Source organism: Struthio camelus, chromosome Z (assembly GCF_040807025.1).
Source record: "Struthio camelus isolate bStrCam1 chromosome Z, bStrCam1.hap1, whole genome shotgun sequence".
Lineage (NCBI taxonomy): Eukaryota > Metazoa > Chordata > Aves > Struthioniformes > Struthionidae > Struthio > Struthio camelus.
Genome location: NC_090982.1, coordinates 79,534,212 through 79,756,667, shown reverse-complemented (window position 1 = coordinate 79,756,667; position 222,456 = coordinate 79,534,212). Strand labels below are relative to the sequence as shown.

The following is a 222,456-nucleotide window of genomic DNA, read 5'->3' as shown; positions in this document are numbered from 1 at the left end:
GGTTATTTCCTTCTTTCCCTGATTTATCAGCTATCCTTTGGGCAGCAGCTCCCCAAGTTCAGCAACATGATTTCGAAAAGGGGTGGGAAGTCATATGCATCATTTGGGAATCACTGCTTTAAGGGATTTCTCACCCCAGGATATAAGCACAAAATTCTCTCTCATCAGCTTACTGAATTTTAACAACTCATCTCCTCTACCTTTAGGGCTGGCCCAGCTGCATTCAGCCTATAACTTCTGTCATCCTTTGCGGCAGTTCTCTGCCTTGCTTCCTTGTCCCGTCTTGCCTGCACCTCCGTCCTTTCTTCCTTACTCTTGAATTCCGTCTTTCTGCCCCAGTGCCTGGTGCTGGCTCCCCCCGTTCTCCTCTCCAGCCAACTCCTTTCGTACCGAGATCTCCTCCTCCTGCACATCAGGCTCCAGAAGAGGTCTTGGTCTTTCTCACAGCAAAACCCACATACTGGAAAGAAAGGGAAGGTTTAAAACTGGTTCATCTATACTAGCAAACTAAGATTGAGAATATATATGATACGATGACATAGACATTGGAACATACTGTCAATGGCAATTGCTACATCTGAGCTGGATAAAAAAAATACAAGACACTTCAAACAAATGAAGGTCTGGAAGATAAAATGAAACCCCCAGATAATTTATTACATTAAAACCTCACACACATATATTAATACATGTTTGGGTTTAAGATGGGATTCAGCAGTGGGAGTGGAGAGGCTAAAAGTGGAAAGAGCGTGACTGTTACAGGCCCATTGCGTGCAAGGTGCACAAAAGACACGACTACACAAACTTGGCAAGTGTGTGGACACAAGCACACAGGAAGAACACAAAGTGAAGGTATGGGTAGCAGCCTTAGCCAGAATCATGTTACTCCACACAGCCTCATGTAAAACACAGCCTGATGTATAGCTGAAGCGTATTAACTGGAAACACTCTGGACAAACAATCTACGGCTGGACTAACTCCCCAGCGGCAGCTTCCTAATATAGGAGCTTAAACTTAAAAGGACACTGTCAAGTGATTGCTTTTGGTAGTTTAATTTTTGCATTTCCTCTACTGTTTTAGTAGACGGAAAACAATTCCCCTCCCAGTTCTAACTACTGATTTTGTCCTTTCCTACTTGACAATCATTGATTTTTTTTCTAAGGCTATAAATGTTTTAATAACTTCAACTTTGTTACTGCCTTATGGCAAAATATCTTTGCTTGCACTGACTGCTAAACACTATTCCTAATGTACTGCTGATGACCAGAGCAAGAGCCTGTATTATAAAAAATGATTTTTCACAGGCTCTACCAAATTAATAGCTTTTGTTTCTTGGTTCACATCTCAGAGGCAGTTAAAACACGAAGGTCTTCACCCATCAGATATTTCGACCATCTTAATTCTAGAATTCTTGGCTACAACATAAAGGTATGTCTCCCACGTAGCTCTGACTGATGGACAGCACCCACAGCATAGAGCCCACAATCTTGACAATGTCCTTTTAAAAAGTTACTACTAAAATATAGATTCAAGTCAAAAGTCACCATCGGAATTAGAATAGTTAATGGATAAAATGGATCATAAAGAATCCTAAAGTGGTTAAACATTGGCACCCACAAAGAACCACAGAAGGTAATGCTCCCATGCAGTGTTCCAGAATGTGTACACAAAGGCACCTTTTTAAGAGCTATACATATTTTTTTTTGCTGTTTCAGAAAGGTCGGTTAGTCCTTATTAGAAAAGGCAATTACAGTTGCAGTCAAACTGGAAAAGAGAAGTAAAGTGATTGGACTGAAACTGGAGAACTATTTTTTTTTACAAATATCAACCTTAAAAAAAAAAAAAAGAATAAAAAATCCTCTGAAACCTATGTGCTGGTCATTTCTTCATGGTTTTCTGGCTGCTCCTTGAAAATTTTTCTCTTCCTTCCTCTCCCTTTCCCTGTCCTCCTCAAGGAGGAGGATACGCTCACCTCAATTCCCAAGAGTCAGCCAGCAGAAACACGCTGAGTGAGAAAACCTATTTCTCCAACTACTGTACTTGAATAGGACACCTACAGTTTGGGGGACTTTAACCAGATAATTCTGCCCTAGGAGGCTCAGGCAGTAGAATAAGAGGGAAATGCAGCAGCAGATGGGTATCTTGGAAAGAACTATAATACTTTAGAGACAGCCAGACAGACCAAGCAGGCCTTTCCACAGCAGTCATTTTCTGGTCCAGTAATGCCAGTTCCCCTCTTCAGACTTCTTCAGGCAGCTTTCAAAATTCAACTGGGATGCAAGAAAAGGGTATCACCTAATTTGTGATTAAGACTGGATCTGAATGAAACACCTCAGAATAATTTAAGGTTCATCTTCCCTTTCATTCTCCCTTTATTTCATTGCTATAACAGCACTGTGCTACTAGGGGCCTAAGCTTTATATCCTATATCGTGCATGCTCCCATCACAGAGGCATTGTGGGCCAAGTCTTGCTAGCTCCTTGCAAAACATGGGAATACTTTGTGAGAGCTACTGCACAAGAGCAAGTGAGTGAGAGGCGGGCAGCAGCGATACCCCAAGCATCAGTACAGAGACTCACTGCCATTAAGATAAGCAGGGTTGCCTGAAGAGACTGCCACAAAAGCTGTGCTGGCCGACAAAGCGGTGTTTGGGAGCAAATGGCCTAGAACTTGCTCATACAGGCGCAATTCTGCCTTTCCCTCGCTGCAATTTTACTGTGCAAAACGGGTATTTTAGCCTCATATTTCTAGGAACACATGCCAGTGGCTACTGTTACAATAAAATATGAACACTGCATTGTGGAGAAAATGACCATTAATCCTGTAATCTGCAGTCATTTTTACCAATTCTGCACATTTCTTTAAATAACCAAGTACATGCAGTAGATGGAAGTGCATTTAAATAAACTGAAATAGATACAACATGAATAATTAAAGCCGGCAGGGAAATGTGCATTGCGAGCCGCTAGTAGAAATAATTACTGATTTGTCTTATTTACAATAGAGCCTGGATACAGGATCAAAATAGTGCAAGTTAGGGAAAATGTCTGAAGAGTGTTCTTACCCTACAACTACTGTATATTTCATCTTGAAAAGTACATCAACTAAGTTTTGGACCACTGTAACGTCTGACTGTGCTCTGCTATTTCAGGGTTAGATTTCCCAGCATATAAACTATGTCAAATAGCACTGATTTAAGGAGGAATATATTTCAAATGGATACCTAGTGCATCAAGCCGCAACAACATCTATTACGGTTATTAGACACTGTGTAGTTGAGCTTAGGACATACCCCCTGAAATCCCAGCACAGTAAATATCAGAATGTTGGAGGCAAAAGTAGATCATAGAATCACTGGGAAAAGTAGTAAAGTGCTCGTACCTTAATATTCCAGGTTTTAAACAGGCTGTTGTTTAATTAGAAAATAATCTACTTAGAATGTGGTGGTTCTTGAGTGTTAGGCAGTTCTTGCAAACTGCTTCAGAACTAAAAATCGATAATGAAATAAACTTGCGATATGAGGCTGGCTAAACTGTGACTTCAATCTATTAGAAAGTATTATGCATTAAAAAAAAAAATTCTATTTTAGAATGATTACTTGGCATGTGAAAGATTTAGAAAAAAATGTTAACACTTCCTGACTGGTCTATCCCAAAAATGTTCCTGCAACATGATTGCTAAATCTGAAATGAAACAGGATGCTAATTAGTTATGTTTTAGAGGAGGGAAGACAATCAGTTGTCAGTCAAATAATTTAAAAATGATACTCTGACACAAACAAATCAGAAATAAAAAAGTTCTAAAAATTCTACAGAAAGGCTGTAGACCAAAAAGCCTTGTCAAATGAAGAAAATTTCTTCGAGAAGCCGGCTCTCTTCTAGCTCATCTGCTCTGCTTCTGGAACTCCGAGGGGCCTGGTACCAAGCCGATGGCCTGTGGCTCGCGTGATGAGGTGTGTGCATTTTGCTCCTGTCATGGGATTCTCTGTAGAGGTGTCCTGAGGCACATATGGGACTCATAGCTTCAACCAGGTCAAGAAGAGAGGCTTCATACCTAGAGAAATACATCAAGAAGATGGAATTCCATTAAGGATCTTGGCATCACACAGAAATTGAATCCAATCTTCCCATTGTCATAATTCAGCCTACATCTAGATCTGCCTAATGGGTATCACAGGAACAGACAGAATTTTGCTGTGTGAGCTCCGATAAGGAACACCAACACAGAGTTGTGAAAAGAGTTGAGCAAAGCATGGGTGCACAGTTTTTTTTAAGCTGTTTCATCAGATTTTCCATTTGAGGTGTATAATGGTCTTAGCGACACGCTGGAGATTGAGGACAGAACTCAAGAGATATAACAGCCAAATATACAGAACAGGTACAAGACAGACCCACATAGGTACCAGTAAAGTGACTTATACACAGGCTACACTTTTTTGAAGAGACTGTACACTTGATTTAGTTTCCCAGGGATCTGAAAACAGCAGGAACCTTTATTATTATTGCCACAAACTACACGTGCTTCCTGTAAATCTCTATGCACTATATGGAATCTGTCTAGTAGAAGCACTGAAGGAATACAATCTAAGTAAGGCAATACAAAATCAACGCTTCAGGCACCAAGAGAGAAGGTAAAGATGCTAAACATTACTCAAACTGTCCTTTAAGTGTGAGTACAGATGTGGAGGAAGGTTGCAAGCCAGTGTCAGCTAGTAACACACACTGAATAATGGCAGTTACTTTAGACAGAGACTTCCTATTAATATTCACACAGGACAAGACTTGATCTAAATACCAGCACAGGATTGATCATTACAATATATTTTCTCCTGTCCAGTTTTAAATGTCTTAAACAATATCAGTTCCATTGCTTCCCCTGGGAGGCTGTTCTCCAGTCTAAGAGATAGCACTCCAGAGTTTTACTCAAAAGTCACCTTAGTTCCATCTTATCATTGTTAGCACCAACCTGTCTGATTTTCCCAATGCCAAAGTAATTCACACACTCATTGACATAAGCAAAGAGAAGATTATTCACAGCACCCAACCCTAGGCATCAGTGTAGCTGTTTTGTTTTCACAGCCTCCCTCTATTGTAGGTAGAAGGAGTAGCTCCTCCATATGGTAAGGGAACATCTCAGGCTCCTGTTTCGAGTCCCTGTAGAAAAGCCTCTGCTCTTCCATTCGGGACAGAGGGAGCCTAGAAAGACTAAGCCACTAGGGTAGCTAACTAAATAGCAGCTGCCTAAATATGAGTGGAATGAAAAATTCTTAAGTATGAACATTCACAACATTTTATTGAGGTGAAACATTGCATTGAGGCCAATGTTATTTCCCAGAGGAAGCGTACCGCTGAGCTCATCACCTATGTTGTTCACTAACATCATGCAAAGCAGCAGCAGCAGGTAAAGCAACTTCCTTCCCTAAACTAGCAAAGCCATGCTAACATACTTCTTTAGCTCTTTCATTAGCTCCAGTGATGAGAGTTACATCCCAGCTGGTCAGAGAACTCATAGTAACTCATAGCTGTGTCAGAGACTCTGAAAGACTTCCCTAGCTCAGAAGAGTTAACTGCGCCAGTGATGGGTTAATAGTGATGTTAATGATAATCATTAGAGTCTTCTTACACTGTGATTGCACTGGAAAGTCAACCTTTTCATTCCCTTCAACCATTTTTATTGCTCCCTCCAATTTGATGGCAGTCATCATCCCTAGCCCAGTTCTGACTCACCATTACTGCATTACAGCGCTCTCCTCACGATTTGGCTACCAGTAGATTGGTTTATTTTCCCTCAGTTGTACTAGCTTATATTTCTCCCAATCCAAAACCATTTTGCAAATTTCTTGTTCACATTTTTAGCTTGTCTAGGTGTCTTTGTATTATTCATCTGTTCAAATCAGCCCCTACAGAGCCAAAGATGAGCGACTCAGAACAACAGCAACAACAACAAAAACAGAGGTAGTTTTGTTTCAGCTGGACTGTGCAAATGGCTAACCTCCCTCAAATATGATGCATTACAGTTATCCTAATCAAAAATTTCAAATATGTTTTTTGGGTAGCCGAGCAACACCATGTAAAGGACTCTGTTGTCTGCATTCAGAAAGCACCCTTTAAAAACTAAGGCCTTTGAAAGATATCTCCAACCTAAGACAGAAAAAGCCACATTGCTAGTGAAAACTAGCACACAACTATATTAGACAGACTTTTCACGTAGAGAGTTTTGGACTATACTTTATATAGATATACACAGATGCTTTGAACCCCAAAGAAAACCAGTTAACACATACACTGGTTTCATTAGCCACACCTAAAACTCCTTTTTAGATTAATCTAGTCTAGCATACAAATGCTTATCTCCTCTGACTGTAGTGCTATCATAAAATTTTCAATTTCTCCAGCAGCCACATTCAATCACAGATTAGGTTAGGGGGAAACCAAACCAGCCAGTGCATTTACAGCAAACGTGCAGGCCCTAGATTTCAGCAGTACCTTGGAGTTCATTTCTTCCGCAAGTTTATCTAAGTTTTACAGCATTTCTACTATCAGGAAGGCTAAATGATTTGGCAGATTACAAGAGCAGCAAATAGCAAAGATTATGTAAAAGACCAGGTGTTGTAAATCAGTCTACTTGACACCACAGTTATATATGCAATAAAGTGAATGAACTCTGCTAACAGAGCGCTATCTGATAAACAGAATGCTCCTTGCAGGTATTTAGTGTTTAATCCCATGATAATGGTTTGCCCTAGTTTGTCTAGGCAACATCAGACAGCACCTGGCTGGAGGCAACACAGTAGACCTAGAATGGTTTGAAGCTCACAGAGACAATTTTCTCACAGTTTATTTGCATCCAAAAGTTTAAAGAGATGCAGTCAGGATGCTCAAATCCTGAAACGCAGCATTCTCTGAAAAACGGGATATATATTCCTTGCATGATCTGGATAAATGCATAACTAAAAACAAGCTTCGTTATTATTATTATGACACTTCATGGCTGACGCGAAGTCAAAGCTGCAGGATCAGGCACTCAAAAGCCAGGACATTTCAACATGAAAACTGATCTGGCAAACTTAGCTTGCAAATACTGAGCACTCTTTTAATGCAAATGAACAGCCAAGAGTACCCTTGTATTGTTTACGTTTCCCAAGGAGAAAAAAATTCCCAGGTACCTGCACAGGGCACATAAGTTGCATACAGACACTTCTCATGTATTGATGTTCAACAAAGCAACTAAAATGTTCTATCAGTGCTAGATATTTGTGACACAATATTTTTATGGGTTTTGTCCTCTTGATAGAAGGAAAATGAGGTGGGCAACTGTCCCTTTAAGGATTGTGATAATTCAGTCTGTCTTCACCTTTTTGCTATATTTGTCAGTATATTAGAAAGTCAATGAGCACCTCCGCAACAGACTGGAAAACAATCTCTTTTCTAAGCCTGGTTTTGACACTTCCCCCATATATATATTTTTTTAATCTAACATTCATCAGCTTGAAAGTCTGCATGTTTCATCCTGTGAGAAGAAAATTCGTAAAATCTACTCTACAAGCTTAGATTAGAGCTCTAAATTTGGTGAAACTAATCTTATTCCATAGTCTCCAGAAATTCCATTAGCAAAGGGAACACACAGCGGTGGTGTCCTGGTCCCGCCGAAGGCAGGCCAAGCCCCAGAGGGTAGATATAGGAGGCGAAAGAACAGACCAGGTAAGCTCTGAAGCTTTTCTTTCAATAACGAAATTTGAGCTTTGTTTTTGATGTAAAAGGTAAATCTCCAAATATGGCTCAATAGAGAGCAGCATAGAGATGCCCAAACTATTTGAGTGTTAGGTACCACTGGGATCAAACCAGTACAGAACTGCATCCTGGCTGGTTAAACTCGTCCTGGTCTGGTGCTGCACAGTGCCGCAGCAACATTCCCTTAATCCTGTGCGTACAATTAACAGTTGCTGGAAATTTGGCTCCTCAGCCACTCAGGTGATTTTGGAAATTTATTATAAACTTTAAGCATTAGCTCCTAATTGAATACGGAAGCATCTAGTGGAGTTTATACACTCTCCATGTAGAGGAGTTTTGTAGTCCATCACTAAGGTAACAGGAAACATCATAAAGCATTATGATTCAGAACAGCTCATTAAATGCTCACATTTTAAAGAGGAAAACAGTACAAAAACAAAAACAGGTCTGCACAGTGCCAAATCCTTCCTCCCACAATATTTCTGTTTCATTGCCTGTGCAGCAGAAATACAACTCTGAGAACATGTACAGGTGCATCTTACTTTGCACTGCGCTTCCAACCCGAATGGGGAGGAACACTCTTGCATTTTTATGATGAACACACAAATGTGGCTACTGCTCTGGGAACTGTAAGGTCTCTTACACCCAGGACGGCTACTGAAAGATCACCTCAAACCATTTGGTTCTCTGTCAAATAAAACCTGCTGGGCAATCACAGTTCAGACATTCCTACAATGCACAGTACCTAAATGGTCTGGTTATGCAAAACGCACAGAACTAATCACTGTGCAGTATTCTTGAAGGTAACCACAGAGCATCCTTACATCAACGGGCTGAACAGTGGCACTTGTTTATTCGTTTTTAGACTTTTGGGACGTGTCATTGAATTTTTAATATTTGTCTATTTCCCATGGTAAAATATGTGATGTTTCTTACACACTGTTCAATTTTTAAACTACATTATTGTATTTTCACATTGCGCAGCTGTTTAACCAATAATACCATTTGCTCCTTCCTGAAAAAACAGCACAACCCCAAACTAGTTTGCTATTTGGAGGACCAGGAATTTCCCCATGAGGCAAAATAACTAAACTTATTGGAGTCATAAATACTCTGGCAGTCAGATATATGTATATTTCCTTAAACAAGCAGTGTCAGATATTATTTGATCACTATGTTCAGAGATATCTTTTCATTTACAGTCTCTGAAAATTTATTCTTCAACCATAAATGCATACAAAACACACAGAATGTCTGTTTTGCAAGGGGATGGCACTTCAACAAAGCATACTGGCAATACGGTTTTGGAGATTAGTAGCTATACAGGTTTACTTTATTTAACTGTATATACCAAAGGAAATAAAAAGGTTTATTTTTATACTGCTGCTTATATTTTCAACATAAAGTTCAAAGTGATTTACTAATGTTACATGAATTGGCTTTGAATTACGCCACAGTATTGTGCCCAAGTACAAAGCCTAACGCTATTTTGTATTCATAAAACACTGCCTGCCTCCAAGCACTTTACAAATACTAAATACAGCTAAAAACACATGTAAGGAGTAGGGAATAGACCCATTTTAGAGAAAAGGAAACCAAGCTTACTGTTATTCTAAAGCAAATATCAAACCTCTACTAGATTATAAAAAACGGCAAATAAAAGCTGCTTCCCAGGGATAAAACACAGAGGCAGAGAAGGTGGCCTCAGCAGCCAAACTACCCCAAACCTGATGATAACCTCAGGTTGTATCGCAAGCATGTTACCTGTGGAAAAACTGGCTGTGATGACTGATTGCCCACCCCCAAGTTAATGCAGGCTATACGGGTGGTGGGCAAAACCCTGCCCAAATTAACGGGCCCTCTGCAATGCCATCTGTCTCCAGTTGTGCTGTAAGGACGTGTGAAATATCCTGCTGGCTCAGACCAGGATTCTGACTTGTAGTGGCTGGACAGAAAAGGAAAGTTGAGGAGAGGCTAACTTTGCGGTTATTGCGTGAAAAGCCAGATGTCAGGATAGGGGATCTTGCCTTTCACGTTTGAACTGCATCTTCAGTGACCAAAGAATTCCCATGTAGCGACTCTCAAGATGCTGCAATCAAAAAAAGAGCAGAGGAGTGTAGTCTTTGAGGCTGAGGCGTCCAGAGCACGAGTAGGATTAAATAGAGAATCAGAGACAAAGGGACTGCGCTAGATAGCGTGAGATTCCTGTTTTATTTTACTTTCACACAGGCTGGGAGTCTGAGTAGACACTGTTCACTGTAGGACACAGGAAGAGACAAATCCAGCAGCGCTGTATGTATTTAAATCAACTCCAGGTTGGGCCATATTTCTTGCCTGTAACAGGTCTGTATTTTCCAGAGGCAGCTCAAAGTTTCTTAATTCTTACAGAAAAAGATCAGACCGCAGAATATTTCAAAGCAATTAAAAAAAGATCTGAGCCTTTTATTTAAAATACATCACACAGTGTAAAACAGAATATATTTACACAGTGTCCTCAGTAAGAGCCTCCCAGAGTGCTGTAAAACCCACACCCACATAATAGAGAGCTTATAGTATCAGAGACTGTTACAGAACTCTCTAAGGCAGCATTCACAGAATCATAACCCAGAGAAGGAAAAGACTTATGATCATCCAGCCATCTCCCTGCTGACGAAGAACCATTCCCTACAGCATGCTTCTTAATATTTGTTGCTAACAATCAGCCTCTTGCTCTTGTCCTTGGGAGGCCATTCCACAGCCAAATACATCTCATACTACCGTTACCATTATTACTTAGTTGTGAGCTATAGCATAACCTGGAGGGCCTGGATCAGGATCAGGGGCACCCACTCTACAGACACTTTTAAAGAGTGATTCCTTATCCAGAAGAGCATACAGTCTAAATAGATAAGTCCAAAATCTGGGGCGAGGCAGGGGGGGAGAACATACAACTAAGGAGAACAGGGTAGCATGGAAAACATCAAAAATGTTTCATGCATTTTTGCGTTGGAGTTTGGTAGAAGGAAAACGTACGTGTGATGCAAACAAGAATACATAACAAGAAAATGTTTCTGATAGTCAGGTGGAGACAGACAAATAAGGTTTCTTCTTCCTTCTAGCTTCACACCACTAATCATAGCTAAAGATCTTACATGGTATTCAGAAATCCATCTCCTTTTTTGGTGCAAATACACCTTAAGTATTTGAATAATAATGCATTTTTTCCTTCTGCTCCAGTCTCAGTCAACGTTTATCCAAGCCACACACATTTTAATCTTCCCTCATAAATCAATACCTCTAGCACAGCAACAGATTTTGCTGCTCTCCTCTGATCTCTGACAGTATCTTTCCAGTAAGTGATCACCCAGAAATGAGCACCATATTCCCCCGATGCGGTAACACAGAAACAGAGAGGAGAGCTGCTCCCTCTAACATTCAAACGATGCATGCCTTTGCAGACTCAGATGACACTGGCCTTTCTGTTGCTACTGCACTGCTCTGCAGGGCACTTTCTAATTTGCATGTATTGATACACTGTGCTCTAGCATATCGCTCTATGCTGTAAGACCTACAACACCAGCAAATTGAACGCCTCATTCTGTGGGGTTAGCAGCAATTATCACTAAATCTTGTGAAAAATGTCGTCAGAAACTGCAGCCCTTTGCATTGGAGGAATTAGGAGAGAGCAGAATTTGGCAACATCACACCTTTGCTAACTTAAATGAGTTGTGCTTGAAAGCATTATGGGATACCCTCTTCAACGTGATAAACAGCAGTAAAGAGCTAAAGAGGACTTTGTCTTGAAAGAGGCTGAGCACTGCTGGTTTCCCTCTGGCCTTTTGCATCCCAAGCAGAGCAGGGTACAAAAGGATACTGAGTTCAGCAACAGCATCTCAGAAAACTTTTGCCCTAGGTCACAGCTAATAAAAGATTTTTCTTTCTCGGTTTTCACCCTGGTTTCACATATGACAGCATCCAGCTCGCTGTCATTAGTGAGACAACACTTACTACCACTCTCATTCCTCCTTGTGGCACAAACAAGCTACTGCCCTCTTCATTTGACCTGTAGGCAAAGACCAACACCTAAACTTCCCATCTGTCCTCACTCCGTTCCCAAAGCTCCCAGTCCTACCTCTTTGCCTTGGTAACTCAGCCTTTTCTATTATTTCCTCATTGGACTTTCACTCAGACTCTGCTGTGATGTTACCAATCTGTCGGATACAACTGAAAGGGCTTCTTTATTGTTTTTGTCTGTGTGCTGTCAGTAGTTAAAAAAAATAACAAAAAATCCAGATCATTTCTTTTAAGAAATCTACGGCTACAGGCAGCTGTACCGGCATAACTGAGGTTGTGATAATTCTGGAAGGGGGAGGGTGAGCAGAGAAATGAGCATTGGGAAGTAGAGAAACCTTTTAAATCAGATCTGCCAGTGACAGAAGGAGAGCTCAGAAAAAAGTTTTGGTAAAAAAAAAGGAAGATATTACAGAACCACAGAGTTTAACAACCACCTCTGCAATCTCTTGGTTTGTATTGTCCTTCTCTCCCTTCCTACACACACTTTTCCATCTCATCAAGTCCGAAAGCTCTTCAGATCAGAAAATGAACCTTAGTGTATGTGCAACACCTGAGGCCCTGATTCTACCGTGATATTACATAATAACTTTGCACTTCAGAGCATGCTTGGTTTTTTTTCCCCTTAAGCACTCTGTCATCCCAGCGTATCTTCATCATGATCTTCAAGCTTTATTGTTCTGGGCCAAAACTAAGCTACCATCATCTTTTCTGCCATACCTCATCCTCATACTTCTCCTGCCTTAATAGCCGTTTTTCCTCAATATTTTGCTCTTACAAGTTTGTCTCCAAGCATTTTTCCCCACACAGCAACCTCTAATCCAATGAATCATCTTTTAAATTGCGCTATTGCTTTTATAATGTACTAAAGCCTTTGACAAAGGGTTGCATATATAAGTGGCAGTGCAGTTCTGTACCTTCTCTCTGCCATTCCTGCTCATGTCTCAAAGTTTTGACTTTTTTTCATATTTCATCTCTTTTCCCTAATTTGCTTCTTGCAGAGCTGAGAATAGCTTATATCCCTGTACATTGCCAAGAAATTTGGGGGTACTACATAAGTAAATACAATTTAAAGAGGCACAGCTCAGGAAAAAAAAAAAAGAAAAGAAAAGAAAAGAAAAAAAAGAACTTACCATACAGGCTGCAAAGTCCATCATGATTTACATGGATTAGCAGTCTGCCTTTCTTTACAAGCTCAGTCTAAATTCTTAGGCTGCCAAATAATAAATCACCTTTTTGCTTCAATAGCACAGTCAGTGGGAGATCTGCATAGTTTTAGGTCAAGCACTTATAACCATTTTATGATTCCAAAGTTTCTTACTTTGTCATTTAGTTACTGAACTGTGAGCTTTCATCGACTTTCTAACCATTGTGGCAAGAAATGCTACCACCTGCGCAAGATTTAAAACCTCACTGAGCAGAGGAGCAAAACTGGACTGCAGTCATTTTAAGTATATATTCGGGTGGAATCTTGACCCCATGGAAACCAGTGGCAGTTCTGCCACTGGCTCGGTGGGGCTGGGCTTCTTCCCATACTGCTGCAATTCATTGTGTCAGGGTGAATAGGTACTGCGAGTTCTCCATTTTACACCACGACACTTGGAAATGAGATGCCTCAGTGAATGCTCAGGAATTATTTATTTTATCTTTTTCTTTTCTTTTTTTCTGTCCTGGTGAAATATTTTACGTACAGACAATTACTGTATCTAAACACCTTCCTGGGGATCTGTGCTATTCTTCCCCTCCTGCTTATCAGCTTAATTTCTTCTGCTGTGGCATGGAGAGTTTAATAGTGAAATCCAGCAGTCAAATTCTTCTGTTTCTTAATTATCTCTGCCCTGTCAGCTATATCACTGAAAACAAGTTACCATTAGACAATTCAGATACCAATAAACACCAAGTTATGATAATATAAAGTCATGTATTACTGTCATTATGGAAAAAGCTGTTTCAGGGAGGCTTAAAAAAAAATTAAATAAGCCCAGCACTTCTAAATGGCTGAAAATCTAAAGATATCTTAATTATTCTTCAATATCTTAATCATTCCATAGAATCATGATCTTGTATAATGGCCATTTTAAATGAAAGGTTTGCTGCTCTGCGCAGTTGCCACTTCCTTCTAATTGTGAATTAAAGCATAATTTAGCGTGGCTCTATGCCAGCTCGACTAAAAAAATTTACAGACACTAACTCTGTCTGAATAAGGGAGGGTGGGGGGGGGGGGGAAGCAGTTAGATTTCTTTAAGTAATAGAAAATCACTCACCAAGTGGTATTTTAAAACAAAACACCAGAGCTTTAAGTTGACAAACTGACTTGAATTAAACCACACAGAAAAATGCTTGCACTGTAAATCTTACAGGGCAAAAGTGATGGTGCGTTATCATTCTGTTTATTAGCATGCACTTTGGAGAGTTCAGGGCAAGTATGGATACGCATTCATTCCATTTTATGCTGCACATTACTGAAAACACATTCCCCATAAATAATTCATAAATACATTGTCTGAAATTTCAGATTCCAAAAATACAACATGGTTTTCAACTTTATGGTTGCTTGGTCTTCAGAACAGCAACAGACAATTGGATGGATGGACTTGGCAACCCTGATAAGAACCCATCAGTCAGAATTACACTCCAGAGGTAAAAGCAAACATCTTCTAGCTCCTGATCCATGAAACAGCAAGGCCACAATGATAGCCCCTGTGCTTACGCTAGCAGTCCCTTGGCAAGGAACAGGGAGAAAAGGAGAAAGGACAGGAGTAACCAAGTAGTGAAAAGAAAGTGCTCAGTTGCAGCTTTAACTTTAAAAAGAACATTTATTACAAAAACCAATGCCGTAGTCTTCTCTGTTCATCAGCTGGGTGCATAGCAGGAGAGTTAGGAAAGAAAAGGAAGCTTTACAGGATGGTGTGATAAGGAGCTAACGGGGCTGAAACTACCTAGAAATCCAGACAGATTTAAATTTCAAGTACAGTAATAGTCAAAGCAGAATGGGCATAAAAGCTCATTTTCTGGCCAGACAGTGCACCACAAACTTGAGTGCTGCTTGTTGCTCTCAGCTTTTAATTGGTGTAACTACATTAATGCTAAAGGCATAGTAAGTGCCTTTATCTTTTATACCAGTTACACCGGCATAAGAGAGGTGAACACAGGATCTTGCAGATCATCTAGAAAAGCCTAATTCCTGCAGGGAGTAGAGTGACCACAATTCGTGCTGAGGAAGCTGAAGCACGCTTTAGAGGAGAGAGTCCTTGAGTTTTACATGTCTTGCGATTCTGCATCTTGCTGACATAATATGTGCAATTTACACTCAGTGGCTTCTTTTTCCTTCCTAATGTACTCAGAAGCCTCACATCAGAGAGCAGCTGCTCTTCAGCCAGCTTTGTGTTCGCTTGCTCCGTTCTAGTCACCTTCCCAGTGCAAGAGGCACAAGCAGTTTCAGGTCCTTGATGTCTAGTCCTAACAGAACAGGAACCCAGAATCTTCCCATATGCTGGCTCTTTACTTGAGCTCCTTTACTCAATTTTGCCCGAAGGCAAACATTGCAACTGAGCTAGAGTAGCCGGTATCCTGATCTACTGATTGCTTAGGCTCTGACCATATGTGAAGAAACAAAAGCTGCCATAGAAATCAGGTGCACCATTACCCAACTACTGTTAACCTCCCTGCTTTGCACTCAGTTGCGGAAGGGTCAGGAATAACTGCTGTTCCATTCATTTCCAGGTGTGCTGAACTCTCCAGGGTAATCTTTAAATCAGCAGAGATTTCATACATCAAAGATGAGGATACATAATTCAAGAGAAGTCACTGAGATAAAACAGTAGGTGTAAAAAATATAGTGCATTGGTGGTGCCTGGTTTAGCATGTCAAAGAGGGGCGACAGCTAGTGAGGAGCTGCATGCAGGCGGCACAAGAACATGCCGCGTGGCAAAGCAGGTAGCATCATTGTAAACTTCACAGGGAAACAGGCACTGAATAGGCTTGACACTGTGCAAGTACTAAGCTAGAAGGCACCCTACAGAAAAAGCCAGCAGTAAAGCATGGAGTACAAGGCACTCAGACCTGGTGTCCCTTGGCTATAGTCAGCGCATGCTAACAACCTCTTTCAAAAACTTTACACAGGTGGTAAGTGTCCCACTGAGATAAATTACCTACTTTTGGCTGCTGAACAGATGGGTAGAGAAGTGATTTTTTAGTTTGTTCATTCCCAGCAGTAACTAGAAAAGACGATCTTGGGCTCTGCAGGATTACTTTTCGATAACCATACACCTGCAGACAGTCTGCGTTTCTGTCAGAAACTACTACAGTGTCATGGATACACTAGGAAAAAAGGCAGGGCACTTAATGGCTCAGGAAACTGGCTCCAAGTCTCTCATTCCCATATTCTGCTGAATATAACGCTAAGCTGAGAAAGGCCAGAAAGTGAACCAAACTATTGCCAATGGTATATGTGAAATGAGGTGGTGACACATGAGACGGTTGCGCTGTCATTTAGAGGGACTGTGAAAGGCTGGAGAAATGCAGATCTTATCAGTGTGTATAAATTTGTGAGGCACAAATTGAAATACAGGAAATTCCAGTTAAAGAAAAAACCTTTTTACTGTGATAGTGATCAAATACTGGAACAGGTATTGGAAGAGGCTGTGGAGTCTCCATCCTTGGAGATATTCAAAACTCCAATTGGGCATGGTCCTGGGCAACCTGCTCTAGGCGACCCTGCTTTAAGCAGGGGGCAGGTTGGACTAGATGATCTCCAGAAGTCCCTTCCCACCTCAACCATTCTTTTGATTCTGTGAATCTGTACTAGGGCCATTTCTCTTCACAAATGCACTAAACCTCATTGACAGAATATGACAAGAGGCCAAGGGCTGACTAGTAAGGACTGAATTGTGACTTAGCTGCACAGCGCATGCATGGTGCAACCATTGAAGCTTAAATTACCAATGTCTGCAAAACAGGAAGCTCCATAAACCAATTCAAAACATTAACCAAGGGCCACTTTTGCCCAGAGGGTTTGCACCTCAGTGAAAAATCAGATCAGACACATGAGAAGTGTGATGATATAGTTAAACAAGTCCTTCCCCTCCCTATGTATTAATATATACTTCCACCACATCACTCGCATCTATTTATGTAAGAATACATCATAGTATAGCACACTACTGCCTATATTTTTTTTTATTTTCTTTTCAATAAGAAGGTCATATCAACATGTTAAAAAACTAGTAAAAATATTTTTAGAATCCTCACTTAAAGTTTCCAAATATCTTTCTGGCAGAAATCCCCAAATAACTTTACAGCAAGACGTCTCAAAGGGAACAGAACTCCTGCAAAAAAAAAAAAAAATACCCACACACCACACTACAAAATGAATGTGACCCAGGGACTTGCCCTTCTATGCAACAACACAAGTAGAGTGCACAGAGACAGTGAAGTCCGCAGGGCGTGAAATTAAAATTTTACACAGATACAATGAAGTAATGATACAATGTTACAACCTTGGCACAAAAAACTTCTGGTTTGAGTAAAGTCAATGTCATGTGATGTTACGGTTTGTGCACTGGTAGAAATGGTCTGCTGCTAAAAAGTTCATAACAAAACAAGAGTGAAAGCAAGAGAACTGTACAGATAATTACAATAGGCCTATACATTCTAGTGATCTGGACATTTCTTAAGAAACTCATCACAGTAGTACCTAGTTTTCACTGCAGGCTGCGTTAAGCAAGCACACTTTTCTCTCACGCCTACAAATCAAAGAGCTAAGATGCCACTGGGAGACAGAAAAAAGAAAACTGAAAGGGATTTGAATTTGACAAGGAAGTGGGAAGGAGACATGGATATATGGATAAGAATAGGGATGCAGGGAGCAACTGCACAGAGTCGACAAAAGCTGGGAGGAGCAGCAGCTGGAGCACTGTTAAAGTCCTTGCAGGAACTGCTTCCCCTGTCACAGTAAGAGGGGAAAGCAGCGCTGAAACAACGAGGACAAGGTAATTGGAACAAGAGCAGGACTTGAGCACTTCCCAGCAGATCCACGTGTAGAGGCATGGGCACAGTTACGAGAATTTGCTACACCAGACTTAAGACTTGCAAAGCAAGTTACAAACTGCAGCCATAGTACTACAAATATACGTGCACAGTACAACACTGAATTATCAGACGATCTGCACGGAGCAGGAAAAATTTTCTTTCCAGAAGTACGAAAAAGTCTGCAAGCTCATAAATCATAAAGCTGCTCATACATTATGATGTTTCACAGATATCTGATAGATTGACAGAGCTCGTGCATTCTACAAAATATATTTATAGGTCAGAACTATGGGAAATAAAACCTGAATTCAGTACGACTGCGCATCTCAAAGCACAATTTCATGGTCACACGAGTTATGCACACGAGTACTACTGGTCATGCAAGCTGTGTGTGCAACTCACCCTTCTAGAAATGTAACAGAAAAAGTCAGTCTAACAGTGCAAAGGTCATTTCTGACATGGCATGTTTCTCACCCTACTGATCCAAGACGATACACACAGAGGAACATACAGCCAAATGTGACTTAATAAAACCTTCAAGCCTTCAGCTTATTAATTCTTTTAAATTTTTCTCATTTCATTCCAGTGATTTCATTAGGTTAGACTTCTTCATCTTTATTAAAAAATAATCAGAACTGAAATGTTTCAATAAACCCAATTTCTGTTTTAAGTAGTAAAAGATGATTCAATGCAGATGAAGCAAAAATGAAAGTTAAAAGTACAATGGCACTAGAAGCTTTCAGAATCTTCTTTAAAAGATTTTAAATACATAAATTATATATTATTACTCCAGAATGTCTTCGTTTGTTTTTACAGAAAAATAATTTAAAAAACACTTTTTTCCACTGCGCTCTTCAGACGTATCTATCGAAATAAAATCATTTAGAACTTCTGGCTAGAAAGAACCAAAGGAGAAAGCCAACACAAAGTATCACTGTTAAAGCAGATAGAGATAACTTTGTATAGCGCAGAAAACAAAGACATAGTATTACTTTCAGTAAAAGGCTTCATTTTCCACAATGTTTTCAAATGAACTCCCCCCATACAGACTGAAAGAAATATTATTTTTCTTACAGAGGGGCAAATATGAAGTACCACCTCTAAAAACATGACAAACAGATCAAAATTATCATACATGACCCTAAATTACCACGGAGCTGGAAGCAAGTTGCACTGATAAATTTGAACACTAAATTAAAACAATACCTACAATTTATTAAATTGTGTGGTATCTGGAACACGAAAAAAAAAAAACAGATATTGTTTTCTTTTAAGATTATCTAAATGCTGAGGAGATAACTTTAGTTCTCCAGTCACAACCTGTCACAAAGGCAAACTTACTCTTTGAAAAGGAGCATTTGATTTAGGAAGAGAAAACAAGTCACACCTTACAGTAGAAATTGGTGCATTCAGCTTAAGCAAGGAACTGTAGGTTGACAACAGCAATCCTCTTGCTACAGTGTGGGAGGAACTAGCGATTACCCCATCAATTCTTAGTTTCTTTCAAATCTGTATCAGGAAACCATAAGGTAAGTTACACAATTCAAGGTTCCCAAAAGGAATGCTGGAAAGCCTACAATACAAAAATGTATTAAACAGTTCAGTATTCTTTACAGTGAAATACTGCTATGAATTTCCCTACCCAAATGTGAAAAAATACTTCAGTTATTTCACTGCCCTATCCATGGAGTATTAGGGCCTGTCTCTTTAGTTATTAGGTCCTATTCTAATTCCACTTATGTCAGTGAACTAATTCCAGATATGCAACCTTATAAGACTGAGACTTAAGCCCAGATATTGGGTTTTTCCAAATCAGAAATGTCTTAACAAGGACATTAAGAGATGAACATTATTAAAATATCTTTATTAGAAGCCATAGATTATGGATGAATTAAAGAAGCTAAAAAGCTGTAGAGGAGAAAACCACTAGCACAGAATCGTGGAGTATGTGGAGTTAAGAACACAGTAAGTCAGGACATGGAGCCAGGAACTGGAGTTCTGGTCTGTCTGTATTTTGAATGTGCCATCTCGCAATTCTCTTGGAGGCCCACTGCTTTTTCTGGAAGATGACACAATGAAGAATTGTTCCCTGTTCATTTTCTCCATGTCATTTTTGATCTTACAAAATTTTAAGGTATCCTCACCTTAGTCGTCTTTTTTCCAAGCTGAAGAGTCCTAGTCTACAAAAGCTCTTCCACATCTGAGCAGTGCAACGGACTATACAGATGTTACAACCAAAGAGTAACAACAAACATTAGGTACTTAGATTTACCATCCCTGTGGAGCAAAAATTCACTACAGAAGTCTTTCCTTTCAGAGGGGAAAATGATGTAAATATGAGGAAGTTTATTTAAAAAAAATTACAAGGGGCAGTTAAAAGGGTAAAAATGTCTGAAAAGGTACACATTTGTTTAATGGTATCATACTGGGGCCCAAACACAGACATACAACCTATGAAGAAAGACTTCAGAAAGATGAAATCCAGCCAGACTAGTTAGGTATAACAGTAAAGGAGACAATTATGTCCAGTCAGGTCCAAAAAAGGAAAATAGCAAAGAATAAACCCTGATAGATTAAAAAAGAATACACAATAAAGCCCAGCCAAGGAAAATTACCGGTTATCTTGTTGAACACGTAAGGTCTAATAACAACTCCTGCTTTAAATACATCAAAAATAGGAAGCCTGTCTGAGCATCTGCTAAAGCCAGGAGGAGATAAAGTTATAAAGGTGCTCCTTAGCAGAAGCTCCATAGCAGAAAAGGTCAAAGCAGGAAATTGTATTCACCACGCAGGAACCTGCAAAGTTTCCGATGCAACAGAGGACATGGTGGAAAAGGTGTCTCAAGTTGAAGTGTCGTATAAACATGTTACGGAACAACTCAACAGAATGAACAATAAATAATAAAGTGCTGGGATCAGATAGTACTCACTCTAAGTTCTAAAGGAGCTCAGGTATGAAATAGCTGAACTGTTAACTGTAATGCGTAACTAATTGCCTAAAACTGCCTCAGTTCTGGGGCACTGAAAGTTGGCAAATATAAGGTTTTTTTATAAAGGGATCTGGAGCGATGCAGGAAACTACAAATGAAGAAGTCTGACGTTTAGAACAAGTAAATTGATAAAAATTATAATACAGAATAGAATTTATAACAGAGATAAGCTTGATGTATTGGAAAAGAGTCAATATAAAGTTGTAATTAATTGGAGAACTCTACTAGATTTGTAGCATTATTATGCATCCCAAAGAGGAAAATAAAGCTAATATCATCCATCTCATATTCCGAAAGCTTTTCAACAAATCTGTCACTTACAGACTCAAAGTTGCCACAAACTAAGAAGGAAAACCCACTTATGGATAGATTACTGCTTAAAAGATAGGCCATAAAAAGATAGCATTAACATTGGTCTGCTTTAAAATGGCAAGGCAGGTCACTAGCGGAGCCTCACAGAAATCTGTTAGGGCCTGAACTCTTTAATGCATTCATAAATGGTCTAGAAAAAAGGACAAATAACGAGGTGACTTCCACTGATGATACTATGTTATTCACAGTGGTAAAAACAAGAGCTGGAGGTCTTTATTGAGGCAAAGAATTAAGATAGCACAAAGGGAAAAAAGGTACACTAAAACTCTAAATTCCAGGACTCTGGAATGGGGCAAATCTAATAGAAAAAAGTGCTGAGCAATGTCCTTAAGTGACAGAGAGGGAGGAATCTCTTTTGTAAGCAGGCAACTCATCAGCAGGAAATAATTGAGAAGACAGATCTGTGTCTACTGAGACCATCTCTAAACACATCTATGTTTGACCAGAAGAAATGGGAAATTACTAGTGCAAAGTCTTGCTTAGACCTCATTGATATTACTTATCCTGGTCACCTGTGTTCAAGTGATGGGACCTCACCACTTTATGTGACCTATGAAAAGGATTCTCCAGAGTAGTGACAACTCTTATCCTTCTTTCCAGATTTGCATCACCACACGTTATCATGTTATAAACTCATGTTATAAGCTCATGTTCCACTAAGAAAGATGCTATATGTTCATAAGCATACCTGTACACTCCCTTTCCCAGAGCATTCAGTACCTAATCCCTTTGATTTATAAGGCAAGTATTAACATTGTATTAATAATCAACCCACTGACCATGCAGCACCTAGGTTAACTCTGCATTTGCCTCCAATCCATAATCAAAATACGAAAGATAAATAGCTTATTTTTAGTTCCATATATTCAGCTACAAGAGGGATAAGATGTCAGTGCCCGTTACTTTAGGCTCATTTGATAGTCCAAAAGACGACAGGTATCACCAAAAGGTGATTTAAGCTCATCCTAAAATAGGCTATCAACCATAAAAGGAGCTGAGGGTAACTAGCTCAGATGTCTTAAGTTAAGCAAGATGAATTCCACCCTAACTGTATACTAGCATCACAGTTAATCACATTTATTACACGGACCAACCAAGCATGGAGATCACTGTGCCAGGATCCTCTCCTGAGGAGTTCACAGCCTGAACAGTCAAGGCAGACAAAGGACAGAGGACAAGAAGAATGCATAGACAAATTAAGCAGCGTGGTGGAAGTATGGTAACACCACGTTTTAGGAGAGGAGAGCAAAGAAAGGGCAATAGAGCAGAGAAAAGGGAGAGTAGAGTGCAAATGGCTCGGCAATGAGGTGAGGTTAAAAAACAGGATTGGGGTAAACCGCTGATGAGCTCAGAGGGGTGAATGTTCAGACAAAACTGTCTGAATGGCTGACGATATCAGCCTGCAGCTGCTCCTGCTGCCTGAACACCCTTGCTGATCTGCTGCAGTTTCCTCCAGGGTCATATCCTACGGGAAAAGGAGAGACCTACCACCTCGGCCCTGGAGTTCAGGATGGTTTACTATCCTCACGTGAGCTTCAGTTGTTTCAGGATACAAGAACAAAGCAAAACAATTTGGTACAAGATCTGCAATCTCTCCTACCAGCTAAATACCCTGCCAAAGATACTGCTGCATTTGAACAAAGCATTTACAAAAATGGCTTCTTAAAGTAAGATGTGATTATTCTGTATATACTATTAGGCAATTCTTTCCATCTCAAAACAACAACAACAACAACAACATAAAGGGAGACTCTTCTGAAGGAGCAGGAGCAGAAAAGTGACTAAAGTGCTGTGAAGAGAACCATGCACAATGCTTCAGAGAATTATGAAGAGAGGAACCAAGAGTGATCCTAATTTGTCAAGTTCTATAGAAACTTCCACGACAGTAACTCCAGGAAAACGTTTAAAAGCTACAATGCAGAGTACTCAGAGAATCAGCGGAGGAAGGAAAAAAAGCAGTCAAAACAGGCTTCTTGACAAGGCGGCAGAGCAAAGCACAGACTGAACCTGAAAATACTGAGTCTTTTGAGACAGTAAGTTTTCATTGCCTTGATTACAAGTACAAATGGGAATCACATCCAATGAACCAATATTCACTTAAGATTTAACATGGTATTTGAGAACCTGCAAAAACAGTTAAAAGACAGTGCAAAAATAACTGAGATTTAACAATGAAAACAATGGTAAAAAGCAGACTGAAAGGGTTAATTCAGCTTCTTAACATGATTTGTACTCTTATTTTCCTTTGCTTATTATTACTTTCAAACTACAATCAACTTATTGTCATACCACTGAATGATGGAAATCTTGCCAACTACTTCATAACTGACACATTTTCTGTTGCACTGAACATTCCCAAAAGACATTTCCCCTCATTTTAACACAAAATCCTGTCAGATCCAAATAGCTGAATAACAAAATGTGTAAAGGATATGTAGCTGTAATAGACCTCCCTCAACTAGTCAATTTTGTAATAAAAGATGATCAAAAAAGACTCAAAGATCCAGTGCTAGATTAATGCAAATATCTGCCTGTTTGCAAGTGCACTTTTTGATTAAACTGGCATACATCAAGTACAATTAGAAAGGTTATTTATAACTAAGAAATACATAATTCTGCATTTTAATGAGGGTGACAATTACAGCCAACAGTTGCTAATTAACATTAATCCTTTTGCACTGCAAGTCAGAGTTCCCCAACGTGATTTTCATTGTCAGGAACGGACACACCAAAAGTGTTATCACAGAGCAGCTACTAAGTTGGTTCCTTTGACATAAATAGGTGTTCCTGTTACACACAGCAAAGAAAAGGAATGTGATGATGTGTTAAGTTTGATAACCTCAGATGTAAATACCAAATGTCACTTCAAAATTTATTTGATGTCTACAGCATGAAATATAATCAAGGCTTATCATTTCACAGCTGAACCCAATTCCAGGTTTCCCAAGAGTCAGTCTGCACAGGTGAAATCTGATTTCCACACAAGCTTGAAATCTCCTATTGTTAAATTTGGTTTTGATCCCAATCCTGGTTTCACATCTATACTTCTTCACCCCAGAGACTTCAAAGCTTTTAGTGGTAGTAATAGAACAATGTAGATAAGGAGAAGTGTTTGCCCTTTCGGGATCAGTTTCTGAAGCGGAATTCCAGCGCAAGGACTCGAAATGAAAATTATTACTGCAAACTGGTTTGCTACCACAACATATCCTCACTGCAAAATTTCTTACATAGAGCACCATAAAAAATGTGGTTCTCAAAATAAAACCCGAATTTTAAATCCTAATCTTTCAAAATTGCTTTAATGTATTTCCATTGGCTGATCACAAATATTTTTATAGAAAAACTCCACGTCTATAAAGACAACCATTGACCTAATGAAACACTTCTACTTCTGATAGTCATAATTCCCTAAAGAAGAGATGACTTAGATTTTCATTTACATATTTCCAAGGAGAAATTATCTCTGTTTCAACCTCTCAGCCACTGCCTTTTCAGACACAAGCATTAGAAAGCTATCTGACAGTCTCTTTTCAAGCCGTTCTTTAACAGGAAGAGAGACTTGGTCCAAACGCCATCAAGATCAGGTACACGAGATCATAATACAGCCAGTAAATAAAGCCTCTATAAAGCGTGTCAAGGTGCTCTCCATCTGGGTCAGGCAGTTGGAGTGGGATCAATGTTAGATATAAGTAAATGAGAAGGCAGAAAAGGAGAATTGTGAGCTCTAAGCAAAGAAACCTATAATGCACTCCTTATAAAGCGCTGTAAATTTCACATTTATTTTATAAGTATGAGATAGATGGGTTATTTCTACATACAGAGGTGCCCAACTAAAATCAAGATAAGTGATATTAATGTCCTATGGTCAGTACTATTGAACCTCGAAAGCAATAAACTATGAGTCGATAAATATTACATTTGCAACATAGTTAACATTCTTCTACTGTCTCTGGCACTTATTACACATTGTAACCGCAAGTCTACAATACATTATTCATATTTGGGATGTCACTGAGTGATGGATTGCTGTAAGAGAGGCTGTCCTTTAAATAAATCAACAAATAAAAATGCAAATGTTAACATTTTCAGCCACAACTTTTTCCATCTTGAATGGGGAATGAAAATTTCACATTATATCGACAGCCAGCAGAGAGAACAATTAACAACCTACACTGTGAATAAGGGAGATTAATTCGCAAACGTCTGGTTTTATCACTTGCATATGGAACTATATTGGACTTTTTGTACTGCTAGCTCTCTCAGGGAATTGAAAAAACTTGTGTCTCCTATCATGCTCATCACCTAACTCACCACCCCACTGCAAACACTTAATTCCTTTAAATGTTTGTAAGTTAAGTCTGGAATGAAAGTTTTCTCCTCCTCTGCCTCCTTTGGAATATTGAATCATATCTGATACAAGGAAAAAAAAAATCTATTTCTTTATAAGTGCTTGCTTAGATTCTATAGGAGAAAGTTGTTCATAGTATCGTCTTAAGAGCAGCACCATATTTAAGCATCCAACACAGATCTGAAAGGCAACTTCTGCCTAAGTAAGGCAAAAGCCTAAATCTCATCATTGCCATATTTCCTAAGTACTCAGCATAGCAGATCTACTCTATACTATTCCAATGTGCATTATTAAGTATTCAGCTCTGCACATTGTATTTTACATCAGATATTAATTTGCTTAAAAGTCCCTGAATACACATTCACCTGAGATGTGCTGGGCAATTGGGTAAATAGTTCTGTTTTTAAAATATCCCTAAACACAAATTTAGACAATACAATCTGTTTATAAAAACTCCAACAGGCCACTGTGGTCTAACGGATAATAATACAGCTAGAATGTGGTACTCATATTGCAGGAACTTTTAAATCACTTATTTTAATGGCTATAAGAAATTCCACTTCCAGACAATACATTCAGCAAGCATTAACGCTGTGATTTAAAACTGCCACAAGAAAACAGAGGCTTAATGCCGAAATCAGACTATTGCTCAATCCCTTAATTTATCTAACTATTCTTAAATTTACTTCTTAGATGCCCAAAGTAAAAAATGTTACAGGGGAATTATCTGTTTCCATGGCGAGCAGAACAACCTTTGCCTATGTCTTGTAAGCACTCGATTATCTGTGGCATTATAGGACTTAACCGTGGCAAACTCAACACTACAATGGTTTCTGTGTGGGGAGAGCCTGACAATTGCACTGGGGCTGTAATCAAATCAAACGGTCTTTCAGAAAGGCACAATTTACAACTTTTTTTTTAAAGAAAGAATAGCTTAATACTTTGATTTAAAACAGTTCATTTCTGTTTTGCAACATAACACTTGTTTTGCTCAAATCAGTGCTTGATTATACCTGAGGTAAGATCTAGTTTCCGTAAAAACTTCTTCATTGCTAAATAAAAGCATATAAATGTCATTACTTCCCTTTTCAAGCTTCCTTCCAGCTCACAGGCAAAAAGTAGAGTCTTGCTTCTAGGCAAACTGCAGTTATGAAAAAAGACAACCCTGGTCATCAAAAAGGTAAGGCTTAGGACTGCCAGAAAGAACTGTGCTTTAGGGATAAAGAACAGAACTTACTCTTCCAAACTTGCCCTGGCCCCAACCTTGCTGTGATTTTTTTTCTAAATATATTGGCTTTGGTTTACATAAATAAGTACATGGAGTAGAAAAGCTTTCCAGATCTGCTGTGAACATAATTTCAAGGGCCTCATGCAGGTGTAGACACTTGGCTTAATAACACTCTACAGACAAACACGCAATGCTTGGCTGTAGTGTGAAAAGCAGCAATAGGCGTGCATAAAAGCCTGATAGGCAAACTCACTCACTATTAGCCTAACCTCAGTATGCCAGATAATGAAATGTTATTTTTCTTTTAGAAACAGCATTAAAATTGCCCTGTGAACAACCGTTCTGAGGGCCACAAGCTTGGTCCTTCTGCAGTTCTCACACTACAAATCTCAAAACACCCATCTTTACCTTCTCGGGACACATTCCTTGTCCTAGAGGCGATTCATTCAGCGAGAGAAGAAAGTAGCACTGCAGCGTTTCTTCCTGAAGCAGGAGGCAGCTTTAGCACACGCTTAAGCCTCCATTTGAGCCCTGCCAAGAAAGGCTATCAAGCCAACACATCTTTACCTGCCATGCCTGCTTAGCCGGTCAGCCCGCTGCAGAAGCTGAGCTAGCACCCTAATGCCTTGCGCTGGCAGGGAGCTTCTGTCACTTCCCAACACCTTCTCCCTGGCAGGCTTTTCACTGCTGCTACTGCAGAGTGCCAGGGTTTGTGCTAGTTAAAGCTGGCCCAAACATGAGTTGATTCTAGTCCTATAAATTTAAATAATCAAAAGTAATTATATTTACATGTACTACTGAATAAATAAATTTGCTCTTAGGCTAAGGCTTTGCGCTGCAAGTTTCAGTCCCATGCCAACTGTGGTGGTTAAGCTGTTAACCCTCCCCCCCCCCCCAAATCATGGATTATAACAAACATGCTGACAAACCCTTAACGTTAGTGGCACAAAAGCAGCAATAACTCTCAATATTGATTAATTTAGTTAGTTAAACCTGCAGTCTAAGCTTATAACCATTCAGTGATAAATTGAGACTGACCTGCTGCTCAAGCAGGTTTTCTGATGAAGGATAGGATCAGCTTTAGGTCTCCACAGAAATACTTGTCCATTTACCATTTTCAATTAGAGAAGGCCATGAGTAAGGGAAAGCACAACATGGCTGCTTAAACTGGTCAATTATACTTACAGCACCAAGAGAGAAAGTGAGTGAGCACAGGAGAGATCATCCTAGAAATACAGGATTTTTCAAAATTTGTCATCAACTGGTAAAATAAACCTTTAAAGATGACAGCTAATCAGACTCTTTTTACTTATACCTTTATCTGATATGATTTCTAACAGTGCATTTCAACAACTGTTTTACTCCCCTCTGTGGAAAAGAATGGGCCATCAATCCTCTTGAACAAAATTCCTTTTCCTGAGCAGTTGTTGTATGATGTGAATAATTATCTTATATCTACTCCTCAGTGCTTGAATGGAATCTCAACTTATCACTATTAGACAGTATCAAACAATATCTAATACATACTCTTTATCCGATATTACTGATTTCCAAAGGTAACCCTTGCTTCCAAAAGAAATGCTTAGGCAATCCTGTAGTTTCTGTTTGTTTAAACATACAGTTACTTGTGGGAAATAGAGCCCAATCTATCTCAGTTCTTAAATCCTCCCAGAATTATCATCTTTTCCTTCAGAAGAAAAAAAAACGTGTTTCCATAGCAAGTAAGTACAAATTTGTCAATATTGATAGTGTTTTTTCACCTATTATATATCGCAAGTTCTCTCTGAAGATGGAAATAAAACTACCAGCTGCTGCCAAGAACACAGGGATGATATCAAGCATACATTTTCCTAGTCCACTGGGCCAAGAAAAGATTAAATCTGACTCAAGACCTCTCATTCTCCAAGAAACATTTAACTCTTCTCGTGAACTGTCGTATGTTTTAGTCACCCCACTGCACAAAGTCATCTAACTAATGGTGTAAAATACAGCAAATTCACACTTTAGTCTGCATTTACTCTGTTGGCTTAACTAAAGATTTTATTACTAGAAAACGTCTGAGAGGCTAAAGAAAAACAAGGACTGCATGTTGCCTTTTTAAGCCCTTATGACTAGAACTGTAATCCTGCCCAAAGTGGGAAAGTTGTTTTTAGACTCCTAAGTGTAACAACAATGCTGCTTTCTGTTTCTTCACTGGAGCAGAAGTGATAATGCTGCTTTTCCAGCGCATTTAGTGCAGATATATAGTATAAATCAGGAACTGCTGACTTAATGTGATTTTGTTGCTTGTCGTTAAACATAAAATAACTGGTACAAAACATTTAAAAAGAAATGTCATTTGATAAAATATGGGGGAAGATACAGGGGGATTAAAATCTTCAAGTGGATTTAAAATCTAACAGGAGTTAACACCATTCATTCAAATTATTTACAAATGTATTTAATGTGTCAGGACTTTGAACATAAAATACTTTCTCTTCAAAATCTAAGTAAAATTAAAATGTTAGAACTTGGCGTATTCCTGCTTTTCTTATTCTAACAAGCAACTTAAGGCTTACTATAAATGTCAAAAGCATATGGCAGTTTTTAGTTTATATTATCCAGCTTGTGCTAACATGAAATACTATAGAATTTCAGCCACTTTCCTGCATCTAGGGGATAGTGATGGTTGCATTTGTAGAATCTTAAACCAGAGATTACCCAGCAGCTTACCGTGAAGTGTCATGCTGGATCGGAGATGTGGCTGTGGTTACAAGCTCTTTATTGCTGCCTGTCAGCACAGGAGATGTGGCTGCATCCTTTCTAGGCCCGGAAGTTGTCCCTGTGAAAGGAATTGAAGACAACTAAGCCAAATATTAGAGGCTAGTAAGTTCTGGACAGCTATTACATGATTCCACATTATTACAGAAAACCCTGCCCAAAAGTTATGCCGTTCTTCGGTGTGCTGTATGTACAGTGAGAGGGCAAAGAAGTCATTATCAGTTGACATTGCTGCGCATGGATCATGTAGAATCATATTTATATAATAAGCCATACATTACAGCCTTTACCTTACCATGTGACGTTTGACAGTCTTGCACTGTTATTTCTTATAATGGTTCACTGGATCGAGCTTGTTTTTACAGATACAGCCTTCTACAAGATGTTAGTTTTTCCAAGTTTGTTTTTAAGTATCCCTATAACAATATTTTGCTCTCAGTAAAACAGAAATGTTTGTTCACCCCTTCTTTTTCCCAAAATAATCCTAGAATTAAAAAATAATTTAGGTTGGAAGATGAAGTCTGGAGGTCATCTAGTACAACCCTCCAGTCCAAGCAAGTCCAGCAAGATCAGGTTTCTCAAGGATTGTCCAGTCAGGTTTTGAATATCTGCACTGATGGAGATCCAACAGTCTCTCTGGGCAACTTATTCCAATGTTTGACCACCCTCACAGTGAAAAAAGTTTTCTGTACAGCTAATCAGAATTTCCCAAGTTGTAACTTGTGCCCACTGCCTCTTGCCCTGTAACCTCCAAGAAAAGTCTTGTTCCCTCTTCTGTACCACCCTCTCCTGAGGTAGCTGAGGACAGGCTGGAGAGATAGGCAGAGAGGAACCTCATGAACTTCAATAAAGGGAAGTGCAGGGTCCTGCACCTAAGGAGAAATAACCCTATGCACCAGTACAGGCTGGGGGCTGATCTGCTGGAAAGCAGCTCTGCAGAGAAGGACCTGGGAGTCCTGCTGGACAACACGAGCCAACAATGTGCCCCTGGGGCCCTGAAAGAATGATATCCTGGAAGAATGGTCTCCATTAGGAAGAGCACTGCCAGCAGGTCGAGGGAGGTAATCCTCCCCCTCTACTCAGCCCTGGTGAGGCCTCACCTGAAGTAGTGTCCAGTTCTGAGCTCCCCAGTGCAAGAAAGACATGGAGCTCCTGGAGTGAATCCAGCGGAGGGCTATTAAGATGGTGAAGGGCCTGGAACATTTCTCCTATGAGGAAAGGCTGAGAGCTGGGCCTGTTCAGCCTGGAGAAGAGAAGGCTCAGGGGGGATCTTATCAACACGTACAAGTATGTGAAGGGAGGGTGTCAAGATGATGGGGTCAGACTCTTTACAGTGCTGCTCAGTGAAGGGACAAGAGGCAACGGGCACAAATAGAAACACAGGAAGTTCCGTCTGAACATAAGAAAAAGCTTTCTTTTACTGTGAGGATGACCAGTTTCATCCACCTTACAGTCAATTTGCCCAGTCCATAGATCACCAGTCTGACTATGAGAAAACTATGGGAGTTGCATCAAAGGCTTTGCTGAAATCAAGGTAAGTGACATCCATCGTTCTCCCCTTGTCTAGAGGGCAAGTCACGTCACCACAGAATGCAATCAGGTTGTTAAAGTATGATTTGCCCTTAGTAAATCCATATTGGCTGTTTCCAACCATCTTCTTGTCTTTCATGTGTTTGGAAACAGTTTCTAGGAGGACTTCCTTCATAATCTTCCCAGAGACAGAGGTAAGGCTAACTGGCCAGAAATTCCCTAGATCCACCTCTTTGCCCTTCTTGAAGCTAGATGTGACATTTGCCTTTTTCCAAAAATCAGGAACTTTCCTGGATTGCCATGACCTTTCACAGATGAGAGCCTCTCAGTGACACTGACCAGATCCCTAAGCACACTCAGATGCATCCTGCCTGGTCCCACACATGGGCTTATGAACGCCCCAGAGGCTTAAGCACTTCCTAACTGTATCTTCCTCTACCGTGGGTAAAGCATCACTCCCACAGACTATGCCACTAAGCTCAGGGAAGCCAAAAGGCAAACCTTAACCATAAAAACAGGCATTGAGGACCTCAGCCTTTTTCTGTGCTTTGTTACTAGATAGCCTGTCCCACTGAGCAGAGGATCAACCTCCTTCTTAGCCTTCCTTTTGCTGCTGATACACCTATAAAAGCCCATCCTCTTACCCTTTATAACTTTCTCCAGCTTCTACTTGAGCTGAGCTTTGGCTTTCCTTACTCCAACCCTGTATGCTAGAGCAGTGTCTCCATCTCCTCCCATATAGTGCATCCCTGCTTCTACCTGCTGTGTATTTCCTTTTTGCAGTGAAGCTCTGTCAAGAGCTCTACGTTCATCCATATGGACATTTAGACAGAATGGACTAGTCTTGTGCTTTGAGGAGGTCGTCCTTGAAGATCACCTACCTTTCCTGAGTCCCTCTCCCCTCCAAAGGATTCTACTAAGTAGATCCCTTTTTAAGTGGAAATGTGCCCTTTTGAAATGCAGGGCTGCAATTCTACTGCAAGTCTTACCCCCTTTTTCCAGGATTTTAAACTCCACAGTCTCATGATTGCTGCAGCCAAGGCTGCCCTCAACCTTCACATTATCAACTACTACTTTCTTTCCTGTGAGCAACAAGTCCAGCTGACTGCTTTCTGACAGTCAGTCTCTTCTATAACTTGTATCAAGAAATCATTATCAACACACTCAGAAATCTCTTGGATTGCTTGTGCCCAGTTATAACGCCCTTCCAGGAGATAACAGGGTGCTGGAACACTTCTTACTTAGGCTTGCTTAAGTAAGGTTCATCAGGGCAACACAAACAAGGACTGAGCTCTCAGTTTCATAGCTATGTTTTAATTAGATAACTTGTATACAGATAGTCAGTGGTAAGTGGAATAGACAAGTTAGGAGTAATGCGATCTAGTGCATAAAAGCTTGTGTGTGCACGCTCCATTATCTATCCTAACTAGTACTGTCCAACATCACATAACTAAACAACGGTACATGTGCGGAAGGCTACAAGTCTCAGAAAAATTAAAAGTCAAATGAGTATGTAACTCTCTTTTGTCATGACTAAATATTTCTGGGCTCTCTGAACAGTAATGTTATCTACCATCCATGCTGAAATACAGAGTAATATATTAAAGTTGAAATTCCAGCATCACTGCAAAATTTCTACAGGTTTATGGATGTCCAAGAGACTAGCATTACTTAAAATACTGTGTTGATTTAAGATGTATAAAAAGTATATGCATATTATCGAGTAAAACCATATGCTCTAATGTGTTCTAGCAAGGCTACCAAAGGAATGGGTTCTTATTGCTCTAATGCATTGTGCTTCAGCATTACATAGCGAGAGCTCTCACCTAACAAATAGTTACCAGGAATATATGTTGATCGTGTGTCTCTGGTAACTTGGTAGTATGCTAATCCATGATGAGAAGAGCAGGTATGCATATAAAGACTAGAAGCCTCTTGCTTGGACATTTGGCTTTATGACTGAATATGAAATATTTAGAAATCATTTCACATGACAGTGGAATGAGGCAGCTGGATTTTAAGAAACTAACGCTGAAGTAATAAAAAGCTGGTGAGCATGGGAGAATATATTCAATTCCTCGTTTGAGAAAAGGCTGGCACACTGTCAACATACTGAATTCAAAGTAAAGTAGATATATTTCTCTGAAAAAGAAAATATATGGACTCAGAAGTGGCCAATACAGCCTCAAGGGGACTGTTCAAAGGCCCAAGTTTGAAAATATTACTAGGACTAGAAATGGAAAAAAAGAAAAGAAACTAAGTAGGAATATACTGAGGCTGTTAGGCTGCACAGAGATAAAACAGGAGTAGAAAGAAGTCCTGAATATAGTGAAAAGAAAACCTTTTAAAATACATCTCGAAAAGGCACATGAGTCTATTGAGGGAAAAAAACACCAAAGAGAAAGTAGGTCTATAAATAAATAAAGAAGATTAAATCAGTAATGATCCTAAAATGGCCAAGCTACTAATAATTTTAAAATACACTGAGAGAAAAAATAAGGAAAAGAATATCAGCAACTAAGAGGTAATAAAGACCTTGTACATGTATAATACCTGCTTGTATGAAGCTGATGAAAAGAAATTATCTGGGAAAAAAAGATACAAATTCTTCAGTCTGAAGGATATATATTTCAGGACTAAAGGGAATTAGCTAATGAATTTATGAAGTGACTGGTAATTATTTATGAAAAGTCATAGAGAACTGGGGTGATACAAATGACAGCAAATTAATTAGATCTGCAGGTGCTGGAAGACAGTATGAGATTGGAGAAGTTACAGATGATCTAGAGAGGCAAGAAACACAGGAAAAGAATAGACACGTTCTCTCTAGAAAAAGAAAGCTCATGCATGGTGCAAATAATAACTAAATACTGATATGAATGGAAAGTGAGAACCTGGGGTAGCAAAGAATAGCAAAAAATAAACAAGAGGTAAGCCTGTAGGGCAAGCTACCCACAAAGTGCATTACAGATGTTTTCTAAATGGTAATATTTGGAATACTATTTTCAATTTGGTGAGCTTGATATAAGAATGATTTAAACTAGTTCAAAGACTCATTTGAGAAAATTCAAATAACTATATATTTCTGCTTAACAAATAGAAAACTAAAGCATGAAGAAAGCAAGGGAAATAAAGCAGCCTACATTTTTGAAAGTGTAAATACTTCGAATGAAGAAAAACTGTTGAGGCTGGACAAAGCAGTAATGGGATGAAAGTAAGCAATGGAAAATCTAGGTTGATAATCATGAAAGAAATCTTCATGAATTGTATAATACTAATATTCATAATACTTAACATTTATATAGTACTTCACATCTTCAAAGCACTTCAGTAATATTAACTAATTGCTCTATTCGCTTGTAGGGAAGAGTCTTCCCTCAAGGGAAGAGGTTCCAGATCCTGAATTGCTAAGAAGCTACATTAGAAAATCTGCTGAAAAACAAACACTATAGAGAAAATTCAGCCCCTGGAAAAGTATGGATACTACGAGCTAAGAGTTCTTCCTTCTCTAGTTTTTTATTTTACATATGGAAAGGAAAGCTATGAATGTTAATACAATATAACGTAAAAGCTATTTCCCCTAAAGACACGTACAAGGAAAAATAGTTCCTTCTTCGTGTCAATACAGAAAGACTTTAGGAAGGGGATGAAGAGGAAGACTTCAAAAAGAAGCACAGGGAAGCAAAGTGCCCAATATTGCAGAACATAACAGACAGGATCTAGTTTAGTTTCCTAGCCCACAAGCAAAATTATTCAGGGTAGAGAGGAAGAGAAGTATACATTTCTGTACTCCAGTGCTTTTTAACTAGACAAGTTGCTAGATTTTAGTACAAATTGTCGTAGCTGCTGGTGACACCAATAAAAACAATTTACTGCTGAAAAGATTCAAGACTTGAGGATTGCTTCGTCTGCTTAAAGTTTTCCTGGTAAAACTAAAAAAGTTTAGCGACAAGACACAAACACCTTCTGCAGCACAGGAATAAAAATTAAGGATCAAACAGAAATAGGAAATGAAAAGCATCAGTGAAAGAATAAAAGCTGATTGTCAAAGCATGGCCAGTCCTGTAAGTTTATAGCCTGAAAAGGGAACGGAAGTGCACCTTCTGCTCCAACAGGTGATGGGACCGAGGTAATGATGTTGTTTTCCCCATTACTAAACACTTATAGGGAGAAGGGAAAGTGAATTTCTTAAGAAATTACCCCTTCCAAATTCACTGCACTTGGTATGCTAAGCCATTTGGTGGGTAGTAGAGTTTTCCACCATTCCAGCATGGGCATGGCTTACTAATTACTCATTTTATTTTAAGAAAATCTAAGAGTACAAAGAGAGCAAAACAGGAAAACATCAAAATCTGATACAATGGCATATGTTGCTGTGGAGAAACACTTAGGAGTTGCAGGGTAGCCAGACACGCTGCTGCTTTCTGACTAGAAAGGCCACAGGAAAGTACATGGCTAAGTAATATCAAGTTGCATGTCTCAAGATGTCATCCTGTTGATTTCATTCCCTTCCTCACATTGCATGGCTTAGCTAGAGCTCAGTTAAACGCGTTTTCTACTGACCCAACAGGTACTGATCGCTGTCTGAGACAGGCTTTCAGGCTTGATGGTCCAGGCCTCGGATGCAGTAAGGCAAACCCCACAATTTTATGGGATTCACCAAAGAAAACAGTATTTGTTTTCCTGGTTTTATTTTTGCTAGAAGCTACATAATTGCTTCCTAATAAAAGAATAAATTCCGAAGCAGAATTTGAAGGAGGAATCGCAGTTCAGCAACAGAGAGTAAGATCTAGCAGAAATAAGGACAGAGACAGAAAATGTCCAGAACTAACCAGAATTAAGAAATTTGACATTGTGCTCTGGTGATCCCCAAAGATGGAAAAAACACTTTACAAGTATGCGTGTATACTTGTTAAAGGAGTCCAAACATATAACAGAGGGAAGCCAATTAAAAAGGTACTAAATACAGAAGACTTCAACTGCAGTGATTAGTGCTAGGTAATTTGCCCTGTGATAAATAAGCCATTCAAATCAGTAATAGACCTGAGGTTATTCCACAGCTTGAAAGCATTTCTCTGAACTTTATCTGGTATCATAGCAAGCGCCAATGTTTATAACTTAAATTTGGCCATGCTGCTCTATGTCTTCAAAGTTATCAATCCCAATAAGTGTTTGTAAAAGATAACCACATTCTTCAGACATCACGCTGACCACTGCAATCACTCGATCAGCATAGGTGCAGCTTGGTGCAATAGCCAGGTGCAGCTCATAACTTCTTCTAAGTACTAAAATGAAATGAATAAATGAAGGAGAGTCCAGGTTCGATTTTTTTTTCCAAATCTGTGGAAAATAAATTACTTTTTTGGGGACTATCCCTATCCAAGGAACAAAATCCATCATCCAACAACTGTGAAAAATCTCAATTTCATCACTACAGTATTGAGAAGGAGGGGGAGAAGGAAGAGGAAAAGAGAAGAAAAAAATAATGATAGCTGAAAAAAACATAAAAGAAAACCATCAGTGAAAATTGCCCCTGAAACTTTGCAGAATTGTAACGGCTTTCTCTCGCTTAAATTGATTGGTGTAGCAATGTTATAAAATGACTATTAGGATTCATTGTGCACAACAGAAAGTGTGAAATGTCAGCAGACTATACAGCAAAAGTAATGGGTCCTGAACCCCTGTTAGTCAAAAATGATTTTGTTTCAAATTAGAAATTGATTTTTTTGGACACAAGCCCTTTACAGGCTTCCAACTTTTGTAGCTGCGCCTTGGAAGAGATTAACCTCGGCCACTGTTTGGGTCCAGGCTGATGATACCCTTTTGAAAGTTTCTTCACAGGGACTGCTTTTTAATGTTGGTATGGTCTTAACCAATAACACAAGTTATTTGTTCCTTTGAGAACTGCACCACATTTCTTCTCATTTTGCCATTTTCTTTATTTTTATGCTGACATATACAGCAAACTGGTTGACAAGTTTAAAAAAGAAAGCAAGCTACTTCATAATTGAACCACAGATTATGTTCAAGGCTTGGCAGTGAAACATCCAAGCTGCTTTTGTTACCAACCCTTTCTCCTCCTAAGAAAGGCTGTTTTCTCTGCTCTTTAAGCGGAGGTGCAAAGCTAAGGGAAGGTTAGATTCTAGTTGTACAGATATCCCTGTGTGGCAAAATATCAGGTTGTAATGGTGGAGCCATTACTTGGGGAGGAAAAGAATGTGAAGAAGATTACACTCGAAGAACACAGCCCACTGCACTTATTCCCTGCTTGCTGGAAAAGGAAAAAAAAAAATTGTTGAAGTAGCTTTTTGAGATTAAAGGGCTATTTCTTCCCTTCCATCAGGAACACCAACCAAGAAGATCACTTGTTATTTACAAGGCTTTCTACGCTATTACTTTAAACGTAGCTACCTTCTCTTGGGTTGTTTTAAGCAACTTGCAGTCCTCTCCCTTTAATCATGCATTTTGCTTATCCACTCCTGAAAACATAATGTATAGTTTCTAAATGCCATCAGCACACTCATGGAGGTGCAAAACAGTATGCTTCACCTTACCTTTCCTTGACCTGCTGGCTTCCCTCTTGGCCCGCATCAGAAGGGCTTGCCCATCTTCAACATTTGCACTAAAACCAACCGTCTTCTTCCCCGAATTGCTCTCGCCACTGCTCCCTGGTGGTTTGGAGACTTTGCTCACTGGTGGTGTCCTGGGAAAGTAATCTTCACATTTCGATACCGGTAAACTGGGTGGAAAGAAAGGTCACACACTATTACATGAGGCACTCACTGTTTTTACCATTACGCCTCGTCCTCTCGCTCACTCCCTCGCCAGCAGTGTAACCATTATACTTCCAGTTAAGTTTTTGCTGAATCCTTTCCTTGATGTTTGAATGCAGGATGCCTAAAGATGTTACTAACCTACTTTAAATGAAAGAGTCGATAGGATTCTTTGGTTATCAGTGAACGTATCCATTCTAGTTGCCTTTTCACTGCAGCTTTGCTAAACATTGGAAAGTATACATCTAATGTAATCTTGGATCATACATACGTAAGCTTATACAGGGAGACTGAACCAGAATTTATCTCCCTGATGACGAGTTAGACAGTTAGTGTACAGCTTATCTGAGGATACATGTTGTGGGCCACACTAAAGAAATTTTAGTCAATAGGAGCTTAATTAAGGAGGAGAGAAAGAAATGATGATTCAGTTTCTTATTACTAAACTTTAGAGGTATTTTGCACACAAGGTTCTCAGTTCTGTTGCCTGACTTATTGCTGCCATTCACATTGTCTGTGAAAGGAACACTCGCACTCAAAAAGCGAGATCCACACAGGCAAGAACAAGGAACAGCAAGGGTTGCAAGGATCTGGAAACAGGAGACAGGCCGACCCTGTGCAAAGAGGTAATGCCGAGGACTGCTTTCCTCAGTTCTGCCCTGTGGCAAGATTGTCTTGTTTCCATGTCGTAGTGCTCCAAATCCCAACTCCAGTCAACTTATCCATGCAAACACTAACAATATTTTGACAATTGTATTTGCAGTCTTGCGATAGCTGGCATATTTCCTAAAGCATTAGGTCCTGGATTTCCTGAGTGCTTCAGACAAGGCAACTGGGATCAAGACACAGAAAGGACTTTGTCCTGCATGGTGGAGCAAGCTTGGAAAAAAACAGCTATTAAAAAAAAAATGCTCACTTTTCTAGGAAAGAGGGAAAGCAGAGAAGAATTTGTGGGAAGAAAACTGGGGTCATGGTTTGCAAAAGGGAAGCAGATATACTGGGGAAAGAAAAGGGGATAAAGAAACAGAGGCACATGAAAGTGCGACAGAGACAGACACCAAAAAACTGGTGAGAGAGCATGTAGTGCAGCAAGTGCGACAGTCTGGATAGAGGGAAAAAAAGAGAGCTAACCAAAAGAGCAATGGAGAATGCGATCCAGTAAGAACACAGCCTCTGCAGGGCTAGGCATGATCTTAAACACCTTGCACAAATAAAGCCAGGATGCAAATTTGTTAACATGAAGCACGCATGACTGTAGTCACTGCAGACACGCACAATCACAGAAAAGCTTCAGAGGTTACAGAAATCATCTTTCTCTCCGTAAACTGCAGTACAAATTACAGAAAAGCTTTAAAAGTGTTGGGATCTCACAGAGGCTGCCGTCCACAGATGCACACAGGACTGTAACTATCTCTGCTGCCTTATCAACATACATTTTCGTTACAGCTTTGACTGCTAGGACAACCTACCACTTCCACATTCTGCTCTCAGGGAAAAGACTACCAGTTTAAATGAGGATGTCCAACAGGCATATGTCATTAGCCCCATCATTGCTATGGAGTAAATATATATATATATATATGTGTGTGCGTGTGCATATATAAGATACATGTATGCATTTGTATATATGTATATATAAAATAAAAATTTGGACGATTCACATGGAATGAATACAGCTCATCCCAGGATTATACTGTTCTATTTGCAACCATGGGAGTAACACACAGCTTTCTTAAGTTAATACCAGAGCATACAAATCTTTTTTCTGTGTAAGTACCTATTTTACATGGGCAACCCAAAGAGCACTAACATGTTTACATTATTTGCAATATAGTTTTATGGAGGCTGATTCACAAAATAAAGATGTAAATACCTTTTACATAAAAGATTACACTACTGAAGTTACTGTATATCTGAAAAAAGCAGATATCTGATCTTTCCATCAGAAAATGATAGCTGAATTAAAAGTTTCAAATCATTGTGCTGTATAAGTCATTGTTCACTAGGGCCCACTGCGCCTGTTCGACAATTAGCATTACTCCTGTATCATTAATGCAGAACATTACATAATGGCTCATGACCTGTAACAACTGGCTGAAGTGTTGGACAAAACTCTGAATAACCTCTGTTTACTTTAGAGCTTCAAACTGCATGGCTGCTAACAATGTTGCAAAGTGCTATTAAACTTTGTGATGGACAACATTAGTAACTTATTTGAATTATACGAAATTAACCTACTAATCCCTGAAACGCAGAGTATAGCAAGAGGTGGGTTTGAACCCTAACAACTGATTAAAGAGGCTCAAAGATGTACCAGTTGACCAGATTGCTATGATAATGCAAGACTGGATATTTTATTCTTCTGTTTCTGGATGATTAACAGCAATTAAAAATACTGAGGTAGCCATTATTCAGATGCTTTCTGAGTCTAAAGTACATTTAATTACAACCTACGGATCTTATGTGAAGACAGTGACCTTTGTCTTACAGAGGAGGAGGAGGCGTTTACTCCGCTGGTTCACTGTGATACCTTTTAGATGGTGAGGTTACCTCCAGAATACTGAGTTGTGGTTTAGATAACGCTATGCCAGAGGGAATTCAAAGAGAAACAGACACGAGGAGGAAGTTGGAGGAGCTAATTTATGAGGAAATAACACAGGCAAGCGTATGTGGCATTTATAGCTCACTAAGCAATGAATTAGAGCCTGGTTCTTCAGTATTTAATCCAGGAAAGCTCACTCTAAAGTTTTGCTCAAGTAAGGACAGAGAATCGAACCTAAAAATGACAATGTTAGTCTGAGAGGTGAACAAAACAAAGAGGGAAAAGGATAATGTAGAGACATCCAAAAAAAAAAAAAAAGACATCAATAATTAGCAATGCACCAAAACCAAGAAAAGAAAACATGAGGAAAAAGCTGCTTCAGAAAAAACTTATTCATCTATGTAATAATTAGTAAAACTAAAGACATGACTATTGCAATCTGGGAAATTTAAAACTAACAAAGTCTAGAAGGATCAGGCAGACAGACTAAGAGACCAGATAGGTCCTTCTCTATTTTCAAATTTAGCAATCCATCATATCACTCCAACATAGCTTTTGTAACATAATATCCGGCAGGAAGTGCTAGCTGATGAATTTTCATAATATTCCCTGAAATCACACAACAGAGAAGACAGGCTGAATAAAGACCTTAGAAACCTACCTAACCTACACATTAAGGCAAGAGCGGCAAAGTAGTATAGTCAGAAAAGAAGCAAGCCTCAGCATCACTGGATCCTTACGAATACCGAAATACTTCAGCAACAAAGGAAAACACACCTTAAACATTTTGCCATTTTGTCTATGCCTCATATCGCGATATCCCTGCTGAGCTTGAATGGCAAATTTTAAATGTCATTCAGGACCCATGGAACACTGCTAGTATTTGCATTCCTTAAAAAGTAGAAAAACATTAACCTTTTGTTTTATTGAATTAAAATGCCATGGAAATGCTGATGTAGTCTTCAGAGACTGAAATACTTTTACAAAGAAGAATAGCTGTCATTTATTAGACACAAAGAACAATTACTTGATAGGATGCTTTCTGACAAAAAGCAGATTGGTATTCTCATCATAGAAAAGGCATTGTAAAAAAACCCAGCACAGACCTCTGAGACTTGAATAATTTAAAGCTGCATTTGGTGCAATTTGAATTTTTCTTTAGGGAGGCAAAGTTAAATACCTTTAATTTGTTCTAATTATTTCAAATTTGCAAGTTAATTATGGCTGATCATTAAATAACAAAAAGGACTATCGTCTCCATAGAGTTTTACCTCCTACCCTCTGCATTACTTAAGCTAGATTTTAGTATGCATGAATTAACTTTCTAAATAATCACACGGTTTGACTAAATGGCTCAGTAAAATGAGCTCTGATCCTCAGAATAAGCATTAATGGACATTAGAAAGGCTACTGGGACCCATGTTACTTACATTATAAGTATTTTTAATGGGGTCTTATTTACTAATCTTTATGTACTGTTCAAGTTAGGGCACCATACAGATACATTATTCTGCTTTAATAGAGGAAAGTCAGTTCTTCAAGATACTAAAACACATGTCCATTTAGAGCTAACTAAATTCATTTTTAAATTAATGCAGGAAAACTCTGACAGAATTTAACTTGCTTTATCTGCTCATCCTGATGAATCAATCCAGCATAATGGTAGCCTTGGTCTGCAAATGGAGTTTTACAGATCTACTGATATGCTAAGCTACTCAAGCAGCTAAGACTCTTGCCACACAGTAGTATATACTATCAAGGCGCGTATACCTAAAAGGTTTAATCTCTTTCTTACTCCATACCTAATGCTCCCAGTCATTGATTCTAAACTTGGATCCCCACCTTTCACTGAACTCTGATCTTTCCATGCATTTTTCAGTGTAGATCAGTAGTATCCAGAGAACATGACTACACTATAACTAGTCAGAAATCCAAGATGCGAGGCAATTCATGCCTCCAGTATGTATGTTCAACAGATGGCTGTCTTAATGGTACCCTGCTGCACCCTGTTGAGACAAGGGCTTGAGAGTTTTACCGTTATCAAACTAACAGATTGCCTTGATAGGTTAGCTCCAAAAAACAAACATGTTGGAATGCTATTTTCCTGTTTTGCAATTTCTGTTTTAAAAATAAAATAATTAACAGTTCATGCGTGCAATCTGCTGCAATTATATCAGGCCAAAAATGCATAACACTTAATGATGCAAAACTTGTGATAAGTAGGCCACCTAAACAATACGTTTTTGTAGCTGGAGTCGCTTTCGCCGTTTCAGGTGCAGTGTGACAAGCTGGCTGAAAACTACAATTTCTTTTCTCTTTTGGGCTGGCAGATTTTTAAGCCAGATCAGTTTTCAGAGCCAGCTCACTGTAAAGCAGCAGTATCGCAAGTGCTGGAACAATGGAGGAAGTGTCAATACATGATAGGATCTTCCCTTTCAACAGAGGTCCAAATTTAGGTCAGTTTAAATCAAGTTATCAAACTACCCCTTTAAACACTACCAGTTTCAAAGTGGGATTGACTGGGAAGTTGACTAACGTCCACAGTTCTGGTGAGACAATTAAGGAAGTATATACAGGAAGAAAAGAAGATCTGTAGAGTCTGGATGAGTGGCTGTAGGAAGTAACTTCATTGGTCTCCTGTGCCTCTTACAGGCCTTTCTCAGGCCTTCTCAGGTGTCTGCCCTATCAGGTGCAATTAATCCATGTAACCCTCTACTTCCTGAATGTCTAAATGCCTCAGAGTTTTCAAGTTTTTTTTTTTTTTTTCCTGAGAACTCATCAGGTAGGGGAATGCGATTACCCTCATCCAAACCTGGGAGCAGAAGTAAGAGAAGATAAGAAGCTGATCCAGTAAAGAACTTGGGCCCTGGGACAGCAGGTGAACAGACACAGAAGAGAATCAGGACAACTTCTGACCACTCAACTCACCAACAAAAGGAGACATCTAAAGGTAGTGCATACTCCATGTGGATCTGCTTAAGGCTAATCATGAGGAAAACCTTGACAACAGAGGTACAGTAGAAGGCCCTCCTTAGTGCATCTCCAGCTGCAACCTGGAACTCTCTTCTGAGGGGATACATCCTGCCCCTTCTTCCAAGCACAGCAGCAGAGAAACACATTGAGATGTAAGAGTCAGAAAAACACATGGGAGAGGAGGGAGACTGGTCAACTCACTGCTGCTTTTGTAGCGCTGTTACAGGGGTGGACAACCCAGCTCTACTCAGCCGTCCCGCTGTAACAGAGGCAGTGTTGCAGGCGAAAAGGAAATGCGGAAAATGAACTTTAGGGCCATCTCCCACCACCAAACACAACACCCTTGCATTCCTCATGACAAAAGCAATCTGTTCATGTCAGCAGATTAACAGCTTTCAAAATATTGTTAAAAATCAAAAGCCTTTTTAATGTAGAAACAAAAACTGCCTGAAAAAAAAGAAATCTAAGCTTAATGTTTTCCCCTCCCTTTAAAAACTAGGAAAAATATCCTCTTCTAACACAGACTTTGAAGGCCATATTCAAGTCTAGAGTGAGATTTCGTAGCCCAATTATGAAAACTGGCATTTTGAGGCTTATGTTAGACACATCAGCATATTAATGACACTGGTGGGATCCAGTGCATGTTAATAAGAGATAGCTGCTTTCCTTTCTAGAGAGTATGTTCATTTATAGTTTTGAGGTCTTCAGGACAGAGCTCATCTCCTTTCTCATGTATTTTTCTAGGTGAAAAGGTAGAAGGGCAGGGACAAATAAGGGAACATCTCCATAGACAATGAGACTTTTATAACTGAAATAAAAATATTATCCAACCTGCTTGTAATGAAGGGATTTTTTTCCTCACAGAAAATCATATGCAGACAGTGATTGCCCATAATCTACTTGTCCATGCGCACACGATATATTCCTGGGGAGTGATGTAGAGCTTTCAGCTCTTACAGTCATCTTCAGGTTCACTGTCCCTTAACTCAGTAACACATCTGGCTCAACTGGGTTCCTCTGACCTAGTATGTTCATTCTGTTATGTCTTTCTGTTAAACTCTCTCTCTTGGATTTGCTGCATTTCTTTCACTTCTCTCTCATCTTGGAGAAGTTACACTGGCAACTATGCTAAAAGCTTTTTCATATCTCATGCGGGTATCCCTAGCACAGCTTCTCCAGACCAGTGTTTCACAGAGACCAGTTCCTTCCCCATTCCCTCAATGACTGGTGCTCAGAGTATTTAATTCCATCAGTGAGAACTGAGGCCATGTACGCCTTTAATTAGCAATGACCTATTAGATCATACGAGCCATAGGTGAAACCCTGGCCTCACTGAATCAATCAGAATATCGTCTTTATCCTCAATTAAATCACTATTTCACTTAATATATGCAGTTAAAGGTCCATTTGTAGCAAGTACTGAGTTAACTCCTGCCTAAAATTATACTCATTTGAAGCCCTGTCCTCTTTCTGCTTTTAGTTAGTTACATTTCAACTCCCCACCAGCACCTTTCCCTTGCATCTTAAAGGGTTGCCCTAATAAACAGTTGAAATAAGCTCCGACTACTTTCTTTTCCTCTGAATTCAAAGAAAAATCCAACATAAAGGTTTTCAGGTAGTCATACAGAAGTGACCACAAAAAGCAGACTGGCAAAACTTTAGCAGGACAAAATGCTATGACTGTGTGTTTGGCCTTTCTCATAGAGCAGAGCGGAGCAGCTGTCGCTGCAGCAAGCAGGGCTGTCAGCCTTCACAAAAGAAAGTCATGTAAACGTCAAGTCATAGGTATAAAAACAATCCTTCAAAACACTGTCTGTATATACGAAAAGCCTGCCTGGCTGTCACCAGTGAGAGTACCCAAGGAAATAATGCAAACTCCTGTTTAGGACAAACAAAGTTTTTGAACTAAATCCAAACTTCTCCAGTAGATCAAACTGCATAACTTTCTCCTTCCGGAGGAAGATCACATGCTCTTCAGAGAAATGAATGCCTGTCTTAGTGCTTTATCCTGAATCACTTTTGTCTGGCTGAGAGCTAGCCCCATTCGCAAGGTGCCCATTGAAATGCCATATGCAAGCATACGTTTCTCCTGAACAAACATCTCCCACATTAGAGGCCAATTTGGTTGCAATGAAGGCATAGGAGAATAACGCATCATCCCTTCTGAACTTGGCTCAAATTGAACAACATGTTTACCGTAGATGGGCTGCACAGCCAAAGAGGCTAAAAACAGGCTGCTGCTACACACTAAGATCTGCCTGAACGTGCAGCAGGTAACCAACAGCATGGTGCAAGAGTTCACATATTTTCCTGTGCTAAGACAAGCGGTATATAAGCACTATCTCCTCCATATGAGTTTCCAGACAGGTTGATAGGTATTGATTGGTATTGCTAAAAGGAGCTTTTAGTAAATGAGCAGAAATTGCAAAAGCCCTTTTACTATCCATGGGTCATACCATGGAACAATCAGCTGTTGAAGAAAAATAACAATGTAGTAAGAGAGGGACACAGTAAGAGTTGGAAAGTAGACACTCAAAAGGCTTTCCAGTGTGCCCTACTAATGAAATACTTTGAAGAGATGCTTAATTAAAGCAATAGATATTTAGGATTGCACTCTTGTGTACAGATATTACAAGCGGCTTTGTATGCCCAGAAAATAGAGTTTTGGAGGATCCTATAGTGCCCATACATCACAGAATCGTTTAGGTTGGATGGGACCTCTGGAGATCATCTAGTCCAACCTCCCTGCTCAAGCAGGGTCCTCCAGAGCATATTGCCCAGGATCACGTCCAGACAGCTTTTGAATATCTCCAGCGAAGGAGACTCCACCTCCTCTCTGGGCAACCTGTTCCAATGCTCAGTCACCCTCACAGTCAAGAAGTTTTTTCAGGTTTAGGTGGAACTTCCTGTGGTTTCTGCCCGTTGCCTCTTGTCCTGTTGCTGGGCACCACGGAGAAGAGGCTGGCCTCATCCTCTTGACACTGCCCCTTCAGATACTTGTACACGTTGATGAGATCGCCTCTCAATCTTCTCTTCTCCAGGCTGAACAGGCCCAGCTCTTGCAGTCTTTCTTTCTACATGGCCAGAAGTGTTATAAAATAACTTCTATAGCTGCTTCTCTTCATTGAGCAAGTTGCACTTCATAGATGCTAACTTTCAACACTCAGAAAACTGGCATGATAAATTATCTAAGTGAGGAAATGGAGGAGGAGAAAGTTAAAAATTTCTCATATTGATCGTAATGAAAATTAATGACCTGGGTAAATACATTAGCACCTAAGAATCCCGAGGTGAACTCCTGGGTCACCAACTATTCCCCTGATAGCACAGGGAACATGCTGCAGGGAAAATCTTTCACAAACACATCAAATCCCGTAACAAACACAATTAGGGTTTTTATCTTAGCTGTTCTTATGAAACAGCTGTCCTTGAATCTGAGTACTCTGGTGAACAGGAACCATTACCACTGAGCCGACATGGGAACACACTCACAGGACCCATCTTTTCCAATTAGAAATCTGTCCCTTTATTCTACTTATCTTTATCTATACCACAATGAATAAAGCATTTTAAGCATGGACTGTTACTGTTCTTCAGTGCGACAGGTCTGCCAGTGCTACAGTCTTACAGATCTTGGGATCGGCAAATCTGCTGTCTGGAGACTCTAAAGCTATCTATGCTTTGAAGCTATGCTATGAAGACATCCCAAATGCCTTCACACTAGAATCCTCTCAAGTGGCATTATATACTATCCCACTTTTACTGGAAACACCCCTCCTGATGCATCTTTGAACTTCACTAGCCTTTGTTTTAAAGGAATAAATCACATCTGTGAGACACAGCCATTCTATGATTAAGTAGTGTATTAATGATTTACTACTACACTAGTACTCATTTTTATCATATTGCTTAGTAAAATGAAAACACTGAGATTGTTTATTGATCTGCTTTTAAAAAATTCTTATAGCCCAAACAGAAGTAAATAGAGAAGTAAGTCTTGGAAATCTACTCAGATTAGTGGATTATCATACTCAGCAGATGTAGATTTGACAAGGTAGCTCTTGGTAAATATCAAAAAAATTCACTTTTGGCAACTTAAATTGCCCTGAATCCACTAAAGTTACTTACTTCATAGAGCGTGATTGATGCCTAGTGACTGAAAAATCAGCTACTTATTGTAAGTATTTAAATATAGACTTAGATGCATAACTGAAGGCATACAACTCTAAAAAACTTGGTCTGTCTCTCACAAAAAAAAACCCACATCACAGTAAAGACTTCCTTTCAATGCAAGGATTTTACGTGAACATGACAGCATCACGAAATAGTGACTCAGTCAAGATGTTTATGGATCACGTTACACTTTTTTCTGTTTTTATATTCAGGGGAAAAAAAGGCATAATAAAATTGAAATCAGACAGGAATTATTCCATTGCCAAAAGGTAAGTAGCTCTTTTAAAACCATTTAGTGAAACTCATATTAGCACATATTAACATCCAATATCAAGTGAGGGGAAAAAAAATCAAGACCAGAGACTATATTAAGTGAAATTGTGGATTCTGTTCAGGTCCTGGGCTGCAGGTTCCCTGCCTGCAGAACCTAAACATTACAAAATATATTATGTGCATTTATTAGGCCAGACACAAACATCTTTGGACATGTTAGTTACTGTAACAGCTGGCAAATGAAAAGTAAATTATATTTTACCAATCAAAAGAAATGAACTGAAGTGTTGCAAGTCTTCTCTTCACATAGGTTTGTTAAAATCTGTTTGGAAATATCAGTCCAGAACAGCAACCACCAGTGCCTTTACAGCCTTATGATACGCCTCTTTTAGAGGCTTGTGTATATTTGTGTTGCCTAACCATCTTAGCCTTATTGAACATACAGGTGGTATATAAATTTAGCCCATGTCTCAAAGACTACTTTCTGAAAAAGAGGCAAGATGTACATGCAGAGGATGGGAGCACAAAGTTAAAAAAGGGAGTTAAAAAAAAAAAAAAAAAAGGATTAACTACACTTTGATCAAACAGAAGGAACTGCAGTTACATAAAGAGATGAAGCCTGACACTAAGCCTAACAGAAGGCTGAAGTTACTTGCACGTTGCTTTGGTTCAAACTCTTAAGTATGCTAGAAACCATACGTAAACTTTTCTACACAGACTTGTCACTTCAGTTACATTATAATACTAATCTCCTTAGGCCACTGGTTGTATCTTTAGAGTATGATTCAGATTTTAGGGGGACACACCAGGCAGAGATCATCCTTTCAGCCAGTGGAAAGAGAGGGATTAGTTCACAGTGCTAGAGAGCATCGTTCCTTACTATCAGAAGCTCACACTAGGATTGGGGGTGGGGAAGAAAAAGTGCAAATTCTGAAAAAGAGAGGCTTGTAGAGGTAAGATGTGAAAGAGGAAAGATCTAGTTACAAATAGATAGCCAGAGGTAACGTATCATCGTGAAATGACTCGGTGGTTTCAAAAGTCAAAAAGAACTAGGGAATGTGGTAGGAGCAGATAGCCAAAAGTTCAGGTAACACCAAGAAAGTGTTGAGTCTCAAGTAACTGAAGAGCAGAGAAGAGGAGGTGGCAGAGAAAATAAAATGAGAAAGAGCAGTGTAGTTTTTTGCAGAGCCTTACAGACTGATACTATAGATATGAAGCTTTGAAGTAGGGTTTCAGAGAAGTTTGTTCAGAATCTGTCACCGCTACAACAAAAATACTGATTTTGATAGCTTATTTTGAGGGAGAAGAATGAGTATTGAGCAGCCAGAGAAGATTTTACAGTAGTCAAGGTGCAAGACAAAGGACCAGAACAAGGGGTAGTGTTTTAACTGTTGACGCAATAAAAGTATGCTTTTTCTGCAAAGCAGAAAGGCTGCCGACAACTATTGCAGCTTCTAGATACAGAGGGAGAAGAAGAAGAATGACCCTGAGGTTACAAGTCTGAGTGACAGAGAGGATGTGTTATCAAAATCAGAAGTGAAGAGAGAGTCAGAAGAAAAAGTAAGGAGTTCTGTTTTGGCCAGATTAGGAACGATCTGAAGGCAAAACAACCAGGATTATGTGTCACGGAGGCAGTCAGATATGCAAGACTAGACGGAACAGAGCAGAGGGCTTAAGAGTTATTGGCAGAGATGATAGTCAAATCCGTGTAACTGGATGTTGTCATCTAGGGATACGGGTACAGAAATCTTCGGGCAGATCAAGGAATGACTAAATCCCTTCCCTGCCACCTCACAGAGGTTCATACCTAGTTCTGAAAGAAATTAGCTAAAATAGTGCTGCAAAAACATGCATAAAAAAACTCTGTCTCTCCATAAAATCGAAAGATCATACTGTTTCTAAAATTAGGGCAACCACTAAATGAAAGTTAACCCGAACAATAACTTTAGCTAAACTTTAGGTCACATGCATTTAATATAATGAGATGAAGAATATGAAAAGGCCATTCATAATGGAATTCATCGAGTTAGGAATGCCATGCTTAGCTGCCTTAAAACATATAATTAATGATCCTATAAAAATACAGCAGTACGAACTCTCCCGGCTGCCCGCAAAACTGTTCTTTATGCTGGGTAGGGCAAGCAAGCATCTGCTTCCACAAATACTGCCCTTTGAGAAGCTGAAAAGCTTTTTTCTCCTGTTCCATCAGGGACCGCATTGCCATTTCCATGACATGCTGAGCTTTGAACCGTTACCCAAATCAGACTATAGCATTTGGTAACCCAATACACATCTGTCATGATAGACTGGTTGTTGGTGAAACGTTAAAGAAAAAGTCATTTAATGACTTTTCTTCCATTGCTTCTAATACCCCACCTTCCTCTAGATTATTTATAATCCCCGCTAAACCCATCCTATGCCTATAGTCTTTTAACACAACAGAGAAATACATACTGTCTGGAGATCTGTCTTGCTTTATACCACTCCCAACCATTTGGTACAACAAAGGACGTTCTCTCTCCATCAAAAGGCCTGATCCCTCCTGAAGCCTTGATGCTCAGATTCAAGGTTAAAGGATTAAGGCCTGAAGCATTGAGTACCAGAGGAAAGGAAGCCAAATATCAAAAGAAACACAAAAATCGATCCCCTTCACCACAGGAGCAGCACAAAGAACAAATCAGCTGGGCTGAATCTAAAATTTTCTCTGTGTGGCTCTCAAAAATTAGCACGGTTACAAACGTAACGGCTAGTTCTGCAAAACCTCAGCGCCCAGGTAAAGCCACAGAGTTCAGGTCAGTATACCAGCACAGTCTGGAAAGTTTTATGTTGCAAACAAACAAAGTGCACTTCAGAGAAAGTGAGAGGCAGAGACAGCAAGTGAGCGAGCATGTGTGTCGTTATCTTTACATGTAGTCTGAATATCTGCAAGTGACAGAATCTAATATTTACTGTAGTTTGCCTTTTGCTTCAATTCGCTGTGTGCTGAAGCGCAGCCAAGGTCACAAGAGGGGTGGGGGAGTGGGTTTAGCTTAGCGCAGCTGTGATCGTGGCCAGAACAGCAGGGTACAGAGGATTTCTTCCTTAACTTTGTAATACCAATGGCTTTTGTTCTTAGTCCTGCCCCATCAGTTCTGATATAAGCTTTTCAATGGCATGAAAGTTGTACGGGTGGGTTTACCTTCTCCTAATTTAAAACTACCTTCCAGAACGTTTTGTTTCAGAAGATTTTTCTTGACTTTTCCAACTCGCAAATTTTTGGGACACACAAATATATAAATTAAACATCATCTTCTCTTCATTCAAGATTACTCTTAAAAATAAAAAGCAACCAAGTGATATGTCTGGAAAAGTAATCCACTCCAATTTATAAAAATAGAATTCAGGTTTTCAAAATTCAATTCAGGCAGTAAACTAACAGTGTCTACATTTTCCTGTAAAGGAGGCATCTGCAAATGACTTGCAAAAACGTCTCTCACTGTCTGCAAGTGTTGGCAAGGAATAAACTCCTTCAGGAGATGCATGAATTTTAAATATTTCAACCCAAGGAAAAAAAACCACCGAGCGTTGTTAGTTGTGATGCATGATGTAACAGAACTATACACGTGCAGAAGACTTGCAGGAAATGCAAGTTCTGTGAAAATATCAAAGTACTCCAGTTTTTGTGAGCCTCTTGCCAATGATTCAGTCCCATGCTCAGAAGCGTTTCTAACACCAGAATTCCCATGCTTTTTGGAGACCTCACCTACAAATTAGCTCCATCTGTCTACTAAAACTACTCACAGTAGCTTCCAGTTAGGTCTAATGCCTACAGTCTGTCAATAGGCTTCTGGCTCAAGGTTATTTTGGACTGTAATGGTAATGATGTAATACTGCTGTTTGCAGCGTATGTCATCATGGAGACAGAATCAGCATAATTCAGGTAAATGAAAGACAGACAGCTTCAAAACCCTCTCACAGTTCAAAGTAAACCTGAAAATGGGATTAGCGAAGCAACCAGGTCAGGGGAAACGAACTCCTCGCTCCCTACTCTGACAAGGATCGCCGTCTGCCTTAAAAAAATATAATCCCCCCCATATACCTTAAAAAAAAAAAAAAAAAGTCTAATTCCCTCCTCCCCTCCCATCCAGCAATAAGCTTTTAGTTATCATGTCGGAGCAAAATCCTTCATCCTGAACCAGAAAGCCTACTACCTTCAGAGTCTGTGTGTGGCACTAATGAAGCAAAAACGTATATCTAATCCTGCATATACTCTCCTGTTATGTCACAATAGACTACAGCAGCCATCTGTTGGAGAGATGCTGTGGCTATATATATCCAGACTGCTCCATGAGTGAAAGAAAAATTCCTATCTGCAACTAATTCCGCATTTGCACTTTTGGCAGATCTGTAAGCACTTTCTTACTGGCCAAACAAGTGTTCGCTCTGCAAATACCCCATCTAAAAATGATACAAACTTCAACATAAAATACTCTAGCGCAGAAAAGAAACTTGGGTGTTAAAAGGAACACTAACAAGTGGGTAAGCAGTTTCCAGATATACAGATTTTATGAGCCATTTGCAAAGCACAGTTGATTCCAGTTCGTTTTAATGTGCTAGCCTGCCAAACTTCCAAACAGTGAAGAGACTGGGGTGGGGGGGGAAGGAATCCCAGCAAACTGTATTCAATAAATTCATAAAAGTTGCCCGAGTACTACCTAAGCTTAGTAGATACAAATCTAGAGACCAAGAAGAGCTCGCAGATGAACTGAGGTTTGACAGGTCTCAGACAGAAAGCAAATTCTGCTCCTGGCGACAGTTTCTGCTCCAGAGGCTCGGGACGCGGATGACAGGAGGTGATACGTGCCACCCCTGAGGAGAACTGACAAAAATACTCCCAATATGGAGCACAACGGGTGCTGCTACCGCGACTGACTTGTAAATACCGGTTGCCTTCAGCCACTGGAATAACAGGGACTGGGCAAGTGAGGTCCAAGGTGGCAGAACTGAGAGACTGCGTGTGATTTTTCTTTTATTTTTAAACTAGCAGAGGGGTGGGTGGGAAAGATCGCGCACAACAACAGCATGTGCCTGGAACAGCAGGGGGAGCTGCAAGGCCGCATTCTTCTGCATTTGCATTTAATTGCGGCGAACATTTGGGCACAAAAGCAGAAGCACGCTTGCACACCGCCACAGAAAGATGCCTATATGTCTAACAAGCCTCAAAAAAAAAAAAAACGGTGTGTATAACAAAGTGCTGAACAAGAAGCAAAAGATAATTGTCACCTTCTCTTACAAGATAATAAAAATAGCTACACTGTAAACAAAACCTTCTAAAAGACTCCTGATAGCATTCCCTCCTGGAACTATCACCATAGCAATGAACGTTCAAACAGAGGGAAAGTACTACTGAATTCTGTGTCTGATATGTTCAACTAACTAAAAATATAAGCAGGAAAAAATACAAACTGGCGATACAGAATGAAGCACACACGCATAAAAAGCTGTCAATTAAATGAAAGGTGGCAAACGACACCTGAAAATCTTTACTACTCCAGGAGAGAAATCCTTTAAACGGGTAGCATACATTGAAAGAGTGCCTCTAGATAACAATAAACCCCATTCGATACTTGTTGTATCCAACAATTCCTTGCACAGGTCAGCGTGGAGGTGCAGTGGCAGCATTGTGCAAAATCCAAGGAAAGGAGGCGTATTACAGAGAAAGCAGTAAAAAGCTGTGCCAGCAGAGCTGTACAGGAAACCTGAGAACTGGATAAGCAGGGAGCTCTACAGACTAAGATTTAGGCACACAGCACTACCCAGGGAAGAGTACTTGTAAAGCAGCAAACTATATCTTCTCTAGCTGGTGCTATTAAATAGGTCTTATTTCCATGATATACAACGTTCAGATTCAAAGTTAAGATTAAATAAAGGCGAGGAGAGTGGATTGTTTTAAAATTCCTCTCCCAGATGCAGACGTCAGGAGCACACACAAAAGCAGGTGCCGGGTGTATTGATCCTACTGAATACGCATGGAGTGGGTACTTGAGCATGTACCAAGCATCTGCGTCTGGGAGATGGAAAGCGCTTTGTAAAAGGCCTTTTTATGCTAAACAAATGCATCAGGTTATGTTTTTATTTTGAATATTTTAAAGCACAGCGGGGAAGGCTTGAAAAGAAATTATACAGACAACCAGACACCTTGCCATTAATTGTACAAGTTACTATCTCCATTGCTGCAAATCTGCTGTGGGCTCACTGAGGAGTGCTCCATGCTGCTGAAAACCATCCTCCATAAAACCTGCTGCTCTGACTGCTGCGCCTTAGAGAACCGGAGATGTCGTGCCTGAAGACTCTGCGGGTCCCCAGCGCTGGCCCAGCTGCATGCAGACAAAGGGGCACATCCTTCCCAAGCCAGCTCCTCTTTCACCATACCCAGCAGGGCAGGGGCAAATTCAACACTGCAAATTCACACAAGGACAATCCAAAGAGGCTGAGATGGACAGCAGTGGCTGATTTCAGTAATGAAAAAGAAATCATAATGGTACACACAGAAGAGAAAACAAAACAGACATCCACTGGCAAAGTTAGTTGTAATTTGAAGTATTCCCCCAGGTAAAAGCTTTCCCCTTTCACAAGCAGGCTTATTATGACCAAAAACGGAAACAAAGATCAAACTCTGCTCTGTTTTTGCTCATGGATTTTTTTTTTTTTTTCAAGTAAGGAAAAATTAATCCCTACAGGAGATGACAAGATGCCTTTTAAAGTACATATCTCATTTCTGACTACAATTACCTTTCAATAGCCTGGCACAGCTGCACACTCCTATTTGCTTTTTGTTTTTCATTAAGGGCTCCTCTATTATTTGTGCCCATCCTATAGCATTTATGCCTGCCAGTGATGCACATTCCCTTGCCTACAATTTTTCCCACAGATAGTAGAGAATAAATTGCAATTAGATTTTCGTAATTGTAGATAATTAACTCAAAATGAGCTGTTAATTATAAAATGTTTTCCAGTTCCTGATTATATTATTTATTTTTCTTCTAAATTCCACTATCTCACTTCAACAAGTTCAATATTTTAAAGGACTTTCACCATTTCCTTTAAAACTCCAGGATATTTCTAAGCTAAGTTTTGCTTAGTTGAAGATTGAAATCAAGTGTCACACTGAGAGGTTTGCTCGAGGAGCTCTCATGTATGAACTGGAAGTCAGAGAGGGCTGATTTTCCACTATGGTTCTGAGAGCATTTGCTGTAACAAGAACCCCTTGGAAGGTCAATATGGAGAGGAAAAATAAAAAAAGAGACAGAGAGAGAAACAGAGAGAAAGATGGCTCCAAAAAAAGATGTATTCCTACCATCTCATCACCCTTTCTCAGCCCTAGCCACACACTTGCACACCCTCCCTCTATACTGAAGAAAACATTGTTTACATATTCAAATGCATGAGAGAGACATATGGACTTGTCTTCCTCAGCCTCTTTCAGCCTTACATTAGAGTAAATTATTTAGGGAGCGTTCATCTGGTAACCTTTGCAAAACTGAAGGTGGCATATAAGGAAAAAAAAAACTTCCAAGTGCTTTGCTTCCAAACTTTGGAAACAGCTGGTAGGGCAATTTGGGACGGCTCAAACACATACTAACTTTGAAAAATTATGGTAGGTTGAATCACGGGAACGAAGAGAGGGTGGGGAACCTTTCCAAATCTGGAACTCTCATTTTGTAAAATACACAGGTTTTCTTCATTTTCCCTGCTAGGCTACATAGTTTTTTGCAGATTTTTGGCAAACTGTTACCAAGAAGCCCTACAGATGTTCTAGGTTATATTTTTCCTCTAAGGAGCTCAATGCTACTGCATATTAAACAAACGAAGACTCTACATCTCTTTTGTTACAGTGATCACATTTTGATCATTGCAGTCCGTGTGGAAACGAAACAAACAAAAAATAAGTCAGAATACGAGGAATATGCTAGTACTGCATAGCAGCGAAGCACCTAGTTAAGCCGCAAGTATTTCAAGGAAACTAACAACTTGTGGTGCTCTGGAGAAAGAAGACTTTTCCCTTTTCAATGAAGAGGGATTTCAAAAAAAAAAAAAAAATCAATATCAATCGAAGTTAAAAAGAAAAATAAAGGCACCATTTGACCCTTAGTTCATAAATAAACTAACAGTTCTTCCAGGATTCTCATACCAGAAGTGGAGAGAACAGCTTATTATTTTAAAGTCTTCTCTTGTCCTTAAGGAAGGGGCCACTCAAAGCACAACCGCTCTTCTTGCTCACCAAATGGGATAATTGAGTTAACACAGTTAAAATACAGAACAAGCATTTGTAACTTTCTCAGAGAGAAAAAACCTCTCAAATCTACATTTTTCATTTGTTGCTTTTCTAATATGCCAGCATCTTCTTTCAGTGGTAACAGGAAATGCAACAAGGTGTAACATACAAAACAACAGTAAGTTCATATAAGAGTTTTAAATAGCATGCAAAATTGAGACAAAGTTAAAAATTAGCTTCATTCAGCTATTTCCCAGCTATTTCAGTGGTAGTTTGCTCTGATTACACCGATACACAGGTGCAAAACAGTATTTTAAAAAGCAAGTAACTCACTAGCAGTAAGAGATTTTTACATCTAAAAGAGGACTTGTAACAAAACTTCATTGGATTATTTGTAATCATTTCTATCTGTGAGTTTAAGGTCAATATATTTGTTACATCAGATCTAAGTGAAGACTAAAGAGATGCTGTGATTTTTAAATGAAAAATAACAAGCAAGAACAGAACCTTAGATTTTGTGAAAACTTCACTTTGTACTGAGCTAGGGTAACATCCTTACAAAATGCCACACAAAATCTGAGACTGCCACAGGAAGCAAATCCCCAAAACCTGAGTAGTAATACCTCAGCACTTGATCCATTAAAAAAACCCAAGAGCCAAGGAATTTTATCCTTCCTGAGGGGAAAAAGCAAACATATAAACACATAGACTTGGCAGTCAATAACACATTGAGAGTCCAGAAGATATACAGAAACTTAGAACAACTTAAAAGCAGAGAGAAAAATTACCTTAGTCCCATGCTGGTGCCATTCATCATCAGATCAAGTTCTCCTGGTGCTTCACCAATGGGCACATCTTCTGAACTAGGTACTTGGCCTCTAAACCTGGAAAAGCAGAGTTAACTGGCTTTGAAGCTGGTAAAATCATCATACTGGGAACTGAGCACAAAATGGTAAGTTGTGTGGCCAGAAACAGGGCATGTAATCATGTTAAATGCAGAAGCTTTCACAACTCTTCTTGTGCTTTTAAAAGTACTTTTGTTTTGGAAAGCTGACTTATGTGCAGTGCCTTGCTTCTGATGGTTACCATTAGGAAAAAAGATGAGAAGAATTTAATTTACTGGTTTCTAAAGGCCTGCTCCTTTGAGTATATGGTCACAGTTTCCAGTAACAAACATTCCTGTTTGGCTCAGCTTACAGCTCCAGCAGCACCAGAGCTCAAAGGCATCATGAGAGCTGCATAAAACGTAGGAGATGGGTCTGTCTCCTGAAACTACGGCCCCACAGATGATACTCTGTTTTAAGGGATAACTCTTTTTCTTTCCTTTTTCCAGTGAAGACAGTAAAATAGTTTTCCCTCTCTATCTGAATAAAATTCCTGTTTCCAGGACTCATCCAGACGTATCCCCATTAATGAGAAATAATATTTTGCCATTTCTGGAACTCTCATCTATTCTGGTGTGGTTGACATCAGTAGGAGTCATTGAACTGCCCCCTTCCCCGTGCACACATCACTTTTTTTGACAGCTGAGCAGCTATGTCACATGCAGAGAAACAGCAATCAAAGTACTATGCTCACTTGAGGCTAAACAGGGAAATGTGGGGAATTACAATGCAGTTATGATGCACTGTGGCCAAAAAAGATCAATTCGTATTCTTGCTAAAATAGAAGAGTTAATAGCCAGTAATTGCAAATGGTCAGACCTCTTACTTGTGATTCAATGACAATACTTTCAGCAGCTCATACTGGACCTTATACAGGACTCCACCCATGCAGAAGGACAGACAAAAATAAAGAGTCCTAGTTTTGGAAGGTGGATTTTTGTTGTTGTCATTTTGTGTTTTTTAACTGTCACGATGTTAAGAGATGAACTAGGTTAAAGCCTTCTGACAAGGCAGTAAAAGTATTCGAGCTGAGCTAAACAAATTTTTATTGTCTGTAGTACATAAAATTATCCTACAGCTAAAACTGAAATAGAACTATGATGTTTAAGAGATTTACCTGTAAATAGCAAATATTTTTTTCTAAAAAGATTGATTTCTTTTTAAGACCAAGTACATTATATTTTAGTTGATTTTCTTGGAAAGAACATGGCAAACATGCATTTACTTGCACCTCTGGAAAGAGACCACAAAAATACTTTGAGCTTTTAGATTGATCATATGTGATTTCCTCTCATAGCATTTTTTTTTAACTAACTACAGCTCTGCAAAATATGCAATTTTTCACCAAAAAAAACTAGCTAAAATCAGCACAATGATATTAACAGGAACATCATTATAGAGGTATTTAATGTTGCTTTTTGGGGAGCAGATGATGCCTCACAGAAAGCTAAAAATTATCCATTAAAAAAAAAAAAAGAAAAGAAAAAAAGCACTCAGCCTGTATGTCCTTCCTATTCTACTTGTTTTTCAGTACATGCATAGAATTAAGGTATTTGATGATTAAGAATCCATCTGTTCCTACTTATTTATCACCTGAAGTCATAATCCTTTGTTTGTGACCTCAGCCATTTTCAACACACACACAATTGTGATTGCCTCTGATAAAACAGGCATCTTAAAAGCTAAATAAACACACTCTTTTCTATGTAAGATACAGTCCAACAAGACAAATTAAAGACCACCACAATTTCAGTGTTCAATGTTAAGAGTTTGGAAAGTAACCAGAGGGCTGAGATCAAGAAGAGAAAGTGATATATTCCTCCGTGGTGGTTATATGTGTGTGTAGGAAGTGGGTCATATAACGCAGACTCTTGTGGGATGCTGTAAGCAGCTACCATATTAAAATAGTATCTAAATCAGCACTCTTTTGAAACCATCCTACTGCTTCTTCTGGTTCTTCTAAAAAACTGCTAGATTTTCCCCATTGCTTTCCCTTCCTAATGTTGAAACTCTTGTACTCAGCTCAGTTACAGTGGCTAATACAACTTTCCCTTCTGCGGCTTCAACACACCCACTTTCATTCTTCCTCTCCAGTCTACGTAACGTGATACAATAAATCAGTTTCTCTCTATCGCCCGTCACTATTTTCATTTTCGGGCAGGCGTTATCTCAAATCCTGCAAGAAACTCACGGGACTTTCAAGCCACAGTCTATATTTCTATGGTTACTGCCTTTCCCTTCTCCTAGTTTTAAGCATGCGTTGTGCCTCAGTCTTGGTATTCGCTCTTGCATGAACACAATAAGAAAGAAGATGTCCTTCCTTCGCAGGGCTCCCTTCTTTATCCATAAAGAACAACCTGTCTCTGTAAAACACACTTCTCCCAGGCCCTACATGGAAAGGTGCACTACCTCAGAATTGACCTCTCAGAGAAAAGGACAGGACACGCCACATCTCCATCATCCACGCTCACAGTGCTCTCTTGCCTAACATCCATATTCCTTTAAAAAGTACCTGCACTAAGATCAGTCTCTCATTTTTTTCCGCTGCTCTTCTTTTCCTACCTAGTCTTTTAGCACTGCTTTGCTTTTACCTTTTTTTCCTACCACATACTGTTTTCCTCTGCTGCTTTCCACAGTTGTCCTGCTGTTTCCCAGCAGTATATTCTAATATACTAAAAAGTACCCTCTCCTCTAAATCATTAGAATGAATTTCTGTTCCATTCTACCATTTTAACTACTGCCCATGCCTACAGCTTTATGAGAAGTTTTAGATTTTTTTTAAATAACTATCAATCTCAAAATCACCTGTTATAATCCATACGGGACTGGTGTAGCTGCTGCTGTTTTAGAAGTAGTTTTGCTTCTTGCTTAGCCAACAAATGTTGGAGACGCTCCTTTTCAATTTCCAGCTCCATTTTCTGCAGAAGAAGCTGCTGCCTTCTTTCTTCAGATAGCCTTTTAGCTTCCTCTGTTTCTTTAGACCCAGCATCCACACTGTCATTTAGCCCAGAAACTCGAGAAAGCCTAGAATAATCACAGATTTCACGAACTGGTCCAGAATGTCCTCCAGGTACCCAGCTGACATGGTGGCTCTCTTGTATGGCACCTGGGCTCCCTACATGCCTAAAGGCACAACAGTGACGCATTTGCTGAGGGCATGCGCTCTGAAATTCGCTTCCTTTCTGTTCCATCTGCTGAGCTGGTTTCATACGGTTAGGGCTCCTTTGCTTGCTTAAGGAAATCGTATTGTTGCACTTTCTGTGCAAGCCATTTTCCACAGGACATTCCTTTAGACACTCCTGATGGTTGTGATGGACTTCAGCCCCATAATCATGATTATTTCTGCAAGGCTGGGACAACACAACACGGCCTGGGCTTCCAGCCTTTGATGTGCTACTGTTCTTATAAAAAGTTCGTGGCCCTTTCATACCTAAGTAGGAACCATCTAGCTCCAAAGACAGCTGTCGGCATGAGCTCTTCTTACTTGAAACCTGTAATAAGAGAAACAATTTCTTGTGAACTAAAAAAATATATATCTCTACTCATTAATTTCATGGGGTAAATGCGTTCTCTCGAAATTAGACTTGCTGCACCATGCTGATGGACGTACAGACCAACCCGAGAAAATGTTTATCAAAAGACATACACGAGTCTGCTATCAAATCTACAATTCATTCCATCTACATAAGTGCAATAAATATAAAACTACTGCCTGCAGAATCCTCAGCATAAAATGAGTCGCTTCAGAGTATCAAGTAGTTGTGAGCATCCAGGGTTACATAAAATCAACTTGAAGAGTGGCAAAAAACATTAAATGTTAATGTTTGAAAATGTTTAATTTTGAATACCGAGCCAAAAAATCCATTCAGCCACTATAAATACTCTTTGATTGGCCATTACACAGCAGGAGATTTGATGTAAAACATTTCACCTTGCACTGAATGGGATATTACTTACCGCTGGAAATTTGATGAGAGTTTTTGAAATATCTTTACAGAAACACAGATAAAAACCAACTACTTTCTGTAAAAAATGGTTGTACATCAAAAGCTGTCATTTAAATACAAAACATGTTTAAATTCAGCTATAACCGTAAGTGATTTTTCAATTAAGCTGGGCAAGTGATTACACTCTGATAAAAATCTGAAGAAAGCAAGCAACTGTAATTCACATTTGTCAACAAATTTCAGTGGCTTTGTTATACTTGTGGATATTATGTAACAGATACCAAAATCCTGCTTACATGCTGGAGTATCTTTGCACTATGGTTCATGTAGACACTTAAGCATTTGAGCTGTTATGCACATCAGAACAGCAGTGATTCAGGCACTCGCTTTTCTGTTTCTAGATTTGTGCAGTAATTTCAGCAACACTGAATTTAAACTCCCCAAGCCTTTGGGACCTTTGACAAAGATCTAATTTATTTATTTTTTTTTAATTAAAGAAGCCAGTTTGTTAAAGATAACTAAGCCACCTTAGAAGCAGTGAAATTTGTTGGCCACTGATGGACAGAAGCTTACAAGAGATCAGGTATTGTCCACATACATTGGAAGACGACCGGGATGCCCAAAAACCTTAGAACTTAAGAATGCAAGCAAGCACACAGCAAGGATTAGAAGAGAGATGTAATCCAAATCTATGCAGCGCTTATATGTATTATTTAAATACTTTATTTTTTTTTATAAATAAACAAAATACCAAACATACTCTGCTGCCCTTCAAGACACCCAATTACAAGTTTCTTGTAGACTTCACAGAATGTGAATTAACATAGATTAGCACCTGAATACTGATATTTTATTATTTCCAGATTTGTGGACACAAAAACATCCTCTCCACCACATGACTGAAAGCAACGGATGTCATGTTTTGCCCCAAAGGGCCCAATGAGTTGGAGATATTTGCATTAATGTCAGTGCTAAATGTCTGAGGAAAGGCTGGTGCATGGACTGGGTGAAAAGTGCAGGACATCAAAATATTTTGAAGTCAGAGGGGCTGGCAGGGCAACCGAGCAGAAATGCAACATGCTGCCAAAAAGACAGAGTTTTGTTATTTATTATTCACAGAGTGCCATCCTTTTCTGCAATATTTCCAGACAAGTAAAGGCTACAAAGACTTTTAATCTAAACTAGACAGCACACACAGAGATGACCAGCAGCAGAAAAGGGAAAGCAAGGGAATCCTATGGTTACATGCTGGCTCTCATCTCCCATCTTACCTGCTTTTGCAAACATACTATTCGGGCAACAACAGAAAAAAAGGGTTTCAAGGCAGCTAGTTTCCCAAACACCCAGGATAGAAGACAGTGGGAGATGTCAAGGTATTCAACTTAGAGCACCCTGTTAAAGCTGACAGTTTAGGGTGGTCTGCAGAAAGACCATACTTAATTTGCCTACACCGCATAAACAGAATTAGACAAGAAGAAAAAAAAAGAAAATCAAAAAATAGAATAACTGAGAATTTTTTTTTAGCAGTTTGTTTGATTGACCGAAGAGACATGAGAACGTTAAGAAATCTAAGCACATGAACGAAGATGGCAGAAAATAATCATCAGGAGCAGGTTTAAGAGTAAAGGCCCAAATTGCAAATTAACTGCACGGCTAAGACTCTATTAGGAGCCCCTCAAGGCCCTAAAAGAGAGGTACCAGTTAGCATGTGTTGACCTTGGCCACCATTAAATCTGCCCCGATGGTCTCAGAAAAGGCATTGACATTTAAATACTTCATAACAAGGCAGAGAAACTTTAATGTTATTTCACAGTTACAATATGTTTGCAGGGGGGAAAATTCTTTTTAATGTCATGGAATGCAAGCAGAATTTTTTCATTCCTTTAGATGAAGGAGGTCATATCAGGTACAACATCAAGTTCCAATTTCACATGCCTTAACGGCTACTCAGTACCTTGCAGGGTCTGACCCCAAAGAAATATTAACCATTGGCAATCAGAAGGGAGTCAACACCTTTGTAAGTAATTTGTGCATTTCTGTTAATGGTTTAATTGAAAACTACAGCAGGATGGTAGAGAGCGCAGGGAAAGTGGACTGACGTTTACACTCAGGAAGGATCATGTGAGACTAGAGCATGCCATGACAAATCTGTAAGATGTAGGCTGGGTAAAAGAGAAAAGAGAAAAAAAAATCTAGACTCATTTAGAGCATAAGAAATTAGGTACTTTTACAAGATGAGCTTGAGAAAGATGCTGCCTGTGGGACACATGGAAACCATGACGGACCATGATGGAACAGCTGTGCTTCCCCCTCTGTGGAGCTCTTCTGTGCTTGTTGTATGGTACTTGAAGATACAACTTGCTTTAACAGAGGCTTAAACAAACAAACTCACTTAGACTGCTCCTTGAATCATATGGAGTTAATATGACTTGGTTAGATGTGAAATACTTGTACTGTAACAAGGAGATATCAAAAAATAGCTCAAATAATGTTTAGAAAGATTGAAAAAGAAAAACGTGGGGAGGTCAGTGAAATCCAATCCCAGTACTCCCTGCTGCTGAGGGAGTCAGACCAAAGTCTAAACACACATTCAGTCCTGAAAATTTCCTAAAAACAGAGAAACAGCGCCCCAGCTTTATACAAGCAGCTTTAGGTCTGCAAATGCTTCTTAAAAGCAACTTACACATTGCTCTGCAGCATTAATACACAGCCCTGCTACAGGAGACACATCTGCAGAACGAGGCCAGCGTACATGGCTTTGTACTGTAAGGGAGCGTGGCTAAACTAGTAGCGGATCAAATCAGATCTTACAAACTCAACACAGGCAAGGTTCTGACATTTCAGTGGTAGCTCTGCACGTACAACAGATGTAAGCGGCGGCCCAAAAACCATTAACTCAAGAAGTCTTGCACTCTGAGAGCCAAAGCAAGGGCCAACACAGACACAGGGATAAATTGTGTCGTTACGGTAAAGAGCAAAATTCCCATAGACGATAACAGGATCAGAGTTTAACCCAGAGTACCTGGCTTTACAGTTTGTACCTGAAATATATTTGAATACAGAAGAAGCAACAATGAACTAAAATTGCTGTTGACAGTATCTTGAGCACAATTCTCTTACTTGGATTTTCAGCTTTGGGGTTTCCTTTGGCAGGGGAGTAACACAAGGAAGAACATACAAGTTCAGTTGTACAGAACAGAGCTGGGAGCCTGAAGGAAGCCAGGAATGAACAGAAGTAGCAACCACAAGAGAAACATAGGTAGAGTACATTTAAAGATAAAGCAAGAGTTTCTAAACGATACGTGAGAGACTACAATACGCAGAGGTGCCCTGAAGAGCATCAAGGACACGTATTAGTGATCCAGCCAACACGCATCCTAAACCTGAGGCTCCATCACTGCGCATTGTTGATGGATAGGTCTCAACTCAATAAAGCTCAGTTTTGGATTTGCAGCTCTGATAGCAATACAAGCACACAGTTTTGTCACTAGAATGAGGATAATATATTATAAATAATTTCAAGCAGGAGATCCGGGCTATTTTAAGAACAATCTGTTCCAAACAATAAGAATATTTGAAGTGCACAGCTAATGTAAAGGAGCTATTCTTTCCAACAGTTCATAAGAATTTGCCAAGAAGAATGTAAAAAAGTAAAGATTTTTAAAGTAAATTAGTATCTACTGCAGTCTATCAACTTTTTTGAAGAGTATAATCTTTTATCAAAATCTTTATCATACGGAACCTCGTATCAGTCATTACAAAGTGCCCAGAGAGCGGTTCAGCAACTGTCTCCATCAGTAGCTACGACAAATACGGCAGAGAACTCAGAAGGCTAGCTGACCGTTTTTCAAGCAAGAAATAAAGCATTGTTTTCTGCAGGAATTATGTACAGCTATGATTGCCACACTCCCCTGAATAAAATAAGTGGTCTCAATTCAGAGAAAGAACATGCAAATGACAGTTACAAGCCTATATTTTTCCTGTAAAAATCCACTGAACTCTATATTCAGAACAGGTGCAGCAAAAAAATAAAATAAAAATAGGATCACATCACAAAAACACAAATCTATAGCTGCTAGCTGACAGCAGAGGAACACCTCCTATGTCTGTGCTGCCTTCAGTTTTTTTCTCCTCATTGTTAAGAGGGTTTGAACTAGGATGCCAGGTGCACAAAAACCTGCGTTCAGAGTGGCACGTGAGCATTTGCTGGCACTCAGCTTTAAGTGTATATCTAGCACTCATAAACATGCCACCCTTCTCTCTAGCTACACAAGTAGATATTCTCTAACAAACGCCCCCATTTCAGATCAGCAAACTGCTTTTACACTATCTGATAAAGCAGCCATCACTAATGCAGTATTCCAAGAAAATGGAAGTAAAATAAGTACTGACAGTTAAAGATGTCCATACATTCAGTCTTGGAAGGCACTGTAAGCAGGATGCCCGTTAAGCCAAAAGGCTAGCTACACATGGCAATGCGATGCCTGACTACAAAAATTAAGCAAACATGTTTGCTTTCAGAAACAAAACTATATCAGACCTGTTTGCACCACAGAAAAATACCACTACACTAATCTTGACAGCACTGGGTCTAACTATTAACATTCAATGTGATGCCAACATTATAAAAACGAAAAATCACAATCTTCTGACTTCAATTTTTTACTTCTGCCCTTTATTTTACTGAGGAATCAGTAGTTCAAGACCTAGATAAATATTTCAAAAACTATACTATTTGTGAGCAGGGCAGGTCACTACCATTTCCCAGTGCATTTGGAGTTCATGTGAAATAAGGGCAGAAGAGTGATGAGCTGCATTTTTAACATGGGCACACACAGAATAGTTGCCTAGCTGATAGAGAATGCGTAATGCAACATCTGCACGGTACGCCTTGCCAAAGCCCCATCCCAAATAAATGTAGTGCATTCTCCCTAGTGCAATTAACTCTCATACTCTGGCAGGTTTTGCTAGAAGATCATCAAGGTAGATTACCTTCCAGCATATGAACTAAATACTTACAGGTGTTATATCATCAGTTATTACTTACAAACTTCTGCATTTAACAAGACATCCAGGCAAATGAATGATCTAATTTATGAATTATTTATAAGAATTTCACAGCATGCTCCTGGCGTCATCCATGGCCTTTTCCAGGTCATATGACACCAATTAGAGCTGAATTTTAAATTATTCAATAACCTGAACTCTCTTGTCATTTAACATATAGATATCAATGCAGTAAACAAGTTAAGTCTAATGGGCCCTGGAGGTTTGCATTCCTCCGCCCATCAGCAGCAGAGACTGTATGCTGCCACCGGAATAGAAAATAATAGAATGCAGCAGTCAAAAACATTTGCAAGGTTTTAATAAGTTATTTTGGCTCCCTTAGGGATTTTAGTATAACTTACAAGCTCTGAATCTAAAACATATTAAAGTCCTTAGCTATGTGCTTTTAAAACAAAATTGGGACATACCAAAAGGGCAAGCCTGACACTAACCCTAATTTAGGCCCCTAATTTGAAATATAGTGGAAATTATAGAGTAAGCAAGATTTACTATGCACAACTCATTACCTCCAGGCTCTCCTACAATATAGCCAAAAATAGCCCCTCTTCCCAACACATATACACCTGTCTGTAAAGATAAGGCTATACCAGGGAAATAGAAATGGTAATTTAACAGCTACCAGTTGAGAGGTATGCCTCACACTTCTTAGTCCTACTGTAAAGAAATGACCTCCACCACTCTTCTACTCTAACTACATTGGAGAGATCTCAGGTAGAAATCCATTCAGATTTCAGGTATCAGCTTCAAGAGGTACAAGTGTAGAGGAAAGGTTTAAGGAAAGGACTGTATATTCCAGAGGAGAGAGGGGACTTTATGGCCTCCAAAACAGAAACGTCATGAGCGAGCTCTTAAAACCACCTTAAAACCATTATTTTCCTTGATTACTACAAGAAGGGCAAGAAGATATCAACAGCAAACATAAGGGAGATGAACAGCATGGAAAAAAACTCATTTAAGACAAGCTACATCAGCTTTTTATGGCATCTCTTAGTTAGAAAGATTTTTAAACTATTTGATAAACATTTACTGAAGAAAATTTAGACACCTGGTTCTGCCTCAGAACAAAGCATGGCTGACAAACGCATAGCACATATGCCACATCCCACCTCTGAACCAGCTCAGAAGGCCCTTGGGCATCTCCTGAGCCAGTGAGCATAGCTTCCTGAAGAGAGGTAGACAGACGCCCTATCTACTGCTGACCTAGCCTAGGAAATCCAAAACATATGGTGGAACTGAGAGGAAAACTTTTGATGTTGGGTGCAGCTCCATACAAGCCTAACTCCTGTCTAGCCCCAACTGGCCACACAGCACTGGGCACTGAAGAGCTACAGCAGCAGTGAAAGCATAATGCAATGCAATGGGGCTTATTTTTATAGAATCTGTGTTTCAGCTTTCTGAATGCTGCTGTACTAAATTCCAGACCGGCTCCTCAGACGGCCCACATGCAGGTTTCCTTTGTGCTCTCACTACTTGGCAAGGATTCCAAAATTTCCTGAGCTCTGTGCAACAGCAAGAGGAAAAGATGGGAAAGAAACACATTCAGTTTATCCTTTTAAACATTAGCAAGAAGTTTTCTAGTTACTGCTATCAAGACGAATGCTGAAAAAGCAAGGATGTTGAGAAAATATCAAGCTGAGTAAATAAAAATACACCTATCCAAATCGTCTAGCCAGATTAAGGAGTAAAAGAATTTACATAAAAGAATATAACGTGGAATATCTGTACCTCAGCCTTCGGGGGCAGGAGGCATGCTATGGAGAGGTTTTTTTTTTTTTTTTTTTTTTTGACCTTATAAGAAAAATGGGGTAGGGGTGGGACGGGGGGAACAACAGCCTAAACTCACAACATACATTTTAAGAACATACAAAAATAGCTATAAGGGCTTTCATTTTGGTTACCAGCCAGATTTAGTTTCATTCCTACACTGGGCAGCATTTGATTATTTCACATTAAGAGTGGTAACATACTGGATGATAAGAGGAAAGTTCATATTGGCTTTCGTTAGAGTAATACCATCATGCATTCGGTCCTGCAAGGTAACTTTGCAGAGTTATTATAAAAAGTAAACAGTTTTTTACTGGGAATCACAAGTTTAGCATATTAGGGGCTACATGTGTTCTCAGCTATTTCCAGTCTCTTTAGAATTCAATCAACATTTGCTCCAAAGTCATGCTTTCATAGCTCCAGACATAAGACAAAAGGGCAAATATACTGTGACCCTCCTAAATAACCCTGATTACTGTGATCAAACAGAAGCCAGATACTTATGTGGATAGGAACGTGTAGAGTTTGATGCATGAAGATTACTGCAGGAGTAGACACTGAAATACCAGCACTTGCCAACGTGTACCTCACCATGACAGACAGTATCACCTTCCCCTGTATTTACCGTAGGGATAACTGTGGTACCCATTGGCCAGGGATGAATTTTAAGTGATAGCCACTGTTTACTCAGAAAGACTGCCAAAAAGTTTTACTTTCTTCAAAAAGCGTCTCCTGCAGATTCCCTTGGATACAGACACGGGCCTTTGCTGCAGAAACAAAGGAAAAAAAAGGGAAGCCTTTTAAGAGTTAAAGCACGCACAGGGACAGTATTTTAGGGGAAAAATACACAAGCAGAAAGTTATTTAAATAATACAGAAATCCCACAAAAGCAGAAACAGAGACTCCTTTGACTTTAAAAGGAGGGAAAGGTGTGCCCAAGTGAATGCATTCTACTAGGAGTGCCCTTGCAATAGGGCCAGACGGCATTTAGATTCTGCTAATGATCCCATCTCCGGGAGATAATTCATAAAAAGTAAACAGTAATTTTCATGTGCCTGCCCTTTTGATCTTACATTTGTAGGGAGTATCCTGAGGCTAGCCATGGGCGCCCCCGTGGCTCTGGCTGATTGACCTCTAATCTGCCCCTCAAGTAACGATCACGTCAAGGAATGACAACAAGAGTTGCATGTAAGCAGCCATTTCAGTGCAATCCCATTAAAGACAGGCTGACTCACTCAATCTTGTCTAAGAAGTTTCACGCAAGAAAAAATTAAAGCTGCTTAAAAAGAATTTTTATTTTGCAACAATGCTGCGCTTCAGAACAAAGACTGGAGCAAGGCTAGCTCATCAAAACCCGACCAGTACGTAGCGTTATATTAACTGGCCAAAAGCTAGTGCAAGACAGAACAGTGCGTAGCCCCGTGATTATGTGTTAAAACAGTCTTGATAGCATAAAATTAACAAAGACCTTGAGACGAGTCAAGTCAGAACCATGGCACTTGGCCTCTCCACATTTCAAAAAAATGGGTATGTCACATTATTAGAAAGCAGTTAAGTCTAAGGGCTTTGACACTGACTGCTCACTGTCTCATCTGCTCTGAGGTAACAGCTTGCATGCTCTTACCCCACACCATCCTACAGTAAACACAAGATGGCACGTAGGAGACAGCTTATGTCTCTTCCACAAGGAATGAAGCTAAGAGATAAAGCAGCTATCCCAGAGCAGTCAACCTACAGAAACTTGTTGGCATGCTAATGCCCCTAAGTTACCAGGAACAACTTACTAAATTAAGGGAGTGGAAAAATTACGAATTATCCTGCTAGAGTACATAGAGAAATGGAAGCACAGACTATTTTTTGTTTTATTTTACAGCAATATTAACGAAAGAAACCAAGAAAACATGTATATTCTGGACACACTGAAGTTTATAGTGCTAGAGCAGAGCATTAACTGTGAAGGAGTTTAAAAGGCTACGAGTCTTTTCTGGATGGCAGCAGAGCTCCATCATGGGCAGACGTTACATACAGATTATACTTCCAGGTCTTGATTCAGTTTTTCCGTGGTTAGCTTACATACCTGTTTAATGAGACATCTGCCAGACATTCGTGAATTAGCAAGAATTCCACTTCTTATCAGAAGTCAACATTTTAGTTTAGAGCTGCATAGGAAGTGCACGGAAGCACAAATGGCACTCCACAGATGGCAAGGAGGGGGATGTTTGTGGTTGAGAATGTACGTAGCTGGAAGTCTTGTGCAGAATATACCCATTGCTGAAGAATCTCCCCTAAGTGTATTCACAGCATGACATCTCATAATCCATCACCTTATTTGACAGTCTCCACATTGGATAGGTGCCTCCTAAACCCTCTGAGCAACAGAGGCAAACTACCTCGAGTCTAGTAGCCTTGCTTTCTCAAACTTCGAAACTCAAGGCCCGCGTGGCATATTCGCTGTGATTTCAGTGAAAAGTGAAATGATTTTTATTTGGCAGACTTGCAATATCTCGATTCATTAATTAGCTGATGAAAGATCGCAAGAAAAGTTGAATAAAGGAAGAGGAGCAGGCATGGAGTAAATAGCAATCTCCCATTCCCCAGTATAAGCCAGCCATCTCCTTTTGAAGATGCTGACTTCAAAATACTCTCAACGTACTTGAATGATACTGAGGATAGACCACCAGATCTTCTTTTTAGGTCTGAGATTCGCTAACAGCTGAGGTCATTGTGCAGCGTGTTTAGCAGTTGCAGGTAGGCAGCTGACAGAGCAAAATGACCTCTGATACATCAGGCTACAAAGATCAACTTTCTCTTGACCCATGGAAATGATCTTTTATAGTCCTGCTTGATGCCATAAAGTTTAGCAATGGTATCATCACAGTTATTATTCGCATAAAACGGTCCTAGATGTGGTGCTGAACAGCTTGATAGTCCATCCTGATGGGTCTCAGCTGCAGAATACTGATATAAAGGCTCTTCTATAGTTACCATAGACCATTAGGTTGTCTGAATGGACATCCATCACTAACAGCTTGTGAGAAGGAGAACGCTTTAGTTAAAAGGGCATGACCAAGCATAAATTGAAAGGCCCTCCACTACTCCAGGGCAGCAGTGACCTTGTGAGGGAATCTCCTTCATTCTGACACACAGCAATCTGGACAGACAGACCAAATTAAACCACATGCAAACATCTATTTTGCAGGGCCGGGGGGGGGGGGGGGGGGGGCACAGAAAAGTTCTCAGCAGCCTGAAGAGAAATCCTTGCACAAAACCGGGTCTTGGTCACAAGCACAGAAAAATATGCCAAGGAATTATGTGTTTAAAGCATCCTAATAGTTAGCAATACACTATGTCCTGCTTCCAGTTTAAGGGTGTGGGAGTCCAGTGTCCAACGCTAAGCCCCTGTAGCGCAACTTCCCCCAGTTAGAACGGATGTGTAGACTTTCATTTCAAGACAGAACCATAGTTTCAACAACCCCTGAGACATGCTAATCTCAGGACACTCGTTCCATACCTCAGCAAATGTTACATATCTCTCTTGAGCTCCTTGCCACCAGTATATCGAGTTTGGTAATTAACAACAGTGGTCCGTTTTTCAAAAATTTGGTCTCAGCTTGAGGAAAATTAATGTAAGATTTTGGATACAATATACCTGCAACGTAAAATCACCAGGAAAAATTGTAGAAGTTTATATTTTCGTATGATTTATCATTCTCAATTTGTGAAATTAACATAGACCTGAATCCATATGATAGTTTGCACAAACAGAGAAAGCAGAAAGAGCCCATGATGTCAAAAGGTATGAATTTTGAAAGTTCTGATGATGAAACTATAACACATAGTGAAAGATTTCTCCAGCTGGCTTACTAGGCCACTTTTTTAGCTAGAGTTGTTTAATAAATGTATTCGGAGTACCAAGCTTAAGCCTTTCTTATTCCATCTGAAGGAACTGCATTTCAGCCCTGCTTCTTGGACTCAGGATTCAAAGAATGGTAATGCTTTGAGGCTGAAAATTTCTAAAACCACTCAGTATCAACTTTCATGGGAGCAGAATTAGGTCAACAGTAAAATCCAGCCCCTCCAGGAACAGAGTTGAGCCATCCAGTTCAACACAGAAGAAATTCTCATCAAGAGTTTCCATATCTGTAAAATCCCTTGGGATTTTTAAATAGTAAAAACTTTTACTTCCAAATGTTGTTGTAGAGTAGAAAGCTCTATTCTACTGGAGAAGCAAAACAGGAGGTCTGAGCCTCCTCCATAGTTACGTATTTAAATGACTTAAACCTTTTTGAGTGTCACAAACTTGATAAGAGAGAAAGAGAGAGCAAGTTGCAAGCATGCAGAAGAACCGAACGAACAGAAAGGAAGAAGGGCCAAGAGGAAAGAAATAAGCAAGCCAAACACATTGGTTCAGTCAGGCATTTAAAATGGGTTCTCTTTAATTAGCTAAACCGCAATACAAATTAAAATTGAATTTCTTGTTCACAAGATATTCATTGAAGGGGAGGTGATGCAGCTGGCTATTTCCAGAGTAGTTCAAGCTAAAACAGACTCAGTTCTGCAGGACTGAACGGGAGCCAGTTTCCATCCTTTTCCAAAGATGGAAAAGCAACTTGGCAGCAGGAAGTCCGAGTGCAAGCTCCATCTCAGAAATACTTAAAAAACAAGACAAACCTGTGGCGATTGTGACTGAACTCATTAAAATCACTACAGATTATTTAAAGTCCTCACGTCTGACATTCAGGTCCTTTATGATGTTTTAATGACTGTGAAAAGAGGCTGTAGACTCAGGGTAGAAGTGAGGGCTTTAATGCTGCAGCTGATCGCTAAGTGCCCAGTAAAAGAAGTTCTGTGCCACACAATATTTTTGGCATGAAATGTTAAACAGGATCGATTGCAGCACTTCACTTTGTTTTTTGAAATCTTCTGCTTTCTGATGACAGAATTGTTGATGATACAAATGCCCAAGCCCAGCTTCCAGTCTAGATAATGACCAGAAGCAAAATAATCAGATCTCTTGGATCAGTGTCTGTTTCATGATACGAGATAAGATTAATAGTTCCATGCTGATTTGCCATTTCCTAGCGTGGCGTTAAATTACAACTTTACAGGGGAGGAATGTGTACCGTACGAAACTCTCAGAAAAGGGCAACACTGAAGCATGGCTATCATGAGATAAAACCATAAAACAATCACAGCCCTTGGGGGACCACAAACTCTGTGCAGCCTCTCATGTGTCAGATCATCGTTGGGTGCCTGGTTATTTTATGATAAGATTATCTAATGCTAATCTCACCACTAGAATTGCCTGCCATAAGAATGTTACCAACTTTCTAATTTTAACTACTGGGTTCCTGAAGATAACCACTTCAATTCTGTTCAAAAAAAAAAAAAAACAAAAAACCCACCACACACACACAAAAAAACACTCCCCATGGTTTCTCTGAAGTTGGAACTACTTCAAATATCAAACTTATAGACTGGATGACTTTCAATGTCTGACTCGGTGACTGTCAATTCCTCTCTTCCCTCCTATCTTCACCTTGTTCTGACACAGGACAGTATTATATGCATAGAGGATAACACAAATTCTTCTATTTCATTTCCCAAACTACACAAAAAAATGCCATTTCAATGCCTCAAAAAAAAAAAAATCAATCCATACTCTACATATTCTGAAACAATGCACAAGGGAAGAAAAATGATTTTATAACCCAAAAATTTCATCTTAATGAATTTAGGATTATCCAGCAGAAGTGGCAACCTTCACCATAACAAATTCAAAAGTAGATGCCTACCAGCTGATTCCCTGGAGGAGTTTCTCTCGAACGATATCTCCAGAACTCACTATTAATTCATCAAAGAAATAATCTCAGTCTTTAGTTGCATCATCCAGTGTTATAACTAAGACATAAACATACCCTTTACATCATAATTCTCATACTTGTAAAGCTACTTAAGCAAATATCTTTCTCCCACGATTCAGTGCACAATAGCAGATGACTGCAGAGCTATACAAGCTAGTTAGGGTCATACAGCTCCAGTTGCAGGTGAGAAATTTCCAAAGCAAAAACCCTTTACGGAAACTGCTTTCGGGGCAGTGGCAGGTGGGGCTCCCCAGAAATAAAAATGAAGTATAACATTAAATAGAAGGAAAAACCTCAAGCAGAAGAACACAACTGGCTCTGCTCCAAACCTACACTCACACCAGCGACCCCAGCTAACACATTTATAGTCCACAGTTTGGGGCTGACCTTTTTCTATACTTTTAATCAAACCTCATAACCAAGCTAAGACAGACATGTTACAACAGAGGCATATGGATTAACCATATCGTAATCACATTGCAACTGGATATTACTATACTATTTTAATTTTCTATAGATAAAACTAGAGAATAAGAACAGTTGAAGGCAACGTAAAGAATAGATTTGCCATCCTACTCACTAGTAGGATACCCTTCCTTGTACACCAGGTATCTTATATACACATACATAATATAGCGTCTGCATTTCTCTTGTTTTTTGTATTAAAAACGGTTCAAAAGAAGTTCAGACGTGTGTTTCTCCTGAGCTCACCTGTTCCTGCTGTTTGTTTCTCACCTGAAGTCATAATCCTGTCTTTGACATCATAATCATTTGTACAGCCACCAATTGAGATGTCACAAACGGAGGATTATGGCCAGCTGGGGAATAAGCAGCAGGAGCAGATGAACTCTTAAGAAACCAAAATCTTGTTTTCATGCAAATGTCCTTCATAATAGAGAACAAAAGAACAAAGGAAGAAAAACATAATGGAGAGAAAAGACCAGAAGCAGGTTTCTTCCTAAACACAAGATCCCCGAGAAGTTTCCTCTGAGAAGTCAGTCACTGATTAACAGCATAAATCATCACAAAAATAAAATAAAACCAGACATCTGATGATTGAAACCCCTCCACAAACACGCAAACGCATAATTTTCTTCTGAACACAAAATTTGTCAAAATACTAGGCTCTCTGAAAGAACTTGTAACCTTTAGAGATGTTAATAAACATTATGGCTTAATATTCCTTGCGATAGCAAGGTATTTTTTGTTCTTGTTCTATTGATGAAGACACTGAGGCTAAGAAATGTAAGGGACTTCCCCAAATCAGTAACAATCAGGTTGCTTGAGTCCAGGGAATCCAACATACACATTAGAAAACTCAAAGCTAAAAGCAGCCTACGCTGCAGAGAAGCAAAAATCCCATTGCTCCCATTACCGAAGGCCGTTGCAGAAGGGCTACGCTGGGTTAGCGGATCTGAAGAGTTAAGAGAAACATGAATAATTTTCACATTAAAAAAATAATTCATATATTAATCTCTCTGAGATGTATTCTAGCCATCAATCTGAACGCCAGTATTCAGCCACTTAAAAACAAACAAAACGAAAACAAAAAAAACTTACACAACAGCAATCCAGACCCAAGCCAACGGGATCTTTATATGTAAAGAGGAATTCAATCAGCTACACTAATATTGCTCACGCTATAACACTGCTGCCAAAAAAGTTACCAGCAATTCTTCTGACTCCACTTTTCGTGTGTTTTCATTCACCATTGGGTAACCAGTGGTGAATTGTAACATATTCTTGGCACCACTGCTATACCTGTATCAGCAAATTCAGTGCTTTCGCATCAGTGTAATTAATAAATATAGGGAACTAATTTCTTGGAAGAGTCAAAAAACATGTGTTTTGCCTCACTATTGCCTGCAATGAGCTGAATATATGCCATTAAATTTGACAGTACAGATAAGACTACAGCTCAAACAACTCCATCATCTGCCCGTACTCTAGTTGCCATGTAGTCTTCTGGACATATCCCGTCCAGATCTTGTCACGGTACAGCAGAAGTGGCATCTCATTTCCTCAGTAGGAAAGTAGGGGAGGAGTCAGTATGAAAATTGTGCCTTCTATCCTCTTATTTTCCTTCCTCCAGTTTAAGATGCTAAGGTATGAGTAGTATGTTTAGCTCATTTGAACTGTCCAAATAGGCTCCCTGTACGTAAGTGTGCCGTTTGACAAAGTTGAGAAAAAGAGTAAACTTCTTGGCTTGCCAAGAGTCACCTTGTATTGCGGAAGAAAGCCCCTCTCTTCCAAACCTGGAGCAAATGCAAGTGTGGTTATAAACACCGTTCTAGCTTTCAAACAACAACATGCCTGACAGCATACTGCTAACAATTAATGCACAATACAGAACACCACAATGACAGAAAAAAAACCTACTATGTATGACATTTATTCAAGAGTTTAAGTAAATGAGTTGCTGAATAAGTCTAGGCTAACTTAGGATTTTAAAGTTTGATAGACAAACATCTAAATATCATAACTAGATATTGACCATACTGTAATTGCTTTCAAGTTGCATTTAGCTTTGAAATCTGTTGTTTCTATTTCAGAGCTCAAAAAGGGTTTGGCTGCCCAAAACCTTATTAGTTTTCCAAAGTATATCACTATAGTCTAACAAAAGATATTATATCTACCCAGAAATTAATCTTGCATTTGCTCCGAAACCTGTACACTTTATTTCTTGAAGCAGAAGCCTGACATGTGTTTCTAACCACCAACTTTAAACCTGTCATCTTGAAAGCCTAGCTGGTTAAAAAAAAACGTTTTGCTTTTCTACAAATTTTGCACATGGTATGTTAATAAGACTGAAAGATCTTATAGTCAGAAAGGAGATAGGGATATTTACGAATAATCTAAAACTGATTTACAGAAAATGCATTTAAGCTCTTCTTTCCATTTTTGCTATAAAGAAGGACGTGCAGTTTGCTAGTAAGCACTTTGAATGTACAAACTGCTCCTTCACTGTGTTCATGTGCCTTCTTGGTGGTAGTTACCATGCTTTCAAAACTTTTTTTTAAATGATTCATTCTAGAACTAATAGATATACAGACAATAAGCAGTGTGTAAGCCATAGTTTTCTCATCTATTTTCAAGTTTCTCATCTAATGGGAAAACACTGATAAAAATCTGTACTGCAAAACGAAGTTCTATCATTTTGGAAAGGATAACGTCGCTTTCTTATGTAGCAGCCCTACCAAATCTTTACTTTTAGGGTAGAAGGAGCACAGGGAGGAATCAATTCTACAGTAACTATACTTTCAAAACCTCTATTTCCTCAACACCTTCTTAACGCGAGCAGTACACATGCAGAGAATTACCCACTGAGCGTTTCAAGACATAGCCTTTAGATAACATGCTACAGCAATGGATAATGGATACTCTAGGAACAGGCTGGTAGAAAACTGCCAGTTAAAACAGCTGAACTTTCAACTTTCAGGAGTTAGTAAACTATGAAGAATGAAAAAATCTCCCATTAAAAAAAAAAAAACATAAGCCACCAATTACATCAGTCTTTAAAGAAGAACAGAGGACTCGCATGTACCTGTGAAACCAATGACAGGAGGCCAGTCCAACGACACCTGTATGAAGTCTGAAGTATCAGCACTTCATATTTAAAGGCCATTGCTATCTGCTGTTAAAGGGAAAAAGTCTGCTGTGTAACAGTATAACCAATGTGCCCTGCCAGTCCCGAATCCTTACTGCTATAAAACTGATTGCTAAGCAAAGCTTTAAATAAAGTTTAGAAGTGAAATGCTCTCAAATGTTAGCTTGTGATTTCTGAAATTAGAGGTCAACTCTACTACCCCTTGATGCTTGACTTCTAAAATTCCTTAAAATATGGTACTTGCTTCCTGTTTTCAGGAACGCACCTCATGCAGACAAGCATATGGAGTCAATAAAGGTGTCTCCTCATCTGCCATCTGATGCTTTATTTTTCTCACTTATAAATTACAACTGGTTTTAGTAAGAGCAATCTCTGCACACAGATTTGAAATGCGCTTCCATTTTCCACGTTGCAGAGCTATATGGCTTAGTAAATACATGCAATTTAGGTTCAAAACCATAGCTCCAGGCACTACACATTAAGAATTTTATATTACTGAAAATTAATGTCTTTTTTGCATATGCTTCAGCAATAAATTAAAAACTATGTCTTATATGTATCAATTGGGATTTTCTTAGTCTTCATTTTAAAAAAGAATAATGCATACAGAGTTGCATTTCAGTTTCGTCTCTGGGCTTTTAATAAGAGAGAGTATGAATTTATTTCAATTCATCAAAAGCAACTAACTAGAACTCTAGGAGTCTCATATTTCATATTGAAATGTATGTGTTCAACTACATCAATATCAACCTCTGAATTCAGTTCTCAGAATGGAAAAAAATTGGTGCCTGCTTGTACTGTACTCAGAGCAGTACCCAAGACACAGAGGCAAAGTAATGGTCATTATTTCTTTCAGCACAGAAAAGATAGTCCTGCTGTCAGAGTGAGGTGGAAAACACGTGAGGTTATGATAAACGCTGGAAGAGAGGTGCAAGGACTTAATAATGCTATGAAGCTAAACTATCCCTTGGAGAGCTTAGTTCCCTCCCCTGTATATGGGGAACAAGAACACTTTTCTCCTGGTACAGCCTACTCGAGACAGCGGGATGCTAAGGAGGTCTGCAGGATTCTCTTAGGCCACATAGAAAACTGCTTCCGTGGGAAGAGATGAGTGGAATTGGGCTTTTCCTTCAAAGTTTACCTTTCAAGCCCCTTGATTGCTCTTGCTTTAAGCTCAATTTGATATCAGAATCGTCCAACCAGTTACTTTTATTCTATCTGTAATAAGCAACAAAATAGCATAAACACAGGCAAGTTTTGTCAGGCTATAACCACAGGGCCTGTTTAGCAGCCAGAGTTTAACATGTACTCACCTTGGCTTTTATGTAGTATATAGTCTGATAAACTGCGTGACATATTTGCTATCTGGTGACCTACTAGATGCACATGTGCATCTACCAATACCCTAATCTCGATAAACAGGTTCTTTCCATTTTCAGAGCTATTCCATCTCTCAAGTGACCTTGAGCTAGGTATTTTGTTAATATTTCACAATGAGTCCAACCTGACTTAGCTGAATTAAAAGCCTTTTTTCACTAGTCTTTCAGCATCATCCAGTATTATTCAACATTATTCTTCCTGGTAAAAAGCCCCTGAAATAGGTTAGTTTCTCTGCAGCTGTTGCATCTAAATTCTGTTATCTGTTAGGCCCACATCTATAGCCAATCTATAGCCAATAGCAGATCCACTGCTCTCTGTGACCCAAATCTTTGGACAAGCTCAGGATAACCACGCTCAACACTTTGTTCAAGAATGTCAGAACTGCCACACTGAGTCAGAGCGAAGATCAGACGAGATGAGCATTTAGTCTCCAGTGCTGTACTGCTCAGCAGCCCCCCTGCCACCACAGGTGAGGGACTGCTCAGTTCCCATATTCACCGACTGCATTATCACTACCCAAAAAAGGCCTGCAAACCACCCCAGGAGAAGAGTGCTGCTGTGATGAGACTCCAGGGCCTTGCAAACATTGGCTGGTTCAGGTAATTGGAGAGAAAAAGATATAAAAAAATCTAAACCAACGAACAGTGGCTTGGGACTCTGGAGAACTGGCTACAGTTCCCAGCCAGACTGCAGACTGCAAGCGGGATCTTACGCAAGTCAGTCTCATTGGATGGAATTTTTAACCAAACAGTAGCTATTACTGACTGCAGAATGAAGATGCACAAGCAGCAGTTTCGCTCTTTGCTTCCCAACATAGCTGCACAGCTTCTGTAGATTCTTCTGTGGATTCCCCCCCCCCCCCACCCCCCAAATCAACTCTGTAACAACTCTTGATTCTTAGTCCTGTCTGAACCCCTTAGAGATCACATATAGCCCTGACGATACAGAAAGAAGATCCTTCAGCCAATTTAAATTAGCTAGCTAGGATACCAGGCCAAACCATACGAGATTCAGTGAGGGATGGCTTTACCCTGAGAAGCAGCAAGCTGTCCCAAGAAGAATTTGGGACAAACATCTCAGACGCATTTAATTTGGGAAATGCCTTTGCTCTTTTTCCCTACGTTGGCCATAAAAACAAATTTAAGCTTTTCCTGCTTCTATATCCTACTACCTACGTTCAGAAAATGCCTCCACTCCAAATCCAGATTTTGCTCGGGGACATCACGCTTCAGAAAGTAAAACTAGCATAGAAAATATCAAGACGAGCCTTCAATGTGCAATCTAATATCAAAGTTTTTGCCTCACAAGTAGAGACAAAAGAATCTATTCAATAAACCAGTGGTGAGATGCAGCAGAGGGAACCTATTAGCCTATTCCTTGTACATTTTACGAGTTCATATGCCTTAATAGGAATTCTACCAAGTGAATTCAGGTGCAGGTGCATTTAAAATGTGTTATTTAATAACATCTACAAAAATAATTGCATAAATTGGAAGAATTTGAATAGATGTATCACCTCCCATTTCTTCAGGGCAATAAGTGAACCAGGTGGCCTGCTTATAAAAAGAGAGCTAGAAAATACATATTTTTTAGAAAAAACATCTCTTGCAATTGATGTTCCAAAGGAGCACATGCAACTCTCATAAGTCAATTTAAAACTAATATTATGTTTGTTTTTAAACTGTGAGATTGCAAAACCCACAAAAATGTATTTTCTTGTGTTTTTTCAGCAGTGGAATCTCTCTGGAACTGCAGCAGTGCCAAAACCTTCTATTCCCATAAGGCTTGAACACAGTTATGAAAGACTTCCTAAGGTCAACTTTTGAAGGTAACTTTCAAAGTCTTTTCTCTATTACAAATGTATTAAATGCACCAAAATACAGTTTTCATTAAATAAAATGTATTTATGAATCTTCAACATATTATCCAACACTCTCCTTTGGAACAGGCTTGTCAATAGAACAGCATCGTCAATCAATCAAATAGATTTTGAGTACATCTGCAATGAATCCACACTGCCATAAATTGACTTGAGTCATTTAAAAACTCATATCTTAATGCTAGGAGAAGAAAAATTATTATTTTGATCTATTCTTCCTCCCCTGTTAAAACACCTTGGGCAAGGGCTGAGCATTAAAAAGAAAAATAACCAACAGCTGTATTACAGCAATCAAGGCAAAATAAAAATGACTGATCAATTCAGAGGAGAAAATATAAAAGACATCAAAACTTTTTAGTTAAAACCTTTGTGTTGTTTATATAGAATGAAGTGTGTCAAATGCATTGCCGTAATTAAACGGGCAGACAGGGTGCCAGAACTGTAGGTGGTTAAAACACCCACATTTTCTCCCTTCTCACCCTTTCTCTCTAGATTACCAAGGCATTTAAAAGTGTATCCTCTTTACAAACACTGTTCTACTGAAGTACTTAGCAAGAGCACTGTAGGAAATGATGACCCAGAAATTAGTATGTGGATTTCTCTGCTAGTATCAACAGCACTGCAACAGGAGAGCCTAGGATTCTCTCCTCCCTCCTTTTCATTAGACAGGAATCTGTAATTCTTTTTCAGAAACTATTCCCATTACATTTCTTCCTCAATGCATGTAGCATCCCTACTACATAGTACTGCATCTCAGACTATTACCTTATTCTTAAAAGCTTGTTTACCTTCATGTAATGCTTGTGCCTGAAAATACAGTTGTCACTTGAAAAAAAATAATAATTCACTGCAATTGATCTGCCTTGCTCAAATTACAAGCAAAAAAACGCTCACCCAGAGAGAGTTTTTGCTAGCCATATAAAATACAGGTCTGACTTTAGAGCAGCTTAGTCCTTTCTGAAGGTGCTGAGGAGCTAAGCGCCCTCAGCTTTCACTGAAGAGTCCAAAACACCCAATACCAGTAGAATGAGTTCAATCCCACTTCAAATCAGCTAGCTGAGCTGAACATGCTACGCAAGTGCATGAATAGTATGAATAACATGCTACGCAAGTTATATTTATAACTGAAAACAACAATGTACATAGAACAGAATTAACAGAATTAGTTTCCCTGGGCAGAGGATCACCTGTAAGGGAGAGCAAACTAACCCCTCAGAGAGCTAACCAAGAAGCCCTTCAGAAGAATCCCAGGCCAGATTTCCTCTGGCATGGAGGCGCACAAACCCTTTTCAAACTATACTCGATACTGCAAGACCTTAGGAAGTTTCTCCAACATAACTTTGAGACTACATCTATCATTCTGTTCAAATCAATTCTCTTCAATGCATTCCACAAAGATGACTGGCTGAGATACAGGTGGCATCAATGGCAGCACCATGAAAACCAAAAAATTACCGTTAAAAATTTGTGGGAAGAAAATGCTCACAGAATCACAGAATCGTTTAGGTTGGATGGGACCTCCGGAGATCATCTAGTCCAACCTCCCTGCTCAAGCAGGATCCTCTAGAGCATATTGCCCAGGATCACATCCAGACAGCTTTTGAGTATCTCCAGCGAAGGAGACTCCACCACCTCTCTGGGCAACCTGTTCCAATGCTCAGTCACCCTCACAGTGAAGAAGTTTTTTCTCAGGTTCAGATGGAACTTCCTGTGCTCAGCGCTGTATTTCATATCACTGAGCCTGTTACAGAGCATGCTGTTCTATAATGCTCTTTTAAAGTACAACCATTCTAAAACTGAAAATGTATTAATGACAGACAGTAATCTACACCATCAGTGAGCCTGTTAAAAGACAAACACTTAAGAGGGAAAAGATGAGAGTATGCAAACACTACAAAGTAAATCCCCAAAAGAAGACAACAGTTAAGATACTAAAAGTAGGTATAACATGATGGAACAGGAAATAGCAGTTGAATGCAAGAAACGCTTTCTGACAAGAAGTTTTCCATGAGAAGCAACAGAAGCCAGCTTTCATGCTATTTAGGCTGGACAAAAATATTAAGAACAGATCTGGATGGAAAAAACCCTGCAGTGGAAGCAAGGAAGGGAAGATGAAAGGTTTGGTCACAAGCATAAATTGAAATCGCAAGGATTAGAACTAACAAAAAATAAAACTGGCAATTTGGGAGAAGTCCAGAGGAGAGGAGGTGGGAGGGGAAAAAGTAGAGGAGAAGTTCTTTACCTGTCTCTAACATCTGATTTTTATATCAGTCCTCCAGTTCAATGAAAGAAAGTGACAACCACAAAGTAAAATTAACAACCACACGCAGAGACAATAAATATGGATTTAAAGTGGAAGATCTAACAAAAAAAGTCTTTTGCTCTCCTGCAAATGGAGGATGATGACAATTCAAATGGAAAAAAAACACAGCAAACAATATTCATAATAAATGGTTTCCACAGGCTACAAAAATCATTGTGAGGTGCTGTATACTGCAGAGTTTTATGACATTTTTTGGCTGAGTTCATGATTAGGAGATTACATAAGCTGTTTATTACTTGCTGCAGCCTATGGAGCGCAAAAAATGAACTGGTCATTTAATTTACACTAAATTTGTACCAGATAGCAGAAAAGGCAAAGCAACTCACTGAAGACAGAACAAGCATTAAAATGCTGCCACTGAGAAAACAGCACCGTTTTCCAATATTGTGCTGCGTAGAGAAAAAAAATAGTTTGGTAAGAGACAATTAGTATAAAAATGCTTTTGAACTCTGCCTGGACCTATGGATTAACGCCCAGCAACAGAAATGCCTGCATGTATATTCACACGCATGCATGAGCACAGTAGTTGTGGATGAACAAGGGGAAGAGCTCAAGAGTGACATGGAGGAAGGGAGGAAAAGAACGGCAACTGAGTTTTCATGTTTCCCCGAAGTCCCAACTAGAACTAATAAAAATGAATTCATCCGAAAGTCTGTGATGGCCACAAATTTAGTCACACACAGTCTGGCTGTCCAAATGAATGGTGAGGAAAGGGCTCACATCAATCAGCTTCTTCTTAGAAGATTGCCACAACTTCAATAGGGATTGACAGAGTTCAGTGCCTGCCAGACTGATGAGCCAAGCACCAAGCTGAAAACATTCTGACTATTCATAATGACATTGCAGTCTAGGGCCTTTGATTAATTAATTCAGGAACTAAAGCTTTCAGTTACTGTAAGATGAGTATTTGAGGTAACTGTTTCTCACCTCTTACGGTATATGAAATCCACGTCCCACCTCTCTACCCTCACTCTGTACTAGCATCGTTATTGCAATGCCTTTAATGGCTATTGCTTCTAGCGTTGCTGCTATGCAGCATCTCATGTACATTGCAGTTGCTTTTCCTCCCTCAAGCAAATTACTTTCCTACAAAATAAATAAAACAATTGTAAATGTTCAATGATATGCTTTGGAGAGATTTTGCTAAATCAGCCTTCTTCAAGCCACAAAAAAACATTTGTCTTAATTGTGACTAATAACATTATCTTTCAGTGCTCTTCAAAAATCTCTGACCAACACCACGGCTGTAGAACAGCACTGCTAGAAATGTTGCTAGGTAGCATTACACATACGGATAATTAGCAGCTACAGAAAAAAACCCTATCATTTTATTGCATTATTGGTCAGCCAGAAGAAAACTCATTTTCATTAAGACAGACCTTTCAAGTCATTTTCAGATCTAAATTCCTTACAGGATGGCAAGGTGTCTGCTATATTAACGTGTTCCAATTAAACAAAGTTGCATAACCAAAAAATAAAACTTGAATAAGTTGCACTGAAGTAAGGGAGCAAACGCTGTACCTTCTTTGGAAGGCATTCAGCAACCTCAGTCACATCAACCGCAGTTAGCAGAGAACCTGGAGGATGCAAGACATTGCAGAGAAAACAGACTTACAGGCCTGCTCTAAATTTTCCCCAATCTAAGTTAGCTCACCAATGCTGTCCATATACTTGAACAGAATATGATACAGATTTAGTCCTAAAGTATCTGCCATTTCTCTCTTCCAGTTTATGCCATTTCTCTCTTCAGTTAATGCTGTTTTCTGTAGCATGATCCTCTATTAAAGCTGCACAGGAAAGCATTTTAAAGGGAAGCAACAAGCTTGACAGACAATAGGAGTGAGTCCCAGGTAAACAGCAACAAGGGAAAAAGCAAAGATTGAAGCTGGAAAACATTAGTAAATTAACTTCTCCAATAGTCAGTTTGTGACCAGCATGCTTCTTTTTTTTTTTTTTTTTTGAAATTCCACTTGCTCAAAAATAAACACTCACACACCTTTTATTAGAGCAAAGCCAATCATTACAAAGAATGTGGCTTACGGACAGAGAGAAATTTAGCAAGAGTCAAAATCAATGATCTGTGCTGCTTTGATACAAAAGTGAAAAAGCATACGATATTTCCTTCCTTTTCACAGCCTCTTATATAGTCTTTTTGTTTTAGAGTAAATTTTGCCCGGCAGAAGAACACTGAGCCCAAAAACACAGAGGGAATCACACATCAATAGCATGTAAGAGCCCCTGCAGGCCACACACAGCGAAAGCCTAACGGAAATACATCTGGCAACAAAAGACAGTAAACTGACTGGATTCACAAATTATGAGAGACAGGGCGACTACAAGGCCTATTAGAATCAAAACCGCGTATTTACAGGCTCGTGGCTGTTCACAACTTTCACTTTAGATTTAGAAAGTCTCGGTTTCCTTTTTTTGTGAATACGAATTCCAAATAGACTGTTTTCTTCTCCTTAGCACTAGCAAGTATGACCTTTAGGACATTCTGGCTTCGCTCAAGTGATTTGGCTACCTCTTTCCCTTCCCTCATTCCTTTCCAAATAAAATCTAGAAGTAGAAAACAGCTTACCACTTAGCTTTTTTTTTTTTTTTTTAAACCAGTTGTCACTGTGTAAGAGCTATTTAACTTCCTCTTAAAGGCATACTTTCTGAACAAGTGGTGTGCAGTAATTTCTTGCATCAGTAAGAGTTTCTTTTATTAAATAAACAGTCCAATACCTAATAATGAAATCATCTTAAATAAAATCACCTCAATGTTTATTCCAAAGTAGAAGGACCTGGACAAGACACCAGGTGCTAATTTTAACTAATTTATTAAACTTGGGCAAGTTTGGGTGCAGATGAGACCATCAACGACAAAAGCAAAGCCATCCAATCAAACCTGTCAATGCATGAAACTGTACTAGTTTTATTTAGACATAGGGGGACTGCTAAAAGTTGACATGGAGAGGAGACTTTAAAATCTGGACTCCCCATTTCCACACTGCTGTCCCTGCTGTGCGCTCAGCCTCCCTAGCTCCTGGCACATCACCCCTATGAAAGCCACAGAAGTACTGCAAATTGACTAACAAGATTAGCAAATCTGCTCTTGACTTGTTCAATAAGGTGTTGATGCATGCAGATATATTTGCTGGAATGACTTCATCCAACAGGAATCAAATCTCACCGGAGCCCCTTCTATTTTCAGTCCCTAATCCCTAAACCTTTCTAACCTGAGTCTAACAAAAAAGGAGCTGAAAGGGAAGGAGAGGAGATAATGATGCCCGCCGCGAAGGCAGCCGATCAGGCAGTGCCTCCCCCAGCTCCTGCACACACAATCAGCACCAGCTGTAGGCCAATTAAACCCAGCCGCTCACAGGTGTTCACAGAAATGACTAACACAAAAGAAATTCGCACTTCAGAACTGCAATATTTAAAAGCTTTGAGGTGGAACCAAGAAAGATAAAAGCCCGAATTAAGTTTATTGCCACCTTGTGCTTCACTCTAATGCAGGTTTTGAACAGGGCCTCCCATTGGTATTAAAAGTTGGATGAACATCTGCATTTAAAACACAGGAAACCAAGCACGTGAAGTGCTTTTAAAACGCCAGTTGCCATAGTGGATAGGGGGCTTTAGGATACGTTCATTTATTATTATAGTTGTACGGCAATATGGTAAAATATATTTGCCAAGTGGGCAATACAAACTCAACTCTAAGTCAACATAATATGCTAGATTGCTAAGATTTTCATAAATATTTTTGGTACTTATTTTCCCTAAACATAACTCTCATTTCCCAAAATAACAATTTCTTTCATTTTTAATGAGAGCAAAACCATGGCACGATCTTATCATGCTCTCTTGCATTCAGATTAAAAACCACAAGAGAGGAGAAAAAGGGGAAGAACAGCAGCCCCCTGATAACTCTCCATGTCCTCTTAAGTGATCGAATGACAGGAACTATTCAGTAAGTGAATTCTTTTCCTCCCTCTACAGAGCAGCAAACAAAATACCTATAAAAAGAACTTCTCTTTATGGTCCTATACCAAAATGTGTATACAAATTAACATCCAAATGTCTTTAATTCCCATGATATGTCCATTAAGCAGCAATTCTCCATAAGGCTGTTTAGCTATCCAAACAGCAGCGTAAAATTATTATCTCTATAAGCTTTCCATAACTTATCATTCAGTTTCTATGAAAAGCCATTAATTTTGGCCTCCCTCTATCTTGGTCTCACAGGAAATATTCTGCAAAGGGATGTAATAAAAATGTGATTTCTGCCATCATTTCATTAAAATTCCCTGTTAAATTTCTATCTGAACAGTGTACATAATATAAAAAAAACTCAGGGCTCTTATTAATGGTGCTGTTCCTTATGATACGGACTTTAAAAAATAATGAAGACCATTTCTTACTTGTAAGAATATTGTTCATTTTTCATTCCTATTAAAATTTAATCTGGAAGTTGTTTAAAAATGTTTAAGTTTCATTACATTTCAACATCTTAAGAAAGGGAAGGAGCTAGTGAGTTCATGAGCAGCAATGCTGTCACTCATCTGTCTCTTCCACTGATATCTCAACAGTAAATCACTCAACCTGTCTATGACTCAAGATAACCATTTGCAACAGTTTACTACTTACCCATCTCATGAAAGTGCAGTGAGACAATGTCTTCCAAAGAGCTTCAGCTCCATGGGTAGAGGATGATAGAGAACAGAAGAGCAAGTTATCTCCTCTACTTCTCAGTATCTGGAAAGTTTGGGGAGAGAAGGGGTGGAAGGGATTGGCTTCTGGGGTATTGGTGGGGGAGCAAAATGTTTCTGTGGAGTTTTTGTGGAGAATTTAAGTAAACTATAATCACTGCAGAAAACTGTAGTCAATAAGTCATGAAAAACACATTAAAAAACCACCCGGGATTCCAATATGCAAGCATTTCAAAGACACCAACCACTACACTGACATGCAAACTGGAGTAAGCTTTTTGAAATTCGAAAGCCAGGTTCCGTAGCCCGGTCCTCGCAAGCGGAAACCGGCCAGCACTCCCCACTGACTTTCACAGAAACACTAGAATATTTCATGTTTTAAGAACCTGAGATCGGATTAGAGGCCTAACTTTAAAATTGTCGCTATGAAATCCTTATCACTGCTTCAACCACAAAACTTCAGCCGCCAGACAGAGGTCCACATCCGTACGATGGAATTCGAATTACTTCACTGACTGTGATGCAAGGGCACACAGCACAGGGCACGCTCCTACATTTACCTCAGTAGAGCTTAACACACTTAAGTCGGGAGAATTAAGTGTTCTGTGGTAACATTGAGTTAAATGAACTGACAGTAACCCACCAAGAAAACTAAAATTAATCAGAACTGGGACATGCATCGCTCTACAAACACTGTGCTTAAGCACTTTCTACAATCAGGTCTTTTCTTCTGAGGTCTAATTTTAGACATCTAAGTATAAAAATTCTGGCCCATATATTTAATAGAAACACGAGATTGCCAAGCTGAGAACATTGAATCTAATTTTAGTTTTTCTTTGCGTACTTGTTTTTCACACACAATTTCTGCAAGTGAATAGGAAAATATCTGTGGTATTTTCTGGATCATATTCACAATACTCATTTTAGTCTTTGCATTTTGTATAGCTAAAACCTGCTCCAATGAATTGGAAATTTTTCATTAATGTCCGTGAGACCAAAATTTCATTCTCTATACTCAAAGTACTTTCTACTGAATTTTTTTAGTCCTGAAAATATTTGTAATATTAATACATTGTGATCTGCACATATCCTACATTAGAAACTAAAATTTCCATGAAAGTGTCCCTTTAAGATCTTTTTATTCAGCTGGTGTGCTACAAGCGATTTTTTGAGTTTTATTCCTCATGTATAATGTTTCATAACAGGGATATATTGATTTAAACTAGTTTCATTACTACTAATGCTCTGCTAAATTTTAAAGACACCGCAATATTGAACAGAATAATGTGTTCTATTAATAAGCATGCTATTGAAATACTGAACAGATTTATTGCATTTTGATGTCCAAATAAACACTAAGATCACTTTCTATAAATCATCTCCTGCCTAAAAAGATGACTGAAATGGGGATTTGATTTTTTTTTAAGTAAAAAAAAAAAAAACAAAAAAACAAACAATGAATCCTCATTTGAAAAATTAACCAATAGATTTTAATCAAAAAGACTATTCTCTAATCAGAGGTGTTTTGGCCTTGTTTAAAGCAGCACTTATTAACACAGGTACAAAGGCACTTTAAAGGCGCTAGTGGTAGCAACAGTTTGAGGAAAGAAGTTAAAAGGAGATTCAAGTTCTATTCTGTAAATGAAAAGAGCGGAGATGGCAAAGCTTTAAGTCCACACCGCACAGTGCTTGGCTCCTGCATGCATACTTAGGCTGGCTCGGGAACTAGGAGCTAAGTATCCATGTCAGTACAGGATCTGCTTGAGCCTGCTAATTAAGCTTGCTGAGAAGAACTAATTACTGATGCAGCTCTACTGCTTCTGAGAGCAGAGCTAATACTGCTGCGTGGTACAACCTATCAGCCCATTTGGAGCAGGCTCAAGGTGCCTGACCAAAGCTCGATGCATGGCATAGGCATGCCCTTAAGTAATCCGTGTCTAATATAAAACAGTATATCAAAATTCTGTGTCAAACTTCACCAGGAACCCAACCTGTGATCTCTCACAGACCCTCCCTACTCCTCCATGCCTCATCTGCCCCATATGGAAAACACCCTCACAAGGGTGTCTAAGCAAGTAAGAAATTATTGAAAGACTGGAAAATAGGTACCTTCCGATCACTAACGTAATTATGACCCAGGGTTTGCACACACTGAAGTCCTCTTCATTAACTCAGCAACAAAGCAGCTTCATTTCCTGCATTTTCGATTGCTGCAAATATCACACTAAGTGCTCATGTTAAGAGAGAATGGTTTAAGGCATTTTCAAGGAAGGATTTCAGCTGCCATAAAACATTCACATCCTGTCTTGCTCTAACAGTTCTCCACAGAATCCTGCTAAAAATTACACGGGAATCCAAGCAGAGGTGAAAAAGCAAGACTGTAATTAGAATAGCAAGCCCTGCTAGGTCTTAACAACAACTGCTGGTTACGACTGCTAGAAGATAACACCAAGGCAGGGGCAGAGCACCACTGAACACAAGTGAATATGGCAACATGCTTTATGGTCACCCTGCCTTTCCATCCCGCCTATCATCACTACATGTTTTCCTTCCTTTCTCTGTTGCCTGCACCACAAGCTGTAAGCTTTATAGGATAGGAACTGTCTTTTATATACACATATGCAGCATCTACCTAAATGATTCAAAGATCCATGACGGCTGTCCGTCCATTTCATAGAGTCTTTGCAGTAACACCAACAGGCACGCTGGAAATTCTCTGCATTTTGTTTCCAGTTTACAACAGTGGTTCACAAACCTCGGCAGTTTCCTCAGCATTTTTTATGTACTTCCAGGCTTAGCACCCTGTCACCAAAGCGGTATCTTCCTCGGCAGCAGAACACTACTAGGTCCTTTATCAAAATACTAGATGTCACTATCTGACTGCCTTGGACAGACTCTATGCTGGTGCAAGCATCAAGCTGTGCTTCCGCACAGGAATCCATAGGGCGAGGGCCAGAGCTCTGCATCTTCCTTTTGTATTCATGCTGTACCTAAAAGAGCGGAGCTTGGGCTTCTAAGCACCATCGCAACAAAAAACTACAATAATTTTTTACAACCTGCCATTTCTGCTTGCATATGCTGTATGGCTTACAAAAGGTTATGCATATAAAATTGTTAGGTTACAGTTATTATCTTGTTAGAAAGAGCATTTTAAAAGTGTTTGAGGAATGAAAGGACTATGGTATTTTTTTAATATTTCAGTTAAAAAAAAAAAAAGAGCGCATAGTACTTGCTTCTGATGTAGGAAAAACTCATTTCAACTCAATAATCTGGCATAACTATATCCTTAAATCCCAACACGCCTCCAAAATCTTAAAAGAAATAAAATTAGGCCACTGTCACACACTCACCCAACCTTCACTACCCTGGCAGAGACCTTCCATAGCCTAAACAAGCTCTCCTGTAATTACAGTTAAGTTGAAATCTTTTTCTGTCATATTAAATCTTTATTATCTCAACAGTGATGAAATGTATTTTAAAGCATTTGTAAGTGTTCCTGACAATTACTGTCATTAGTCAAGAGGGACCTCTCACTGACCCGTACTGCAGTCTTTCCACCATTCTTCCAGTTACTGGACCCCCTGTTCACATCCCCTCTACAGCCTACCACAAAAGCATAAGAAATCAAGCAAAAACCTGACATTCAGTCATCATCCACTTTTTTTTTTTTTTTTTAAATGTACCATCCCTGCCCCCCCAGAGCAGAGAACTGAACTTAGTAAACTCATAACACTTACTGTGTAGGAAGGGTATATACTTACAGAAAATAACTGAGTTTCTTCCAAGTTTGAGAGAAATATCAACTCCACATCTCAAAGGCCTCTTACCAACATTACATATACTTATAGACAATCTCCACAATGCTTATCAGGGAAGATTACTTTCTCAAGAAACAATAACCTGGATGAATTCTTCTTCTCCTGGGAGCTTCTACTGAGATAGCATTATCATAGTCCATAAATATCATCAACAGAACACGGCTACATCATCTCTCTTTCTCTGCTTAAACCCATCTCCTGCTTTCTATCCTTCATCTTTTTCTCATTCTAGTCTCATATTCCTGTTTCCTTGTTTACTGCTTATCTCCAGATAATGACTTCTGTAACAAACAAGTTACAATGAGTGCTCTAGGTAACCATTATGTAAATGTCAGAGGTCTTCTGCTTATCTTCAATCATTCTCTATTCTGGTTTTTGAGTAAATTATTAGCTGACTCCTATTAGCCCACTTCTCGCTTATGTCCTAAAACAAGATTTAAGAATTATGTTAATAAAAGAAACAAGGATTAGTCATCTCAGGTCTCACTACCACACTGAGTCTTCAGCAAGTCACGCAAGACTTCTGTGCACGCTTCTCTAAGGAGGACAAGGCTTCTAACAGGGCTTGAGGGTAAGTATTACTTTATGCAGCTAGTCAGCTTTATGAAAAGTGTGTGCTACGAGATTCTCTGGCCCTGCAAAAAAATTTAAGCCTGCAGTATCCAATTCCGTTTTTGCTCCATCCTTTCCCAAGCTAAGTAGTAATTATCAAGGCCTCCCTGATCTTAATTTAAAGCTGAACTACAAGGCAAAGAAAGGAAGTTGAGTTACCCTTCCACTTCCCAGGAAGCAAGAAATTTTCCGTCCAGAAATAACTTGCCTTTCCGAACCTCTCTAGGAAATCCTCTTTAGCTCCTTTGTTCACTGAACAGCTCCCAGAATGTTTCAGTCCACATGTCCACCAATTACACTGGCTTACTATGAGTCTTTCACTATCAGCAAAGCTTAAAGGATCCATTCAGGATTTCCCTGCATAAGCATTTGCTGTAACCCTCCTCCTTCAGCTCCCTCTCTGAACAACTACCTGTAATAAAGTCAGAGTGGAGCTCACCAAGAGCTCGCTACCTTGCCAGCACCACTATCAAGTGCTATTACTTTGTTTTTCCAGAAACTGGTACTATTCAGGCACGTTACTGCACAGTTTGATGAGATCTGAAAACTCTGATTCTCACCTGAGTGAGGTTCTTAGCTTATTTCTGACCAATGGGAAATGTAGTGTTCAAAAGCAGTGGTCTGAGAAGACTAACGAACCTGTTAGCATTTAAATGGTCTGCCATTTTGCATGAGTAGTTCTTATGGCTATTTTATATCTCACAAGTAGAAAAAAAAATTAACAGACTTGATTCACTTCTCTTACTCTAGCACAACTGGGCTTATTTCTATAGAGGACCCTGGCACAGAGGAGTAACACCATCATGAATCACGACAATTCTTTGTACTTGCAGTTTTCATGTACAGAGTATGAAAAGCTTTACATAGGATGGTGGGAAGCGCTATTAACCTCATGGTACAAATGAGTGAGCTGAGGGATAGAGAGCTGAAGCAATTTTCCACAGGTCGCAGAGTGAGTCAGTTGCAGATTTGGGACAATAACCCACTTGTATTCACTCCCAATCTCTCTAATGGAGCATCCCCCCCCCCCTTATTGAGGTAAGGTTTTACACGTAAATGAATAACTGAGGTCACTGAAAACATTTTACATGAAGACTGTTGAGAAGTCACCTACTAGGAAAGCACCGACAAGAAGGAAGGTGCTGAAAGAACATGCAGCAGTCCTTACATAAGGATAGAGCATTCAAGGAGGAGGTGAAAGGAGAGGACATTTGCTCGGGAAACTGTGTAACAAGACTGCAGTGACAAATCATTACTCCCAGAGCACTGCTCAAGGAAATGTAATGCTGCCGTTTTCCAAATGCTTGGTTATAAAACCTTTCACACACACAATATTTAAAACCATGAATTACCTTTGAGAACATATCCAAACATCTAACAGTATCAAGTCGTGGTAACGGTTATCTGTTTATAGGTCAGCAGGGCAGTAAATTACTGCAATGGAAAGTAGTAAAGCCTGCATTGTATCTAGCTGTGCTGTTTAACAGGTGATAGTGAAAAGCAGGTGATGCATGGAAACTTCAAGTTTTTATAGCTCCTGCCTCAATCTGTATTCACTTATATAAAGATGTCACATTTTTAAACATTTAAAAGTCAAATTGTCTGGAGAATAGATTCATATAAAATTTATTTTCAGAAACCGATATTTAGCCTACTGCTATCAGAGTTGATTGCTCTTATGTATAAGCTTTATTCAAGTTTCTACAGGTTTGAAAATACAAAGGCTGACATTTCAGATCCCGTACTAAAGTGTGTCATTAACCAGAGATTGAAATGGGAACATTTCCACTTTCTCGGAAATACTCAGTTTGTTAGGGTGATAACTACACTGCCTTTTGAGTTTTTGTGAAGCTACTAAATATGACTCTACTTCAAGATAGACAGGAAGGAGGAGTCACAATGGCAAATGAGAAACCCTGAACTGGTGCCTTACCCAGCACAATATGTCCTGAGAATTCAATAGTTTCAAAGTGCTGCCAAAATAGCTATTTGTAAGTGGCTAATGGCAAAAATGTTTTATTCTGTTTATGTCAAAGACTTGTTTGTCAGGCACTGGACAGCCAGACAAATCAGGGTCTAATTAGTTCAGTCAATTCCGTCAGTATTATCCTTTCAGTCTACATTGAGTTATTAAAGCCTCAGAAATACAACGCTACTGAGACAGCAATAAGGGAAGTAAGATGTCAGAATTCTATTAACAATGGCATTTTCAGGAAGTAATGTAAATAGAAACTCCAATTTATGCCACAAATATTTCAGTAAGTAATAGTCAATATAATCATCCTACATTCGTCTTTAAAGCAGCTTTCATCTCCAAACGATAAAGAAATATTTCAGCCAAGCCATACTCTAACTTATGTGCAACTGTGACCACCATTTTTTTTAGAAGGCGGTTTGCACAGTGCCTGGGACAAGAGGACCTTGGTCCCCAACTGGACTACTACCGTTGTACATATAACAGTATGTGAATAGCAATTTATTCTACACCTTGACACTTAGTCAGCTCATAGAGAACATGTGACAGTTAAGCAGTTGTAAGATAAAAAGAACCGGAAAATGCCACATTCAACTGAAACGACAGGAAATATTTAGGTAGGCAGAATGTAATAAATTTGGCAGACTTATGGGAGTTTAATTGTCCTTTTGTGAAAAGGGATAAATACATGTAAAAACCATAGCTGGGAGGACCAATTTCTGGGAGGAACAGCTTTCTGTTAGGGGTGTTTAAGTCTGACTTATTTGGATACGACTGTCACAGAAAGGAAATTTTCTCATCCTGCAGCAGGGACAGTTGTGTTGGTGGCAACAGCTCCCAGCTCTGTGCCAGGCTTCAAGCAGGCACCAAGACGACACTTGTCTCCAGCCCCAAAGGGGCTCTCACACTGTACCAGCAACTTCCTAGCCCTACACTGGGCCATATTTGCTGGCACGCTACACACAGTGGCATCTGTCACCCAAACAGTTGAACCTCATCTGCTCAAAGACGACAGCAGGATCTATTATTTTCCTCCTCATACCACTTTGAAATAGCTTGTCTACCACCAGGGCTGGAAAAGCCCACTTTAGCGCTCACTCAACTGTGGCTCAAGTCCTAAGTGTCCATCCAGCTGCCACACCGAAAGATTCCTTCACTAACACAGAGGAAGACGACTTGGCGATTTCACCATCACCTTTATAGGGAAAGGAGAGGTTTTTGTTTTTGTTTTTTTAAATCAGGTCTCCCCAGAGCTTCTCACATTTCAAAACTTTTCTATAACCACCTTCAACTCTTATTTGCTAGTTTTTCTCTAGTTCATTATAAAAGAAATATTAGTCTCTTACTTCCATATAACTGTGTAAACTATGAAGATAAGAGAAATGCAAAGTCAAAACAGCCATAGTGTTTGAAAGTCTTGAAGAAGGAAAGAACTATAACTGTAACACACGTAGTTAGGAAGGACAAACTTTCTAAATTAGTGTTTACTGAGTTACCCAGGCTGCACTAATGAAGCGCTACAATAACTACAAGTTTTGAAAAAAAAATTTTTTGAAAATCTGTACTCCTTTACACTTATCTCTATAGTTATAAATAAGCACATCGTCACAACATCAGTAGCTTGGTTAAACCATTAGAATAGAATTAATGCCTAAAAAACAGCTGCTAAGAATGCGTAGGTGTGTCTCTAGCTAATAGCTGACTCTGGTGGTGTTTTTCTCATGTTTTACTTACAGAACTGTAAGTAAAGTGTAAGTACTTCATTTCAGAGTATGTGATCCCTTTTATGTCTGATGAATAAATATGCCTATGAAGTGAATCATATAATATGGGTATCTGCCCTGCATCATACAGCAGGCTTTTCCTCAGGTTGAATTCTTTTCTCCTTAACCCAGTACAGTCAAAAAAAAAAAAAAAAAAAAAAAAGCTATCTTTTAACAATAATTAACTTATGCATGAAGAAGAAGTCCCAGTCCAACGGAGCTCTCTTTACAGCGTCTTAAACTCAGAACTAGACCAACAATAGATCTTTGCATTTACATAACATTTTACATTCACTGAGCTTACATGCTCAAACAAACAGCGGGCATCATCTCCATTTTAAAGAGCAGGAAACAAAGGCAGAAGGTAATTAAATAACTTGATGGCAAGACAATAACAGAACAGAATTAGATCCCAACTTATCTGCTTCCCAGCCCTCATCTGCCTCATAGACCACAGCAGCAGTCCCAGCAGCACACTCGTATGCAAAATTGTCATGGTCAACACAAGTAATGAAAAATATTAATCAAAACCTCTCATGTCCCTTTAAGGACATTCTCATGAATAAAATGAAAAACAAAAGCCTAAATATTTAAAGACCCCTACTGCACATGTGCCTGACCTCTCATTTCTTCACCTGAAAAGGACTTCCTCGAGATAAACCACTGGCTTTGATTTTACCTGAAGCTTCAGAGTCCAAACAAAGGGCTGAATGGACATCAGCCTTCTGCAACTTTAGCCCACATACACACACAAACTGGCACTAATTTCCCTGCATTAAGATTACAAAAAAAAAAAGTAGAAAACAATACATTTTCACAGCCAGAAACAGTACTGTATTCAAAATTTGCTTACACGCATATCAGTTCAAGTGTGAAAGATGAACTCACTGCTGGCACTTAAGCCACATGTTTATTTTCAACAGGTGCTTCACATAGGCTTGAAAAAACATAGAAGTTACAAGTCTGTCAGTCAGTCTGTCTATACCTTCATACTGTGGTTGCACATGCTCCCAGGCACATAGAACAGGAGGATTTCTGCTTCTGCGCTGCTGGTAAGATGCACAAGCAAGTCCTTCCCACGTGTATGGCATGCATGCTGTTACCTGACCAGCCCCCTGTTTCCCAGGCCCTCTATTCCTCTTAACCTCAAAGTCTCTAGGGAATCCAACGAAGAGGAGCAAATTTAATGCAAAAGTTGTAAATAAACGTAACTGTTTTGCCTCCTTCAACCCCATACTTTAATGGATGAAAAGAAACTGCAATAACAGCAGAGTGCTGTGCAAGTGACGGTTTATGGGATGTAGGTATGGATCTCAAGAATAGAAACGGTCTCCACAACTGTTGTTTGAAATCCAGCAGAGCGCGCTCAGTTTGCCACAGGTTGCCTCACCTTTGCAGTCTCCCAAGCTCATTTAGTAAGACGGGTTCTGTATTAAAGTTTTCAGTATTTTTTGTAAACATGAACATAAGTGGTTTTGCACTGTAAATTAAAAATGAAAGCACACTTAATCCTACCAGTACTAAGCAGCCTCAGCCTAGATGCACATACCTTAAAAATATAAGTTAATTTTCTGACTCAAACAACATTCCTGATAAGATCACGAGCAAAAGCTTCTGCTGAGGTTTAAGAGTGATGTTAACCTGCAAGAGGTCCTGGGTCCTCGACCTAGCTAAAGTACCAGGGTCTTTACTTCTTTGTGAAAAGTCTTACACCTGCAGTTCCAGGGCAGAGACACTCGCCAAATGCGTTGTAAATTGGCAGTCTTCAGCTAAGTTAGTGTGTCTCTGACTCAACTCCAGTTCAAGATGTCCAGAAACCAAGAAGAATTTTGGAGACTCTAAACACTGGAAAACATCAGAGACGATGGTGAAACTTTGCATGGTCTGCTCCAGCTAACAGGATTGCTGCTGTGTATGGAGAGGAGAACAGATAGGGAAAAAACGTAACCATGGAACCACACCTACTTATTACAGATTGACTAGAAGTCAAGGTAGAGACCAATCTTAGGGTAATCCAGACCTTGAAGACAGGTTTCATGACATCATTTGGTTTCTCCTACTTTCAACCTTACAAAATAGTCCAGCCAGGTTGAAAAAACAGGTATCTGTGTGGTTAGCTTTGACTACACTGGTTTCAGATTAGAAGCCTTCTTGCATAGAGAAGGGAAACTTGCACATCTCTGATGATGGTAATACAAATCATCATTGGTACACAACGGTCCTGAATGTCTGCATGGCCTGTTTCTGCCCACATGTCCCAAACCTTCAAATCGTAAGAGGGAATTTCCAAAATGAAGAGAAACACACATAATACTATAAATCTGAAAGTAAGAAGGGAATAGGCAGATGGGTCTTTGAGACATTTTCCGGCATCTGCCATGAATAAATAGCAACCAGAACTGTTACAAAGTGTTATTAAATGCATTCATTGGATCAGACAGGTAAGCCCAAAGCCATGATTACACGCATCATGTATGCAATCTTGCAATAAACACTAGAGATGCACACAGCCACATGGTTTGTGCTGATGCTACCTCACCAGATATTTTCCACGTAAATTAGTGGGGAAATGAGTTAAGCTCTCTCAAGAACTTTACCAACACCTAGAATTTGTCCCATGGGGAATAAACTCCCAGAAAGAGAGTCCAGAAGAGTCCTTACAAATGTAAGTGGCAAGCTGTGCAGACAAAACTAAGTTTGAACTTTTTGCAGCTCAAAATGAAAAACTCAACTAAATCTTAGGGTATTCGGAACTAACTCAGAGATATTTCTGCAGGCAATCATCCTGGCACAGACAGATAACGAATTCCCACCTTCTTAGCTGAAGAAAATTACAGCCCTGACTTTCATGAAAAAAATCTTTCTGCCATACAAAGACCAACCAGCGGTGCCCTGAACGGATAATCACCTGCCCTTTGTGAAATAAAGACATTTTTAATTAAGCAACCTGATCAACACAGAAACATGTGCTTTGCAGGCAAAAGATGGTAAACAATTTCTCTTTCATATAATGATCACTCATGTCAAAATCACTATCTAGGATTTAAACTTCCGAATAAAATTATTTCAATTGTGAAGTCCTACAGCCTCCATTCTTTTCAATAAGAAAAAATAGCTACTTTAATCATTTCCACTTTAAAAAAATAAGGGTCTAATTTTTGGACTACTGCTACCAGTCCAGAAGTATTTTCACTTCTCACTGAAACAGGTTTTCAGAGGACAATTTCCTGAAAAAGGATGTGGAAGAGAATATAGAATAGAATTACAGAATAATTCAGGTTGGAAAGGAACTCTGGTCATCTGGTCCAAACATCCATCCAAAGCAAGGCCATCTTCAAAGTTACATTAGTTTATTCAAAGCCTTGTTCAGTTGCGCTTTTAGTATCTCCAAGACACTGGTTTTCAGGAAGTCCGGAATCCAGGAACAATCTTGATCACCTCATGCAGGACCTGCCATGCTTAGAGAAGGTGATTGGAAGTTCCTGACAAATTGATTTGCAGGAGTCTCAGGTAACTTAAAAAAAAAAAAAAAAAAAAAAAGCCTACTGAAGTTTCGTTCCCAGCAATAAAGAAAGTAAATAACTTCAGAAGCATGAAGCACAGTACTACAAAGCCTTAAATCCACTGAAGAAGCCCCGCTTGTATTTGAAACTGACGTTGTATACCACTAAAAGACTGATATTAGAGAGTGTTGGTGAATATGGTCACAAAGCGCTCTCCCAAGAACAATAAGGGTTACACTGAATTAAACTGCATCATCTGATTTAAGAGTTTGTAAAGTGGTCCTCAGCGACAGGAGGTCTTTGAAGATAGGTAGTCTTCTGCTCGGAAATTCTCAAACTCTCAAAATACGGACATTATATTATTACTCTTGTCAAATGCTATCAAAAGTCTGAGACCAGGAATATGTTTTGCTGGAAAAGGTGGCATTGTCTTCTTTCCAGATTTATTCCCCAACAGAAAAATCCATAGCAGATGCAAGTGTCCACCTACAGAAAAGATTCCCACAGGAGGGACAGTTTTTAAAGCCAAGCGAATGAAACAAAGAAGAAATCTTCAAAGAAAAAAAGACCCTAAAGAGATTAGAGACAAGTTTGATTAAAGACAATAGAAAAATAGCAAAGAGACAGTAAAATGGCATAGCTCTCAGTTAAGCAGTGAACTACTTAGACCTCTCTTAAGTAGCGAGCAGAGAGTGAAGTGCTTATCACCACTAATACAGCATCATTCTCAGCATGCCAGTAGACACGGCTTTTATGCAAGCCCAACAGTCCTACTGTGGCAAGCATTTCCAGGGGATTGAGTGCAGATGGACTTAAATTGTGAATGTTAGCAATACGCAATATGCAGATATTTTAATACTGATGTTTCCTTTTGGTTTAAATATTTGTATCTATTCACATTGCTTTTTTTTTTTTTTTCTTTTTAAGAAAACATAGGAAAATCAACTACTATAATTAACAGAGATGAAAGGAAAAAGCACAATTCTTTTCCTCCTTGTACCAAGCTAGTCTACTCCGCACCACCCTAAGTTTGAAATTTCATCACTAGCCACTTTGAACACACAGAAATAGGTTCCCAAAAGTTTACATTCTCAGCAGAAGACAGAAAGAACGAGGACAAAAAACATTATCTCCCTTTTACAGATAAGAGAGGCTCAGAGAGAGATCAGTGGATTTGCCGAAAGTAGCACAGGTAAGGCAAAGCTATTCCCGATATTTACTCATGCTAAACCTCCATCTCTGCCTGGCTTCCTAAAATTATTTCAATACCTTTGGGTCCACAGTCAAATTAGTTCTTTATTTATTATGCCAATTCTCAAGTATCTTTCAGACGGGCTCCTCCATTGTTCCAGTACAGCTGGGTAAACAGACAAAGTAAATTCAGTCATGCAGGTTTACCTTATAGCATTCAAAACCCTTTGCATACGTGGGATTTTTTTTTCTTTAAATAAGCTAAGATTGTGTTCAAAGGTGACCTGTGTAGGAAAAAAAGGGGAACACGGAAGTTTGGGGAAAGCAGAAAGGAAAGGCTTCTGCAGATTGACTTTTTTCAACATCCTTTCAAAGGAAAAATTCAAATAAACAATATTTGAAGCTTTGGTACGTAATTGCCCTTATTAAAGCAAAAAATGACAATGATATGGACAAGAATTTTAGTCACTGACATGAAAAGATAGCGGGACTTCCTAGCCCTTCCAAGAAACAGTTTCCTTTGGTGTCATTTCGCAGTGAAATCCACAATTGTGTCAATGTTTAAGATGAACCGGTGACTTAGAAGAAATAGTAATATGAAAAAAAAAATAGTTTACAGAATTTGGCCTCCCCCAAAAAAGTTAATCATCTTAAGATTTTACAGGCTTCCCAAAGCAGACCATGTCTTACAGTATGCTTGCACAGTGCTTATAACACAACAATACCTCATTCCTGATGAGGGCCTCTGGCACTACTGAAATATAAACACTGAACAACAAGAGACGGATGGCATAATACACAAAAAGAGGGAGGGAGGAGATACTCAACTAAAAATAAGAAATTCTTGACATTTCTTTCAGTCTAGAATTCTACCCCACATCTACTCCATTTCTATACACAGAAAGGAAGAAGTCAAGCTTAAAATACATACAGAACAAAAATCTCTTAAGCCAAGGGAATTAACAGATGTGCTGATAGCCTTATACAAATAAGAAATAAAAGTTGCCAGCTGTACTTGTAAATTCAAAGATTAACATTAATAAGCAAGGCTGAGACTACAGGTACTACCCCACTTTTAGAAGTGGCTCAAGAATTCCAGTCCTGTAAAAACTCAGCCTCCTGTCCAAATCTTGGGATTCAAGCCCTACCCTAAGCCACAGAACATCTATACACTTTCATCAGCCAGAGATTTGCCAAAGTAAACTGGATTCTTGCCAGTGTTTGAGATGGCAGCGAAGCAGAGACTGTACAACTAAGTCAGACTTGATTACCTAAAACAAGGGCAATTTTCTTTACATCTCTGTGTAAAGCTTCTGAAAATGGCAAAGATTGAATATTTGGGAGCCACAGAAAGAATATCCAAAAATCATATTTGATAGAAGAGATTTAATTACATTTTAATATGGATGGTATTTTCTATTAATATCAGGGCAGAAGCCTATTGCTCAGTAGAGCTCTTCACTTCCTTTACACAAGAGCTATCTCTTTGAATCTGTCTGAGTCAACTTTAGTGACCACTTTAATATTCACTTTACAATTAATGCTTCTTTTTATGGGTTGGTAGAAGGTAAACCAATTTCAGTTCAGCTTCTAGGTATTGAATTTATTATAAAAAGTTATGTACTTAAAACTCCTATAATGAAACCAGAGGCATCATGAGATATTAACCTAGAGTTAATGCTGAGAAGGCCAGTTTGAATAATTCAATTCATGTCACCTTAAGTATCTTTTCAAATGGAATTAACTTTATCTACCAAAAAAAAAAAAAGGAAGCACCACGTTCCAGTTACCGATTATTGACTCCGCAAGAGTTCTGTCTTAAATCATCTCACCACCATTTTCCCAGCAATTTTATTTCACTACTTCCAGAATGTTTCTTTAAATTGAAGGCTGACCTTTGTTATAACGGAACAATATTAGGTGAGAGGAAGACATGATTTCAGAATTTCATAGAAATTTCCCTTTCTGTGATGCTAAAACAGACAAAAATAAACAGTTAACACCAAAGTAGCTGCATTAATTCAATATGGCTGAGAATCAAGACTGTATATCAGCCACACGTGCACAGCTGCTACAGTTATTTTACTTCTACATATCTCCATCTCTTTTTGCAACAGTGCAATAACAGTTTAGTAACACTGCGGTCCTCTTGACCTGTTACTTGCCTTACCCTAACACTAAAACCCAGCATTTAAATGCCAAAAGGAAATGCTTTCAAATACTTGCCCAAGGACAGGCAAAGGCAGCCGTCGCATGGTCAGCATTATTCTACAGTAAGAAAGAGGGAGCCAGGCAAGCAAAGAGTGAGCGATGCTAAGGTATAGGTGCAGTACTGGAAATGAATCAAAACAAACAAGTGGAACAAAAGGGGAAAATGAACAGAAACAAGAAAGCACAGTTCACAACAGGCAGAACAAAGAGATACTTCAGAATGGAGTATAACTGTGCAGCCCCATGCATTTCTGCAAGACATAGGAAAATCGAAACGGCATCTTACACTGAAACACAGATGCCCTACATCAGCAGTCACCTGAAATAGGAAAGGCTGATTACCTCTCCTAGACAGCTCAAAGAAGTGAAAACTAGGTAGCAAGCCAGCATCTACTGGTTTAAAGCCAAACATATCCAGGATTTCCTCAGCCTAGTCAAAACAAACAATAGGGGAAAAGATTCTCAGTGGTCAAGGATTCAAATAAAACTCAGGAAGACTTCCTTTAACTTCATCTTTAACAAGTTTCATTAAGGTAGCTTTTTTCAAACTCCAGCTGCAGAGGGAAAAGTGAGGGGAAACTGGAGGGAAAGAAAGCAAAAGCTTCAACATCTCAGGGAAAGGCAGGGTGAGCAGCACTTGGAGCAGGAGGAAAGATTTTGGGTCTCTCCCCCCCTCCCAATTCTTACCTCCTAAGATCCTCCCCCGCCCTGCTCCCTGAATGATATTTCCCAATGATGCGCTACACCAGGATGCACGTCCTTTTCCTTAGGCAATGCTCAAACAGAACAGCGACCCACCACGACACTAAGAGTTCACAGTTCAAGTACTAAGACAAGAGACAAAAGACAGCAACAAAAAAAGACATGTGAAAATAACACTGTAGTCCAACAACAAGCAGCCCAGCGTCCTTTTTTTGGTTTTTGATAGCTGTCATATAAAAACGCATGTTAGGGAAAGAACTGAAGCAATGAGGCAAGCTTGACAGAATCTTGCAAACGGAGGAGACAAGAGTTCAAAAACCTCCCTATAAATACACTGATAAGAGTGATTAGGAAGAGAGAAGAACAAGAAGAGATGAACGTGGACTGCTGAACTGTCAGATGATAATTTAACAGTTAATGGCCTGAAGGTTTCCTATTGCCTACTTTTATGCTTTCTAGCGCTGCATTTGTGATGGAAGATTGGATATTTTTATACCAACAGCTAACCTGGAACAAGACGCATGTGGACGAAAGAGGAAAGGTTTCAAGCCTGGCTCAAAGAGAAGTAATGGCATCATCCTAAACCCAGCTACCACAGTGCTTTTGGCTTAAGCGGGCTCTTCAGGACTGGTTTCCACCAAGATCCCGCCAGCCAGCTGCATATCTTGGGTGAGAAGCCTGGCACCACCCATTCTCAGAGAAAAAGGTTCTTATTCTAAGAGCTCAACACCATCACAAAAGGGATGTCTGAGAAACGTACAAAAGAATGAAAGTAAAACGAGTACAGGTGCTAAAAATTTGACAAACAGCTCAAAATCCAGCCACATATCTTAAAACATACACACTGGCAGGATAAAAAAAATTCCTGCTGAAAATGAAGTTAGAAGTGTTGCTACCTGTTGCAGGAAAAGAACTAAAAATTAGCCTTTTCACAGACTAAGCAGACTGCCTATGCAATTTAGTTAGCAGAGAACCACTGAGGGGCAGAAATCAAGCTATCTTCTGGAAACCTTGTGCTGACGACTTCACTTCTAGCCGTATTATAAGCATTTAAGACTCTTTCAGCAAAAGATCAAGAGCTCAACATATGTAAAAGACACGGTCTTAGGTAGGACAGATTCTGCATGGAGATCTGCACAGGGTAAAAATGGGAAGAGAACAGCAGCTAAGAATAGCATGAAGTAGGGTACTTGCATGAATTGCCTTATTTTCCAGGGTATAATCAGCTGTCAGCAGGGATGCAAATGTAGTACCTAGTTCTTGGAAGAAATCTCAGGCAACCATGTTTTTAAGTCTGTAAGCACATACAACTGAGAACCATTTTACCACTTAATTTAACAGATTGTATCCCTAGTCAATATTTCCTGTTTTTTAACTGCATTGACAATTTTAGGTCTTGTATGAACAGCTCAAGTCAGATGGACTGCCGTACAAACTTCAGAAAGCCCACATTGACCAAACGCATCACCTGTAATCTCCTTTTCAACCATCAAAAGTCACAGTGAAAATTTATAGCCTTTAAAATTGTCAACAATGCTACAATTGTAGAACGCTGCAACATGGTCAACTACTTTCACCCCCACACTTTGCCTCTAATAGGCTCTTGCTTCCTTGCGATCCATGTACTAAGAAAAGGAGTCATGGGAAGCCAATCACAAAGAGTTTACAATCTTGTGTAATACAAGACAATGGACTCTGAAAACATCTTTTCATTTTTTCTAGAGTTATAACTGAAGATATCATTAAAACAGAGATGAGAGAGAAGACCTTACCTTCTGCTCCTTCTGCTTGGCAGCACTGAGTTCAGAGAGGGAGAGCGACAGTTTTTCCTGCTGCTCAGCTAGGTACTTCTGATAAAGGCTCAAAAGTTCCTGGCATTCTCTGTACTGTTGCTGCAGAGGTGAGATGTCACAAGTTAAGGGAAAAGTACTCTTTAGTGAATAGCTACAGTCAAATAGATACCAACTTATTCTATGTAAATCTGATTTGGATCTGTAACAGTTCAATTTAAAAACAGATACTGTGTGTTTGAGTACTGCCTAATGATGATATATCTGCCTGGAGATGAATGTCCAAGTACAACCTTCTTTCTACTCACAAAGTGGAAAAAAGAAGAATTGCACCAAATTCTTTTATCATTGGAAAAGGGAGGGCTGCAGAAGGCAGGTGATTACATTGTTTCAGCTGGTACAATTACAACCCTCTGATTTGTATTCAATAAAGACAGACACTACCAATGTTTATTTATAAATAAATAAATAGCCAGCCAAGTGAGTAAATTTTTAAGCACAATCCATTTTTTTTGGATTCACAGGCCCACACACCCAAATCCAATCCCTTTGCTTGAATACCAGTGGCTCAAAAACCACAGTCACAGATGCAGCACTGTAGGCCTTTTAGAGACGAGAAATGATTTTTGGACAGTTATCTGGAGAAGCAGCAACTGCGGTGTTTGCAAGGATATTAGCAAGCAACAGTGTCCTGCCTTGCTTGCAGCATTGAAATTCCAACAGGAGATAAATCTGCTCTTCACCTGTCATTGTGTAATTCCCTCCCTTGCTCATGTAGCATGGTAAACCATTTATGCTCCCCCTTCGTTCCCCCTCACTTTTAATTATGCATGCAGATGGGATAAGGGCTCGCTGTCCAAAGAGATTACTCTGAATAAATACTTTAATAACAAGTCACCACAATTAAGGTAGGGAACAAAAACTTCTTCAATCTATAAAATGGTGTTGAGTTACAGATTTCCTTAACATTTTTATGATCTAATCATTGCTTCTGGGCAAATTCATGTTGCAATCATTTTTGCCAATCACGGCTGCATAAATAACTCACTGCTTTGTTATTTCCTGTTATGACCCCGGCTTTTTTCTTTTTTTTTTTTTTCCCCTCTTCTTCTTCTTTATTCATCTGGGGGTGGGAATTGCTGGGTCTTTTTGTTTTGTTTTACTTAAATAAAAAGCTACACAGAGGACGAGCAAAACACTTTAGGAAGGAAGAAACAGGAGACTAATTTAACACTGTGGTTTAATAATCAGGAGAGCTCCTGGAATACCTTTGCTCAGCACCTGGAAAAATGGGAGGATACAAACAATGGTCTAAACAAGCTAATTGCTTTCCAGAGTCAGACCGCCTGAAGCCTGAGCTGTTTTACATTTCACTTCATTCCATCAGAGAGCACCAAAAGGCTGAAGTGATTTGTGGTGGTCTCAGGAGTCTCTGCCAGCTATGATGTATATAAAAGGAATTTTTTATTCCGGCTGTAACCATAGGCAGTAATGTTTATAGTAGGTGAACATATTAGCCTGGACGCAGGGCATGAATTTTACTCTAGAAAAAGCCAGTTCATTTATACAGCCTAAGAGTTAAATGTCGGTATTTGAAGACAAATTATAGGCAAATTCATTTAAACCCATGTTATGTGGCAGAATATAAAAACAGACAGTCCTATCTTTATCAATTTTTACAGCCCTCTTAATTCACTTTGCTTTCAGTAACCCCTTTCCCACAAAACAGATTTCACCCACCTCTCCCTCCAGCCAGCACACTTGCTGGCACACAGAATGACTACCCTCCGTGGCCTTTGGGTACACAAGCGATGGCGATGCACCTACTCTCATTCTTGCCAAAACGTTAACATCAGCCCTGCTTGAAAGTTAAGCCCTCTCTCTCAGCTTAATGTGCAAGTGTACAATAAAAGAGATGCCCAAATTGCATTTTACAGACTGCAGAGCACTTGCTGCGTACATGCTCCTGCCACCTCTTACTCGCAGCTGCCAAATTTAGTTAAAGTACAGCTTACAACATGACATGGACCAGTAGCATTAGGAAAGTATGTAAGCAATGTTGACTGTACAAGGGACAGTTATGTGATCACAAGCGGGAAGGGCAATAGTTAACATGAACTTGAACGGCAGCTGAGATGTCCCTGAAATTTTTCGTTACGATAGGGTCAGCACTGTAACTGTGGTTAAAATTTCTTCTATTAAAAAGATTAAAAACCTTTCATTCACACCACCTGAATGGTTCACTATACACTAAGCACCATATTGTTACAGCCATCATAGTCTAAGAATAAGCAAAGCAAGGTTTTTGATCAAGTAACTAAATACAATACTTCACATAATGAACAGGTTTTTTTTCCTTTTTTGAAGGAACATGTAGCACAGTTCTAACTATGATAATTCTTCATAATGTGCTTGGTACATTTACTGCAGCATACTTTAAGAAATAAGCTTTAATATTAGATCCTACTTTTCTGTTCTACTGAATCTTCGCTAAAAGCAGCATCTCCTTTTCTATGTACAAGTTAGATAGGTAATATACAACACTGCCACAAAAATATTTAGGTCCTTCAGATATAATGGAGACACATATGTACAACAGGAATAGATTCTCTAGACAAATACATAGTAAATGATAAGTATTTTCATCAACTGCTTAAAAAAAACCAGTAAATATTATAAGCATGAAAAAAGTCTATAGGACAACAAGTCTTATAGATTCACATTCCACAGAAAGCAAAATGTGCCTAAGTGCTCAAATCAGGTATTTCCTTATGCGTAGAGGAGCACAAACATCAGATTTATAAGATATTAGTTACCTGAGAGTAGTGGTGCTTTGCATTTCACTAAACTGTAGTTTTATGTCCAAGAAATACACATTTGAATGTATTCCAGTAATCTGTTTTATGCAGAGATTGTAAATATTAAAGTATTAAGGGAGGGAGAACAGAAAAAAAATCAAAATCAGAAATGCAAAGGTTAAGATTAACAGCCACATTTACATGCCATACTGTAAGTACTATATATTTTATAGAATAAATTAGTTAATTTCATCACTGAATGCAAGTCACAGAATTAAGAGTTCATTTATGGCTCTTAAGAGATAATAACCTCACTGGAGACAGAGTTGGCTTTGCGAAGAGGGACTGCTAGCATGCTGTAGTGGCATGCTTACAGAGGCTAGGAACAGATTTCCAGGGAGGAACATTCGGCAGGAAACAAAGAGGGGTTTTTCATTTTTGTTCTTTTGGGATGGGGATGAGGTTTCATGAGAAGGCACAGCCAACCTAATGCTCGACTGCTGCAAAAAGCACGCTTTCACTCACCCCTGGAAGTCTCACCCCCTCAATTTGCACCAGCTCTTGAGCTCTCTTAATCCCTCAGCGAGCTCAGTTATTCTGAGGGCTTAGCAAACTGAACCAGCAAACCGATGGGTAAGTTGAGCACAAGAGCTGGCATGACGGAAGCAGAGGGAATACACAGCTGGGAGAGGAGGCCACCTCTTCCAGCAGTAGAGAGCTGTCTGGCAAGGTCCGTCCGCCTTGAAAAGTTTCAATCCTAAACTTTTTCCAGCTCCACTCTTTAGCCTCAGGCTTATATCAAGTCTTATCTAAAACTACAGTTGACACCAACTGCTCCCACTTGTTCCTTGCTAAAGTATTTTTGACCCTCTCATGAGCTGCAGTAAGACAGACAGCTACAGTGCCTTGCTTTCCCAGAATCCGGGGCGGGGGGGGGGGGGGGGGCGAGCAGTGGGGAGAAGAAGTGATAAGTCTCCAGCACTCTGACTTCCTGTAGTGCTCCCAGTGCAACATTTTCACAGCTGCTTTCACTATAAGTAAAGGCCAGTTTAAAGTCTGAAGTATTTCTGGTTTTGAGCAAATTAGCAGCTTCCTAGAAAGCTTCTGAGTTCTACATGTCAACGCCCGTGCCTTTCTGTAAGCAGTGTTAGCTGCCACACAGCTTTATAGCAGTTCAAACCCTCATTGTTTTGTTAATGGAGAAGGCAGGTTTTCAAATCTGGCCAACGCCAGGCTACTCAGTGATGGCTAGCCGTTTGCTGTAGTTCTGCCTTTTCTAAATCACATTTGAGAGAAAAAGATAAGCAGAGGAGTTTTTCTTTAAAGAGAAGTTTTTTTTTAAGCCTGTATCACTCAAGAAGTAATGTTTGCTTTTGCCTCCATTTATTTTAAAGAAAAAAAATTAAATCAGACTCTGACCATGGGAATTTGGGGCTAGAAAAAGGAAGTTTTATAGACACTACTAATGAGATTTTTTTGGCAATCAAACAAATAACAAGAGGCCTTGCTATATTTGTGGAGTGTTTGTGAGAACTCATTACCAAGTGTTTCATTCCTCAACGATTCATCACAAGCCTTGTTGGGGAGGGCGTTAAGTGCTACCGTTCACATTTTACAAACAGAGAAACTGTGGCACAGGGAGTCTTTGGGCACGTCTGTGCACACAGGTGCAGCCCAGCAGTCCCACGCTCCACAAGCCAACTCCAGTTCAGAAGTCTGGTAGCTGGAGGGTGAGCTAGCGCAGCTCAGGCACAGCACTAACACAGAACAGAATCATCCCGCATCTGATCAGCTTACGGTGCAAGTTTGTCTGCATTCACCCATGCAGAAAGCCCTAAGAGGCTTTCCAAGGATCAAATAGGATACCCAGGGTGGACTTTCTGTAGTCCCTTTCTATACTTCTGTAGTCCCCGACTATAATTCTGACTTGGACCATCCTTTCATTCAGGGCTGCATACTCTGATCCATGTCCAGAAGAGAACACAACAGCTAAATCTCCATCTTCAAGAACATGGTACTCCAATCCCATCAGCCTTTACAGCCAAGGAAAGTTCCCCCAGAGACTAAGAGTTATTACAGAGATCTGCAAAGATGGATAAAACAAGCAAAAGAAGGAAAAAGTCAAACAGGCACAAGTTAAATTATAAATCTAAGTAAGTTGATTTACGTTTTGTGGTAGACATGCAAGGATCATCTTCAGGATACGATTTTGGCTCATGATGAAAAAAGCTTTTTGACATCTGCAGTCGTGATCTAGTAGCCACCAAACACTTTTTTTTTTTTTTTTTTTTTAAATTCCTGCTTGAGGGCATGCATCTAGAAAGCTGACTAGTTATCATATTGGCAGTCTCAGCAAAGACTAAACTTTCTTCACTGCCTCAGGTAGTTCCTTCAAGACAAAGGCTGTGCGAAAACTGGAGTGAGAAGCAGCAGCTGAGGAAGTGTCACTGACACTAGACTACTGACGCTAGACTAGGCATTAAGAGAGAGGTCTTCAGCCTCAAAAAAAAAAAAAAAAAACACCACCACACACTACTCAGAGTTGCAGGCAGACCTGAGCTTGTCTGCCTGCACTCCAAACTGGCTGTGTATGAGCCATCCCTATTCAAGAAGCTGAGTAGCCACAATAGCACAGCATCATGCCCAATCTAATTTACCTTGCTTTGATGGGGTTTATTAGCTTGGCCACAACACTGCACTACACCGTTTCCAGAGTGCAGCTGGATTGCGTCTGGCAACTTGAACAACGTCAAAGCACGCTCACATCTGTTTGAATATACATTCTGTCTATAACTCTGGCACCTTAAACTACTATGGCATCCCACTGCATTGCTATCAGCCTTAAAATACCTTAGAAAATGCCTTTAAAATGTTGCCATAACAGTAAGAAAGCTTTTCACTAAACTTAAGCAAAGGCTAAGACCCAACAGGGCTGGGTCTCAAACTAATCCTATCTCTGTATCTACAAGTACAGATCAAGTGACATTTAAATGTTCATAATACAACTGAGAGATTCCAAGGGAAAAGCGTTTGTGAACAGTCTGCCAAATGCCAAGGGCTCATGGCAGCCTCCAAGCAAACTCCAGTACAAGCAAGTTCAGTATGCAATCGGACCCACATTTTTCCATGCATCATCCAAGCATATACTTTTCACTATGCTGACACATGAGGCAACAAGGTTTATTTTCTGCCATAAATTTTGCATATCAATAAGAGAAAGATATCATGCCTTTTGGGAAAGTTTGTGTGTGCGTGTATATACTTATAGATAAAAACAGACCACTTGGCATATATACATATGCCATTCCGATTTCCACCTGCAGGCTTTCTCTTCTTCCCAATCAAAGAAAGGATTAAAATAGTGCAGCTTCAACTACTTAATAGGAAAAAACACATATGAATAGATTGCTAGTATTAATGATTTAACATCTAAAAGGAATACTTTCAAATATAAACTAAGATACTCTAAGCTATTTCCTTTAACATAAACAGCTATGTAGCTCATTGGAAGCTGACCTTGTGTTTAAACACAAGTTGTATATTAAAATTAATACATGCACATTCCTGTATTTTCACAATCAGCTCATCTCAAAAGAGCAACAACAGGACTACATTTCTGAAGTACACAGCTAAACAGGGCTACATTTCCAGTCACAGATCAAATTCTGCTCCAACACATTTCTTCTGCCTTTAAAATTAACGGAAAGAAAATAAATGGCTTGAACCTATGTGAATCATTGTTCTGTGAAAGGGTAAAGACTAGTAAGTTCTATGAAGGTTTATTATCTAAACTCTGAAGATGCTGCAAAGACTGAAGGTAATAAAATGTTTTATGAACAACTTCACTCCACTCGGTCTTATATAACTGAGTTTATGTGGACTCTTTGGCACAGTGATGTTAAGAACCTGTAGGGAACTTTCTGCACATCCACTTTTCAATGTATTAAAGAAATCGTCTGGTGCAGGTCTGAACCTTTTATGAGCCTTCAATTCAAAACACAATCTCCTTGTGATCCAAAAGCCTCAGGAAGCACATTTTTGAAAATACTATAAAGAAGCAAGTCACATACAATAAGATACAGTGATCTGCAATCTGAAGTCCAACAGTTACATTTTAATTTACACTTGAATATTTTAATGTTTTTATCCAGTCTGTAAATTAACTCAATATCTAAGAACGAAAAGGGAAGATGCGTAAGGAGATAGGTCAAAGTCTACAAAAGTTAAGAACCTCACTTCCGTTTGAAGCATCAGCATTTTGTTGTTTAATGCTGCAGCTCTCAAATAAAGGAACTGCTTAATATACTCCCATTCTGTTTGAAGGGAAATTGAATTTACATTCTTTGGGAATATGGTATTGTAATTAGTTCATGACTTGATTACACTTTGAAGTGAGCCAAGAATGTACGGTGCATACAAATTAGTTAAGTTATGGTTAGCTACCTTAAGAAGAGCTTCAGAGTTCAGAACAAAGTTAGGGACAAAGCTAGGGCAGTCCTTTGGAGCTTTCTGGCAGCATATGTAAGATATCAAATTCAAATCTATTCTCTGGACTTAATTGATGCCAGGTGAAACAGAACTTTAAAAAATGCTGTTTCCTAAACAGCTGAATGAGTTGCTTCAGAAAAATAATCTTTCCAGCTCCACCCACACCACCTGTATGGCAACTGCTAAAAGAGAAGCTAAAAAAGCAATAAAAGGCACAAGATTTCCCACCGTAGTTAAATTTGCCAGTATTATTTATTCCTAGTACCTGTAATTTTTTTTTATTTGTTTCTTTTATAGATAAGCTGAGTTTTACATCTACTAAGATGCTTTGTTCCATGCAGATGATGAAATTCCCAAGTTCACTTTAAACACACTGAAAGACATTGAGAAGCACAATATAAACGTAGTGCATCTAAAACTGGCCGAACAAAATGATAACCAGTATGATTTACAGAGAGCAAGGAAAGCATTTAAACTTGAGACTAATTCTCAACATAGCATATGAACTCAGAGAAGTCTCTATCACACTCCGAAAACGCAAAAGCAGTTTAGGGTATAGGATTTGATGCTGTGTATTAAAAATACTTTCCACAGGATATGCCAATCAAACTGGACCGCTTATCTGCCAAATTCTCTGGTTCAAAGGTGGGTAAGGACAAAAATATCACACACCAACATATGCCAGCAGATGTGCCTGGATCAATAAATGCAAATACTATCTCAGAGCTTGCACTTTCTCTTCCAAGTAGAAAACACATCTCCAGCCTTATCTTCATTAATACAAACAAAAGAATACTTAAAAGTAGAGGGGGGGAAAAAAAAAGAAAATAAAAGGTTCACACTAGAGTCAGATTATGCGAATAACTTTCTCCTAATGAAAAGGAAGGAAGAATACAATGCACACAAGACAAGTTATCCCACTACTCATGCTACTGAGAACATGCCTTACTGTAATTAAAAAAAGCTAAAAATCTGACTACAGAAAAACTAAGGACCTGAATATACCACATACAGACCATTCAGATCATCAAGTTACTGGTCCTGGTGTGCATCATAACAAGATTTTACTTTTGGCTTGAGAACCGTGATGGCAGGAGATTTCCTCACCGACAAGAGTTTGTTCAGAACATCCTTACTCCTGTTAGGGATGCTTTGCCAAAGTCCATAGCTATTTTCAGAATCTAAAAATTTCCTTTGCCATTTTGTTAGATGGCAACTGTTAAGGAACTTGTGTATTTATCCATCAACTGGAAAGTGTAAGATATTTCTTATCGAAGAAAGAAGTCTGCAGATCTGTCCATAGACAATTTCTGTGCAAAACAGTTCCAGACTGAGAACATCGCCACACACTTCATCACGTACAACAGAAAATAACCTCAGCCTATGCCCTGTCAGAACACGAAGCCAGGTATTGCACCTATCACCATCCACACAAAAAGAGCACTCTTTTTTCCTGTTACATATTTAGAGTGAAAAATTAAACAAATAAAAGGAACACTGCATAATTTAGCTTTCATTTTCTATCAAATTGCTCATAATTGTAACCATAAAATGATAATATTCTACCATATGTGCATCTACAAAGCCCACAAAAGCACTGGTCAGCCACAGCGACAGGAAAAATGAACCTGACGCTCCACCTAGTGACCTTCCTGGATATTACAGCTCTTAACCAGCGCAGAGCGCTCGTCAAATCTCGAGGATATTTGTTACACAGAGGTATCTACCATATCACTTAGAAACGTGAAAATCTGCCGTGCAACCCTGCTGCTACCATTCTTTCTCAAATTACAGTCCCTTCCAACCACGCGTTCAGTGACAGCACTACTTAAAATACCTATCACTGGAAATACTTGCTGTTTGAGTCGCAGGCCTTTGCGAGAATTAAAAATCTTTTCCAGTAGCCACTCTTACTGTTTACAGTAAAGCTATTTGTCATGCCACTACCACTTGATATCAAAAGAGCCATGTTCTTTACTCTAATTTGACAAAGAGCACCTTCCAGGAGCCTGGGGACAGATAAGGTGCTTTTAGCCTAGGAGGGAACTGAGGCATCTGAAAACAGATGCTCAGCCCGTTCTGTTTACACATAGTAGGAGGAGTTATTTAACAGCAAAAAATGTGAGCTCAATCAGATGCGTGGAGAAAAGGGAAAGAAGAAGAAAAAGAAAATCTGAATCTACTCAAAGCAGAGCTACAGCATCTCCATCTCAATTAAAGAGCATGCATAGTAAATCAAAAAGATGTCTGCTTTGCAGAGAATGAGAATGTAAGATCACAAAACATCAACTTGTTTTATAACGAAGCTAATCAGGTTTGGTCTTGGTTACGATCAGAATGGGGATCACCTGAGAATACACAGTGGTGTCTGTCTTGTTGCTTCCTTGCAGGAAACAATCAATCATCACTCTTAATTTTATATACCTGATGTCTCTCACTGAACCTTTTTCTTATGGGCCTCAAATGGGAATAATGCTGACAGAGAAAAGCAGATCCTCCTTCAACCAAGTGGGCAGCTCCCACTGCTTGTACAAGGACAGATTCCTAGTTCAGGCCCTTAATGGGAAGGAAACCTGACCAGTATGGGTAATTCTTTTGTCTGCTTCTTCCTCATGCAGTTGCCTCTGTCTTATACAATCTGCATCAGGCTTGGCTATTTCAACACTTGGCGCTTTTTTTTTAAATGAGAACAGCAGCAAGTAGATTTTAATCTGAGTATCTGCAAGTGGCAAGATGAAAACCTTGTAAGTGTTACTGGACCAACATTGCAAAAAAAAGAAAAAAAAAGAAAAAACAAAAAAAAAACCACAACACACCTCCACACACCCAACAAGCCAAGAAAGTGTTACAACTAGAACAGCACAGACAATGTAAAAATCACAGATTGTTCTAGATACGTTTTTTTCATTTAAAACTATTGCTATTTTGACAGTCTTTCTAACCTTGTTAGAATGCAATCTGTTTGCAGCAGTGTTGACAACAGAAATGCAACGCTTCTTTTTCAAAAAGGTAGCTGTGGTCAAATCAATTTCCATGCAAGCATTAATACTAATTTTAAAAGAGGTGTTCTCCCAACCCCAAAAATCAGTCTTCTATCTCACAATGCTGCAAAGACTGTCTTTTCCATCACACGTGCTGCGCACATCTCTAATTAGATAAGTATTTCAGAACAGCATCAAAGGCCTTAAAGGTAGTCCTTCCTTGCAAAAACTGGCCTTAAACAAACTGAAAAGCACTGGTTACACTGAACTGAAGCCAGCGAAGAAGAGATTTAATAAAAGGCTCATTATAAGGTTCATTGTTGTAGGACTATTTAATATACAAGATTAACACATCTTATCTCCCACTTTCACTGAAACCTATTACACCCCTCATTAATACATGCACATTTCTACATCATGTACAGCACTAAGGTCTCAAATAGTATTGTCTGAAACAGGGTGTGTTCTGCTGCTTTTCCTGGTGGTAGTCTCTTTCTGCAAAACTATATTCTAAAATATGCCTCATAGCTCAAAATGGAAGACATTGCTAGGTAAACTAAACCAGGATGTTTAAAACTTTAATTAAAAACAAAAATCACTTGTTTCGCCTTCAGTCTGGTTTTGATTTCTTGACTTCACTTCCCTCATACCCAGACCCAAAGGTGACACATCCACATTTTGCAAGACAGGAAACTTCTACCATCCAAATCTAAAGAATTATGACATTCTTTTGTCCTTCCAATTCAAAAATTTACAAGTAGTTGAAGTGGAGAAGTCAAGAGACACAGCTCTTCAGATTAACAGGTATTTTAAACTTCTTTGGATCCAGATCATTGGGAAAGAGAAGGAAGCTGTATTACACAAACAATATACATTGCCTAAGATTAAATACATTTGCCTCTGCAAACATATCAGGGAAGACCAGCACATTGTGCCTTAATATTATACAGGAATAACAAAAAATCAGGCAAGGGAAAACAAAACAAAACCAAACCAAAATTTTTACATGCACAAATGACCTGGAATGATTCTGCTGAGAAGTGTCCACAGCAAAGACTAAACTCCAGGAGTCCAGTGCACAACTCCTAAAGTTTTCTACTGTTCGTGGATAAAAAGATGCTTACTGTGGCTGACTAGTTTTGTATTAGAAAAAGGGTCTTGCCAGGAAAAGCCTATTTCCATAGTGACAGTGACTGACTGACATTTACCCTAGACAGTCTGGAAGTTTATGTGCCCTCAGGTAAAAACAAGTTACATGAGCTCTGGAAGTGCAATCTCCTGGAAGGAGAACACCACCTCTCTCATCCCTGTATCGTCATATTTATTACCCCAGAAGAATAGCTCGCATTCTGTAGGACTTCTCCGTTTCTCACATGGGGCATGCCAAGATATCCATCTGGATGTGCATGAGCCAGAGAAGTCTGATATACCAGTGGGAAAGAGAGAGAATACCTTCTCTTTAACTACGATTTTTTTCTCCCTAGTAGAGTTCTCTATTCCTCTTACAGAAATATACTTAAGTATTAGCCTCCCACACATCAGTTCTGGAGGATCTTTACTCCAGAAGATAAGAATTTTGAAATCTAAACATCAAAGTGCTAATCAACAGGAAAAAAAAAAATCTGAAAAGAGTTGATATCAAGACAGCAAGGAAAGACTGGCAGCAAGGAAATGAGACTTCCAGATATCCTTCTCCCACTGGACTGATATCTGAGTAAGCAAATAGCTCTTTGGTAAATTCTTTAATTATTGGATATGGTCAGAATCACAGTCAGATCCCTCCATGCATAAAGTCACTCCCCATGAAGACCAAAAAAAATTTTATAATCCAGGAGATTTACAGATAATGCAGGGCTCAAAACGGATGCTTGGAAGATTTTAGCCAAGTGAGTTACTGAAAAGGTCTCCTTGTAAAATACATCCCCAGGATTAAAATAAATTTATGAGTCATCTATCCAAAGATACTGGAAAGAAATAGGAAAAAAATAAATCAGTAAATATTAAAAGTTTTTACACATTAGGGGACTACAAAAATCAAAGAAACAAGGAGCATTTTCCAGACCAACAGGTCATCAAGGTATCCTTCTGCACCAAGGCATATGGGCATGTTTGTTTCTTGTCAACAATCAGGAAAGAAAAATTAGCCTACCTGAACACCTTGTAAGGGCCCTATATTAGAATTGTCTGGTTTTCAAATAGAAGACCAGAAATAAAAATTAAAAAAAAGTCTGGAAAGCTACTTTCCTTGTGGAAGTTGGGGGAAAAAAAAAAAAAGGGATATAAAACTGTTCTGCATCAGTGAACCGGAATACAAAATCCCACAGGTCGCAACTGATACTTCTACTAAATTCAAGGCATGAAAGTACCAACATTAAGTAAGTGAGGTGTTCTTATTGGTAAACACTCGGGACCATGGATGACTGATAGCCCCAACAGAATTAACTTTGGAATTGCAGGATTAATTTAGAAGACAGTACTGCAGCATAGCTGCTCAATGCCTTTCCTTGATTTCAAGAAATCAGGGAAACACCCATGCTTTTTACATCTGACGTGGAAACGTAGTTAATAGCTAGGAAGTTCCATCATTGCAGTATCTGAGTAGCTTACAAGTATCAACGGATTTATTGTCCTCGCCCCGATATATCCATTTTACAATGGTGGACAGTGCATACAGGGAAGCTGAGCTACCGAGGAGGAGGTGGTTTTCACAGAAGTCTGTGCAGTGCAGGTAGAATTCATGCATCTTGGACAAAGTGCTTCCATAAGAGCTTCTAATACTGTTATTTTAGGACAATTTTCTGAACTTTTGTGCTCCCTAATGGTAATGGAGCTTTGAGGTCAGTCTCCCTAGTAGTCTGGTCTATGGCTAGACTAGAAAAAAAAAGAGGAAACTGTGTTTATGGTTTTCACCAGTAAGTCATTTCATATATTCCCTTCCTTCTCCGGCCAAGGACAACGGTGAGAAAGAACTGATGCAACATAAGGACAAAAATTAAAAGTAGTAACAGCACCATAATACATCTGCCTCTAAAACGAGGGGCAAAACATCTTCAGATCTGACAAGCAGCTCTGCTACCAATCTGCATTAGCAGGTGAGATATATCACTCTGTGACAACCACCAGAAATAAAGGAGCTTAATGCAACTGCAAGTGTTTTAAATGATTTCTTTCTATCATGCAACAGGAGATGACAAGCAGTTCTAACAAAACATGGGGAGATTTCTCCCCCTAGAGCTGCAAAGCTTTAAAATTAGCACTTTGTGTGCGCTTGTTCTTTTAATGCCTGCATTTATTAAGGAGCAAAACCACCATGCATCTGAAACGCCAAAGAAATATGGATCCATAAATAATGCCACATTCCTATTCACACCTAATCTAAATATTTATGTAGTAATTTACCAGCAAAAGATGCAAACTATTTTTTTAATGTTAGATTGTATTAAAGGTTAACCACATGACATGTTTTATGATGAGGCTCTGAATTACATTAAAGATAAGTTTTTGTTTTCAATCGAAGTTCTGGCATTGAAATAGACAGACATAGGCAAGGAAGTTTAGTAACTTCCCATAAAGACGAATGCTGAAGTTTAGACTTCTTCAGGCTTTTTTTCAGTCTGCCTAGCCATAGATCAGGCAAACCAGCAGCATACTGACTGAGAGAGGAAGGACTATCTTCTTCACATCTCGAAGAGCTAGAAACATATTTACTAAGGAGACTGTTCTTACAGCAAGACCAACAATGCAGAATTTCACTCAGAAAAGTAGCCTCCACTGAAATCAGCACCAATTAAAAAGGCGAATGCTCTTGTTCGGAGAAACGTTAACCTTAACAGCGGAACTGCCCCAGTATGAATACGTGCCCTCTGATTTGATCAAATAAGTGCTAGAAGTAGCCTCACCTTGTCAGTGATGTCATGCTTCTCTTCCGCAGTAGCTCCTGCAGAAATTCATAAACCACTCCTCATTCAATCCTGTAAAAAAAATCCAACTACTCTTCTACCTCACATCCTGCCACAGTCATCACCACATACTTATGGTCTTAACTGCTCTTTTGGTTCCTCCTTCAGCTCTCACCTTCATGCCTACTGCTCCTAAAACCTTTTATATTAGACAGTCTCCGACTTATCTTCCACTATCTCTTCTACAAGTCTTTCTTTAGAGATATTAATTCTGCTGACTTGTTTCCAGTTCTCTTGATCTCTACATGATCTTCCATGCTGAATAGTTTCTTCATGTCATCACTTTCCTCAGATGCCAGATCTCTGAGGTTGACTACAGCTTCAGTCAGGTAGGAATAGATGTAAAGTTTTTCTTGCATTTTGTTTTTCCCATTAACAAAGTCTTCAGGCTTACACTCCACTAAAGATCCGTTCTTCTATAACTCTTTTGAGCCTATCCCTCTGCCTCAGTTCCCAAGTCTGCAGAATGGAAAGTAGGTGGGGGGAACACTTATCTCAAAAGGCGCTTGGGGTGGGGGCTAAATATTATCCATTGTTCTGAAGATGAGAACAATTTGAGCATTACCATCAAACGAGATGAGAACAAACTCGGCATTACTATGAGATCACTTCCTATCCTAGAATCCGTGCGAGGAGAGAAATTCCCCAACATCTAGACACAACGTATTCACAAGTAAACCTTATAAAGCCTTTTGAATGGACCCTTATTTCAGCAAGAACAAAACCAGTAAAAAATGGTTAGCAAACACTGCCCAAGTTTCTTACATTTCCTTTAGGACTGTTAAAGCACATGCCTCTAACTCTTCAGCTGGAACGGCTTGTTTTTTAAATATAGCTAAACTGACAGAGTAACATGAGAAAAATCTATTAGTGTTCTCTCTTTCAGAGAGACATAAAATGCAGACATACTGATGGGATCTGCATTTTTGGTTCTCGCTCGTTCTGCTTAAGTTTACGAATCCCAGGCAACATTTTAAGACGGTGCTATTTTGAATACCACTGCTCTCCATTGCTCTTTTTTCTCCACCCCACCATATCTAGATCAAAGAAACCTTGGAAAAGAAATGTAAGGATCTAAAAATGTAAATGCTTATCTTTCAGATGCAGGAAAATCTCATTTCCATGATTCTGAGAAGTACTCAGAATGTACTACAGCTGATCAATGCAGAAGAGGTATAGAATACTACTGAAAATACAGCTTATTTGTATGCACACCATCATTAAATATGTTTTTGGAGTTAAGTAGCTTTCATGGAAGAGAATCATTGCAATTATCAGTGCAAAGAGCAATTCTCTCCAATACAGACGTTTACTTCCTGTTCTAAGAACTACCGCAGGAAACTTCCCCACTGGAAGCATTTGTCTAGCACCAATCACAGTGCTCGTATTTGTCATTAAGTGTACGGCCTAAAACAGAGAAATAGGGGGCTTCTTCCTCAAAAAGATAACTGAAAGTATTTAAAGCATTGTCGATAATCAAATACCCACTCATGTATTTTGTTACAAGCCTTCTCTGACTACGGTTCTATCTCTTCTGTTTACAACTGGAACATAAAATTAGTCATCTCTAGGAAACAGCTAGCATTAGCTTTTCATCACATAAAGCTCAATTAAAACCTATTTCAGAGGAGCTGAGCCACTATTTAACTGTGTTTTTCCTTTCCCTGCTTCTTGGTAGCTAGGCTGAACCCACATATTGGTAACTGCTATGAACACGAATACACAAAGCCTATGTGCAGACCTATCTGGAGTAAGTGCATGTATCAGTTTTGTTGCATGGGAAAAACAAACATCAATATACAGACACAGTTTGTTCCTGATGCCCACATATTTACTTCTTGCCTCTTTCTTTCGGAAAAACGGTAGAGGTGGTAGAACTGTCTATTCAGTTTTTTGATTTCACTGTGTGCCTTCTATTTCTTAGGACATGGCAAATACTGTCTCTACACAATACCCCTAGTACTTATAATGCAAAACACTTTATGACACTTCTAGCTCTGGGAGAAGAGAAAATGAAGCATGAAATAAGAAATATACTAGCAGAACAATATTCATTGACACTGGTAAGTCTGTATACTGCTGCACAGGGAAAGCATTAGTATATGGGGTTTTAGCCTGTTTTTTTTTTTTTTTTTTAAATGTAAGCTCTGCCCAGGTTTCTGATGTCAATGGTATGTTAGTAGTTGCAACTTCTGTCATGTTAACGTGCAATCCAGAATGTAAATTCATCACATCATGCACAAATTGAATTGATCTATATATTCTCCTTTAAATGACAAATAAAAAAAACCGCTGAACACGTTACTGTCCTGCACCAATACCCTTAGCTTTTTTTTTTTTTTTGGGGGGGGGAGGGGGCTATCTGAAATATGCCAATTCTCCTCACAGTTCTTCATAAATCCCACAACACTGCAAAAAGATGACGATATTTTTGAAGGAGGCGGAGCTAAACACAGAGCTAACAATCTTTTCTTTTCTACCCAGAGTCAAGATAACAGATTTACAAATAATAAAGCCATAAATAAAGAACAAAACTTATAAAAACAGCCTGACTGATCAAATATCGCCCTTAAATGAAAAAAATTTAAGAAATTATTCTCTATTTCTTATAGCCTATAACGAAATTGAAAGAACATGTGGCAAAAATCATATCCCTAAAGCCCAGTACGGACAAAGCAATATACGATTTAGATCATGCTAGTTTGGTCAACCTTACACTGACGTTGGTAAATATGTTGTAGCACTCCATTTTTAATGCACAACTGCAATCTAAAAGTCCAGTAGAAACATATACAGGTAATGACAGAACTCTAAAACTGGAATACTTATCTAACAATAAGTGTTCAGCAGAGTAAGTTAAAACAAAATGAATTACAGAACCGGAATAACTGGTTTTCAGGTTGAACATCAGAACTTCAATCCCAACAGAAACCGATCCGAATGAAATATAGCTGTTTATAGCACATTCTAATCCACTATTTCGTAAGACAGTTAGGGAGCCTGTACAGCACCAAAGGAAACACGGAGAAAGGCATTTCTGCAGCAGGTATGAAGAGTGGAACCAGACAAGAAACTTGCATCAGGTAATCAAGACTTCATTGGATCACATTATTGCTACCAGGTGCTTCATACCACAAGTTCAAAGATGTCTTAAAACAACAACTTGCTTTTATTTTGGTCTCTAATAACCAGTGCAAAACGCTTCAGATTCCATTTGTATTCCTGCTTCTTTCCTAACAGTTCAGGAAAGATCTTTTCTTTTTTCCTGGGAAAAACCTCTTCCACATACAAAGGAAAGGGATAAGACCGATCTGCACATCATTGGGTGGACTACAGATAGAAATCCGAGTAGAAGCCATTACATCTAACTGAAAAAGGCTCAAAACTTTTATTACTGATTTGCTTGAATGCTACATCAGATTTGCACTAATGCAATACTCAACTTAGAATATGCTCTGAGTTACCAAGGATTCTCTCATCCAGCATTATTTCAAGTAAAAGCCACATAAAAATAAGTTATTAAAAAAAAAAAAAAACGTTACGACATTTATTACCAACAGGTCTAGTACAACACTGACAGTGTGATGGCTACAGCATTGGGAATTTAATAAATGCCTTCAAAATCAGAGCTTACCTCCACCTTTTTATTTTCTTTCACTGGCTTGGGGAAGGGTCATTTACAACTGCACTTTTACATCCCTTCAAATCTATCTGGACTTTCTTTGAAGGGAGAAGGTGACATTTTACAAATTCTGAAACACCTTCCGAGCCTGCCACTTCGGTCCTGAAACATTTCCAAGGTACAAAATGAACTACACCAATTACTCTTTATATGCTAAGAAAATGTAATTAAACTGCATGATTCAGGACACCAAAGGCCTCAAAAGAATTTTCTCATACCTTGCGGCAACCTTATTTATAGGCTGCCGCAAACGAAAAACAGTATTTTATTCAGTTTCCTTAACGCAGGTGGTATTGGCTACCACCAGAGGGGAAGAGACTGAAACCAAAGGACTATTTTCAACATCTAACGTGAGTAATTCTACATATATACATTTTCCATTTTGCTCAAAAAAAAAAAAATAAGATGTCTTATTCAGAAAAAGTATTTTAAAAAAGTAGGCGTTCAGTGCATTATTTGCATTAGGGACAACATACATCTGGCAGAAGTGGCTCGAATTTCTCACCACGTTAACGAAGACTTTGACTAACCATTTTAAAATAATCTCGTGACACAAACAACATATACCACTCATCACAGCTCTGATGCCGACATTTGTTAGAAAACTAACTGCTACACTGCATTTCGGCACATAATCCATCTCTCTTCTCATTTAACTAGAATCTATTCTAGTCTGTAGAAGAACTGCAATCTTAACTGCACAATATGTATATTTTTCCCTTGATTGCGCCTACTTGTTCTTTCAAGGGCATTCCCATTAGGAACAAACACTTCTCCATCCTCTCTCCCCCTTAAAGCAGAGTGAAAATAATCATATCAAGGGAAACTTATTACTGTTTCCAAATTGCGTCTGGCTCTCAGCAGGCACACTCTCCAGGCAACAGTTTTGCCGCTACATTATGACTAATTTTTTTTTTTTTTTTTTCCAGATGACATTTTGTACCGAAAGTAGGTAGAAGAAGGACAGATATGTGATTTAGGATAAGACAGAGCCTCCTGAGTCAAGCGAAATAGCAGTGTCTCCCTTCACGCTGCGCCCTCCTCAAAAAGAAATTTCATTTTCACTCTTGAGAAAAATTCCTTAGCATACTGTCCACGCACAGCCCACACACACACATGTCCTTTCACAATTTAATTTCTGCAAGAGAAGGATGAAACCTGTAGTTTGTTCGAATATAGAGCTCACAGTTCTTTTATTTCTTTGTTATATAAAGTAAATAAGGGGAAGGGTTGGGGGGGGGGGAAATGGAGAACAAAAGAAACCCAAAAAGCAGGACTGTAATTTCTGGGCTACCTGGATAAAGCACTTGCTGTGTAATGCTGCCATCTGCTGTCTAAATAGAAGGACAACACAGCTCCAAAAAAAAAAAAAACAACAACACCACCACCACACACACAAAGGAAAAAAACCTACAAACCCCAGAACAAAAAAAAAACCCTCAATACTAAAAAAAATCCCCACAACACACACTTCTCACGTGTCTTTTTGATTTACATTTATGGCTTTCCACAATCCTTACAAATACATGCACCAAAGAAACTGCCTCTACTAAACAAAATACCTAGCCAGGTCCATCAGAATACAGCACTGCTCATGCGATTTTTAGGGAGCAGGTAAAGAGCAATTTTAAAACTAATTCAAACTAAAGCCACTAAGCCTGCCTCAAGATCAATTAACATAAAACCCACAAAGTCACAAGCAATACAGTCTGAACAAAGAGAACCTTATGCAAACACGTCCCAAGGAATTTAGGTATAATTTCTACCTATTTAAAGAGTGCATATACGAACACACAAGTCTCACCTACAGAGCTGCATGAAATTTAGCAAAATGAAACAGCCATTTGAATTAACATAAAGGATTTAACATTTTAACAAAGCCTCTGCAGTAAAATAAGTGGAGAAAATGAATGCGTCTTTGGAGGTGGGACAGAGGGAACCAAACAAGGCTGCAGGAATTACAAAGAAAAGCGCAAACAATTGCATGCATCAGAATAACGCTTCAAAACGAGACAGAAGGGAACTCAACCACCAGGTTCTAGCTTTAATCTGCAAAAGTGAGACTAGCAAAACCCTCAACCTACCCATAAGAAAGGTTCTGTGCAGCCCTTTCTACTTTGTGATGCTGCCTACAACCCAACTCCTACCTCCTCCTATTAAGGGCAGACACAGAGGCATCCATTAGTCATATGGCAGTGAACTGAACGTTGCACTTCACTGGCCTTCCAGGTGAATTTAACTAGCCACATGCTTTCTTGTGTTACCAACCTGGGTAACACACCTGCTGTTTATCACGTTTCCCCAAGCACCAGCAAGATTTCTCTCCCCACATAAAGGCATTTCTGAAATTCTGAAAAGTTGGGGCTCCCGGCTGATCCCAAAAGTGACACATACAACCCTCCTACATTCACAGCTTCTGTGCCCTGTCTGCTCGTGAACACGATAAACAAAAGCTTACAAGAACCGCAACATTTGTGAAAGTTTTAGGACAACATACCACAGGCTTGAAACGAAATAAGGACTTAGAGGCAACTTCCCATTTCCTGCAGCGTACCTCTTCAAGCCAAACACAACATTGTTACAAGACAGTCAATTCAAAATCCTTTTGAGGGACAAAGACTAGCTCTTGAAAAGTCAGAAGAAGAAAGAGGTAAAACCTATACTATACCACAGCTGAAGTATCAAACTAAGAAAACTACTGATGCAGCCAGTTTTACAGTGGCGGTGCCACAAAGATTGTCAGGAATGACAAAGCTTTGAAGCCATAAAATCCTCTTGGAAGCCCGACTCCAAACAATTTTCACTTCTCAGTTTCTACCACCCTGTACTGCAATTTTAAGTGAAAGGCTCTGGTAAGCCTGAAGCATTTTGAATTTAAAATAAATAAATAAACCACACACACCCCTCCCACCCGCATACACACACCCACACGCTTGAGCTCCAGCTTTTCAAAAAACACAAATAAGATGATTTGGGCCAGGCTTATTTCTTTAACTGTATGAAAGGGAAGGGCTTTGTGGAAAACAGATTACAGTTTTTTAAGTACTTTAAATATTGCAGATATTAAAGGCCATACTGGTGCAATATAGGCCTTTTGAATTCTAATATCTGTCTCTTATTACTAACAAGCATCACTGAGGAGATTTAGTTACCTCTAATTCTCCAAAAATAAGCTGACCTTGGTCACTAAAATCCTCACATGGGTTAAGTGAAACAGAACCCTTATTCCTTAGGGACTCACTGCATCCTTTAGTGTAGCAGAGCAGCCCCTGCATCTGCTTTCATACACACCAAGGTGTATATTCAGACACCCAAAAATGTCATAAGTCAAGAGGACGATCAGAATCAAATCACGTCTCTCTCAGCAGGTCTTCATAGTACAGTCAGCTTGCTGTTTTCTTCTTTTACATCTGTAATGTCCTCTTCATTAGTTTTTTTTAATCAGAACAAAAAGTCAAGCAATTATTCTTACATTTCTGTAACTCTTGGGAGCCCCACGTCACTTTGGTCTTGTTATTAAAGGTTTCATTCCGAAGGGCTAACCAGTTTGACATAGTCTTTTCCACCATCTCCTTTTCTGTCGTAACGATTTCACTCAAAACTTCTCCTACCATCCTACCCACTCTTTGCTAAAGAGTAAGATGCAAGCAGATTTTCACCACAGGTAAACGCAGACATCGCTTCAGCTGTGTCTCAGTGTTCTTTACCTGTATCACACCCCCTAAGAATGCACTGCCATAGAAATTCAGACATAAAATGGAAAAATGGCATTTGACCCAAATAATTTCCATTTGAATGTAAGCTTTGCAGTAAACTCTCCACTTCATTTCTCCCCTCATCACAATCATAAAGGTGAATGCTGAATTTAATACCTTCTCTGGACAAGATTACTCAACCCTGTCCTGAATTAAGTCATCTTAACAAACTTATTATCCTAGTTTGTTCTACTGCTCAATCTTATTTGTGTCCATGTCTTGGCTGCAATTTCTTTGTATCACCACCTACTATACCACACTTCAGTGCTTTGCTTCTCTGCTTTGTTATCCATACTGTTTTCAGTCTTTACTCCTGCTGCTCTTTCGATTTCAAAGAGAACCTGCATCTGCTTTCAAAGACAGGAATTAACACTAATTTGCCCTCTTCATCAATGGTTCTTCCACATTCTCATCTCTTAAGTTGCCATTTTTAATTATCTTGGTTTGCACAGCAAATGTACTTTTTAAAACACCGAAAATACACATAATTAACACAAAAGCAGAAACACAGTTCCAAGTAAGTCACATTTGAACCAGAAAAATATAAGGCTGTAGAAGTAAAACACCAGTACTTTGAATTAAATTTGGATGAAACAAGGCAGTAGATCAAAGATCCATCGTACCCTCCTCAGTATAGTTCACATTGCTACAATAAGCAGCAAGCAGTGATCTAGCAGAATATTCCAATTGGCTTTCAAAATAAATCTCAAGGAGGAGGTGTAATAATCAAGTTGGTAAACTCAATTTGAACATGAAACATATTGATTTCTTCTGTGGCTAATCACCATCATGATTCTAAATTATAAAGACCAGAAATTCTCTTCTCTCTCAACGCATACAATAAATTGCAAACCAACAACAGCCCATAGAACTGTAATTGCTATCCTGACAGGATAAAACCAGCTACTTGTCCTATTGTTTTTGTCAGTCCCTCTCCTCTCCACTGTTTTCCTCTGCTTGTTTTGTTTACTTTCTCTGCTTGTTGCCCACAAATATGAACTTCAGGACTAAAGAAACTGTAGAAGAAGGGCTTTTTCCAGGTGTTGCCACAGAGCTAGGCAGAAAGGACTACCTCTGACTCCATGAATGGCATGTCTCCTTGCCTGGCCCAAAGATCTGCACTTACCATTTCCTGCAGTAATGCTTTGCACATTTAGTTTAGTCAGTAACTAAGATTAATGACTAATGTATCCCACATCCCCCAGCGTTACTTCTTTACAGACTAAACTCCTTTTTGACCGAGCAGTCTTCACGCGTTCTGCATTCATCCCTTTCTCAGCTGGTCTTTTAAAGCACAACCGTCCCATTTCAAGTTCCTCCTAATATACAGATTTCCTTCAAGAGCCCTGTAATCCTTAACTTCGCCAAATTCATTCAGATGCAGAACTAACAGGATCCATCAGAAACATCATTACTGAGTTTGGGGTATTTTGTCACATTTCAGCCCAAATTTCACCTCTAATACCTATTTAGATTGTAAGCCCTTCAGGGCTCTTACCAGTATAAAGTACCTAACAGTTTTGATACCTTAAAAAATATTATACAATTTGGATTATTTTTACCCAACTGTATTAGTCTATATTTTTCCAAATTTAATTCTATCATGTTATTTTCTGCTTCTACTTTCTTGGTTCTTAAAAGAGGAAGTCAACTTTGTAAAGGTAACGTTTGTACTATCTGATTCAGAAAGTCATGGAAAATCTTAACTTTTTGCGTGGCTGACAGGCACCAACGAAAGAAAGTCTTACACACCCTTGTCAAGATTACTGCAGTACAAACCTAAACTCTGTCTGAAGAGAGTATCTTTGAGAGAAGTAAATACAGGACCACCCTTCGGGGTGGGGGACGGCAAGGGACCTTTATTTTTACTTTTATAAGGGATACCACTGTCCAAATGGATAATACTTTCAGAGCAAACAGTTTCAACAATGTACCACATTCAGAAATCAGGACAGCGACAAGGGAAATTAGGCTTCTTAAAGTACTATTCTTAAAGGCCATCTGCAAAATGGAAAGCAAGATGGAAAAGTACAAAAGGTCTCTTTAACAGAGGATAAGTGCCCCCAAAACAGTGCTTATTCTCCATATTTACCACACAACAGCTTAGACCTTCCTGTATTATCCTAGGGAGAAAAGTCAGTATAACGGACTACTTCAAGCTTTAACCAAACAAACGAAAGTAGCTCTTTTTAAATAGAGCATCCTGCCTCTAGCATACAACGAAGCACTCTTTTCAATCAGTCTGGATGATACTTTATGGGAAGGAGGAATTACGCTTTTAACCAGGGCAACAGGAGCATTATTCCCCTTCACAAACACTCTCCCCTTTCTGGTGTTTTACAGTTCCTACAACAACCTACAAGAAGTCCAAGGACACAGGAACCATTCTCCTGCACATCTCGCTATTCAGAGAACACCCTGACACTCTCACTATTTTCAATCCACCCGCACTCAGGTGTGCAGGTGGAGGTGTGACTCTCCCTTCCAAAGCAAGGTTGGTTGCGACCTTTGACAATGCCAAAGTCCTCAGCGACTAGATACAGCTTCTGATTTAAAAAACACAGCAAGGCCATTATTTGAAAGGAGTCCATCGGAAATTATTGTCCTAGCATTTGCACAGATGCAAATCACTATCAAAAGATTTCAAGTTTATTTTCACTTGAACCCTAAATCCACCCTAAGAGCTCACTATGTTGTGCCAAAATGTTTATCCCCACGAGTTTAAGCAAACAAAGAGCAATTCTTTTGCCTTGTCCAAAGAAATTTTTAACAATCAGAAGAAAAGGCCCTTCCCTGATGTCAAGGACGGAAGACTGTTGTTCAGATCACTTCTTATCAACAAGTGGTTCCCCAGCTCCTGTGAGCATCAAGCCACCTGAATCATCCCTAAGTTTGGATGTTGTGAAGGAGTCCTGTTCGTTTGCAGTTTCTAAAAGAGCATTCAAATTTTTCATGTCTTTCCACACACTATGTACCCAAAGACCTTTAAAAATCACTACCTCTCTCCATCTACCAAATCAGGAACTTCACATTTTAGACATGCTCATTAGATACCTACAATTTAGGTCTTCAGTTAGAAGGACTGGATCTCACCCAAATCTGCCTGCCAATGGCAGTTCCGCTCTGAGAGGTGACTAAGGAGCCCATCACTATCTCTTTAGCCAATTCTCCCACCACATAACTACAGCATGAACAGAAAGCTGCACGCCCCACACCAACAGACCAAGAAGTAGAGTCATAAACCCCTCCACTGATATGCAAGTATTTCCTTTCCCTCCCTTGGCAGCAGAGAAAGAAGCAGTGCATCAGTAAGGAATTTAATCATTGGCTGACAGATCCAAAATATCAGAACTGATCATAGTAAGAATAAAAAGTTACATATACATAGAAAAATTACAAAAGCACACTCCAAATATCTGGAGGACGGAAGGTGGAGGGGAAGCTCAGAGTAGCTGTCGTCATTAGCAATGAGCCAATCACCCTGCATAAACAGAAAGGTGTTCCTAATCTGCGTAGGAAAACATCTTTCCAAACGCAAAATAATTAGCGAGAGAAAACTAGGCTTTTTCCTCAATTGATCAAAATTTTAAAGACAGATGCAACCTTCCAGAAGTCTTTGGACACAGTTTCCATGCAGCTTCACAATACAGACTGCAACCAATCAACAAAAAAGCCCCCTTAACAGATTACACTTAACAAAAATGTACTAATTAAAGCAAAAAGAAAACAGACTCCCACAGGCATGCTCTGTGCGTTAAAGTTAGTTTCCTGTTGGGAAAGAAAAGTTTCAACATACAGGTACTAAGATATTTTCTCTGAGGTAAACCCCCACACCTATTCAGAAAGGCTGTGTTGCCAAAGGTAACAGAGACCAAATTGCACCTACTGTATCACAGCTAGATAACAAATCCAGTTTGCAATACAAAGTTCTCCACGAGCAAGATAAAATGTCAGCATCCACACATACAACAGATACTTAACATGGAAACATCAAAAGACTGCTTCAACCTTCACCATTTGATTTTGTGGAATCCTTAAAGCTATCTGAGGAATGAAGGTCCATGAGCAAACGGAAAATGCTCGAGTGTTCCATAAGGAGATTAAGGTCTGAATCTGAAATTAAAACATAGGAAGATGGAAGAAACAGAAGTTTGCAAAAACCTTTGTCAGCGTATTCTTAAAAGAGATAGGGTTTGACACAAACAAGTTTAATACAAGCGAAGCATCTTTGGAACTTACAGACTTGAAAAATAAAGAAGATGGAATCTGAAGTTCACCCTTTCTCTAAGTGAAAGAATATTTTCCTCAGACTACTGCAGGATGTCCTACCGAGCAATAAAAATCATCTTCAAAAGAATTTTAAATGAAATCATAGCCCTTCTGTCTTCAGTAAAGGTATATTTCACCTTACTCTGTAAGCTCTGAAAGTGGACAAAGAACAAAGGAAAACAAGTGTCAGAATAAAGACTCTGGAGTTGTAAACTTTCTTCTGCTACAGCCTTCCGTTAACATGTTGAATAAATCCTTGAATTTCTACTCCAGTTTCTTCATTTTCATGAAGATGGAACAGCAGCAATACATTTTAACTCACAAGATGAGGACAGAATTATGAGCAATTGCAAAGTACTCTGATATCTTTGAATGGAAGAACCTAGACTAGCACAACACATTATTCAACCTTTCAACTATATTTGAACTCTCTTCTAATTTCCACTTATAACTATTTTACTTAATGCTGGTGCTGGCTTAAAATCAGCTCGGGCTAAGGGTTGAAATAAAGACTGTATACAGAGTTTAGAGTTCAGTACAGATACATATACATCAGCTGCTTATACACATTTTCTGTTTGCACACACAGTACAGAAGTTACTACATCTCCTAGTCATATTTTAAAAAGCTGACCATTCAGTGAAGATTCAAGTATATTATTTTACCTCAGTAACCCTGTATGTTCTCATAAAGCACGAAATATTATTTAGAGACACACACACACAGCACCTTTCTAATTTTGTAATCACTGAAAGCAAAAACATGTATACAAACCAAAGTCTTGCAATCTGAGAAAAACATATAAACTAAAAAAGCTGAAATTTCCCATCACTTCCACAACACTCCACCCCTCACAATGAGGTGCATTTATTTGCATTTAATAACACTGCCCACATGCAATCATTTCACAGTTTACACAGAGTCCTATACAACATTATTACAACCTCAAGAACTCTTGGAATTATCAGAGTTTCTATATTCGCAAAACTTAACTGCATAGTTCTGACAATGTCCAGAAAGTAAAGTTCATGCCTCAGGTTGTTTTTATGGCTTATCTTCCCCAAAAGGAAAAAACTGCATGGGAAAGAACATAAAATGCTAGGTACAGTTTAATATCCACAATTTCATGTTTATGTATGCTTATCCAGATCACAAAAAAGTGATAACAAAAAATAAATCAATTTGACCTGTATAACCACGATACAACTGGGAAAAGGTCTATTTTCAGGATGGTCTCAGGGAAATCACTGAAACTAGTTACAGAAATTAAAGATGTGTGAAGGTGCCTTTCTATGATGATCGGACTAGAATTACTGGCTGGACAACAATAACAACAAGCCTAGAATTATATAGTTTCAGAATATAAATTCTTACATATTTGCAAGCATTTCAGTGAGATATACTAAAGTGGTCTCTTTCAAGACATTGAATACTACTTCTGTGGCTCTTAAGGCAATAACGTAAGGGTTGTCAGCTTCACTGAAATACATCAAAACCTAGGGCAAAATAAATGTAAAAATTTAAGCCACCATAAAAGTTCACAATAAAAAAGTGACAAGCAGCGAGGACATGCAAAAATTAAGATTTCAATACAAACATTACTCTGGTCACGCTGCATACGCTATATATATATGTATATATTATTTTATTATTATTTATTTTTTTTACAACATACAATTTAATAAAAAAGCAATAAATTAAACTCATGTATTACTGAAAAAGAGAAAACATCAAAAATACACAATGCATATTAACCCTGCAAAAGAAAGAGAACAAGCCACTGTAAACAGCTTTAAAATGCTTTTAGTGGTTTCACTGAGAGTCCCTCATTTGGGTATTTTTCATTTACATTATTGCATATTAATATAAACATGATATTAAACATAATGTAAACATGATATTAATGTAAAACTGTTCATGCTCAATTCCACATCTGCCATCAGCTGCACGGTTAACATTACCTACTTCATTATCCTGTCCCAGATTTTCAAATGTTTTCTTGAAAGGCACTGAACACCTTAATTCCTACTGAAATCCCTAACAAAAGTCATGGCAACCTGGGAAACATTGGGAATGATCTCTCCTGTTGATCTGCTGCCCTGTGCTCCTTTATAATCAGGAGGCTGACTGAATTTCTAAATTGGGAACCTCAGCTTAAGCGAGAAGATGCATGCAAAGCAGCAGCATAAATCAAGGCCATCTCCATTCCTGTACATATGTCATAGGCATAAATGATAATTCCATACACTTTAGCACAGAAATCTTTCACAACTCATTGAAAATGATACAAGTCAAACCTTTGCACTATTCAGCACTGACAGTTGAACATATGCCTCAGCCTAGCATTTTAGGGCCAACTTAAAATGACAAACTGAAATGTGTTTTTTCTTTTTTCCCCCTCAAATCAGAAATTTTAAAAAACAAATTCCAACACGTTTAACTTTCAAGACAGAAAATATGTACCTACCTTTGCATATTTGCACCCACTTATTCATCTCTACAGTCCCGCCCTTCCCATTCCCCCACCATAACCCGACCAAGCCCCAGTTTTGAAACTCAGCGATTCAAACTCGGGAGTCCATGATTACTAACTAGGAGACAGGATGTTTATTTTAAAATAAGATAAAGTTATGCTTAGCATAACAAATCCTCAGCCCTTGACAGTGGTTTCACCTTACTATAATGAATTGCTAATAAAGTGAGAATAAAAATACACACACCACTACACCCTGACAATATTTGGTTCACACAGGCACAAAATTAAGCAGAAACAATGCAGTTACTAGAACACAAACTTCTGCCCCTAGATTAACGTTACTATTTTAGAAGATGGTCCCCAACTTTTATAAAAGTAGTAGTCTTGTAATATGATTTGAATGGGCTAATATGCCTATTAACATAAGAACAAAGCTTCTTCTTCTATACACAGTGTTTATCAGAGGATCTGGGTTATGTTCAAACAAAAGCTTGACTGAATTGTTTCCTAATTATGAAAAGATAAAGTTGCTTTGTTTACGAAGGATAGATTTGCCATTTGGATACATTTCTGTCAAACAGAAATAGAAGCTAGAGAAATCTCAAGTAGCATGAGACAACCACATTACATTCATAGAAAGGGTAGTTTAATAATTCAAGCTTTATTTGGAGGCTTGCTTGCAACTGTAGAAAAGGTCAGACCTTATACGAATAAGGTATTAAAGTCTGCACATACAGTCTAAGGTAAAGATAAACAACAAGGCTCGTTTCTGCTGAACGTTAGCTGCTCAGTCTACAGAGTTAAGATTTTTTAATTAACACATTGATAACGATAAGATTTACTGAAAAAATTCTGCATAGAGATCAGTACATATGTATCAAGAGTTCAGCTGGAAATCAAACTCTCAACAGTGACCGCGTGAGAGAATTTTTACTGTTTTAAGAGATATTTGACTTTGAATTACACTTAGCAAACTTATGTTAAAGTTCTTATTGCTCTTTCCTCTACTTTTCCGATTTAATATTTTACCAGACTCTCATGCTTTCGGATTAAACATTTTCCATACTTTTTAATGGCAATCACATACACAGCCCATTGGTAATTTGGGGCCTGGACTGCACCACTCAGGAAACTGGTCATTACACCAACATGCACCTACTTCACATGTGCACAACTGGATGCAGAGATTCATATATCCTGTTGCTCTTGGACTGGTACATAGGCACTTGTAACTGTGCATATTCAAATACGTATACCTCCGCATGTCTATCTAGAATCAAAACAACTCTTATTAAAACACTGTTGTTAATATTTCACTGTCTTGTTTGAGACAAAGTAAAGATTCAGAGCTCGGTACAAGTAGGAATTCAGATCTCACTTATTAGTAGCTAACAGAAAACAAAAATATTCCACACCTGCAGAACACATGAAAAGAATGTTTTTGTAAAAAGCAAACTATGAGCCCATTCAGCAACATTTCCACATCACAAACTTTAACTTGAAGGGAAAACAAATACGGAAGTTCCTCGGCCTTCAGGGAGAATCACCTTTTTCTTCTAACCTATGCTCCACTGATCAAATTCACAGAAGTCTTAGTAGCACTAGCTTAATTTCATTAAGACCTTTTTGTCCCTTGTTCTAAGGGACAGAAGTGCAATTGTTTCTCTTGCAAACCCCTGCAACCTACCAATAGCACCCTCTCAAGTGTCTTTTGTTAGGAAAGACAGTATCGCAAGGGGTCATATACTAAGAGAAGGAACCATGGCACTAGACTACATCTAGGGATTTCACCTCCTACTAGGACTATTTTGGCCGCTCCCAGCATCTCTACCTCTTTTCCAGCTCTGACGCAAGAGCAGGAGAAAAGCTGTGCGATCTCACGCGCCAGTTCAGCTAACCACCGAACTGCCGACCAGCTGCATTCAAATATGGCATCACTGAGCCTAACCTTCACCAGGGCAATGCAGTGCAAACGCAAGAGAGGTACCTTTAACTGTGGGGGAAACATAACATAGGCATCAACTGGGCAAGTCTTACATTTATCATGAAAGAATTAACAGGTCCACACACATTTTAACCAAAATTCTGCAATTATTTTATCCTGTGCCTTCTTTACTTACTTTCACTTTAATATCAACATGATTTTGTTCCGAGTTATACCCTCAATTTAACTTTGATTCATTATTTCTAATAATATCAGTCTATTGTCCAAACACGGTAAGGACACATTAAGCAAGTTTAGATGGTCAGGGGAATTTCCCCGTCACCATTAAACAGAAAAGTGGTAGTCATAATCTTGTTTTAGATAAGAGTTTCAGCCAAACAAAGTATAACTTTAACGTTCCTGCTCTGAACCAAAAAAAAAAAAACAAAAAACCTATAAAATGATACAGAAGTGTCATTAGACAATATTGCAAAAACTTGTACTATTAAAATATGTAAGTAGTAATAGGTTATTCCAAAGAACCGTTACTCAATTTCAAGTTACAGAAGAGTAGAATAACAAGCACAAATAAAAACTAAGCTGTATGAATGGCTACTGTCTACCACTCAGCATGAACCTCTGCTGTCTGTGGCAGCTTACAGGAAAAATCTACACTACTCCATTTTCAGTTAAGGATGCAGCACAGTTTCTGCAAAAAGTGTTTACAATAATCTCAGCATGTTAAACATGAAATCAATTTGAAATGTGACAGCTTGCTTTTATTTGAACATAAGAATTTCAAAATAAACTTACTTGATTATGCCTACAACACTATGTGCCCACTAGAGCCTTTAGGGTGCACACAGATGAGCCATCTAACTCTAAGGCTGCAGTTCCACAGCCACCGCCAACCTTAAAAGAAAAGGTCAAAGCAGCCACAGGTCCAGACTCTACCTTGCTTACAGTTGCACAATCTTACCTTCTCTCCTGTACTAGGATTCATACCAGCAACAACCTTACTCAGGGGCGTAGATTAAAATGTTTGTGTTCTTTTTAAAACTCAGGTGGAAAGACTGTAAGCAAAAATTGGGTTGGAGGGAAAAGACACATATACACACACACACATGTATATTCACATAAAACTAACTTGTACACGCTATTGTATTCCATAGCTGAAAAACAGCCGTGTTCCTCAGAACCGTGCACCTCGTAAGTGCACAAAACTGTCTCGAACCCTCTTCATTAATGGGCACACGTCTCTGCAGAATATAGAGTGCCCTAAAAATGAAGTGTAGAACAGATGGCTTTTTTTAAAGCGTGATTTAAATATGTGGCACATGCACGGCTTGTGCTTTTCCTTGATTTTCCAGACGCTAATTGTTAAATAAGACTTCTGATGTACTCACAAATGCATGGAATTCAATAATCAGTCAAGTATTTAGACACAAAAGAGAAGTCAGCAGAATTTTAGATAGACAAAAATCAACTTACCAAAACTAGAATATCTTGCGTACAAAATACAGAGTCAGCGCTCTGAAGAAAAGGTTAGAATAATACAAGTGCCTGTGCGCACACAGAGGAAATTGTTTCCATTTCACACCTAAAAGCATAAATATCTTAAAATTGCACCATGTCTCTTATAAATAAAGCTAAATATCAATATGAAAATTGTTTGAGAAGTTTGATTTTTTTCCCTTTAATAGGCAATACACACCTTGGTCCCATCAATCTGACACTTTTTTTTTTTTTTTTTAAAAAAAACCTCCGCTATTGAATATTCAGTCACCTTTCACTTATCTCTGCATTTTGAGTTTGCCAGTTAGTTTTGTCTTTCTTTGCCAGCATTCCTTATTCCAAGCATTCTTCCTTAGCATAGTCTCATCAAAATTTTGTGAATGCACACCCCCACACTCTCCAATTTCAAAGACGGTGAGTATACATATCCTCCATACTTGAACATGTATCGTTAGGAGACTTTTAGAACCTTATCATATCAAACCAAATTAAAGTGACATTAAGACTGATATTCCATTTTCCTTAAGCTTGTTGTGACTAGACATTCTGTAGAAACCTCACCCCATTCAGGATTTTAATAAAGAGAGAAAATTAAGAAAAAGCTAAGTCTGCTATCTAGGAAAAAGATCTATTAGGTCTTGTCTGTACTAGAGAAATGTATCCTTCGAAGAATCAATTTAGTCTTTGCAATGCACTTGTAAAGTGTCACACGTTCACACACAAAAAGCATTGCAGATACTGTTACAACTAGTTTTCATTAAGTCTAAATGCTGTTTCAGTAGGGCTGCATTAATGCCAGCTCACTTACTGGTGTTATAGTCCTTACTAATCAAAGTCTTCTCACCATTTTCCCCACAGTGAACTCATGGCCCTTTGAAAATTGCCCAACTTCACCATTTCAGGGAACTCTGCCAGAAATCCGTGGGATAAATACCGAAACTGCAATACTTTCACAAAGCACAAGCAAGGACACAGAGCAAACCTGTATAAGCTGGAAAGGCTTATCAGCAGCGGACACTGTAGAGCTTAAACTGTTGAGTGAGAAGCAATTCAAATTCCTAGCCTAGAGAAAGGCTTACATCTACAGCAAGGCCTCCAAACTAGGATGAAAGTCTGAACTTCAAATTCAGGTTATCCAGTCAAAGACCTAGAAGCCAGAGTGAAAGGTAGGCTGTGCATCCTCTCTGCTGCTGGGAAAGGACAGAATGCCTAAACATCTTATTTAGGTCTGTTTTTGCAATCCATGCTGTAGTATATAGATAGTAGAAGCCCCAAACTTTTGTCAAAACCACTTTCCATCAGAAAAAACACTGCTGAAATTTCTGAAGAAAATCTTCTCTTTCAATGAAGATAATACTTTCATTTTGCATCAGAATAGTCTTCTGTGCCTGATCCATGAAATGACTGAAAGCCAAAGCAGAATTCAATTTAAGAGGTACTAAATGTCATTTTCTTTTCTACTCAAGTTTCATCATATTATTATGTTAGGGTCAATAAACAATATTTTCCCAATATTGCACCAACACTGGTTCTCTAACCACTAAAAATTCTGTTAAATTTTTGTATAAACCATTTATTTCACCAAAAGGTTTTTGAATCAAAACTAGAAAGACAGTGGGAAACTCCTTATGTAAATGAATCGCAATCAGAATTAGTTTTCTAGCATTGCTGAAATTTTTCCAAGACTCTTAATGCACCACTTTCACAGAGCGAGGCATACACATTCAGTGTTCTGGCATGATAAAACTAGATGAAAATTCACATTGTGGCAATGGAGACTACATCTCTATTAAACTTACAGAACAAAGAGCCAATCGAGTTTTAAATAAAAGATAAAGCACCACATGGTTACACTAGGAGTCCTGTGTCTGTCAGCAAGTCTGTTCCCAGCTGAGTGGGGTTCTGACAGATACTTTGGTATGCAAGTTCATTATATAGTCTAGCCACAGTCTCTGCCTCTCACACTACAGTTCTGTCAGGCCAATAAAAACAGCCAGACAAACATCTTGCACTGTAAGACCATCTCCCCCACATATCTGCTTTATTAATGTGTATCCAATGCAGCTTATCGTACAAAAATGTTAGAGTGAATTATTCTCCTGTTATCACAGACTTGACTTGGCTCTAGGCTTGATACTACAGTTGATTTTCAAACCAGCTTATTAAACATGAAACTCAGATGTTCATAGCGCTTAAAAAACAAATTAAAAACAAAAAAAGTTGCATTGGTAACAGGTCTGCCTCAAAAGATTGCAAACATGGAAGAACTATTGCCCATTACCCACAAACCCAGACAAGTTCTAGAAGCCTCACTCTACTTGAGATAAAATTGAGATTCAAGAACCTAAATCCCAAAGGGGAATAATAAACTTGAACAAACTTTAGGAGAAATATACCATAATACACTAGTACTAGTTCATACTTTCTCAATTCTAGTGGATATTCAACACTAGATGATTGACAAAGAGTGGGAAACGAGCAGCAAAGACAGCATTAGTATGAAGTGCTGTGTTCCAGATCATCAATGCTGGCACGGATCAGCGAAGCAGTCGCATCAGTTTAGAGCTTAGTCTCCTTAGCATAGGAGAATGATTTCATGTGCTGCTCTAAGGATTTAGATTGTGACTGGTTATTGCACTATTATCTGGACACGTCTACCTAAAAGGTGCAAAAGGCATTCTCTGAACACACCAGCTGCAAACCCCTCCTTACACTAGACTATACACATGGCTGGGATCAAGGTGGGCAAGGCAGATAGATGGTGCCTAGGGAGAAGGAGAGGAATGAGCAAATTCAGTAATGAATCACTTCAGCATCTTCCAACACAACTTAGACTACAGAGGCAATAAAAGGGGCATGGATCTTTCCTATTTAGCAGGGATATCAGAAGGTCCAAAGATAAAAGTCCAAAGAAACAATGTTGACAGAATGTCCGGAGCAGAAACTTCATGATGCCTCCTACAGCTCTCTTCATGTAATACAATACCATAACTACACTCAACAGAGGAGAGGACTGCTCATCCTCATTCATGCAACTCCCCAAAGAAACCCTAGGAAACCTTCTTTTGCAGAATTCTTTTTGTAGACTTCACTAAAAGCAGTAACAAGAAGACCCATCAACCGGCTGCAGAAGGGTCTCTTGAAACTTCCTGCCCTCCACACCCATTTCTCCTGAAGAAAAAGCATCTTCCTTCCAATGACAAGTAGCCAGCTTTACTTTGATAAACTATACACGAAATTCCCAAATACACAAAATATAGGTAACACTGACACAATTATAGTCCATTTACACATTCTCCATACTGAATCAGCCTACAGTAAATAAACAACATAACCCTTTCAAAAATAACCTATAGCACTGAAACACAGATCCTCATTATGAAATAGTTCAGAAGAAACACTTCAAAGATAGTTATACCAATTACATACCAGGAAAATTCAGACAATATGCATATCACATTGTCTTCCTGACTAGAAAAGGAAAATAATTTGCCCAGAAAATGCAGTTTTACTTCACCTAGCAGCAAAGACTGAAGTTTGCAACTCTATATATAACCCCACAGATTCTTCTTGAGTGTTCAGTATGAACTTCTGGCAGACTTACTTATCTTCCATAAACCTCCAGATTTCAGAAGTCCCATAAAAGTAAAACTCTTGACACTGAAAGAAAGAGAAAGCATCAGAACACCTTAAGGAATGCAGGCTTGTTAAGAAGAGGGGTGCAGAATCAGCCACCCTGTATATTAGCTCACAAGCACTCTTTTGGTTGCTCTTGAGTCTGAAAGATTTACTGGAGACAAAATATCACTGATTCAGCATGCCCATAATAATTTTATGTCAAACCTGTGAACTACAAAGCAAAGCTCCTGAAATGCAAGATTTACCAGAATTTTATCTATTTTCAAGCAGCAGCAGAAAATAATGACTCTTTCAATAGGCTATAAATTGCAGAACTTTCCTTTCATATGGCTTTTATGAAATATTAGCTAAGAATCAATTTTAGTGTCTACAAAGAGATAAGTGAAAAACAGACACACCGATGGAAAAGAGCTGCAAATCACCTCCAAGAGGGATAGACGAAGATAAAGGCTGAATCCAACTAAATATCCAGAGATAGCATTTAGCAACTCTAAATTAATAGCAAAGTTTTTCTGTATTTTCTTTCAGGGTGTTTTCAGCCACATGTTTATTTTCTCATGCACCCTAAATAAAACTCTCAAATGTGAAACACAAATATGTGACTTACTAGATGCATTAAATGAAAAATAAATGCATTGCAGATCAGGCTCCCAAACTTCTGACTAGCTTATTAGTGGTATTTAAGAGATAAAACTCATTCTGCGGAGGAGAAAATCCTAGCTCTGTCGTGAGAATCATCATTAGCATAGACTTGAGATACCAGAAGTTATACAGTTACTAACACAGATTCAAGTACATGATGCTTTTCCTCTCCAAATTTAATCTATTCACACCACCGTGATGTCCTAAAACAGCTGCCAAAGGAACATCTGCAACAGTGACCCACATCCTCCCTGGCTGATAACAAAGCAAGACTGAATAGGACTACTAATGAGAAGAACTGACAAACATCTTGCCATGGTGAAAGTCTAAACGGCCATTTAAAAAAAAAAATCACACCATAATTTGTCTGCTCTTTAAAAAACTTGCATTTGACGAATTAGACCAAATCAATTGACGATCACAGGGAAAAAGCAGCACGTAGTGACTCCTCAACAATAAACTAGACCTTGGGATCTCTGTAACAAGCACGTGTAAGCTGTGATTGTGTCCAGGTTAGAAATTAAAAGGTCTCTAAAAATCATTAGAGGATCTTTAAAAATTTTTATCCTTCAAAAATGATACAGTAGAGAAAAGTAACTAGTGAACCAAGACAGATCTTTTTTTATGAACAGAATTACGTTGTGAGGGTTACTTGAGAGCCAGAAGGTTTCTGATAGTCCTCTGTCTCCTGCAGATGGCCCAGGAGAACCTTGATCAACCTCTAGCGCATTCATTGTTCAATCAGAACAATGGAATCACACTGCCGTTAGATCATTTGAACTGTTCTGCGACTCCTTCCAGAAAAAGGACTGCAATATACAACATGATTTTTGCCTACATGAGGCAACTTTGATATAAATAGTTCATTAAAATCGGTTAGAATTCATGGTCTGTGCATAAATCCCCAGACATCACAGCAGATGTAACTAAATCAGTGTATCAAGATGGGTTTCTGGGGAAATTAAGAAGCTTTCTGGGGTAAGCAAGTCTAGTCCCACACTATCCGAGATAATACCATACAATCCTCTCCATAATCAAACTCCATCCTGGAGACCAGTTTATATTTCTTGTTCTCCTAACTTTCCTCTTCAGGTAAGTAGAAACATTTTTTTCAAATTTTTAATTTCCCCTCTGTTCATGGAACAAATTTGTTCAGTAGATTTATTGGCAGGTTAAAGTGAAGAGCATTGGTATGTTAACCACAGTTATTTGCACTGAAATGGAGCGGTAAGGCCTCACAGGACCTGTCCAGTTGCCTGAAGTGACAGATGGACATCAAGAACTGTATTCACTTGGGTCTTACTTAGCACTGTTAAGAATAACATTATTAAAAGCAACCAAGAACCTTTCACCAACATGCCAAAAAAATAATATTTATAGTAACCAAAAAGTTCTCCCTAAAAATAACAAAATATGAAGAAATCTACAAAAGAAAAACTGAACAGTATCAACAGGGGAGTTCGTGTACCAGGCAGGCCATTAAGTGCTTTGCTCACATTTTTACATAATTACTGAAGGATAATTCTACCCTTAGAAGTAACTAATTAAAGCAGCACCCTTTTCTTTCTGTATCCTGCTCCCTGGGTACATTCAAAGTTAGACCGGCCAACTATTGTGAGCACAGAACGTTTTTTCTACTTCTGCTATTCTTACAATTGTGCAACATGAACCATATTCCATTCTTCTTTGATGCTTCATAAACAATTCCATTGTGCCATACCTTAATGTGCACAAATCTGCTGAAACCAATGTCTACAGGAGGATTACTAAATGCCCATATTGTACTCAAAAGCCTCATTTACAGGGCCTCAGAAGCCTGCAAGATGCCATCTCTACTTTCAAATTCCAAGTTGAGTTTATAAAACTACTAGTTGGGAAAAATCTCATTTTACTAACAAGGAATTAAAACACGCAGAAGTCAAATGTCAAACTTTCACAATTTTTAGACTTCCGCACAGTAACACTAAGTAGTTCAGATGGTAAATATGTGCCTTCATTTATCAAAACGTATGCTAAACTACTAAAAATGAACCAGTGCAGTGATAACAGGAAGCCCAGATGACTGCAAACCACGGAAAGAGATGCATTGCTAGATCGATCATATTTGAACCTTGCTGGAAGTAGATGAATCCAGAAGCAATAGTCTCGGTCTAACGATTAAATCTAAACATAATCATCTGGCAGGCTTAAAATCATAGTGTAGGATGCCATCACAGCACGCCGACTGTTTCCTAGCTGCACCTGCTCTGGCACTGGGCAAGATGTAGTTCATTGTAAACAACGCCACTTTTTGATTTCCTGATTCCTTGAGCCAAGAGGGTTTGAGTAAGTTTTGAGAGTCGCAATTGTTTGATCCAATTTTATTCTTGATACTTGGGATATACATCCTTCAGCTGGCTCATTTTTAAATCACTTCAGTACTTAAAGTGTCACACTTTATGCATAATCTGACACCAGAGTCATAGTTTGAATATTTCAGTTCTATTACTTTCATTCTGCACCAGTTAATCATATATTATTTAAAGGTAAAATGTTAATCTTCTGATGTTAAAAATCATCATACTTTACCTTTTTATGGCCATATATTAAAATAAGGATACTTGCCAATTACCTGAAGCCTTCGTTTCAGCATTCAAATAAGAAGTTGACAAGAGGTCAGCTCAGAATCTCTGCAGTACAGCAGTCTGCTCTGCATGCCAGAGGCTCTCTTTAAATTTCCCTGTACTCCACAGCTGAAGTTAGGTAGCACAGCTCATCAACTGCTATCCTATTGCAGTTGGTCCTATTTTAATCCCGAGTAAAACGTTTTACCCAAAAGCACCTTGCTCCAAACTGCTTACTGTAAGCATGGTTGCAGGCTCAAAACTGTAATAGAAATATACTCCAAATAGCCAAAGGTTCTCTGTGAGGTAATGAAAATGATTTTTTTGTTTTGTTTTAATATTGCTCGTCTTAAAATACAGTTCTACTGTTGAGTTGTTAGGGTTCCCCCCCATCCAGAATGAAGTTGTACGCTGCAAGCACTTCCCAGCAGGGATTTTGTCTCTACACTTGTCTGCAAAGCAAATAGTAAATTGTTAATCATCTATAATTAAAGATACCATAAGCCCAGAACCCAGAGTGTATCGCCAGTTTGCTCACATGGCCCTTTATGCATAAAATATGCCTTTTCATTTCAGTCCAAGTACCCTTCTGCTTTTAGTCTCTCCTTAAAACCTTCTCCTATGATATCCCCAAGAGGAGAGGCATTTTTTAGACAAAACACAGGGAAAATGAAAAAAAAAAAAATCTGTGTGACTTCTCTCAGGCTTTTGCTTGACCCTATCATTCTGGTTTATTTAAGGTTTTCAAAGTCATACAACTTTTCTCTTGCTGAAGGCTAAGGGTGTCCCTGAAATGGCAGAAACAAGCATGATGTATACATTTAACTTTTGATGTCAGCAAGGGCTACGCCCTCGCATTTTTAGGTAGGTAAATCAGAGAAAAGAATGGAGCCACCCAATGCCACATTCAATGAGTCAGTAAAAGCACAGAACTGAATTCAAAATTTGCTGGATTCCCATGCTCACGCATATGAGCCATGTCTAGCTTTTAAGCAACATCCTATACATCTTGATATTTACTTGTTTCCAGCACCACAACTGCATACTGTAAGGCTGAACTAGTCTGCTCTACAGCTCACGCTCTTCTTACAACCATAAGCAAATCGTCCCAAGATAAAGTTCACACAGAACAAGACGTGAAGCATTCATTTCATTTTCAAAAAGGAAAAGCATCACTGTTTTTTTTTTTTTTTTTTTTAAACTTAGTCATTTCCTCATTCAGAATTGCAATTACTGGCACTATCTCATAGGTTTCTGATGCTCTGCTTCCACTGATAACTTCAGGCCAAAGCAAAACAGATACATACATCAACCAGCTTCCCCATTTAGTTAGCTAGTGCTCATATACTTCTACTTGTTTGCAGAGTTACAAAATTAGAAGAAAAAAAAAAGTTATTTTCAAACGTAGAACTAACAACCTGACAACGTACAACACCAAATGCATTTCTGCTGACAAGCACTGTTATCTAGAAACAAACTTCCCCCCTTCCTGAACCTCCTGTACAGTGATGGTCAGCTGCTAGGAAAGTCAATCCACAGACCACTGGCCTAGTCTGGCAACTTGCCATGCAAGGTTCCATGCACCACATGTGAGGCAATCTCAAGGTTACAATCTTCTAGTTTCACATAATCTTTAGTTTTCACTACCTTTAGTTTCAGAAGACTCTTCCTTCTTCACAGGGAGGATACAGTTTCCCACCTTTCATAAACAAGGTATTTGTTACAATATTTGGAAGTGACTAGCTGGGGTGAAAGCTAAGTTCCACTTCTTACAGATTATTTAGAATACAACAAACTATATCTAAAAAGTGCAGATATGCTTTTTTATTTCCTTTGCAGTTCAGGAAAGGGGGGAGGGAAAAGCATCTCTGATTTGTATATTAAAGCACAAGCATCTGTCCTACTGATGATATTCTAGGGAAGCACATTAGCATAAAATTTAACGATGTCAAATAAGTGGATGTGAAATAGGGACTGCGTAAAGACACTATTTCCAAGCCTGACAGAAACATCACTGTTTAGAAATGCAAATGAAACCATTATGTTCAATAATTATATGAAAATATGAACAGTTCAGCATGTTTTCCAGCCCTGATGGCGGTTAATGGGATGTACGCTTATGTAAATAACTACTATTAAAGCTAATGCTGAAAAAAACTAATAAATTCATACTAAAGCAACTGATTTAGTACGCTTTTAAACCCCAGCAGTGCTCACTTATTAGAAAGGAGTGCATTCTTATGTTTAGAACTCATTACTGTTACAAGTCACTGCAACTCCATCAATTACCATGCATTAATGAAAATGGGACACATACAAAAAAAAATTATTGCCTCTCAGCAGTTTTCTTTAAAGACAAAATATAGGGGTATTACCATCATGGGGCCTGGAGGGGAACTTATCAGCAACATAATCTTTATTACTACAACTGTACTCCCTGTGCTATAACCCTGGGGTATTTTTTGTCCCAAGAAGGGATTAACCTTTATGTAAAACTGTTGGCATATATGCAGAAAAAGTGGCCATTCTGCCACCGGTAGAAATTGAAGTTTATCACAATTAAAAATACTTTTATATATAGATAGATGCATATATATTTGTGCGTGTGTATGTACATATATATGTATACACACACACATATACTAGCATATGAACTAAAAAAAATGTAGATGCAGAATGAAAAATTACAATTTCTGAAACTAGAATGAGGAACCATTATGCAAATGGAATTAAGTGAAAAGGGTATATACACGGTAGTATTATATGAAGCTCTGGTATTTAGATAAATTCTATCCGGTTTTACATTTACACTTTTAATGACCTCCTAGAGAGCCACAGAATTAAGACTTCAGGGACGTTATTCATTCTTCTTTGGCTGTTTGCTCCAGTTCCTTGGCACTATTTGAAAAATTCTTATCTTGGGTTAAACATCACAATTGATGCTGGAAACAAAACCAACACAATGCTGTCAAAGCAGTGAATCCCTCCAGAAATTAAAAGTCAAGATTTACTCAACGTCTAAAGCTCTAGAACTAGCCCACTTCTATATTCTGAGCAGTCTCTGAAAATGTGATGAATGTGACATCTACTTGATCTTAAGTTTAACAAAGCTGAAAATGCCTTTATAGCAGTTTGCATGACTGACACCATTTAAAGTTAAGGATGGTTCTGAACAACTTTACAAAAGACCACGTACAAAGGACTAATGATACCTTAAAAAAGACCAAATGATGGCTATGTCAGCTATACGTCCATGCTCAGCTACTGTGTAACTCAGGTCCAAGGCTGTATTCTGCCACCAAAGGTCACAGGATAGACTTTTGATTCATCTGACCATAAAAGCATTGTCAATAAGAGCTATGAAATCTTATAATAATAGAACAAAGGAAAGCAATTTGTTAAGTTTATGTAGGACAAAGTTAATGTAGGACAGCGTCCGGTATAGTAGCCAAAGTTAAATAAATGTTGTGCTTAAGTGCGATACACTCTCCACAGTATAAGGCAAAATGAAAGGCTACCTCAATCTGAAAAATTTACCCTCTGAAAAACAGATAGCAAGACTAGGCTTGCAGAGAGCCAGCGCCTGACAGCATACAATAGCAAGCTAACACATGTGATGACAGTCATTATGACAAACATTCAGGGCTGCTGGGGGTGGGGAGGAAAAACAAAATTATCCAATTGCTTTCACTAAGCCTCTATTAAGAGAGGTATGAAGTGTTTTGCTATCTAGACCGTTAAAACTATTTCATGAGCGAAGGCCATTCTAAGGTTAAAAACAGTAAGACAAATTTGCTACTGATTAATAATAAAGCCATTCATTTTATTCTTCAAATCTAAAGTAATTACAAGCCAGAGTATGGCAAATGGATTTAGCCGATGCCATTACGTCAGAAGAATCCTTTAAAGACGACCAGTAATTTAAAAGACTAAACTGAATAATGAACTCTCCTGAACAACAATTATTATGAGATTGATTTATTGAAAGTGTATTTAATCATGCAAGAAATGTTTAAACTTTCCAAAATAGTTCAGGGAGACAGAGAAGCCAATAGCAGAGTCAGGCCAACGTCCTCATTATAGTCGAGAAGCTGAAACAGATGGAGAATTCATTTAGTTTGGAAGGATAAAGTACATCAATTTCTCTGAATCCACATTTCTAGTCAAGTTGTTACAGTACCAGCTTCAACAATTAATGATCTCATTTTCCCATTTGTGCCTCCTTTTAAGAGATCTCAGTCTTTGTTTCCAAATGAGCCCAAATGTCATAAAGGAAAAATTGAACTCAAAAATAAATAAATAAATAAATAAATAAATAAAAGAAGTCACTCTGAAAGCTCACATATCTAAAGCCCAATGTTTCTGCAATGTTCACAAAAGTACAGGCAAAATTTAGTCAGGCAAATAACTTGGCCAGTTTGAGCGCCCTCCCAAAGCGGGGGGAAAAGGGGGAGGGGGGCTCCACACAGAGAAATACATTTTACCTGATCTACTTAACGTTTTTCTTTAGAGTAACTGATACTGATAGAAGCGATTAGAAATCTAGCTTCTCCCATGGCAGTGACATCTCTCTCCTGTTTGGATCTCCCCTGCTAAGTTCAGACACGACCAACTCATCATCATATGCAGTGTCAAGATCCAAACCGGAGATAGTATAGACAGTATCATGTCTGTGCTCAAGATATCATTCATGTTCCCAAGCGAGAAGACATGTTATCTGTGAAGTGTATAGCATAAAATCGGTATCAATTACCTCACAGAGCAGAACTCTAGTTCTTCAGCTAGCAAGACCGCAGCTCAGAAACATCAAGTCTCTAGCATCAGGAACAGATCACCTTAGAATAAAAATGTCTGAAGAGATGAGATCTGTGCAGACGAGACATGCCACTAGACCTCAACACTCACCCTACTGGGCCCTGAAAACTCTATGCCACAACTGTTGGCTAGAGCATGTTTTCTCCTCTTCTATCAGCAACACACAACACTTCCCAGCATGAACCACAATGCCAGCAACTCTTTCTCTTATCCCACAACTGTACTTCTGTATCGATAGTATCATCTCACAAAACCCTGCATCTCTAAGTCCGAACTTTTAGGGCAAAAAGCCTATACAGCTCTTACTCGACAGAGACAAGGTAGACTGTTTAAATGCCTTCTGTTGATTCCACATAACTCCATGACATAGACAACATGGTTGGCTTACGCTCTAAAGCACTAGCTAGGATTAAACTAACACAAAGCTGAGCTTTAAGCGAATCTGTAGTCATTGATCCATTTGAACGCTCAACATTACAATATGTTTCACTTTGTTTTAGTTTAAAAGTTGATAAAAATTCAAAATATCTTATTTATCCAATAGTCTTTGACCGATTCTTTTACATTTAAGAAGTTCTTAACTACATACATTATTTAGCCAATAATGCTGTTACACCCTAGCATATAAATATTCAGGGACTTTTTAATAAGTTCAGCTTCTACTCAATAGACCATAATGGTTGCTTAGAAACATTTATTAGTTGGAGACCTATAATATCAGCAAGGGAAACACCTTCAAAGAGTGAAGCAGTTGGATAAAATGAAAGAAAAGAGCAAAACACTAACTTGTCATTTTCCTTACATGCCCTCAAACAAATTATAATACACGACAACACATGCATCCGTATATATGCATGCATCCATACATGAAAAACAGGAAGGGAAAAACTGAATACTATAAACTGGGGGAACTAAACTGAGAAAAAGACAACAAGAACGATAGCAATTCCCAACCCTCGGTTTTTATCTTGTCATTATTAAGCCTACAGAAACTGTAGCAAAAAAGAAAACTGGCACTAGATTGCTCTGGGGAAGCATCCTGCGGTACAATCTGTAACAGTCAATGGGCAAAACTGACTTTTACTTAACGACAGCAACGAAAAACATACACACATCACTATAAGAAGAACTTCAGAGTAAGATACAGCATTAGAAATTTCTTCAGGCTTTGCTAACTGCGTAAGAACCAAGACCAACCTTTTCAAAAACTGGTAACCAAAGTTAAACTCTTAAATTGTTACTGAGTTTTAAATAAGCAGCTTGACTGAAAAATCACCGGGAGTGAGTTTCCTGCAGGTGACAAACTCTACTCTTTATATTGCAAACTTTTCCTCTTGTCGCTCATCTCTTCAAGAGGCCAGATTTAGCAAAACGTCATATTAAAGATTTAGAGCATGAACTTTATTAACTTTGTGGCGGGTCATGCACGGCAGGGATCCAACTTTCACATATACATGTTCAATTATACTATTAATTTCTACATTCCATTTCTATATGACATTATGTGTTATTATTGTAAGTTCAGACTAACTGTCTGTTTGCAAACAGCAGCACTGAGCATGTATTATCGTATAATAAGGACCATATATGTCAAAAAGCACATTGTCACAGACTTTCTGTGCAAGATCCTATTGTTTTGGTTTTTCATCCGTGGTGTTTTTTGCAGAATCAGATTAAGAAAGAAAAGTACATGGAGTAAAAGTTTATTTCTCCTCCAATTTTCAGAAAAGTAAATTCAATGTTATATAGAAAGATAAGCATTCTATAGAACAAATCAAGAAACTCTAGTCTGATCCATGCTTTTCTGCCATTTTGTTCTGTGGCACTGTATGTCTTAACTACTTTTCTTCTGTAAAATAACACTAATTCTGCACTAACAAGAAAAGGAAGAAAAGGATGGAATACATAAGTAGCACTGATTTATTCAGTATATGCAAGAGCAACATAAGTTCACAGTATTACAGTAAAACTAAAAACAATTTTTAAGACTTCAGTCAGTATCATCAGCTAACAATATCAACAGATGAACTGTTCAAAACTAATTTTCATGTTAACTGTATGCAGAATCAAGTAATTAAGTCATCCTAAGTAGTTACATTAAGGACGCATGTAAACAATGTCTGTAATCATTTTTAGACTAGCCAAGTAAATCTCACGGGATTTGTTGTTTGAACTTGGCTGGTCCTTCAAATCAACAGATCATATTCAATCAGAAAAAAATTTTTACCAAAAAGCTTAAGGAATGCAAGTATATTCTAAATATAAATCAAAACAGAAGTTCAGCAGGGCTGATGAGTGGAGATTTATGTAAAGAAAAAAAAATTTTGCAGTAAACAGAATCTCTTCTTCCTTTTACCTAAACTGATAATTTGGACAAGGAAATACTACTTCAAAACACCTTCCTTCATATAGCTTAGAACTTAACAACAAAGGTTTTTTTTAGAAGTTGCATCTTCCCCAAATAATAAATCTTCAGAGAATGTTCAGGCTGGTTTTGCCTCTTCATTTATGCAATAAAATCAAATTTGGAGAAAAAATCCTTAATGGTGATAACAAGAAAGACTAAAGACCATACGAACATTTCTTCGGCCTTTGCAATAACAGAAGTCTTGGTTTCTTAATAATCCCATTATTATCCTTTTCTTTACTAAGATCTCTATATTGACAGTTTGGGGGCATCTTAAGACATAATTCCTTGTTTCTTAAATCAAGTCATAGTGGGACCTATATTGATAATAGGTGCTTGAAAATATGCCAGAAAGAATGAAAGCCAGAAGCTTTTTTCATAACAGCTCCTAAGCACAAGTGGAAGGAGGGACAGTGCATTAGCCTATAAGCACAATGTGGAGCACTGTGCTTCTCCGTTCTTCTGAAAATGCACGTGAAACATGCAAAAAACTTAGACAGACACTGAAGTTTCAAGTCAAACACTCCAAAGAAAATGCCAGTATTCAGACTGCCTCTAAAACCACAGTGCAGCCACCCAACAGGCATCCATTACGATCTGGGGATACAGAAGCAAGTAATAGACTTATTAAGAGAGGATACTGGAAAGATAGGGAGGTAGATTACACATGGTGAGCTCTGCCACGATCTCACTCCTGAATTCAGTTTCAAAGCTTGGAGAGCACTACTGTACACTGAACAGACACATCTGTTTTTATCAGATGTCTCTCAATCTTTCAACAGTCCTTAGACAGCCTGCCTTCGCCCTGTCTCTTCCTTAACACTGACCCCTCATCCAAATACCTTCTGCTAAACTCATCAACCACATGCTTCACTTCTTTCACATAATCCAAATCCAGCTCAACCTTTCCCCCCCCCCCACTCCCAAGTCTTTTCTTTCAGCCAAGCTCTACTTCTCACTTCCACAGTTCAGCCTCTATTTACACTTTCCCCTCAGATTCCTGCTTAGCCTTCCATACCAGAAGATTCAGCGTTTCACCACTTTCTCATTCTCGTGTCTAAAAGATCCTCATATCTGCCCATCCCAGCTTCCACTTTTTTCTCTTTTGTCACCATTCAGCCCAAAACACTTTCCCTTTCTCTGTTTGATCCCAAAACTCTTTGATCTCTCTATTCTCTCTCCTCCACAGGTCCATTTTCATCCCTGCTGCATTTGAATCAGGCCACCTCTTCCAGACGTGCAAGTCCACAAACACAACACAGGCAGGACGCAGTTATTTCAGCGTCCAGAAGAATCCAGAGCAGTCACAAGCCAAAGTTGCGACACAGGACATAGGGAAGAGAACGTTTTCATTGTGGATTGTGTTAAAAGAATAAGAGCACGCGTTACAGAATTTTTTCCAGAGTTTTTATAAGTTTGGTCTACTTGGGTGGATTTTAGTAAGAACATCAAAAGGCATAATCACTGCACCCACACTTTCACACCACTAAAGGTCTCATCTCCAAAGAACAGCAACACTAGAACTTCTCAAAACAAATAAACAAAAAAAAGCACTGTAAGAGTTTATCACAGATAAAATAAAGAGTTAATCCTCTCTTTTGTTCTTGGAAGTAACTGAGACACTTTAGCTCAAGCTGGATTTGTTTCGAGTTTTGGGGGGTTTTTTTGTTTTTTTTTTGTTTTCTTTTTTTTAAGTTAGTTTGAAGTGGACTCTCAAGATGAAAAGCTAAGCCAAAATAGCTACTTTTGAACGAGTATAAGGAGGTATTGTGACAGGCCTAAAGATACTGCATTAAGGAAAAGGAGTAGATCAGATGACTACTTGAAATCCTTTTTTTTTCCTCTTTAATTCTGTGATAATAAGTACTTGGCATTCCTAACAATGGGCTGGCCTAGTTAAGATTCACACTGTGCTCATCAGGACTGTCCTTTATCAACTGTATGCCCTAGTAAGAACTACTCAAATCTGTTTCAAAGTTTCAATCTCAAAGAAGAAAATGACTGACTACATGTTTTTGTGAAATTTTAGTTGTTGTTCCCTACCCAGACAGCACTGATCAATTTAAAGCATATGTAAGCTTTGGCTGCAGATATGTACTATCCTTTTTTCAGTAATGTACAATTACACAAAACCCTACAGTGAGACCACTGCACACTATCTATTTCACCTCCTCATGCTTCTGCTCTAGTTTAATAAAATACCTAAATTCAACTGGATGGGTCCATATAGCTTCTCAAGAAACAAACCACAACAAAATGAGGAAATTCTGCTTCCAAAGCAAGGATTTCAAGCACAAAGTGTATCCTTGCTGCAAGAGTCTTAAGACCAAACAAAGAAAAACATTTTTACACAGACACACGCTCCCAATGTTATTCAAATTAGACCTCTACCAAGTTGAAATTACACTTTGCTGGATATTTGCACTCATTATGTCAAAAGCACTGATTTATTATTGTAGGATAATTTTAAATACTGGACTAGATAAAGTAGTTTTACAGAAAATTAATTGCACTAGCTTTCTATGGAAAAAACACAGAGGTAGGTGGAATTGATTTTACCAGACTTGATGGGTTTTCCTTATGCTATTACATTCCTGATAACTCACTTGCAAATGATATCCGTACATTTCAGGAGAATTTAAAATTACCAGAATCTACATTCAGCTTCGGAAAGTGTACTGTTCCTCGGCTCTGGAACAAGCTTCAGGAGATCAGTAATTACCTGATCAGAAGTACGTGAAGAATCTTGAAACATTGATGTATGATAGGTAAGTACTCCTACATTTAAAAGTATACTGTTTTAAATTATATCCTTGTTTTATATTTCTACATTTTAGAGAATCTTATGAAGTGTAAAACTGCATGCATTAACCTTCTGCCATTCCTACCAGACTTCTCCTGAGAAAGTATTCATGCTTACGCATGTCTATTTCTGATAAAGAAGGGAAAAAAAAAAAAAAAGTAAGCATGGTTACTTCCCAGCAGCCAAATAAGCCTCAGATGAGTTAGTGAAAGCTTTACGTACATATATTAAGAAAAAAATTATCAATCAGGAACATACATCCCACCTACATTCATAAGCTGACTGAATTTGCACTGTAATATACAATAAAATCCTGACTTCAGTGAAGTTGATGCAAAAAAGAGTTGTAGTTGCATCTGATGGCTCTTAAATACATCACAATAAATATTTTCCAGGAACTATTCCATACCCAGCTAAGCTTGTTGATGTGTATATTATTTAGTACAAATAGCAGACCAAGTTCTTTCTATCAATATTAATGCCACTGTGCTACAAGGGATCTCCTGGGTCATCAAGGGCAATCCTCTGGTCAGAGGCAAAACATCACTGAATCCCTTTCACAGACTAACTAAGCTCTATTAAAAAAAAAGAAACAAACAAAAAAATCCCAGCTTCTCCTTAAAACCTTCTAGTGTTCACAAGCTTTGAAATATGATTGCTCTAATTTTCAGGAATCTTCCTCTAACTTCACATTTAAGTCTGCAGACTGTCTATCTCCACTTATTTCTCTTCCAAAACTGGCCTATAGCTTGAAGAGTTCCTTTTTGTCTCAGCATTGTCTCTGTCCCTATTCACTCCATTACCATCTCAGTCTTCTATATGGCCCAGTCACTGTTTTAAAAATACCACACACAAACACACACGCTTTAGTCCCTTCTCATGAAACAAAAAAATGGGTTCTCCATTCCACCCATCACATTGAGTAGTCCTTCCCCACAACTTCTCACTGAATTCATTTTTTCTTGAACAAGGATAAGGCAAGACTGAACACAGTACAGCACATAAGGTTTCATCAAGGCTTTCTAAAATAGCATTAGCATCTTCCCTACTTGAAATAACTGCTCCAGATAAATCACAACACATTTGCCTTTACTGTAGTTGCAACAATCTCATACCTCACTGTAATCAACTGCTATCCTTCTGAGGAAGGAAACAAAAAAACATCAGTACCAAAAATCTGGAAGAGAAATGAACAAGAGCATTTTGCAAAGGTCTGTCACAGCACACTGAAGGAAAATTGTAATTCCTGCAACCTCCACTTCTGCATGTTATATTCCAGGACTGGCACTAAACGTATGCAGGGAGGGGTGGCCACAATCTGCAAGAAGAGAAAATCAGCTAACTATATAAGAACAAAAAAAAACAAAAAAAAGTCTGAGCTGGCTAAACTCCTTAGTATATATATACACAGCTTAAATGTCTGGAGGAAGACAACTTACTCTGAAGACACAGAAAGTCTTGGAATATCATGCAAGAGAAGTTTTAGACCTCAATTACAACAACCTAACAGGATTAATTGGAGAGAAAGAGAAAAGAAAAAACCCCACATATTTTAATGCATAAATTCCTTATTGTTGTTTTTACTTGACAAATATCTATTTCATAGCAAAACAAGATCATAGGAACAGCTGGATGGCAGTTTTAAGCTCAAATGAACCAGCAGCACATGCTGACAAGTCATCTCTCTGATTGCTTTTGAATGGCAGCACATGCAGATTTATTCTCTGCCATAAATTAGAACAATTATTTCTCTGTAGTTCACTTTTTATTTCAGTGAACCCTTGCACACATTTTTTTTTAAAGGATATCTTCCCTTTCCTTGATGATAAGTTCATTCTGTTCCTCTAGCTGTCTGATCTTCTTCTCAAATGACTCCTGCTCAGCTTTCAGCCGTTCTTCAGTCACCTCCTTTTCTTCACTTACCCTGAAAAGAAGGTGAGAGAAATCAAAGGCCCTGTTAGTGTGAAACAAAATATAGGTCCATAACCACAGTCCCTGACTTCCAACTCTTTTGCAGCTTTTAGCTAAAAGATCCATTTAGCTAAATGGATCTCACCTTCTCCACACTTAAACAGGTTAGTTTCTCACATGATTTTATTATATTAGCCTGGAAGCTGCATATGACTTTATATAAGAATTTTTTTTTTTTTCTCCCAAGACACTGGTATCGCTAGAGTACACGCATGTTAACAAGCTGCATGGAACTACAAAGTAAGGACCTGAACCCACAACTAGATTTGTGCAGTCTGTTTTCCTGCAGCCATGGAACCTATACAAGCCTAGGGCATGTACACAGAAAGCACAAATGGTAAAGTTTAGCTGTTGAGATAGGAAAGAAATTTAAAAATTTTTCTTGATCTTAGGCTCTAAGCAAACGTGTCCTGGCACATTTACTTGCAAATACAAGTCCAAGAAAAGAATCATTCTTCTTGTTAACTTTCTCCAAACAGAACAGTCTATGTCATCTCCTAGGCATCTTAAAACATCAGGCTGTAAGTGTAAATTTTACTTTTTGTCTGGGCTGTGGCATCCTGCATCTTGCTGCTTGGTGTAAATAATTGGATCAAGATTAAAAGATGACAATATGAAAAAGGCTTACAATGATCATTTATTCTGCACTTCAAGAGGAGGCTGTAAAAACAATTATTCTGGAATCACGTAGGCAAGATGACCATAATGTAACAGACGATCCCATAACTACGCTAGAAACATGGCTTAGAAATCACAGTTCCATACAAGCTCTGCAAAAACACTAAGTAATGAGCTTAGACTAATAATTATTACTGTTCTGCACTTAGGCGGTTCCTGCTGTTGAAGGCTCTTAAAATGTAGTCTTTTATGTTCATCAAATAGCTGCCACAACATAACTGACAGGAGACCAAAGCAGTACAACTTTCAGAAAATTTCAAATTTTAACTTCCTTTAAATGGGACAATCCTACAGGAAGAGGAAAAGAGTAGAAAAATATGTGCATTGGATCATGCCTTCCATTTATCCTTTCAAACCCACTGACATTCTTAACAGAGAACCCCATTCAGGGACTAAACCATCCATTTGACATCATGACTTTTCCCTTCGGAAAGGCACAGATGTGTTTTGACATTCCAGTGGAAAAAACATAAATACAACAATTGGGTCAGCACTCTGGGGTAAGATATGGACAGGTAATAGCCTCTGACTTTAAGATTGACCTGCAGCCCTTTCCAGAACAGCTCAGACTACGTGAAGTTGAAAACAAATAATACTGAAACTCATACTCTTTCTCTACAAACTTGGAGGCAAAAAAAAAATATATATATATTATTAGATTCTGTAAATTAAGGCAGTTTGAAAGCTCAGTAGAAACTGTTAATTGGAAAATTTCTCAGTTACAAGAAAAGACATAGATTTAATATCAAAACATTACACCATTCATATGCCAATGGCATAGTTTACAATCCTGTCTTCTGGCAGTTAGTCGAGTCATTCCTAGGCCCTCTTCTACCCTCTGAAAGGCTGTCGAAAGGGGAGAGGACACATCAGAAAATAAAATAATGAAAAGGGAAACAGCTGTATAACTCTATCCATCTCAACACCTATGCTCTCGTGTACCTGAGCAGGCAACAAACAAGCTTTTGAAAGTCAGCAATCATCCATCCTTACTACCTGGATGCAGTTACAGGTACAGTAAACATGCCAGAGGCTGCAGACACAGATTTTTGCATCTATCCAACACCAGTTTGCTCTCTCTGAATCTAGAGCCATCAGCTACATGGCTACAGCAATGTAAGGCATACCCTCATATATAATTAGCAAAAGATGCAAGAATGTTTCTTGTTTCTTAGAGTAAAAAACGAGTTGAGAAGAAAAAATGAAAGCCATCAACTAGACAAAGACAATGAAGACAGCAATGACTGCAGAGATGAAAGACAGGAAGGAAGCAGGATTAGGGGGGGAAAAAAATCAGAAGAGAAAGAGGACAAGTATTGTCTCCAGGGCACTACACAAGGGAGGATGCTTGCTTACTAAATGCAGGAGCGATACTGCATCAGGAAAAGATCCAGGACAAGTGAAACACTGGGCTGTGCTGGTGCCTTAGAATATTAAAATCAAAGAACAGTACAGGAAAACATACCTTAAGAAATAACTGAGCATTAAAGGAATTGGACGAAACCTAGCAGGCCTTGCCCATCTCTAGATTCTGTGCTTTGCTATTTGCATCAGTCTGTATCACGTACACATGCTGTTTCTGTACTTAGCACAGACCACAGCAAGTTGTCATACTCCCAGATACACGAATATATTGTGCCACATATCTTATGCAGTAAATGACTGAGAACAGTAAGTGATCTTAGAAGAAATGTGGCAATATGTGCTTATGTATCACAAAGCAGGAGACAGCCCATAAAGGGCAGGCAGTTAGAAGACAGTTATTCACAGGAGGTGACAAAAGGAAGTTAGAGAAAAGGAATACAACAATGTCATCAGATTATGCTGGATTTATGTCACATCCTATACAAAGCTCAGTTAAGTGGGGTTTTTTGTTTTGTTTTTTATATATACACACACATACTTATTCCTTTGTCTTCAGGCAGTAAAGAAGAGACACTTTTTAGCAGAACAAGGAAAGATTTGACTGTTGATAAAAAGAAATATTACAAGGCTCACAATGCTCTTGGAAAGGATTTTTGCCAGCTTTTCATCTGCTCGTGGTCAGAAAATAGCATTAACAGAAAGAAGGCATCCCAGCTACACAGGACACAATCCCTTCCTTGCGCAATGTTTCTGTGTTTGGCTCTGTTGCCATTGTTCACAGGAGAAAACGGAGGGCTGAGCGCGAAGATGACAAATCATTAGAACTCTTCCTGCTGTTCAGTGTCTGCAATGTTTCCTTGCATGCAATTTACAATTTATATTCAGCTATCTTGTGGCATAAGACACACACAATCTTTGTTCTAGATTCATTGTATATGCACACTTACAAGATGAAGTGATATTAGATGCATTTAAATGAAAGTCTTAATTTTATTTTACAGGAGCCTCTGCAGAAAAAGAAAAAATTATGATGCGGATATATGGACAAAAAATCCTCCTATGACATCAGTCTTAGGGTTCAAATGAATTCCTCATTTATCAGTTATATTCCTTATGGTGTGCTCCTGAGCACTCTACTGCTACCTGTAGTTCTGACTGTATGAGCTGAAGGACTTGATGATCAAGTTTGCTGACGTCACCAAGTCATTCCAATGAGTTAGGAGGATTGATGCTCTCCAGGTACAATTTTTGAAGCACTGCACAGGTCAACAGCACTTGAAGTTTTCTGTCTAATAAAAACTGGCATGCGTAAGAAACAGCCATGATATTATCAACATGAACACTACACAAGGGACAAAACCTCAAAAGTAACTCCTGCCTGAAAGAGCTTACATATTTTACAAAAGAAAAAACGACCCGATAAAATAATTTAAAAATAACAATTTCTACTTCCTAAAAATGCCAGCAAAAACCAATCTTTAAACAAGATAAATCTGAATTCAGTGTGAACTGTGACTGAACAAAAGAGAGAGGACAACAAACAAACAAAAAGCAAAGATGCAAAAACTAGGAACCTCACTAAGCAGTGCTATACTCACAGGAAACATTTACCTTTTAGGGAGCACTCAGCTTACATTAATCTGCCGAGTAGCTAACTAAGACAGAATAGTTTGGAGGCCAGTCTTGAAAACCACCACTTTTGCATCCTAAGCACAGGATAGCAGATGTAACAGTCAGAATAACAGAAAGAAATGGAAACAGGACCAAGATCAGGACATCAGGCAGAGACCACCCCGCACCAGAGCCATGGAACACTATCAGGTATTGCAAGTGAAAGATGTGCTCCAAAGGAAACGAAAGAGAAAGTCTTCACTCCAGAGTTGATCGCAACATGCCTCTGGCAAAAAAATGGGGCAATAAAATGACATTTAATACTGGCACTGCAGGGAGGAGAGTGGTAGAATGTGTTGTCTAAGATTGCTTTTCACAAGTCTGATACAGACTGACCATGACGCTTGAGTAAAATGCATAAATAAAAAAACAAAAACCAAAAAAAAGAAAAAAGCCTGAGCAATCCCCAAACATAACCAAAACTGCTGCACAAAGGGTACATTTTATGATATGCAGCTTGCAAAGCAATATAAAACTAGATCTCACAGCATGAACTTATAGCTATAAATGACTTTTTAAGCACAAAAGGTAAGTGTGATTAGTGACGAAATAATCCTAGGCCTGCTTTACCTGTCAACAAGAAGTAATTTTCAGATGTGCTTAGGAATGTCTCATTTGCAGTCTCGCTGCCTGATCAGTTAACAGAACTGCAGCACAATATTCTCTCCTAAAATAGCGCGAGCGCGCACAGTCTTTTACATTGAAGTTCGAGAAACAGGTAACAATATGCTTAAATATGAGGTAGCACAACCCAGGAGAGAATGCAGCCCCAGAAGCCAAGAACTGCAGATTTGTAAAATAGGCTTCCACAAGAAAGCTGTCCTTCAAACAGCCTAAGGGCTGCGAGTAAAACACTTAACAGATACATGCTCCAATAGCTTTGCTGCCCTCCTTCATATCAGTTTCTCCATTTTGTAATCAGAGCAAACTTTTGTTTTCACTTTTTGTCAGAAAATTTCAGTCTGAGTTGGTCAATTTCATATTGGTACCAGGCAACAAAGTTTACACAAAGCAATGCTGGTAGGCAAGCTCCCAGAGTGCCAGCACCCTAGGAGGAGTTTGGGAGTCCAAGGTCTTGGGAAGGAGGAAGCATTCTCTCAGTGAGAAGCAAAGGTCCATCTAAAGGTTGTTTTGCCAGCTGCCAGGTACAAGTCATCCCGGGCAGGCACTGGTCTTTGTTTTTTGTTTGACAGCAAAAAAAAAAAAAAAAACACATTGCATCTCATTTCAAAAAGGACAATCACTCCCTCCCTCAGGCAGAAACAGGGATTATATCTTTCTATCTAAATTCCTTCTGTAGATTTGCAAAGATGATAGAGTCGTGTTTCTCCAAGTATTCTTTCTTACTTCAGAGAAGATAAAGTTAGATACCACTTCTCATCACTAAAAGCAAAATGGTTCATGAAAGTTTACTTTTATCACTTGCCTCCATTCATTGAAGAGAAAGTTGAGCTGTACTTTAACTGTGCAGAGAAGGAAGAAGTATTCATGCCGTACATGTCATAGTAGGAGCCAGAAAGTCATAAAATACCATAGCTATATGTCACAGTTAGGCATCAGGTGAATGCACACAAATGTACTCACATTCTGCAAAGTTATAATCCTTTCCATTCAACTAAACGCTGAGGAGAAAAGGGGTCTCAAAATTTGCCTATCGCTTTTAAAACATTTCACTCCAGAATACCTTGTAACCACTCTCAATATGGTGTTTAGCAATTCATTAATGCGTAACAGTCAACTGGCTAGGTCCCAGGGGACCTTGCACTGCTCCCTCTTGGAAGAGCCTAATGTGTCCCGACACAGAGAACAAGAGTAGAAATCTTTCAGTGGCCTCACCATGTCACTACTCATTTCATTACATAAGCTGATAACCGTTTCAGGAGTATCCTGCCGTAACAAAAGCTCAGAGAAAGTCTTCTTTTGCCTCTTAAGACTACCCTGTATGTAGAGAAATAATTAGAAGTCGTTCTTACTATACCTGCCACTTTCACCACCACATTAGCAGCACCTGTTGAAAACATGAAGGTGCTGTGCCGGTTATTTCTCAAAATCATGGCTAGTCACACTCAAAACTTCCCCGTTTACACACAAAGCACTTCAGAATTCATGGGCATGACTCATTATGCCCAGAAATCACACTACAAACAAACAATCTGAAAAGAACCCACTGGCACAATCAAAAAAAAATAACGTCTACGATATTGAAGTCTTTTAAAGTTTAGATCCAGTTTGTCTCTTTTCACCTTAAGAGGCAAGACAGACTGGATATTTTCAAAGATAGACAAAATAATGGTTAGATTTACAGGTGACACCACAGAGCAAAAACTAAGATTTAGCCTAGAAAGGAGGATCAGAAAGGATACAGCTGAGTCCTTTCTTTCGACTCAGTCTCAAAACGCAATTTCCTCAAGTCTCTAACTGCTAATGTGATGTCAGCCACTGGAATACCCAGCAGCAGCACATCAGAGTCAAGCACAGCAACTGGCATTTTGCAAAGGAGAAGATAATAACATAGCTAGCATTAGAATTTATTCACACCAAGGCAAAGTCTCACACTTCAGCATATTAACTGATGCACAGGTGCATACTTTACCAATATTCCAAACTGCATTGGAAATGAGAGTTGGAAGAAGAGAGAAAAAATAGGAAGCGAAAGGAAAGCACATTAGCTCTCTTTCAGCAGTCACTGAAGTCAGAGGAAAGGCCAATATCCCGAACTGCTCAAGCAAAACGTGGTTGAAATTCAAGCCCTAGGAGTTAATCATATTTTGCCATGGATTTCCATGCAGACAGAATTTTATCACTTTACAACTGCCTTGATGCAGGTAGTTATTGACTATTTGTAATAAATGTGCAGGAATTAGTCCCAGCTACCATTATTTTCATTCATAAATGGTAGCAAAATAAGGACCGGTGAAGTATAGCTCTGGTCAAGTGATATCTTTACTATTCCAAATATTTACTGCAGGACAGTCTTCCAGGAAAGCTTTCCGCATTAAGCTGGTTCTTTTTATTCTCTGAAATAGCAGAAAATGTTCTACTGCATGTAAAAAACCCTCTATCATTGCCCAACTAGACATGAAAATTATGGAGAGTTTTTTAAAAAGTGACGAGGTGAGCAGAATTAAAGTTTAACTTCCCTATTACTCTGCAAAGGACTTTTAATTACATTCAATAAAAATATGATTAGGTTTAAAAATAAAAGAGAACTAAGTATAAAATAATAGTGTTCCACTAATTTTACTTTCCGAAATTAATGTTGCTGCACCTTCTATTTCTCTTCAAAGAAATGTCAGGCAAAAATATCAAACTGTCCTCAGGGAAAAATCACAGCATCTGAGATTTAAGAGGAATCCCATGCTCAAATGAGTTAGCGTACTAGTATTCACTGGAGAGCAGTATATTATGAGGAACAATGTAATAAAATGTTCTTTTTAATATTAGACTATAGCTCTATGTATCAACAGTGGCAACAATGTCCGAATATCTTCAACATTTGACAATTTGTAACCAGGCTTCTCAGCCATCTACTCTTTATGACATTCTTAACTAGACGTCTTCTAACACATGAGGCAAGATAAAATTGAGTTAGAAGCATGACGAACTTCAGAAATGACTGAAATACTGTATTACAAGAAATCCTATATTGGTGTAAACTATTAGCAGGCAAAATGGTCCACTGGATGAGGATAACCAGAGAGAAAATATTCCCGGCTGCACCAGTGACTTGTTCCACGACCTTGATAAGCAAGTCAACTTTTCTGCCCCAGTTTTCCAATATAAAGAAAAAAAAAAAAAAAAAAAGAGAATGGTATTGCATGCCAATTAATGTATACGTATGAAATCTATGACAAAAAGCATATCTTAAAAATTGTATTTTGTTCTAGAAAAAAACTGTACCTTTAAAAATTCTTAGGATCTGATCTGACTTCACAAGGTAATGTCCTTAAGTGTTGTGAAAAAGCCTACAAAGGTCCCCTGTGCCCTTTCTCAGCATTACAACCATTACATAAGAAGCAGATTTGCAGAAATTCTGAAGGGTAAAGAACACGGAGGGGGAACTCCCCACTCTCATTCAACCTATCTTTCATATCACTTACCTTCGTGAACGCAGCTAGCACTGCAATGAAACTCACAAACAACTTTTTTCTAAAGCTGAGACTTCAGTCTCTCCTCTCAAAGAACAGGGGGAACTTGAAGAAATTAAACACAGCAGAATAAGTGAAGATGGGCAAAGTAAATTAAAATCACACTGAACTCTGCCACTCTGTACGCGCACAAACGGATACATACAGATTAGCCACAACTTCACTGATCCACTTTTAATGTGGGGTTCCAAATAAAAGCTCACTCCTAACAAATAAGCACTACAAGTTTCGTACCAACAGTTTGTCGTTTATGAAAGACAATATATATTTATATAAAGCAAACAATATGAGCAGCAAACAAAACTCTAGCCCCGTAACTAGGTTTATATGGATGAACTACAACAGGTTACAAAATGACCTCTTGTTTTCATATTGTTTTGGGGTTTTTTTGATCAGTAAGCAAGGAAAATGTATCTGGCCACTTCATTGCTCATACCTCTTCCCACAAGAAAAATTAACTTACGCAAATATAAGGTTCCATTATAGAATTCTACATTGCTTGATGTTAGTTAGAAGAATAACTGCCCTTAAACATAATGCATTTTCAGGTGATACTTATTCTTACCTAGCAAGTTCTTTAATTAAGTTTGCAATGCGTCTCTTGTCCTCAGGACATAAATCCTTTAAAGAAGCACTCTTCATTCCGCCTTCATTAGTGACCTGAAAATTGAAATCTATGCTTTAGAAAGTATTTTTAAAGGAGAACAAGCATTTCATAAGATATTAAAAGCATTTCAAACTGAATAATTAGAAGCTGAAGGCAGATAAATTCCAACTGGAAATAGAGTGCATATTTTCTAACTGTAAGTACAGTTCAATGAAACAAATTACCAAATTGTGGAGAAATTTTTTTAGAAGGCTTGTAAATTAAGTTGCTTGCTTCAATACTAAACATGTTGGGTAAAATTTCAAGACCTGTGTAATTCACTGCTTCATATATAATAAAAATGTAACTGCCACTTCTGACTTGGGAATCTAGTGCAGAGATATCCAGTTCAGGATCAGAATTTTATTATAACGGGATCCGAAAACAAAGAGCACGAAAAAACATTTTGCTTTAGCATTCATAAACAACATATAAAAATCACAAAAAAGAAATACAATACATTGTTAGCAGAAAGTAAGTCTTTAGTTCAAAAGAGTTTTTAATACACAGAAAACTACATAGCCCTTTTTACCGCATTATTTAGACACATATTTACCACCTTAACACACTTTTCTTCTCAAAAAGATTTTTAATACACTTAATTATTATCTAATAATGATTTAAATATAAAATATATATTAATATTTTATACTAATATAAAATAATAATTAATGACTATTATTTAATAATTACATTAATAATGCTTAGCTCTTTTAATGCATTCCTTTATCATACTGAAAACCACAATATTTGCTACCAATGTCCACTAGAGGGCATATTGCAGTTCATGTTTGTAACAGTCCCTTGTATTATAATGGTTATTGTCACGATCTATTTTGGGTGTTTCCATGTGGGAATCCTTCTTAGTTCTAAATCTCTTTAATTTTCCAAAAACTTCCGTAGTCAGTGACTCAGTACTCCAGTGCTAGTGATAGGTACAAAAGAAGAATTTCAAGATGAAAGGAACAGAAACACCTAAGCTAGTCTGCCCAAGGTTTCGGTGAATTTAAATATTTCCACTTAATCTGGCTTGTTTATCTTCAGTTTAGACACTTACAAACCTATTAAATATCACTGAGTGCATACAGTGCTTAATAGGAGATAGCAGAATGCTACCCCAATGGCCTCAAATAACTCAGACAAGTTAACACAATGCAGCACAGAATAACCCCTGAGCATACAAAGCAAACACTGGGCTTCTCTCCCCTCATTACCAGTAATGGCAGCTGATCTACACATATCAGAGAGGAGGCACCCCCTTCCATTCCTAGCTAATTGCGTGAACAGTGGTTTGAAACAATTAAGTACTATGCAGCTTCTGAAAGACAGAAGTAACGATTTTATACAAAAGGATGTTATCCCCTCATGGCCCTTCAGTACACTTTTTTTTTTAAACAGTTTCCTTAGAAAATAAGAGTTTCACAAGGCAAATTAAACTTCTTCAGTGCTTTTCAAGGGGAAATTTGCTTTCACAGTTTCCTTCCCAAACATACACTATTTACAGTCATAAACACGAAAAGAAAAACTTATCATATAATTTAACTTCAACTAAATATATATTTGAAGGTTTCCGTTTCCCAGTCAAAAAACGGTTGAAGAGGTTTTTAACAGATAGGTGACAAGACTTCTTAAAAAAAAGTCACTTTTAACTCATAAAAAAAAGAAAACAGAAGCTTGATCCTATTCCTGAGGCAGATTTTTACAGAAGGTTCTGTACAGACTCCTCAAGTCATTCCCCAAATCCATACACATATTCTCAAACAGATTTGTGGGATGAAGAAGAAAATCTGAAAAGATAGTCTGTGTTCTTCTGTATCACCCACAGGTACTGACAGAGGGCGCACACAAATTTTTAGAGGTAGGTTTGTACCACTACAAATGTCAAAAATGAGCTGTGGAATTACTCATAGCAACAGCTCCACTCTAAAAAACAAGATAAGTGAGACAGAAGCCAAGACTATAATGTCTCATTTGTCCGGATTTCTGTACTTTCTACACATCTTAGGCTAGAACACCACTCCCTAACTCAGTAGGTTTCTAGATTAAACATCCTGTATAAGTGGAAAATACTCTCACTTTATAAACTGCACCCTAGAAGATGACAATCTACTTGGAAGAAGCGGACAGGTTCTGTTAAACAGCAAGCAGGATGATGGGAAATTTTAGCCAAGATCAGTTTAGCACACCACTGATTTATTAAAAGTATCAGAAAAATTTTAGAGCTAACAAGTCCTTTTTGAAGTCTTCTCGAAAACTCTCTTAAACTTCTATGTGGCAGTCAAGTCTATCTGAATGAGGAAAAGGTAAATCAGTTCTGCTAGAATTCATACTAGAGTGAAACTCAATCCATTCCCTTCAATAGGGCATTCTGGTAAATCATACTGATGAGACACCTGGCAGCACAACAGTTTACAGTTCTTCAGAGTAAAAAGATTTAAAAAAGATAGAAAAGAGAAACAGCTAACCTGGAACCCATTTTATTGTCAGTATTATAAAAGTACACCTGAGTTTCAAATCAAGATCTAGTATGTCAGGCTTTGTATAAGAACAAAAGAGACTATCCCAGCAGCTCCACATGGAAAAAGGAGGAAACCTTTTCTGAACAAAACAAGTAACACACACCTACCAGCCAATCACTGGGAGATATCTTACACACAATACAATAAAAAGATTTTAAAGTGAGATTCGAAGGCACCTATGAAACAGAGGCCTTGTAGATGTTTATGAAGAGATGCTTCCATATAAAAATTCTGTATAATGCCGGTTACTTGTGAAATTTCCCCACATGGATCTTAAGAACAGTTATTTGTAAAGTGGAGGTACCTACCAACATCCTAAAAGCAAGTACTGAAAGGCAGAGTAACAGAAAGGGAGAGGGCCAGGAAGGGCCTTAAATATGAATACTAGATATTAGCATATCGTGCTGTAGAGAACTGCTGAAGGAAGGGCAATGACACTGTGAATGATCTATTTCTACATCAGACTTTTGAACGAGCATGTGAGGCAACAGGGCATTTACGCAGTACACAGAAGAACATCTTCACCAAGACAAAAAACAAGATTTAACTGCATAATAGCAGAGCAAAAGAGTAGAGCCCAAAGTTTCAGACAGCATAATAGCAGAGCAAAAGAGTAGAGCCCAAAGTTTCAGACAGCATGATAGCAGAGCAAAAGAGTAGAGCCCAAGTTTCAGACAGCATGATAGCAGAGCAAAAGAGTAGAGCCCAAAGTTTCAGATACTGCTTGGAAGTGCAAAGATACAAAACCTTAGTGACTTACGCTATTGCTCTAGATGACTACTACACAGGGGACTTAACAGTATTTCAGTGACTTGAATAGTCACTGTACTATCCAAATCACGTGACAAAAATAGCCTCTCTCAACGGATTCCCAAATATTACAGGTTCTGTGCCTGTAGGTACAGGTAGGTTCTGGTATTACCTACCAGAACACAGAACAGCATTTCAAAGGCACACTCACTGCTTTGAAACTTCTAACACAGTAAACTAGGAAAACCATCACTTCTTGTCACAGGAGTAGACTAGACAATTCACTAAGCTGAGTCAATGATAACATCAGCTAACAAAGTTGCTCCTATCACTCAGCTGCATTTTAACATTTATTGTCAAAACACGGAAAGTGATTTTTGCATTGCTAGCAGAAGTGACAACAGCAAAAAGGTCTTTGAGAAGAATTTTACAATCCTGCCCAAGAGATATGACTAGGGCAGTGAAATGGAGTAGACGGAAACACTAATTCCTCTGTCTTTGATAAGTAACATATAGTTCAGGGGCTACTCAAAGCCATCCTAATCTACCGACCTTTTTTTATATTGTCCCAGTTTTATGTCATTTAAATAAATTAGCCTCTTAGCCTTTGTTTTCCTGGCAGATCGTTGCAGTGGCAAAGTAATTTTTGCCAGCAAGTCGCTATGGCAAAAGTCGGCAAAAAAACAAAATATAAAAGTTTGCAAGAATGGTAGCATTGTAAGATTGTTTAGCAGTTTTCAATCTGAATATCTTCTGTCATTTTTTACTATACACACTCTTTGGAACAAGAAAAATTAGCCTTTACATACTTGTTGCCCTGTCGTATCTCCGGTGCTTTTAATAGGATCCATAGAAACAGAAGCAGCAGCTACAGGCACCGTTAGCTTAGTTTCACTTTTTTGATACTTTGGCAAATACCTTGTTCTTAAGTTTCCTTTAGCAGATATTCCTGTAGATTGAAGACAAACAAAACACACACATTATGAAGCCGAAAGGGATCCTTCTCTTGCCTCCTACAACAGGACATCCAGAAATTCATTCTTGCCTAAGCAGATCTTTTAGAAAAGAATGAGAATTTCAGAAGTGTTTCTGTTTGCAGTTCCCCACAGCCTCAGCCTCCACATAAAGTTTTTCTAAGATGAATATATCAGAAAAGAAGAGGTGCATGGCACGGCGCTGCGCCCAGTCACGTGACCATCCAAGTGAACGCTGCAAACGTACCTGTTGTCTTCCATCTGAGGTTCAATACAAAAACCTGTGCTTCTTAAAGATGCAAAAGCATAAGCCAGAGCTTCTGCTTTGACATGATTAAAGACTAAATAGGAACTAGAAATAATGCTGAGATCAGTGCCACTCATACAATAAAAATACTGGGTTTTTTCCTCAATATAGCAAATCTACTGATTGCTCCAACTAATTTTTCGTTCCTCTAAGGACCAGGCATATGAGTAAGGTGATGCTGCAGTGCACACTCCATAGACCTTCTGGAAAAAGCTGTCATAATTCGTATTAGTTCACCTGTACTGACAAATAAGCAGCACTAAGATTTTCAGTGCGTTAGTATAAAAAGTCAACGCTAACACTGATAAGGCCTCCCAAGGCCAGATTAAAGCCAACAGCTTCTTGATGCAGCCTCGGGGAGCAAGTCTTGACTGTTCAGAAGAGCCAAGAAGTTTTAAATAAAAAATAATGAATTTATGCTAGCAGAAAGAAAATATTTATTTGCATAATGAAATTTAGATACGTACCAGGAATTTAAGTTAAAGAACTAAACTATAAGCGTTATGGTCTCCATGCCCTACTCAAGGGAAAACAATGTTGTTGACGTTCTCCTCACAAACACAGAAGTGGAAGAACACTTCCCAGACTGAATCAATTTCTGTCATTTAGGACCACTGCTTTCTTATCAGAATGCAGAGTATAATGATCTGACATCACCTGACTTGAACTATGCTAGCTACAAAATTCATTCAGAGATATTTAACAGAGCTGTACAGCCAGTTTAGCAATATTCAGTGAACTATTCAGGTATTTTTGAAGGGTAACCATGCTACTCCAAAAACAGAGAGCAGGATTTCCTCAGAGTTTATAACTGCTGGACATATTCTGTACATAATTTTACTAGAGTTAGTCACCCACAGACGTGTTTGCTGGACCTGATGTCACTGTAGAAATTGTCCTTCATGTTTGAAGACAATTACAAAATTCTGGAGAATGGAGGCTAAGAACACCAAGCTTTTCCAGGAACGTACACAGGAACGCACGCACTAAGCCCAGGTCGTGAGAACAATTTCCATTTTTCTTTAAACAACGAATCTTCATTTTAACTGTTCTCCTCTAAGCTTATAAAAGATCTGAACATCTCTAATGCTTCAACATACTTTGGAGACCACATTAAAAATTCAGCTTACCTCGCAGATTGGATAAAACTATGCTGTACCTGCATTAGAAACAAGTCCCCTGAAACTGTTCATCTCATACTGTATGCTTATCTAAGCAGGAGAACATAAATCCTCTGCTCTAATCCTCAATGTCCCATTACAAGTTAAAGTACTTCTGATGACTCTGTACTTATACACAGAAGTACACAAAGCACATACCTGAAAAGGCATTGCAAAGTTTAGCATTCACAGGAAGAAGCTTTTTCCTATTGTAATATCATACCTGAAACATATACCATTGACTGCTCTTCATCAGAAACTGCATGTAGCTTTGTCAAAGGAAGTAAATGAAAACAGTACAAGTTTGGCCCTTTAAATGGAAACATAAAAATTAAGTATTTTGGCACTTAATTTTAAAAAGCGGGTGACAGGAAAACAAACTCGTAAGACCAGAGAAGCACCAAAAGCAAGACAAATTTGAATTAAAAAAAAAAAAAATTGATACAACAAAGAGCGTTACTGACTTCTTCACTGTGCATTAACTTTCACCCAGTAAAGACTATCACAGATGTCACCTTCACAAAAGATCCCAGGGACCAGCCCCTGTTGCAAGTCCAATTAGTAAGATAATGAAGCAGTAATATTTACTTAAATGAGAGCAGGTTAGCATTACATAACAAATCCTTTGATATGTATGCATGCATCCCTTGACAAACTTCTAGGACAGCCTGTATTCATACTGCTATGAAATACCATCCTTTGTATAGTATATTCTAAGAAACATACATGAGAATAAATGCAGAAGACTTCACAGGAAGTTGGTCATTCTCATCTGATCATCACATGATGAGTAACAGCTCAAAGCCTAAGGACTTCTTTCTTTAAAAAGAGCAAGATTTGTTCTGAGGCAATTGCAAAGATAACTATTTCAAAAAAATTCCAATAACCTGGAACTTTAACTATTAAATTCCTTCATTGCATCAAACTCTCAAGAAGCACAAAGGGCCAGGCAGCATACTATTTGTGCTATGTTATCAGTCACCAAACTTAAATCCTTGCCTCCTATAAGTCACTCCAAAAATAAGACTCAACACAATTCACATAATTCAAGGAAGGGTGTCACTTTCCTAGTCTTCTCCTTAGAGTAACAGTTTCAGATAGGCAGAAGTAAAGATTTTTTACTCCCACATAATTAACTAACACTATACTAAACTGAAAAACAAAACACAGAGCAGGAAATTTACCTCCTCCATCATTTTGTTTATACTGCTTTACTTTTCTCAGCCTTCTCAGTGTGACCTATAAGCCCGATTACGTAATTTCAGTTCTGTTTACAGTAAATCTATTTAAGATTTTGCACAGTTGTCTTCATCCCAGTAAAGCCAAATTGTGTCAACTGAACTATAATTTTTCCAAACTCTTCCTTCATCTAAAATTTTATTTCGGTAACTTACAAAATTAGATTTTCAAGATGTAGCTACCACACAGAGGAGAAAATTAGCAACAGCCTAGGAAGCTTTCACCTCTCAACAGCAACTTCAAATTCAATCAATACCAGTATCCACCGCACCACTGACACCTGGCACACTGGAAATAAGAGCTGGATCACAGGCTCACTTGTGATCATGATGGCCCACATTATCACCTGTTAACAATCATCATTCATCAGTCTTAGACCACAGTTTGAGACTAACTTAACCTAGTACTGCTATCAAAGTTCTCTCCTTCAGTGTACTCTGAAAACACTTCTGTTCTCACCTGTAAACTGCAGCATGCTAGGTCATGAACTGCCACAACATTTGCCACGAACCCGATCAGGAAGCTGAACAAACCGTGAAAGTAAAACCTTGCGTCCCCTCTTTCCAAAAGGCATCAAGGTAGATTGAGCCCCCAGACTGGATCACAGCCCAGCCCAAACAGCTGTGTCACCACAACTATGACAGCAATCTGCAGGATTCAGAAGAGAATGTCTTCAATTCATACTACCACCAGAAACAACAAACTTCACTGCCAGCAATTGCGTTCTCAACTGCCATATGGCTAATTTGTGGGTCAACACATTGCTACAGGAAATAAAACAGATGTGCTTGAACAGCATTCAGCTTTTGAATGCTGGTTCCAGTATTACTGCTGCTGTGGACAGATACCTAGTAACTGGATTAAAAATTAGATAGAGCTGTTCCTATGACTCCCCCCAGCTATCTGGACCTCTCTCCCATGAAGGTTTGAAACCTAGTGTAATAGAATAAACCAAAGTCAGATCAATTTATCTTAATCAGCTAGGCTGAAATTTGCAGTGGCTCAGGAGGTGATTCATAAACAGGTCCAATATCTTTGTCTCTGAGTGAAAGACTGGAGATAGTCTCAGCTTCAGCCATTTAAAACTAATCCATTGCCACATGCCTCCCAAGTCTAATGAGATGACTGTACACATTATAAGACTGCTACCACCACAGCTAGCGTTCAAGGCAACAGTACAGACAGTCATCACAGGCATCAGAGAAACTGAACATTTTATGACTCTGCACTGGTTTCCTCTCCTGCAGCAAGCTAGAGGTGCACAAGAGAGCAGCACTGGAGTCTGCACTGCTATCCTATACCTAATTCTGCAATTGCAGAAAAAACTTCAATTTTCCAAAGTTGTTAAACCAGCATTTAGAGGAAAAAAAAAGGTATCCCCTATTATTTACTCTTGCACCATATATATCTCAGGACATATACACTTTGCCAAGATCAGAGGCAACACAGGTAAAATAGAAATGGATATCAGAAAGATGCCTATTCCTTGGCATGTCTTGAGGCTCGAGGCCTCTGCCAGGCTCAAAACAGCGTGTTTAGTCATTGGAGACAACCTGTCAGCCCAGTAGTTAATTGGTATAAGCACAGTGACAGGGTAACTACGTCAATATTTCCACAACAGACCAGAAGAGCGACAGTGCAGCAAGAAGTCTAACATGTGCCTTCAAACCCTCATCCCATCACACCACAAAGAAAGTTGCAGACAATTTTTTTAACAGAAGCGGGAAATCTTCCAAGATTTATAACAATGTGCCCCCTAAACACAGTTGATCGGATGGATGGCCCATTTCACTCACCCATTGGTTGGCAGTGGATATGCAATCAAACATATATACATAAGCGCACACACACACTCCCTTCTTTCGAATCACTTCTGGCTGATGCTGGAACCCTACTCCCAGTGCCAGCCAGAGTGATACCACAAGTCCCTATATCCATACCTAAATCTTTATCTCCTGAGTCTCTGTCCGGCAAGACTGCCGGTTCCACCCTAACACGTCCAGGAAGCTGAGCCTCCAGCTCAGCCATGCAAGCTGGAGCATCAAAGTCAATTTCTTCTGGTTCTCTAAACCATGTAAGCCCATCTCTCTAGCCAGGTTTTTGCAGGTTGAACACACCTCACCACCACCACCTACTCCAGCTACATGTCCGGCCCAGTTTAAGCTCCCACAACCAGCATTTCCACATTTCCTGTAGACCGAGCCACACAGCCTCCAACTTTCACTCTCACAGACACTCCAGCCTCCAAGTCCCCTCCAGGGTTTTCCGAGGTCTTAAGCCTCAAAGTTAAGCTTTTATGCCAGTCACAAAAAGCACACACCTTTTGCTTGGCACCAGAACTTCCAGTCACAGTTTCCTCACCTCTCTCTGTCGACTCTCTTCATTTCCACAACCTGAATCTAGCTCCCCTATATCCTTGACCTCCCCCAAGTCCTTAAGTGCTAAGCCACACACAAGCAGGACATCCAGCCCTCCCACCTCCTGCGAGACACCTTTGGCCTGAAGTCTCACACAACTCCACTCCCAGCACACATAGGCCCACAGCCAACCCATTCCCCAGGCTGGGCTCCTCCGCACTCTCTCTTGGCTGAGCTGCCAGCACGATGGCCCTCAGCCACAAAACCCCACAGGGTGCCCGGGCCGCACCCAGCTCTCCAGCCTCCTCCACAGCACGGTCCCTGCCCTGGCCCACACCTACACTCCGCCGGCCAGACTCGGCCCCTGCCTCAGTTTCCCCATCACACCGGCCGGCACAGCCCCAGGCCTCCTGCGGGTCGCCTGCCCCCTCCCGCTCCCCCAGGCCTCAAGCCCGCCGGCTCAGCGACCCGCGGGGGAAGGCATCTGTCCCGACCGCAGCCTCGGAAGGATTCTCCCCCGCGGAAGGATACTATCCCCGCTCCAGTAAACGCCTCCGCTCGGCCCGGCAGCCACCTCCGCCATCTTGAAACAACCGCCACTCCCAGAGTGCCCCCCGCCGCCCCCCCAGCTCTCGCAGCCCATTGGCTACCCGCGCCCGGCGTCGCCCTGCCGCAGCTGGGGGCCGCCGAGTCGGAGGTCCCCGCGGCAGGCGGAGGAGAGGGGCATTCTGGGAGGTGTAGTCCTCCGAGCGGCCGCTGACGGCGGGTCGCGTGCCCAAGGAACTACCGATCCCATGAGGCCTCCTCTCGCATCGCTCCTTCCATAGGCTGAGCGGGGCGGTGGCCAGGAGAACTACACCTCCCAGGGCTCCTGGCGGCGCAGCCGCGGCTACAAGGTGGAAGGAGGGACAAAAAGGGTCAATCCCCCCCCCCCCCCCCCCCCTTTACACACCTACACCACCCCCTAACTCCTGTGCTGGTCGTGCCTGGGAGTTGATGGTGACGGGAGCCGGGCCGGGGCCTGCAAAGGATGGAGGAGAAGCCCTCCACCAGCATCAAGCCCTACCTGGACAAGCTCACCCTGGGCGTCACGCGCATCTTGGGTGAGTGGCAACGTGGAAGAAGAGCCCCTTGGGCCTGGGGTAGGCCAGGGCCGCGGTGCTGGCGTGGAGGCCGCCCCGCAGCCTGGGCCCCGGAAGGGGCCCCCGGGCCCAGGCTGGTGGCCCCGGCGAGGCCTAGGCCGTGTGTCCCCAGGCAGGCCTGTGGCACTGTGTGTGCTCAGCAGGTCCCTGCCCCGAGGGGCTGGCAGGACAGGTGGCCCTTGAGGGTCTGGCCTGGCCAGCCGTGGGGCGTTACTGAGGCTGTGGGGTGCTGGGCTGCTGCCCCCAACCACCTCCATGGCAGGGAGTTGCTGGGCTGCTGGTGCGCAGGTGATGTGAGAAACCACGTTGCTGCTTTTTACTGTCAGTCATGGTAAGTTTTGTTGAGGTTCCTGCGCTGGGACCGCTTAGCTCTGAGAGATCTTGCGCTTCTTATTTGTGCACAAAATCTCTGTTTCTAGCTTTTCAGCTTACAGTGAAATTCTTGGCACTCTGACTTGACAGAGCTCTTGAGTTTCAAAGGGCTGAGAACAAAGAAAGAGAACTTGGTGTTTTATTCAAAATTACGTGTAATTTTTAGCCTCTCCTGTGACTTCTGAAAATGCAGGGTCAACAGATACTGTACCTAATGACAGGAGTTCAGCATAGCGATGTGTTCTGGCAGAAATATGCGAAGAGAGGCTGATCATTGTATCTGCTCAGGATCATCTCCCCATAAGTAGTCACCCTGCAATTTATTCCCATGCCCCAGCACCTTTTCCATAACATGCCTGGCTTGTCATCTTTTTTTTTTTTTTTTTGTCCAGATCTTGAACATTCTTGCATCCCTTCAGTTCCCTTTGAAGTTCAGCAGGAGTGCAAGGAATTCAATGTCAGCATCAGAAAATAAGGACTCTCAGACAAAACTTTACTTGTGGCAGTAGAATCACAAGAACTGCAGAAAATATTTGCATGTGTAAAGGATCTTGTTGTTAGACCTTACATCTGTAAGCAGCTGAGGGCACAAAACTGTCATATCCCTATTGCTGGAAAGCAATACTCTGATCCCAGGCCTTGCATCTGCCAGCATTACAAATCACACTTCACAGAATAATAGATGAATGTAAAGCCAGAAGTGACCACTGTAACTATCTAACCAGTGCTTTGTGTCCTGGGACAGGGAGTTTCATCTGGTAACATATACGTATCGCAAACAGCACAAGTTGCTAGAGAGCTGCACAGCCAGATGAGATTAGATGGTCGTGGACTTCAATGAGCACAGGGTTTCATCCCCAAATTCTGTTCAGAGCTCTCTTACGAACGAACTTATGTGACTTCTCAGGGTTCTTTTGTTTTCCATCTGTAAGGTCAGGATAATGTTACCACTCTATACCATGAGAGCATTAAGGGAGTGAAACTACTGATAATCAGATACTGGGGAAATGCTTCTTATAAGTAGTTCTTTTCAAAACACGATGAGCCTTACCCACATTTGCAGCACCCGGGCACAGATGTTTGAGATCTACAGGATGTTAACAATGTCCAAAAGTAACATTGCCATATAAACTGTTTTGGGTAGGCGTGTTGCTTTACAGCCAGCAAGACATGGCAGTCTGGGTTTGACTCTGAAAGTCCTGTAGCATGCCTTTCGCGTGGAATGTGTTTGCTTGTTTCTTCTGTCTATATTTTTTTCTGGTCTGTTGTGTTGTGTAATATAGCAATGCATACCTCGGTCCACTCTTATGATGTTTCACTCTGGATCTTTTCTGTCTCATCAATCCTTCTGGATTTTCTGCTTCATGAAGTAGTTCTAATGAATATGGTGCCACAATCTACATGCTTTGAGCTGCTGAACTAAAAATTTTGGAAAACATTACCAGAGCAGTCTGTAATAGTGTTGGTTTCTTTCAAATAACAAAGGATATCTGAATCAGAAAGATGCTTTATATGGTAGTTTGCACTACTAGAAACTGTCTTGTTATTTTAACTCTTCTTCTGGGAAGCCTCGTGAAGGCACTAGACAATTCTCTGCCTACCATAACATAAAAACAATGATAGGTTTTTAACTCTGAGTTTTTAAAACACTTCTATGGGGGATGGAAATGATCACGTTGTAAAACACAACATACTCCTTTTAAGCCAGAAAATATTACACATACAGTATATGGAATCCCAAGACCCACTTTTCCAATACCTTTGAGTAAGTGTTCATGGGACCATTCCAAAAACCCTTGCTTTAACAAATTTTAGCAAATTCTGTGTATGAGTTTTTTCTTTTCAACTTCTAGTCTCTGTGGAAATCCCTACAAGGTGGAAGATTTCTCGCAAGCACTATGAAGGTTATAATCTGAGGGAAGAAGGGAGAGGTGTCTTTTTCCATTCCCAGTATAATTCAGTTTGCTGAAGTTTTATGAATAATAGTAGCATTCCAGAAAGCTTGATTGCTCAGAACTGAATTTGAATGGCAAGTGTTAGCTGTTCTTGACTTCCTGTCCAGAATAGGACCATACTTCACTATTTAGAGTCTTTCTGAATACATGAATTCGTATCTAATACACTTTTACAAAGATGCTGACAGGCCCAGCTCTCTCAGCCCTCCTTCATAGGAGAGATGCTCCAGTCCCCACATCATTTTTGTAGCCCTCCGCTGGACTCTCTCCAGTAGCATCATGTCTCTCTTGTCCTGGGGAGCCCAGAACTGGACACAGTACTCCAGGTGAGGCCTCCCCAGGGCTGAGGAGAGGGGCAGGATCACCTCCCTCGACCTGCTGGCTAATGCACCCCAGGAGACCATTGGCCTCCTTGGCCACAAGGGCACATTGCTGGCTCATGCTTAACTTGTTGTCCACCAGGACACCCAGGTCTTCAGACCTGGCTGAAGGTTCTGGCTCCTCCTTCTTGCCCTTTCTGAACACTGGAGTGACACTGGTTTTCTTCCAGTCCTCAGGCACCTCTCCTGTTCTCCAGGACCTTTCAAAGATGATGGAGAGTGGCCTAGCAATAACATCCGCCAGCTCCCTCAGCACTCGCGGGTGCATCAGTTAGACCATTAGATCAAGTCATTCTGATTAATACTGGAAGGCATTTTTGGAAGCCTCTAGATGAAATGTGCTAAAAATAGGGCAGGATTTACTGTGATGTTGATTCGGAATAGTTAGCTGGGAGGATTCTCCAGAACTGGTTAAGCTTTGTCCCATATCTTCTGTCTAACCTTGTTGGCCTCCTGATTTCTTCCATCTGGATTCTAAAAGCTAGCATGCCATGCATGCTACGGCATTTCTTCTTTTTCTTCTTCATGTTTAGCTCCCATCCATACTTGCACACCTCTGTTAAGCATGGTCTTCAGATAACCCACAGGATATTTTTAATATAATATTCAGACCTTTAAGATGAAATTTCTCTTTCTTTTGATCTTGGATTTGGTGCGGACCTCTTTAGAAGATGCAGTTTGCTCATCCCTGGACATCTTCCTGTGACTGATGCGTTATTAAATCTTCCACCGTCCCAGCCAAGCCTTTGTGCAGGATGAGTTAAACATCTCTACTATTTTCTTTGATCACAGAAATAACAATTACTTTGTTGTTATAATCTCTTAACTTGCTATAAGACTTGACATATTTCAGATGGAGAAGACCAGTTAGATCACTGATCCCAGACTTCTTTAAAAGCAGAATGCGGTCTCCATACAGAAGACTTGCATTTTTGCAAGAGACAGATCATCTTGCCTTGCACCCAGCTATTTGAAGTGAAGCTTGGCAAAACATGAGGAAGTCTTTTATACGTTGGAGAGCTGTATTGGCCAGAAAGATTACCTAGATGACCTACTATGAATTTTTTTTTTCTATCTTTAACTTTGAGTTTGATTTTCTAGTGATATATTTTGTCTTTAAAATTATCTGGCAATGTAACAATTAATACTTCTATTTAAAGCAAAGTTCAGGCTTCCTTATGCTGACTGCTGCTCTTCCACCGGCAGAACAGAAAAGGGCAGCACTGCTGCTAGAATTAGAAGCCTAGAGCTGGAGATAAAAAATGAACCAAAGCTCTCTGGTGCCTGCCTTTCCTGTCTACTGCACTGTGTATGTTTTAGCAGAAAGCAATTATAATATGTGTGACTGCTTTGGGAGCCCATACTTTCACAGCAGAGCCAGTCTTCAAAGCCCTGCATAGTGATCGTTTCTGCTCTATAGCCTTGTGTGCTGGGTTTGCAATTCCCATAACAAGTAAGTAGTCTCTCTGGACCTGATCCAAAGTGAATGAAGTCAGCGGGAACTGTTTCAGTTGGCTGTAGATGAAGTAAAACGTTATAAAATAATAAGTGCGAGGGAGACTGTTGTGCCACTACACACCTGCAAGGATAGCACTATGCAGATTAGTATCTTGTGTTTTTATAGCATTCGTTCCCATAAAATATTCAAATCACTTTTATAAATGATGAGCTCAGTGCTCTTAACAGATCTGCATGTGCCCAGCTGGGATTCTAGGGAAATGATGTTTGCTCATGCTGGTCCATTCTGCAGAATCAGATTCTACATCTGTTCAAACCTACTGAATCCAGCCCTGAAATGTGCCCATCTTTGTGGCATACAGAGGCTAGCGTTTCACAGCAACACTGCACAGCGTCTTGTGTCAGGCTAAAAATATCTTGCCCAGCTAAAACCGCAGAGCATGCTTGCAAAAAGATTCACCTGACTTTTAGAGTTGTTCGTGAACCCAGGGCTGATTTTTGCCGTGGAACTTCTGCAAAAGATCAGACCTTAAATACCAAATCTATCTGTAGTGTGCATGTCTGTATGTATATATATATAAATGATCAAAGGATGTCATCTTGTGCAGCACTAAGCATCCTCATGCCAGGACGTGCTGAGTACAATTACAGACAAAAGAAAGCCACTGCTTAGTCACAAGCATAGTTCTTGTGGTCATTAATGGCTTTCCCCCAGCTATCTGTCAGGTTCACTTGCAAAACTGTCTGGCTCCCAGTGTTTGATGTCACCCATTCCAGCTGCAGACACACTCTTCTTTTCCTTTTAGAGACTTCTCCAGGAGTTGCTGAGGTGACGTTTGTGGAAAAGGAACCAGCTGAACGCCACACTATCATTTCATGGGAGCAAGTGAGTGTTTTCATGATAGTTCTGCAGTGGGGTTGGTCTGACTATACTGCAGCCCGTGGAGAATGTCAAATGACATGGTCACCTTTTGTTTGCTTTTAAGACAGCCTGCTACCAGATGCACGCTGGATCTTGAACAGCCTTTGTTTTTCAGGTATTTCTCTGGTTTCTAGAATATCACATGCACGTGATCTGTTAAAGGGCCCTCATCAGTGAGGGAGTATTTAAAATGCGAAGTCTAAGAAGGAATTGCCTTGGTGTTATAGACAGCAATAGTGATGACTCAGTGGAGAACGGACATGGTTCTAACTCAGCTATGAAACCATTTTCCAGCTCTCTTTGAGACAAAATGAAGAAGCTCTTCATTATTTGTAGCCATTATAGGTAGAAATCTCAAGCTGGAAAATACTCCTGAGCCATCTAGTTCATTCCGGTTGTCCATTTTGCCTTTCGGCCTCAGGTATTCGCTTCCATTTCTCTGAGCCCCTCCTTCCACCTCTTTGGCCAGCAGCCCCAATCTTTTGCCCACACATGTCCCACTGGCTGTTCCAGAAGCCAGCAAAGGCCGCATACTACCTCAGCTCCCCACTAGCAGACCTCAGTGCATCAGACTGCCTGACCAAAGGGTTCCTGAACACTGTTGTGTGACTGTGGTGGACAAAGATGGCATTTTTGGTCACTTCTCTGAACATAAATGTGTTTTTCAATCCCATGACCCAATGCACGTGCATACACACGTGCGACTGGATGGGGGCACAGGATGAGGAATGACTGCTTTCTAGGCGTTGTTTTTTTTAGGGTAGCGGCAGTAGTAGCTGACCGGCCTTTGGAGAGGTACATGGCAGGGGACGAAGGTGAATTAATTGTCCTCCCTTTGCTCTAACCCGTACTGTGCCCAGATGCATGCGCTCCCGGCAATTGCACTTGTTACTACTCCCTGAAAATAACTGCCCCTTTGACATCTTGCCATGAGTTATTCCTAACAAGTAAACAAAAGTCTTGCACCCATTTTGGTAACACCCTTTCCCAATTAGTGATATTTATCAATAAAATATAAATCCAGGTCAGAGTATGTGTGATATAGTGTTCAAAAGCCTGGGTTATTTACTGAAACTTGTACAGTAGCCAGTAACTGTGGTTAGAAGAAATGTCCAGTTTTTCAGGTTCATGTGAACCGATTCTTGATTTCCTGCAGCTGTGGTGGATTAAGGGCACTCGAAAGAGAGAAGTGCTCAGACTGGCTGTGAGCCAGCTCAGGTTGGGAGCAGGAGAGAGGCATTTACTCGTTCTCCCTCTCTCCTCCCCCCCCCTTTTTTAAAAGGCAAAGTCTATTCAGTCTGAACGTATTCTTGTTATATCAGGTACTTCTTATTCTCCTAATTAAATCTGTTTTATCTCAAAATTGAGATATTCTTTTGGACTCAAACTTTGAAATGCTTTAGTCAAAGCACTTTGCTCAAGGCAGAACATCTTCCCCCACCCCAGTGAATGAACTGTGCCAGTAAATGCTAAGAATTGAATAGATACAGTTGAGCTGGAGCTAATGATGAGGGACTTCACTGTCTATTTCTTTGTTTCCAGTTGCATTGACAAAATCTGAACTCTCCTTTCCTGAGTTCAAAGCTAACTATTTCTCTTGTATGTGGAAATAAGAATACGTAGCAGATCTTGGGCTCTGGGGATGAAATCTGATCTCTAGCACAATGGCTAGTCCATGCAATTGCAGTACGTACTGCAGTGAAGATTAGGTGTAAAGCACCTAGCACTTCACAGAGCCCTTCAAGGATAAACTCATACCTGTCCTTTTCCCCAAGCTCATCGTACTTGGATCTGAATACAAGGATATACATCCATACCCAGTGTTCTCTTTTAGCACGGTTTCTTTGTAGCCACTAGGTGGCAACACTTACGCATGTAATCATATTTTCTCCATAGCTGAGATTTTAACAAAGTCTCATTCCAGTCTGTATTTTTACCTCCCACTATGTCTTTGGTTAGGAAAGTCTTTGTAGGGCTTTTTGTATGATGTAGATAAAATTGAACAAACTCGTCACGTTTTTTTCCAAAACCTCACTCTTCTGATTAAGACTCGTCAAATAAAAGCTCTATGATTAAGATTTTCTTTACAGTTTTGCTAGAAGCAATTCTCATTGTCCTATTGCAGTCTTGTAGAGGAAATGTGTTCCTGCCAAAAGCAAATCTATGGTATTCAGAACCTCTTATAAGAAAATCAAACTAATTTTAATTATGAATGACTGTAATGGTATTCTAATAATCCGTACTACCAGCATTAATTTTCTTGTCATTGTCTCAAAAATAAGCTATGTTTGTTAAATTGGGTTATGCCAAGTTTATGATAGTATTTAACTGGATATAATGGTGGAAGTTTTACAATTTTACATCAGCTTGTTGAATGCCAGTCAGCTGAAGCTCTGCAGAGGGAAAAGAGCTTTATGACAGGATACAATGCAGTAGGACAGCGGGAAGGCAAAAAAGATGTTTTCCAAGGCTTTCTGTAGATGCAGACAATCAGAAAGAGCTGCTGAAGTTTACATTTCGTGAAATCAAACCGGAAATAAAACCTGAATATTTTATTGGAAATTAGCACGCTGACAAAAATATATAAGATAAATGATTGTCAAGTATTGATGTACTAAAGTATGGAAGTGAAAAGAGAGAAATTTTCTGCTTTCCTGATGTTTCAGACCTGCTAAGCTGTTATCTTTGCCCCAAAAGAGTGAGACAAGCAATAGAAGTGGGAGTAGAGACAGAGTTAGCATATGACTGGGACACCAGTGATAGTGATCATATATCCTGCTATGAGCCAGTTCTTACTTCTAAAATTAAGTTGGCATCCACCTTGCTACCCTCCATACGCAGTTTGTAAAAAGGGACATGATAATAAAATATTGCTAGGAGATACTCTGATATCTGCATTAAAGGGCCTAATCAGTGGTTTCCTCCTCATTCAGAAGAGATAAGTCACTCACATCATTATTTTGCTTTTCAAGAATACAAAAATACGTTTTGCTGGGGGGAGTTCAGCACCTCAGCAAGCAAAGCAAAATGAAGGAGGTCATTTTGCCTATTCTTCTAATTGGCTTGTTAATAGTGTCTGAACTGCAGCTGGCTGGCTGTGAGTGATCCCTACCCATCACACTGCTGGAGCTTTGATGTTCTCCGACTCCGCATGAGAATTTTGTTGTTCCTCCTTGTGCCGTTTGTCTACAGGGATTTATTGTTCTGTAATAAAAACAGAAGGAAAAAAAAAAAAAAAACCTTGAGCAGTTTACAGCTTCCCTGCTGTGGATTGTCATAGGCTGCCAGATGATTCAGAAGCACTTTCTGTATGTAAATCTCACTGGGAAATGAGGTGGCTGTTCCTGGCTATTTTGGAAGCCTTCCACAGTTTTTTGTCCCACATCTCATTTTGACTTACAAAGCTTGTGCTCAGATCCAGTTACCAACGATTCCTTCTATGGCAAGTGTGTTTTGCTCAGCGTCTCAGAAACTTATATGATGAGGCCCTACGCAGCTTCAGTCAGACTAGCCTTTACCCAGCAAAGTATGTGTGTGGACACACACATCCACAGTAGCCCTTTTCCCCGTTCTCCATGTGTGTCCTCCCTCAGCATTATACAAACCTGCAATCCCCAATCCCCACAAGATGGGACCTACCCGTCTTGAATCTGCTTTGTGGCCCCAAGCGTGGGAGAGGCAGGGAAGTGGAGCCAGCAGAAGCAGTGCATGAGGAAAGGTAGATTTCTTCAAGGTGCATAATGGGGTGCAAGCTGGAGGAGTTCTGGGATGCCCATAGTTACATAGGGCAACCTCGTATGTATTCACTAGCAGCCAGGGTAGACCAGTCATGGGACTACGTGAAGTTAAGGAGAGAGAAAGGTGGCTGCTGACTTGCTCCGCTACTGGGAAGCGACATAAATCCCTTCCTTCTCTCCCCAGGAGGTGTATAGAACTAATTCACTTTTTAGAGAAGTCTCTCTAGGGTTGTTTGTTTTGACTGTTGTGCAGTTCCTTAGGATATTTGCTTGGGAGGCATTGTTTCAATTTAAGTGAATTGCAATACGTCAGTGTTTTAGCTCTGGGTTCAGTGTTGATCAGGTCTTGGCAGCAAGCTTTCCTGGTTCTAATGTTCTCTGTCCTCAATGGAGTGTACTTTTTTGGGAGACTATTTGGGGATATTTTAGACGATAAACGAAAGAAATAGACCTCACACACCATATTGGGCACTTGGGATGTTGTGTTTTATGAGCTGATGAGTGTAACCAGATGACTGGGATTTTTTTTTTTAAAAAAAAAAAAAAAACCTGCTTGCCAGGGCTGTGGTTAAGCCACTTCTGGCATGTTATTAGGAACATTGTATTTTGTGGGGCTGGAGATCATAACCCTGGAAACTACCAGATGAGCGAGGAGAGTACAGCTGCTTGAAGTGAAGCTCTTTTTCATGTGTGATGGTCTCGTTTCTCTGACCTCTGCTGTCAGAAGACCACTGTTTTGAAGTCATAAGGTCCTGTGGCTGAGCGTAATGTGACAGATCAGTCAGTCCTTTCTGTCACATGGGAGAGATGGGTATTAGTAAAGCTTTTTAGGATTTTGGATAGGCTGCACATCTGCTCTGATGCAGCATTTCCCACCCTTATATTTTGCACCATCATTTGGAAAGGGTCGTACTTAGGAGGATCCTAAAATAAAAGTAAAGTGGAGAGGGCAACCATTTCGAGAAACGTGCACATGTTGATCTTTCTCTCCAGAAAAGAAGAATTCAGTGCAGAAGGCCTATCCACCCATATCCTTTTGTGGAGAGACCAGTCATCCCAATGGATCTGGTTCTCCTGCTTACAGGAAGAACCCCAATGAAGTCAAAAGAGCTGTTCCCATATACATTTTTATTGCTGGAGTAGTTTAGTTACAATTGGATGGTTTGAAGATGGGCTAGAAATGCTGTAAACATTTGTAGTCTTGTAAATTTTGGTAACAAACAGGTCTGTCATATTTTTTTCTTCATAGTTCTAAACCTAGTCACCTCCCTTGCAGCTACAGCATGAAACTAGAAGTGGTGAAAGTGCAGCATGAAATTATTTCGCACTGAGAGTAACCCACAGATTAAGGTGTGTTTGTTGCAGGCATTTGAAGAACTTCAGATATGTCCACGTGGTTCAATAATCTTCTGAAACTTACCACCAGAGCTTTGGCCATCAGCATGCTCTTATCAAATGACAATAAATTCTTCTCAAAACAAAGTTTCTACAGTATCAGATTCTCTGCTTTAATACCTGTTGCCTCTGGAGATTTTCTCAAGCGGGGTTAGAAAAACACTGTGCTGGTGACCAGGCTGCTGATGGGGCAAGTAAAGTAAACTGCCCTCCGGCAAGCTGCAAAGCCATTAGTATCTGGAACTCATCAATAGCAGCCTGTAGGCATAAATGGGTATGCCTAGCAAGTAAATAACTTAACTTGCAGGAGTGAAGGGTGTGGGTGCGTTGGAGACTCCTGCCTTGTGTATATGCCACGGTTTAGGGGACAGAGGCTATAACAGCTCAATGAATACGAACATAAATAGGACTTTAATAGGCAGAACGGCCACCCTGATCGTCGGAGGGAATGTAGAGAGGAGGAAGCTAGAGCTCACCCTTTCTCTTGCCAGTCGCTGACAACCACAGTTCAGCACTGCAGCTGGATGTGTGGCTTGGAGGTAGCTCCTGCTGGATAGGTGTGTTGAGAGACTGGATCGGAGCAGAGAAGGGATATGCATGAGTTGCAGACTTGGGGAAAACTCTGATTACTATCTCTCAGATTTTACAGATTTGTGGCCCAGATTAAGTAAAGGTGTATGAACTGTGTGTACCTGAAGGTTGTTTCCTCTGCCTTAGATACCAATTAGCAGATTCTTCCTTTATTTTACATGGCTTTGAGTGTTAAACGTTTTGGCAGCTGCAGGGAAGTAGCCCCAGCAGACAGACAGTATCAGAAAGCTGTTAGCATCTGGTACCTCTCTGCTTGCTCCAAAGTGATTCTGTTGGGTTTGAGACACATCCTGCATTTCTCCATAATACTTCAGGCCTCTTGTGATTTGTAGAAAAACTCCTGCGTGTTGCCAGAGGATTTAAAGAACTTCTATATGATGACTGATGGCTTCCAGATGACCTGGAGTGTGAAGACTGATGGTGAGTCCATGTGTTCCTCTCCACTGATACCGTCATTTCTGTGCATCCACTCTTTGCTTCACAGAATCCCTTTAGTTTCAATCTTTCTTTTTGTACAATCAGTACCTACCTCTTGGCTTCCTGTACAAGTCTAAGCAAAAGCACACACACCAAGTCATTTTGAGTGAAAAATTAACACCATTCCTTAACTGCAAAAAAAAGTAGTCTTGCTTCTGCTAGACAGTTTGATCAGCGACTATAGAAAACTGACCTCTGAATTAAGAAGTGAGTGCACTTCTGCATGGGATCGTAGACTGTTTTAGAGATGTTCTAATGTTAAGGAGGTGTTCTAATGTCATCTAAAAGATGAGTGCAGATCAGAAGTCCCTTCCTGATGCAGCAGGACAAAACTTATTGCTTGCCTGAGCTAGACTCCCACAGAAGGAAACTTGTACACTGAACACTTGCTAGAAACCAAGCAAATCTTCATGACATAAATACCATTGCGTAGCACACTGATCATCTGTTGACATCCAAATTTACGTATGTAATTTGAATCTAGTAATTAGGCTCCCTTTTTAATTCAAGGAGAGAGAGGCAGCTTTAGAGAGGACGCTTTCCTGTCGTAAACCAGTAGGAGGAACCACTCTCTGATAATGCCTCTTTCTCTTTAAAAAATATGTGTATGCACAATCCGAAGAGACCTGAACTGTGCATTGATTTTTAAACTGGCAAATTGTATAGAAGGCCAGAATGGTGACCTTGTACCAATAACATGATCCCTCTCTCTTTTTCCACTTTACATGTTATAAGGGGGGGACTTTCCTTTGCTGTCACATTAACATGTGGATTACCCACTGTGAGCCACAATGAGTGCTTTAGAAAAGCTTACACACCAGTTAATACCTTTCTTCTCTCTCCGCTCCAAGTGGTAGCTTTAATCTGAGGAAAATGAATCTGCTGGAGCTATCTGATTGCTCACATCTCCAAGCGAGAAAGAGGGAGGCTAGGAAGGTCATGACCGTGTTAAGGTCCAGTCTGTCATCTTAGCTGTTTACATACTTACCTGTCTTAGCTGGAACTTTTTTTTTTTCTTCTTCTTCTTCTCCTTTTCAGTTGGTTTCTTGCTTTTCACGTAGATCTCACAACTGGGTGGATGGAAGCCAAAATCCATCGAGCATCTGAGCAGAGGTCACACAGGTTGTATTAATCAGCCACGAGGACAAGACCTTGCTCGATAACGAGAAACAATGTACCAGAGAAGTGTCTTATCTCAGACTTGCTGATATCTGTCAAAGTTTAACTAACAACCACCAAAATTTCTATCCCTGAGCCTGATTCTGCTCTCCCGCTAGCTTAAGTCTATTCGCTGGAATTATTTATGGAGTTATTGGTGGAAGTGAGAGTAAGATCAAGCTTTATTGTCCATCCTTGTGTGGCAAGAATCAGGCAGTTCTTTTGCTCTGCACTGGGGCCCTGCCACTGTAATCGTGGTGCTTGTTGCCTTACAATTGAGTTGTCAGTTGAGGCTATGGGTACTGCTCGTTTCGGGTGTCAAATACATGGTTCTCCTCAGGAAATGGAGTTTATTTTCAGAGACATTTGACACGAATACTCTAATACTTGCATTGACACTCTGTGTTTCAGGTGGGATTTAGTGTGTTATGACCTCTGAAGAATCTTGTTTTCAGGGCGCAGAAGTGCACAGAGCCCAAGGCAGCTCACATAACTATTTTGTTTGAGTAAGCATCCAGCTACGCCCTGTGAGGCCCGTCATGCTAGCATGTGGCTGAATTGGGTGGTTGTGACTTAGTGACTAGTGACAGCGCAGATTCCTCAGAAGGAGAGACAAGCGGCAAGTCCTCAAGCATTCATTCAGGATTACCCACCTGCTGCCACACTGGTAATAGCCCATGTTGGAGTGGGACCCAAGAGCATGCACCCTGAGCAGGTACATGGGATAGAAGAGGATGAGCTGCCCAGTAAGTTGCGAATGGGTGGCATGATTCTTGGGAGGAAGGACAGAAGCATGCAAGAGTGTTTTGTGGGGGTGGCTGTAGCTAGCTAGGATTTTTAATAGCCAGTTTCACAGAACTGGGCTGATACAGCTGCATCACAGCCCTAGTCAGCAGTGCAATTCTCCTATCGTCACAGCTCTGAGATGGTGTTGCACGAATAGCACTTCCCCTTTCCTATTCCAGATTATAGCAGATACAATCACTAGAGATCTCTCAGTTGATGTCTTTTTGGTTCTGTAGCGGGGCAGAAGCTGCTGACGTGGTGTTGTCTGAAAAAGGCTAATTCTTGCTCCTGTGGAGTCTGACTTGGTTAAGTATCCAGGCTTTCTGAACATACCCATCCCTTCCCCACCTCTGTGTTTTGGAAGGGCTTAACTGATGTTTCAAGAAACAAAAAAATCTCTGTACTTTCCTGACTCTGGGATGTAATTAATGGTCGATCTTATTGCAGATACCCCGATGCCCTTGGGTTCCATGGTGATTAATAGTGTCTCAAAGCTATGTCGACTTGGGGGTTCCTCAATGTACACTCTACCTAATGCACCAACTCTCGCTGACCTGGAAGATGACACAGATGAGGAAGGTAATGTCCTATTAGCAGGCTAGAACACATGCTTTGCCTGATCCCTTTTGTTTTGTTAGGATGACGTTAGGGTATAGTACATGGATATAACAACAGAAGAGGTCGCTCCGAGTAGAGATGATTTTTTTGTCTCCTGGGCCATATCCATCCTATGTCCTAATAGTCCCCTACAGCCTTGAGAGGTGTAGACCTGTATACTGTGAATCTCATGGTGATTGTTAACTCTGACAGTCACTAGTATTATTTCTATACTCTTTGGTAGCCGGTCTGCCCTCCTATTCTGCCTTTTGCCTTTTTAAACTTTTAACTAAGGCTTCCTCCAGTGACTCGGCTTACAAAGTGTTTGTGTGCTTCTGGTGTTATACAAACAGAAGGAAACAATTTTAGTCTTGGTAGTAAAAAGGCAGCTGGATATGCTCTTCAGAATTGGAAAAAAAGCTCTGGTAAATGTATTTAAAGGTGAGATGGCATTGGAGAACGTGTATTTCCAGACTGACTAGAAATGTAAGATATCCTGCAGATTAAAAAGCAAAAACAATTAAAAAAAAAACTTCCTTTCTTCAGAGCTCTTTCAGTCTAACAAGGCTGGAACAAGTAAGAACACAAGACCAGGATGAGATGTCATGCTGACTCTTTCAAAAAATATTGCTGTTTGATTTTACAGTCTTGTTTCTGAATCTCTATAGCTCTTGTAGTTTCTCAACGTGGCTGATCTTGAGCTTGTTGGACGAACCTTTCTTTCTACAAATTCCAGTTTGGCTACAGCCCTGATATTCCAGCCACTGAAATAAATAGGCCAAATTCTGCTTCCCTTTAGCCACTCAGAGCTCCACTGATGCACCTACAAGGTATATTCAGAAAAAGTTGTCTCCCACAAGAGTTCTTATCCTGACTTCTTCCATGGAAAGCTATTCTTAAGAGTTCAAATGTTATGTCTCCCTTCTTCCTCGGCAGGATTAAAATTCAAAGTGATATTTTGCAACAGTATGCAGCTGCATAGTTCCAAAACGGTCCTGTAGAAAAGACTCTGCGGTGGTGGTTTGTCACACTGAATATGAGTTAAAATGCTTGGCTGTTGAGGTGGCTGATGTCATACTGGAATGCATAAAGAAATATATATGTCATCAAATTCATCAATGTCTTTTGTTAAGAGAAAAAGAAAAAACTGTTCTCCCTGTACTGCATTAAAAAAAAAAAAAAGAGAGAAGGTAGGGCAAAAATGGGTGTTGGATAAAACAGAAGTAATGTGCTTCAACTGCAGCAAGGAAGATTCAGGGCAGACATGAGAAAAACTTGTAAATGATAAGGGTGCACTGGAGTTCACTGCCTGGCAATTGTGGCATCTCCAGCACTGGAAGTCTTTAAGAAAAGATCAAACAGCTCTGTGGAGTGGCATCCTTAAAGAGACATCCTGCCTTATGCCAGAGAAGGGCTAGAAGACAACTTGATGTCCTTTCCAGCCATCTGATTTTGTTTGTTTGTGGTATGTTTTCCTACGGGAGAGACTTAACGATTTTTCTCATGCTTTTTTTAAACACAGGGAAATTAATCCTTTCCAAGAAGCATAAAAATAATATTTTGATGTAGTTCTTCAATTGATTTGTTAGTATCTACCAAATAGATTTACTCTTTGCAGCTGAAAGACAGTCAATTTTCCAAATATGTTTCTTGAAGGATTTTTTTCTGTTTTTAAAGGTAATGAAGGCAAACCAGAGAAGCCACACTTTGATTCTCGTAGTCTTATCTTTGAATTAGACCCATGCAACGGGAATGGGAAAGTTTGTCTTGTTTATAAGCACACTAAACCAGGTAAGACTGAAAAGAGTGAAGTTTGCCATCTCTTGTTGCAGGTTGTGTCTGGGGGACAGATACATAGCATCATCTTACATTTTTGATCTTCTTTACCTTTGTAGATGAACGTTTACTGGGAAGTCATGGCTGCACTGATCTCAGTGGCCAAGCCTTACAATGACTTAGCGGGAGCTAACATTTTCTTCCTTTTAATGTTCGAGTCAGAGTTATAACTTGCGATTTCTGCATGCATAGCCTATTTACATATTAAAACAGGAAAACACTCACATATGACCTACAGACAATCATATTGAAATAATACAGAGCTCAGCCACTCACTTATCCCTGGTTACTTACATGTCTCAGAGTATTTCCCTCACATTTTGATGCAGAAGGGTGTATTTTGCTTAGAAGCAAAGGGTGGATGGCAAAAAATAGTCCTCAGCCCACTGAGACAGTCTTAGACTGGCTGTGCCACCTAGAGCATGGATGGCATTCCTCCAGGTGCCAGCGAGGTCAGAATTTGGCAGGAAGGGTCAAATGGGAGAGCCGAGCTGAGCCAAGCTTTCTTTTGACAGGTACACAGAAAGTTGTTTTCAGTCATGGACTAGTGAAACCCCCAATTACTTGTAGAGTAGTAGTCATCTGACATTCAGAGTGCACTCTGTACATGTGCACTCTGTACATGTGTATACATTTACATACACTGCGTGTGGACGTGCACATGCGACCTGTTCTTAGTAAAATCCTTCAGTTGTTATCTTATGCCTGTAACTGGGTGTGGCTAAAATTCCCAGGGCTGAAACTTCTGACTTATCTTCTTACCTTTCTAGTGATAATGATTCCAGCCCGTTCAGTGGATGACATGGGCAAGGGGAGGGAACCTTATTTGCAGGCGTTGATGTCGGCATAGGAGGCCTTATGTTTAGCTGACGGTGTTCAGAGTCTCCATTTACCAAGTAAAATCACTTCTTTTTGTCTCTGCTAATCTGACTGTGATTTTTTTCTAAGAAGTTGCCCCCCAGAGAAATTTTTAGTCACTATGGAAAGCCTTTGCAAAATATGTTTTTGTTGGCAACATACACTCCCATGACTTCCAGACTCTGGACTCTACTCGGTAATGCAGATGACTGACTACTAGTTAGTTACTGTTTCTACTTTGCAGAGCAGATAAATGTTTGCAATAATCGTACTTTGAACTTGTGTTACAAAATTAGTGTTTTCCAAAGATGCTCCACCTGGAGTGTCAGTCCCAGGTTGGGAAGTAATAGCGTTGCATCCGTTTCACCGTGAGGGAAGTGAGTATAATGGCTACTTCGTGAGTGTTCAGTAAGGCTGAAAGCAGAACCAAGACCCCTTCAGCCCCCATGCTCTAGCCATTAAACCATGTTACCTCGGGAAAATTGTATATGTTAATCAGGGATGCTCTCTTTCAGAAGGTCCATCCTTTCAGATAAGTGTGTTGTGTCTCCCAGCTGACACTGGCCGGGAGTTGATCTCTATCACTGCAAAGCAGCAATATAATTTTTGTTTCTTTTTTCTAGTTGTCTCCGCAGACACAGAGATATGGTTCTTGGACAGAGCTCTATATTGGCATTTCCTCACCAAAACCTTCACAGCCTATTACCGCCTGCTCATCACCCACCTGGGTCTCCCACAGTGGCAATATGCCTTCACCAGCTATGGGGTCAGCCCCCAGGCTAAGGTAAGACAGCAAGATCAGTCTTTCAAGTAAATCTGGACCAGAAAACACCTTTCTACCTTTTGAAAAGTGGTCTGCAGGCTCAGGTAGGCCCTCCTAGTGAGCCCTGGGGAAGCCCATGAGCCTTTCCTCTCTGGCATGTTACAATCATCTGCTTACGAGAATAAAGTCACTACTGTTGTGTTAACTCTGCTTTTTCACCTGAATTGAGCTCTGCCTTTGACCTCTGATAGCAGGTGGTGGAACCCCAGCTACTTCTGTGCTTTCTTGGCTCTGAAGCCAACCTCTACTTCCATGACTGCCATCAAGTGAAGAGATATAATGCCATTCATCCCCACAGTTATGTATGATTTGTATAGATCATCTTTCTAGGCTTTGCACAGAACAAGAGCTCTCTGGGTGCACAGAACAAGAGCTCTGTGAGTGGAGAGGGGGGTCCAGGTAGACCTGGACAGAAGCCTAGAGGAGGACTATGAGCTTCAGCCTTATAAGAGGTACTAATCCCTTTCCATCCTCCTCGGTCACAAAGAGGTGCCCTGAGGAAATGGTGGCCAAAAGAGTAATTTAAATCCTAGCAGTTCCAGAAGTACTTGTGGGAGAGTGCAGCTTTCATGCTGTTCCCTGCTCCAGGTACGACCTGCTGGTCAGTACAGTTCATTATTATTATTAAAATTGCTATTCTACTCTGCCAGAACCCTGCTGTTAGAGGCTCTTGCCATCCTCTGTGCTTGACTGGGCCTTCAACCCCAACCCAGCTTCCACCTTGTGGAAGGTCAGAGAATGGACCTGATAGCATTGCTGAACACAGCACATAGGCCTGTGCAATGTCTGTGCACGTTCGCAAGCTCTTGTGGGTCTCTGTCAGTGTCTTGCCCTTACCTCTGATCTAACTGCTGTATTGCGTGCATCAAAATTGCTCACTAAAATCACTGCCTGCTTCCTATCTCTTCAATGCCTGCAGAATTTGGCTCTTTGTGTTTCTGGGTTTTGCACTGTCATACTATGCTCTACCTTATCAGTCAAGGCTGCGTGCGTGGTATTCGAGTATATCCCTGGGCTCTGCCTTTCTGTAGCTTTCCTGCTAGAATATTTTGGTATGTTCAGTACATTCACAAACCTTAGTGAAATCACTCGTATATACCCTAGGCATTTCACAGCATCTATTAAATTATGTCCTTCTAATATGTTAACCATTATCATTTTTAAAAGTCTTTAAGGATGATATATTAAAGCCCTTTTCCATTATGCAGTGCATTAACTGATTGCCCTCTACATTTTGGTATCGATCTTCTGTTTATCTTGTTCAGCATTTCATTGAGGGTGGTTTCAGTGGGGTTTGTAATATCATATCCCCTACAGTTTCATTTCCTGACTTCGTGCAATGGATAACTGATAGGAAGAGCACTAAGAGATAGGGACTGCAGGGCATAGCATTATGGGGGCATTTGGGAACGAAAAAAATGTATTCTGGTCACTTCTAGTCATAAAATCAGGGAGAGGAGAAACAATATATATCCTTGGTGTAAAGAGTTAAAAAACCTGTACAGGATATGTGAAAGGTGGGAGGGAGGCTGTATTTTAAAAAGTACGACTAGTTTGGTTCTGTTTCATAAGCACTCCTAAATTCCAGATTTTGTTAATCCTTTTTGCTTCTCTGAAGCTAAATAAATGTGGTTTAGTTTCATCCCTTTCCCTTGCTTGTCCTCCTGTTGGATTAAGTCAGGAGTTGCTCCTACGCTGCAAGAAAGGTAGTGTTAGGTTTGTATCTGGTTCTCCTCTTGCCCTTCTGGAATGTGGAGCAGTTACAGGACTGTAGCTGCAGCTGGGACCATCCTTATCACAGGACACTTTGTGCAATCCAGTAAACTATTGCAAACAGATATGTGTTCCTGCTGGTATATGATTAAAACCAGGTCTTGGGGGTGAGGGGAGAGGAGGGAGGGAATGTCTAATGGAAGATTTTTAACATCCTCCTTCCTCACCATCCTGCCTTTCAGCAATGGTTTAACATGTATAAACCCATAACCATCAACACAGCTCTCCTTTCTGAAGAAGCTGACTCCTTTGTGAACAAGCTGGACCCCAGCAAGGTATTTAAAAGCAAGAGCAAAACTCCAGTGATCAAAAAGAAACCACCCTCCCAGCCAGCAGGCTCCCAAAAGAGCCATACTAGCATGACCTCCTCCAAGACTTCCTCACTACCTGGGAATTCTTCAAGGAAGCGAGATCCCCAGATCTGACCCTGGACAGCATTTGCAATAAGCTTTGATGTTCTCTGCAGAATCTGAGAGCTTCAGACCAAGCCCCTTGCTGTGCATGAGTAGATCTTCCCATGGAAACTACATTGTTGCATTTGCATGAAATATAACTACAATGTACTTTGACGTGGGAGGGAGGTAGATCCTGGTGGCTTTGCGCAAAAACCTTGAGACACTGATTTAATTCACTTCTGCTACTTGCAGCATGTACTTTTCAGAGGGCATGAAGTTCTTGATGTCACTGCTCTGTAGAGAAGCTGTTATTACAGTGCAACTACAGCCCTGAAATGAAAGTAAATGTAAGCCACTATTACTTTATTAGACCCTCGCTGAAATACAGTATGTGAGGCTATTTCTGCTGGCTCCTCTGAAAGAAACCTGCCCTGACCTCGCATGTTATGGGAGCAGGCTGGAACCCACAACACAAAGAAATATCTTTCACTTCAGATAGATAGACTCAAACTCTGCATTTCCCTGTATTCCTTACAATCTTCCAGCTCTGAGATTAACGGTATAGTGGGACCTGAGGTTTCTGTGTCCCTGCATTGGCCTAACCACTTGCTCTACAGCCTAGACCACTCCTTGGCCTTCATGCCATAACCTTTGGGATAGTGAGCTCTGTGTGATGTCCTCTGCAATGAGCCTGGCGGCAACAAGAAGATGCAAGAACCCTCGTTGCCTCTGCTTTCTCCTCTTGCGGGAACTGGCTGGGGGCTGCTAAGCCAGGGCAGCCACAGGTGTACAGTAGCTGTAAGACAGGAGGACACCTTGATTTGTTACTCGTTCATTTGCCAAGCTAAGTATTCAAAGAAGCCTTTGTTACTTATTAAGTGGGCAGGATCTGGCCAGGGGTCATTGAGATCCTACAGTCCTAGAAGACCCTGATGCTATTTTCTGTACTGTAAGTTTTTCAGGGTAGAACTGCACTTTAACCCATTCATTTCTGGTTTTCAATTGCGTTTGACTATTTCCATTAATTTTCTATGCCATCCAGTCTTCTTAGATATGCTGGAAACACATTGTAGCAGCTAGCCCGTTCTGTGCCTGAGTAGGGAATGCAAAGTCACCGTCTCCAAGTAAGCACTGATTATTTAAACAACAGCATATTTTATTTATGAAACACTTGCGTAACTGCATAAGACCAACCTACCTCACAGGGATGTTGTGAGGCTTTCACGAGTATTTATGGCCTTCGGAAAGACCAAACCACCCTGTAAGTGCTTAATAGTATTTTAATAAAGATTTGAATATTTTCCTCCAGAGTGACTGGGTATTTGAAGATGCATTTGGGAGTATATGCACAAGGATGTATGGTAATAGCAGGGTGCAGGCCGGATTGTTTTTTATGCAGTGAAGAAGGGAAGGGTTAGAGTGTCTTTACGCTGATCCCACCCTGAGCTACTCTGAAGCTCCTAGTTTAGTTCACACAGACCAAAAGTCTCAGCTGTATGACAGCAGCTCTGCTTCTGTCCTACGCTCACCATTCAAAAATCTGTGCAACCATCAGCCCCAGCTCTGCCATGCTTTTCTGGCTTCCAGCACTCCCTGCAGCCCACCCTCAAGTGTGGCTGCTCAGAGAGCCCTCCAAGGGTTGCCTGGCAGCTGCCCTCTCGCATCCCCTACACTAAAGAAAATCCTCTAATGCTCTTCAGCCCTCTTAAGATGATGTGCATCTTTTTCCAGGTGAAGGACCTGCTGTAACTGCTCTAGTAAGACAAGGTCAATTCAAATGAGGAAGCAGGGAGGTTAATTTCTGCCACCCTACCTCATGCCACAGTGGTACATTGATAGTCCCTTTATTTAATAGTGAGATGTGAATAATCAATTGTCAAAGCCATTAAATGCCAGTTTCTGGGACTGTGTGCAGCAGTGATGGTCTGTCACATCCTACCCTTGGAGACTCCTGTGTTGTGCCTATTTGCAGGATCCGACCCTGGAGCCTCAGTCATTTGCTTGACATATGTACCAGATTTGCTTAAGAACTTTCTAGAGGAGTTAAACTGTATCACCTGGCCTTCTGCAGGCACCTTCTGCTATTGTTTTGCTTCTGGTCCAATGCTTTCTCAGACTTATCAGGCTGTTGCAGGCCCTTTCGGTATTTCAGATGGAGGTGGCAGAATTCCTGCTGAAGCACAGCAGTCTCTTCCCACGTTTCTGGTGAAGTCACAGTGGAGAAAGGCTGTTCCTTTGTTTTATCATTTGGATGTGCTGTCAAAGAAGCTGTTATAATCCTTTCGTATACTGGTAGCTAAACTCTAACCCATCAGTAACAAACATGGTTCCACCATGCCAACATAGCACAAAACATCTCCTACCCTGTTCCAGGAGAATTGTACAAGGAATCGTGAGATCCTGCAGCTTACAAATTTTTCAGTGCTTGCTGAATGTTCAGATAAAAAAAGCCAAAAAGTGAAGAGCCTATTTCAGACTGTCAATGCCTTTGCTTTTCTTTGTGCTCTGCCAGAGTAGATGCTAGGGTGTCAAATTAGCAAATGGAAACAAATCTAAACCTCTGATTCATTAGTATAGTATCTAGCTCTTACAAAGAATATTATTGGTTGACATTTCTTTAAGCTGTTCCTACTACTGTGAAGTAGTATTTCCTGTGTTTTCACTGACATGATCCCCTGACAGCTTATTTCATTCCTAACTGTTGGATCTTATATTTTGGTTGCTATAGACTTATAGCTATCCAGAGTCTTGCAGCTCTGCTTTGCTTTTCTCTGGAGTGTGATTTTTCTTTTCTTTTTGATACATTTTTTACGCGGCGAGTTTGAAAATTTTCTGTGGGTCATAGACAAGTCTAGCCCTATCCAGGTCTTCCTAGTGTCTCAGAGACCCAGTTTGTCTGGACGAGCAGAACTGCTTTATTAAAAACTTGTCTCCCATTTCTCCATGTGCGGGGTGTAGGAAAGCGTAACTAGTAGTGTCATTGCATGTGCTGGTATCCATTCAGTTCCCTTTTGACTGTCAGTGCACATGGTCCAAGTAAGCTTTCCTTTCAGGCCCTTTCCTTGGGAGACATGGCTGTCACATCCTAGAAATCTCCACGTCTGTCTGTCTTTTCTCATTTCCACTTTCCAGAACGGGCTGATTGTGAAAATCAATAAAGAGTTTGTGGATTAAAACACCAAAAAGACTTCCCAGTGTTGGAGCTATGAGTGGGATCCACCACCAGCCGTGTCCAGCCCTGAAAGGAAACACAGAACAGGCTTTTGGTGAGCCAGACTGAAACCACTGCCCTGCTGCTGCACAGCATGAAGCAAGATGAGCTTAGACTGCTAGAGCAAGAGTGAGCTATGTAAGCAAAGGTGTCTAGTACCTTCCCACATACTGGCTGCTCTAGCAGCAGCTCCCGGAAGCTGTGAGTCTCCCATAGGTCCTATGCCATATCCACAAGCCCATTGCAAATCTCCTGCATACTCTACCATGTTTGAAATGAAGGGCAACTAAATCGCTCCTTAGAGCTTTTTGTTGATGTGGGGTGCAGTTCTATGCTAGCAAAGTTATCTTTCCTTGTAGGAAATAACTGTTCTGACAAGAGTTTGTTTTTCACTGCCAAAGAGCTGTCTAACTGAAAGTCTCAGGGAGTCTAAGGGCTTGATGCAGAATCTGCTCGGTCAAAGAGAGGATCTTTATGGTTTCCATGGGCTTCATATCACAGCATATGAAATCCATGAGCTCTCCACAACTTCGTGTATAGGAGATAGGTAGCTTCCACTATTGATAGACACAGAAAGCATAAGCGATGTGCGCAAAAAGGATCATGGAGAGTAGGGAAGTTAACTCAGAATTGCTTTCTAGGCCTGTGGTTTAACCATAGGATTCATCCTCCTACCAGGAATTACACTTTGCTGGATGCCTTACACAGATTAGCATTCAGCGTTCACGCTACCGCTACCGCTCGTAGCATCACACCATAGCCACACAAGCGCATAGTTGTTGTAGTGCTAGCAAAATGCGATTTGATTTTCAATTATTTCATCTTCATACGCTGCTTTAGAGAAAGCCAGGTGACTAACCTGACACAGTTGGCTTAATCAGATCCTGCATCCGTCAGCCTAATTGCTGGTGGTAGAGTCATTCTCTCTGTTGGCCTAGGAAACTAGCTCTGCACTTCCTGCAGGTTTCCTGCTTTCCTTAAGAAATAATCTATGGACTCCCAGTGAACGTTACTGCCAGAGAGATCCACCTTTACCCCTTCCCCATCTGCATTTCTTCCACCAAACTTTATAGAGAGGTCAAGCGCTCAATGATATTTTCTTCATTTCATGAAAATGGGCAGCAGGGACAGGAGAGAGACTCTACTAATGCCTTCACCATGGGAAAAGCCATAGCATGATACCCAGTCCTACCAGATAGTAGAAGGTAGGGTTTCATCTCCAGATTCAGACACCTAAATTTATGAGAGCTATTTAGCAATCCAGCTGTAGCTACCTACTTTCAGGTCGTCTGAATAGTTCTCTGACTCTCTACTCACTGCAATAACCAGCTAGATCTCTACTCACATGTAAACTGTGTTGTAGGTGCCTAAATTTAGATAGCTGAATGTGGAGCTGAATCCCGTGCTGGAGATTTGGTGTACCCCAAATTATGCGTATGCCACACACGGGGCTCTCCTATGTACAACCCCACTTATTGTAAAGGGAGAGTCCACATTGCAGGCATAGTGTCATTTGGTCGAAAAAAATTGCTTCATCACAAGACCTACTGGGAATCAGGCTCGAACTCCAGTTGTACGTAGGCTCTATGACTGTTTTATCTTGGATTTATCTGCTCTCTTTATGAGCTTGGCAGTATAAAAGCCAAAACAGGTCACTCACGTGAAGACGTCCATTCCCCAGCCAGCAATGGCAGTGAAAATCCTTGGGGGCAGGTCCCGGGAGGGGTTAATGGCATAGCCTGTGTTCATTCCCATCGCCAGGCCAATGCCTAGGACCAGGATACCCGTCAGCAGGGCCTGCGTGCCCTTCAGGGCTCCGTTATTTTTCTCATCATGGATAACTAGAATGCCCAAGAACAGCATCACCGTCGCTATAAACTGCAGGAGCAGGAAAGGGAAAGCAGGTCAGTAGAGAGAATGGCAAAGACAAAAGGATCGTGCTCAATAGAGAAGTGGTGACTTCCCAGATTGGAAAAGCAGGTGGGATTCAAGCTCTGGTCAAGTCAGGGAGGACACCAATGTTATTCAGTCTTCATAGGCGGTCCTAAAAAAAGGCTTGACCTAATTCCCAGAAAAAATGTCTCTATTTCCTCGAAAAAAATGCTCTAGGAGAGGACTAATTTGAACTTTGCAGAGCTGTCACCTCTCTCCAAACTTCAAGTTAGGGACTCAGTTAATTTTAAGTACATCTCAGCTGATAGAGGCAGAGCTGTAATAAACTGTGCTAATAAGGCGAATTTGTTTCAGTCTAAAGGGAGAGACTTGTCAACTCAAACTGGGTACCAGATTCTCATCTGGGAAACTGAATCTCCCATCTGTCACTATGCGTAGCTGACATTCTTAGATCTGCACTGCCCAACATGTCAGGGACTGGGATTTGAATAGAGGTGACTGCACTTGTCTCTTTCTGCTTCAGAGAATGCACCTGGAGATCCTTGGATTGCTTGCAATGATGACAGGAAGAACAGAAACCTGTAGCTCTTGGCAACACCTTGTCATTTGCTTTCTTATGCAGCAAGGACACTGCATGCTCCATAGAAGGCTGAGCAATCGGGTGACCATCTGGAGGCTCTCCAGCTCTCACCATGCTTCCCTTCATGGCCAAGCAGAGCTTCATCAGCTTAGAAACAAAAGCATGGGCTTTCTCAGACTCGAATTAAACGTGAATGTGCCTTCTGCTGTAGCACTGCAGAGTATGGGACACACTCGGGAATAACTCCAAATCCTCTGAGGCATCCCCAAAGGAGTAAGTACTCGAAGCAGGTGGAAACAATATCAGGATGGTTTTGCTCCATGACAGACTCAGCAGAGCAATAGTGGGGATTACAATGACTAAGTATATAGCTGTCTCATTGGCTTGCTGTGCAGGTGGTTTGCACTCACTGTCAAGCCTTCTGATGGAAAATCTAATGGTAAAAAACAAAACTGAGAGTGGTCTTAATATCTGAGACAAGCTTTTATCCCTCTCTTATTTCTGGACATCTTGATATTGTGTTACGTGCTGGGAATAACCTGTATTCGTTGCCAGCTGGGCTGTTCAAACCCCCAGAGGTTCAATCCAGACAGGCTGTATTCCTGCAAAGTCAGTCCCAGGCCACCTGTACTGGTTAAGGGGTAGCCAGGAGAGCTACCTGAGAATACAGAGGGGGTGTAAGATCCAGGACAGGAAGAACAACTCAGGGTATTGCCCAGAAGCCATGGGAGATGGTTCATGCCATTCCTCAGCTTCAAATTTCCCATTGCTTGGGCTGAGTACAAGGGGAAGTGCCTATAGGGCACTCAGACTGAGCTGAGAAGCAGCCTGGAAGTGTTATCCTTTAGGCTTGGCATTTCTCCTGAGACAAGCATGGGGCTGGAAGGAGCAGGTAGACCTTGGCTTGAGGTCTGATTTGCAGTGACTTAACCCACCACACGCAGAAAAGGGAGTAGATTTGGCCCCACGGCAGCAGACTGTATTGAGTTGGCTGGAGGAACTGAGTCCTTCAGTCTCCCACGTCATCTCGAGGGACCATGCAGATGAGATCTCATGCTTGGAACTTTCCTCCCATTAATGCCCTCTCCAGCACAGCTTGTATCAACACAGTGACCTGTACTGGCCATACTCTGGGCTAGAATCCTGACCGAATCCTCCCCTGACCTAGGCTACTCACCCAGCCTGAGCACATGGTTTCTGTGCTCCTGCTCCCCTTGGACCAACTTAGCCACCAAGCTGCCTTGAACCCTACCTGCAGCCAGATGCTTCTAAGGACAGTGGTCTCCTTGGAGCAAGGGTTGTGCTTGGGTATGCACACTTAGCACGGTGAGGCCTCTGTAGCAGACTTGCAACAGCACCTATTGCCATCCACCTTCCCCAAGCACTCCACAGCTGTACCCACTGACCTCTGTGAGGAAGCCTCCCAGCAAGGACATGTATGGAGCAGGGTAAGTGGAGAAGATCCCCGCTGTGGCAGTTGGTCCCGTCACTGTAAAGTTCCCCTTGGTATAGTCATACAGTGCATCTAGGAGAAACGGAGTTAGGGGAGTTAGCACAGCAGCCCACAGAGTTCATTGCATGCAGCATGGACAGATGTCTACCCACTGCAGCCAGTGCAAACACAAACAGGAAAAAATGCGAAAGACATCACCAGAGCAACACACCCCTTCCAGAGCATGGTCTCACTTTGGTCCACAGTTGCTTCTTTAACCTGTCAGCTCCCCATCCCTTCTCTGGGGGCCTCATGGAGGCTGAATGCTCATATAGCCCTGGGAGGCTTTCCTCCCTCTGCCCCAGCAGGGGCACTGGAGGACTTGCAGACCCTTAAAAACAAAACACTGCCAAAATGCAGCTACCAGCCTTGAGGCAGGTTTTGGTAGTGGGAATGCCCTGGGCCCTGCGTTGGCCTTGAGCTGTAATGATCTGTCTCACTAATCAATAGCTTGCCTGCCTCACTCAGACATTACGGTGGGTACGATAAAGGGAAACATTTTGGTGAACTGTGAGCTAAGACTGAAATGATGTCCACATCACCGCCCACCCCTGCCATGATAAAGAAACAACCATACCGTAGTAGATGCCAAAAACAGTAGCTGCTGCCAAAAAGGAGCCCAGGAACTGGCCGAGCAGATAAACTGGTAACTTTTTCCAGGGGAGGTTGCCTAAAAGGCAGTGAGTGAGGGTAATGGAGGCGTTCAGATGAGCTCCTGCAAGATCACAACAGAAGAGAATGACATCTGCTCTGAAGGGCCTGTTCTGGAGCATGTCTCCCATACCACAGGTAGCGAGCGACCCAGACCTTGCTCAGGAATGCCAAGCAGCAACCCTCTCCCAGCCACGATGGCAGGGTCTCCCTCCTGCACAAAGCTGACCCATTTTCCCTGGAGACAGGGATCCTTCTAGCCAGCTTGCTCCTTCATTGACTTGCATTTCAGATTGTCATTTACACCTGCAGTCTGAGGCTTCCACCCTGACCAAAGCATGTAAGAGTGTATGAGCTCATGGGCTGCTATGGGCCCAAACACAGGCAGGCTGAGAACTCCTGCCTGACTCTGGAGCAGCTTTTAGCTCTAGTTCGCTGAGCACGGTGTGGATCTCCCCTGTGGTTTCCCCGGGACCAGTTAAATGCTTGCCCATCACTTTATTGAGCAACTCACAGTGGTGGCATCTCCTCCAGCTGGGGTACTGCTAGCTGGGTGACTGCAATATCCCTGCATGATGCAGGGTACAGAGCACCTAGCCTTAGTCCTCTGAGAGTTCAATATCCTCTGCTTAGCACACTGTAGACCACAGGCTGCTCCCAGAAAGCAGGTCATCTTGCTTATCAGAGACACCTCTCCTGGCATGGAATGAGTCTCCTTCTATATGGGCTTCTCTCCATTCAGCTTAAAGGGAGCCCAGACCTTAGACGCATCACCCACCTTTTATATAGTTATGTATATTGGTTACAAATCATATCCTAAATGATGGAACAACCTCTGAAAACATCTGATAGGCAAGGAGAGTCTGATTCTGGCAGAGCTGAGTGCCCCGAGCTAATGGCAGATGCAGGCTCTTAGCACCTCTGGCAGCAAGGCACTAGATGCTAGGGTAACAAACTGAAATCAGCCAGTGAGGCCCGCATATCTGTATGTTTGTAACGCAAAACTCTGTACAGGGCTGTCAGCAGGGGCTCAGCTGAGCTCTTGGATATCACTGCATTGAGATGGCTTAGGAGGATGGCTGTTCCTGCCCAGACCATGGTTATGCCCACTGGTCCAGAGCAGACATGGTCCTTCATTTGCAGAGTTTGTAATCTTAGACTGCATTTCGTTAAACCTTTTAGCACCTGGTTCTCATATAGCACAAGAGCAGTTTTCCTTATTTTGAGGGAACATTTTCTGTGGTATTTCCATGGTGCTGTTGGAGAAAGATTGAGTGGATCCAGGTTCTGTTCTGGCCTAGGCCACATAATTCTTGTGTGCTCAGCACAAATCACTTCTGTTCTCCAGCCCTAATCTCCCCACAAGTCCAATGGAAATATTTGCTTTGTCCCGTCTAGTAGGTTTAAACTCTGGGCATCAGTAAATGTTACAAGCTCAGTGGGCTTCTCCTCCTCCAGACTCACAAAGGTCTTATCAAAGTGCAAGACAGAGTGAGGTTAAAGTGCATGTGCTGCCTGCTACAGTCCCACAATCACAACTGAAACTGGGGGACATCCCTTTTTCTTCCATCCTCTAATTCCTTGTGAGCATGAACCAGCCATTTCAGTGATCACAAGAAGCATCTTATGATGCAAGTGAAGCCAAATCACAATGCCAAGGAGCCCTGCTGCTGGCTCCAGAACCCATCTGTTGCTGGCTGAGCTGAGACCTCATCTCAAACGTCGCCATGGACTGAAGGGACCCCCTTTGCTCTGCTCGCTTTCCCCAGGGTGAATTCACCAGCTCCAAATGGACAAGGAGACTAAGAGCTGACTCATGTGGAACAAGTTTCTTTTCAAAGCCATCCCCAGCTTTGGGCATCTCTCTTCTCCCACAGCTCGAGAGCAAGGACTTGCTTTCATTTTCTGCCTGCTAGAGCCCTTATCTCTTCACTTGGGGCGGATGAATGCAGAAATTGCACAAGGCAAGAGGTAATGCTCTGTCGCATGAGAGATACCGTCCCATAGGCCTGAAATACCACCTTGTGTGAGTGCAGAGTGTGCTTGTGTGTGTGGATATGTGTGCATGGGTGTGGATGATAAGGAGAAAATTTGCATATCATTCCTTATTGCAACATCAGCAGCAAGATCTCCTTGGCAATAAATGATTTACTTCCTCATGGGTCATACTGGCAGCATGTTTTCCAAACTTCTTATCTCCTTGGGCATATCCCAAGTGCCTAATGTGGGCACTGCTGAAACCTTTCTCTGATGACTCTGACAACACCAGATGGCTGAATCTCTCCCATTGTCTCCGTCCAACTTGCCTTACAGGTGAGCAAGGAGTCCCCAGAATACCCACTGTGTTTCCTGCACCACTTTATCAGGGCCCTGACTGCAGGAACAGGCTCTAATTACCTGTAATGTGCAACCTGGAACATCATTTCTGTGATCTTTCTCTGTAATCCTCCTCTGCAACCTCTTTCCCCACCACCACCACATGTGTTTGGCTGCTGTGATCAAAGTCTGCTCTGATTTGGTACAGCTGTGTAACCCTGAGTCAGACAGCTCTCAATGCGACTGAGTTGTGAGCAGGAGCTGGGAGAAACCTCATCTGGGGCACCTACCCATGCATCCTCTATCTCGGCTCGGGACATGCCTTTAAGATCAGGCTCTCAACATAGTGTAGGTATGCTGTGCCCGCCCTTTACTTTGCTGATCCTGATCTTGCCTTGCCATCTCGACTCTTTGGCTTGACCTCAGGCCTGCATCATCCCTGCGGACTTGTCTGGCAATCACAGGATCGCAAGGCTGACCCTGGTAGTCACTAGTGTCACCAGACCTGCCCTGCTCTTCTTGTTTGGGCATGGTGGAACTGCCTTTCTTGTTGGTGAGGCTGCTGCTCTGCTTGCCATGCTGCCATCCGCAGCTCCACAGCCCAGTCTTGCTGCCCCCTGACCTATGGCCTTTGCAGGACATAAAGATCTCCTGTGCTCAGGTGTCCTACTCACCAGAGATTCCTCCAGCTGCATGGATCCCCAAGGTGACACCAATGCCAAATCCCAAATTGATGCTCAGATACTGCCCAAATTCTCCTCGTCCTAAAGTCACTTGAGCAGCAGAAGACAAGCCAAAGAGCTAGTGAATGGAAAAAGAAAGAAAGAAAGGAGTGTTAAAAGTAGTACTACTGCTGTGGTGGACTGTGATTCCTCGGCACTTTTTCAGTAATACTAACAAATTTCCAAAGGGTCTCACAAGTGGAAAGACTCTAAGGTGCCCATGGCCAGGAGATCAAACAAGAGTGAAGCCCTCCTGCAAAAATCGAACAGGTACGTGGGTATTCCTTAGTGGTGCCAGATGCTCTGGTCTGAGGCTCAAATGAGATGATTCAGAGTCTTGGTGAAGGCCTCTCTGCATGGAGTCAGGGGCATGAACCCAGCAACAGAGTCACAACAGACATCTCAAAGACAGCAGCCCAAGTCGGATGGAATGAAGGCTGGGCAAATTCTTATTTTCTTTTCTTTCTTTTCTTTTTTTTTTGTTTTTTCTTTCAATTTATTGTCTAAAAATGTAGTTTGGTCAAGATAAAGCTGTTTGCCAAACTTGACTCTAATTTTGGTAACTTATTCTGGCCAAAAACAATGAAGGAAATTCTGATTTGACTTTTCCTTTCAATGCATATGTTTATGAATTGAAAACAGCCACGGTTTCATTATTTTTTTAGTGACTAAAAGGCAACCAGGAAAAAGATAAAAAGAAATGTAAATACTTCATTCCAGCAGGAAAATACATATTTAAGAAATTACTCTGTCCTGAAAGTAAATATAGTTAACTCTTTTAATGTGCTCAGAGGCTGGAAAAATCATTTATTTTCACAGCTCTTACACAGAAATCTACAGAATGACAACGCTTCTTTTGAGGTCTCTGCCTCTCAAACTGCTTAGGGCTTAGAGTATCCCGTACCTTAAACTATACCAGTGTTTATTCAGGGAAGACAAGGACCAGGTAACATACCCCTCAAAGAAATAAGTCAAAATGTTCTGCAGCACCTATATTTCTGCTTTGGGCTGTCCTGTTTTGGCTCAGATCTTTACTGCTGTCTCTGGATCCAAGCTTCATCTCATGCACCTGCTCTTCCTCTTCCCCTTCAAACACCAAAATCCCCTTCCCCAGAGATGCTATTCTCACCTTTCTCATCTCTTCAGACCTCGCTGCATGGTCCACATAGGGTCACAGCCTGCACAGTGTTTGCCTCAGCAAAAACCACCCAAAGCGTTCGCCGGGATGTCCTCCAGCATCCGCAAAGCCCTTACAAAACTCTTTCCTGCTTATTTCTGAGCCTTTCCAAAGGCAGGTCCAAGAGAATCAAATATGTAAGAAAGGACACAAGTTTTGCAGGAATGCATGCAAGTTCAGAGGAAGGGGAGCAGAGCAGGGGACTGCTATTAAAGCCGAATTGAAACTTTTTTGTCCTGAAAAAAGTAAGAGACAGGCCAAAGAAGCTATTTTGCAGCACAGAGCCAAACCTCTGGTGATTTCTTCTATTCTCATGACCCCCAAATAACCTTTGTTTTTCCTACCTCCCCACTCCCAGTGCCATTTTCTCCAGCTGCCTGCTTCCCTCCTTTATGAACATTGCCTGTCTATTGAAACAGGAGCCCCTGTCCTGGCTAGGTGCTATTGTCCAAATAACAGACAGCCCGAGTCCTGGAGATGCAGAGAAGACGTTCCCAGGTGCAACAAGGGGCAGGGGGTTGCCAGAGAGGCTACCTTTGGATGCTGGTTGTTATTTGCCACCAACCGTTGATGGGGCTGGTTAATGTGCCGTATCCTTCCTCCCACTCTATAATCTCATGGAGCTCAGTGAGAGAAGAGTCAGCATGAGTTGCTGGCCCCAAACTCTCTCTTGAACTGTCAGAGTCCTGGGCACAAAGACAAGAATTCTTCAGAATCCTCCTTGGGCTGCTACCCTGGCAGCACTCCCCTGAAGTTGTTCTTTATCAGCCAGGAAGTTTTGCCACCAGAAACAAAGGTGATGGAAAAGGAAAAATATTTACTTAGCTCCTGCTGAGGAGTCACAGATGTCTCTACTCTGATGTCCAATGTGTGTAGAACGACTTGTGCAGTAGGAATGGATTTCAAGGGACTATATACGCAAGATGATGTGATAAAATGCAAGTATCCTTTGCACATGCGGTTATTGTCCTTGAAAAAAGCACCTTTGTCTGTGCAGACAGCTATGTCAAAAGGTCCCCATGCTTATGGAAATCTCCAAGTATAAATTATTTGAGCAATCCTCAGCCCTTCTGTGGCAGCCTCTGTCCGAACTAAACTGCCTCTCTCTGCCCAGAGTTGCTTACAGGCTATGTCCAGGTATAATAAATTAGCAATGGCAATTACTGGACCTTTTCAGAGAGAAGATCTCGTTTTGTTGTGATGGGTTAACACGCTGAGGCTCTGATCCCAGCAGGGCACTGCACCAATACCAGTGCTCAATTCTGACTGCAAAGCAGTCACCCCTGCCTTCCTTGCCCTCTCCCCCAAAAACCTCTGAAGCAGCCTGGAAGCGCAAAACCACTTCACTTCACGGGCAAGAGATCTCTCAGGCAAGGGAAGAGTTTTTGTATGATTTGAGATAAATGCTATTCATTTGCCAGCATAAGACAACTGAAGACAAATTCCTGGCATGCTTTACACCTGGCAATTATGTTTCCTAATGGTGGGTTGTGGCTCCAGAGAGTTTCACAAGCGTTAATTACCCTGGCAACCCCAACAGGAAAATGAATGAACGCTGTTCTCGTTTCACAGAGACTGTCAGTGGCAAAAGAGCTGAGGATCTGCCCGCTGCTCTTCTGAATCCTGCGCAGGATCTCAGGTAGGCATGAGTGGTAGCTGCTCAGCCTGCACGATCCCCTTCAGTACCACAGGGAGAAGAGCACCAATTAGCTGCCTGTGAGTTTAAGGGGGTTTGTCACAAGCATTGTGTTGTCCTATCTGACCAGACACCGCTGTTTGTTTTCATTCAGAGTCTCATCTTTCTTTTTTCCTAGAAGAGAACTGGAACAGCCTGTTCATCCCGACGTGTTTCACCTTCTCTCAGTGCCCCACCTACCACTTGCATTGCCTTTTTCCTCCGGAAGGTTTTCAACAGATTGTCTACCCTGATGCAAAGCTGCCATGGGACCAGAGGAGAGGGTTAAGCAGTAATAACCAGCTGATGAGCAACGCTGAGGATGTGGCAGGAAACCACTGCACTTACAGACTGCTGCTGCAAATATTTACATTCTCACCCCCCCACACACACACATACACAGACATGCACATCTGGGCCCATCTCCTCCTTACCATCAGGATGAACATCCCCAGTGCTTCTGCCAGTAGCTCCCTGATGGTTCTGTTATGAACTGTGAGCGCCTTCTGAATTTTCTCCAGCATTCTGCTCTCCGGCTCCAGCGTGCAGCTGCGGGAGCTCCTGTTGTGAGAGCAGACTTCATTGCGCTGAGCTAAGTTACCCTTTGAAACTTGGCAACCTCCTTTCACCCTCAGACACCTTCACTCATTTGGTTAAAGATGAACAAGCCAATAAAATAGCAGCCAGCTTTAAAGTCTCTCTCATCTGCCATCCGTTTAAATCTGAATGGTGAAGATGCAACATTTCTGCTGCCAGTGCCTTGCAAGCTCTGCACCTCTGCCCAGGAGCAGTGTGTCTCCAGAGAGATGGAGCTGTAAACAGCCTCACTGTGTTATTAAAGTACCTCATTCTCCATAACCTTTTCCACAGGCACAGACAATAAATAGGAATTTTGTCTGTGCTCTGCATTGTAACCTGCTGGCTGGTGGCTTGGTGCCGTTCTCCTTTAATGAGTGGGATTAGGACTGTTTGCCTGCACTTTGAAGGACTATCTTGCTCATGCTTAGCGGGCAGTGAGGATGCTCTGTCTGGAGCAAGTATACACCACTGTCCATGGTCAGGAAGCAGAGAATGGCTGTAGAGTTGCTACAGGTTGAACATTTGATCTCCCAAGACAGTTCTGCAGGTTGTGTTTCCTTAGTTCAGCAGCCGGGACTCTTTTCTTCAGCCACAGCAAGGCTGCCAGAAATGCTCTGCCCGGTTCTCTGTTGCTCTGGGTCCTGCTGCACCATGCAGCTGGACACACTGACTGCACCCCGTGTGCACAGCTCTAGTCATGCTAGTGCAGAGCCTCCTCACCACACCCTCCCTCCTGTCCTCTCATGTGGCACCAGGAGAGACCTGTCTCTGGTGATGATCCCTAGAGAAAAGCTAACAACTGTGTAGTTTGCAGAGCGCAGTGCTTGCATGGCATAATGCCAGCATGTAGTTATGGCAGGAACAGGGAATTAGTGTAAGGAATAAACACAGCTTCACACCTGGATCCCAGAAATAAGAGATGGATGTCTTTGCTCTCACCTGGGTACCAGAGCAGAGCCCTCACTCTCCCACACTGAACAGTAAAATCTCAACCTTCTGATTCCCTCTGTTTATCTTCCTGCCTACCACCTGCAATAATGCTCTTACCCCACCACTGTAGAAATTTTTTAATACCTTTTCAATCACTCTTTGTTCAACTACAATCTATTAAACCCACTGAGCTCTCAGGGACCTTTTTCCATGAGCCTTGTCCAGTTCTTTGCTGCTTTTCTTCACTTTCGTCTAACCCTGCTGCGGTTTCTAAGTATCTGTCTGAAGGGGATGTGACACACAGCTCCGGAAGAGGCACAAGCAGCTTCATGGATTGGGACATAGTGTTCTGCTAACTCTGTCTCTGGTGATGCCTCACGCTGTCCTACTGCTTTGCAAAAGTTCATGAACTTTTCTCTCACCCGCAGGACATTGTGCAACTCTGTGGAAGAACCTAGGAAGCTATTTCTCCTCTCTTCTCCATAGATGATTTTCTACATTGCAGCAAGGAAGGTTTTTATGGACTGGGACAAGCCCTCCTCCAGCAACAAATTAGTTATTGATCTCATTGAACTGTCTGGCTAAATATACAGTAAATTACTAGGCTGTCTGGGATATCATTTAATCATGAGGGATGATGATCACATTGCTGGAAAGGGTGCTCCTACAGTACCTTCCTACTTAGAAAGCTTTTTCTCCTATGGGGTTGTGAGCCATAGTGTGTCACAGAAAAAGGGACAAATAGATCCTTCCAGGTCACTTGATTCTCTGCCATGCAAACATTTATTAGTGGCGCACACAAATGTGAACCTGGGAGTGCCAATCCAGGGCAGTGAGGGGAGCCTGGAGTTTCTTCTGCACGTGGTAGTTTCCAGCTGAGATGTAAAGCTGAAGTCCTGGCATCAGTGTGTATTGGAGTTCACACAGCATTTCTGAGACGAATGTGAGTGTGAATCAGTCTGTACACCCCATATCTGGACCTACAACTTTGGTTTTCATTCCTAGATCTCAAGGGGCCTTTCAAGTAGACGCCTTCATTTTACAAACAAGAAAGCAGCTGCATTGTCTCTGACAGGTTTTGTACCATTTTTGAACATAACTATAGGTACCTATATATTCTAATTTGGACTGAGAAGTGGACAGGCATTTTCCAGGAGTGCTGGGCTCCTGCGGACCTGCGCTCATCTTAGGCAAGAAGGAGATCGCAGGTTCCAGTGGAAATCTTTGATTTAATCATTACATTTGAAGCACGATTACCGAAATCACCAAGTGCCCTAAAACTGTAACGTGCTTCTAGGGTAGCCTTTCCCAGTATCTTTTTCTTGTAGACAATCAGGCAGAAAAGGAGTTTGATCCTGGGCCAAGGGGCACACGTGGAGCGTTGGGTCAGCTGAAGGGATCAAGAGTGGTGCCTTCGCGCTTACAGCATAATGCAGCCCGTGGTCCAGCACCAGACTGTTTAGGACGGCCCCGTGAATCTCAGTTTGAGGAGTATGGCACTGGATGCACTTCTCGCCACTGTCTGTCCTCTTACATAGATGGTTCCACAAGGTGGCACTGAGACATTAATTTCCCCCTTAAAACTGCTTAGACAAGATCCTGTGCTGGCTGCTGAAAAATGTCTGACTCCTTTATTTTGAGGGTTCTTCTGGTCATTTTGTGCATTAAAGAAAGGCAATCTGCAAAGGAGCGTAACAAAACAAATACCTTTCTCTGACTCCTGTAGGGCAGAGTACCTCTGCTCTAACAGCATGCAAAACCAAAGTGTTTAAGTCTGAGCCTGTCACCCTGCACTTTCTTTATGATCAACAAAGAGAAATAGGCAGCTCCATAGGGTGATTCGTCCCCACCTAAAATAGGCATCTGAGGCCAGTCTTGTGAGTCACTCCTGCAGCTGGCAGTTTCCCTCCAGTGTCACCACTAGGGGCATGAAGTGATCAGCTCCAACAGGCACACCTACACAGCAGGGATCCGATGCCAGGTGAGCTGGACTGCCCTTACTATCTACATCCAAGTGTAATGATCATGAATGAGCACAAACAGCCATCTGAGTCAGCCAAGGGCTGGAGATCGAAGATCTGCTGGTCGCCCAGCATCACATGTTCATACCTCTTGGATGGTTTCACATATCTGTAAGGCTGATGAGGCTCTCTGGGGTCACCAAACAGAGTCTCCTACTAACACAAGCAGCCACATCACACCATCCCTCATGAGCTGACCCCTCTCCATTTTATGAGTAAGCGCCCCTACTCCTTCTGGTGGAAGTCTGTTAGTAGAACTTGCTGCTCTGGAGATTAGAAACTTTCTTCTAATTTCCAGTCAAGCACATTCTCAAACCTCTTTGTTTATGTGCCAGCATTACCTCATCACAGTCATTAACTCATTTCTTACAGATGCTATCGGATAAGATTTTCCAGGGGACACACATTTAATCTTTAAATGATCATCCAAGAAAAGTTTTGTGTTTTCTCAGAGTAATCACTTCCAGGCTCCCAAAGCATGTCCAGTCTTTCTGGATAAAAAGAGCCCCTGTTGCTCCCAGACTTTATCACTTTGGGTTACTTTGGAGTTCGTATTTAGCTTTTCACATATAGAGGGGAACAGAGTGCTTCCTGACTGAACACGAAAAACATCCCAGGAAATCCTTCGCACCACAAACAATCATCTCAGGAATTGGACAAGCCAGACACACAAAAATCCCCCACTTAAAGTTAGGAATTAGGTGTCATCAGTCATCTCCCAAGCTTAGCCCATTAGGAAAACTGCTCGCTCAAACACTCTAACAGCTATGCAAAGCTGTATGTTAGCAGGAGACAAGCTCAGTCCAGGCTGGTACATGTCACTACTGAAGTCAGTGATATAACTCACACTGACAGGATGGAAGACCACAGAACACCCTCACCACTCCACATACACAGGCATTCTTTAATTTTCAGCAGAAATGATGTTCCACGTGGTCCTGCAGACAAGGTAGGTCTTGTTAGAACAGCATTAGCTGCTCACGTTTAGCTCTGTGCCATCTCCAGTGTTTACTTTGACTTGCTCACATACGGAAACGTCACTCAGCGTTGATCCTACAAAGATTTTGCCATGTTTTCCACTACCCGTGAAGCAAAGACCTGCTAAACCAAATCCATTTTCTTCCCTAAGAAGACAAGTGTGCTGTCAGAGCTAGTAATAAAGGTCTGAGGTTTTGGCTCAGTGAAGCCCCACTAACAGTGTTGGTGTTGACATATATCATACAGAAGAGCTAGGGAAATAGCTCCCGCAGGTCCCACCAGGGCAGCACTGGGAAGGCTGAGGTCCTGCGGACTCCAGGGGAGTCGCGCTTCTGTGAGCAATAACTTCTCTGTTTCAATTTGACAGCGCACGTGTTTCCTCCTCACCCAGGAGTTCATTTTTCTCTTATTTGTGCTAATCAACAGCTGGAATGTTGCCACTCCATTAGCTTCAGTCCTGCTGGTAGAACATTAACTTTTTACTAGAGGCTGAAAGGAGCATTAACAAACAGCACAGCAGAGGAGCTCCTCACTGTGGGATGAGGACAGCTTGCTCCATCCTCAGACTAAATGAACACGAGATTACTCCTGGCACCAAGACATCCCCGTGCTCCTTTGGGAAGCAAGGCCAGACGCTGATCCCAGCAGGAAAGGGCTGCTGAGCCGCATGTCCATGGTCACATTTCCTGACCAGGGATCACTCAGATTGTGCTAACAGGAGGGTTAAAGCTGCCTTAGCTCCCTTCTCCTCTGCAGTCATCATCTGCATGTCCAGGTCTCACAGAGACTCATGCAACAGCTCTGATATGACCTTAACTGTCTAGGACGAACATCACTTGATAAATCCTATACATCTGCATCACACTGTCTCACATTAATTTTGTCTTTCTCCTCTCATTTACAGCTGTCAAGCACTGAGCAAGTAGCAGATGCACCTGATATTTGTCTCTAAGCAGATGCCTTTGCTCTCTGTACTATTACGTACCTTCCCATTCCTAGGACACCAGTCTCCAAGGCCTTTCAGATCATCCTGAATGTCATCACCCCTTGCCTCGAAGCTGGCCAAACATCCAAACATCCCATCAGCACACCTGTCCCTTCTGCACTGGGCACACCAATGAAACGCTGGAGGCCATCAGAATCGGGAAGGGCCGTAGAGAACTGCACCATCCACTTCCCCTGTCAACGCAACCCACTTCACAGTGCCTCTTCCAGTTACAGCCTTCCGCATCTCAGCTGAGAGCTGATAGAAAGAGATGCTAAGGTTTCTGCCTCCCACCTGAGAAGCAATATGTGCAGGCCCCCTACAATTCATACTCATTTTCTACACACTGTTATAGATCCCTTTTCTGTAAAATGAGGCTAGCTCTTACCTAGTCAGGCAGAAGCGAGTTTGGAAGGGTCTATCAGACGTGTGCGGTGATATGAAGATGGGAGTCTCTTGCAGTCTGCAACCCTCTGTTTCACTCACGGAGGGCATAGGTGGGGGGTGGGGGGGGGGAGTCAGAGCCTCCCTGCCCCAGATTGCTAAAGCTATCTCAATGTTAGGTAATCCCTGAAGCAGCAGTGTCAGCATGAGGAGAATTACATGGCTTTTATTGCTTGTTAAAAGTAGAGCATGGTTTCAGAGCTGTCTAGGAAGGGGTCACAAGGGGTCGGTCTCCCCATAGGACACATGGGGGCCCCTGTGGGCACTGCAGGTGCCCATTAGAACATGGGGCTGGTGTCATTGTTGGGTGACAGAGTGAAGAACTGGGTGTCCAGGACACCTGGTTTCTCCCCCAGCCCTGCCCGCAACCCCCTGTCCCTGCCTACCCCACCACCAAGTAGGGACAACCATACCCCCGTACCCTCCATGTGCACTCCTGCCTCCACCCTGCCTCTCTTCCCATCCTTTCCCCATCCCTCACTGCTACCTGTAAGCTGAGCCTTTGTCTTCTCCTGCAACTTGCTCCCTTCTCTGCTCCTCTGCTCTCCTACTGCCACCTTGACGCCCATTGCCAAGATGGAAGGGGCCCCGGATGCCTGAACAGAGGAGGGGGTGGAGCACCTGGAGGTGGAATTAGGGGTGCTCCTTGGGAGAAAGTGGGCACTTGTTGGTCACAGCCTGTTTTCGAGGAGACTTACCCCATTGTCTCTTGTGCAGGCTGGGAGTTTGCACCTTGTAAATGTCCTTCTAGACTTCAGCAGCTGCGTGGGAAAGGCTACTGCAAAAGCATGGGATTCTGTCGGCATCTCCCAGGGTGTGTGCTGGCGTCACTCTAAGGGAAGAATCTAGGGTGCTTAAGATGAGCTGTAATGTTTGCTCTCCTTGCAGACTTCACAGCAAGACTCGCTTCAGGAAGGTGTCTTAGCTCATGCGCCCTCTCTTGCCTGCACCTCAGTCCCCCAGAACAAGCTTCAGTGTTGTGTCCCAAGTGCTTCCGGCTCCCACTGTGTAAGGCTAGAAGGAATTGCAGTGCGTTCATCAGCTGTGGCTGCATTTCTCTACCAGGGATGTAACCCTGAGCTTCTCACACAAACCACTTTGAACCTCAGGGACTGGCAGAGCAAAGACTTTTGAGGAAGGCTAGAATCAAGAGGGGACTCCGTTGCTTGTGGTTGCAGAAATCCCCAGACCAGTTATTTACTGGGATGGGGGTAAACCATACGAGCACACTGCTAGAGCTGCAGCCTTCTTCCTTTGCCCTTCTCTCCCTTCTCCCCATCTGCTTTTCCAGGGCCACATACACACAGGGCATCCCTCATCTCATGGCTTTACCATCCAGGCAGCTGCTGCTCCTCTTAGCTTTTTGGACAGAACTGGGTCATTCGCTGTGATGATTTTTGAGGTACCTCACCGGTTTCAATCTGTACAAAACTCTTGACCCAGTAAAGTTGAAAGCCTCCCCCATTCATGCATATAGTGCATTTTACAGAGAGGGAGAAACTGAGGTAGAAGGATACTTAAGGTCTTGGTGAGGATCACAGGAGACTTGGGCACCCTTGGGATTTCATCCTGGGTCTCAGACTCCTAAATCCAGCCCATGCTTGCCTTCTATTTATTGCCTCCAGAATCAAAAACTCTCACACAACACTCCTCCATAAAACAGACTTTGTGATGACAGTACAAATCAAACCTGTTCCCCAGCTCCTTGCTGGATGAACATGTCCTTCTGCCTCTTTACCTACTGTCAGCCCCTGTTCCCAGTCTGTCCCTTGTCTGACGCACACATACATGAGTTCTTTATTCCCCTGATCTAATCAGTGCCAGGCCCTTTTATCCATCTTGCTCTGGCCACTGTCCCTGCAGCCAAGCTCCCACAATGTGTGATGGCTGCCCGTATGTTCAGGAGGGCCAAATGGAGCGTCCTTGTACCTGCCCTTGAAAACTGCTGCAGAGGTGCTCCACCAGCCCTGCGGAGAGAGCAGCAGGCTTTGACAGGGCAAACTTTCCTGCTGAGCTTTGAGTCTCCTGCTCAGGTCTGTTTTCAATCCACAGATAAGGCAAAAGTCAGGGAAACCACAAGACTCACAGGGCAGCATCACCCTAGAGATAAGAGGAGCCAGATTTTTCCTGGAGGAGTATGAACACCAGCACTCTGAAATGGAGAGATTAAAAGGGAAAAATTGCAGGCCAGGACAGAGGCACCTGATTGTTTGAATGAGGCCCTGAAATTACAGGGTCTGATGCATCCAGAACCCTCATCTGAACATTTCCCTGTCTCTGACCCCCAATCTGAGAAATGTGATCAGAAGAGCATGGCTGTGTCCTCCCCTCAGGACACAATGGGGTTATTACTCCTACAGATAAGGCAACCAAAAAAACTCCTTGTATTTCATATTCTCTTTTCCACCTCATCCCTCCCCCAAATGTTGCAGTTCAAGACAGCTTGCAAGGACCTGCCAGCCTGGCATCCCTCTAAGCAGCACCAAAAGAGCATTAGCCTGTGTTAAAAGAGCAAAAGAGCAAAAGCAAAGCAGTGGCCCATGTCACAAATACAGTCATGTTTATTCCCTCTGCATTGCTGGAGCAAGGTTGGTTCAGTAGTCAACACAACTCTCCTTCACAGAGAACAGATTTTTAAGGACAGGCCACATCCGTTCATGCCACTCACACAAGATACACCTATAAACCCTTCTAGGGGCAATCCAAAACCCGTAGGTGGACGTCTTCACTCCCAGTTGTGATAAAGATATTTTGTGGGGTCAGGAATCAATTGGTGAAGCAAATCAATACCTATATGCATAATCAGTGAATGTCAGTTCTGATTTTACCCTATTGGGAGCAATGTTGGGTTGATATACACACAAAAGCATTTCACAGAACCCCTCACCTTCAGATAAAGGTAACTTCTGGTCATTACCACCAAAGGTTATATTACATTATATTATATTGTATTGTATTGTATTGTATTGTATTGTATTGTATTATTTGTTTTGTACATAATTTTATATGTATATATTTGACATATATATAACTGTATTATAACCATATGTTATAGATGCTTAGCATGAAAATAAAACCGTTTGTAGCTTGGTTACCCTCAACTTGGAAGAGCTGAGAATTATAGGAGAATTAAATTAGAAGAGAGTTACATTAGAAAATGAAGATTAGTCTGAAAACAGAAGGAGACACTATTCTGAAGACAGCACTAAATCCAGCAGTAGTTTCATAGCCCTACATTTCTTCCAAACCCTAGGTCTCATCAACACGAACATGTTCACATGACACCCACTACCTGGGTGCCCAAACATCATCCAGTGGCCAGTGTGACTAATGTCTGCAATGAGTATTGCAGAGGTTATTTCTTATTATCTCCACATGAAAGAGGTGCATACATGGGCCTCTGCCTTGAGTAGATAGGAGTTTATCCATCTATTTTTAAAGCCCACGCCATTTATTCAAAAAGAAAGCAGATTAAAGACAAGGCCAGGGAAGTGAGGAAGTTTGTAGGGCGCTCTGTGAAAAATCTCCCTTCTTGGAGGGTAGGTGTCAGCTCAGTGGTATCTCCCAGGCCACCCACAGTTCGTATCGGACAGCAGGACCTCGAAGGGAAGTGCCAAGGCATGAGTGTGCTCTGCAGCTCCAGAGGAAGGTGGTGTGCAGAGTGGAGGCGGTGGCAGCTGCCTTGCTGCCACGCTCTGCGCTACCCACACCAAGTGCACTGTGTCCCCACGGTGGGGCTGAGTGTCAGTGAGGAGCCCATGCCTGTCCCGCGTTATGTCGGTGAACTGCGGTTGCAAATGTGTAGGAGTGCTGTCCTCCACAGGGGTAACAGGTCCAAAGACAGCAAGAGGTCAGTCCCAGCTGACAGGAACAGGACGGTAACACCAGAAGGTAGGCACAGCCGAAAGGCAGAACCCGCAGAGCAGGATGGATTTCGGCTCAGCTCCCATGTCAGGCACCCCAAAAGGGCAGGCAGGGATTATAGGGGGGACCAAGAGGGAGCGACTGAGAAAAGCCAGGAAGCAGAAGGCTGGGAAGGCCGTCACAGCCTAGAGAGCTGCTGCCAGTGCGGACGTGAAGGCATCCAAAGGAAATCCCTGATAAACTCCTGCTATCACAGTGAGGAGGAGATGCCACAGATTCCTTGCAGACATGCACAAATCCCTTCGGATGCTGCCCAGACAGCTCTGGGGCCAAGCCATGGCTTTCTCCTCAGGGCCCCAAGGAGCATGACAGGCGTTGCAGCAGGGATGGAGGTTTGTCCTGGCCTCAGCCAAGCCCCCGTCACCTTCACTCACGCCCCTGCTCCTGTGCTCGAGCCCCTTTGATGCCTCTTATCCAGGGGGGTTATTGGGAAACAGGAGAGTGGGGTCAGATATTGTGGATCTGCACGGTTCCCTGGTCATTTCTGACCTATTGATTCTTAAGTGAAAAGTCTTTACTCAGAGAAATCCACAAAAGTTGAAAATCAGTCTCTTGGTGTTGCTCGAACAAGGGCATTTTCCTTGCTCTTTTTTTTTGGCTCAAGTAATTTCCCAGCACAAGTCCTACATGACAGAAAAATTAGCAGTGTTACAAATCATCTCATATTAAGCAAAGGCATAGACACCCAATCCATTTCCCAAGGCAGGGGACACCACGCATCAGCCATTACTGACAATGCTCATGTTCCTAGCCCATATTTGTCCCTAGGCAAAGATTAAGACCAGAGGTAGCCTAGTGGACTAAATGGACCTTTGACTTGACCCACTGTAACCATTCCTATGCTCTCCCATGGCCATTCCTCACGGCAAACCCTAGCTGGTCACATCTAGGATGTCAGTCTATTTGAGAACCACAAAACAGTTTGGGTTGGAAAGGAGGTCTGGTGGTGTCTGGTCCAATTCCCTGCTCAAAGCAAAGCTAGCTTTCAGAGTTAGATCCAGCTCTAAAGTCAGAGCAGGTTTCTCAGGACTGCATCCAGCTGACTTCTGAATATCTCCGCAGCTGGAGATTTCATAAGCTCTCTGGGCCCCTGTTCCAGTGTTTGACCAGCTTCACAGTGAAAAATGTTTTCCTAATATCCAATCAGTATTTCCTTGTTGCAATGTGTGCCCCCTGCCCCTTGTCTTACTGCTGCACATCTCAAATAAACTCTTAACAGCAATAAACTGACTAGACTCCTCTTAGGGTTGAATCCCATTGCCTTGGCCTGCCCTCGTCTGTCCTGTGCTCCAGCCCCAATCACATTGCTGTGCCCTGCTCGACTGGCTTAAGTGCATGAGTGCCTATGTGGTCATGGGGAGCCCTAAGGTGGATGCAGCACTGCAAACAGGGTCTCAGCAGTGCCGTAGAGGGGAAGATTCCCCTCCCTGGCCATGGAGGTTCCCCTCAGGCTAAAGCAGCCCTGGCTGCCGTGGGCCTTCTTCACTACTGAGGTTTAGCACAGACTTAAGCTGTACAACGTGCCCATTAAACATGGCCCCCAGGTTCCAGCAAACTCCCAGTCCAGCTCTCCAAATCAGCTTTGGGCATTCATGAGTCCAAGCATGCCATGGCCATTTCCAGCTCCAGGCACCACCACGCACCTTGCTTTTTGCTTGCTTTAGCTTTTGTTTAGTTACCAGGAAAGACTAATCAGCCCCATAAGCCATGTGAGATTGTCCAGGAAATGAAGCTGTGTTGGCCTTCTGTAGCGTCCTCGAAATTTCCACACTTTACTTTGGGAGCGCTTGGATGTGCCAGGGACCTCCTCCATCCGTCCAGCCCAGCTGAGAGACCACTGCCCAGCTAACTGCAGTGTCCAGGGAAATAGGAGGCCACTTACTTCAGCCACAGAAATAGAAAACTAGCAGGATTTACTAACACGTTCTTGAGTTGCTAGGTGGTCCTGAGATTAAACGAGGACACAGGAAATATGTTCCCCACTCTGCTATTATCTTCCAGAGTGAGCCCTGAACCGTCACTACTCCTCCCTGCCCGGTTCCCCATCCTCAATGGGTGACTGTGACACCTAGTGCAGAAGCAGCTTGGGGTGGGCGAAGGACACATTTGCAACTTCTTACAGCATACTGTGATCCTTATAAAAGCAACTGCCTCATCCTAGTGCTAGAATTGCCACCAGCTCCTGCGACCTTAAGTCATCCACCTCCCTACTCCTGTCTCCTCCTCTGTGCAATGCAGATAGTGACTACTCCCTGTCCCAGGAGAGCCAAGGGTGTGCGAGACTCAGCTTCCACTTCACCACCTGTGAGGCCAGCAGGTCAGAGGCACCCTCCAAAGAGCAGGCAGGGACATCCTTCACGTACACACATACACAGCAGGTCAGACCAGCAGAACAGCTCCCTCCATTCACTGGAACACTTACTGTAATGCCTGCAGCAGTGCAGCAGTTTAATGGCATTTTGGATAGTGTAAAAGCTTTAGAAGAGTGAGATCTATTGCACTGTGGCAGTGTCCCTTCTCCTTCCCCCCAGGAACTAGAGAAAGCCATATCATATGCGTCATTTAAAAGCAGACTAGAAGCAAAAGGCACTTGAAAACTTGCCAAGGGGAACAATCGTGCCCTGGTTGAGGGCAGTAAATAACTGACTTTGTTTTGTTCATCTCATATTTTATTGCCTCTGCTGTTTGCACAGTGCTTCACAGGGAAAGCGTGGTAACAGAGCCTGCCACTTCCCCTGTGCAGGCATAGTCTCTTCTCTTGCTTTCATCTCTTCTGCTCAGCCCCAGAAGATGACAACTTTGGATGTGGCACCACCACAACATCATCTGTCAGCAAGGGCTCAGGGGAAGAAAATCGGTGTCAGGCTTCTGCCACCTCTGAAGAAACCTGCACTCTGTGAGGGACCAGCCCGGCTCTCTACCCCCATCTTCCATGGCATCACATGTGGGAGGCGGACTGATGGGCTGGGCTTGCCATTGGGGTTGGTAAAGACCATTTTCCTTGTGTATCAGCAGACCCTGACCCTCTGCCAGACCCTGCCACGCCTGGAACATGAGATGCCTCTTCCCTGCTTGGGGGCCCTCATGCAATCCTCCACATCACCCCAGTCTCCCAGTCTGAGGAGATCCAGAGTATGAGAAAGCCAGCAAAGGAAGCCCCTTGGCTACAGCTTCTCACCGTAGCCTTTCATCCATCTCACCAGCTGCCAGAGCCATGTGAGTGGTGCAGGATCCCCCCACCGCCTGGCTCCCTTCACTGGGCCCAGGGTGAAGGCTCACACATTCCTCACGGGGTGAGAAGCTGCATTTTCCTCCCTAGGAGCTGGTGTCATTCTGCAATCTGGTCCATGCAGGAGCTGTGGTCTGGGGATAGGGGTTTCCAGGGAGGATTCTGCCTCCTTGCAAGACCCACGGGGTTTGCCATGGTCCCATCCAAGCCCCCATTCCTTTCCCTCACACTGACGTTGCTTGGAAATTTAGGATGTTAGAAAATTCCCCTGAACTCACAACGCCTCTTTCAAGTCTATGCCAGTAATCACCTTAGAAGAAAAAAAGGAAAAGCTTACAAATGATAGTTCTGTGGAACACAATAGATTTGTTGTATGTAGCCACAGAGTGGTAGAGGGAGAGAGATATGCCTAGCTTCATGAATATCTGCTTGGATTGCAGCTAGACTCTCAAACATACGTGTTTGTTCAAGAGCTTTGAGTACGTTCTGGTTAGCTGTTATTCCTGTTGTACAATTACCCCATGTTCTGTGGACTCCAAGACGTTTGCAAGCACTGCCAAAATAATCCATCACAAACTCCTCACACCCATGGGCAATGGCTTGATGGAAGAACTCCTTCCCTGCTCAGCAGCTTCATAGAACAAGATATGAGCCAGCAGTGACAAAAACAAATTTTGTTCTAGGTTGTCTGTACTGGGGAACATACATATTCGTAATTTGCGTTTGTTGATTCACACTTGCTAGCAGGTTAAAAGATCAATCAAGACAAAGAAATGAAGGTCAATAAATCATAGTCACCTTTAAGTTCACAGAAGACTGACTTTCATCTACACTCCAGGTTAAAATCCTGAAGTATTTTGTCCATATCGCTGTATCTATATTAACTAATTCATAAGGGACAAAATAAATTAAGCACCCATTTGTATTTTGTCATGTAGATACATGCTTTGGCTAAAGCAACCCTGACACCCAGGAGTTTCCGCTGCCTGCTGACAATCCACAACCTGGAAGAAAACTACAAATTTGTAAAAGATTACTACAGTGTTAGCTGGTGCGTTGATGTGGATGACCACAAGTCAAATGTCTTGTGTAACAAAGACTGTGCTCTCACAGACGATGTCCCACCCAACCAGTGGCCTGTCTAAAGAGAGTGCATCCCTCCCCAAAAGCTGTCACCACTTGCTGTAGCACTTGATTTTAATCAGAGGTTTCCCTTCCAGGCACTGACCGGTCCTACTGGATCAGTCCTGCTTAGCTTTGAGCACCTGATAGGATCATAAGCCAAGACAAACGTAAGCAAAGGATAGAAACAGCGGATAGAGATCTACAGTAGGCAATTACACATACAGCAATGTTACGTTATGCACAAAGGTGCGTGAAATATGTTTGAGAAGAAAAAATCTGTATAGATAGGAGAGTTGCTCAGAGTCCAGGATATTATCAGATCTGG

The 222,456-nt window shown here is 40.4% G+C and overlaps 3 protein-coding genes across 14 annotated transcripts; 1 reads left to right on the top strand and 2 right to left on the bottom strand.

Moving 5' to 3' along the window:
- Positions 1 to 616: 616 nt before the first annotated feature.
- LOC104152006 (protein hinderin-like) lies at positions 617 to 174,323 on the bottom strand. 10 transcript variants are annotated; one of them, XM_068926508.1, is made up of 12 exons: positions 174,076 to 174,151; positions 173,128 to 173,220; positions 168,317 to 168,456; positions 164,158 to 164,252; positions 155,568 to 155,683; positions 104,986 to 105,113; positions 59,716 to 60,401; positions 56,815 to 56,910; positions 37,593 to 37,777; positions 29,461 to 29,569; positions 27,934 to 27,974; positions 617 to 4,053 (listed from the first exon to the last, which is right to left on the bottom strand). In XM_068926508.1, the coding sequence occupies exons 1-12, from the start codon at positions 174,125 to 174,127 to the stop codon at positions 4,016 to 4,018; spliced, it is 1,779 nt and encodes a 592-aa protein (XP_068782609.1). In that variant the 5' UTR covers positions 174,128 to 174,151; the 3' UTR covers positions 617 to 4,015. The 10 variants fall into 10 exon arrangements, with proteins under 10 accessions (XP_068782609.1, XP_068782615.1, XP_068782610.1 ...); XM_068926506.1 differs by lacking the exon at positions 617 to 4,053 and adding an exon at positions 27,033 to 27,279; XM_068926514.1 differs by lacking the exons at positions 27,934 to 27,974; positions 173,128 to 173,220 and adding an exon at positions 170,172 to 170,207 and having other exon boundaries at positions 174,076 to 174,177.
- Positions 174,324 to 174,394: 71 nt separating this feature from the next.
- On the top strand, positions 174,395 to 197,188 carry LOC138064372 (tubulin polyglutamylase complex subunit 2-like). The gene is made up of 7 exons (XM_068926502.1): positions 174,395 to 174,647; positions 179,658 to 179,737; positions 185,829 to 185,916; positions 188,365 to 188,496; positions 190,192 to 190,305; positions 191,832 to 191,992; positions 193,987 to 197,188. The coding sequence occupies exons 1-7, from the start codon at positions 174,575 to 174,577 to the stop codon at positions 194,227 to 194,229; spliced, it is 891 nt and encodes a 296-aa protein (XP_068782603.1). The 5' UTR covers positions 174,395 to 174,574; the 3' UTR covers positions 194,230 to 197,188.
- Positions 196,998 to 213,896, bottom strand: LOC138060915 (aquaporin-7-like). 3 transcript variants are annotated; one of them, XM_068926500.1, is made up of 7 exons: positions 213,798 to 213,896; positions 208,351 to 208,477; positions 205,017 to 205,143; positions 201,953 to 202,090; positions 201,290 to 201,408; positions 199,071 to 199,288; positions 196,998 to 197,437 (listed from the first exon to the last, which is right to left on the bottom strand). In XM_068926500.1, exons 2-7 carry the CDS (start codon positions 208,438 to 208,440, stop codon positions 197,278 to 197,280), a joined length of 852 nt encoding a protein of 283 aa, XP_068782601.1. In that variant the 5' UTR covers positions 208,441 to 208,477; positions 213,798 to 213,896; the 3' UTR covers positions 196,998 to 197,277. The 3 variants fall into 3 exon arrangements, with proteins under 3 accessions (XP_068782601.1, XP_068782600.1, XP_068782602.1); XM_068926499.1 differs by lacking the exon at positions 213,798 to 213,896 and adding an exon at positions 213,410 to 213,596 and having other exon boundaries at positions 197,278 to 197,437; XM_068926501.1 differs by lacking the exon at positions 213,798 to 213,896 and adding an exon at positions 209,570 to 209,650 and having other exon boundaries at positions 197,278 to 197,437.
- Between the last annotated feature and the right edge of the window lie 8,560 nt (positions 213,897 to 222,456).

Coding starts and splice junctions, on each gene's coding strand:
- LOC104152006 (XM_068926504.1), bottom strand. CDS start 174,127: ATGGCGGAGGTGGCTGCCGGGCCGAGCGGAGGCGTTTACTGGAGCGGG. Junction 173,221..174,075: donor CGTTTACTGGAGCGGGGATA/GTATCCTTCCGC, acceptor TTGATGCTCCAG/CTTGCATGGCTGAGCTGGAG. Junction 105,114..155,567: donor TATCATCAAGGAAAGGGAAG/ATATCCTTTAAA, acceptor GTGACATCTCAC/CTCTGCAGCAACAGTACAGA.
- LOC138064372 (XM_068926502.1), top strand. CDS start 174,575: ATGGAGGAGAAGCCCTCCACCAGCATCAAGCCCTACCTGGACAAGCTC. Junction 188,497..190,191: donor AGATGACACAGATGAGGAAG/GTAATGTCCTAT, acceptor CTGTTTTTAAAG/GTAATGAAGGCAAACCAGAG. Junction 191,993..193,986: donor GGGTCAGCCCCCAGGCTAAG/GTAAGACAGCAA, acceptor CCTGCCTTTCAG/CAATGGTTTAACATGTATAA.
- LOC138060915 (XM_068926499.1), bottom strand. Junction 199,289..201,289: donor TGGGAGGCTTCCTCACAGAG/GTCAGTGGGTAC, acceptor CTGCTCCTGCAG/TTTATAGCGACGGTGATGCT. Junction 197,438..199,070: donor TGGGGAATGGACGTCTTCAC/GTGAGTGACCTG, acceptor GTTTCCTTTCAG/GGCTGGACACGGCTGGTGGT.